At 42.0% G+C, this 285,474-nt stretch overlaps 7 protein-coding genes and 2 pseudogenes across 18 annotated transcripts; 4 read left to right on the top strand and 5 right to left on the bottom strand.

The window, feature by feature from the left end:
- The first annotated feature begins 21,661 nt into the window (after window positions 1–21,661).
- Window positions 21,662–33,533, top strand: CHGB (chromogranin B). The gene is made up of 5 exons (XM_057703238.1): window positions 21,662–21,710; window positions 25,786–25,832; window positions 26,298–26,385; window positions 31,352–32,958; window positions 33,266–33,533. The coding sequence occupies exons 1-5, from the start codon at window positions 21,662–21,664 to the stop codon at window positions 33,347–33,349; spliced, it is 1,875 nt and encodes a 624-aa protein (XP_057559221.1). The 3' UTR covers window positions 33,350–33,533.
- A 5,382-nt stretch (window positions 33,534–38,915) lies between these two features.
- LOC130833982 (EEF1A lysine methyltransferase 2-like) lies at window positions 38,916–48,425 on the bottom strand (annotated as a pseudogene).
- On the bottom strand, window positions 42,340–62,903 carry TRMT6 (tRNA methyltransferase 6 non-catalytic subunit). 3 transcript variants are annotated; one of them, XM_057703907.1, is made up of 12 exons: window positions 62,538–62,813; window positions 59,839–59,966; window positions 58,244–58,353; window positions 57,602–57,693; window positions 57,390–57,473; window positions 57,001–57,125; window positions 55,855–56,213; window positions 55,378–55,463; window positions 54,644–54,746; window positions 54,454–54,540; window positions 52,917–53,155; window positions 42,340–42,388 (listed from the first exon to the last, which is right to left on the bottom strand). In XM_057703907.1, exons 1-11 carry the CDS (start codon window positions 62,663–62,665, stop codon window positions 52,964–52,966), a joined length of 1,494 nt encoding a protein of 497 aa, XP_057559890.1. In that variant the 5' UTR covers window positions 62,666–62,813; the 3' UTR covers window positions 42,340–42,388; window positions 52,917–52,963. The 3 variants fall into 3 exon arrangements, with proteins under 3 accessions (XP_057559890.1, XP_057559891.1, XP_057559889.1); XM_057703908.1 differs by lacking the exon at window positions 42,340–42,388 and adding an exon at window positions 49,753–50,578; XM_057703906.1 differs by lacking the exon at window positions 42,340–42,388 and having other exon boundaries at window positions 52,893–53,155; window positions 62,538–62,903.
- A 64-nt stretch (window positions 62,904–62,967) lies between these two features.
- MCM8 (minichromosome maintenance 8 homologous recombination repair factor) lies at window positions 62,968–102,849 on the top strand. Of its 3 annotated transcripts, none has more exons than XM_057701948.1 (19): window positions 62,968–63,124; window positions 66,281–66,431; window positions 66,722–66,805; window positions 68,579–68,661; window positions 69,100–69,249; window positions 70,198–70,301; window positions 71,331–71,529; window positions 74,889–74,974; window positions 79,904–80,055; window positions 80,280–80,475; window positions 83,539–83,569; window positions 84,126–84,266; window positions 86,305–86,446; window positions 90,373–90,568; window positions 92,259–92,478; window positions 92,781–92,990; window positions 94,143–94,219; window positions 101,663–101,852; window positions 102,538–102,849. In XM_057701948.1, the coding sequence occupies exons 2-19, from the start codon at window positions 66,284–66,286 to the stop codon at window positions 102,628–102,630; spliced, it is 2,502 nt and encodes an 833-aa protein (XP_057557931.1). In that variant the 5' UTR covers window positions 62,968–63,124; window positions 66,281–66,283; the 3' UTR covers window positions 102,631–102,849. The 3 variants fall into 3 exon arrangements, with proteins under 3 accessions (XP_057557931.1, XP_057557929.1, XP_057557932.1); XM_057701946.1 differs by having other exon boundaries at window positions 62,968–63,265; XM_057701949.1 differs by lacking the exons at window positions 101,663–101,852; window positions 102,538–102,849 and adding an exon at window positions 95,776–96,376 and having other exon boundaries at window positions 62,968–63,265.
- Window positions 102,850–107,066: 4,217 nt separating this feature from the next.
- On the top strand, window positions 107,067–108,278 carry LOC130833362 (chromatin modification-related protein MEAF6-like). Its single transcript, XM_057702935.1, has one exon. It carries the CDS (start codon window positions 107,067–107,069, stop codon window positions 107,640–107,642), a length of 576 nt encoding a protein of 191 aa, XP_057558918.1. The 3' UTR covers window positions 107,643–108,278.
- A 12,443-nt stretch (window positions 108,279–120,721) lies between these two features.
- CRLS1 (cardiolipin synthase 1) lies at window positions 120,722–145,720 on the top strand. Of its 2 annotated transcripts, none has more exons than XM_057703161.1 (7): window positions 120,722–121,228; window positions 124,388–124,525; window positions 129,070–129,199; window positions 139,713–139,798; window positions 140,935–141,003; window positions 143,027–143,118; window positions 144,735–145,720. In XM_057703161.1, exons 1-7 carry the CDS (start codon window positions 120,923–120,925, stop codon window positions 144,820–144,822), a joined length of 909 nt encoding a protein of 302 aa, XP_057559144.1. In that variant the 5' UTR covers window positions 120,722–120,922; the 3' UTR covers window positions 144,823–145,720. The 2 variants fall into 2 exon arrangements, with proteins under 2 accessions (XP_057559144.1, XP_057559145.1); XM_057703162.1 differs by lacking the exon at window positions 120,722–121,228 and adding an exon at window positions 122,213–122,422.
- Window positions 145,721–147,021: 1,301 nt separating this feature from the next.
- On the bottom strand, window positions 147,022–159,878 carry LRRN4 (leucine rich repeat neuronal 4). Its single transcript, XM_057704093.1, has 5 exons — window positions 159,209–159,878; window positions 157,177–157,381; window positions 151,614–151,751; window positions 148,992–150,174; window positions 147,022–147,210 (listed from the first exon to the last, which is right to left on the bottom strand). The coding sequence occupies exons 1-5, from the start codon at window positions 159,876–159,878 to the stop codon at window positions 147,022–147,024; spliced, it is 2,385 nt and encodes a 794-aa protein (XP_057560076.1).
- A 12,042-nt stretch (window positions 159,879–171,920) lies between these two features.
- FERMT1 (FERM domain containing kindlin 1) lies at window positions 171,921–228,154 on the bottom strand. Of its 7 annotated transcripts, none has more exons than XM_057701518.1 (15): window positions 227,360–227,750; window positions 221,697–221,865; window positions 218,873–219,106; window positions 215,867–216,013; window positions 214,220–214,433; window positions 212,508–212,610; window positions 201,953–202,060; window positions 201,403–201,534; window positions 199,762–199,811; window positions 192,438–192,562; window positions 191,580–191,686; window positions 190,172–190,393; window positions 189,450–189,574; window positions 187,905–188,046; window positions 171,921–172,993 (listed from the first exon to the last, which is right to left on the bottom strand). In XM_057701518.1, the coding sequence occupies exons 2-15, from the start codon at window positions 221,845–221,847 to the stop codon at window positions 172,964–172,966; spliced, it is 1,890 nt and encodes a 629-aa protein (XP_057557501.1). In that variant the 5' UTR covers window positions 221,848–221,865; window positions 227,360–227,750; the 3' UTR covers window positions 171,921–172,963. The 7 variants fall into 7 exon arrangements, with proteins under 7 accessions (XP_057557501.1, XP_057557500.1, XP_057557499.1 ...); XM_057701517.1 differs by lacking the exon at window positions 171,921–172,993 and adding an exon at window positions 173,000–176,138 and having other exon boundaries at window positions 227,360–227,751; XM_057701516.1 differs by lacking the exons at window positions 171,921–172,993; window positions 227,360–227,750 and adding exons at window positions 181,808–184,158; window positions 228,066–228,154.
- Window positions 228,155–244,671: 16,517 nt separating this feature from the next.
- LOC130833980 (pyridoxal kinase-like) lies at window positions 244,672–267,814 on the bottom strand (annotated as a pseudogene).
- Between the last annotated feature and the right edge of the window lie 17,660 nt (window positions 267,815–285,474).

Raw genomic sequence — 285,474 nt, 5'->3', positions numbered from 1 at the left:
AGGAAGGGAGGGAAGGAGGGAGCGACGGAGGAAGGAAGGAAGAAAGGCCTGTTTTCTCTGGCTAAAGGACTAGGAAAAGAGAATCACAGCCAGGCTTTAGTGGGGAGACTCACACCCTGTGGCAGCAGCAGGCCCAAGCCACTCACAGCAACAGCAAGATGCAGAAATGAATTTCCAACCCATCCCCCACCCCACAGTCACAGACAGAACAGCCTGATCTGCCCATAGCAGTGTCAACAGCAAAATGCAGATGGGCCAACCCATCCCGTGCCCCCCCACCCCCGCACCCCAGCAGTAGAGGACCCAGTCTGCCCACATCGGTGGAAACAGAGAAACCCAGGAACCAAGCTCATCCCCTGCCCCCCACGAGGTTGCAGCAGGAAGGCCCCTCCAACTGCACTACTAGTGCCACAGGCTCAGTCTCCAACCCTCCGTGCAGTGGCAGAAGGTAACCCGGGCATCTCCCTACATCTTCCTGATGACACCAAGCAGCCCAGGGAAGCACCTTTACCCACACGGCCATCACATGTAGGGATCTAGTTGGAGCTTAAGCAGAGCCAGAATAACAAAGTAGACCAGAACAAAATTGCAAGGGTTCAGAAAACTAAATTGTCATTGAAATGCTAGCCTACAAAAGTAAGCCTTAAAAAAAACTAAACAGAGTGGCTGCCTACTACAATAGAAGATTTATATAAGATCAAGAGTCTCCTAACATTACATGCAAAATGTCCAGAATACTAATTAAAAAAAATCACTATACCAAGAAGTGGGAAAATCACAATTTGAATGAGAAAAGATAATCAACTGACACCACTAGTGAGATGAATCAGATGTTGGAATTATCTGACAAAGATTTTAAAGCAGCCACCATAAAATGATTTCAGCAAGCAATTATGAAATCCCTAGAAACATGAAAAAATAGAAAACCTCAGCAAAGAAATAGAAGTTACAAAAAAATAACCAAGTGAAAATTATAGAACTGAAAAATACAAGCACTAAAATAAAAAACTCACGGATAGGCTTTATGGTGGAGTGAAGATGACAAAAGATGGAATCATGGACTTGAAGAGAATTCAATGAAATTCACTTAATCTGAAAAACAGCTAAAAGAGACTGGGGGAAAAGAAGGACCTGTGGGACAGTAACAGAAGCTCTAACATATATATCATCAGAATCCCAGCAGGAGACAAGGAAGACTGTGGGACTAAACAAATGTTCAAAGAAATAATGGCTGAAATAATGGTGAAAGACAGAAACCTACAGACTCAAGAGCTAAGTGAACCTGAAATAAGATTAATCTAAAAAATCCTCACTGGGGACTTCCTAGGTGGTGCAGTGGTTAAGAATCCACCTACCAATGCAGGGAACACGGGTTTGAGCCCTGGTCCAGGAAGATCCCAAATGCCGCGGAGCAACAAAGTCCATGGGCCACAACTACTGAGCCTATGCTCTAGAGCCTGCGAGCCACAACTATTGAGCCCATGCTCTGAAGCTACTGAAGCCCACGACTAGAGCCCATGCTCTGCAACAAGAGAAGCCACTGCAATGAGGAGCCCACATACCACAATGAAGAGTAACCCCCTCTCACTGCAACTAGAGAAAGCCCATGTGCAGCAACGAAGACCCAGTGCAGCCAGTAAACAAATAAAATAAATAAATTTATAAAAAAATAAATAAAAATTTAAAAAATCCTCATCAAAACACACCATAATTAAACTTCTAAAAACTAAAAAAAGAAAAAAAAATCTTAAAAGCAGCCAGAGAGAAATGATACATGACTTACAAGCAAATACCAATTCAAATGACAACAGATTTTTTCATCTGAAATCATGGAGGCCAGAATGAAGTGGCACAACTTTTTTCAAGTGCCACAGAAAGGAATTGATACACACGTCTCCCCCAAGCGTCTATCCTATAATCCTAATTTCCCGCTCAGATATGGCCTTGGCAACTTAAATAAAATGTATAAAACACCCAGTATATGTATCTGCTTTCCCCAGGCTAATATTCTCATTTAACGTAGCTAACTTGTCAACGGTGTTAACATTTTCTAAGTCACTTAGTCATGATGGCTTCATCATGACTTTTACCTCTAATATGTCTTTAGTGCACTGTAGCGGGCAGTGGTGGTGAAGAGCTGAGACCCAGCAGCCAGATGGCCTGGATGTGATCTTGACCTTACCATTTATCATGTGTCTTTGGGCATGTGACTTCACCTTCCTGTGTCTCAGTTTCTTCATGTGTAAGACAGGAATAACAATGATTCCTAATTCCAGGTGTCCAAACAAGTTCAGATTTCTGTGGTATTAGAACAGCACCTGGAACATCACATAGTCTGGGCATTTTTTTTTTTTTTTGGTGTTCATTTTTTTTTACTTAAAAGTCAAAATTCTCACATCTGCCTTTTCTCTCTCTTCCCACCGCCGTCACCTGCTCCATGCTTTCCTCTCCTCAGGCCCTCCTCATGGTTCTCCCTGCTGCCAGGCACTCCCACACACTGTTGCTACCATATTGGTCTTTGTAAATCCAGTCGTGTTGGATCCCATCTTGTTCCCTACAGAAACCTCCCAAGCTCTTTAATACCAACGGGTGAAGCACAAACCCAGGTCCATGTGATTCTGACCCCAGGATCCTGCCCTCTCCTTGGTTCTCTGACCAACACATCCAAGCTCTATGGCCTCCAAGATATTCCTCCCCTCTCCAGGCCCCACAGCTCTATCCCGCCATTCATTTATGTTTTAATCCTACACATCAGGACCATCCTCTATCAACATGTGTACACCTGCCTTCCCCAAATAGAAAGTTCCCGAAGGCCAGAGGTGCAGAGCCGTGCTGTGAAAATGCTGACCATGACATGAATTTATACTATAGGCACCTGTCCTGTTCAGCCTCCTGGTAGAGTCAGCTTGACAACCTCTTCCTCTCTCCTACAACCATATAATTTTAAACCAGGAGCAAGGTGCAGGGTGTGGGAGGTGGATGCGCACCTCCTGGGAGACATCATGGCAGAAGGAACAGGCCAGTCGTAAGCATCAGAGGCAACAGCACTGCCATTAACAAGGCAGATAACAAGTGAGCCTCATAGAACATCTCCGGCCCTCATTCCTGTTTGCAAAATGAGGACATTAGCAAAGTTCCAAGTCGCCCTCAGTCTCAAATGTTCCGTGACAAATCTCCATGAGGGTGGATTCAGGAAACTGATTTTCAAATTGATTGAGTGGTGTGTGGTTATTGCACGGAGAATTAAACCACTCTTCATAACATTTCATTTCCTGAGCTTAGCCTATGAGCCAGGGTTTATTAGGGACCATCAGCTCTGCAGTGCCGTGGGTTGAGTACTGCGGAGACACAGAAGCGGTACCTCACAGGATCCTTGGCCTGAAGGCGTTTATTATATAATCAGTTTATTATAATTATATAATAAAAGCTCACCAAGCTTATGACCCAGCAAATGACTTTGTTTACCTAAGATTTCTGTAAAATAAAGTTACGTGTGTTATATAAGCTATGTGAGCTATGAATTCTGTCATTTCTATATTATTTTATTTGAAATACACACATATTATACATATATACTGTATGTTTAGATATAAATATATGCATTGAAAATATATGTTTTTAAAATATCTCCATTAATAGGCTGGGTGTTTAAGAACTATTTAATAAACTGGGAATTTACCTGGTGGTCCAGTGGTAAAGAATCTGTCCTGCAATGCAGGGGACATGGGTTTGAGCCCTGGTTGGTGAACTAAGATTCCACATGCCACAGGGCAACTAAGCCTGAGTCCTACAACTACTGAGCCAGCGTGCCTCAAGTAGAGAGAAGCCCGCACACTACAGCAAAGATCCCGCATGCTACAACTAAGACCAAACACAGCCAAAAAAAAAAGTAAATATCTAAAGAAAGACAGAAAGGAAGAAAGAAGGAAAGAAAGAAAGAAAGAAAGAAAGAAAGAAAGAAAGAAAGAAAGAAAGAAAGAAAGAGAAAGAGAGAGAGAAAGAGAAAGAAAGAAAGAGAGAAAGAAAGAGAGAAAGAAAGAGAGAAAGAAAGAGAGAAAGAAAGAAAGAAAGAAAGAAAGAAAGAAAGAAAGAAAGAAAGAAAGAAAGAAAGAAAGAAAAAGAAAGAAAAGAAAGAAAGAAGAAAAGAGAAAACCGATTTAATAAACCAAATGAGATAGATTTTCAAACTTTCACAAAAAAAGAGAATTGTGCTATGTGCCCATCACCTAGCTTCAACAGTCATCAGCTTTCTGGCATTCTTTTTCATCTATCTCTACCCACCCTGCCCCTCTTTTTGTGTGTGCTAAAGCAATTCTTCTTAAGCTGTCAGTGGTGAAGAACCCTTCTGTTTAATCTCCAATCTGTCACGGACCACATGCAGTTCACCATGCAAATTCAGCAATACCCAGCTGGGCTCTGCGCTGGTCCATGAGACAAGTCCATCCATCGCTGCTGGGATGCCATGACGATGCAAAGTGCTATCATAGTTTCTAAACACTCCTTGTCAGTGGCTGCACTTATCACAGACAAATAGCACACAATTGGCAAACTGGCAGTGATCCGCAGACCACACTCTCTGTAATACTGTGCTAGAGTATTTTAAAGAAAATCCAAGACATTTTTTTATTTCACCCATAAATTCAGCATGTATCTCTAATGGATAAGGACTTGGGGGAAAAAAACACACAACAATACCACTAATAGCTCCAAGACAACCATCAATACCTCCTTAACATCTTCTAATACTCAGTCCGTGTCCTTACAGCTTTAGTTGAATCAGTATTTAAACAAGGATCTACCATTGCTTTTGGTTGACATATGTCTTAAGCCTCTTTTAACCTTTCATAGTCTCCCTTTCCTTTAAAAACTGTTTTGAAACACTCTCCAGATAGATTGGTTTACCATTAACTACAAAAGTTTCCCTGAGTCACAATGTTTCAAGTGGGTTTTCCCTGAAATTGCTATAGTGTGACCATGGGAAAGACTTAAAAACAAATGACCTCTACTCTCCCCACCAAACTCCATGATCTATGCATGTTATGACCACATTGCCCGCTCCCCAGACTGTTTTCACAGCTACAAAATCATTCAGATTACAAGGTACATAAAAGTGCCAGTCACTCTCCCTGGCTTATCATCTCTGATTCTTTGTCTCCAATGGGACCATTCATATAACAGACACCTGTGAATGTTGTTAATTGAGCCATGGGTTTCCTTGGCCTTGATATGCCCCAGACAATGTTTACCAGATATGATCACCTCTTTGGGGACATATGCACAATATAGACTTGAGATACTCTGATTATTTGATTTGGACCAGATCCATCTGTGGACTTCACACAATGGCATTTTTTTCCCCAGAAACCCTCTCCTTACCACTAAGGATAAATAAGCTCAAGTAGTTTTGAGTCTTCACAGTCCAACACTTCATGTAGAGTCGTAGACTTGTAGAACAGGAAAGGAAACTTAACAATTATGCAATCCTGCCCTCTGCAGGGAAAGAGATAAGGCCCCGTTGACTAGGTATCTAGACATCTAGGTGCCCCCTAGACAAGAGCCAGGTCTCTGACCTACAGGGGAGACTCTGTACACTTGGGGGTCTCTCTCTGTGCTCCTCAGGGTTCTGGATGGCACACAACAGGAGTGGACTCCGGCTAATTTTAGTAGAAGGATGATGGGGGCTAACAGAATTTACCAGAAGCCTGGATAACCAGGTTCTAAAGACAGGCAGGACCTGAGAGAGGCTGGGCAGCAGGCGCACAGCTGAGGTCATGTTGCAGGGATGGTCTGATCTGGATGTCCCGGACTCTGGCCCTGCTGCCTCTCTGGCTAACGGACACCACCACAGCTGAGACCCGGAGCCCAAGTGCTTCTGCTGCATGTGATTCTAAACTGTCCCTGATTCTAAATTAAAAGTCCAGCGTGGGAAAATCTGACTTGCTGAGGCTGGATCCTGTGACTGTCCTCTGGCAGCCAGGGCTCAGGGAAAGGGCCACCTGGCTTGGCTTGCTTCTACAGGAGGAAGTGAATCCTGCTTCCCACCATGACCCACATCATAGAGGAAAGAGCCCTAGGATGCAAATGGTAGCAGATGACCACTCTACCTCCACAGTTGAACTTCTGTTAGTATAAGGACATAGACAACCGTACTTATCTTACTTCTACAAAATGTAGAGATATTTCCTACCATCTCCATAAGTGGATTTCACCCCCAGACAAACAGCACTATTTTAAGTGCTGATTTTGCAAAGGGTTTAACCTCACTGAAGGAGAAAAAGTTTATTCTATGTCCCAGTAGTTCACTGATTGTCTCCTGGCCTAATTTCTGGGGGAAAACCGAAGCTCAATCTGTCCACCTGACTTTCGCTCAGATACTCAGTGTGAGCACTGTGGCTTCCAAGGGCATTAAAACTTCTTCTACAAGGATTCCATTAGTGATTGGACTCGAACTTGAAAACATTGCATGTTGCTATGTATCAGATTGGGGCAGAGATGAGCTGGAACATAGGAGATTTGTTGAGGCAACAGCTAGGATTCTGTCACTGTTCTCTCAGTGTATTTCTGATGGCTCTCAAATTCTATAATGGGAGGTGGCATTGTGTGGTTAGGTAACATGAAGCCAGAGCTTACACTGTGGCAGCTGTTCCCAAAGGCAAAGAATATTTTTATTACCAGGAAAAGATGTCCTTGAGTTTCCTGGGCTGAGGTAAGAGTACTTGGCAGCCCCTGTCTTCTCTGCTTTCTGATCACCTTAACGGGTTACAAGAGGAAAGAATGAGCCAGGGGGACCTTCAGAGCATTTGTCCACTGCCTGTGTGTCTTAGTTTGGGTTCCCTCAGAAGCAGACTCTGAGGCACAAATTCAAGCGCAAGTAGTTTATTTGAGTAGGGTGGTGCGGAACTGAGACAGGAGGGACAGAAGCCAATAGGAGGTGCATGCTTAAGGAAGTTGCCACTGTGGACAATTGGAATTCAACCCTATTGGGGAACTTTGGGGCTGGTGCAGAATGTAACCCTCAGTTATCCTGCACAAGGAGTTAGGGAGCTGGGGTATAAAAGCACTAATTCCACAGTGTTTGATCAAAGGCTGCAGCTGGGAAGGCACTAACCCTCCAGCCCTTCTGGGCTGCTGTGTGTCTGGGCAGAGCAAACCCAAACCACTAGACAAAGCCCTCCAGTAAATAGGCAGATGCTAGCAGTTGGAAGTTGGGTTGCTGTGCACAAAATGTCAAGGCCCAGGGTGATACGGGCAGGGTATCCTCCGCATCTGCTACACTATGTTCTCTCATCCTCCAGACTCGTGGACAAACTTTCTGCTCCTCACCCATTCATAGCCCAGAGTAAATCTTCCCAGAATCAACTGGGAGGTGCACATCCTCTGCCTCCCCCAAGCCGAATTTCTAATTGGTATAGACTGCTTATTTCACTATTTATCGCTCAATAGCTCTCCACCCATGTTACAGAGTCACTCTGTGGTTTAATCCTCTTTTATCCCTGCCTGGTAACATGTTAGCAGCTCAAACCCTGACCACAACCCTGCAATAACTGAATACTCTCACTGACTGGCTGACTCCCACTTCCATCCATTCAGCAACATCCTAGATGTTTGGAAACGCCACAGTCCACAGACAATGACAGGTCCCTGTCAGCTTTGATGTTTTGGAGAGATTTTCCATGACAAGTATGGGGTATGTGATCTTGAGAGGATATAGTATTTCTCATCTCCAGGGGAAAAGGTCAGATTCCCCTAGGACTGTGGACAGCATCAATGTAAACTGTGAGTCAGCCAGCTGTGAATAGGCAACATGGGATGTCTGGGAAGAAAGCCTGGGACCTCCGTGAAAGCAGAAACATTTACTGGGTTGTTGTCTGGTGTATGAACATCCTACCAAGATTCACAGAATGACTCAAAAGGCCATCTGAGGCTTGCCGTATGATCTTATATGAATGAAGGGATAGCTTGGGTCTGATGTCTTTCTGGTTTTCATCGTTTATTGTTTTTTCTTCTTTCACCCTGATTATCAACCTTCAGCAAGACAGGGAGATCTCAGTGTCAGTTGGCTCTATTGAAAAGGACCTTATTTAATAGATCATCGGAGAAGTTTCTCTGCCTTCAGGTAGCACTACACTAAACCATTCCTGACAGGAAGCTGCTTGCCCCTGGTCTGAAAACTCTCCCAAAAGAGAGGTGGGAGAAATGTCACAGCCTCCCTGTTCTCAGTGTCTCTCCTTAATAGGCTCTGGGCTTATCCTTGCTTGACTTTCAGCCTCAAAGTTTTAATAAAGGTCATGATGACCTTCTCAATACTACAAAGATTTATTCTGCAGAACATCCCAAGTGACCTATGATCATCACAAATAAAATGATAGTATGTAATTATATGAAGTCAAAGCAGTTTTTCAGGAATTTAGTCTTCTAGGAAATCAATTAAAAATATATGTAGGACTTGGACTTCCCAGGTTTTGCAGTAGTTAAGAGTCTGCCTGCCAATGCAGGGGACAGGAGTTCTATCCCTGACCCAGGAAGATACCACATGCCGCGGAGCAACTAAACACGTGTGCCACAACTACTGAGCCCATGTGCCGCAACTAGTGAAGCCCACACACCTAGAGCCCCTGCTCCACAACAAGACAAGGCACCACAATGAGGAGCCCACACACCACAATGAAGAGTAGCCCCCGCTTGCTGCAACTAGAGAAAGCCCGTGTGCAGCAACGAAGACCCAACACAGCCAATAAAATATATATATATATGTAGGACTTGCTTTGAAATGCATCAATAAGTAAGATGGGGTGATGGATGGATAGCTGGACAGACATGAGATAAATAAGCATAGTAAATATTAGTGTACTAAATATGTTAATGGTAAAAGCTGGTGGGTATACAGCTCTTATTTGTAAATTTTTATCAAGTTTTCTGCATGTTTGAAATTTTTCATAATAAAATATTGGGAAAATATATGAAAGATATTTTTAAGTGTATTAAATGTCTAACCACATACATTTATTTATAACTTGGAGTTTTAAATTACTACAAACTTTCCTGAATATGACCTTTTCTTAATAGAAAACATAATTGAAATACTAAAGAGAACTTTATTGACTCCTAAGTGGTAGAACTAATTAAATGATCAACAGATCATTAATGAATAGCTCCAAATTGTTCTTGGAGACATGAATATATTTAAATTCAAGTTGGGAAACCTATGTCTATATTGATCTGTCTAGATATCTGTCTCATCACCTAGACCTAATCTGATAGGAATATGCATCTGTGTCATTAGCACCTACATTTTCCTGCCCAGATCATAAAATTTATATCTATGCCATCTACATTATCTATAGCAAGTATGTCATTCACATCTATGTTTAGAGCTATATCATTTATATCTACTCTTACATCATTATCTACATCCATATTTACATACACTTTACCCACATCTATATTTGCATCTTTATCACCTACAGCTACACTTTCATGTGCATCACGTGCATCACCTACACCAGTGCTTACATCTACGTCAATATCTACATTGTCTACATCACTGGTTCTCAACCCGGGCAACTTCACACTCAAGATGCATTTGGCAACAACCAGAAATATTTTTGATTGTTACAACTTGGGGAGGGGGAGAGAGTGCCCCTGACATCTGGGACCATGCACAGGACAGCTTCTGGCAGCAAAGTATTATCCAGCCCAAAATATCAATAGTGCTGAAGTTGCAAAAATTTACAGCTTTGGCATGCACGTCTGCACCTACATTGATATCTACTCTATCTACATCTGTACTTATATCTACAGCACCTCCTGTGCGTTTACATCTGCCATCGACAGTGACATCTACAGTATCGACATAAAGCACACCACCTGCATCTGCATCTGCATCTACGTAACCTACATCCTTTATATCTACATCCACCTGTATTTCTAATTATCAGCTCAGAGCATATTTGTTACATTGGAATGAGTGTCTCATTTAATCTAAAATTAAATTTTAATCTTAATTCTCCCCTCCTCTGACCATAGAGGTTCTGATGAACCAATCAAGTGTGTATGTGTGGGGCGGCAGGGAGGGTTAAGGTTTCCCTACACCATCAAGCAACAGTAAGACAGTGGCTGGGAATCTTACAAGTCAACTCAATTCTGACTCTATCAACCTGGAGATGGGTCAGATGCCGCTGGTTGAGGGCTCAGTTCCACAAGACTACCCACCACTTCAGGTGCCAATTACAAGTCCAAGTTGGTACCTGTTCTTCTGACTGACTATAAATCAAGGGTTCCCATGACCTTCCCCTTGGATGTGATAAGGTTGCTGGACTGGCTAACGGAACTCAAGAAACCAGTCTAGTCACTAGGTTTCTGTTTTTTACAAAGGATATTAAAGGGCATGAATCAACGGCCAGATGAAGACATACAAGGGCTCAGACAAAGGGGCGTCTGTCTTCATGGAGTCCGGGCCTGCACGGTGGCACATGGAAGCATGTTGCTTCATCAACCTGGGAGCTCTCCATACCCCATCCTTTGGGATATCTATGGAGGCTTCATTACATAGTCATGATTGATTAATGGATTCAACTTCCACCCCCTCTCCCTTCCCTGGAGGTCAGGGGGTGAGACTGAAGCTTCCAACTCTCCAATCATGTGGGTGGTTCCCCTGGCAACCAGCTCCCATCCTTAGGTGCTTTCAAAAGCCACCTTCTTGGGACTTCCCTGGTGGCCCAGTGGGTAAGCCTTGGTGCTCCCAATGCAGGGATCCCGGGTTTGATCCCTGGTCGGGGAACTAGATCCCGCATGCATGCCACAACTAAGAGTCTGCATGCCACAACTAAAGATCTTGTGTGCCGCAACTAAGAGCTGGTGCAGCCTAAATAAATAAATAACAAAAATCATCTTAAATTTAACATAAACTCAGTCAAAAGAGGTTTGTTGTGAATATCAAGGCAACTTTATCACTATTACTTAGGAAATTCCAAGGGTTTTAGGAGTTCTGTGCCAGAAAAAGGGACAGAGACAAAATATATATTTCTTATTATAAATCACAATATCACAGGCCACATACGAAAAATGTTTGTTGATCAGAATGAGTGATCCATTTAATCTAAAATTAAAATTAAAATTCTCCCCTCCTCTAGCCACATACTAAAATGTGAGTGGAACAGAGTGTGACCACTGTCAATCACACTTGCTAAAGTGTAAGAGTTGTGAACTCTTCGCTGGCTTTGTCCTGGTTTCAAAGGACAACTTTGGTCACTGCTAGTAGAAGCCAAAGAGGCTTCCATTTTGACTTGAGCAGAAGTGAGAAGTTAAGCATGCACTGGATGATTTTCACTTACACCCTCTCTTTGCTTGCCTGCCCCCAGGACCAGAGGGCATCTGCTGCAGACACAATTGTCTCTAATACTGTGATAAAAAATAATTTACTCTCAAGAGAGCAGTCACTGCATTTTGAGAATCTGATATGGTTTGATCACATCTTGTTCCACCTAACTGGTCTGGGATGGAAAACATGCAGTTGGCACACAGGAAGCCACAGATCTTGCTATTTAGCCTTGGGCACTTTGGGCTAAGAGGAGTTAAGAAACTGCTGATGCTACGACCAAACAGCAACTCAGGTTGCCACGTTATTTTAAGTCCCCGTGGGCACATGAGCTGATGTCATATGTCATATGTCAGCCAAGACAAAAGTAAAATGATGTTTTAAATGAAATCAAGAACATTGGAGACAAGACAAACAAAAGCAACTTTCTGTGGCTTCTTTAGGCTGTGTCATTTACTAAATATCTATGCTTCCTGCAGAAACCCACGCCTCTTAGAGACCATTTTTTGTCCTCCAGGAACAAGACTGACCCCAGGTAAAGTTTCAGAACAGACTCTCACTAACCTTTTTGTATCTTCACTCACTGTAGTTCTAAATTTTCAAAATATATATTAATTTTTAGGACTTTAAAGTGAAAAATTAGAAATTCTTTGTTCATTATTATAGATTTCTTAAACTGTTTTAGTAAATAAGAAACACACAGCTTTGCAGTATTTACAAACTCTGTAGCCTATAGCAAATATCCAAACATTGTAAACGCCAGTGAACACAGCTGAGATTTTAAAAATAATCAAACATTTGATCTTAACCCAGCAAATGCTACACCATGTCATAGTTTTCATGTTCGCAAAAGCAGACCACCCACCTCCTGTTGGTTGAATGTCCTCCCTAGTAATGATTCCCACGTCTGGTCATTCCCCGTTCACTCAACGACATGCACTGAGAGCCACCGTGTGCCAGGCCCCGTTCTAGGTGCCAGGGGCAGAGCAGGGAAGGGAACGGGCACCCCCTGCTCGTGTGGAGCTGGCACTCTAGGCAGCAAATGAACAAGTAAAATGCGTGTGCTGTTTTACTAGCGGGATAAGTGCTCTGGGGAACAGTAAGTGCAGAGGAAGGCGAAGCAAAGCTGGCAAAGTGGGAGGGGCAGCTCTGGGAAAGCCTCACTGAGAAGTCGGCACTGAAACCACAGGAAGTGCCAAGGACCCGAGGCAGAAGGATGCTTGGCATGTTTCAGGAAGAGCACAGAGGCCTGCGTGGCCGCAGCAGCATGCACGAGGGCCCACGAGAGGAGGAGTGAGAGGGTAAAGGAAGCCCACTCGTGAAAGGCTGGTTGTGAGTGAAAGGGGAGCCACTGGAGCATTTGAAACAGAGCAGAGAGATGACCCAACTAAACATTTCCGCCTCTGGCTGCTGTATGGAGCATGGGCCAGAAAGAGACCAGGGTGGAGGCAGGCAGAGCCGCGAGGGGGCCATTCACTTATCTAGCTGAGGGATGGTGGTGACTTGTAGCAGCGGTGGTAGTAGTTAGAGCCGGAAACCAGCGGGCAGCTTCTGTACTTGTTTTCAATTAAGAGTCTTCAGGATTTTCTGAAAGGTCAACTACTGATGTAAGAGAATAGAGGAGCTGAAGAGGAGCACAAGGCCTGTGACAGAGCACCTGGAAATACGGAGACACCATTTACAGGGATGAGGTCCCAAACTCTTAATTATACGTTATATAATTTTGGGCTACAGCAGAGGTGGCTGAGAACAGGTCAGAGGCCAATCAGAAATAAGACTAGTCACAAAAAGCCAGACTCTAGATTGAGCCCAACCACATAGAAATGTGGCCTGATGCTGAACTCTGTGAGTCTCTCTTAACAGAGGCTGAGAGGTCCTAAGATTCAGGCAAGGCTGAGCCCATAGGCACAGGGTAAATTGTATTAGTTATAGAGAGCTGAGATCAGCAGAGGCAGTCAAATGACACCCCGAGATCACCTCCTTACCCCCACTGAGGTCGGATCAGATTCTGTCAGGGGACAGAGATGAGAAAGCCCTCCCAGGAGTTCTGGAAGGCTTTTCCACAACCCGCTTTGCAGAGTTCACAGAAATGTCCACATCAGCAGCCCACCCCACCCCAACAATATAACTATAGGGGTTATTGTTTCTGTGTGAGCAAGAGCAGAGTTGGCCCACTGAGTGGCCCACAACCCACAGTATGAGCTGAGGGATGCTGAGAAGTTTCTTAACTGAAGTGGGTCCCTAGGGAACCTCTCTCTGGGTCTGACATTCTACTCACAGATTCTCTCCCTTTGGATGTCTCTAGGGACAAGTTGCTCTGGAATGGCTCCAGTGGTAATATTGGTCTGTGTGGGAGCCTCCGGCACTCATTAGCATTTTGTAATAGCATATTTTGTGCAAATTACCACCTCACTTTCAGAACTGGTTTGGTGGGATGTTATCAGGTACTGTGGGACAGGAAGATGATGGAAGCTGGGTCATCTGGATGCCTGCTATAGGGCAGAATGACAAGGAGATGGAGAGTGGTCCCCAAGTTACTTCTTCCTCACCTCCCAAAGTTCTCTTGATGTCTCCCTTTTGTCCAGAGGGCTTGGGAGAAATGGAAAAGAGGGTATGGAAATGAGAGGCTTGGGGGCCATTGACTGACTTGACATTTCAATGCCTTCTCTGAGGTTTTCATTACATCTTTGTGCCCTTTTACCTCAAATCAAGAGGTAGCAGCATCCAAGGACACCCGTGTGTGGGTTTAGAGCAGAGGGTAGGAACTTGTGTGTATGACACTCTGCCTCTTATATACTCTTCTCGTTTTCTTTCTCCACTACATTCCCACTGTCAAAGGTGCCAAGAGTATCACAATAAAACACGGACTTACTATGCAAACAAACCATTGCTCCAGCTTTGAAGAAACACTGTCTATCCATTTCATGGTGTTTTGGGTGAATTCAGGAGTGGGGAGAATTCAAATTCACTTTTCAGTGACTCAGCCATTTCCCTTAAAGCAACTGCTGCCCCTCGTGCTGCTCTGACCTTTCTTCAACCTCTCCTTGGGCTATAGATTCAGTGGGGTCTTTTGGATGCCCCTTCACTCCCTCTTCCACCTCTAGGCTAGAAACAAGATTCAGGTCTGATGAACCCTGAGACGTTTGCTTTAGTCTACAGGACCCGGGTTCCACTTGGCCCCTTGGGTCATATGCCTGCAAAGGTTCTTTCTCCTTTCCTAAGTTAGCTATGAAGTCTGCCTTCACTGTATTTCTGGGGGTAAAGGACCAAATCCAGTAAGTCTTCAAATACTCATGTTCATACCTGAAAGGATAATATGCCTTCTAAAAGACAAAACAGTTGAGTTGAGACTGGCCCATCCATTGGTGATTTATAGTTTTCGGCAGTACTTTGTTTATATGGCAGGGTAATATTATTCGGTGCTGTTTTCTCGGCTTAAGGAGTGCGTGCAAGGAAAGGAAAGGCAGCTAAGGGAGTGGGAGAAAGAGATGGAGAACAATCCCTTAACAAAACTGGTAAAAGTGGCCCACCATATATACACATGGTACCCAGAACAAAAAATATGGGCAATTACATCTTGGGAGGTTTCTGATTATGCATATTTACTTAATAGTAATGGCTCCTTGAGGACCATTATAAATTATTGAGAAATAAAATATTCATAGGCATAAACTGAAATTAGCCTACACGGAGTTTTCCTGGAGTTTACATTTACAGAATACATATTTTGTAGAGGAGAGGCCTGCCTGGGAGTTGGTATGCTATAATCTTCACCATAAATAATTAAAAATTCAGCATCAGCAAAAGAATGCCTCCTCTCAGAGCAAAGAGGGCTTATTAAGTCCACCAGATCTCTCAGAATCACCAGGTAGAACCAACTTACATTTCATGACTCCTGAGGGTAAGCACAGAGAGAAAGGCCGGACAGAGTACAAGAGGGAGACCTCAAAACCACCAGCACAGGACTGCTTCTGATTTCCAGTATCAGACATGTTGGCCTGAAGTTACTGTGATTTCAAGGTCATGACCATTATTTATGGCTTGGGGCTAGAAATTCCACAAATTGAAATACATATTTTGGAATGAAACCAAACTTCAAAAATCGCTATGAAGAGTGTCCTATAGAGAAGGATTTTTCAGGAAAAGAGGAGAAAGAGGCCCCTGGACATCAAGGCATCAGAGATGGAAAGAGGTTGCTCCCAAAAGGTGGAAAGAACCCAACAGAACAGGATGCAGGTCCTGACATCTCTGCTGCTCACTGCTTGGCACAAGTGCTGGGGGAGGGAGGGCCATGCTACCTGTGTGCTTTCACTAGGGACTCCACCCAGACTCCTCAACATTCACCCCCACATTCCTCCTCCACTTCTGGGCGTGACAGAACTCCAAGCCTCCTCCAATCTTTTGCATTATAATCCTATCTTAGGAGCTATAATTTTTCTCCTTCACTCCGTACCCACCTGCTTTTATCTCTTGAAGATTCTTCATGATTTCTGGTCCCAGTGGAGCATTCCCCCTTATACTGCAGTACTCATATGTTTAAATAATGTGCAAGCATTTCTCTACCCTACGTTACACATAAACTATTTGAACATGATGAACTTGGAAGATACACTCAGGAAACAGCTTCAATCTTCTCTTACAACTGCCTTCAAGCATTTCTGTCAAAGCTCCCTTTCTGATCCTTGAACAATATCTCAGGCAGAAACAATAGCTTTTGATTAACTCTGGACCATTATGATAATCCAAACTTCTATTTTTCGCCCAATTCAAAGCCCCTCTAGCTCCCAGTTGCTGCCTGACCCAGAACCAGTCATGGGGAAGAGGGAAGGGCTGGCCTCTCCTTTTGTTCCCTTGTTTCTTTCTTTCCTACCCTACCCCTGCCTTCAGCTGCTTCTGGTTTGGAACAAAGTGGAGAATGACAGAGATAGAGGAGGGTAAGAGATGGCAAGTGTGGTCTGTAGTCTTTTGGTTTTCAGTGCCCTCCGTCATAGCACACCTCCAGGTGCTGGCTGGCCCTTTCACAAGGGACCTGTGCTGATCCTTCAGAGTCTTCCATGGCAACCTCCTCACTCCCCCAGCCCTTGACAAGAGTGACGCTCTCTGACCTCTCACAACGCCTCCCAGCGACCATTATCAGCACAACCCAGGATCCCCTTTCTCCTTCTAGCAGGGGTTTTTGGGGGTAACTTGAGACCAGTAACATTCCATGGAGTCCACTTAGCCCAGGGAAAAACTCTGCATGTGCAGATGCTCCAGCCACTGTCCTCTTTCCCCAGCTTGCCATTGAGGCTGCTCCAGCTGATCTGCCCACTTCCACCTTGCTCACTTCACTCTCAAACTCTTGGGGACACAAATTAAATTGCCCTATGAGACTTCCCTGGTGGCGCAGTGGTTAAGAATCTGCCTGCCAATGCAGAGGACACAGGTTCGAGCCCTAGTCCAGGAAGATCCCACATGTCGTGAAGCAACTAAGCCCGTGTGTCACAACTCCTGAGCCTGTGCTCTACAGCCCATGTGCCACAACTACTGAGCCTGTGCTCTACAGCCTGTGAACCACAACTATTGAGCCCACGTGCCACAACTAATGAAGCCTGTGCATCTAGAGCCCATGCTCCACAACAAGAGAAGCCACCGCAATGAGAAGCCCACACACCACAACAAAGAGTAGCCCCTGGTCGACGCAAGTAGAGGAAGCCCATGTGCAGCAACAAAGATCCAATGCAGCCAATAAATAAATTAATTAATTAATTAAAAAAAAATTGTCCTATGATCTCCTTCTCACTCTCCTCTACTGGCACTGGAGGGAATCTGTGGGTTTCTGCAGCTCAGCAAGCATCTAGCAAGGAAATGAGATAGTCTCCCTTCCGGCAGACAACCCCACTTCATGTGAGCTGTTTTCTTGTGACCCCTGACTCAGCAGAAATAGGAAGAAGCATCACGAAACAGTACAGGGCTCCCTACAAACACTCTTCAAAAAAGGTTTGTTCTCCAAACAGTCCCTTTATAGTTTTGCATTTCTAGGTTTGTACCTGTAGTGTTCCCCTACAGGGACATTGTGAGTGACATCCACTGTGCCAATTTGGCCCCCTGTTAACAAGTCTTGTAGAAACGTGACTGGCTTCTCTCTTTGAAACATGTGAGTACTTAAAACCCGTGTTGCCTAGCTCTGAGGCTTCAGCCAAAAGTCAAACATAATAAGAAAATTCTATTTAGCATCCTGCTATAGGTTTGTGAATATATGTGTCATTGTTCAATTTTCCCCAAAAGCAGACCCTGAGACAAAGATTTGACTGCAAGTAATTTATTCTGGGGATAATTCCAAGAAACAGCAATGGGGAGTGGAGAAGCAAAACAGGAAAGGAAAGCCAGCCATAAAGAGCTTGCTATCAAGAAAGTTCCCACCATATGTAACTAAGCTCAGTCTCGCTGGGAAACTCTCAGGGCCTATTTAGAACACATACCTCTGTGGGAGCTGTGAATCTGAGGTGTTTATATTCCTCACCTTGGGTGGGGGCTGCTCCTGGGGGCTTCAATTCCTCAGCATCTGCAGCTTGCCATGTGCATAGCACTGTTGGCTCTGGAGACCAGAGAGCGCCATCAGGCAAAGAAATGCAGATCTTGGCCACTGGAAATCAACCCAGTGTGCTCCAAAACAGTAAGAACGAGGGAAAGTAAGGAAATGGGCAGAAAATCAGCAGCGTCTGCTGCAGTGTGTGTGTGTGTGTGTGTGTGTGTATGTGTGTGTATGTATATACGTGTGTGTGTATGTGTGTATCTGTGTGTGTATCTATGTGTATGTGTGTGTGTCTGTGTGTGTGTATGTGTGTGTATGTATATACGTGTGTGTGTATGTGTGTATCTGTGTGTGTATCTATGTGTATGTGTGTGTGTCTGTGTGTGTGTATGTGTGTGTATGTATATACGTGTGTGTGTATGTGTGTATCTGTGTGTGTATCTATGTGTATGTGTGTGTGTCTGTGTGTGTGTATGTGTGTGTATGTGTGTATCTGTGTGTGTGTGTGTGTGTGTGAGAGTGTTGGGAGGAGGAACATATGAGACACCAGCAAGCATCCTCCATTCTAGGTCCTTACCATGTGATCTGTTGCTGACTGTAATAGACTTGTCAAGCACCTGATGGTTTTATCAACTCATCAGACCCCACTTGTAGTTATCCCACCTAGTTCTCAATATCTGTCTTGCCTTCTCTCCAGTATATAAACAAATAAGTACACCTGTTCATGTAGCACATCCGATTTTCTGCAAACTCCAAATTGAGGAGGAACATTCCCTGTTTTGTCACATCTGAATGCTTGTGGCTCTATCTTTTGATCTTTTTTTGCCATGCTGTGCGACGTGCGGGATCTTAGCTCCCCAACCAGGGATCGAACCCATGCCCCCTGCATTGCGAGTGCGGAGTCTTAACCACTGGACCACCAGGGAAGTCCCATCTTTTGACCTCTTTTGAGAAATGTTAATTTTTATTAATATGTATCTTCTTGCAAGCTGTATGGAGTTACATCGCCCATAATTTAGTGGGTAAAAAAATAGTTCCTATCTTCTCTTAAGATGAAGATTTGGTTTGTGATTTCTTAATTATGTCAAAGTGTATTAGGAATCTGACCTAAGAATCCAAGTACTAAATGTGTTGTAGGATCAAATTATCTAAGGAAAACTACTTATTGACATGGTGCTCTTTATTAGGAAAAACCTTAAAGTCACAGAGATAAATGTTTATCTTATTGGCCACAAACAGAGGGAATTCTGTAGGTGTACATCTGCAGGGCAGCAGTTTCCATGGTAATGCCATTTTCCTGGCATGCCATGCTCTCTCACCCTCCTCTGTAGACCTGGAATCTACCCTACACCTCTCCCATCTCTAGTCTCTGACTAGGGAACTCTGCTAGAGCAGGCGGAGAAGTGTATTTCCTTTTGCCGTTAATGTTGGGATTAACCCTGTAATCTGTAGCCAGTGGAATATGCACTTACCACAGTGCTTGATACATAGTAAGCATTTATATGTGCAAATGAAATGAATTCATATATTTTGAGGGAAAAATCTAAATTCAGAACCCGTACTGCTAACCTGTGGTTTTGATCTATATACCATTTGTTTGTCTGTTTGCTTTCTGATTCCTTCCTCTGTTCTGTACTACTGGAGAGACTGGCCCTTGCAAACCATATTTTACAATCTTCCTTGTCAGTTATTCCCTGGTATGTTCAGCCACTAAGAGGTAATTGCAGTGAAAGAAAGGAGAACTCAGGGGTTTTATCCCCCTTTCTCTTCTTGGGGGATGCATCTCTACCAGTGGCTGCTTCCCTTCTGTAGTTCCAGCTCCTGCCAGACAGCCCTTCCCCTATGGCCCCATGGCCTTTGTAGCCTGTAAAGGTTCCCACTCCTACCAGGTAGTCCTTGTTTCTGAGGTCCAGCAAACACACATCCTTTCTTTATCCTATCATTCCCTAGGGGCGTAGCAGCTGCCTGCAGTTACCAATCTCTGGGTTTCTTCATTTTCTCCTATTTGCTTTTCAGCTTTTCTAATCCCTGAGTATTATTTCCTGTATTAAATTCCTTCTAGTAGTTTCATTTTCCTGGCTGGATCCTGATGGCTAACCTATTTCAGGAGCCACATACTAGGCTATGTTTTTTTTCTGAACCCTGGTTCCTAAGGGAGATGTTTTCCTCCTTAATTCTTCTTTGAGAGCATTCCTGAGAAATGTTCTTCCCTATGGTTTCTTCTCTTTTCTTATGGCAATAGTACTTTGTACAACTTGAGATGAAATTATATCCAGAACAATATCAGCAATCAAAAAGCTAAGTTGGCCCACTATTGTAAAGATGTCAGCTGTTCCCAAATTGATCCACAGATTAAAGATGTCGGCTGTTACCAAATTCATCTATAGATTTGATGCAATTCCTATCAAAATCCTTACCAATTTTTTTCATGAAAATTGAAAACTGATTCTAAAATTTATATGAAAATGCAAAGTGCCAAGAATAACCAATAACCTCCTAAAGAAAAACAAGGTGGGAAGACCTTTTCCATCAGATATCAAGACATTTAAAAGTGGAGACTTCCCTGGTGGCACAGTGGTTAAGAATCCACCTGCCAATGCAGGAGACATGGGTTCAAGCCCTGGTGGGGAAGATCCCACATGCTGCGGAGCAACTAAGCCCATGTGCCACAACTACTGAAGCCCGCACATCTAGAGCCCATGTTCCACAACAATAGAAGCCACGGCAATGAGAGGCCCACACACTATAATGAAGAGTAGCCTGCACTCTCTGCAACTAGAGAAAGCCTGTGTGCAGCAAAAAAGACCCAATGCAGCCAATAAATAAATAAATAAATAAATAATTTTTTTTAATAAATAAAAAATAAAAGCTATGTTGATAAAATGTGGTACTGCTCTGAGGATAAACAAATAGACCACTGAAATGGAATGGATTGATAGTCTAGAAGAGTCCAGAAATATACCTATACACATATGAACTCTAGGTTTTTTTCAAGGTTAAATAACAGGGCAGGGGAGAAATATGGTCATTTCAGTTAAAAAAAAATCACCAGAGCAATTAGGAGGTGATATGGTTTAAAAAAAAAAGTGACTGTATCCATATCTCATTCCATGTTTATTCTAAAGCTCTAAAGCCCTGGTTCCTAAGGAAAATATTGATTTCCTCTGTCATTCTCCTTTGAGAGAATTCCTGAGAAACCCTCTTCCCAAAGGCTCCCCACCCCCACGCCCCTGTACATGGAGATCTAAATGTCAAAAGCAAAATAATAAAAAGTTCATAAAAAAATGAGAAAAAAAAAAAAGTAAGTCTGAATATAGTCAGCTGGCTCTCTGCCAACTGACAGCAATGAAGACAGCCTCAAACACACGTTTCTAGATATGGAGGTTGGGGGCGGGGTGCGGGGAGATGGGAAATAAGCCTGGACAATCTAAGCAGGACCTCACTGCTCTCCCCCCACCCTCCGACCCAGATTTTAACTACCTCCCCTCAGCCTTCCACTCCTTCTTCTGCCTAACTCCCCACCCCCGCTCAAGGCCCAGAGCACCGAGGCGACTGGACTGGCGTAAACTGCTTTCTGCTTGCGCCCCCGCCCCCGAGGCCGCCTCATGACGTCAGGGCTGAGCGAGGGGGTGCAGCCTCCTGGGTACCCGCCTCTCCAGGCCCTGCATCCCCAGCTTGCCCTTTAAAAGAGCCGGGCCTGCGCCAACCGCGCCACACCGCGGGGATCAGGATACAAGGCTGTTTTCCCGGAGCATCTTCATCTCGCCTTCCGTCCGCGTATACTCACCGCCGCCGCCACCGTCTTCGCGCATATTCGGGAGAGCTGGGCCATGCAGCTGGCAGTGCTTCTCGGCCTCGTGGGAGCCGCGATGCTGGCGGGTGAGTGGGCGCGGTGGGCCGTTCAGCACCGCGGACAGCGCCAGCCCTGTCTCCGCGGCGCTCTGCGCATCCTGGCTGGGGGATACCGGGAGAGAGGGAGATTGAGTGGAAGCTTTCTCCCTCTTGCTCGAGGTTCTTAATTTCGTCTCTTCCCTGGGTGATTCCCTTCAACTCCCTACCCCAACGTCTGACTTGGAAAAAGCTAGAGGGCTTCCTAGCCCAACCAAAAGATGTAAAAAAAAAAACGTGCCCACGCCTCTAAGGAAACCCCGCATTGTGTGCTCACTTCTAAAATGTCAAATCCTTTCTACCTGTTTAGAAGGATGCTGTTATAGTCTTATTCTGTATCTGTAACTGTTTGGTTTTTTAACGTCAGATGACTTTAGTTGGCAACTGCATAATTTCTTTTGTTATTATTATTTAAACATGGTTAGATAAAAGTAAGTCTTCTTATGTATATATGTATATAAGATATATCTTTTTTTCTTAACACATTCATATGTGTGTGTTCATGTATATGTATGTACAGGTTTAGTGTAATATTTTTCTGTATTTTGTGTTTCTGTCTCTGGAGAGAGGTTATTTCTCACTAAAATTAATCCACCTTTAAATTATAAATGGAAACTGCAAGAGCTATTTTGACTTTTGCACTCCAGAAAAAATAATGAGTATAAAATAACCACAAAAAATATTGTTAGAGTAGTTAAAAAAAATCATTTTAGTCAATTTGGGAGGATGAAATTTTAAGTAGTAGATATTTGACAGTGTCTCATTATGTGTGGGAAATTGTGGGATTGATCTTTCAAACTACTCTGAATCTCAGAGAAATGATCTTTGGAGATTTGGGGGGGAAATGTGTGTGTGTGTGTGTGTGTGTTGAAGTAAAGTCCCTATGAATCCATTGAGGAGTAAATATACCACCACCAGATTATACTACAGGGGTTTTTTTAGCTGTCTTAATGACCTCATAGAATATTGTTCTTATCTGAGATTTAGATTCCTAACTAGAATGGAGGCACTGCCATCCGTGAATATGAAGGTTTCGTTGATAGCAGTTACTGGATCCCAAATGTAAAGAGAAAATGAAAGCCAGTGGTAATTTATTTTATTGCAAACTACATACACTCAGAATTTTCTAAAACTCTTGTCACTCTTACAAATTGCCTAAAATATTCTTGATTTAATTAAAGAAAACCAAATGAATACTTAGAGTCCTTCCTGGTCAAAAATATTTTCAGAAAGGAATTGCTTAACAGGCTAAACCTGTGCTATACATTGTGCTATAAACCACAAAAACAATGTCATTTATGAGACATTTAACTATAGCGGTAAAATATTTATGGCTCTTATGGAAGATAATATTTTAAGAAGAGTTTATATTTTAACATCAACTAAAATTGAGATACTATATCCTTTAAAAAAATTTTTACTGAGCTATAATTCACACACCATAAAATCCACACTTAAGTGCATAATTCAGTAATTTTTAGTACATTTGCAGATTATCACATTTCAGAACATTTTCATCACTGTAGAAAGAAACTCCATACCCATTAGCAGTCATTCCCCATTCCCACCTCCCCCAACTGCTTGGAAATGAGACATGGTAGCCTTCAAACAGAGTTTGTTATTTAGCAAAATCACAGGAAACCTGGAGAAGCCGTCTGGTTCATTTCCTACCATTATGAGCTTCTGAAGGGAGATCTACACCTTTCTACAGTAGTTACTGTACACTCTAAAACTTAATATGAGTGAAGGAGCTACATGCTATTCATATTATATTAGGTAAGATGGTTTCAGAATTCAAAAGAGCTTGTGTACCATGTTATTTTATAGCTGTATTTTTATTCTGGGATCATACCTTAGTTTGGTAGTCTTATGGAATATTAGTACTTTGGAAGTTATTCTCAGACTTATCATATGATATTATTTGAAAATGTTTCTGCCATTTGACTACTTCACTTTTATCATAATCATTGGGTTTTCTTTTGTGCCCCCTTAATCTTAACTTATACAAAAACAAGTTAAACTACTTTAGGGGTATCAACATATCTTTGGTTATTACTTTGCTGCTCACAGATTCTATTGGAAGAAATATAGTGGAACTTAGATGTCTCACTAGATGCATAATAATCTTTCATAAGGAGACCTTAGTTCCTTCCCATCAAAAAGATGTCTGAAGAACCTCAAACAGGAAACAGGACTGTTCTGTAAAAACAAACATGAGCTACACATTCTTTAGTCACAAAAGAAAAATATTTCTCTCCCCCCAAATCAGGTGACTGTTACTACTTTAGCAATATCAATAGTTAATAATACCACCTCTTAGACATTTGTGGGGGAAAAAAGTTATTAGCAAGAAACTGCATTACCAAAGAAAGTTTAGTAAAGCTAAAATTTTAAGAGGCACCTTCTAGTTTATTACAGGAGTAATTCTCTCAGTTATTTCTTTTCAGAGGATTTAACAGATCTCAGGTGGAAAGAATAAGTGCCAAAGCAGGAATGTTCTCAAGTAACAGCCATTTGGAGAATAAAATAATGGCACAACGTATCAGACCCTGGGTGCCAAAGGTGGCCATCCAGGTCTTGTCTGAACTACCCTTCAGGAAGATCGTGGGGTCATATCTTGTTACCCACTTCTTAAATATTTTACCAATGATTTTAACATGCTGCATAACTTTGGGCCTGTTGAAACAATTGAAGTAGATCCCAGGCTGTGCTTTGAAAAGGAAAATTCAGTAAGGTGAGTAAATGAAATGGGAGTTTTATTTCTAGATTGAGCCTGTATGATATGTAATTGATTGGGAGGAGGTAGTTAGAGACTTGGAAAGCAAATATTTGGGGAGGAAAGGTCAGGTAATAAGAAGCTACATTTGAACAGCTTCCATCTCTTACGTCTGAGAGTTTTGCTCTTGCTCCAGCTAGCCCCTCACTTGTCTCAGAGAGACACCTTAGAAGAATCTCCTGCACAAAGCTTCTCCAGCCATAAGAGCAGTTTCTTCTCCAGGGGGTGTCAGGAGAAATGTGGAGATGGGCCTATAGGTAAATGCTTTGAGCTTCTCCCGTGGAAAGAGCTTAGACAGAACAAAGTCAAAGTGACAGAAGAATCAAAGCAACTTTGAAAGAGAAAAATAAAAACAAACAAAAAAACACTGTAAAATTAAAACCACCTGAAGCATTTCCTGAGACAAAGGCACTTCAATCACTGGTTTAAAATAAGCAGAATCTCATGAAATTTAATTTAAATAAATTAAAATTTGTCTTCTTGCAGCATCCTCATGAATCATCTGTTAAATATCTCTCTGTATATGATAGTATGGACTCGATGCTGTCCTGGTAAAATTGGATCCCTCCCATGTTCTTTATATGGCTGCAGACACCATGGGGGATGGGGGAAGCAACACTGATAGAGGCACACAAGCATGCTTGTCCAAAAAAAGGCGGGGGGCAAAACGGGGTAGTTAATTGTATAAGATCATCATAACCACATTTTTTTAAAGGAAGTGAGTTTTGGGGAAAGTATTTTCTTGAGGACACGAAGAGGCAGAGGGAATCTCAGCTCTTTACACCTTATGAGTAGGCAGAAGTGTTGAGGAGAACACCCTGGTTTCATTTAAACTAGGTTTGTTTAAAATTTTCTGTTTACATGTAATATATGTATAGAAAACTGCATATAGATCATAAGCATACAGATTACTGAATTTTTCACTCATTAAGCACATCTGTGTAAAAAGCACCCAAATCGAAAACAGAATATTACCAGTAGCCCAGAAGCTCCCCCTGTGTGGATCTGATTTATATTGGATATAAGATAGCATTCATTTCCAAATCATGTTTATGACATTACTAGAGGAAACAGCTCTGTGCGTGTGTGTGTGTGCGCGCAATTGCACATGCACACAACTGGGGCAATTCTGGTCCCTGGGGCAGACATCCCCAACTATCTCCACTGTGCTCAGCTCTGACGCTGCCTCTCCCTCCAAGTAACATGCTGGGGGGTGGGGTGATTTTGTGAGTTTGGGGACACACAGCTTCCAAAAATCAACTCATTTCCTATTCTATTTTTTTTTCAAAGCTGTTACTTCTATGCCAGTGGACATCAGGACCCACAATGAGGAAATGGTAAGTTGAAATGGAAGTCTGGAATCTAGACATATCTAGACTCTGAATTCTTCCACTCCTTATTTCATCAAATTAAACAAAAAACAAACAAACAGAAAAAACAAATAGCAATGAGGAAATGGGAGCAAGTGATGACCCTCCTGCCCTGGGCTTTTACCTCCTTCCTGGATGTTTTAGTTCCCCTGAGGACAGCTGTAATCACACTGTTTTCCTTCTAATCTGTTCAGATATGGGTGTTTATTTCTCTTCTCTGGATAGTCTTGACCCCGTGCCTTCTTGCACTGCTCTGTGGGGAGGCCTGGGAGGTTTCATTACCATCCTGTTTGTAAATCTACATTCCTGACCCAAGAGTTCTGCATCAGTAGAGGTCACATAGCCAAGCCTCCCTCGACAGCAGCTCTGGGTTAAGTAGTCAGGCATCCCAGTGATACCAGCTTTGCCAACCTGCTTTTGGGTTTCCCCCAGGTGACTCGCTGCATCATCGAGGTCCTCTCAAATGCCCTGACCCACACTCCACCCATCACCCCTGAGTGCCGACAAGTCCTGAAGAAGAGTAAGTACCCTCCACTGCAAGAGATCTTTGACCCTTGAGTAGTTCTTTCTCTTGTTTCCTCCATTTCACCTTCCACTTTACCTCCATATGAAACAGAGTGTGATGCAGTGGGAAGGCTACAGGCTAGATCAGTAGCTGGGGAGATAAGAGATGGCTTATAGACCCTGCTCTGCCACTTAATAGCTATGTTACGTGGGGAAGACCCCTTGCCTCTCTGGGCTTATTTCCTCTAAGTAAAATGAAGGAGTTGAACTCAATGATAGTCTGTGAGATGTCTATCAATTCTCAATTCCTTAGTTTGAGAGTTTGGAATTTTAAAACAGGATTTTATTTGGATGGAGGGAGGTATGGGGAGTGCTTGTTTGTGATTAGAGAAGGGGGGCGAAGTGTTCTGGAAGTACTGGAAGATGAAAGGATAGAAGGAGACAAAAACTATTCTTCTCTTTGCCTTCTACTCTTCTGATAATTAGGAGTTAGATGCTTGGAAAGGTGACTGGGAAACGTCTGGCCTGTTTACATGACAGACTGGTTAAGCCATTTTAATGCATAGCTTATCAGAATGAGAGATACTACCAAATGGTATCAGGAGTTCAGGCCTGAGAACTGGAAGGGGTGGGGGTAGACTTAGAGCATCCAAGGAGTCAGAGCAATGGCCTTCTGAGTCTAGACTGGGATGTTTGCTCTATACAAAGCAGCTTATGTTGAAAACAAAATTTGAACAGTGATATGAGCAGTAGCCATTGGGAGTTGACATGAAAAGATAAATTTTACAAAACTATACATCTCTTTTAGTATGAAGTCAAACTGATTCAAACAAATCCAAAAAGCTCTGTTCTCTTCAACACCTTTCTCAGCTTCTAAATTTTTAGTTAGGCTAGGAACAGTGGATTTTCTTTTTTCTTTTCACCTTCAAAATCTCCCATTACAAGATAATACTCTCTTTCTATTGTTGCAAATGAGGCCCCATGCATAAAATTATAAAAACAAGTATTAGTGACTAGCCAAAAGAGTTTCCCGGGGGGGATTCAACCCCCCACTGGGGGCTTCAGGATAGCCATAGTAGGGGTGGGGGCCTGAGGCTGTAGGAGCCCCCTGCGCTGTGGAAGGAAGCTTCCCTACCACTCCCAGCCTACATAGCTCTTTCTGAATTTCTCCCCAACTTTCTTTTCCAGCAATTATGGGAATGAGCTTGTTAGAATGAGCCATTGCAAGGAATGAGTGAGAGCAGGGTGGGTCTCCAGGCAGGAAATAAAGGCTGCTCCTTTGGGCAAACCCATCTCATTATCTCCCTTCCCCTTTCTTTGTTTACCAGATGGATGCAGAAGTTTGGGGTCTCTCATGCTAGGTCATCAAAGAACCATGATTGCTTAGGGAAGAGTTGTAGGGCTCTGCTAACTGCCAAGATCAGATTCCTAGCCCTCAGGTAGGATTCTAGCCTCCGCTCATTACTGAGTGTGCCCTGGGGTCTTTTGAGGTCTCTTGAGAGGGCCCCAGGAAAACTGGTAAAAATCAAATGATCCATGTCTATCAGGACCTTGGAGACATCACACCCAGAGAGCCATTAAATGCTGAGATTGGGAAGATTTGAGCTCCCCCGGGGTTGCACCGAAACACCAGCCATGGCCAGACAGACAAAGAACAGAAGGAAATAAAACAGGACAGGAAGTAACTCACATACTGGAGGATACATGCCCCTTCTAAGGGGCAGTAGATTTTTCTCAGCTTGAACCCTATTGTGACAGAAATATAGATTCTGTAACCAGATCTTGGGATTTTTCAAAAGAACTTAAAATTTGGGTATCTAAGCAATATCTCCTGGGTATTTAAGTATTGCCTCTGAATTCAAATTTACTAAAAATGTTATTTATGCCAAACAGAACTCACCTCTGGGCTACTAGTTCATAACTTCTGTCAACTAAAAAAAAAAAAAAGCACAACCTAAAATTTGAGAATTATGTGTTATTCCATGTACATACTAAGGGCTTAAGCCCAGGAGACAGCCTCTCAAATAGTTCTGAGGGACTGTTTTGAAGAGGTAAGTCAGGAGCCAGGATACATAGGAGTTTTTGCAACAAAAACCAGGTGGTCAGAACATCAAAAGATTACTGTTAATTAAAGAAAACCAGACATCTTAAGTAATGAATTTAGCACTTTTCTATGTATTGGAAGATGCAAGAGTATGGGCTTATTGAAGCCATTCCTTTGATATGCACCTTATTATCTTGTTGTTGGTTTTTTTTTTCTATTCTGAATCCCCTCCAGGTACACAGTTAGATGTGGCTGCAGTGGCTGGTGGCTTGATGGCCACAACATCCTTTGTTTACTGATTTGGCAGGTGACATTCTTTGTCCACACTTCTGTCCTATTCTGGTTTTCTCTCTCCTGCTGATATGTCTTATGCTGATCAAAGACTGGTGGAGATTTCTGCTAACTAGATGGATGAATTCCTTCATGCAGCCTCCCTGCCATCCACAGCCCACCTCCATCTCCACTCCCACTCTCTCCAGCACATCTCTGGAGTGAGCACACACTGAGCAAATGAACATTTGGGGAGCAGGAAAGAATCATTGTTTTATGGCTTGAAGAGACCTTAGTTGAATTCATAGTTGAATTTCTTAACAGGTGTAAGAATCACTTTGACCTGGTTGATCTGGTCATCTTTGCAACATGACAATTAGGGATGGAAGGTGCATTTCCCCCTTTTTCCTTGAAGAGTGAGCTTCACACCTTGGTTTTACATACTGACAAGACTGTATGCTGCTAATCACAGCCCTCCTCAGATCTCACCTGAGGGGGCTTAAAGCTAAGTTTAGGAGGAAGTGCTAAGCCTCAGGCTAGCTGCTATAGACAGCACACATTTAACCTGGAAAAAATAAAAATACTTCTCCACCAGCAGGCAGTAGAAAAGGGGCCACACAGCTTCTGCCCCGGGAAGCTGAGATCCTGTCTGAATGACATCAGTACCTGCTCAAAGCCTCCCTGCTTACCTGTGCCCACGTGGTCAGGCCCGCTTCATTGCTGCACACACCACCACTGGCTCTTAAAAGGCAAAGGCACTGTTGAGGGCCCAGCACTCAGGTGTCTGGTTGTGAAAGGTCAGGGACATTTCAGTTGCCTCATAAAACATGAGAATATTATCATGCCAGGCTGGGCTTTTAGGCAGAGAGGAATAGACTGCTATTTCTTGGACATTTTTACACTACAGACCAATTTTTTCTATTTTGCAAATGTCAGTTCAAAATGACTCATCAAGAGCCATTCAATAGAAATATCATGTGAATCGCAGATACAATTTCAAATTTTCCAGTAGCCACATTAAAAAAGTAAAAAGAGACAGGGGAAATTAGCTTTAATAATGTATTTAATTTTGTCCAATTTATTTTATTCGATATATAATTTGTATACATCCAATGTTTATAATTTATATTATCCTACACATCCAAAATATCATTTTAACATATAATTGATACACTAATTTGAGATATTTTACATTCTTTTTTCCAACTGAAGTCTTTGAGATCTGGTGGTTTCTTACATTTACAGCATGTCTCAGTTTGGACCAGCTACATTTCAAGTCCTCAGTAGCCACAAAGGGTTGGTGGCTCCCACTGTAGATGGCAAGGACGTCAGCCTAGAGCTGTGAGTGACCTCGGCTTCAGGTGCTCTATCTGAACTCAGTGACATCAGTTGAAATCCTAGCCCTCCCAGCTAACAACTCAGACGCTGTTAACTATATATCTCCTTTCACGGCATGCCCTTGAGTTGAGGAAGATTTAGTAAAATGCTGTTGACATTTGGAAAAGATAAGAAAAAACAGCATTCAATTAAAATATCGGTTATACCATCTACTGTTAACCTGCAGAAAAAGATTTTACTGAAGTTCATTGTCAACATTTTACTGAAGTTCATTCTCACAACATTTGAGAACGTGTGGGGCAGATGGAACCTGAGTGAGGGAAGGACATTGTCATTTCCACTGCTGTGCAGTTTTCTCAGGGAAGAAACATACACCCTGCTTATCACCAATTACTAAGTTATACTGTCACTTACTGCTAAGTTACATCTACACAGTTGATTGGCTACTAAAAGTCTGATAAATTAATAATTTAAAACATTTTTAATCTTCTGTTGCATCTGATATTTGTGAATTTGGATTCCAGTGGGAGCTATTTTCACAAATGCTAACTTTTAAACCCCTACTTAGAGCAAATATGGAAAGAATGGTCCTGAATTATACCTCTCTGAGCCTCAATGTCTCTGTCCACAAAAAGAGGAGGTTGAACTACACAAATTCTAAGGTGTCTTCTGGTTCTAAATTCTAGTATTTTATAAACCTATATTTGGGTTTCAATTTGCTCATTGAAAGATGCTTGTTGGGTGTTTTGAAAAAATATAGAGAGAATTTATTATCATATTTAAACACAGCTAAGGAGTTTTCATACCATTTTCTTTTTCTTTCTTCTTTCTTTCTTCCTTTCTTTCTTTCTTTCTTTCTTTCTTTCTTTCTTTCTTCCTTCCTTTCTTCCTTTCTTCCTTCCTTCCTTCCTTCCTTCCTTTCTTTCTTCCTTTCTTCCTTTCTTTCTTTCTTTCTTTCTTTCTTCCTTTCTTCCTTTCTTCCTTTCTTCCTTTCTTTCTTTCTTTCTTTCTTTCTTTCTTTCTTTCTTTTTTTAATATTTACTTTTTTGACTGCGCTGGGTCTTAGTTGCGGCATGAGGGATCTGGTTCCCTGACCAGGGATGGCCCCCCGGCCCCCTGCATTGAGAGTGCAGAGTGTTAACCACTGGACAACCAGGGATGTTCCCATTCCATTTCTTCTAAAAGTAATCTGAGTATATTCTCTATTAACTTAAAAAATTACCCAAGGATTTTCAGGCTCTTTAGCATTTGCAGTGATCATTGAGGCTGGTGCTTACTGAACCACAAGCAATTCTGAAGTGATACTTACTCTTCTCAATTTTCATTATAGGTGGAAAAGAGCTCAAAGATGAAGAGAAAAGTGCAAATGAAAACACAAGGTTTGAAGTGAGATTGTTAAGAGACCCAGCTGACGCCTCATTAGTCCCGGGGCCCTCGGGTAGGAAGGACACAGGGGAGGAGGACGCCCAAGGCCCGACAGTGGCAGACACGGAGGGCGGCGGGCACAGCCGAGAGCGGGCGCGCGAGCCCCAGGGCAGCCGAGTGGCCGAAGAAGCAAAGATACGCTATTCCTATTCCGAGAAGAGCGAGGGACAGGACGGGGAGGAAGAAGAGGCGGAAAAATATCAGAAAAGGGAGCGTGGGGAAGGCAGCCATGAGGAGAGACGCCTCGAAGGGCCAGGAGAGGCACAGACTGCTTTTCTCAACCAAAGGAACCAGACTCCGGCTAAGAAAGAGGAGTTCGTGTCCAGATACGATGCACAGTCTGCCCGGGGCCCCGAGACGTCGCACAGCCGGGAGAGGAGCAGCCAGGAGAGTGGAGAGGAGGCCGGGAGCCGGGAGGACCGGCCGGGAGAGCCGCAAAGCCGCCCCGAGGGCCAGGGAGGCCCCGAGGACAGCGAGGAGGATGCCAGCCCCGAAGTGGACAAACGGCGCTCGAGGCCCAGACACCACCATGGGAGGAGCCGGCCCGACAGAGCCTCTCAGCAGGGGAATCCTCCCCCGGAGGGAAGGGGACAGCCTTGGGAGGAGCCCCCCGTGGGCACGGCCGGGGAGGAGGTGAGGGGCCCCGGGGACCTGGATGGCGCCCGCTACGAGGGCAGAGGGCCGGAGGCGCACCGGGCTCCACGGCCTCCCAGGGAGGAGGAGGGCCCAGAGCCAGCGGCCAGGAGAAGCAGCCTCAGCCCGGAGCCCGACGGCCTGGCGCAGGGGGCCCGCGAGGCGCGGGAGGGGGACAGAGGCCTGGAGGCCGGGGCCCTCCGCAGCGCCCTGGGAGGGCAGCCGGCAGCCTACCCCAGTCTACACCGGGCTGAAGAGAAGCGGTTCTTGGGTGAAGCCCACCGCCGTGCTCAGGGAAGCCAGACGGACAAGGCGAGGCGGCATCCGCAGGGCGAGTTGAGAAGTTACCTCGACGACGGTGAGGAGGAAGGTGAGAAAGGAGCCCAAGGGAAGTGGCCGCAGAACGCTGAAGAGAACAGAGAAGACGCCAGGCTTCGAGGCACACCGTATGCTCCCCATCACATCCCCGAAAAGAAGAGAGCAGGGGAGCTACGCAACCCGTACTACGAGCCTCCCCAGTGGAGGAGCACTCGTTCTGAGAGAAAAGACCACGTGCATGACAATTTTCTTGAGGGTGAAGAGGAAAATGGGCTGACCTTGAATGAGAAGAATTTCTTCCCAGAATACAACTATGACTGGTGGGAGAAAAAGCCCTTTGAGGAGGATGTCGACTGGGCAAACGAGAAGAGAAACCTGGCCCCCAAACTGGATCTGAAAAGGCAGTATGACAGAGTAGCCAAGCTGGACCAGCTCCTTCACTACAGGAAGAAGTCAGCTGAGTTCCCAGACTTCTATGACTCGGAGGAGCCCATGAGCCCCCACCACGCAGCAGACAATGAAGAGGAGAGGGCTGGCCAAGGAGTTCTGACGGAGGAAGAGGTATAGTGTGGGGCTTTGCCTCTAACATATGTGGGGGTACCTCCTGTAGCCTCTAACATATGTGGAGGTACCTCCTGTAGCCTCTAACATATGTGGAGGTACCTCCCGTAGCCTCTAACATATGTGGGGGTACCTCCTGTAGCCTCTAACATATGTGGAGTTATCTCCCGTAGCCTTTAACATATGTGGGGGTACCTCCTATAGCTTCTAACATATCAAAAATTCCCCTTTCTCTTCTTACTCCCTCAAACTACAGAAAAGTAAATTGATCTGAGACCTCATGCCTCCACTCTTCTGTATTTTCTAGGAAAAGGAACTTGAAAACTTGGCTGCGATGGATCTGGAACTACAGAAAATAGCTGAGAAGTTTAGTGGTAATCGAAGGGGCTGATGGTCTTTGGAGCAAAGGGCAGATTTCAAAAGCAGCCCACACGTGATCTATTTTCCACCACTTCACTGAAAGACCCCATCTATTTACCCAAAGGCAGAAAGTAGAATTTACTGTTCATCAAATGTTTGACATGGTTGGAAATGTCTTTCATTTTTGCCAGAAAGTTATTGAAAATATGAATAGCATGACTTGTAGCATATTATCCAAAAATAGATATATTAACATGCTTGTGACAATGACTGTGCTACCATCCTTGAAAAAATGTTTGTCTCAGTTTGAAGTAATAAAAATTCACCTGAGGCCAAAAGCGTCATGTTCTCAGCTTCCTTTGGGCTAATAGGGAGGAGTGTGACTTTCAGATCCATTCTTCAAAGTAAATTCTAAAACGTAACCCTAAGATTTGTTGGTTTGTTGGTGTTTGGATGCAGAATAGAAAAAAAAGAAAAGAGCAAACATCTCAAATAAAAGAACGTGGAGGATATAGAGAAAGAGATCAGAAAAAGACATCTGCTCCCCCAGGCTGCAGAAAGATTAAACAGGCTTGAAGAACCTGTTTCAAAAGTGATTATAAGGGACATCCTTGGTGGTCCAGTGGGTAAGACTCTGTGCTCCCAATGCAGGGGGCCTGGGTTTGATCCCTGTTGGGAACTAGATCCCACACATGTGCCGCAACTAAGAAGCCCACATGCCACAACTGTGAGCCTGCATGCCACAACTAAGCAATCCTACATGCCACAATGAAGATTCTGAATGCCGCAATTAAGACCTGGCACAACCAAAAAAAAACATAAATAAATAAAATAAATATTTTAAAAATGATTATAAGACATTACTTTTAAAATCCTATTATCTAGAGAGCTCTGGGAATAGCTGGCCAAGGGTCATTTTTCAGGACTGAGGAGAAAGCCTGGATAGTGGGAAGAACTCCAGACTGGGAATCACAACATCTGGGGTAGGCCAGACAGATCCTTGGATCTTCAGGGCCTGTCTCATTTCTGCTCTGTAAGAAGACAGGGCTCTGACTCTAAGTAGCTGTGTGACTTTGGGCAAGTTACTTTCCTTCTCTGAACCTCAGGTTCATCAGTAGAACACGGATATCTGTTCCATTGGGTTGTTATGAGGATGATTGAGTTTATGCTAAACACTCAGGGTGGTGGCCTAGTGTAAGGCAATGATGCAGGAGACACTGGCCATTACCATTTCCATGGCTGCAGCTTCTCACAGCAAGACCTGCGGACAATAGCCCTTCTCTGTCCTCTTACTTGTCATTTCATTCCTCACAGATGGTGGCTTCTACTTGGTTGATTACTACTGTTTTGGAGGTTTGGGTAAAGAGTTGTTCTCTGGGCATCGCCCATGACTCTTCATCTCTCCTCTTAACTAAGTGAAGAATTGTGATAATTTAGCCAGATTCTTCTCAGGTTAACTCTGTGACATAATTTTCCAGGAGAGTTTTAGTTTTATCATATAGAAAGTAAGCCAATCAGTGCAATGAATTTGACAGCAAAATGTTTCAGATCTGGGCACACACTTCTAAATGGCTGCTTATTCTCTCTAGGGTCTTTTTTCCAGCAGTGGGATCATGATGGGGTGTTTGCAAAGGCAAGTGGGAAGTGCTGGGGGATAACAGCTCTGGAGGCAGTTCTCAGGGGACAAGGAGTTAATATATAAATGTTGTGCTGCTTTATCCGGGCGGCCATAATAAAGTACCACAAACTGGGTAGTTAAAAACCTCTCTCACAGTTCTTGAGGCCAGAAGTTCAAAATTAAGGTAAACTCTGCCTCCATCTTCACATGACCATCTTCTTCCTATGAGTCTCTCCTGTTCACATGATGTTCTTTTTATAAAGATGCCAGTCACATTGGATTAAGGGCCCACCCTACTCCAGTATGACCTCATCTTAACTTATTACATCTGCAACAGTCCTATTTCCAAATAAGGTCACATTTGGAGGAACTAGGGGTTGGAACTTAAACGTATCTTTTTCTGGGGACAAAATTAACCAATAGAAGCCAGCTCCCACATCCCTCAGGTGGATGAATTCAGGGCCCCATATTCTATGCCTCCCAGAACTCCCCAGGAGATTGAGGAGGTGACCTGCTCGCTAGTTCACCCTCTATGGGATGTCTTCACCTCCCTGTCCCACTCCTACTGGTGACCCTACTGGTGTTTCCTGGGATCACCTCCCAGATAAGCTGATTGTCCTCAACTTCTCATCTCAGGGATTGCTTCTGGGAAACTCCAACCTAAGAAACCATTCAAAGGCAAGCTTGTATTATGGTAAATAATGTAACTGCAGTTGTAATATGTTGCAGTTATAACCACCTGTGTTACTGTGTCTTGATAGAAGATACTGGGAAATGCTTAACACATGGCAGTACACACAATACAGTATGTCCTTCCCTGTCTCTACTGCAGTCCATAGAAAACAAAATCATTTCCTAAGTAAAGAGAATTCAAGGGGCCCAAAATGAATAGGGTGGTTTACTTACTGGATGAGAGAAACACTGCAATGCATCAGATGCCAGCCTGCCCTCCCTTCCTCTCCCCCACACATATGCACACCGGCACTGCTCATGAGGAGAAGCTGCTGGCAGATGGAGCACAGCTCTGCACAGTGCCCCAGGCTTGGAGATGGTTCACAAAGCTTCCTCCTGGCCCACTGCCTGGTGAAGCCCTGTGCTGTAGCACCATTTCTTCAAGAAGAAGTCAAGCACTATCCAGTTCACTGTTTTTTCCTCCCTTAATCAAAATGATATATGTTAATGGCAAAACATCAAGTGAGTTGTTATGAGTTGAATTGTGTGCCTCAAAATGACATGTTGAATTTCTAACCCCTGGCACCTGTGAATGTGACCTTATTTGGAAACAGCGTTTCTGCAGGTGCAATTTGTAATAGCTGTGATGCGATCATTAGGGTGGGCCCATATCCGATATGAAGAGGGAAATTTCGATACAGATACATACAGAGGAGAAGGCCAGGTGAAGATAGACATGAAGGGAAGACGGCCCTGCAAAGACAGAGGCAGAGACGAGGGATGCTGCCACCAGCCAAGAAACGCCTGGGATCACCAGAAGCTGCAGGAGGAAAGGAACGATTCACCCTTGGAACTGTCAGGGGGGCTGCGGCTCTGCTGACACCTTGATCTGGAACTTCTGGCCTCTAGAATTGTGAGAGAATAAATTTCTGTTTTAAGCCACCCACATGGGGCAAATTGTTAGGGCACCCTGGGTACCTGATACAATGAGAAACGAATGGCCTCTGCCCGCCTCCCCCCAAATCCTTCTGCAGATTCAGCCACCTATAGTTACTTTACAGTTTTTTTCTTATTTCAATGTTTTAATTGTCACAGTATCTAATATTTTATCAAGTGATGGGACAGAAGGGGAGAAAGTGTCCTACCATTACAAAATGAAAATACACAACATACCATTGTAACATATAGCATAACTGGGAGATCTCAGGTGCTGAATAATTAACTGTGACAATTACTATTGTTAGCTCAGGAGCTTGTCACTTGGACACATAACAGGCCTCAATGAGAAAGCGAAGACCAAAAGGAAGTAGGATGAGCTATGTGGACACTTGGGGAAGGACACTTCTGGCAGAGGGAACAACAGGTGCAAAGGCCCTGAGACAGGAATGTGGTTGGCACATTTGAAGAAGAACAAGGAGGCAGCATGGGGGACAGTCACAGGGGTAGAGGGTAGAGAGGTGAAAGGGTCCAGGTCATGGAGGGCTTCGTATGTCCTGGTAAGGACTTCTGGTTTAGCTATTGGAGAGTTCTCTGGAGGACTAATATGATTTGCTTTACAGGATAAAAAACACTCTGGCCACTGGGTTGAGAGAAGGCTGTGGGAAGTGAGGACAAAAACACAGAAACCAGCAAGGAGGCCTCTGCAAAACATCCTGGTGGGTCATTGTGATGGCTGGGACCAGGGTGGTGGCGCTGGAGTGGGGGAGAAGTAGTCAACTCGGGATCTATTTTGGAGGCAGATGACAGGGAGGGCCAATGGATTGGGTGTGGCAGGAGAGAAAGAGAGGCACCAAGGATGATTCCAAGGTTTCCAGCCTGAGCAACTGGGAAGAATGGAGGTGGGGAAGGCTGCAGGAGGGACTAACTTGGAGGGGAGGTATGTGGAATTCAGGTTGGGATTTGCTAACTTCGAGATGTGACTAGACAGCAAATGGAAGTGCTGAGTTGAGTATATGGGCCTGGAGTTCAAGGAAAAGGGCTGCTAAAGGCACAGTGTGGGAGTGCCCATCATAGAGATGGTATAAAAAGCCTCAGAACTGGGTAAGATCACCTAGTGTTATATAAATGAGCCAAAGATGGCCTCCATATATCGGCCCCAAAGTTGTTTATTTCTTCACTGTAGGCTGCGAACGGTTAGCTCAAAATTCCATCAGTGCCAGACTCAAAATTTATACATCCATTCATTTCAAACATAGCCCAAAGAAGCACATTTTTGGACATTCAGGGCCCATCTGTTTTGCATACCTCTGCCAAACTACACCTAGCATCTGCTGGCCATTGATAAGATAGAGTCGCCTGACTACAGGACAGACCTCAATCCTTATAAGCTGAGACTCCTGCCCCTTGGAGCTCTCTCACCCAGCGACTCCTTGCCGTGACACTGAGCGGCGTTACCTAGACACCAAAGGCACCACCTCGATTCACCTCTCCCTGGGAGTTCCCTTGCCCTCCCACCTTGAGTAGCAGCCCCCTTGGTGCAGCTTCTGGACAGGTTCCTGCAGTGAGAGGAATCATCAGAGCATCACCGTCACCCAGGAAAGTGGGTGTGTGCTCCTGCCACCTCGTGGTTCTATCTTTTTCCTTCATCAGTTCCCAAGTCCCTTGAACATGCTACACCCAGGGAGGAAATATAGACAAAAAAAGGGAAGAGGTGCAGCTGATGAGCCCTGGGGCACACTGATGTTTTCCTAAACATTCATCTCAGAGATGAAGAGGAGCCAGCAACAGAGATGGAGGAAGAAAGACTACAAAGGAAGCAGCAAACGAGGAGAGGAAAACTGTCACATGGTGGGGGGGTCAAATGCTGCCAATAGGTTTAGAGGACTGAGAAAGAGCTTTGGATTTCACTTTGCATCTTTTTTTTTCCTGTAAATTCACTTACTGCTTTAAAGTTTTTAACTGTTTCAGCACTTACAGGAATTTTTTTTAAATCAGAAAGAAAAATATCTAATTTCAAATACAAAAGAAAAATTTAAATTATTCATGGTTTATCTCTAAAACCCAACCACTTACGTGCTCATGCTTTTTTTTTTTTTTAACCAACCCATTCTATCTATTCAACATGTGCATCCTATGTGCTTACTAAGCATTTATTTGCACTTGGATTTTCTGTGTCAGGTTATTTTGATGTGGGGCTTCTTTAAAAAAGCTAACTGAATTTGTCCAGGAAGAAGTCTCACATTTTTTGGAAAAGCAGTGCTGCAATATTAGTTCCAGATCTGCCTTCAAGCTGAACTTGGGTGTCAGTAGCTCTTTGAAAAGTTCAAATCCTTCAGTGAATTCATTTAGCAACAATTCCTTGGTTAAATTATATGAGGTTATCAGAAAAAAAGTCTTTCACTTTTCAATATTCTGGAAAGAGATTTCACATAATGCTTCATCTTCTCAATTGCATTGTTACGATTAAGGCTTATGGCATCAATAGTCCCTTTGGCAATACTAATATGAAATCAAGATAGCTTTGTAGAAAGATTCAAAAAGTCTTCTACCTTCAACTTAATGTTAGATAGACTCTTTTTCTATATAATACTTCTGGAAAGCTGTGTCAATCCCAGTAATGTTAGGGAAACCAAATTCTGCCATTTTCTGTTTCACTATCAAGTACTGAAGCATCCAGTGGAATCTTGTGTTTTTGCACCTGCCTTAGTCATGCCATACCCTCCTCTCCAAACCAGATTAATCCTGGATCTCCATAGTCTTGGACAGCGTGCAATTCTCTCTCACAGATAGCATCCCAGTGCTCTTGGGTCCCCAGCCAGTGGGGCGAAGCCATCCCCTCCTGGACTGCCCCCTTGGACCACGCCTGGGGCCCCAGCGCCACTGCTCTGCTCACTCCCACCATGCTCAGAAATGCTGCCCTCCTGTTCCGTTCATCGCATCATTTAAATCTGTGGTCAGCACACTTCCTTGGAGGGCCAGATGGAACATATTTTAGGCTTTGAGGGCCATATGGTCTCTGTCACAACTATTCAGCTTGGCCATAGCATGAAAGCAGCCACGGACGAACAATACTTGAACAAATTAGCCCAGCCATGTTTGAATAAAACTTCATTTATGGGCACTGAAATTTGAATTTCATGTAATTTTCACATATCACAAAATTATTCTGCTTTTGCAACCCCTTTCCCCCCACTTCCCCAACATTTAAAAACAGAAAAACCAGTTTTTAGCTTGAAGCCATACAAAAAATGTATGGGCTGTGCCAGATTGGGTCTGTGGGCTGTGGTTTGCTGATACTTGGTTTAAAGCAATCACATAGTTTCTTATTTTTGCCTCCTCTCTTCCTTGAGTCCGTGCCCTATAGCTACTTTGTGTCACTCACAGGTGATGGAAAAGAACGGTGAGAGGCCACTTTACTTACACTTATTTTTTGGGGGAAAGTACTCCAGAAGGCAACGGACTTTTCAATTTCACTTCCTCCGCCTTCTGGATTAATTTCTCTACCTTTCCAAGTGTATTGATTTAGAATGATAACACTAAGGAGACCAAACAAACAACATATTGAGACAGCCCACATTTTGAAACAAAATTTCTTTAGTGTCCTGTTAACTATCTGGCAATGTGAAAATGAAACGTCAAAATCTTTCCAGTCCTGTTTTAATACCTCATCTAAATGGCAAAAGCCCAGGTTACTAATGGAACTGCAAGAGGCAAAAGTAAAAGGAGGGGGGAGTACATCATACATCACATAAATTTCCTATGCTTCAAAGATTTTGTACTTCCTCAAAAAGAGTCGAAAAGCTGTGGGTGCCTAATAAATGTTAATGGGAGTAGTTAACAGCTTATCAGTTGCTCTTCAGGTACTCACATTTCTTGCCATCTGACCTGTGCTATGTAATTAAGTGCAAGAAAAATCTGTAATTTATTTTATAAAAATTAATACTAGCCCAGAGGGACCATTCTATTTCAAGTAAAGATATCAGATGTAATCAGACCCTTTCTAGCGCTATAGTTAGAGTCTAAAATCAGGATCTTTTATTTTATTTTATTTTATTTTATTTTATTATTTTTTTGGGGGTACACCAGGTTCAATCATCTGTTTTTATACACATATCCCCGTATTCCCTCCCTTCCTTGACTCCCCACCCTCGAGTCCCCCCCACCCTCCCCGCCCCAGTCCTCTAAGGCATCTTCCATCCTCGAGTTGGACTCCCTTTGTTATACAACAACTTCCCACTGACTATTTTACAGTTGGTAGTATATATATGTCTGTGCTACTCTCTCGCTTCGTCTCAGTTTCCCCTTCACGAACCCCTGCCCCCTCCCATACCTCAAGTTCTCCAGTCCATTCTCTGTATCTGCGTCCTTGTTCTTGTCACTGAGTTCATCAGTACCATTTTTAGATTCCGTATATGTGAGTTAGCATACAATATTAGTCCTTCTCTTTCTGACTTACTTCACTCTGTATGACAGACTGTAGTTCTATCCACCTCATTACATATAGCTCCATCTCATCCCTTTTTATAGCTGAGTAATATTCCATTGTATATATATGCCACATCTTCTGTATCCATTCATTTGTTGATGGGCATTTAGGTTGCTTCCATGTCCTGGCTATTGTAAATAGTGCTGCAGTAAACATTATGGTACAAGTTTCTTTTGGGATTATGGTTTTCTTTGGGTATATGCCCAATAGTGGGATTACTGGATCATATGGTAATTCTATTTGTAGTTTTTTAAGGAACCTCCAAATTGTTTTCCATAGTGGCTGTTTCAACTTACAGTCCCACCAACAGTGCAGGAGAGTTCCCTTTTCTCCACACCCTCTCCAACATTTGTGGTTTCCAGATTTTGTGATGATGGCCATTCTGACTGGTGTGAGGTGATACCTCATTGTAGCTTTGACTTGCATTTCTCTGATGATTAGTGATGTTGAGCATCTTTTCATGTGTGTGTTGGCCATCTGTATGTCTTCTTTGGAGAAATGTCTATTTAGGTCTTCTGCCCATTTGTGGATTGGGTTATTTGCTTTTTTGGTATGAAGCTTCATGAGCTGCTTGTATATTTTGGAGGTTAATCCTTTGTCTGATGTTTCATAGGCAATTATTTTTTCCCACTCTGAGGGTTGCCTTTTAGTCTTGTTTATGGTTTCTTTCACTGTGCAAAAGCTTTTAAGTTTCATGAGGTCCCATTTGTTTATTCTTGATTTTATTTCTATGATTCTAGGAGGTGGGTCCAAAATGATCTTGCTTTGATGGATGTCATAGAGTGTTCTGCCTATGTTTTCCTCTAGGAGTTTTATAGTGTCTGGCCTTATATGTAGGTCTTTAATCCATTTGGAGTTTATTTTTGTGTATGGTGTTAGGAAGTGTTCTAATTTCATTCTTTTACATGTTGCTGTCCAGTTTTCCCAGCACCACTTATTGAAGAGGCTGTCTTTTTTCCATTGTATACTCGTGCCTCCTTTGTCAAAGATAAGGTGCCCATATGTGTTTGGGCTTACTTCTGAGTTCTCTATTCTATTCCATTGATCTTCCTTTCTATTTTTGTGCCAGTACCATACTGTCTTGATCACTATGGCCTTGTAGTATAGTTTGAAGTCAGGAAGCCTGATTCCACCAGCTCCATTTTTCCTTCTCAAGATTGCTTTGGCTATTCAGGGTCTTTTGCATTTCCATACAAATCGTAAGATTTCTTGCTCTAGTTCTGTGAAAAATGCCATTGGTAATTTGATAGAGATTGCATTGAATCTGTAAATTGCTTTGGGTAGTACAGACATTTTCACGACGTTGATTCTTCCAATCCAGGAACATGGTATGTCCCTCCATCTAAAATCAGGATCTTTTAGAACAACATGAATCATAATAATCAGATTTTTAAGACATGCTTCTTAGTATTTACTATTACAATATTTACAACCAATGGTTTATTTTTTAAATTCATTTTTACTGGAGTATAATTGATTTACAATATTGTGCTAGTTTCTGCTGCACAGCAAACTGAACCAGTCACACACATATATATCTATACTCTTTTTAAGATACTTTCCCCATATAGGTCACCACAGAGCACTGAGTAGAGTTCCCTGTGCTATACAGTGGGTTCCTATTAGCCATCACCTTATATATAGTAGTGTGTATATGTCAATCCCAATCTCCCAGTTCATCCCTCCCCTTTTTCACCCTGACAACCACAATTCAGGGCCCCTATATCTGTGACTCTATCTCTTGTTCTGCAAACAAGTTCAACTGAACCATTTTCTTAGATTACACATACAAGTGATATCATATGATATTTGTCTTTCTCTGTCTGACATTTCACTCAGCATGACAAAATCCAGCAACAAATGCTTTAAAACAAAGTGCACACACCCTAATTTTTTCAAAAATTTATACATATTAGAAAAGAATAGAGACTGGAATCAAGACAGTGGAGTACGAGGACATGTTCTCACTTCCTCTTGCAAGAACATTGGAATTACAACTAACTGCTGAACAATCATCAACAAAAAGACACTGGAACTCACCAAAAAAAAAAAAACAAAAACACACCACATCCACAGACAAAGGAGAAGCCGCAATGAGGTAGGAGGGGCGCAATCGTGTTAAAATCGAATCCCATAAATGCTGGGTGGGTGACTCACAAGCTGGAGAACAGTTATACTGCAGAAGTCCTGAGGGTCTTCCTAACCTGGGGGTCCAGCAACGGGAGGAGGAATCCCCAGAGAATCAGACTTTGAAAGCCAGCGAGATTTGATTGCAGGACCGCCACAGGACTGGGGGAAATGGAGACTCCACTTTTGGAGGGCACACAAAAAAGTGTGCTCACCAGGACCCAGGGGGAAGGAGCAGTGACCCCATAGGAGACTGAACCAGACCTACCTGCTGGTGTTGGAGGGTTGCCTGCAGAGGTATGGGGCGACTGTGGCTCGCTGAGGAGATGGGGGTGCTGGCAGTGGGGGTTCTGGGAGGTATTCATTGGTGTGAGCCCTCCCGGAGTCCACCATTAGCCCCACAAAATAGCCTGTAAGCTCCAGGGCTGGGTCACCTCAGGCCAAACGACCAGCAGGGTGGGAACACAGCCCCACCCATTGGCAGATAAACAGATTAAAGTGTCACTGAGCCCCACCCACCAAATTGGATTAAAGTTTTACTGAGCTCCACCCACCCAGCCCAACCCACCATCAGTCCCTCCCATCAGGAAACACACACAAGCCTCCTAGACAGCTTCCTCCACAAGAGGGCAGACAGCAGGATCAAGTAGTATCAGCAGTACTTCATCTTGTGGAGCAGAAAACCACAGCCACAGAAAGACAGAGAAAATGAAAAGGCAAAAGACTTTGTACCAGATGGAGGGACAAGATAAAACACCAAAAAAAAAAAAAGCTAAATGAAGAGGAGATAGGCACTCTTCCAGAAAAAGAATTCAGAATAATGATGGTGAAGATGATCCAGGACTTTGAAAAAAGACAGGATGCAAAGATCGAAAAGTTGCAAGAAAAGTTTACCAAAGACCTAGAAGAATTAAAGAACAAACAAACAGAGATATGCAACACAGTAACTGAAATGAAAAATACATGAGAAGGAACCAGTAGCAGATTAACTGAGGCAGAAGGGCAAACAAGTGACCTGGAAGACAGAATGGTGATAATCACTGATGCAGGAAAGAATAAAGAAAAAAGAATGAAAAGAACTGAAGACAGCCTAAGAGACCTCTGGGACAACGTTAAATGCACCAACATTCGCATTATGGGTTCCCAGAAGGAGAAGAGAGAGAGAAAGGACCTGAGAAAATATTGGAAGAGATTACAGTTGAAAACTTCCCCAACATGGGAAAGGAAATAGCTACCCAAGTCCAGGAAGTGCAGAGAGTCCCAGGCAGGATAAACCCAAGGAGAAACATGCCAAGACATATAGTAGTCAAATTGACAAAAATGAAAGACAGAGAAAAGTTATTAAAAACAACAAGGGGAAAATGAAAAATAACATGCAAGGGAACTCCCATAAGGTTAACAGCTGATTTCTCAGCAGAAACTCTGCAAGACAGAAGGGAGTGGCACGATATATTTCAAGTGATGAAAGGGAAGAACCTACAACCAAGAATACTCTACCCAGCAAAGATCTCATTCAGATTCGATGGAGAAATCAAAAGCTTTACAGAAAAGCAACAACTAAGAGAATTCAGCACCACCAAAAAAACTGCAGAGGAAGGAACAATCCCAAACTCATTTTATGAAGCCACCATCACCCTGATACCAAAACCAGACAAAGATATTACAGAAAAAGAACACTGCAGACCAATATCACTGATGAATTTAGATGCAAAAATCCTCAACAAAATACTAGCCAACAAAGTCCAATAACATATTAAAAGGATCATACATCATGATCAAGTGGGGTTTGTCTCTGGAATGCAAGGATTCTTCAATATATGCAAATCAATCAATGTGATACACCATATTAACAAATTGAAGGATAAAAACCACATGATCATTTTGATAGATGCAGAAAAAGCTTTTGACAAAATTCAACACCCACTTATGATAAAAACCCTCCAGAAGGTGGGCATAGAGGGAACCTACCTCAACATCGTAAAGGCCACATATGACAAACCCACAGCAAACATCATTCTCAATGGTGAAAAACTGCAAGCATTCCCTCTAAGATCAGGAAGAAGACAAGGATGTCCACTCTCACCACTACTATTCAACATAGTTTTGGAAGTCCTTGCAACAGCAATCAGAGAAGAAAAAGAAATAAAAGGAATCCAAATTGGAAAAGAAGAAGTAAAACTATCACTGTTCACAGATGACATGATACTATACATAGAAAATTCTAAAGATGCCACCAGAAAACTACTTGAGCTAATCAATGAATTTGGTAAAGTTGCAGGATACAAAATTAACACACAGAAACCTCTTGCATTTCTATACACTAACAATGAAAGAGCAGAAAGAGACATTAAGGAAACAATCCCATTCACCATTGCAACAAAAAGAATAAAATACCTAGGAATAAACCTAACCAGGGAGGTAAAAGACCTGTACTCATAAAACTATAATACATTAATGAAAGAAATCAAAGACGATATAAACAGATGGAGGGACATACCATGTTCTTGGATTGGAAGAATCAACATTGTAAAAATAACTATACTACCCAGAGCAGTTTACAGATTCAACACAATCCCGATCAAATTACCAATGGCATTTTTCACAGAACTAGAACAAGACATTTTACGGTTTGTATGGAAACGCAAAAGACCCCGAATAGCCAAAGCAATCTTAAGAAGGAAAGACAGAGTTGGTGGAATCAGGCTTCCTGACTTCAGGCTATACTACAAGGCTACAGTGATCAAGACAATATGGTACTGGCACAAAAACAGAAATATAGATCAATGGAACAGGATAGAAAGCCCAGAGATAAACTATGGTCAACTAATCTATGACAAAGGAGGCAAGGATATACAATGGAGAAAAGGCAGCCTCTTCAATAAGTGGTGCTGGGAAAACTGGACAGCTACATGTAAAAAAATGAGATTAGAGCACTCCCTAACACCACACACAAAAATAAACTCAAAATGGATTAAAGACCTAACTGTAAGGCCAGACACTATAAAACCCTAGAGGAAAACATAGGAAGAACACTCTTCGACGTAAATAACAGCAAGAGCCCTTTTGATCCACCCACTAGAATAATGGAAATAAAAACAAAAATAAATAAGTGGGACCTAATGAAACTTCAAAGCTTCTGCACAGCAAATGAAACTATAAGCAAGACGAAAAGACAACCCTCAGAATGGGAAAAAATATTTGCAAACAAATCACAAAGGATTATTCTCCAAAATATATAAACAGTTCATCCAGCTCAATATCAAAAAAACAAACAACCCAATCAAAAAATGGGCAGAAGACCTAAATAGGCATTTCTCCAAAGAAGACATACAGATAGCCAAGAGGCACATGAAAAGCTGCTCAACATCACTAATTATTAGAGAAATGCAAATCAAAACAACAATGAGGTATCACCTCACACCGGTTAGAATGGGCATCATCAGCAAATCTACAAACAGTAAATGCTGGAGAGGATGTGGAGAAAAGGGAACACTCTTGCACTGCTGGTGGGAATGTAAATTGATACAGTCACTATGGAGAACAGTATGGAGGTTCCTTGCAAAACTAAAAATAGAGTTACCATATGACCCAGCAATCCCACTACTGGGCATATACCCAGAGAACACCATCATTCAAAAAGACACATGCACTCCAATGTTCATTGCAGCACTATTTACAATAGCCAGGACATGGAAGCAACCTAAATGTCCGTCAACAGATGAACGGATAAAGAAGATGTGGTACATATATACAGTGGAATATTACTCAGCTGTAAAAAGCAATGAAACTGGGACATTTGTAGAGACATGAATGGACCTAGAGACTGTCATACAGAGTGAAGTGAGTCAGAAAGAGAAAAACAAATATCATATATTAACACATATATGTGGACTATAGAAAAGTGGTAGAAATCAACCAGTTTGCAAGGCAGAAATAGAGACACAGATGTAGAGAACAAACATATGGACACCAAGTGGGGAAAGCGGGGAGGGTTGGGGGGGAATGAATTGAGAGATTGGGATACCAAATTGTACACCCTAAATATATGCAGTTTATTGTAAAAAAAAAAAAAAAAAAAGAAAAGAAAAAATTAAAAGAAAAAAGGAAAAAAAAGAAAAGAATATATTTTTGGCTTTTTCCATATACAACCAATAAATGAATGATTACCCATTAAGATCTGGTTCATAGGAGGGAATTCCCATAGGTGATCTAGTGGTTAGGGCTCCAAACTTCCACTGCAGGGGGCTCGGGTTCAATCCCTGGTTGGGGAACTAAGATCATACAAGCCATGTGGTTCAGCCAAAAAAAAAAAAAAAATCTGCTTCATATGAGAGAGGGGACCAAGATGGCAACATAGGAGAGTCCTGAACTCCCTCATCCCTAGGATACATCAAATGTACAGCTACACACAGAGCAATTTCCTCTGAGAGAAATCCAGAAACTAGCTGAGTGACTCCTGCACGTCAAATGAGAAAAGCCACATCAAAGCCAGTAAGAGAGGCAGAGACACACTCTCAACTTCATCCCTGGCACAGCACCACACAATTGGGAGGGAATTCCCAACCCCAATTCCTAGCTTCTCCCTGAGAAGTGAAGGGTTTGGACCACAGTGTAGCAACTCAACATTTAAGAGTCCTACTCAAGGAAAGAACGGGCCTACCAAAGACCAACTCTGAAAGCCAAGGGGGTTTAGGTTCATGAGACCCACAGGACTGCAGCAAAGTGGCAGTTCTTAATGGAAACCAAACACTTGCTGCTGCGGCCATCGCCCCGGGGCTCAGTGCAGAAGTAGCAGAGAACAACACTCATCTCTAAGTCTTTCCCTGAGGGTGTGATACACTTTACAAGCTGCTGCTTGAGCATTAGGTTTCTAATTTAGCACACATTTGGGGGCTGGCTGCCATTCAGGGCCACGGAAGCCTGTGAGCACTTTCCCTACTTTCTCCCTCTGGTTTGCTCCAACAATTATTATCAGATTGCCAATGTCTGGAAGGAGCTTGTACACATGTCTGGCATCCCAAGGTATAGAACCCCAAATCACCTAGCTCTAATAGCCAACAAGAATTGCATTCATGAGTCCCACAGGACTTCAGCAAACAGAGCAATTTTTAAACGGGTGCAGGAGCACCCCCTGCAGCTTCACATCTGGGGTTCAGTGTAGAGGGGGCAGGCAAAAAATGCTCACCTCCCAGTTTCTCCCTGGAAGGGGCTTAACTACATACACACCAGCTGCTGCCTGAGGATCCGCTTCTGATCATCCTGCATCTAGACATTGACAGCAATTCTCCCCTTTGGGATATTGATGGGTCTTGGCACACCCACAATTACTGGGAGCCACTAAGAACAAAGTCAGGGGCTCCATTGCTCTTCAAGTAGCTTGGGGATCACAGAGTTTTGAGAGCCAACCAAGAGCTCAGACTGGGCTAATTGATGAGGTTCATCTCCTGCATGAGACCATTCTGTCAAGACTGGGAGAGGTGACTGTTGTACCTAATGTGCAGGCACCAAGACAGACAGTGAAGGAAGATAAACAGAGGAATATGTTCCCAACAAAAGAACAAGAGAAATCTCTAGAAACAGATCTGAATGAAAGAGATATGTGATTTACCTTATAGAGAATTCAAAATAATGGTCAAAAAGATGCCCACCAAAGTCAAGAGAGCAATTCATAAATAAAGTGAGAACTTCAAAACAGCTCGAAAATATAAATAAGTGCCAAACAGAATAATTGAATATTGAATAATAAAATAACTAAACTGAAAAATTCAATAGAGGGGTTCATAGCAGACTAGATCAAACAGAAGAAAGGAGCAATGAACTCAAAGACAGTCCAGTGGAATTCATCCAATCAGAACAACAAAAAGAAAAAAAAAAAAAGAATGAAAAAGAGTGAACATAGCTTAGGAGACCTATGAGACACCATCAAGTGGACCAATATACACATTATAGAGGTCCCAAGAGATGAGAGAGCAAAACGGGCAGAAAGCTTATTCAAAGAAATAATAGCCAAAAAGTTCTCTAACTTGGAACAAAAAACAGACATGCAGATCCAGGAAGCTCAAAGAGTACCAGATAAGATGAACCTATACTGACGCACATTATGTTTAAATTGTCAAAAGTTAAAGGCAAGAAGAGAGACTTAAAAGCAACAAGAGAAAAGCAGCTTGCTACCTAGAGGGAACCCCCATAAGACTACAAGTAGATTTCTCAGCAGAAACTTTGCAGGCCAGAAAAAAGTGGGATGATATATTCAAAGTGCTGAAAGAAAAAAACTGCCAACCAAAAATACTATCTGCAGCAAAGTTATCGTTCAGAATTGAAGATAGGGTTTTCCAGAGAAACAAAAGCTGAAGGAGTTTATCACCACTAGATCAGCCTTACAAGAAATGCTAGAGTTCTTCAAGCTGAAATGAAAGCTACCAATAAGCTATTTAGTAACATGAGAACATATGAAAGTATAAAACTCACTGACAAAGGGAAAATATATAGTTAAATTCAGAAAACTCTAATATTATAATAGTGGTGGGTAAATCACTCATAAAGACAAAAGTATTAAAAATAAATATAACTACAATAATTTATTAATGGACACACATGATAAAGACAAAATATCAAAAATACAAAATGTAGGGGGAGTGTAAAAATGTAGACTTTTCGTATGTGAATATACATCCGAGGAAAATGAAATCAGCATCTCTAAGAGATATTTGTGCTCCTGTGTTCACTGCAGCATTATTCACAATAGACAAGATATGGAAACAACCTAAGTGTCTGCCAACAGGTGAATGGATAAAGATGTGGCATATATATACAATGGAATACTATTCATCCATGAGCAAGAGGAAAATCCTGCCATTTGTGACAACACGGATAGACCTCGAGGGCATTACACTAAGTGAAATAAGCCAAAGACAAATACTGTATGATGTCTCTCATAGATATAAACTCATAGATACAAAGTAAAATGGTGATTGCCAGGGCTGGGGGGTGGGGGAAATGGGGAGATACTGGTCAAAAGGCACAAACTTTCAGTCATAAGATGAATACATTCTGGGGATTTAATGTAGAACATGGTGATTATAGTTAACCATAATTATATACTTGAAAGTTACTAAGTAAATTTTTTTAATTACTTTTTTTTTTTGGCTGCACTGGGTCTTCATTGCTGTGTGCAGGCTTTCTCTAGTTGCGGTGAGCGGGGGCTACTCTTCGTTGTAGTGCGTGGGTTTCTCATTGTTGTCCCTTCTCTTGTTGTGGAGCATGAGCTCTATGCTCAAGGGCTTCAGCAGTTGTGGTACATGGGCTCAGTAGTTGTGGCTCACGGGCTCTAGGGCACAGGTTCAGTAGTTGTAGCGCACGGGCTCGGCTGCTCTGCGGCATGTGGGATCTTCCTGGAGCAGAGGTCGAATCCGTGTCCCCTGCATTGGCAGGTGGATTCTTAACCACTGTGCCACCAAGGAAGTCCCAGGAGAGTAAAATTTTAATGTTCTTGCCACCCCCCCGACCCCATGATAACTATGTCACAGGTGGAGGTGTTAGCTAAAGCTATGATGGTAATAATTCTGCAATATATGAGTATATCAAATCAACACAATGAACAAGTTAAACAATTTTATGTCAATTATAACTCAATAAAGCTGAAAAAATTTGCTTCATACAATTGTACCTCCGAGCTAAAAAATCTTCTGGCACCGCTGTATATTTCCAAGTACCCTAATCCAATAGAGAAGCAAGACGGCCATTACAAAACAATTTTGTCTTTACTTTTTGATGGCCGCTCATTCAAATGCTATTTCACATAACCCTTCTGGTGACTGGATGTCTAGTAGTCATAGAATTACCCACTCATCTGCTCCAAAGCTGTATGTCCACTTGACAAACAAGACACTCTTGATGGGGGTGTACACACAGAAGTGTTTCGCAAGGTGTGGGTCCCAGTGCAGCAGCACTAGTGTCACCTGGAAACTCAGAAACGCACATTTCCTTTCCCATCCCAGACTGACTTAGAAACTCAGTGGAGCCCAGCAATCTGGGTTTTAAGAAGCCCCCCAGGGGATTCTGGTGCAGACTAAATTTTGAAACCACTGAATTAAATCATCTGTACTCAAAGATGAAGTAAATTACATGAATGAGAAAAAGTAACAGGTAAAGGTTAAGTCTGAGTTAACTTGGTGCATGAGATAAGTCCACAAGTCACCTCCAGGGGCAGCTATGTGGGCACACAGGGCCTTGGCAGTGAGGACCCCCAGAATGAATGGAATGAGATGGGACTTGAAAACCAGTTGAGTTTCAAGTAGGAGATGGTTCTAACAGTGACCAGTGGATATCAGTAACTGCTGAATCCAGTCTCTGCATATATTGTGTTCTCTTTGACCAAACTTGACTGGTTGCATGTATGTGACAACTGTTTGCAAGGACATGTTCAGTGAGGTGCCAATCCAGGCATGTTCTCTTACAAAGACTATGTGTCACAATCAGCTGATAGCCAATGACTGTGGCATTACTGACAGCATCATTAATGTAAGTCAGACAGATCATAATAGGAAATGCTTTTATTCTTTAAAAGCAAATGTTTTAAGAAAAAGGAACTGTACTTGTTGCTAATCACACTGGCCATTTTTAGGATAGTACACCCTGTTAGAAAAAGCAATTTCTTTCTTTCTTTTTTTTTGAGATGCTTCTTGCTGAATGAGCCGCATCTATCCTTTAATAGGAACAACACACGTGATGAGCATGTTTAGTGAGCAAGACTCAGACTCTTGATGGACAAGAGCCTCGGCATCCTCTAAACACTGTTCTTGGCTGCAGCAGATGACCAGATACTTTGATTACATATTTTCAGAGCTCAGAGAGGCTAACCACCTAGTCATGCCAGAGCTCAAAACACCAGCATTAATAATCACCAAAAAAGGCACTTTAAAATACATTTGACAAGGAGTGACACTCATGCAATGAGGCCCATCTAAGCCCTGCACTACAGACAGTGCATTCTCTGTCTCCATGCACGTGTGTGTATAAATATATATATATGTATATGCATACACCAACATCCATACACGTGAATCTACCTATCTATCTCCATAAGTGTCTGGGGATGGAAAAAACCATTTCTGTTTCCTTTCATAGTACACAAAAATTCTAGTCACTTTATTTGGAACAAAGAATGAGAAGATTGGCAAATTAATGCAAAAAAGTACCCCACAGCACCTTTCTATTGACAAAAACAGCAGTAAAATAAATACTCAGAGCTTTTCTAGGTCAACTATTAGAATAATAAAATATAACATTTTTTACAAGTTTATTCCATCGGAGGGTGGACGTTTTTGGTACTGTAAATTTCACACACATTCCTATTGCTTAGGTTGAAGAGAACATAGTGAACAGAGGAAACTTATTCCACAGATTCCTTCCTTTCAGTACCCAAGTTTCACAAATAGTAGGTTATTCCACTTTGCTTAACATATAAACAAAGTTTTGTATAAATATATTTCTTTGATCTCTAAATTCTCAAGATATTTGCGCAGAGTACTAAAAGTACTTAGAGGACTTTTGTGAAATGAACACAATTGGGCATATGCCAGTCCACTGCTTACCCCAGGCTTGGGTATTTTGTCTCGACGTTTTGACAGACCAAACCCATCAGTGTCAGAGGTGGACAAAAGGCTTACTTGTCCTTCCCAGGAACAGATGTATAGACACGTTCTTATTCGTAGGATATGAAAACACAATTAGTAATGGCATTTAAAGTTTACTTACTAGCTGCATAATGCCTGAGAACAAAAATCAAAGCAATGTTTGAAAGGTTAAGAGTCAGACTCTGGGCATTTCCGTTTTTTAGCTGCTGGCTCCTCAGTCTTGTGCGATTCTAAAGTGCTGGTGCTGGATTTGAGACCAGGGTCTGCTTTAAGGTTGTCCATGGCAACAGTGAAGCCTGAGAGAAGGTACCCCCCACCTCCACTCATCAGGAGTTTGGGATGACTTCGATCTGGCAAAACCTAATCAAGACAGAAAGACAGACATTTGTGTTTTCCTAAGCAGATAAAGCCATGCTAGCAATACTCAGGCCAGAAATGAGATTTTAAATGACACAGATTCACTTCAAGAGAGATCAATTTAATTAGACCAGTTCCTAAGGAGGTCCTTCTTTCACATGATAGTGCAGATGAAAGCATAGAAATTGGTTTAAGTGATTTTCTTTTGAAAAATAAAACTGAAACCACTTCTCTTAAACTTGAAGCAAGTTTATGGGGGTGAAAGGGCAATTGGTTTATGCAGTGCTCGGGGCCTGGCTTTCTCCCTCTTTCCTCATGGTCAACAGCAGAGCTGGGTCCATGGAGAAGTAGCTACTGGACATACGCCCAGAGCCTTCCTTCTCCAACACTCTGGTAAAAGTTCTTCTCTTCTGTTCCCAGAGCTAAATAAGATGGCCACCATGAAGGGCAGGGTTTCCCAGGTCTGCAGAGTGTCCTGAATGAAGTAAGATGTCCAGGAAGCAGGGCAGGGCCTGTGACAGCCATGCAAGTGCACTCCTAGGTCTCTAAGAGGGAACTGGCTCTGAGCTGAAGCAACAGAAAGCCTCTTGCTGCTGCTCCTTTTGAGATTCACACCCAGGGAGGCTACTCCAAATTGATAACTGAGCATGGGTACCACGACCGGACCATTTCTGTCTACAGGAGTCCTTTAATGGGCAGTCTTTGCTCTGGGGCTCGTCATCTTCCTGGCTAAGACTTTCCCAGAGCAGCACTGCATGCTCTTCCTCCCCTCCCCTCCCCAGCTTCCTCCCACTTGTCACAGGCATCAGACCCATATCACAGTCTGACAGCTCTCCCACCTAATTCTGCTCCCCCTCTTTTTATCATTCACAGGCAATTCTCTTACACTTTTAATTCTATCTTTGCATATACCTTCCAGAGGACCTGGACTGACACAGAGCCCACCAGGAACTCTTGAACACTTGCTGCAGAGCCATCCCAACAGAGAGAGGAAAGGGTCACTTTCTTGTTAGCCTAGAGATTTTGCTATTATCAATTATTCCCTCTATAGTGGTCTTGGGGAGACACGAATCACAGTCGTTTGCATTTTAAATGGACTGGAGTTACTAATAGACCATGACATGAAAAAAGGAAAAAGAGTCAGGAAAGGTCAAGGTACTTTATCTTAGTTACAGACGTAAGACTCTCTCATCTCTATAGACAGAAACAGGGAGATCCCTACTTAGCAACTTCCGGCACTGCTGCACAGAGCCAGCGACCCAGGAGGGCAGCCCCTGGGGACCAGCTGTGAGAACACATACCTGGTAATTTCTAAGCCAGGTTTCAGACAGCCTGAGGTTAATGATCCCTCCTCTTTCCCGCAGTTTTGTGTAGCATTCCAACAGAGGCTAAAGGCATAAACAGAGTTCTGTTAGTAATTATTTTGAGGGTTGCAATTTGAGAATCAACATTGAGATGCAAGAATTCCTGTCTATTCCATTTCAGTATTACCTCTTTATATTGACAGTAGACCACGAACGGCCTTGAAGGAGCCACAAAGTCCAGCAAAGATAGCAGCAGTGGAGTGGGATGGAAACGACTAGCTACAATTAAACTGCAAGGAAAATGTCAGACAAATTATTTCTCTATGCCCGCAAAGCAGAGAACAGGTTTTAAGAGGCATTTAAAACATTCATGTATTGATTTGCATGACTCACACAAGGAAGCAGTCTAACTACAACATTCTAGAGATCACAAGCAGTAAAATCAGAGCTCTTACTTTCCGAGAAACACAAACTGGATTATAAACTCTCAAGGTGCTTGGCAACTCTAAGTGGCATTTAATAACATTCTTGATTTAAAAGAAAAAACACTGGAAACAAACCCAACATTATACTGCTGGCTTTGCAGGTACCTGAATCTGCTTCTCCTGTCAGGTCTCTTTAGCCCTTGCCCTTAGCCAGTATCACATCAACTGAAATGCCCCACCCCCCGCAACCCTCACCTAGTGGGACTACACAGCACCTTCTGAAACGCCATCATTGGAGAAATTTCAATTTCTTCTAAAACTCTGAAACCAGCACAATCAATTTTCCACCTTTGCCAGATACAGCCTCCTTTCTTTAAAAACCCAGAACAGAATCATCACGTTTGCCCCCACTACAACCAAAGTAGACAAGCAGACAGAGAATGCTGATCTGCTTGAAGCAGAGCCCAAGAGCACCTGCATTCTTTCATCAACGCACCCATCTGCGTTTCTTTCACTCAGCAGAGCAGCAGCCTCTAGATGTCTTTTCTTCTGCTCTTCTTGTCTCCTCTGTTTTTCCTGAATCTTCAAGAAGAAGAAGAAGAAACCAATATACTGAGGTCATTCAGTCAGGTTTATGGAAACACTGGTCTGTCAAAACATTTTAACAAAATTTATCAACTCGGACTAAAGCAACAAAAGGAGACCATTTACAAGGAAACTGAAAACACGTAAGTGAGCCCTTTGGTTATAAAACCACCTTGAAGCTACCTATACAATGCTCTGTATCCTAAAGCTCCATCCCAAAGATCAAACCACACGTGTGTACACTCGCACCACTCTTTCTCTGTCTGCTCTGATATTTATCATCTTGGGAACTGATGCTCCAAAGCATATCAAGCCTCAGGGCTTCCAGGAAGTCACAGAGGCCCTGAGGCAGCTATCGGGAGGGTGTGGGAACTCTTAACATCCTTACATAGTCCTTTCTGCTTCCTCTGTCCTTAGGCTCCTTGTAGTCTGGATCTGGAGAGACCATTTCCATTGGTTCTTCTTCTTCTGGGTGATTGCCCTCTGGGGCCTCTGCCATGCTGTCTTCGTTCTCTTGTTCTGAAGCCTGTTTTTCCTCCAAGGTGCCATTACTTTCTTCAACTGAAGCACTGTCTTTTGGCTCTGAGCATAACATCTCAGCAGAAAACGTTCCATTTAAGAGACTGTCCACTTTGTTGAGGGGGAATTCATAAAGACCGCTGAGGAAAGATTTTGGAAATCCAAAACATGCTGTTGCTGCCCGAACAGGTCCACCTCCAGGGTACAGCTGAATAATGGAGCCAAAACCTGAACAGATAAAAGGAACAAATACCTGCTCAATGGAGGCGACTCTAGACTAGGCAGCCCTCGGGGGGCTCCACGGTAAGACTGAAGGGCTCCCTGCTTTACGCTGTTCAGAGGCTGGAGATGATACAGCTCCCCTGGGGGTGCCTCCGGAGTCTACACATATTCCCAATGGAGGCATCGTAATTCCAAATGGGTACACAGGAAGTGTAGAAACAAATCCAACATTATACTACTGGAGGCAACCCAAAGAAGTGTAGTCCCCTTGATACTACAGTAAAACCCTGTGATCACACGAATTTTTGTATGTCACATGACTGGTGATTGGTTCTTAGCTTCCCCCCAGTCCAATCTTTAAACAGGGCAGTTGAAAGTTCTTATCTTCAATGGGGTCAGAGAAAGGGCAGGCAAATCAGACTGTGCTGTACTCTTCTAGGACAGAATACATCCCTAGTGTTCTTCCCACCCCATCCCCTCAATTCAGGCCTATAAAATGAGCACCAGCTATCCAAGAGTTTCCTGAAATCACTGTCCTGGAGGTCACAGGCTTCAGAACCATCCCCACTGACACAGAAGCTGGAGAAGACACTGCTCGGGGGTGTCAACACAGCTCAGGCTGGGAGATGCGGACTGCGGAGGAAGGTGCCAGAGACTGGAGCTGTGCAGAACACCCAAGTCATTTCATTAACTTCCAATAACTCAACCTCACTTTGCATGAGTCTGAATTTTTTAGACCCCTCTACTCAAATCATGGCAGGGTTTTAACGAACTTGAAAGCATGAAGTCTTACCTCCCATTCGTTCCATCATTGCACCCAGCACCAAGCCTGCACACGTTTCCATCACAATCATTTTATTGCCAGCACGGATATTTCCCAACGTCAACATCTGGGCCAGCGTATCGTATCTCATGTGGCTACGGAAAAAAGAATGATTCATTCATTTTTAGCTAAGCAAAGTCTGCTATTTTAATCATCATTTTTCAAGTTTTGTTTGTTTCATAAAAATGATGTTGATAAGATTATTGATTGCTTTGGAGGCAATAGTGAAAAAGGACTTACAATTTATGAAGTAGGAGGACACTTTATGCAGATGAGTAAGATTTTCATTTTACTTAAAATCATGACTCTTAAAGACATATTTTCCCCCAATTATACTTTTGAAAGGAAACAAAGCGTACTTAATTTTTCCAGGCTCTCTTGCATAATACATAACTGAAAGAATGCGGGTGGATGGCTTCACAACAGTAATCATGGCTTCGTATCTGGGGAAGAAAAGGCAGAGCATCAATTTTTAAAAGCTAGTTTAAAAATATTTTATTTTTAATAATATGTTTTATAAATCTATAAAAAGATTTTATATTTTCATCCTTTTAAAACAAAAATTACTTACTTCTTTTTCTTCTTTTTTATATATTTATCTTGAGCAAATTCTGTCTTGTCTCGGAATGTTGTACTATTTTCAATTAATTGCTGAACTATTTCCTATAAGAAAAGGAGTAAGCAGATTTCCTGAAACTTTACTTTCACCACACAGATAATTTCAAAGGTTTCTTACCCCAGAATGTATCCAAAGGTCTGATTCTCCAGGCCCTTTTCCACATAAGTCCAAATGGATGAACTCTGTATTTTTATACTCTATCTAGAATTTGTATTAAAATATAAGTACCTTATAACTCCATTTAAATCAAAGTAAAAGAACAGACATATACCATAAAGGGAGAGAAGAGGTAAAGGAAACTGTCAGTCCGGAAGACAATGGCTGAAAACATTACTGAAAATGAACAAAGTTAAGCTCTGAGATGCACTAAGTTATCAAATTCCCTTTTGTTAACAATATTAGTAGTGTCATTCACTTACGTTTCTGCCTATAAGAAACAAAATCTTTGATATACTGATTGCATATACACTTCAAGCCATTTTTAACAGAAGTGTACAGTATTTTTACATTTTACCTTAGGAGAAGTCTGCTTTAAAAGCAAGCAATTTCCTAAATACCAAATGAAAACAAAACAAAAAATCCTTTGAATTTTACCTCGCCTTTAATGCCTTTGTCCTTTAAAGCTTTTATGTCATCTTGAGTAAGTTTCTGAGATTTCCCATCATCAATTATATTTCGGTTATCAGTGCCCGCTTCTTTGGTCTCTAAGGAAGAAAATTGCTCTGTGACATGTATGATCTGAAAATATTTAAGACTCTTTCCTCTTCTAAGTTCGTACCCACATCCAGCCCATCAGCTACTTAAACCTGGCCTTCTAGCTCCACTGCCCCCACTCCAACCCACTACCCTTCCTTGTCACGACTACGCCAAGCCTCTCACTTACATTCTTGTTCCCACTCTTGTCCCCTTACAATCCACCTGAACACCAGAGTTTTATTTTTAAAATGCAAACTGGCTCACCTATTCCAATGCCCAAAACCACAGTGTCTTCCTATAGCAATTCAAAGATGACCCGCAAGGTTGTATACGATCTGGCCCCTGGTTACCTTTCCAGGCCTCCCTTCTAACCCCCTGTACTCAGCCACATTGCCCTTCCTTCTGTTCCTCAGACTCAGCAGATGGTCCCAATGTGGGGCCGTGGCACTTGCTGCTCCTCTGTCTGGAACGCTCTTGCGACCTCTCCGAGTGGGTGGATCCTTTCCATCACTCAGGGCTGAGCTCAACAACTCAGCCAAGTCTCACCTCATTCCATCAGCCTTCAGTACACCTCCCTGCTCTATCATCTGCGTAGCACACGTCACCATCTGAAATTATGCTGTTTGCCTGTCTATTTGATTATTTTTGGTGTTCCCCACTGCTAAGTTAATTTTGTGGGATAGGCTATCTAAATGAACTGCTATAGTTGCAATGCTTAATCATGTCTGGAATATATTTGATGCTTAATAAAAATATGAATGTTGATTTAAAAGTATTTAATAAACTGGTTTGAACCATAACTTCAATAGTATTTTAAGTATTTAATTTTAATAATTTTTATAATATCTTAATTATATTAATAAAATATTTAAGCACATTTATTTTAATAAAAATTTAAGTACTTAATTTCAATTAATGATAATACTAAAATTATGGGGCCATTACTTTAAAAGGCTGTTAACTGTTAAGAACTTCCTATGTGTCACATGACTGAACACTCACTACAGCTTGGGCATTAAACATGTTTATGGCCCTATTTTACAGATGAGAATATAAAACTTAGAGAAACCAAATAACTAGCTCAAGGTTACAAAGTAAGTGATGAAGCTGGAATTTAAACCTAGTCAGTTGAATTCAAAGCCAGACCTCTTATCCTCTACCCTGTATGCTATCTACCTCAAAAGCTGGTAACTTGTGGACACCAAAAGGCCTCCACACTTGCTCTTACACTGAAGCTGCAAAGATTCATGGGATTAAAAACCTGGCCCAAGGCTGCAGAGCTGGATAATGATGGGCTGGAGTCAGAACCCAGGTATCTCAAAGCCAAAGGCAGACCCTAACTCATTCCACCAAGCTACAGTTCTCAGATCATGAGTTTAGACTTCTTTGGGGACAGCCTGGGCTAGCATTTTAGAATTTTAATTCCAGTTGATGGGTTTTTGAGTAGCTAGCTCAAGAGCATCTATTTCATACACCTAAGTAGTACAGTGCACCTGAAGTAGGCTCTTCCTTCTTCTTCTTAGGCTGAAGACTTCCTCCATTGGTCACTTCAAATGTAGTTCCATAACTATGGCCAATGACGTTATCCAGATAGAACCACTGTTTTTCAAAAATCACCTTCCTGGGGGAGAAATGCAATCAATTAGCTGAATCTCATTTGCATTCAGTATCAGAAAGATATATTCAATCTAGTTTATTTCATAATCAGTCTCCCGAAAGGATATCACCAGCATTATCTCTGACCGTGAACTGACAAACGAACTAGAGAGGATTGGGTTGGGGGCAGAGACATAAAATTAATAAAGAAGCCACACAAACACTGAATTTGGAACGAGAAACAAGAACAGAAGACATTGCTCTTCTGAGGCATTGGTCTGGCTCCAATTTGCAGTGTCTGGCAGGATGTCCAAACTCACAGACTTTGGATTTCCTGAGTAGCAAAAAGGGTTGCCAAGATTGCAATGCCACTAAGACACACTGTGACACCTCTTGTAACCTACAAAGGAAAATCTCAATACTGAATAATCATTGAGATGACAGAGATTTAACAAATTCCCTGGCCTAACCGCCCATTTTCTTTGAAAATTATCCAGTAAAGGCAAATGACATTTCCATATGAACATTACTGACAATCTACACATTTATAAATGATGCCTAACACTGGCAAGGCTCTACTGAGGCCCAGGTAATTTTAGCTTTTCCCATTACCCAGATTTTTATCTTCTTACAATTTAAAAGGGAAATCCCACAGAAACAAAAAACTTTCCTTTCAAAAGATGAAAACTAACATCTGCTGAGGGTTGATCAGGGGTTAGGTAGTATGTGTCAGGCGTTTCATACTTTTTGATTTAATTCTCAATTCAGTACTCCTGGGACCTGGCTCCTTCCAGACGAGCAATCTTGAAGCTTAGGGATGAGTGTCTTGCCCAAGACTCAGTTACACAGGGGGAGTTGGGATTCAAATCCAAGTCTGCCTGCCCCCAAAGCCTGGTTCATTCCACTACATCAAACAGTCTACCCAGCAAAGAATAAATGGGTCTCAGGAAGCCCTGCTTAGCTTCATGACACAGCCCACATCAACAGAACTCTGAAGCCTGAAAGATATGTACTGGTTAATTTTCTTCATGCCCCATCCCACACCTTCTCTTTCTTTCTCTGTGCCCCAAGAGGCTGAGCATAACAGAATGCTCCCTTGATGAAGGCTTCCCATCATTCTAGACCCTTGGGTGCATCACCAGTCTCTACTGGTTCTCTAAAGCTTGTCACACCTCTGTGTGTGTATGTGTCACATCTTTACTAACTCTCCTCATTTGAGCCATCTGAGTGAATTTCTCTAAGTATGCAGACAGGGCCAATTCTTGTTCTTTGCTGGGTCCTCAGTGATTAACACATAACAGACATTCAAGATATCTGCTGATATGAATCCCCTCAGAGAAGCTGAAACTCAGCTCAGCCCAAATGTGCACCCTCCCCAGCCTCATCCTTTGAGAAGTCCAGTGCTAGTAAGCAGGATTGGGTTTACCCCCTGGCAGCTGGTCTGACAGGCAAAGAAGGGTGTGTCACTCAGACAGGCTGGCCTGACAAGAGGGCACTGCCTTAATGAGGAAAGCGGGGCCCAGGCAGAAGGACAGAGAGCCACAGCTTTCTTGGGGAAGAGTGGGATGTGTAGAGTCTGCTCGTAGAGCCAGGACTGCTTCTGCCCAACCACATGAGTGCAGCTCTGAGGAAACAGTGAAGGGAGAGCCCAGCCTGGCGTGTTGAGCTCAAAGAGTCATTTTCTAAATAAAACGGAAACTAATGCTATGGCTTCTGCCAAGAAAACTGATGAAAAGTGTTTCAAAATAAACGTGTAAAGAATACTTTTTAGAAATAAAGATGTTGCTGTCTGTCTCCTTGGGAATGAAAAGCTCTTATCTAAAAGAGCACATTTGTAAGAAGCACACTCAAACAACCACATCTCACAATAAAGCAACTTAAAAGGACAACACGAGAAAGAAAAACCAAAGGTTCACCTGCAGTCATTCTACAGCTGTGTAACTGTGGAATCATTCATCGAATGTATAACCTAAGGACTCTGCTGTTCTGCTATACTTCAATTAAAAAGCTTAAATATTTAATTATATTTAAATATATATTTAAATATATTTAAGTTAATAGTTAAATATTAAGCATTAGCATTTTACAAAAATTATGTACTTGGAAGCAAGCACACACTTCTAATCAAATTCGAAAACAAAAAAGTACTGATTTCAAGAATACAGAATAAAGTTGTGATGAGGGGGGCTCTCGGAGGCAAAGAAGAGATTTGAGGGTGAAGGGTGGGTTCTGTGGGAAGAAGAAATCAAGACCTGGGGAAAGAATCCCAAGACAGAGGGTGGGATGGGCCTGGAGAGAGGGGCGGGGCCCTAGAGGGCCAAGAATGGTAAAAGGACTGTGGAAAGACCTAAGTGAGATGCTTAAGATAGAGGACCAGTATGAGATCACGAAGAGGGGCTCTGTAGGAAGACAGGAGGAGTGAGGGAGTTCCCGAGGGCCAAGGATGGGGTCCTGGGGGCAAAGGCCTTCGTGGGAAGATCCAAGAGATAACAAGGGAGAGGATTGGGAATCCAGAGAACCAAGAATGGGGCCCTGGAGGGAGAGGGTGCCTAGAAGGTGGGGGCGGAGAACCCGTAAGGCCAGCGACCTGACTCACTTTCTCCGCTGGACTTGCACTGCTTTAAACACATCTTCCCGTTTCAGCACCACGAAGTCGCCGTCGCGGATGCGGTGGTCCCCGGGCTGCGGTGGCTGTGGGCCCGGTTGCTCCTCAGAGCCCTCCATGACGCTCAGCCAGTCTCCGGGGTCCGCAGTGCCTCTCCAGTTCCCCGCGCTCCGGACCTGGCCCTGGGCTGTCGCCGCTGGCGGACTCACCTCGCACAAACCAAGGCGACTATAAGCCGTGCAACCGGCACCGCCCCCACGTGCTGCGCGCCGCTTCCGCTTTCCGGTCGGAACCTCACGACAGCTTCCGGGAGCCTCGCGGCTTCCGTCTGGCCGATCTCCTTGATTGGCTGCCCTCCGTCCCGCCCCCCGGTCCCGCCGCGGCTTCGGGCGGAAGTTGCGTCACAGAAGCGCCAAAAAATAACTTGGAAAACTGGATCTCGGGTTACGGTGCTGTTGTGGCGCCCTGTTTAGGCATTTTCCGGCTGCCCTGTGCTGCCTCGGTGGAGAAGCTGAGGTCCGCGAGCCGCTCCGACAGACGAACCTCAGCCCCGCGCGGGGACGTCAGGAGAGCTGAGGGTGAAGAGTCTGCGGGGCTTGGGCGGGGTTACCTGAAGAGCTCGGGCCGGGGAGTCTCCCCGCCGTGCTTCCCCCGCGAGAGGCAGGGGAGAGCCAGCCCCGCCGTGACTAAGAGAGTTTTGGGACCTCTGTCCTTTGCACGTAAGAACTTAGTCTTGAGGAGACGTAAACGAAGTGGGGTATTTAACCAAGCGTGGCAGCCCAACGGGTGGCTTTTACTCATTCTCCAGTCCTACCTCTTGCATTTATGTTGGAATTTTTACTAGTTGTTCTCGCCATATTACCTCGTTTGTAAAAGGTACGGCGCGTGGCGCTGGCGAAGGAGCTCTTCAGCTTGGGATTGTGGAGATGAAGTTTGAGCTCAGTATTGTCACCAAACAAATTTGATCTTGATCAGTTCGCTTAATTTCTCGTCTTCAGTTTCTTAACGTGTGATGTGGTCTAGATGATTATCAAAGCCCTGGTAGTGCCCTAACAACGTGAACTTATTATTAACTTATTTATTAATTAAGTCTCTTTAAATAAAGTTGCGGATACGCTGTCTTGTAATGAATTGCACTGCAGTCTATGGATATATCCTTATTTTTATCCTTAGGATATGAACTGTTTTTTTTTAACTGAAGTATAGTTGATTTATAATGTTATGTTAGTTTTAGGTATACAACATAGTGATTCAATTTTTATAGATTATACTTTATTTGAAGTTATTGTAGGGAATTCCCTGGCGGTCCAGTGATTAGGGCTTCGCGCTTCCACAGGGGGCACAGGTTCGGTCCCTGGTCAGGGAACTAAGATCCTGCAGGCTATGTAGCGTGACCAAAAAACAAAAACTGAAGTTATTATAAAATATTGGCTGTGTTCCCTGTTATGTGTACATCCTTTTAACGTATTTAATACCTAGTAGTTTCTACCTCTTAATCCCCTTCACCTGTTACCCCTCCCCCACCCCTCAAGTCTGTTTCTGTTTTCTTATATTCATTATTTCGTTTAATTTTTTGATTCCACATATAAGTGAAAATATACAGTATCTGTCTCTGACTTATTTCACTAAGCGTAAAACTCTCCAGATCCATCCATGTTGTTGCACATGGCAGAATTTCATTATTTTTTATGGCTGAGTAACATTTCATTGTGTGTGGGACGGGGGGTACGTACCATATCTTCTTTATCCATTGAACTTAGATTGTTTCCATATCTTAGCTATTGTAAATAATGCTTCTATAAACATTGGGGTTGCATATGCCTTTTCGAATTAATGTTTTTGTTTTCTTTGCATACTCCGGAGTGGAATTGCTGGATCATACAGTAGTTCTATTTTTAATTTCTTGAGGAACTTCCACACTGTTTTCCATAGTGGCTGCACCAATTTACATTCCTATCAACAGTTCCCTTTTCTCCACATCCTCCCCAACATTTATTATTTGTTTTGTTCTTGATGATAGCCACTCTGACAGGTGTGAGGTGATATCTCATTGTGCTTTTGATTTTCATTTCTCTGATGATTAACAACGTTGAGCATCTTTTCATGTGCCTCTTGGCCATCTCTGTGTCTTCTTTGGAAAAACGTTCAAGTCCTCTGCCCATTTTTCAATCGAATTGTTCATTTTTTGGCTATTGAATTGTATGAGTAAACTCTTTTCTTCAACAGACCTTATTTTTTAGAATAGTTGTAGGTTTACAGAAAAATTGCACAGAAAGTACAGAGAATTCCCATATATGTCTGCTTCCCTTCCCCCACCCCCAGAGCCCCCATTATTAGCATCTTGCATTAGTGTGATTCATTTGTTGCAATTGATGGGCCAAAACTGATACATGGTTGTTAAAAATCCATAGTTACATTAGGATGCACTCTTTTTGTTGTACAGTTTGATGGGTTTTGAAAAATGCATGATTTCATATCCACGGTTACAGTATCTTACAGAATGATTTCACTGCCCTGCACTCTGCTTATATGAAGTATTTTGAAACCCATTTTTAAAGATCATTTATATTTTGATTTATTGCTACTCAATCAGGAACTGTTTTTATGGGTTTGAGTTTAATAAAAATGAGTGTCTTGGGAATTCCCTGGTGGTGCAGGGTTAGGACGTGGCATTTTCACTGCTGTGGGCCCGGGTTTGACCCCTGGTCAGGGAATTAAGATCTGGCAAGCTGTTTGGCGTGGCAAAAAATGAAATAAAATAAAAATGAGTATCTCACCATGTACAAAGTAGAAAAAAATGGGAAGGGATAATTAGCCCCCCAAAATGATCAAATGTTAACAAACATGGATATGCTTTCAGAAGAACTTTATTGCATTTCAAGAAATTTATCTAAAAATTGCAGATAACTCATCTAATCAGTATTGACCCAGAAATGATCTTGCTTTCATTGTCTTTATAACAAAGTTGTTCTAAATGTGGAAGATTAACTTCCTTTCCATTTTAACCCCTATAGGGAAAGAAAGAAAGGTTGTATGTACCCTGTCTGACTTCTGTGCTTCCTCAGAAAGATCTTAGGCGCCTGTATAAGAATATCCAGGGAGTTCCCTGGTGTTCTAGTGGTTAAGATTTGACACTTTCAGTGTGGTGGCCTGGATTGGGACACTGAAATCCCACAAGCCATGCAGCGTGGCCAAAATTAAAAAATAAAATAAAATAAAGGATATCCTCGTACCTCTAATAAAAGTGGATATGACACTGCTGGATTGACTATATATAAGGAGCTATGATGATGTATCCCTAACGTCACAAGTGAGGTTGATAGTCAGCCAGTGCTGAGCTGTGCTAAGTCTCGCAACACCACAAAGGTACCTTAGTGTTAATTACCTGTTTTATTTTCATTTCTGTTGTGGAATTTCCTTGAAAACAGGTGTGATACCTTTTCTTATACCTTTTCTTATTTTTATCCCATGAAAAATCCTGTGATAAAAATAAGGTGTAAGCATTTAGTATACCTGATTAAACTTCTGTGCTGTACCTTAAAGAGAGATGAATGTTAGAAGAGGAACTGCAGAGCGTTGGGGTTTGTACCATGCTGTGCAACACTGCAAACGTTTGCTGGTGTCAGACTAGGATATATATTAGTTTTTGCTTATTTACTATGTGAATACGTTTTTAGGAGCACTATTTCCCCTATAGTTTTGATGAGGACTTTCCTAATCTCTATCTTTTAAAGGACATGAGTGGAGCATATAGAGGCAGAGGATTTGGACGAGGAAGATTTCAAAGCTGGAAAAGAGGAAGAGGTGGTGGGAGCTTCTCAGGAAAATGGAGAGAACGAGAGCACAGACCTGACCTGAATAAAGCCACAGGAAAACATCCTGGAGGTATGGGGAGGCCAACAGTAGTTAAATTGTTTTTTCCTTCATGAAGGAATCTGTTCATGCCTGTCAGGAAAAGAAGTTTAACTCAAAATTGTCTGTCTTTTATTTGACATTATGTAATATTAGGATGTTAATATCTAAAAATCCTTACTGAAACCTGTAACTTAGATGTTCTGTTAATAACATATCAGGGTCTCATTGTTACAAGGAGAAGCAAATTGGGGGAAAAGAATGTTTGCTCTGTTTCTATTAACGTAGTGTTCTGTTTTTGTGGTTTTGTTTGTTTTTTTCAGAACAAACCCTACAGTCTTTGCTACTACAATCAACATTGGATCATTTCGTACCATATAAAGGCTGGAAGCTTTATTTCTCTGAAGGTAGAGTTAAAAGTGCAAAAAGTACCATAAAAGTCTTATTTTCTTAACTTTCTTTGGATGCTACATCTCATATTACTATTCATTTGGCTTACATATATATGTATATCTGCATCCCATCTTCTTTAATCTTAGTTCACCCAAACAATTAAATAATGTTTATGTTTCAAGAGCATTATTTTTAACTTTTGTATTAGTCAGAAACAAACCACACTAGGTATTTCAGAAAGAGAATTTAATACAGGGAATTGGATATAGAGATAGAAGACTAAAAGAACGAAAAGGGAACATTAAGGATAAACCCTCAGATAGTATTAACTTTGGAAAGCAACAACCACCTTTACGACTGAGGGAACAAAGGATAAGTAGTGCTGAGGTTACCAGAACCTAAGAATCCAGAGGAGGAGCCACAGCATAGTGGCTTCAACCTTTGAGGGGTACCCTACAAAGCTGTGCTTGGACCTCTGAAGGATATCTTTCAGAGCTGTGCTCAGACCACTGAGGCGAATTAAGCTGGTTGCTGGTGGTCATTCTGGTAGGAGAGTGGCATGGTTGGTGCTTAGAGCTGGAGGCTAGAACTGTAGCTATCCTCTGCATCTGGAGAGATGCTGAAAAGAATTGGAAATAACAGTAAATTCCTTTTTTCCTTCCTGCCCCCTGCCAGTCTCTAAAGTCGCCTCTAATTGGCAGAACCTTACAGGAGTCTGGGGAATGCATTGTGCAGATCTTGATCGTAGAATCACAGAGCAGGAAATAGAAGGGTAGGCTTGGAACCAAGAGACAACAACCAACACAGTTTGTGTAGAAACATAGTTAAGGAATCTCCTTTTTGTAATCAACAACATCAGTTAACATCACATCTCTGTCTGTGTGGGTTTGGAGAATCGTCTTTCCTGTGCTCTGATAGTATCATATGCTTGTTATATCTCTTATAAGATATGGGTTTTGTGTTTATATGTAGCTGTGCTTTTTTCACCACTAGACTGCATGGCTTAAGGGCAAGGATCCTGCCCCATACCAGGCACTCAGTATTCATTTTGTGAATCAATAAAGTGCTTTACAGATGTTTTCTGTATTGAGAGTCCATTTTTTCCTATCATATAGAAATGTTATGTTTCATAGTTGATGTGTCTTTTGTTACTTGAGGATGCGTTAGCTACCAATGCCTGCAATATTTCCCTAGCAGTTAGCTCAGAATACTAGAAGTGATCTAACTGGCCCTAAAAATGGAGTTCACAAGGCACCTTTGGCCAGTTGTACTTCCAGACTGCCTCATTGTACTGTTTCTCTGTGGGAGACCAATTAAAAAATGTTATAGGACTTTACAATGTGGAAGATAACTTTACAGTTTTGGGACCAGAGTTGAGTAGTCCCAGAATCCCCCTGATCTCAGGAAGGGATTTGACAAGTGGCTATTTGAACTAGTAGAATTTTCTTTGCAAAGAAATAAGATTTTAGTTAGTTTGCTAAAGTTTGGCTTTATTATGTAAGTTATTTAAACGAGTAGGTCTTACTAGGTGTCACAGCTCAATGTAAAGATTTTCAGATATTGGTGCTTTTAGAGAGAGACACTTCCTATCTGCGTTTCAGATTATGCAGACCTAGACTTGTTTTAGAATCTTATGTTCATATTCTATACCAGTTCTTATCTAGATGTAATCAGAACGCACAGCAATTAGAAGTCATCTTCCATGTATATAGTATTTCTTCTGTCTCTGAAAAATGTGTGTATGTGTGTGATTATTATTAGTGCTGATGCCATATTTGTTGGATTAGTTTACAGCGACAGCTCTCCTTTTACTGAGAAGATTCAAGCACTTGAAAAATTTTTCACAAGGCGTATTGATTTATATGATAAGGTAAGATTCTTGCACAACAAAGCGGCTAAGTCCACCTGTATGTGTCACCTTATTGAACTGTGTATCTGAGATGCTAGTAACTGTGATGATAGACCCTGCACTGCCTTGGTCCAGCCGCCCGTGTCCCACCTCCCAGCATGTGGACGTTGGTAAATTACTTACTTTCTTTGTGCCTCAGTTTTCTCATCTATCAATAGTGTATAATAGTATTATCAGTACCTACCACAAACGGTTGTTAAGAGACGTAAATAAGTTAATATATTTTAAATATTAGAACTGTGCTTGGCACAAAACTTCAGAGTACTTATTATCACATTGTTTTTATATACTTTACATATTACATATTAACATGTTTCTCAAAGTGTGTGACTGAATGCTCATATATGATAATTCACTCCAAAAAAGCAATCATTATTTTAATATCTTAATATTTTATAGGATGAAATAGAAAGAAAGGGAAGTATTTTGGTGGATTTTAAAGAACTGACAAAAGATGACGAAATAGCTAAATTGATACCGAATATAGCAAATGAATTAAAGGATACACCTGAGAAAACCCTGGCTTGCATGGGTCTGGCAATACATCAGGTAAATGTTTATTTTGTGAGACTTTGGTCAAAATTTTTCTTTTTTTTTTTTTTTTTTTTTTTTGCTGTGCACGGGCTTTCTTTTAGTTGCGGTGAGTGGGGGCTACTCTTCGTTGTGGTACGCGGGCTCCTCATTGCTGTGGCTTCTCTTGTTGTGGAGCACGGGCTCTAGGCGCGTGGGCTTCAGTAGTTGCAGCACATGGGCTCAATAGTTGTGGCTCACGGGCTCTAAAGCGCAGGCTCAATCGTTGTGGTACACGGGCTTAGTTGCTCCGCGGCATGTGGGATCTTCCTGGAGCAGGGATCGAACCTGTGTCCCGTGCACTGGCAGGCGGATTCTTAATCACTGTGCCACGTAGGAAGCTCCATTGTCAAAATTTTTTAAGGAAGATTTCACAGTGGCAGTAGTTTCTGTAAAAGATCCTTAGTTTTTAACCAGCAGACATTTGCTAGAACTGAAAGGTAGCAGTCCTATCAGAGGAAGACTTCATAGGCATGGTGGGGCTTATGATGGGTCTTAAAGCGGTGCTGAGGACTGGACGTAGAGCAGAGGAGGTCAGGGTATCCAGGTGAGGGTTCATTACAGAGATGTATGTCCTGCTCGTGACCCAAGACCGGGAGCCTTGGCTCTTGTCTTCAGACTCCTCTTGCTCATTAGCTCTTTGTATCTAAATTACCTCATCCTTTCACTGGTATTTCTAAAATATCTCTTAATCTGCCTCTTTTCCTTTACAGTCTCTGTCTTAAGACTTCACCATGTTTCCTTAACTGTTGCCACTATAAAACAAGTAATCATAATTAAATATCAGAATTTTAAGGGGCAATTAGAGTCCTGTTCATATTCTGTTCTGAACTGTTTATATTCTTAACTGCATATTCTCTATAAAAGAATTCTGCTTCAAGAGGATGTTTGTTTTCAAACTTTGGAGTAAATGTCTGTCTTGTCCAGGTATTAACTAAGGACCTCGAAAGGCACGCAGCTGAGTTAGAAGCCCAAGAAGGATTGTCTAGAAATGGTGAAACAATGGTAAATGTGCCACACATTCACGCAAGGTGAGGAATTTGCTGGTGTTAAAGTATTATTCAGAAACTGGCATTGAAGATTGTTTAAGGATGAGAACCTCATTTTATAAAGCCAAAGAAATCAGTGAAAAGGGTATGAGTTTCTTGCTAACTCATTGGTAATCACACCCAAGTGAACCTGCTGAATTTGAAGATATCATAGAAATAAACCTTTTCTGCCTAAATAAGTTGATTTGTGAACCTGGAAATTTTTGTAAGGATTGGCTTTGGATGTGTGCTTACCAAGACCCTGCTGTTTACATCTAATAATCCATGTAATCACTAAGTGGTGAGATTAACTTTAGTTAAAATGATTAGATTTCTATTAAACACAGAAAAAATGGAATTTTGTTTTTCTTGAATTCACCTTTATTTTATTATAAGATTTTAAATTCTCATTAGAAGAGATGAATGGGATTTCCCTGGTGGTGCAGTGGTTAAGACTCCGCACTCCCAATGCAGGGGGCCCTGGTTCGATCCTTGGTCAGGGAACTAGATCCCACATGCATGCCGCAACTAAGAGTTCGCATGCCACAACTAGAAGGAGCCTGTGAGCCGCAACTGTGGAGCTTGCCTGCTGCAACTAAGACCTGGTGCAACCAAATAAATAAATAAGTAAATAAATTAAATATTTAAGGGGAAAAAAGAGAGATGAATAAGGTAATCATCAGGGTTGTTTTTGTTTTTGTTTTCCCTCTCAGTATTTAAAAAGACATTTCCTAACATTTCGTGAAAAAGAAGTTAGAAACTCAAAAGTTGTTGAGTCTCAGACTCCTTTTGGCATTATTTTTTTCCTTTTTCCCTAGAGAACAGCCAATGAGACAAGAACAAAAGAAAAGATTTAACTTTTTTTATTTTTAAGAATGATTTAATGCTTGTAAAATTCCTAATATATATGGGGGTAATATGGTTTGAGAATTTGATAGTTGTTTCTAAAAGGAGCTTGTGAAAATACAGACAACCTCAGCTTTCTGCTCATTGTAAATTCATTGATGAATATGTTCCTGTTTTTGTTTTTAGGGTATACAACTACGAGCCCTTGACACAGCTCAAGAATGTCCGAGCAAATTACTATGGAAAATACATTGCTCTGAGAGGGACAGTGGTTCGCGTCAGTAATATAAAGCCTCTTTGTACCAAGATGGCTTTTCTTTGTGCTGCATGTGGAGAAATTCAGAGTTTGTCTCTTCCAGATGGAAAGTACAGTCTTCCCACAAAGGTGATATAGTGTTCTATAATTACTTCTTCTTTATCTTGGTAAAGAAGGCAAATCAATTTACAGAAAACATTTTCCAGTGTTTCTAAATGCAGAGCTTATTTTTATTGTTTATTTTTGGTTTTTTTAACTATAAAATACTTCAGAGTACAGAAAATAAAGAAGTGAAACGTCTCTACCTACCACTCAGAATTTACATTTTGCCGGCTCCAGCTATATCTTGAAAAATATAAAGCATTACTGGTACAACTTTTGTCTCTTTTTTTTTCCTCCTTGCTTGTACCATTCCCAGAGACAATCATTATTCTAAAGTTAAAATGTATCCTTTCCATTCATATTTTTATATTTTGACCTAATAGGTACATATATTGTTTCCTTTTCTTTATTCTGCTATTGGAAAGTGATATGTTCCTTTTTTTGTTAACTTTTTTTTTCAAACTATAGATTTGAAAACTATAGAAAAATGTAGAGAATAATGTAACTAATATCTGTATACCATCATTATGAGTTGGCAAATATTTAGCTAATTTTTTTAACAAAAAAATATTAAGTGTTGTAAAGGTAAAGTCTCTTTATTTCCCTCTTCAGTTCCATTAACTTTGTTCCACCCCTAGAGCCATTCTGAAATCAGCATGTATTCTTCAAGTCTACATTTTCATACTTGACTATATGGGTAGGATTTGTTTTTTTTATATTTACATAAATGATACACTGAATGTAACAAATTGCAACTTTCTTTCACTTGGTTATTTTGGAGTTCCACCTGTCTTAATATACATCTAATTCTTTCATTTACTGTGTAGAGTAAAATAATAGCTAGTGTTTATCCATTCTTCTGACAGACATTGTGCAGTTTCCAGTTTTTCACAATTACAAATGATGCTTCGGAGAGCAAGTGCTCTTGTACATGTCTCCTTAGCAGAGGAATTTCTCACTTATAAGATATGCTTATTTTTAACTTTTTTAGATGTTGCCAAAGTACTTTCCAGAATGTTGGTCCCAACTTATACCCCTACTGGTGGTGTTAAGTGATTACCATTTCCCCATATTTTCATTAACACTTCATATTGTTAGGTTTTTAAATTTTTGCCAGACCGATGGGTGTAAAATGGTATTTCATTTTTAATAAGAATTTCTATGATTTCTGTTATGTTTGAGCATCTTTTCACATCTTTATTGTCCAGTTTCCTTTATTGAATTTTTTGTTTTAATTTCCGTTCATTTTTCTGTTTATACTATTGATAGTTCTTTATAAATTCTAGATAGTGAGCATTGGTTTCTTACATTATAGATATTTTCTCCCAGTCTTTAATTTATCTTTTAGCTTTGTGATACATTTTTTTGTTTTAGTTTTATCAGTACATTTTGACATGGTTAAGTTGATCAGTCTTTTCCTTACGACTTTTACATTTCACGTGAGGCTTAAGAAGGCCTCCCTCACTCGAGCGTGATAAACATATCTCTTACATTTTCTTCCAGTACTTTTAAGTCTTGTCTTTTCTGTTTAGATCTTTTGTCCATCTGAAATTTAATTCTGTGAATGGCATAAAGCTAAGAATCTGATTTTATTCTTTTAGGTGAAAAGCCAGTTGTTGTCATTTATTAATTAAGCCCTCTGTTTCTACTGATGTGTAATACATCCTCTGTAGTACACTGTGCGTCTGTTTTATTTCACTGTTCCTGTACCAGGTCTACACGATCTTATTTACACTGACCTTATTAAAACTTTTGATAAGATAGGGAGACTTGCCTTACCTATTCTTCTTTTCCAGAGTTTCCTTTATCATCCTTAGGCTTTAGTAAGTTTAACCCTTATTACACTTTTACTCAAATTGAAATTCCTAAGGCTTCCTTCTCTTGTAGGAAGAACAGAATGTGTGAGATTCAGCTATTGGTTCTGAATAATCAATGGTGTTGGTAAATGGGTGTCATCTACTATTTGGGCTTAAGATTCAGGACTGCATTTAGGTCAGAGAGGCCAGAGTTTTTTTGTTTTGTTTTTTTTCTTTTGGCCATGCCACGTGGCTTGTGGAACCTTAGTTCCCCAGCCAGGGATTGAGCCTGTGATCTCAGCAGTGAAAGCAAGAGTCTTAAACACTGGGCTGCCAGGGAATTCCCTGGAGAGGCCAGAATTTAAATCTTGATTTAAATCAGATATTTTCTGTAAACATTATTTGATCAAGGTATTTCCACACCCTCTAATACAGCAGGTAGTAACACTGACTCGTTACTTACATGTCTGAACTTCAGTGAATCAGGGTGATCCAAAAGATGGTTGTTCCAGGTGATCTCTGTTCCCATCACTATTGCTGCAGAACTAATCACCCTGCTGTGTAGTGGCTCAAAATAACAGCAATCATTTTATTATTTCACATGGTTTCTGTGGGTCGGGAGTTTGGAAGACCTGGTTGGCTGCGTGCTTCTGGCTCTTGGTCTCTTATGGAGCTGGAACAGCAAGGGACTGGCGTGGCTGGGCACTGGCCAGCATCTCTCCTCCATGTTGTCTTTCTGTGTGGCTGGCTTTGGCTTCTCCACACAGTACAGCAGCTCAGGACACTCATTCTGCTCACGTGACTGCTGATAGCTTCAAGAGACAGGGGTTCAGCTGACAGGCAGAAATGGCATTGCCTGTTTTGAGGCAGCTTCAGAAGTCAGGCAGCATCACTTCTGTCACATTCGGTTGGTTACAGAGTGAGTCACAAGCCTGTCCACATTCTAGGAGGGGATATTAGACTCCAGCTCTTTATAGGAGAGTGGCATGGTTCTAGAAAGATTTGAAGGGAGATACTGTTACAATCATAATTGGAAAACACAGTCTGCCACAGTCTCTATAAATGCATCTTGAGGTACAAACAGCAAACAAGTGATTTATGAAAACTTGAACACAACTGACTTACATGTTGAGGACTGCTTGTGTGGTACAACCAATATTATACTATACAAACACTGCAAGAGGAGGTTAGATAGGAGAACTGGGGGTTAAAGAAGACCCAGGAAAGGCTTTTGAAAAGGGGAGGGTTGGGTCTGGATCTGTGGACAGTATACAAGGGGATGTTCAAGGGCTAGGAGACTACTCCGGCACAAAGGAAGGAAGAAGTGCGAGGCGTGTAAGGCACCTTGCATACCCACAGTAGGCAGAATAAGAGCAGTAATCAAGAGGGACCAGCTGAAAAAGTGCCTCAAAACAGACTCAATACAGAAGGAAACAAAGTCATTGCAGCTTTTACTTTTAGTTCATGTTACTTTGATACTGTTCTAGGACCAACTTTTAAACCAATACTAAATGAAGCATTTGAACTTGAATTTTCCTGCGATATGATTGTAGCTTATCAAAATTTAAATGCAGATTAATCTTGTTGCAGTGTCCTGTGCCTGCATGTCGAGGGAAGTCATTTACTGCTCTCCGTGGCTCTCCTCTCACGGTTACGATGGACTGGCAGTCAATCAAGTAAGCAATCAGACTGTTAAATATAAGGCAGGTTTTAGGGCGCTCATACTGCCAAGTAAATCTGCAGTATTCCTGTAGTATACTTTGATTCTTATCTGTAGATGGCGATAAAGTATATAGTAAAAGGTTTATTTGGTGAAGAGTTGTGTTGAAGTGATATGACGTTTGTTTTCTGTGAGATTCTAGAAAGAATTTAATTTGCAAGTATTATGTCCTTTTGCTATTGAGAAATCATTTTACATCTCATTTATGTGACTCGTTGAACTGGATGTATATATGAGCAAAGCTGTAGGTTTCATTCCATAATGACATATTCTAGAAATAATATTGTTTTGAAGTTTTAAAACAGAGAATCCCTTAGAAATAGATATGTTTCATTTTATATTCACACTATCCATGAAGCATTTTACTATAGGTGTTAAAAAGAAAACTGTTTTTTTGAAAGTCAGATAGTTTTCTCTGTGCAACAATAGCCAGGACATGGAAGCAACCTAAATGCCCATCAACAAATGAATGGATAAAGAAGATGTGGCATATATATACAATGGAATATTACTCAGCTATAAAAAGGAATGAGATGGAGCTATATGTAATGAGGTGGGTAGACCTAGAGTCTGTCATACAGAGTGAAGTAAGCCAGAAAGAGAAAAACAAATATTGTATGCTAAGTCATATATAAGGAATCTAAAAAAAAAAAAAAAAAAAAAAAAATGTACTGATGAACCCAGTGACAGGACAAGAATAAGGATGGATTTTTTTTTTTTAATTTATTTATTTATTGGCTGCGTTGGGTCTTCGTTGCTGGTCGCAGACTTTCTCTAGTTGCGGTGAGCAAGGGCTACTCTTCGTTACGGTGCGCTGGCTTCTCTTGTTGCAAGAGCACAGGCTCCAGGCACTTGGGCTTCAGTAGTTGTGGCATGCAGGCTCAGTTGTTGTAGCTCTCAGGCTCTAGAGTGCAGGCTCAGTGGTTGTGGCACGTGGGCTTAGTTGCTCTGTGGCATGTGGGATCTTCCCAGACCAGGGATTGAACCCATGTCCTCTGCGTTGGCAGGTGGAGTCTTAACCGCTGTGCCACTAGGGAAGTCCTATGTGTGTATATTTTTAATCTAACAATTCTTTCCATTTTTTTCTGACTGTAGTTCCATAACTCATCCCTAAATATAAAATAATGGATAGTTTTGAAGTCAGGGTGCTATCCAGGAAACTTAGCTGAAAGAGATGGTCTTTAAAAACTAAGAACATAGGGGAAAAGTGAAGTAGATTGCTACCAAGCCCTGTCCTAGCTTGACTTCCTTCTGCCCTATAAAAACCAAGACCAATATATACAGTAATTAACTGTGCACTATGCTGAGATCTTTACAAACCCTCCATTTTATAAAAGGCAAAATGTTTAAAACTCTTGAGTGTGATTATGTTCCCTGTGAATGGGGGAGCCTGGTTTCCAGTTCATATCTGTAGCACTTTCACCACTGAAGAGGGTGGTGAGGGCCTCAAAGGTGCTTTTAGGTTCACTGTAGATGCACAGAAGATTGAGTGATTTAATTATCTGAACAATATTTCTTTGTTTTCAGGTAAAAATAGCAGACTAAAAATAGGCTTAAATATTTTAACTGGATTTGAATGATCACCTCCTAATACTAGGAAATCAAACTTAGGGGTAGATGATTGAGGAAAGGAGGACCTTTAAATCCTTTTCTTGAGTTTTTAAAAGTAGGTATTGCTCAAGTTCATTTTAAGTGAGTTAGTTATAGTAAAACTTTGTTAATGCAATATTAACTTACATAATTAATTTATTCTATTGCTATATATGTATATAAAATGATTTTTTTTGCCCTAGAAGAGAGGCCTCCTTCCTGCCGTATGTAGTAAATTCAGTTTCAATTTTTTCTGAGCCTTAGCTTGGTTGGCCACAGGGAATTAAGTTATTGTTTCTCAACTAGTGCATAGAAATGGATGCATCAAGGTGACAAGCTCCACAGTGTGTATCAGAATCGGAAGCCTTACAGCTGCAGCCGTCCCAGTTCTAGAAGTACATCTGATGAAGACAGTCATGATACATGCACAGATAGCTTGCTGGAAGTATGTTTTCACAGCATTGATAACCAAAAATGGAGAACAGCCTAAACATCTGAAGAAAATACTGTAAGAAGGACAGTGCTATGAATTATTGTGCAGCCACTGCTTATGATGATATAGAAGAGTGTTGTGAAATGCAGCAGGTCACAGATGTTCTCTACTGTACAATACTGACTTTATGTTTTTAAGAAAATACTGGTAAATACAAAAACATGTTGAGAGTATACTGTCTGGCAGATGAAATGAGAGTAATTATTTTCTTCTTTCTGTTTATCTGTGTTTTTAAATTTTTCCAAAGGTAACACACAGAAATATGTATTCTTAAGAATTCTTAAGTCTAAAAATATACTTTTGGACTTCCCTGGTGGCACAGTGGTTAAGAATCCATCTGCCAATGCAGGGAACACGGGTTCGATCCCTGGGCAGGGAAGATCCCACATGCTACAGAGCAACTAAGCCCGTGCACCGCAACTACTGACCCTGTGCTCTAGAGCCCACAAGCCACAACTACTGAGCCCAGGCGCTGCAGCTGCTGAAGTCCATGCACCTAGAGCCCATGCTCCACAACAAGAGAAGCCACCGCAATGAGAAATCTTGTACCACAATGAAGAATAGCCCCTGCTCACTGCAACTAGAGAAAACCCATGCACAGCAATGAAGACCCAATGCAGCCAATAAATAAATACATAAATAAATTTTTTTAAAAGCAAAAAATAAAATAAAAATATACTTTTTTAAAGTAAGGTGCCTTTTGCATGTTGTGTCATTCTGACACTGCTCATTGGTTTGCCAGTGTTTAAACATGCATTTGAGGGTGAAGGTAGTAAGTAGCCATGGAGCAGGGTTGTACTTACATTCATTATTTAAGTGATTAAAGATTTTCAAATAATGCGTATAAATGTTTTTAAAAACTCAATCAGCATAGAAGGTCACAGCTCCCACAACTTCTTATTGCCTTATGTATGATTGTAGATAACATTCTTATGTCTCTTCCTTCACTTTACTAATCCGCTCTGTGAGCTGAAGACGTTAGAGACATGGTACCTGCTGTCCCTTTTCCCCCTTCCACCTCTAGACTTTTTTCAGCTATGATGTTACTTTTAAATTGTCAACGTTTACTTCTGTTTTCTAATCAGAATTATCTTTTATTTATTTATTTATTTGGCTGCATTGGGTCTTCATTGCTGTGCACAGGCTTTCTGTAGTTGTGGCAAGTGGGGACTACTCTTTGTTGCGGGGCACAGGCTTCTCATTGCGGTGGCTTCTCTTGTTGTGGAGCACCGTCTCTAGGCGCGTGAGCTTCAGTATAATGTAAATACTGTTCAACAGAGAATGGAGTCAGGTGATCAGATGCCAAGAGAAGGAAATGTAATTTATGTCACTGGGTTGTTTTGTTTCCTTGGTTTTTTTGCCCCTTAAAGGAAAATGATTCAAGCATCAAAATCAAAATGGATTGTCTTTTCTTACACTCCACTGAATTACCCCCTATTTTATTGTGGTTCATACTTGGACTATAACTTCGTTGCTTAGCATTTTTCCCACTCTTCATAATCTTTTTATCCGTGGTGTTCTGAAAAAGTCTGAGTCTATCTAGTTGTGTCTTCATCCTGCTTGACACTGATTAGCCCTTTCCTTCTCGAGGTGTCTTCGACTCTAGAACATCTGTTTTCTGTTTTCTCTCTTTGGGTTTCTAGTCAGGTGCATCCATTCTGTTGTTTGTCCTTCAGCCTTGGTTTTCTTTATGCTCTTTTCTAGATTTCTGTGGCTTTTGCTTATATCCCTTCTATAAATGTTTGCTTTTTATATACATATCTTTAATTTTCCTCATCTCACACTTGTTTTCCAATAGTTTCTTTTTTATAGCAGCTTATTCTTGGTTCATGATGGTAACGTTTTCTCAGAAACTCTTAGGCAGTTTTTTTTTTTTGTTATTAATGGTCTTCTTGAATTATTGCTATTTCATCCTCAAATTTCTGATGAGGAATGAGAAATTATTTGGAGTAGGTAGGATAGGTTTCCTTTGCTATTTTTTAGGTAGGAGTTCTTCTTCAAAAAGGCTTATCCCTGGAGAGAAGGTAGGGTTTTGACTATCAGATTTTGCTTTATGAATGTGGTTTTGAGTTGACCTGGGCTCCTCAAATGCCAGAATGAGGAGGCTTATGCTGGAGTTCTAATATTCTCTCTGGAGGCCTTAGCTCCCTCACAGAGGAGGTGGCTCTGTTTCCTTACAACAGTGCTCTGGTTTTTGTCAGGTGGGGAGCCTGATGGCATTCCTGGGATGCCCTCATTCTTCTCCTACCCACCTGTCCACCCACCTTCCAAGTAATTTCTGAACAGCTGTTCTGGAGCTTGTCTTCCAGTTGTTTATCCTGTTTTGTTTCAGCCGTGTACTCCACTCTCCATTCCTGCCAGCTCCAACGTAGGAGCCTCTCTAGGGCTGAGAACGTTGGCTCCTACTTCTCTTGTACCCTCATAAATGTTTCCTGTGTGTATTCTGGAATTCATTTTATTTTATCCATCAGTACTTTCCCATTTGCTGTTTCCTAAAATGTCATTAATATCTCTTTTGGCTGATGGTATCTCTGCATGCCCCTAAACTTCTCTTCACTCTTTTAATGACTGTCACTTTGGTGGACATTTTGGAGGGAAGGTAGGCAAATGCATGTGCCCATTCTGCCATCTTTTAATTGGAAATTGCTGAAGGAGTTTTAGGTATACCATTGAACCTTTTTTTTTCTTTTTAACTAACTGCCCTTTATTCAGCTCAGCACCATGTGGACCCTGAATAGTTAATATTGAAGAAATAACCCAAAGTCAGTATATGTACTGACTGAAAATTGTTTAACTTTTTAGAATCCAGGAGTTGATGTCTGATGATCAGCGAGAAGCAGGTCGGATTCCAAGAACAATAGAATGTGAGCTTGTTCACGATCTTGTGGACAGCTGTGTCCCAGGAGACACAGTGACTGTCACTGGAGTTGTCAAAGTCTCAAATGCTGAGGAAGGTGAAGTATAACTGTCCTCAATTAGATTGTCTCCCAGTGGTTTGTCAGCATTCACCTTTTCCCTTTTTAAGATACTTCTGAATTTCCAGTAATTTAAAGAACTCCTTGATTCTTACATAGGTGAAACTTTTCCTCTAAAATAAAGGTTTATTTACATCCTACTTGAATCTTTTTAGGGAAAGTGAAAATACCAACTATTGTATTTCATACTTTGAAATTTACAGGTTCTCGAAATAAGAATGACAAATGCATGTTCCTTTTGTACATTGAGGCAAATTCTGTTAGCAATAGCAAAGGACAGAAAACAAAGGCTTCTGAGGATGGGTGTAAGCATGGCACGCTGATGGAGTTCTCACTTAAAGACCTTTATGCCGTCCAGGAGATTCAATCTGAAGAAAACTTGTTTAAACTCATTGTCAAGTATGTATGAGGTTGTCTCAAGTTTTGTTTTATCATGTGCATGTTGGGGATGCTATTGGCTACCAGTAACTGAAAGCTAGTCAAAGTGGTTGCAAATTATAATTCATTAGACATCTTTCGACTTGTGCAGCCAAGTCAGAAAGAAGACTAAAGGGGGAGCTGTGTACATAATATTTAAGAAGGGATAACATTTCATTTTTCAGTTCATTTCAAAGAATCAGAATAAATAAGGCCATATGTGAATATATGAAGTATTGTGTTGAATATAAAGAAGTATTTTACATTTATCAATCGTGTAAATAGGAACAAACAAAAAAGGACACGGTGGAGGAGATACAGTCTAGCCATCCAGTCACCCATTTTCACATAGCCTGTGACATAAGAGTGGTTTTTACATTTGTTCATGGCTGAAAAAAATCAAAAGCAGGATATTTCATGACAAAATTACATGAAGTTCAAATTTTGCTGTCCATAAATACACTTTTATTGGAACACAGCCACACTCATTCATTTACATAGTATCTAACTGCTTTTGAGCTGCAGGGGCAGAGTTCAGTAGATGTGATAGAGAATGGCTCACAGATATTTATCGTTTGTACCTTTTCAGATAAGTTTGCTGACCTCTAGTTTAAACAATAAGGAAAATTACTGTCTCACACAAGTTGGTTACTCAACAGAAGAGTCATGGGACAGTGAATTCCAAAGTCATTTCTATTAGTTGTATGTAGGGGGTTGTTTGTTTACTTTCAAAAGGCAGGAAAGAGTCATTTACTGTTGATAAGTATTTCCCAGTATTTTTTGTTTCCATGTTATTGCCCTGCAGTAGAAAAGAAACAGTGTAAAGGCTTTTTTGCTTTAGTGATATGAGCCTTTTTTGAGAGATAAACCTAAATTAGAATCTTGCTTCAGCCACTTCCAGTGTGATCTGGGGCTTGTTAATTTCTCCTTCATTTTTATCTTAAATTAGAAATAATAATACCTGCCTCAGAATGTTGTTCTGAAGATTAAATGAGATTTCATGGCATGCTTAACATAATTAACACAATGTGCTGTTATTTTCAAGTATTTTGACAATTTGGGGGATAATTTTGAAGAAATAGGAGAAAATGAAAGACTGAATAGTAGACTTACCAAACAGAGGTAAAGAACTGAGGTTTTGAAGTGCATTGTATTAGAAAAATTGATCTTGTCATGCTTTTCTCTTTACCTAGGCTTTGGGCTCTAGGAGAATTTGACAGTTTTTCTTTCTGCCTTTAATATATTAATTAGCAAGCAGGGGAAAGTATAGAGTTCCTCCAGGGTTCTTTGTCCTTAAACCCTCAGAGATGTCCTCTGAATAGATAGCCATCCAGATCCACCCTGGGAAAGAGTGTGCTCTGAGCTAGGGTGTTAATGTGATCTGGTGCTAAGTGATGGAGTGATGTGTGGTCTGTAGCAGGTGGGCAAGGAATATGCTGCTTAAGGATCAAAACACCTCTTTGATTGGTATGTCTTTATGGTTATAAATAAAAGTGAACATTTTCAGTGGTCCTTCTTCTGCCATACTTAAGGAAGTTAGGTTAGTATGAAAGACTTGGGTTTCCTTCCTACAGTTTGCTTTTACCTTTTAGTTCTAAGTTTGTGATTCCAACATCAAAACTAGAATTTTTCACCGTCCTTCATTTTTGTTAATCTTGCAGCGGTTAGCAAACTAGGCAGGCTGCCTGTTTTGGTAAATAAAGTTTTATTAGAACATAGCCCCACCCGTTCATTTACAAATTATTGATTGTTGCTTTGATGAAAGTTGTGTAGTTGTGACCCAGACAGTAAAACTGAAGCTTTTATTTTCTGTCCCTTTAGGAAAACTTTTGTCAACCCTTGCTAGATTAACAAATGGAGGCCTATGAAAAGAGAATGGAGAAGACAGTAGAAGGCTGTTTCAGTTTAGGTTCCTTCAGAAGCAATGATTTGCATAAGAGTAATTTATTTGGGAGGTGATCCCCAGAAATACTGGGAGTGGAATAAGAAAGTGAGACAGAGAAGGGAGGGCAGTCAGTATATGGTGCCTTGATGAAGGCTTAATAAAGACTTAATCCTTCTGAGGCCTCTGGGACACTTGACTGTAGGACTAGCCTCAGTATTTTTCCATCTAAGGGCCTACATTTGGGGCTGCTCCTGAGAATATTAGACACTCCAGCACTTCTGGCCTGCCAACCTGCCTGCTGCTGATGCTTCCTGCGGCCATAGAAGGCCCTTCGGCAGACAGGTGCAGGTGCAGGTGCTTGGTGGGAGGCCAGCAGTGGTCGTGCAGGGGCGTGCTGAACAGTGATTGCCAAGGGGAGATGGCAGGACACCAGCTTCTGTGTTTAAGTATGTTAACAGGGATAATGATTCGCAGTTTACTCCCAGTTATAACTCTTCCACCCTGTCCTTTTTGTTCCTGTTATACAACTGAGAAGTGTGAAGTACTTCTTTATATTCAACATAATACTTTATATGTTCATATATGGCCTAATCTATTCTGATTCTTTGAAATGAAAAAAGGAAATTTTGTCCCTTCTTGAAATATTATGTACTCAGTTCACGCTTTAGTCTTCTTTCAGTGACTTGGCTGCACAAGTCTAAAAATGTCACTTCATGTAAAATGTAATTCTGTGTCCTAGAGTAGAAGACCACGATTATGATGCTGTTTTTTTCTTTGGCCGCACCACGGGGCATGCGGGATCTTGGTTTCCTGACTAGGGATTGAACCTGCACTCCCTGCATTGGAAGCCCTGCATCTTAACCACTGGACCTCCAGGGAAGTCCCTGTGATGCATTTTAAAAGCTAGCAGTGTAAATGCTTTACAAGTAATCCTGTCTCCCTTACACAGGCACAATTTTTAAAGCATTCTTCCCTTTATAGCTTCACCAAGAATTTTGATAAATTTACTGTTAGAATAAAATTTCTTGGGTTGTTTGAGGAGACGTAAATTTTTTTTTTTTTGATGCTAAGTAAAGCAAGTTAAGCAAATTGTGAAGTAGATCTTCTAATGTATCACTGAAATGTAAGTTAGAATTTATAAGTCGTATTCTGTTTTTCAGCTCGCTTTGCCCTATCATTTTTGGTCATGAAGTAAGTATTTTATTTCATCTTTACTCAAAAATACATAATTCAGCAAAAATAGAATATAAAGATTTCGCAAAAATTAGTAATTTCTGTTGGCCAGTTATTCATATTTTAATATGAATTATTATTCTCCATAAATAGATGATATGGGAGACAAACTACAGTCCCTTGTAAGACAGAGCTGCTTACCAATTAGAGTTAATAGGAATGGGCTTCTTTTAAAGTGACTCTGAACACTGTAAACGTTAAAGTAGAAACTAACAAATATTTCCCAGTTTTGTGGAGTGGACTCAGTGCCTGGCAAGGTAGGTCTTTACTCAGTGACTTTTAAGATACCTGATTTTATGTGCTTTCTAACTTTTACTTTTTAATCATTTACATTAAAGAAGCTTATATTTTTAGGCCTACTTTTCTTAGAAAAAGAAAAAAAGTCCAATCATGCTTTAAGAAAAAAAAATCCCCACGCAAGTGTTGTAAACACAGGAGGAGCACCCCTTTTGTAGTCATCTTTATGTTTTCCTCACTTGTTTTTGTTTTTTCTCTTTCCTCTTTTACATCTGAGCTTGTTAAAGCAGGTTTGGCCTTAGCACTCTTTGGAGGAAGCCAGAAATATGCAGATGACAAAAACAGAATTCCGGTCCGAGGAGACCCACATGTCCTTGTTGTTGGAGACCCAGGCTTGGGAAAGAGTCAGATGCTACAGGTAGGGAATCAGACATTTAGTGTTTGATCTTTTGCTTATAAAATGCATGAATAATTCACAAGTGAATTTTCTTAAGACATGTTGTGTTTGTGTTCCAGAGGATGTCATTTGTCAGGTAGTGTGGGTGAGTTGAGGTTTGTGTGAGTAATATGTAACTTGTATCTAACCATCCTTTCAAATTGAGCAAGTCTCCTGTCACTCAGGCTGCACAAGCACGCTGTTCTGTTAGGATGTCGACTTTTGAGAAATATCAACCATTCCCTAACCCCTTTTTTTGTATCCAGCATTACTTTGCTAGTCTTTGTTGTTGTGACCTCACCTATGAACAGAATAGGTCAAGAAAGTAAAGCAGGGTCACCCATTATCTCTCCACACAACTACATAAACACTGTATTGGGCTTTAAGAATAGTCTGATAAAGTTAAGAGATCTGTCCTATCCATCTCTGTTGCTTCTCTCTGAGTCTAAAACAAGGAAGCTTCTATGACCAGTCTGTTGTTGGTCCCCAAAATGATTTTGGCTGTGCCAATCAGAGCCTAGTAGTTCTCCCCTCCAGGGCTTATGCTGGCCCTCGAAGGTGCAACAGGTTGGAATGCTTGTGGTTTCCTGGTAAGCCAACGTAAGAATGGTTAGGAGTGCTGCCTCATATCACTATCACCTTTGGAGCTTTTTGTGGCCTTCCACAGTATTAAGAATTAAGAATCTCTGGGTTAGGGTCCTATCATCTATATGTTTATAGCCGCAGGTGATTCTGAAGTACAACCAGGATTGAAAACTCTTGATCTCATTGCATTATAAACCTACTGTCCTTCACGTCAGCGTCATTATTCATTCCCAATGGCTGGGTGTTAAATCAGTTATCATTTTAATTCTTAATCTGATGTTTATTTAATCCAGTGTTTCCATATTTTGTTTGTTTTGGCCAATTGAGCCAACTTGTTTTTTTATTTGTTCTGTACCTTTGCTATAAGCCAGACAGCTGAGGCATAGAGTACCCAGTTATAGGTGAGAGAAAGTTGATGGTTGAAAATGAAAACAGTATACTTATGTAGAATATGCATGTAAAAGTGCATGTGGGGATCTGAATTCCAGGTAAGTCTGCTAGCCCTACTAACCCAAGGTTTTTAAAAATTAGGCTAACACTAACAGTTATGAGTTGTTTATATTTTTAAATTCTGTTTCCTTCTGACCATTTAGTAAACCTTATACTCTCAAACCAACAACTAAGGAATTATAAGTAACAAAAATAATGATAGCTACCATTTATTTAGCTAGGCACCAAAGTGTCACTGGGGTTGTGCGCTGGGTAAGTCCAGAGTGCACTGTTGACATAGATAGTAGTGCGAGTGCTGTCTCCTAAGGATGTGGGGTGCACAGCTGTGTGTAGCGGCCTCGCACAGGGCAGGTATTGTATGCACGGTGCCAGCTTAAGTGCCTTGCATATACGATCTCATTTATTCCTCAAGGTGGTACGTGACAAAACATAAGGAAGCTGAGGCTCAGAGAAGTTCAAGACCAGCACTGCCAGTAGGTACATGGTAGAGCCAGGATTTAAACAGGTCTGCCTGACTCCAGAGGGGCCATGCTTTTAGCTATTGTGCTATTTAACTACTTTTCTGTCATGCCATATCTTGTTAACCCAGAAGGTGAGCACTCTGGGCCATTTTATTACCTGATGTATTGGGAGGCTCTGAAACTAAAATTAGTACTACATTTTTGCTATTTGAACTTGAGAATGAAGCATAAAGTCGAATTGTGTAGAGTATTCACATGACCACAGACTTCAGAATCAAGCTGCCTAGGTTGGATTGAATCCTGACTTCACACCTTCATAGCTGTGTGAGTTACTCTCTTCAGACCTTAGTTTCTACGTTAGTAACAGGCGTGTGATAATACCTTCCTCTTACTGTGGGAGTGAAGATTGTACAGTAAAGCTCTTAGAAGAATACCTGGCATGTAGCTAATATTTGTGAGCAGCTACCATAGCTATTATTTCCCTTTTACTTTGGTTGATTCTCTTAAACTCTTTGTTTCATCAGGCAGTGTGCAGTGTTGCTCCACGTGGCGTGTATGTTTGTGGTAATACCACAACCACCTCTGGTTTGACTGTAACTCTTTCAAAAGATAGTTCCTCTGGAGATTTTGCTTTGGAAGCTGGTGCCCTGGTACTTGGTGATCAAGGTAAGAGGCCAAAGCAAATAGTAATAATAATTCTGGGGCTTTTTTTTCTTTTTAAGCCTTTTCCTTTCAATTAATGTCTTTACATTCTGTTCCAAGAGTCATTTGGACAGCACTGTCCCAACCAGTGAGTTGAGAGGGAGTGCCAGAGGAACTAGAAATACCTATCTCATCATTTTGTTTGTTTTTTCAGGATATCACAGATAGTTATTAGAAATCTAATTAGAAGGCTCAGCAGGAAGAGATCGCCCGTTGGACTTTGCTACCTAAGTTTCTCTTTACGGTGCTTTAACCCTATTGGGAAAACATATTCCTGTGCATGTGTCAGGCAGTGCCCAGATTCCAGTCCAGCTGAGGTCATTTATTCCTTGCAGTTTGCCAGTGACATCACAGTTCTAAATCCAGTACCTGTCAGCCATGTTTGGCACAGCTGATCACTGCCGCCTCGATGAAATACTTTATCTCCTTGGTTTCTAAGACACTACATGCTTCTGCTTTTCTTCTTACTCTATTCACTGCTCAATCTCAGTCTTTACTTCATCTCCCCAGCCTCTTAACTTGTTGGCTCCTCAGGGTACTTCGCTTTTGTACTGTTTTCTTCTCAGTCTGTACTTATGTTCTTGATGCTCTTATCTAGCTTCATGGCTCTTTACCTACCTGTGTCCTGAAGTTTTCCAAATTTCTGTGTCTTCTCCCTTGAACTCCAGACAACGTATTTCCCCTGCCTGTGCAGTATCTCTGCAACTTTCTCAAGCTTAGCCTGTCCATGATCTGCCCCTTCACCCTGTTCTTCTTACAGTTTTTCCCATCATAGGAAACGACAGTTCCATCCTTCTATTTGGTCATAACAGAAAACGTGAAGACATTCTTGATTTTTTCTCATACGTCACATCCAGTCCGTCAGCATATCTTGTTGGCTGTACCTTCCAGATATATCCAGTATCCAGCCCGTTCTCCACTGATGCTACCCCAATCCAAGACACCGTCACCTCCCACATAGATTATTACTGTGATATCCTAGTTGGCATGCCTGTGACCACCATTGCTCTTCGTATTGTTTTTAACAAGACAGAGCAATCCCGTTAAAACTTAGATCACATTATTTTCCTGTTCAAAACCCTCCAGTGCCTTCCTGTCTCACTCAGTGAAAGCCCAAGTTTGACAGTGGCCCAGGATCCCTTTAATCACCTTTTGACATTCTGGCCTTGAATCACTTGTTTTGCCTTGTTGCCTGCTACTTCCCTCTTATTTCCTCTTCCCCAGCTATACTGGCCTCCTTGCTATACCTTGAACACCACCAGCTCTCCAGGCATATCATATTCATGCATCACAGCCTTTGTAGTTTGGAACCTTCTTACCCCAGATAGTTTGCAAGGCTTGTTTCCTTTCCTCCTTCAAGTTTTTGTTCAAAAGTCTTGACCCCAGTGAGGCCTTCCCTTAACACCACATTTTATACTGTAACCCACCCCACCCCACCAGCAGCAGACCCTATTTTCCTTACCCTACTCTACCTTTATTCCCAGAGCACTTCTTACCTTCTAATATACCATGTGGTTTACTTTTTTTATTGTCTTCCTCCCAACACTGAATAGAATGTAACCTTCTATAGAATGTCACAAGGACAGAGAATTTTGTCTTTGCGGTGCTATATCCCGCATGCCTAGAACATAGTACTGATATATAAAAGCATTCAATAAATATTTGATGAATGCATAAATTCAATAAACATTTATCTGGTTGTCATATAGCTCCTTCGAAGTGACAGTATTTTTACTAAGTAACCAGGTTAAGGACATAATAAATAGGAAGAGGTTACTCGTTGTTAAGCTGTCTGACTTTCCATTAAATAGAAGTTGAAAGTAATACAGTGTTTAACTCTGCAGATAGCTAATGGGATTTAAGGCACAGAGTGTTAAAAGTCCATGGCCTTCTCTTTCAAATCTAAGTAGATAAGCCAAGCACTGTGATGGTAGAAATATCACTGTTAAAATACAAAAGAATATGGACTTCCTAGGTGGCGCAGTGGTAAAGAATCTGCCTGCCAATGCAGGGGACATGGGTTCGAACCCTGCCCTAGGAAGATTCCACATGCCATGGAGCAACTAAGCCCATGCGCCACAACTATTGAGCCTGTGCTCTAGAGCCCATGAGCCACAACTACTGAGCCCATGTGCTGCAACTATTGAAGCCCACGTGCCTAGGGCCCATGCTCCACAACAAGAGAAGCCACTACAATGAGGAGCCTGCGCACCACAATGAAGAGTAGCCCCCACTTGCAGCAACAAGAGAAAGCCCATGTTCAGCAACGAAGACCCAAAGCAGCCAATAAATAAATAAAATTAATTAATTAATTAAAAAAGAAAGAATATTAGTGAGCAGAGACCAGATTCTAGAAAGAAATAGAATCCTACTAAATAATAAGTAGGATCCTACTAAAATCTTTACTGAAGACCTGCAGGGGAAAATATGAGAAATAGAGCTGTTTTACAATATTTCCCTTTTTCAATATCTAATGAAGTGACCAAAAAAGTTATTTGAAAAAATAGCAACAAGATACACCAATTGTACCCAAACAAGAAAAAGAGTTTAAATTTTTCACAGTTGAAACTCTATGCTTTAAAACCAAGGGTCAGCAAACTTTAGTCCAGTGGTCCCCAGCCTTTTTGGCACCAGGGACCAGTTCCATGGAAGAGAAGTTTTCATGGGGCGGGGGGTGGTTCAGGCGGTAATGTGAGTGATGGGGAGCAACGGGGAGCAGCAGATGAAGCTTTGCTTGCTCACTTCCTGCTGTGTGGCCTGGGCCCTAACAGGCCACAGCCGTGGGGCTAGGGACCCCTGCTTTAGTCCACAGGTCAACCCACCCTTCAGGCTGTTTTAGTATAGTCCACAAGCTATTTTAAAGGATTGTAAGGAACAAACAAAAAAACCAAGAATATGTGATAGACTATATGTGGCCCACAAAACAAAAAATTTCATCTGCCCATTTATACGAAAATCTTTCCAGCTCCTGCTTTAAACTTTGAAAAATGGCAAAGAGGTAGCTTGACTTTGTTCCTACCCTGTCCCCTCCTTTGAAGAACTGTACTAGTAATCTTGAGAATATCCAGTAATACCATCAGTTCCAGAGAGGCCTGGATTGACTGATCATAGAGTAGATATAGAGGGTTTAACCATAGCAGAGCCCTCTGGACATGACCACCAAATTGCTCATGGTGTGGGGAGGAGGGGAGAAAAAATAATACAAGGTAATGTTAGAGGGTCTCCAATAACCTGTGGATTAGATGTAATACGCCTGGCACATAAAATGTCTTCATTCAGTGGTGGGTCTTATATTATGTTTAAAGAGGTTAAGTGTACAATTAACTCTACAGTTGTACATTCAACACCTGGATTGCTGAGAACTGCACTCTAGACTTCTGACTTTAGAGCCCTGTGTTCCTTCCCAAATCATGCTGCCTGCTGTTCCCAAAAGACCCAGCTCAAATAGCACCTTTTTCCTGAAACCTTTCCAGATTCCCCTTCCTCTTTTAACCTTACCCCACCCCTAGAAAATTCATATGATTATGCATATCTGTTATAGTTGTTAAAATATACTGTCTTGAATGTGTATATATCTTACCTATCTGTCCAAATTTAAGTCTTTAAGCTTTTTGAGGGTCACTGTCATGTTTTCATTTTTGTAACCCTCACAACATAGGGCCTTGCCTATGGAAAATACTAAATGAGTAAATGTTATATAACAGTTAAATAAGACAAATATTTTACTTGCTATAAAACAAGCACAAATTTTCTACTGTATGACATTTTATAATTTTAACTGTTGGAAACTAATGGAAATGTGCTTTATTGTGGAGTAATTTCTATCCTGTCAGATTTGAAACTTGACCAAAGGAAAATTTTTTGTCTGAATTATTTTACTATGATTGTAGGTATCTGTGGAATAGATGAATTTGATAAGATGGGGAATCAACATCAAGCCTTGTTAGAAGCCATGGAACAGCAAAGTATTAGTCTTGCTAAGGCTGGCGTGGTTTGTAGCCTCCCAGCAAGAACTTCCATTATTGCTGCTGCAAATCCAGTTGGAGGACACTACAACAAAGCCAAAACAGTTTCTGAGAATTTAAAGTAAGTTTCTTCAAGTATTTATACTTTAACATATTGAATCCCTATAGATAAGAAGATAACCGAGGACATAAATGGGTAGTTCACAGAAGTTGCAACTTTCCAATAAATGTACAAAAACATGTTAGAACTACACATTAAAACAGTGAAGTGCTGGGACTTCCCTGGTGGTCCAGCGGTTAAGACGTCATGCTCCCAATGCAGGGGGCACAGGTTTGATCCCTGGTCAGGGAAGTAAGATCCTGCACGTTGCAATGTGAGGCCAAAAAAATAAAACAATGAAGTGCTATTGACATCTACCAGATTGGCAGACATTTAAAGTATTAAGCATTGTTGGCAGTGGAGTAGGGAAGTGGGTTCTCACATACATAGTTTAGCATTTTGAAGGACAGCTTGGCATGTTTATCACTATTTTAAATGTACATTCTATTTGTTACAGCCAGTTCTTTTAGGAATTAAACTCACAGAAATAGGCACAAGAGTACACAAAGATATGTTGACAGGGTGGGTCTTACAGCATTGTTTATCACTGCCAAAGATTGGAAACAACTTGAAATGCCCATTGATAGGGAAGTGGTCGAACTATATAGTAAGACTGTACTGTGGGAGGTGGCAATTAGGAGAATGAAGGTAGCTTTGTATGTGCTGTGATAAGGGAACATATCTGCTTTACTGTTAAGTGAAAAGAGCACATTAGACACTTGTATATATGGTATGATCCCACTTTTTCCCAAAACCAGTGTTTATATCTGTATGTGTGTGTGCTTTTCTCTTCTAGTTTTTTCTGTACAGGTTGGACAAAATGTATGGGAAGGGGAAAATAGACTCAAGTGATGCATAAGTGAAAAAAAGACAAAAAGATGCCTCATATGGATAATTGGAACTTTAAATTCTAGTGGGAAACAAAAAGCTAATTTCCTAATATTTAATAATAAATACTTTTATTGTAAAAATGGTACATAGTAAAATACACAATTGAACTTTGAGATTCTGGGTATTTCTGTACTACCACCACCAAAAAAGCCATCTATTAGTATTTCTTAGTAAAATGACAAAGCCCTGTATTGGAACGATCAGAAAGAGCCTTTTGAACAAGGATCCAGAGGACTTGGATTCTGGTTTGTAGTGGTCTGCTAGGATATTGGTCGAATTCTTTAATCACTCTGGATTTCAGTTTGTTGGTCTCAAATGAAGGAGTTATCTGGTTGGTAGATTCAGAAATAGATATATAGGTGCCCCTTTAAGAAAAAAATGGCATTTTTGCTTCTAAATGGGAGTAGGTGCTTTGAGAGACTCTATGTTTTGGTGAGACAGGAAATATAAAAGATTAAGAACTACTCAGCCAGGTAACCTTCATTGAATCATGTAGCATTCTAGCTTACAAACTCGATCCTAAATCATAGAACATAGAGAAGAACTTAGTGGTTTTGATGGTGCGAGGAAAGGCCGTGTCCTCAACATACTGATATAGGTCCATGTAAGGCTATGCACATGTGACCTGGTGAGTCTCTGGAGTTAGTGGGTGTATTGAATCCAGAAGCTATTGCTTGTTTCTTTAACCTAAACCTCCATTTTTTTTTTTTTTTTTTTTGAGTTCTACGTGGAACTTGATTAGTAAGCGACTAAACAGTTTTCTAGGTTTTCTGTTTGTTTTAATTCCAATCACTGTTTCTTCTTTCTTTCACCCCTTCAGAATGGGGAGTGCCCTACTATCCAGATTTGATTTGGTCTTTATCCTGTTAGACACCCCAAATGAGGATCATGATCATTTACTCTCTGAACATGTGATTGCAATAAGGGCTGGAAAGCAGAGAGCTGTTAGCAGTGCCACAGTAGCACGTGTGAATAGTCAAGATTCAAATACTTCCATACTTGAAGTGGTTTCTGATAAACCACTGTCAGAAAGACTAAAGGTACGTTTCTTCTCCTTAATCATTCAGTTCAGTTTTGTTTGAATGTCAGAGTTTAGTGCGTTGCTTGCTGGAGAGCAGTAGTATGTAAACTTTCATACCAAATACCTTTTATATCATAATACTAGAGTTTATGTAAAGTTCAGTTGAAATAATCTAGGTCAGCTAGACTGAGAGCTAGAACTAGTGTTGGCTTATTTGGAGAGTCTTTTAGAATACTATATTTATCTAAACAAGTTATTTTAGCAGAAGGATTTTATTTGCTACTTATCCTTGTAATCTTGGGCCTTTTTATCGTGCTTCAGGTGGTTCCTGGAGAAACAATAGATCCAATTCCCCACCAGCTATTGAGAAAGTACATTGGTTACGCTCGGCAGTATGTCTATCCACGGCTCTCCACAGATGCTGCTCAGATTCTTCAGGATTTTTACCTTGAGCTCCGGAAGCAGAGCCAGCGGTTAAATAGCTCACCAATCACTACTAGGCAGCTGGAATCTTTGATTCGTCTAACAGAGGTTCATTCATTTTTTTAAAAATAAATTTATTTATTTTTTTGGCTTTCTCTAGTTACAGTGAGTGGGGGCTACTCTTCGTTGTGGTGCATGGGCTTCTCACTGTGGTGGCTTCTCATTGCAGAGCACAGGCCCTAGGTGTGCAGGCTTCAGTAGTTGTGGCATGTGGGCTCAATAGTTGTGATTCGAGGGCTCCAGAGCTCAGGCTCAGTAGTTGTGTCCCACCGGCTTAGGTGCTCTGTGACATGTGGGATTTTCCCAGATCAGGGCTCGAACTTGCGTCTGCTGCATTAGCAGGTGGATTCTTAACCACTGTGCCACCAGGGAAGCCCATGGGTCATTCATTTTAAATTCACACTCTTTTGGCTTAAAAAGGGAGTAGAGGGTAATAAGATTTCTCTCAACTTTCTGTGTAATAATTTGCTTTTCTTCCTACTGAGAGATATTAGAAATGGGTGGATAAAAATTTTTTTAGAGGGTTGTCATATATTTAACATATCCATCAAAGTTTAGCCACTTTTTTCTAAGCAGGACCAGTTACTTACCATGCAGTGTTTTTTTTTTTTTTTTCCTTTAATGACACTTAGGAGACTCTTGAAGTTTGAAGATTGCTTAGGTTAACTAAGGATTTGGGGATTCAAAAGTAAGCATATGGGAACATGGAGTGTGTCAAATATCTTAGGAGTGTTTGATTGGATACACGACAGGTATGTAAGTGCCTGTTTTCCTAACAGCAGTGACATCTACTCACAATTATAGAATGCTAAGGGAACTCTGGCAGCTAAAATTAGCTGGGTCAGAGTTTGAGCTTTTTGCTCCTAGAATCTGATTAACTCATCTTTGTTGTTTTAACAAGTTAATTAGGCATGATTTCCTGAAAGTAAAAGGCAAGTCTATTTCATAATCAAATCTTCTGGAAGGAACATTCAGAAAGATGTGTTAGTAGATAAAAATAGATTTTAAAATGAGTGGTAATTTATACTCAAGTTTTCAGATAATTTTTTAAAATTCTGACTTTTCATATTACAACCCCTCCTCCCAAAAGTTTTTGTGTAAAATGGATACATGAAATAAGCTTAGACGTACTCTACCTGCTCAATCAATGTTAAATATTTTTATCTTCTGTTATCTGAAGATGGTTGTTTTCTTTCAAAGGCACGAGCAAGGTTGGAATTGAGAGAGGAAGCAACCAAAGAAGATGCTGAGGACATAGTTGAAATTATGAAACATAGGTAAGATTACATTTTTTAAAAAATATTTATTTATTTGGTTGTGCCAGATCTTAGTTGTGGCTTGCTGGCTCCTTAGTTGTGGCATGTGAACTCCTAGTTGCGGCATGCATGTGGGATCTAGTTCCCTGACCAGGAATCAAACCCAGGTCCCCTGAATTGGGAGCGCAGAGTCTTAACCACTGCACCACCAGCGAAGTCCCCAGATTACACTTTAAATGCTGTTTTCAATGAAATACTAGTCATCTTTCCATCTCAAATTATAAATTTAACTGGGCCAAGCGAAATTATTTTTATTTAGCCCATTTGATCACTTATTTTCCTTGGAACAAATTGTACTTTCCTGGCTTAAAATATTGCTGTGTAAATAATCTTCACATTAAAAAAAGTTTTTTTGTGTGGGTAATACATTCACATAGTTCTAAAATCAATTCAAAAACACACTCTTTGAGAAAGCTTGCCCCCATCCTGTTTACCATCCACCCTTCCTCTATCAGGACACCCATTACTTTCTCTTTTTTTAAATTAATTAATTTATTAATTTATTTATTAGCTGTGTTTGGTCTTTGCTGCGCGCAGGCTTTCTCTAGTTGCGGCGAGCGGAGGCTACTCTTCGTTGTGGTGCTCGGGCTTCTCATTGCGTTGGCTTCTCTTTTTGCAGAGCACCGGCTCTAGGCATGTGGGCTTCAGTAGTTGTGGCGCACAGGCTTAGTTGCTGCGTGGCATGTGGGATCTTCCTGAACCAGGGCTGGAACCCATGTCCCCTGCATTGGCAGGCGGATTCTTAACCACTGTGCAACCAGGGAAGTCCCCCATTACTTTCTTGTATATAGCATATGACTTACTCTGTTCTACTGTACCTTTTTTTTAATTGAGATATAATTGACATATAGCATTATTAATTTCAGGTGTACAACATACTGATTTTTATATATATGTGCTATATATATCGAAATAATCACCACAGTAAGTCACGGTAACATCCTTCACTGCACAGTTATAATTTATTTTCTTGTGATGAGAAGTTTAAAGATATGCTCTCTGGGTATTTCCCTGGTGGTCCAAGTAGTTAAGACAGTGCTGCCAGTGCAGGGGGTGCAGGTTCGATCCCTGGTTGGGAAACTAAGATCCCACATGCCCCGCAACATGAACAAAATATTTAAAAAAAAAAAAAAAATCCGCACTTTAGCAACTTTCAAATATATCATACAGTATGACTATCTAGTCACCATACTGTACATTACTTAAGTTTATTTTATAACTAGAAACTTGTATCTTTTGACCTCCTTCACCCATTTTACCCACCCCTTACAGCCCCTTCTCCCCATCTTCAGGCCTCTGGCAACTGCCAGTCTATTCTCTTACCCTTTTTTTTTTTTTTTAATTTGACAATCTACCTAGAGCTCTTTCCTTATTAGGACACAGAGACTTTTTTACAGCTACGTAGTATTATATTGTTTAGATATACCATAGTTTATTTAATCAGTCTCCCATTGCTAGACCCATAAATATTTTCCATTCTTTTGTTGTTACAAAACAATGCTACGGGGGCTTCCTAGGTGGCGCAATGGTAAAGAATCCACCTGCCAATGCAGGGGACACGGGTTTGATCCCTGCTCCAGGAAGATTCCACATGCTGCGGAGCAACTAAGCCTGTGCACCACTATTGAGCTTGTGCTTTAGAGCCCTTCAGCCACAACTGTTGAGCCCATGTGCTGCTACTACTGAAGCCCACGCGCCTAGAGCCCATGCCCCACAACAAGAGAAGCCACAGCAATGAGGAGCCCATGCACCACAACGAAGAGTAGCCCCCACTCACCGCAACTAAAAGAAAGCCCGCACACAGCAAAAAAGAGCCAGCACAGCCAATAAAATAAATAAATAAATAAATTTATAAAAAAAAAACAATGCTACAATGAGTAATTTCTGTGAGATACTTCATATATGGTAAGTGTATTCTCAGAAATATTTCTGGGTTCAAGGATAAATAAATGCATTAGGGTTTGATAAATATTGCTAATCTGTGGCCTTTGCATTTTGTATCATTTGGTAGATCATAATTCTTAGAAGGTAGAAAAGAAAAAAATTTGTATTCTAACTGACAATATATGACTACCTTAGACATGGGTTTTGTTTTGGTTTTTTTTTTCCTTTTATTTATTTATTTATTTATTTATTTATTTATTTATTTATTTATTATTTTTGGGGGGGTACACCAAGTTCAGTCATCTGTTTTTATACACATATCCCCGTATTCCCTCCCTCCCTCGACTCCCCTCCCACCCTCCCTCAAAAAAAATCAATAAACGTAGAAGGACACATCAAACAGTAAACTGCTTATGATTATGGATGACTTTGTTTTTTGCTTCTTGTGTTTTTGGTTTCCTGTAATGCACATGTTAACTTTTAAGAAACAAATGTTGTTTTTAAAACCTTAAAAAAAAATCAATAAAAGCAAAAGCTGATTATTTTAGATAGGTTTTTTCTTTCAATTAAAAAAATTTTTTGAATAGGTTTATGCATGAATATGCCTCAAAATTCCAAAGTTCAAAATGTATATGGTGGGAAAAGTTTTCTCCTGCCCTGTTTACTAGGTGCCTAGTTCTTCCTCTTGCCCCAGTGACAACAAATCAATTTTTGTGTGACTTTCAGATATAAAATATGCATCATAACTCTATATCTGTATATTCTTTTCCCCCGTTTATACACAAATGGTAGCATACCATACACATTATACCTCAGTTTTTTCACTAAAAAAAATGACCTTGGAGGTCATTCCATGTCAATGCCTATAGTACTTTTTATTTTTCACAACTGCATAGTGTTCCATTGTGTGGATTTATCGTAATTTAGATAATTTCATTATGCTCTCATAGCACTTAAAATATAAATCTGTTAGGAATCCGAGGCCTCCAAAATATTAAAGATAAAATTGTTTGAAGTAATTTCTATTTTTTCCCCTAAGAGCTGCTATCCTGGGTTTGCTTGGAGTCGGAGCCAGGTCACTTTGCCCAGTTGCCCTTCTTTGGCTCTGAGTGAAAGTGATGCAGCATTATTAACAGAGCACAGGCCTCAGAGTCTGACCTGGAGCTGCCACGGCAAGTTCCACGTTGCTCTTCATCTCCTTTTGTGTAAAACACACCACGAAAGATTGTGGTCTGAGATATCGTGCAGTAAGGCTATATAGTGACAGATGTGGTTCTGACATATTAGTGGACACTCAGTAGACACTGTGATCAGTAGTGCTAGCTTTGATGATATGATGATGAGGCTGAGCAGATACCCTTTTCTGTGACTTACGGCACACACCAAAGGCTTCAGAAACTGGAAGATCTCACATCACAGATCAGGAGTTTCCAAAATTACCCTTTTCAAAGAACTTCTTGGTTCTAGTCTTTAGTGCTCTCCATATACATTTCCCAGTAGCTCTGAGCTACAGATCCGTTTCTCCCTTTCTTCATGGGAAGAGATTTGTCTAGTTGTTTCTTTATCCCCAGGCTGGTACTGGCCTGTCCCCAGAAGACACCCTGCTCCCTCTGTTGCCTGTGGAAGCATGCTGTGTGGTTAGAAGGGCACCCATGCTACCTTCTGAAGGTCTACGTGTTATCCTGCAACTTGTTTCCTGCCCTTATAGGCAGCCTGTACAAGAAGCAGAACCTTTCTCCTTAAGTCAACGTGTCAGAGTTTGTCAGCAGCTGTGAGGTTACTCTTTCAGTCTTTGAAAGTTTTTAAGACTCTAGAATTGACAGCTCTTCAACTTCCCCAGTGGTCTAGTGGTTAAGACTCCGCACTTCCAAGGCAAGGGGCACAGGTTCGATCCCTGGTTGGGGAACTAAGATCCCACATGCCTCGTGGCATGGCCATAAAAGAAAAAGAAAAGAAAGAATTGACAGCTCTTAGTTTTTTATTGCTAGCTCCAGACCAGCTGCCTCATAATGAATAAAATTGTTAACAATTAATGACTACCAACCCTTTTGACCAATTCCTGACATATTACCCTCTATGTCTTAATATCTTACTGGTTTAGCATCACACACTGCTTGAACCATCTATTTTCTCTTTTACATGACTCAATACTAGGGTTCAAGGGGTCTTGTAGGTGAAAATTTACCAGGCTGGCTTCGTTGTGCTGGAGACCCTCCAGTTGATCATTTATAAGCAACCAGATAGTCCAGGAATTACTAGGCTTTCTCTCACAACATGCTACCAGGTCTCAGTGTACCAGCATATGAAATAAAGGAATGGCCGCAAAAACCAGTTGCCTGCCTGACTTGTAGTAGGTCTAGCTTCCTGGGAGACGAGATCAATAAGAAACTGAGAGTCTGTCCTAACAGAGATCCTTTTTTCACTAGGAAAGTAACTCACTGAACCCAACCAAAATTCTAGAAATCTTGGATTCTAAATTTTTTTCCTAATTAAAAACAAGGACCAACAACAGGGACTTCCTGCTTGAAGACAAGAAGCTCCCTCTTTGCTTACAGTCTCGAGTGCGTGTAGCTTTCTCTTTCTGAGCATCCTGCCCTTGAGCTCTCCACCTTTGGGAGTGGGGCCAAGATTGCCACTCCTGGTTTTCTTTTCTTTTAATGATCTCTTGCCCTTTCTTTGTGTCTTCTGGCACCTGGCTTTGAACAAATCCAGGGGTCAGACTACCCAACCTGTAACGTTGGTTTTTTGAGGCTTTACCCTTTGTCAGTTTCCTGAGGCCTCAGACCCCACACTGCCTCAAGCAGCCAATTTGGTGCTTCTGGTGTTTCTCTACAGTAAATCCATGGGTCTGTGGACGCCATGGATTAGTTCTCATATCTGAACATCATACTTAAGCAAGGTCTGTTATGTTCTCATTGCCTTTTCCATAAGAATACTGCAGTGCTCATTTGTAAGTAGTTCTGCATGTCTGAGTACTGATGCAGACAGTGCTTACGTGTGCTTTTCCTTGTGGAACTTGTGTTTGTTTCTACTTCTCAAAGTTGCCTTGCCCAGCATAAAACCGAATTAGCTTTTTTTTTTTTTTTACCATAAAACTGAATTAGCTTCAGGCTGTCAGTTTTCTTCTGGGCTTCTGAAAAAAAGAGGTCTCATTAAGTGTAAACAACACCCACGTGAGATTACCGGTTTGTTTTCCTGAATTGCTTGAGTGTTTATTAATTTTATAAAGATTTTCAGGAAAAAAAAGAGGCTAGTTTGATTTCAAGTGATTGGAAATACCTGGCATTGTTTCTATGGTAGAGATCAAGACCCAGTTAAACACATTGAGACCAGATCATGAATTATCTGCTTTCTTATACTTAATATGCTTTCTGTCCTTAGTCTAAACTCCGTGAGAGAAAGGACCTTATTTGTCGCATTTACCACTGTACTTCCAGGGCCCAGACACATGCCTAGCACACAGTAGGCCCTCAGTAAATGTACTGCATTGATGGTAAGGTTGATCTTAGTAATCATTTTTTATTCATTAAATCTTCCATGGCAGTTTCTTTCGTTTCTGTTTTGTTTCTCGACTGCACCACGAGCCATGTGGGATCTTAGTTCCCCAACCAGGAATCAGACCTGTGCCCCCTGCAGTGGAAGCACAGAGTCTTAACAACTAGACCACCAATTAAGTCCCCATTTCAGAGTTTCTGTCTCTTCAACTTTTGATTGTTTGCCCTCAACATGATTTGGAAACTGTAAAATTACATTTTAACTGGGAAGCAGAAGCCTAAATAAGAAAAATCTAAAGGGTGGCAATACATCACAGTTATCAGAGCACATAGCTCTAAAATCACGTGTTTATAGGCAACAGCTCACATAAGCTTTCTCTTAAAATTGGAAATATACTAGGAAGCAGAAGGGAACAGAGCCACCTTCAAAGGTTCAGAGATCATTCTGAGTTTTTTCTATTTAAGAAAAGTAACTCAAATATTTTACATACTTTCAATTCTGAAGTAGTATATCTCAGACTCAAATCCCAGATATGCCACTAATTAGCTGTGTAACCTTTGGCAAGTCACTTAACCTTACAGGACTTTGTTTCTTCGTCTGTAAAATGGGAATAAGAGTAGCCCCTAAGTCATAGGATTGCTGGAAGGACTAAATAGGATAGCACATGGTAAATATATATAATTAAGGTAAATATTAGCTATTATAATTAACATAGCCTAAAGCACTTGTGACAACTGTTTTATAAGAAATAAGTATATGGTAAATTATATGGTAATTAATCATAAATAAGATTATTCCCTGATATTTCTAGGGGAAACACATTCATCTAATTGTTTTATCAGTTATTACAATCTTATTTGGATGACTCATATTCCTTTTTGTACAGTTCATTCTCTTTCTTGTGGGCTCTTACCTATCCAGGGAACAAAATGAACCTGTGTTTTTAGTAACCCTTTAAACTCATTTTTTTTAAGCAATTCTTTATTTTTGGCTGCGCTGGGTCTTTGTTGCTGCATGCGGGCTTTTTCTAGTTGTGGTGAGTGGGGGCTACTCTTCGTTGTGGTGCGTGGGCTTCTCAGTGCAGTGGCTTCTCTTGTTGCAGAGCACGGGCTCTAGGCGCGCAGGCTTCAGTAGTTGTGGCATGAGGACTTCAGTAGTTGTGGCTCTTTGGCTGTAGAGCTCAGACTCAGTAGTTGTAGCATACGGGCTTATTTGCTCTGTGGGATGGGATCTTCTCAGCCCAGGGATTGAGCCTGTGTCCCCTGCATTGGCAGGCAGGTTCTTAACCACTGTGCCACCAGGGAAGTCCTAACCAATTTATATTTGATTAATTAATTCTTGATCAAATAACATCTTTGCCTATGAGCCTAGCTGTGAGATTATATATGTCCCATTTACAGGCAAAGAATTCAGGCAAGGAATCAACAATAGGGCTGGCTAATTGTATCTCTAACTGGTACTTTCAGACTTCTGGCTAAAATTCACTGTCAAGTGCATATTTCTTTCCTTGATGGTACTGTGAAAATAGGAAAGCAACAGAGAGCTGGAGTAATAGGTATATCCTTTAATATCTAACCATCATTGCTGCAAGTCAGCAGAACCTTTCAGTTCATTCCCAGAGTATTTTTCAACAGCTTTCATTTGCCAGATGCTGCACTAGGAGCTGGGAACATATCTTTACCAAGTAAAACCTAAATTTAGTATGTTTAGAATTTTTTTTTCATGAATCAAGAAAATGATCCAGGTATTTATATTGTAGCCTATCAACTTTATATTTTTATGCATTTCTCTTTCCAAATATAGGGAGTTTCTTAAAAGTGGTAACTGTCCAAAATATTTTTATCCACAAACAGTCCATACATAGTGAATTTCACAGTGGCTACTCAATAAATACATGTTTAAATCTTTGTTATGTGAGCCTCAGGACTACTTCCATGTTTTTCTTCTTACATCCTGGAGGCCTGGGACATAGATTTCTCTAGCTGTGCCACATTGGGTAACTTTGTTTTTCTTCCCTCCCATAAGCATGTTAGGAACTTACTCTGATGAATTCGGGAACCTAGATTTTGAACGATCCCAGCATGGTTCTGGAATGAGCAACAGGTCAACAGCAAAAAGATTTATTTCTGCTCTCAACAACATTGCTGAAAGAACTTACAATAATTTATTTCAATTTCATCAACTTCGGCAGATTGCCAAAGAGCTAAACATTCAGGTATGATATTTTAAAATAATTTCAGGAGGGCTTTATTAATATAGTAGAACTTTTAAATGTCAAAAGATATGGATTAAAAGAACAGAATAGGCAATTTTGGTGTATTTAAGTATTTGGAGGCTTGTTTTCTTTAAGATATAAAATTAGTTGCTTAGATCTTTATAAAAAGTTTTTATGTAAAATTCATACCCGCTTCTTTTCAAAAGAGTTTCAACATCTTGACAGGGGGAAACATTGTAGCAAAACTCAGTTTCCCTGTTATTCTGACAGTCCCTGTGGACAAGACATCCGTATACATCCTTGAACCTTAGTTTTTTCATTTGTTAAATGGACATGATTGTACCTGCTCCACCTACTTAAAAGTTTTAGTGAAAATGGATATAACAGCACTTTAAACATGTAAAACATAGGGGAAATTGCTCACTCAGTTTCAAAAGTTAGTCTAAATTTTGTTTTAAAACTAAGCTAAAACAAATATAAAAGGTTCTCTGCCTATTGGAGTTATTTTTGATTAGCTAGGCATTATAGAATCCAGGGTTCATATGTAGGCAGTTTTTTTCTGTAAGAAGTACAAATGATTTATTTGCCTAAGAAATTTGACAGTTGTATATTAGTTTGAGAGATTAATTTTTAAAATCATATTTTTGTATATTACTTAATGGGCTCTTTTGATATTTTCTTCCAGGTAGCTGATTTTGAAAATTTTATTGGGTCACTAAATGACCAAGGTTACTTCTTGAAAAAAGGACCAAAGGTTTACCAGCTTCAAACTATGTAAAAGGACTACCAGGCCAGGCCCTCCTGGGTTTATTATGAAGAATATGCACCAAACAAAACAAAACAAAACAAAGCAAAACAAAAAAGTTCTGAGAAACGACATCCCAAAAGTAATGTAAAAGGAAAAGAGTGTTGAAATAATTTAAGAAGTGATAAAGTCATGTGTTAATTTTTTTCTTCTCCAAAAGGCTAAAAATAAATTGTTTACATTTTATCTAAATGATGTAATTAGAAATTATTTATTTTTGACCTGTCTTTCATTCTTATAAATATTTCATAGTTTTGCATATCAAATGTCCATCTGGATAAGCATTCACAAAGTTAAATTTAAATGCTTAAATAGTTCTAACACACAAAATTGAATACCTTTTAGAAATAAATTGAAACCAACTTTCAATTCCCCCAAAATTTTATATTGACTTTTTTAAATTGACTTTAGTTTATAATATTATGTTTCATGTGTACATTATAATTAGACTTCTGTATACACCACTGCATGCTCACCAAATGTCTGATTTCCATCCATATATTGACATACTAAGCTTAACATCTTAGCTACTGAAAAAAATTTTAAATAAATATCTGTGCAAGACTAATGTTTTTCAAAGTATATTTTTTATTATTATTATCATTTTTTGGCCATGCTGTGCAGCATGAGGGATCTTAGTTCCCCACAGTGGAAGCATGGAGTCTTAACCACTGGACCACCAGGAAAGACCCTTGTGCAAGACTAATATTGAAACCTAGCAGCCTCTGTTCCACTCTTCCATATGTCCTATTCAGTCTCAACTATTCTCCCTTTTACCTCCATTTTCCTAAAGAACATGCTAGTAATGCTGATTCTTTTTTTTTATTTGGAATATAGTTAATTTACAATATTGTGTCAGTTTCAGGTGTATAGCAAAGTGATTTGGTTATACATATATATGTATATATTATATTCTTTTTTCTCTATTCTTTTCCATTATAGTGTATTACAAGATATTGACTATAGTTCCCTGTGCTATACAGTATCTATAGTAATAATGCTCATTCTTCAGTTTTCAGTATCAAAAATTATATTGACTTTTTACCTTAGAAGATAAGAACGTGGTTCTCTTAAATCCTACATACATACATAAATACATACATTACATATACACTTCCCCATTTCTTTCCAATGTAGTTATATATCATAATTTTTAGTTAAATCTGCATTTAGCCTTAATCTTATTTTGGAAATCCAAAGCCATTCTGATTTTGATCCTTGGTATGTGACGTTTATTTTCTCTTGGCAAGCTGTTTGTATCTTCCCTCTTCCCATGGTGTTCTGAAATTTTATAGTGTTTAATAACCATCCTACTGGTTTTTCATGCCAGAAATGTTGGAGTTATCTTAACTCTCTTATCCCCTAATCAATCCATCAGCAAATCCTCTCAGTACTGTCTTCAAAGTATCTGAAATCTGATTACTTTTCATTACTTCCAGTTCCACTATTCTGGCCCAAGCCATCATCTGTTGTCCAGCTTCATAAGGATAAGGACTTTGCTTTATTCACCACTACTGCCCTAGCATGTAAAACAGATTTTGACCACATACCCCTATGAGATAAACACACATAAGTGGGTAATTATACCACTTATAAATGAGGACACAGAGTGGTACAGAACTTAACCAGAGTGGTTAAGCAACTTGATTTAAGAATATAGAAAAAGAACAAGAGGAGAAAAGAAAGAGGAGTGTCTAGCAACAAGAAGGAGGCATCCTCCCCCATTTCTCCCAGAAAGTTGCTCAAAAGCAATGAGGAAAATGAAGAGCAAAAATATATAGTCCATCTTCTGTGAACTAGGAAACAACTGAGACTGCCAAACCCCAACACTAGGAACAACTGCCAAAAGCTGTCAGGATGACCCAGGTAGCTTTGCATGAGGGAGGAGGCAGAGATGATGCCTATGGCTGAAGATTTCTGAAGGAAGCAACAAGGTATTTCTCAAAGTGTACTTTGCACACCTCTTGGAGCAAAAAGTAAAACCCCACCGTTGCAATAGTGTGAATATGGCGTACAGGTTGGCGGCAGCAGCTCCTAAGGAGAGGTTACTTGAGAAGTCATACAGAGAAGCCACTTTGAAAGAGAAAAAAAAATCTGGCTGTCCTCAAATTTCTCCAAAGCAACACTCATCACTGAAACATATAGAACAATGCCTACAAAAATTTTTAAGAAAGAATTTTATACCCAAAAGTTTTGGTCACGTTTTTTAGTTGCAAACCAGGAGTCAACAAACTTTTTCCATAAAGGGCCAGATAGGAAAGACTTTAGGCTTTCTGGGCCAGGTGACCTCTGTCACAACTATTCAACTCTGCCATTATAACACTGCATAAACAAAGTGTGGCTGTGTGCCAATAAAAATTTATTAATAGACACTGAAATTTGAACTTCATAAAATTTTCATGTGTCTAGAATGCTAAATCTTCATTTTTTAATCCATTGAGTAAAGAACAGACAGTGAGTCCAATTTGGCCCATGAACTGTGGTTTGCAGACTTGGTTGCAAACAGTAGAAACTGACTCGCTTGATTAAGCAGAAAAAGCTTTTGGAAAGAATTTGGTTAGCTCACAGAGTTGTTGGAAGGCTGGTGAGTTAAGATGATAAACTTCAAGGAGCAATTTCTAAAACTGGCCTGAAGAGGAAGCTGCTGCCACCCTACTGCCACACAAGGGCACTAGAGGAAAGCGCCATTGCCTCCACATCCCACGGATGCCACTCAGGAACATAGGGAAACCACTCCCCCTACAGAAGGTTGGGAGAATGTCCCTGCCCAAATCAAAACAGCAACAAAGGATTCTTCATGGGGCCTTCTTAAATTGCTGAACTCAAAAAAGAAGACTCACGCAGAAACACCTGATTGAAGAAGCCAAGGTTATATGCCCCTTTCCTAGAATGCAAAAGAGTTTTCTGGGTTTTACGTTACAGGCAGGATGAGTAAAGCCAGCCTTTTTCCTATATGTGAGAGCTGAAATGGTACTGGGTTGCCAGACAAATATTCACATATAAAGCCAACAAACACTTCCTAACTAAACTCAGAGTGTGAGCCATTCTTGGAGAATATTTTAAAATACAACAAACTAGATGAATGGAAAATTAACCCCCCCCCCCCCAAAAAAAAAGGGCAATGTACACTGAACGTTGACTAGGACCAAGAAATGTGATTATTGCCATAGAATGGAATGTAAATATTAAGTCCTGGTTTTAGAAAAGGAAGGGAATAGGATGTCTTTGTAGGATAGAGGGTTAAAAGGTATTTAAAGACAATAAATCTATTAATAGTATAAAAAGCACATTTCACAAAAGACAGCACAGATAACATCAAACAAAATATAGTGATAGATGAGAGAAGGAAGAGGAAATATACTACATAAATAGTATACACATACTGTATGTTTATGTAATATACTTATGTAGTATAAATATACTATGTTAATATACAGTGTTCAAAGAGGAAAATAATAGATACTGTTTAAAAAGTCAGTTGTTAAAACTATTAGATGAAATTATAGGAAAAAGATGATATAAATGTAAATTATCAGAAGAAGCTCTTCTGTGTTTCTGAAATCCTCTGTTGTCTATTTGGCATCCATTAACCACAAGGCCAAACTAATGTCCAAAGTTGTTTACATCTCCCCTGGGATCCAGCTTTCTCTGATTACAAACTCTCCACCACAAACCCCAGTACCTATGTTTCACTTCCTGCCCTATAGGGGATGTTCACACCTAACCACTTGCCACAACCACAGCAATAAACACTTAGGCTTTCCCCTGTTCTGCCTGCTGACCAGCCTTGGTGCTTCCCCCTGTGGCCCTTTGTGGTGTGGTATTGCCCCCTTCTGTTGGGAAGTGTAAGAAATAAATTCTTTCAAAGGCAATTGTCTCACATCTGTCAACTTACCATTCCTGATTAAACTAAAGCCCAGGTACAAATTTTAGAACAGAAACATACAAAGCAAAACAAGAAAACATTATATCATGGAAAGTTTTAGAAGTAAGAAAAGAGCCTAACATATACATGACAGAAGTAAACCTAAACCTAAATATGTCAAATCAAGTGCAAATGGGCTATTGAAACAAAAGTCTTTCAGATGGGATCACAAACTCTTGTATGCACAATATACCTAAAACAAAGTCAATTAGAAAGTTGAAAATAAAAGTATGGACAAAGGTGTAACAGGAAAATACAAACAAAAAGAAAGCAAGGGTGTCATCCTAATATAAAAGATTTTTTAAGAAAAGGGATTGAAATCAAGGCAAAGCTTTATTAAAGGAGAATATTTATAATTCTAGGCAGAGCAATTCATAATTATATAATAATTATGGCTATGTGCCACATAGCATTAGGAAGCAGAAACTACAAGAGATATTAGGACATATAGAAACCAATTAGTAGCCGCCCGCCTCAGCCCAACATGGCGATGCATAACAAGGCGTCGCCGCCGCAGATCCCGGACACCCGGCGGGAGTTGGCAGAGCTCGTGAAGCGGAAGCAAGAGCTGGCGGAAACACTGGCAAACTTGGAGAGACAGATCTATGCTTTTGAAGGAAGCTACCTGGAAGACACTCAGATGTATGGCAACATTATTCGTGGCTGGGATCGGTATCTGACCAACCAAAAAAACTCCAATAGCGAAAACGATAGAAGGAACCGGAAGTTTAAGGAAGCAGAGCGGCTCTTCAGTAAATCTTCAATTACTTCAGCAGCTGCAGTAAGTGCATTGGCAGGAGTTCAGGACCAGCTCATTGAAAAGAGGGAGCCAGGAAGTGGGACGGAAAGTGATACTTCTCCAGACTTCCACAATCAGGAAAACGAGCCCAGCCAGGAGGACCCTGAGGATCTGGATGGATCTGTGCAGGGAGTGAAACCTCAGAAGGCTGCTTCTTCTACTTCCTCAGGGAGTCATCACAGCAGCCATAAAAAACGAAAGAATAAAAACCGGCACAGGATTGATCTGAAGTTAAACAAAAAACCACGAGCTGACTATTAGAAGACTCATTAGTGCAGAAGCGTCCAGGCTATAGAGCCCTGCTTCCCTCCTCCGACCTCACAAAGATAAACATCCCTCACCTGACTGCGTGGCCATCCACCTCTGCTTTCCCAGACCCAGTGCCTGTGACTCTGAGTAGTTTGTTCTGAAATGTGGTGACAAACAAGTCATTTCTGTAAGACCACATCGGATCATTTACTTTGTGTTATTTTTTAGGAACAGAACTGCAGGAAGACCCAAGACATGGTTATAGTCCCAGCAAGTTGCTAACTGCATTTCTCCCTTCTCGGAACGAATCTCTCCCCCCAAACTGGCTGGCACCAACTTCATCTGTGATGTGCATCAAGAAATGTTCTCTGGGTTTGTTTTATGCTGAACAGAGAACATGGGTCACATTTCAGAGGGAGGCTGTAAATATGTGGCATTTTCTTATTTTGTTTGTGTTTTATCATTTTCCTATTATTGTTTTTACCATCTTATTTTCTTTGGGGACTTTTTGTAATGCCATTGTACAGCTCATACCTTCGTGCTGACATATCTGATAATCTGTTTCGTGCAGTTGCCAATATTCTTAACTGAAAATAATCTGGTTTACCATAAATAAAATGGGGACTTGGCTTTTTGTTTTTTTGTTTTTTTTGCAGAGGGAAGGTAAAGAGTGTTTATTTAATAATTACCTATCTTAAATCTTTCTGAGTTGGAAGCAGTTTCATGTTCAAGGAACAGGAAAAGCTGAAAAACATAAGTTTAAATCAGTCCTTTTAACAGATATTTTTATTTTTTTGTATAAATAAAATTTCACAGGCTGTGGCTTCCCATGCTTTACTTTTAAACCTGAGATTGTTTTTTCACTTATTTATTCATATCATGCCTTATGGAAATTTCTCTTTTTCGATCTTTTCTCTCTTTGATGGTATTTGCCTGATTAAATATTGCTCTAAAGATCACTAAGGCAAATGGAAAGGCTCCAAATCGTACCCACAGCTGATCACACGTGGATTTCCTGAGCGGAGTGCATGACAGGATTACCGAGAGGCCACGATGCCCAGCAGATGCCCCTTCCTTCTGGGGCGGATGGGCTGAGAAACCTCCTGGTGGTTGCTGCCTGCGTCTGGGGCAGTGGCCATCCACCTCAGCTGCACGTTGGAATCACCTGGGATGCTTAAAAAGTACCAAGGCCTGGGTCTCACCCCTCAAGACTCTGACTCGGCTACAGTCTAGTATTGGGGGTGTTCTTTCAAAGAGCCCCTGGCATTCTGATAAGAAGCCAGGTTGAGAACCACTGCATTGTTCGATTTAAATCTATGTCATGAATAAGGGGATAAGCTGTGGGGCCTCACCTTTCCTTTGACTCTAGTCATAGTCCTTTACTTATGTCCACATCTTTGTTAGAAAAAATATATTCATTTGTGGTAATATTGGTAGAGCTGAAATATGGAGGGCTTCTATTATCAAAACATGTCTACCTTGTCAGATGTGCAAAAGCTTTCACTCGTTCTCAAATAAACTTTTTTTTTTTTTTTAAAGAAAAAAAGAAACCAATTAGTAAGAGATTCTGGTTTACTTCTCTCAGTTCGTGGTAGTCAAGTGGACAAAAAGTAAGAATAAAGAAAACATTCTCTAATAATATATACAAAAATAAACTCAAAATGGATTATTAAAAACCTAAATGTAAGACTGGAAACCGTAAAACTCCTAGAAGAAAACATAGGCAGTACACTCTGATGTAAATCATAGTGGTATTTTTTTTTTTTTGGATCTGTCTCCTAAAGCAAAGGAAATAAAAGCTCAAATAAATAAATGGGACCTAGGGACTTCCCTGGTGGTCCACTGGTTAAGACGCCACACTCCCAGTACAGGAGGCACAGGTTTGATCCCTGGTCGGGGAACTGGGATCCTGTGTGATACACAAGGTGGCCAAATGTATATATACTACTTAACCATAAAAAAAGAATGAAAATCTGCCATTTGCAACAACATGGATGGACTTCAAGGACATTAAGCTAAGTGAAATAAGTCAGACAGAGAAAGACAAATACTGTATATCACTTATATGTGGAATCTAAAAAATAAAACAAACTAGTGACTGAAAAAAGAGACTCACAGTTATAGAGAACAAACTAGTAGTTACCAGGGGGGAGAGGGAAGTAAGAGGGGCAAGAGAGGGGTAGGAGATTAAGAGGTACAAACTATTATGTACAAAATAAATAAGCCATGGGACTTCCCTTGTGGTCCAGTGGTTAAGGCCCTGTGCTCTCAACACAGGGAGCCCAGGTTCAATCCCTGGTCAGGGAAGTAGATCCCACTCGCTGCAACTAACAGTTTGCATCCCACAACTAAAGATTACTCACACACTGCAGTGAAGATCCTATGTGCCACAACTAAGAACTGGTGCAGTCAAATATTTTTAAAAAAATAAACCACAAGGATGTATTGTACAACTGAGGGAATATGGCCTGTATTTTGTAGTAACTATAAGTGGAACATAACCTTTAAAAATTGTGAACCACTGTGTTGTACACCTGTAACTTATGTAATATTGTACATCAAGGATACTTCAATTTTTAAAACATGAAAATGAATAAAGAAGATATGAAGAACATAGTTAGTGAGATGGACGTAACTGACAAATACCAGCATCTGCAGCTGAGACAGAATATGTATAGAAGTTGCAAATGTTAACCATAAAATAAACCTTAACAAATTCCAAAAATATTAGACAATAATCTCTCATCACAAAGCAATAAAACTAGACATTTAAAATTAATATGTAAATAGCTCTTGAGTCTAGAGATCAAAACCAAAAATTTCATATATTTCCTGTGAGCTAACACTAGCTGTGGGACATTCAGAATATGACTGTAGATTACAGTGGGGTGGAGGGTGAGGTGGAGCTAAGGGAGTCAGGTAATACATGGAGTTTGGGATCAAGTCCACTTTACAGTGGCCCAGTGAGTCCCTGAACCTACCCTTTAGTTATCTCAGTTCCTGAATGCCCAATTGGAGTAGACATACTTAAGGAATCTCCACTTGGCTCGCTAATTTGTGGATCAAGGCTATCCTGATCGGAAGGCCATGTATTATTGTCATAGTATCGTAAGGCCAAACCTGTAAACCAAAGGCAATGCTGCATTCCTGGAGGAATCCCAGAGATTACTGCCACCATTTCTTTTGGAAGATAAAGTGCACTATTAATTCACTTTATTGTAGAAGATGTCTTAGGAAAATATCAGTAGAATATTTTAAATTACTCTAATTGCAGCTGCAATTCTAACTGTAGCCTCTTTAGTAGAGCAAATCAACGCAGCCCCTAGAACTTGGCAGGAAGCTATACATTTGGTAAATGCTATTTTCTCTATTTCAATAATAAGAGAACACTGGCAGCAGGTTGCTTCACCTGTCAAGAACAGTATTTCTTCATTGTCTTATCTTGGGTCCATGACAACTCTGACTCTGTCATAATTTAGTGTACAGAGACTTTGACCATCTCTCCATCCCATGGGATGCCAGTTCTGGTCCATACACTGATGACATCATGCTGATGGAATGGTAAGTGAGTGGACTATATTGGCTACCCCAGATACCTTGGCAAGTCCTCCATACCATAAGCTTGGAGGTAAATCCCACAAAAATTCAGGGATCTGTCTCCTCAGTGAAGCTTCTAGATTCCAGTAATTAGGAGCATATCAGAATATATCCTGCAAAGTGAAAGACAAGTTGCTGTACTTTGCATCCCGTTACACTCTGAAAGAGACACAATACTTGTCCCACTTCTTTGGATTTTGGAAGCCAGATACAACACACCAGGTGTGCTACTTATACAACAAGTATAACCCATAATCCTTTTAGTTTTGAGTAGGCTCTTGTGATACTGCGATTTATAATATGAATTACATATTTATCCCTGTTTCTGGCACAGAGCTTCCCAAACCCTTGGAATTTCCTGACCAATAAGCAATGGGAGCATTTTTTTGTCATAATACTTGGTCTCTTGTCCTCAGTTCCTGGAATCACTTCAGAGCTATAAAGGTGAGGTGGGTGTCTTGTTATTCATAAAAAGCCCCTTTCCATCACTATGGGTTTATGTTAATGAATGACTTTTGGAAAGCACCTAAGGGTTACCGGGGAAAGCAACTATACAATCAGGGGGTTGGAGCTTTCAGTCCCACCCCTTGATTTCCAAGGAGGGGAGAGAGTCTGGAGCTTGAATCAATGGCCAGTGAGTGGTCAATGATTTAATCAGTCATGACTATGTAATAAAGCCTCCACAGAAGTCCAAAAGGAGAGGTTTAGGGGAGCTTCTGGGCCGGAGAATATGTGGAGATTTGGGGTGAGGGGGTGGAAGCGCCACACCCTTTCACCACACCTGCCCTATGCAGCTCATGCATCTGGCTGTCCCTGAGTTACATCCTTTCACAATAGACCAGTAATCCAGTGAGTAAATGGGTTTCTGGAGTTCTGTGAGCTGCTTTAGCTAATTATTCAAACCTAAGGAGGGGATTTGCGGGAAATGCTGATTTATAGTCAACAGATAACAACCTGGGCTTGGGATCTGTATCTGAGGTGGAAGGCAGTCTTACAGGACTAAGCCCTTCACCTGTGAAACCTGATGCTATCTCCAGGCTGATAGTGTCAGAAACTGAGTCGAATTGTAGGACACCCAGCTGGTATCCAGAGACTTGTTTGGTGGCATGGGAAAATTCCACCCCACACACTGGAATTGGGTCCAGGACCCAAACAGGCTCAAAGCAAGAGAAGGCTCGCCAGCTGGTCCAGGCTGCAGTGCAAACATCTTTGGGAAGTCAGTGCACTAAGCTTCTATGTTAGATTGCTCTACAGAGCCTGGTCCAGGCAGGTCCTCATAGGCCAGTCATGACTCAGGCCTCCAGGATTGGCATAAGGCCAGGTTCTCTTCAGCAAATAACTAGCCCTCCTTTTCAGAAACAGCTCCAGGCTTTCTGTTGAGCCCTCATCTACTGGCCACAGGACACGAAGAGGTATTCTCCGATCCTCCAAGCCATCATGTTGAGTGGGTATAGCGGCATCCATCACAAAATGAAAGGGGTATATGGAAGAACAGGCTGGCGTTGGCCCCAAAGGCCCAGTTTGTTTTCAGGAATGTGGCTCACACTCCCAGGGAGTCTGGTTCTGTCATACTGCCCTCTCACTTCCAAATCTGGGGCCTCACGGGGGGCGTTCGGCTGAGAAAGAAGCATCCTGAGCCTGGCTTACAGATGGTTCTGTGTGACACCTGGCATTAGCCAACACTGGCCTGCTGTAGTGTTACAGAATCTCTAAGGAGAACGCAGTGGTCTGAAGAACACTGGGAGAAGGGTTTTTTCCCAGTGGGCACAATTTCAAGCATACCTCATGTGGATTAGCTGGTCAGAATGTATAAGAAACAAGATGGTCACACCTGTGCTCACCTTAGAGTAAAAGCAGAGATACCTGAAATGGCTTACAATGCCTTTCATATCTCGCCCCATGTTCACACTTTAACCTCAACTCCTACTGCTCCTGTTCCCCTCACTCACTCTGCCTCACCACACTGGTCTCCTTGCTGGTCTTTGTATAAACAAGGCAAGTTTTTACCCAAGGGCCTTTGCACATGCTTTTTCTTCTGCCTGATACACTTTTCAACCAGAAGGCCACAAGGGTCGTCCCCTCAACTGTTTTAGGTCTTTACTCATGTATCACCTTCTTCGTGACATCTTCGCTGGACATTCTGTTCAACGTTGCACTCCCCCCCCAACCCTATCTTCCCTCTGTTTTCTCTGTTGACAATCTAATCTACTATATAGTTTATTTGTCTTGTTTGTGTCTGTTTCCTCATCCCACTAGAACGTAAGTTCCACAGGGATAGGAGTTTTTAGCTATTATCTTCTCTGTGAAGTCCCTGTTCCTGGCAGTGTACCTGGCACTGACAGGCACTCAATAAATATTTGCTGAAGGAAGGAACATCAGTCTGGGGAAGAGGCTTGTGAATGAGCTTCTCAGAATGTACTCTGAGTTTGAGAACACCTGAGTCCACGTGAATACGCACAAAAGGAGCTTCGCCACTAAATGGGTGTCACCTATTCCATGGGTGTCAGCTAGTCTCTTTCTCTCGGCCTTGGGCCAATGAGTTCATGAACAAGGTGACCATGGTGCCAAAGCCGCAGTTAGACAGGTGCTCAACAACATGGCTGTCCCTTCACCAAGACTGACATAGACGACTGCCATTGCTGAGGGTCTAACTTGACAGCAGAGCAGCTTCTCCGAGACAACACGGTACCAGACTTCAGGGGGACGAGCTTGCCACTTGGTGGCAGACCAATTACACTGGGCCCCAGGAGGGCAGCAATTTGTTCTCTCTGCAGGAAGTGAGCTTATTTTGGATAGGTCTGCTCTGGCTGCCTGCTTCTTTCAGCAAAGCCTATGTGAATTTATTGAACTTACTCACCATCATGATATCCCACATACTACTTCTCACTAAGGAAGTCACTTTACAACTGAAGAAGTAAGGCAATGGGTTGAAGTTCATGGGTACTGTCTTTACCACATACTGTGTCACCTAAGAGCATCTGCCCTTAGCGAACACTGGAATGGACAATGGAAAATCAGTTATGGTGCCAGCTAATTGATAATATCTAGCATGTCTGGGTTACCATCCTACAGGATGAATTACCTTCTCCAAGCCAGTGACCACATTGTGGTGCTGTTTCCTCCCATAGCCAGAATACATGGGTCTAGGAACCAAGGTGTAAGAATAATTCCTTGTCACTTTCTTCTAATGATCCATTCATAAAGGTTTTGCTTTGCACGCCCATAAACTCGGGCTTGACCAGCTAGAGGTCTTATGATCCAAAGGAGGAACACTTCTACCAGAGGACAGGCCAATGGCTCCATTGAAGTGGAGGTTGAAACCACCACCTAAACATTTGGGCTCTTGGGCCTATGATATAGAAAACAAAAAGAGGATTAGTGGGTTTGCACTTGATAATTAGGAGAAAACTGGGTGACTGATATAAATGGGGGTATGGAAGACATTTCCAGAACTTAGAGGGTTTTCTAGGGCAGTTCCTAATATGTTTACATCCACTGATAGAAGGTGGTGGAATCTACAGGCAGGATCTCTAAGGGCTCAGACGCCTCAACAAGCTTTGGGTCATCCTACCAGGTGGAGAATCCAGACCAGCTGAGATGCTGACTGAGCAAAAAGGGAATAAAGAAGATCCCACGTGCCACAGCTGAGACACAATGCAGCCAAATAAATAAATAAACATTAAAAAAAAGAAAAAGAAAAAGAAAAAAAGAAAACCTATTCCAAACTCTGGCTGATATGTACACAAGTTGATTTACTTTGGTAACGGCCAGTTTTACCGGGTAAAATCTCAGTTTTAGTGCATGGGGAAAGAGTGAAAAATATTTCAACAGGGATCTAACCCTGTATTTTGCTCAAAATATCAGAAGAGTCATAGTCTAACTCGAATTTTACCAAGAAACACAACTGCTTTTTCTATTAGTACTGAGCCACTCAGCCCTATACCACCTTTTCCCAGATATGAACACGTGCACCAGAATTAAGGTTATTAAGCAACTGGATTTAACTGAAAAAAAAAAAAAATTAATGCTGGGAATTCCCTGGTGGCCAAGTGGTTAGGACTTGGTGCTTTCACTGCCAGGGCCTAGGTTCGGGGCCTGCTCAGGGAATTAAGATCCTGCAAGCTGTGCATCATGGAAAACCATTAATCTTTTATTAATGCTGAGTTGTGTGGAGATATGGTTTCTAAAAATATGAGGACTAACAAACTGTTAAGTTCTTAAGGAATATGAGGTATGTATAGGAAATCAGCAGCTGAAGAATATTTACCACATTCAAAAACACTTTAAAAAACAAAATTCTCATATTTGTATTCAACTTGCAGGTATTACATAACCCCTTTAAAATTAAAGTGCTGAGGATTCTGTGGAGGAAAAAAATTATCTTGTGCTCACATCTGAAGGTTTCTCTCCAAAGTAAACCACTGAAGGAGGCCACAGTATTGGTTTAAATTTTTTCCAGTGGGGTGGGGGTTGGGGTGTGTGAAGGAGGTGCTTCTCATCTTTCAAAATTCAGTCACTAGTCCTGAAATGAATTGGATAGTTAGATGAGAATATTAAAATAGGTCTCTCTAAGCTATATAGAAAAGAGAAACAAGATTCTTAAATTTTTCACAAGAAGAAATGGAAAAAATAAAGCAAGTCATACACTAAATAATGTTAAAATGTTGTTACTTTAAAAGTATTTTACTACTGGGAATTCCCTGGTTGTCCAGTGGTTAGGACTCAGCCCTTTCACTGCTGAGGGCCCGGGTTCCATCCCTAGTCAGGGAACTAAGATTCTGCAAGCCATGTGGTGTGGCCAAAAAAAAAAAATTTTTTTTTTACTACTAAGGGAAAATGGGACAGAAGTATTAAAGCCAACTCTTTCACTTCCTTGTTTGTAGATAATCCCTGCCTATGTGTTTTTACTTCCTTTTAAAGGTTCCTACAAGAAATGAACCATTTATATGAGCTTTTATAAACTCAGCTAAAAAGACTTAATTGCTTACATATTCTAGTAACATCAATACTTTCTCAGAAAGGAATAACCAAAACTTGGCACTGGAAGTTGACAAAAAAAAAAAAGATTTTAGGTTAGATCTTTTAATAATTTAGAGAGCAATCTAAATTATAGAGTTTAGGCAGAGTTCATCTCTGCAAGCCCTGAGGAACTTGACCCTACCACTAATGCCCTCTCTTGGGTATATGTGTTTCGAATCTAAATCCAATCATTTTATTCCTTCCTATTTAGATTGTCAGTTTGTGTAGTTACTACAATGGTTTAAATTTGTACCTTATTTGGGTTACCTGTTATTCAAAATACATTTGGGGTTAGGATGAGTAATTACAGCTCACTCCTCCAAAACTTAACTCTCCTTGATTCCTAAGGAGAGAAATAATTTCATTTTCCTGATTTGGCTTTAACTTCCAATTATTATTTATATAATACCCATCCATTTGCAAAGCTACTTTCTTTGCACTGTAAGTATTTTCTTCTGGTCCCAGGAAACAGAAAGTGGCTCAAGTTTACTGTGTCCCAGATCGAACAATTTAATATAAGTAACAAACACTGTACCAATAGGGAAAACATATCTCTATGTTTATCAATAAACTATTAATAGACAGAAGATATTAATAGATTTGGGATAGTTTTCTTTTCAAAAAGCTTATGCTTCAAATAGAAGTTACAACTGGGGGACTTCCCTGGTGGCACAGGGGTTAAGAATCTGCTTGCCAATGCAGGGGACAGGGGTTCGAGCCCTGGTCCAGGAAGATCCCATATGCTGCAGAGTAACTAAGCCCATGTGCCACAACTACTGAAGCCCACACACCTAGAGCCTGGGCTCCGCAATGAGAAGTTCGCACACCACAATGAAGAGTATCCACTCGTTGCAACTAGAGGAAGCCTGTGCGCAGCAATGAACACCCAACACAGCCCATAAAAAAAAAAAATTAAAAATTACTTTAAAAAATTACAAGTGGGAAAGAATGAGTGGATTGCAGAATTTTCAAAAGCCTAAAATCAGGATCCAAGTATCTTCAGCAGAGGTAAGATGTACCTATATTCAGCACAGCACGACCTGCAGTGCTTTGCAACTTACCAAGGAAAGCATGAGTGGCGAGACAATACTACCCTCTAGGGGCAGCATTTTTATTTTCACAACTTCCTCAGCAAAGGATCAATTAAAAGATAAGGAGCTCCATGGTGACTGCAACAGTAGATATTAGTAGCTACTGTTAGTATTTATGCTTTCAAAGAACTAACTTAAGCACACCATCAACTAGCTAATTATTCAAAGTTAAGTTTTTAAAAAATATTTATTTATTTGTCTGCGTTGGGTCTTCGTTGCTGCCCTGAGGGGCTTTCTCTAGTTGCAGAGTGCAGGCTACTCTTCCTTTCGGTGCGCAGGCTTCTCACTGCGGTGGCTTCTCTTGTTGCAGAGCATGGGCTCTAGGCACACGGGCTTCAGTAGCTGTGGGCTCGGTAGTTGTGGCTTGCGGGCTCTAGAGTGCATGCGCAGTGGTTGTGGCACACCGGCTTAGTTGCTCCGCGGCATGTGGGATCTTCCTGGACCAGGGATGGAACCCGTGACTCCTGCATTGGCAGGTGGATTCTTAACCACTGAGCCACCAGGGAAATCCCAAGGTTAATTTTTTACAATCCTTTTTCTTTTCCTGTTTTTTGTTCTCTGTTAAAATTTACATGACTGACTACAGAAGTTGGGATAAGACACCTGACCAGTATATCCTGCTTTAAAAAAAAATTCTAATAAAAAGGGTGAAGAGATAAAAATTTGAAATTAATTTCAAGCAAGAGATAGGTCTTATATATGGATATTTACTTGGATTCTTGTTACAGGCTTACTTTTCTAATTATTTTTTTCCTAATATTGGGAAAAAGTCTAGTGACAGATTCCCAATCCTTCAGACACACGAGCTGCCCACCTATTTAATCTTATTGGAAAGAAATTAACCTATGCAACTTATAAAACAGGGAATTAACTTAATATAAATCAAACACTAACTGTAGAATTTTTAGGTTTCCTCTGCCCCCTGACCTCCCCTAAACTGAATGTGTGCAAATATGCTCCACTACTATTTACTGTATCGTAACAGCTTTTATCTGGGATTCTTGTTTTACTGGGTGTCTGCATTTTCTCCATCCTTCATCCCAGATTAACCTGTTCATTTGTTGACACCTGTCATGTTCTAGAAAATGAGATCAAAGATTGATAGCTGGATGTTTTCCTGTCTTAAAATGTTATGGAAATGGTATGTTGGAAGCACTGTTACTTTCTAATCCTATGTATTAAGCTGTCGTTGACCTTTAGGGCAAAATGCCGGACACTTTACTGTCTTACTTTATGAAGACTTAGTAGTAATATCAGTAGTCCATAGCAAAGCTGATTTTCTATATTACATATATATGTTTCCTATAGTTTATTAAACATTTTCCAGCTTTATTGAGATATAATTGACGTACAACGCTGTGTAAATTTAATATGATGATTTGATACATGTGTATATTGGAAATTGTTTACCACAGTAAGGTCAGTTAACACCTCCATCACTGCACATAATTATCTGTGTGTGTGTGTATGTGGTGAGAATATTTAAGCGCTGCTCTCTGAGGAACTTTGAAATATATAATACAGTACTGTTAACTGTAGTCACCATGCTGTACATTATTAGATCCCAGAACTTACTCATCTTATCACTGGAAATTTGTACCCTTTAACCAACCCCCTTCACTTCCTAGTTTACTATATTTAAAGTGTGAGCTTTATTTCATTTGGGGGTTAATTTTTTCTCTAATTTTATATTGAAGCAAAAAACAGAACATAATGAAATCACTACACAAAGTTCTAGTTTAAAAATTTACACAGATATATACAAAAATATATACGACTAAAATTGTATTTTAAACAGAAAACCATAAATGATATTTCATGGTTTAATTTTTGTGACTTTTTTTGCCTATTAGGCAAAAGTCCATCTCCAAACAATAAGCCAACTAAGTGAAGAGCTCAGGTGTTATTCTTGATGGTATCATTCTTCATGGCCCTGAATAAAAGTAGATGACCATAGGGCTTCCTAGGTGGCGCAGTGGTTAGGAATCCGCCTGCCAATGCAGAGGTCACAGGTTCAATCCCAGCTCCAGGAAGATCCCACACGCCGCGGAGCAACTAAGCCCGTGTGCCAAAAAAAGTAGATTACCATAAATTGAACAGCAGTTGAATAAATAATTAAGCATTAAACTGGAATTTAGAAAAGAATAGAACGTATCAGAGCAAGAAATGAAAAAAGCAAGGAAGATCATGTCCTCACAACTATTAGAGGCAGATGCAGCAGGACTGAAGGCTTATGGGGCACAGAGGGGGAAAAAAAAAATCCCAAGAGACAATGAGGAAAGCGTCCTAAATTAGGAGAAGGTGGGCAGAGTGAGTAAAGGCAATTCACTGGGTGGAAAGGATAGGAAACAGAAACAGTGCCCCGCCCCCTCCCCGACAGCATTATCCGGAAAGTCCATGTATGACTTACAGGTATTTGATATTTGCTTCCAGTATCATCGTCTTTTAAAAGAACTATCTTTTTTACATTGCTAGGACAAACATTTTAATTTTTCTCTCAATATCAGCATTTCAATATGTGTGTAAGAAGCTTTCTTTTGATAAATACTCAGATCTACAATGACGTTCAGGTTCAGCTGGTGTTTCCTAAGTTACCGGAACTAAGTTTAAGATCGACTTCCATGTGGGTCTGTCACCACAGATGGGGCTGAGAGGGATGGTACACGGGCCACAAGAACCATTCAGATTCACTCCGACACAAAACTCACCAAGAAAACAGTTCCGTAATACTGCAATATTAATAAATATTAATAACATAACAATATGTCGATAATCAGTACAATTTATAATTTCTATATTAACTAGTAATTAATGTATAAAATTAGTCAGCTAATTATGGATGAGCTGATTCTTACTTATTTTGGATATTCCTCTATTAGGCACGTTTCTTAACCTCTCTAAGCCTAACTCCGTTTCTGTAACAGTAAGGTCCTAATGGAACCCATCCTCGAGCTGTTGGAAGGATTAAACGGGATGATGCACTCTAGCCTGGCGTAAACACTTTTTTTCAGGTAAACGTTTATTAATTGCTACCACTGACATTTTCTAACACGCATATTTTGGGCATATGCAACGCTCAAAAGAGGGAAAAGAACCAAGAGCTAGTATTAAATAATTCCTCTGTACCAGACATTTTAGTCATATTTAAACCTCTCACGAGGGCCCCCAGAGCCGCGCACACCTAAGTTTCGAGCCGGAGGCGGCTCCTACCCTCTCCCGCCCTGCGCGCCCCTCCCCACGCCTCCCCTCCCTACAGACCCCAGCCCCCGCCTGCGCGGGCAGGCTGCGGCGCCGCCGCTCCCGGCCGCTCCCCGGCAGCCCACGAAGCCTAACGGCACGCGACTCCGGCCGCCGCCGCCGGGGGCGCTGGGAAGCCCAGCGGCCACGGTGTCGCAAAAGCGTCGCGAAGGCGTCGGTCCTTGGCGGCCCCAGACCACCTGTATAAAAGAGAGTGCTGGGGCTTGAGAAGTAGTATGGAGGCGGTCGAGGATCTCCGCTGTTGCGGGGGTTCGGGGAAGCGGCTCGCGGGTGCCTCGGGCTGCTGAGCTCTGGCCGCCTGCGTCCCCGCGGCGCGCCCGCACGGCCATGTTGGCCTCGCGCGTGGCGCGTGCCTCGTGGGGGGTCCTGCGCGTCGCCGCGTGGGCCCCGGGAGCGCGGTCGGGCAAGGGGCGCGCCCGCGAGGCCTTGCTGCCGCCGGCGCCCTGCTGCCTGGGCTGCCTGGCGGAGCGCTGGTGGCTGCGCCCGGCTGCGCTCGGCCTGCGGCTGCCTGGGACCCGCCCGCGGGCCCACTGCTCCGGCGCGGGGAAGGCAGCCCCGGGGCCCGCGGCCGGAGAGGACGCCGCCGCCGAGGCCCGGGGCGGCCGGTGGGGCCCGGCAAGCGCCGCCAGCCCGGTAAGTATTGAGGAGGCGGCGGAGGGGCGACGCTGGGTCGAGGTCGTCGGCTCCGATGGGGTTCGGTCCCGGAATCGAGGACCGTGCCCTGGACGTTCAGGTCCGATGCTTCTGTTTCAGAACTTTTAAACCGTTCCCTGAGGACAAGTTACGGGCAGATTTCTCAGTCGGGACGAATGTCAGGGGTACCAGCCGGGTCCGCCTTCCGTCTCGGTGGTAAAGTTAGAACCCTCTTCTCCCTCTCTATCCGCACCCGTAGCTGACCGCCTCTGGAAACCGCATTGGTAAAAATAGCCTCCACTTCTCGTATTGAAAGCCCGTTTTAAATTTTCGCAAGCGAATCCCCAGTGTTAAGGGCAAGTCTCTGGATGACTTCAGAAAGGTACACAGGCCTTTCTGTTTGCTTGCAGGTTTGATTAACTATCATTTGACCTTTGGTAAGTTTACGTATTGTAGGATGAACGCTAACTAATTCAAATCGTAACTAAAAAACCGTTTCACCTTTAATTATAGAAAAAGATTAAAACTCTCTTTCTGAGGTAACGGACGAAAATATTTGCCTGCTTACCTGTTGAAATACTGACCAAACAGAAGACATCAGAGCATGAATGTGGGAGAGCTTTTGATGTCATGTAGCAAGACTCATGCAATTATTACATCTTCAATTGTTATGTCTTCAGGGGGCCCCTGTGCTGCTTTCATCAGTTGTACAGCATGGGTTGTGGTGGCCACATCCTGGCAGGGGTCTCAGCTCCATTAAAAGCTAAAGCATGTTGGGGTTTGGATGCTGGATGCTTTGAGGTTGCCATATCCTGGCTGAAGGCCTTCCCAGAACGGCAGTAGTTGGTCGAGTATGCCACAGGTTATCTGGTTGGGTAATCTGAGATTAGCTGTCTTAATTTTAATTTAGAAATGTTTATGAATTTAATGATTAAAATTAATGAGGCATTTTAACTGAACTATTTTATGTGCAGCTAAAAAGAATCCCTTTCATTGTTCCAAGAACATTCAGTCTGGCTTATTAATTCGCCAGGTGAAATGATCTGGCTGTTTACAACTGTGTCTTTAATTTCGCCTCACTGCTCTGAGATTAATTTTGGGCCTCTGTATTCTGACCTTTTGCTTTGTTTTTCCTTTTTCTCAGTCATGAACTGTACTCCCCCTCCCACCCTCAATGAGTTGCTGTAATCCTGGGTCAGTATTTGACTTACTCTGTGCTGCAGTATGGTCAACAGACTTAACTTTTTTCTGTGGACTCTGAAACACTTGGACCTTTGAACTTGAATTTGGAATATGTTCCAAGAATAATTCCATTTAATTAATATAACGTGGTTTACTTTCAATAAAAGGTCCTTGAGTAGAGGTTTGGAGTGCTGCTTGTTTGGTCGTTGTTTCCTGGAGGATTTGAATTTTTCTGTAGCTTTAGTGACAGCATTCCACCACCTGACCCCAATAACTCCATTATTTCTCCAAGATGAGGTGAACGTTTCTTGTCGGGTTCTATTTATAAATACAAACTTAGTATCTTTAGAGAACTGCCCTTTTTTCTTATAGAATGGTTCAAGGTATTTTAAAAGAGGTCCTTAGAAGTGGAAACTGTTACTTTTTTAAAAAATCAAAATAAAGGTTCAGGCAAATTGGTTACTGAATGATAAAGAGGTAAAGTAGGGTTATCTTATGAGGAGATAGCCCCATGGGGTAGAGCTGGCAGTCTTGATTCAGTGGAGAAAAAAATCCAGCCTTTTGGGAATGATATTTTCTTTGTATTATTTCTGTACCCCGTTTTGTGCAGTATGTCTTAGTTCTGCTAGGTTGAGGCTTTTTAAAGTTGAAATACCCTCTCATGAAACAGATTTTGTTTGGCAAGGAAAGAATGTTCTTCAGAGCAGCTGCCATGGTGCCCTTTTGTTGGTGCCAACAGCAAACACCTTGGCTCCAAATGAAGTTTCAAGGAATCAGAAAGCTCCCACGGGGGAGCTGTGAAAGCCCCCAGCTTCTGATTGGGGAGCTTAACATTTCTGTGGCTATTTTGAACAAGTTTACAAAATCTCTTTATGTCCTAAGGATCTCAATCCATGTTCCTTGTTCCATTTTCTTCCAGCAGTTCTCCAGTTTCGTGATGAGGTTATGGAATTAAATGTTTTTTTCCTCCTCATTCATATCTCCAAACACTGTGTATGGCATTTAGCATTCTTTTGATGGGTATGTGTAGAGAAGTGAGGAGAGGCTATTTGCAAAAAATGTTTTTTTAGCCAAAATGCCCATGGTTGATAATTTGGCTTTTTTTCTGATGTTTTCTAGACTGTCTACTTGAAGTACAAGATCTTCCTGAAGTTTCACTTTTTAAAAAAATTTCTTATAATGGGAAAGTAATTCTTTTTTTATTTTTTAAATATTTATTTATTTATTTGGCTGCTTTGGGTCTTTGTTGCTGTGAGCAGGCTTTCTCTAGTTGCAGCGAGTGGGGGCTTCTCTTTGTTGCAGTGTGCGGGCTTCTCATGGCGGTGACTTCTCTTTTTGCAGAGCTCGGGCTCTAGGCACACGGGCTTCAGTAGTTGCAACACGCAGGCTCAGTAGTTGTGGCTCTCCGGCCCTAGAGAGCAGGCTCAGTAGTTGTGGTGCACTGGCTTAGTTGCGCCGTGGCATGTGGGATCTTCCCGGACCAGGGATCAAACCTGTGTCCCTGTATTGGCAGGCAGATCCTTAACCACAGCACCACCAGGGATGTCCCAATAATTCTTTTTTTAAAAAATTTGTATTGAAAGTAGTTGATTTACAGTGTTGTTGAAGTTTCACTTTTAAAAGCAGTATGTTTTTAGTTTTGAATTCTGATGGTGAAGTAATATATTAAAGACTTGACTTATATGGTAGATAATAGATGTTGATTCCTTCTCTCTGGTCAGAAAACCCACTCTGTATACAGTCAGTACTTTAGTCTGTGTCTGGGTACATATCTTCATCTTCTGCATTCTTAACATTTTAGAGCGATGTATGTAAAAACAACAGAATGGATTTTAAAGCTCAGCTTAAAGTACTAATTTTAAGGTTTATGTAACTTCTGACCTTTAAGTTGATGAAGTTTATTTTTCCAATGTATGTAGTTATTTAAAGTATGTATTTATAGTATTTAATTTAAATTTTGTTGTCTTTATGTTTCAGTATGAAAACCCATGGACAATCCCAAATATGTTGTCAATGACGAGAATTGGCTTGGCCCCTGTTTTGGGCTATTTGATTATTGAAGAAGATTTTAATATTGCACTAGGAGTATTTGCTTTAGCTGGGCTAACTGATTTGGTAAGTTGCAAAGGCACTCCCCCTGTTTTGCTCCCCTTCTAAATCCCAGGGTCTCTACTACACTGAAATAACAGCCTCAAGACTGCTTTTCCTTGGAAGGAAGTCCTCAAGATGAATTTCACCTAGTACTTGGTATAAAGGCTTGTCTTTAGCATCTATGTGGGACTCTGTTATTCTTTATATGATCTAAGGAAGGAAGTGGAGGTTTTAGGGAGGCATAGGAGAGGGAGCTTTTTATTCTTGGTTTTTAACTTGTTCATAAAAGAAAAAGCCTTGGAAATTCTCAAAGAGCCAAGTACTTGCTTTAGGGATAGAAATAAAGGAAAGAAGCTGTGAGACTATTTTTTTCTACTTACGTAGTAGAGAGAAATATCTGATCTGCAACAACAGTTGGTTTTACTGGTGGAGAGGAAAACAGTGGGCCAATTGTTGTGACCAGGGAGTTTGTAGAGGCCAGATCTCTGTTCAGGTTTATGCTCGCAGGAGGCCATAGGCACCCCATGCATTTGGTCCCTGATTCCTCCCCCACACCCCTCTGACCACCTTCCAGAAGACCCTGCCCTTGGTGGGCCTTAGGCATCCTTCCTTCTTCCACTCGCCCAGCAGATGGACAGAGGAGAAAAAAGCACCTTGACATCACTGTGTCAGTTTGTAGGGAGGGAAAGATTTATTTAGGTTATCTCAAATTAGAACTTGGAAAATAATTTTATAACAGAAAGCTGCACTGTGTGTTATATAGGCTTTTGTGGACTGGCTAGTCATTATCATTATTTGTATCTATTACCCACCCTGTTGCATAAAGGATTTGAAATGGCTTGTAAAACTACATTCTGCAAAAACACAATTGAAGGAAGTAGGGGAAAGGTAGAGGAAAAATTTTTAATCAGGACAAAAGCATGTGGAAATAGACATTGTGTATATATATAGTATATTCTTGTAAAAGGCTGGTCTGAGAGCCAAGTGAGCACCGAGACAGGCAACAATAATTTGTTGTCTCTTTAAACTGATGTACATTTGAAAAGCTTTGCTCAATATTTAGTGAGAATAAAGAGAAATTAATTTTCTGTTAATAAAAGTTGTGTAGTATTTTTCTTTGAAACATCAGATATTCCCTTTGAGGTTCATAGAAACAAAATTCCACCTGCCCTGTAGCATTGTTGAGCAGTGCAGAACTAGCTGAAGATTTTGCAGGGTAAATAAAGGAGGGGGTTTGTATTGTTACAAGGCATTTCCAAATATGCATCAAATACAGTCTCTTGAAGTGGCTACCATCTCTCTTTTTCCAGAGTTAGCTCCTGTTTGTCACAGCTTCTCCCCATTCTCACAATCTCTTCTTTTGTCCCCGCTTTTATCTCTGAAGCGTGAAGGCCTCCACTTATTAATGTGGTCTCCAAGTCTGTCAAAGGCCATTATACTGACAATGGAATTTTTTTTTATGGTAATAGACAAGATCTTTTTCAGTTACTGGATTTGCTCTTCTTTTTGTTTGTAGGTTTTTTTTTTTAGTTGCCACATGAGATTGCAATATTCATTGAATGGGAGAGGCCTTGTTTACACTTTTCTAAATACGTGAGACAATGTGTTTGGAAATGTGAGTTAACTGGCACTATATTACATTTACTCCATGGAGGTTTTGATGCCTCTAGAATGGCCACTGGGCAGATGGCTGGACAGGGAGGGTTTAAGCAGGGGAATGTTGTGTATGGGAAGTGGATGACAAGAATGCAAGAATAGAAGCAGAGAGGCTGGTTAGAAGGCTTACAGTAATCTAGGGAAGTGGGTTGGGAATGTGTTTTGCAGATAGAGTTGATATGGTAATAGATTGGATATGTGTGGTGAGAAAGGAATTAAATGTGAGTGCTGGCTGTTACTTTTTTTTTTTTTTTTCAACAAGCAGGTGCATGGAGGTTTACATTTTCTGTGGTGGTCAACACTCAGGATAGGACAGGATTTGTGGGAAAAGAGTTGTTGTGCCTGTTCAGATAGAGGTAACAATTGGGTAGTTGAATACAGTAGTTTGGAGTTGGAGGAAATCATGATTAGAGATAGACTTAAGAGTTTTCATCGTATAGATGGTCAAGTCTGGATGAAATCATCTAGGCTGTGGTAAAAGAAGAGAAGGGGTCAGAGAAAAGAGCAATAAATGGAGCAGTGAAGGAGCTGACAAAGGACACTGAGAAGGAATAGCTGGTGAGAAAAGAAGAAAATTGGGCCATAAGGTGTCCTGGATATTAAGTGAAGAAAGTGCTTCAATTGTGTTGAGATCAGGTAAGCTAAGAATGTAGAATTCATCGGTGACCTTTATGAGTACCATCTCTAGAGGGTGGGGCAGTCAGAGTGGGTTGGCAAGCATATGTGAGGTGGTGATGACAGTAGATGTCACTTTGAGGAAGTTTGCTTCATAGGGGAATAGAGAAATAGTCAAGGAAGGGTAGTTTACAAAGAGGTAGCCACTGGGGAAATTTTTGTTGTTAATTAATTAAATGACTGGGTTGGAAGAGAGAGGTTGATGATGCAGGGGAGGTGGGGAAAACTCACAGTAGGTAAAAGGGACTGGGATCAGAGATCAGGGCAGCAGAGAGAATGTGCGTGGACGCTGGTGGGTGGTGGATTTGGAGGTGGGAATATGAGGGAGTGCTGACAGTCTGTTTCTGTTTTTCAAGATAATATAGACATGATCATGAGCTAGAGAGAGAGGCTTTGAGAGGGATGGAGTCAGTCCGAGGTAAGAGCAGACTGTGAAAAGAGGAGGTAAACACAGTAAACAGGTGTAGATTTGCCAGGCAATATTGAGTGACCATAGAAGATTTGTGGTCATGAAAAAGTGAGATCAGTCAGCCCATTTATGTGTTTTTCATGATCAGTGTTCAGCTCTTTGGGTGCAGGCCTAGAGTACATGACAGTTGTATTTAAGCAAGGTTGAGGGAGAGTGGAGTAGGGAGTTACAGAGGTTTACAGACAAGAGATAATTTTTATGACCTTGGAATCCAATGTGGGTAGAGGAACGAAGAGGACGAGAGGGTGATGATGGTGAAAAAATGGGAGGTTAAGTTCCCTGAGATCAGAAACTGAACTGACAACTGAATCTTCCAAGGCCCTAACTCCCAGTTCTAGGCACTTTTTGTCAGTGTTACCTCTAGTATAGTTAAGAAAATAGATTTTTTCACTTGAAGTAGTAATAGCTAGTAACTGCTTTTTTTGAGGATTTACTAAATGCTGAGTGCTAAACAAGTATTAATCACAGTATGTACTGAGACCACCCACCCTCTGAGGTAGGTAGCACTATCTGTTTTACAGATGAGGAAACCGAGGCTTAAGCCAAATAACTTGCCCAGAGTCACACAGTTAAGTGAGTGGGAGAGCCAGTGCTTGAACCACTTACGTTCTGCTGTGAAGAGTAAGTTCTTAACCATTGTCCTGTATGACTGCTGTCTCTGAGTCATTGGAATACTTGCGATGTGGAGAACTTATTTATCCTTTAAAATGTACCATGTTAAATTATGCCTAAATTAACTTGATCTTTTTCCTTGGAAATAGGACTAGAAAATTCAAACATTTGTTGAAGCTTGAAGTTAAATAAAATGGGTAAAAGCCAGGTAGGGACTTGAAAAACCAGAAAATATCTGCCTTGTTTAATGAACATAGGCAGTATTTGGTTTCAGTCAATTTTGTGGCCCCAGGGTGGCCAGATTGTCCCATTTCTCAAGTGAACTTGGAGATCTGGAGTTTTTGAGGTTGAATATTTAAATATTGGCAACTAATTTATATTTTAAAACTCTCTGGGCAGGTCAAACAAAATCAGCCTGCAGGCCCCTTTGGCCCCCTGGCAACCAAGTGTGATCTCTGCTTTAAAATATACTTTGTTTCCAAGAGTAGTGAATAAGTAATTTTCATATCAAAAATTTTAAGTAGGCCAGGTACAGAGAATTTAGTTTTTTATTCAAATACAGGTCATGCCATTATAGTCAGACATAGAATTAACAGTGGCACTAGATAAGAAATATTGCTAATAACAGTTAAAATGGAATAAAATAAAAATAATAACAGCTAAAACTTAGGGAGCTGGATCATATTATAGGAAAGTTGGTAGGAATGGAAGTTAGAAAATCTCACAGTTAAGGGGTAGTCCTTACAAGTAAAAGCAGCTATTTTGGCTATAGTGAAATAGTCCAGGGCTCAAGGGGTAAGGGGGTGCCTAGTCCATGCTCTGTCAGTCATGCTTTTTTTTGCGTTTTTTTGGGTTCTTTACATCTCTAAATTTGTGTCTGGGTTCATCCCACAAAGGGGCATTGTGGAAACATTGAGAAGTAGCTTAAGGCTTTGAGAAAGAATAGTGCTGTAGAAAAGTGAAATTATTTTCTGTCCAGTTGGTAATTTAAAAGCTAAATGTATACCAGTAAAACAGAACGTTTGGGGTAAGAAACGAGGAGGTTTTATCTACATTTTATGAAAGTATAGTTGTTATTCTGGTATCTCTTAACCTTCAAGATATCTATTCTGTACCTATTATGACATTTGTTAAAAAAAAAAACTTCTATTTTCAGTTGGATGGATTTATTGCTCGAAACTGGGCCAATCAAAAATCAGCTTTGGGAAGTGCTCTTGATCCACTTGCTGATAAAATACTTATCAGTATCTTATATGTTAGCTTGACCTATGCAGATCTTATTCCAGGTAAGAACGCCGTCATGCATATTTTTAAATAGTACAGGGGAGAATGACGTTAGTCAGCTTAGGATTTCTCTTGATTGAGAGACAGATAATTTTTGTTCCAAAAATATGTTTTTCAACTTTAAAGTGTTTCCCTAATTTTAAACTTTTGAATTGTTTTGCTTGCCGAGCTGTTTTATTTTAGAATTTATGACTTTGTATATACTAGTACAACCCATTTTCTTAGTAAAATTGTTTAAAATTGAGCAAATATTTCACAGTGCTAATTCATATTCTCCTGGAATCTTTTGAGACTATTTTATATTCTTAGTGCCTAGCTTTTTGAAAACAATTTAAAGTTTTCATAAGTCTTATTATTTATTAAATACAATTTAATAAGTGACAGCTCTGAAATCCTAAAGAGGTCTGTAAAATTTCATGTTATTATTATTACTTAGACGCTATTACACAACTTCAAATTATACATGTAATTTGCACATTGTCTGAATACTCTTTGTAACAAAATTTTATGATCTTTTGTATTTTGTATGTGCTTTTTTAGTTGTTCACTTTCTATGTCAGCTGTGTTTCTCAGTTTTTATCCTTTGGTTCAGATTAAACTGTTTGTTTCCAAGAGTTAGAAGCTGAGAACAAAGAGGCTGCCACTTGGTCCTTCAATACCATGCTGTTACTGACATTTGATAGGAGGAAGTGTAGTGGCGTTAATCTCCTCAATCTAGAGAGTCTTTGTCCTCTACCTTTAGACTTTTAAATCTGCATACCAAATTTAAAAATCAGTTAGACTACTGTTTGTATTTATATGCTTCTTTGAAAGTCAGAATTATGGTGTGTATATTGTTGGGGGTATTGAAGGGGCGGGGTATTGAAGGGGCAGGGATATGCTATAAGTAATATAGATAATTTGTAGGAAAAAGGATCCTAAGGAGTATTCTGTTAACATTCACAATTAAAATTAGTGTGTGTGTGTGTGTGTGTGTTTTCATGCTTCCCATTTTTCAGAGTTACTTTGTATCTTGTCACATTGTTTTACAAAGATAGGCCTGGTATTTCCCTGTTGAACATAGAAGTTGTTTCCAGGTTTTGGTATGATGGGTAATGTTGACACAGTTGGTGTAGGTTGCTTTCCAAACTGAAACTTCCCTTTATCATTCTGGGAGCTTCCATTTTCTCTTTTCTGTGTTGGGTCTGTTTTTCCAGGCTCCCGTGGCTTCTTTGTTAGGGTCCTCTGTTTGGTGGATGGAATCTCCAGTTTCCTGTGCTAGGATGCATCACGGCAGCCAGGTTTTTAGAGGTGTACAATGTCTTTATTCTACAGACATCTAAAATGTATTTATTCTACCCTCCATACTTGAGGGGGGCATAATGTTCTATTGCAGGTTATTTTTACTCAGAATTTTGAAGACCCTGTTCTGTAGATTTCCAGATTCCATCTTGCTGTTGAGGAGTCTTGTGCCATTCTTAGAAATGGAACTGATTTCATCCTATCAACAAGCAGCTATTACAAAATGAAATATTAAAAAAGCTACCATTTACAGCAGCATCAAGAACTATTGGTTACCTAGAAATAAATCTAATAAGAAATTATTACCTCTCTAGAAAAAACTGTAACATTTTGACATTTTAACAGACCTAGAGTAAATACAACATGTTTGTGGACTAGAAGACAATATTTTAAACCTATCAATTCTTCCAAATAAATCTGTAAATTCAATGCAACCCCAATAAAATCCCAACAGGTTTTTCTGGGGAACTTGAAAGCTGATTCTAAAATTAACATACAAATGAAAACATGTAAGAATATCAAGGTGGAATAACTTGTTCTATCATATGTCAAGATTTTTTTAGCAAAGTAATAATAATTAGGGAAGGCACTGGTACAAAGATAGACAAATCAATGGAGAATACACTAGACAGCCCAGACATGCACACATGTATATATGTACATGGCAGTGAGTCTGGAAAGAACAGACTTCAGCAAAAAGTGCTGGGAAAATTGGGTGTCTAAACAAGCAATTAGAAAATTTGTAAGAGAGAGAATTTTTTTAACCATCTACTAGGAATAATGTAAAAAAATCTTGAACGCTTTCTAATAGAAAACATAATCACATATAAAGGAAAATGTATTTACTCTAGGTCTGTTAAAATGTCAAAATGTTACAGTTTTCTCTAGAGAGGTAATAATTTTTTATTAGATTTATTTCTAGGTAACCAGTAGTTCTTGATGCTGCTGTAAATCATAGCTTTTTTAATATTTCATTTTGTAATAGATGCTTGTTGATAGGATGAAATCAGTTCCATTTCTAACGTTGATTTTTGTGTCTAGGAAAACTTGCTGAACTCTTATTCTGATAATATAAATGTATATAAATGTGTGTTCTCTTTGATTTCTGCATCCTCAGTTATGTAGTGTCTGTAATTGATGACAGTGTGTTTCTCCTTTCTCCAGTCCCTTTACCTTTCTAAACATTTGCCTTGCTGTCATGCACAGTTTAGTCTTGTATAGGAGTGGTGTCTGTGTCTTGTTTCCAGTCTCAGAAGGAAAGCTTCCAATATTTCAGTATTAAATATGGCATTTCCTGTAGGGTTTTGTAGATACGCCTTTTTCAGGTTAAAAAAGTTCACGTCTACTGGGAGTTTGCTCAGAAATTTTTTTACATTGGATATTGAATTTTATGAAATTTCTTTTTCTTCATGTATTATGATAGTCATATTTTTTCCCTTTAAGCTTAATCTCATAAAATAAATTTAGGGAGTGTACTTTTTCCCCCTCATTCTTGGGAGTTGTTTGTGTGAGATTGCAATTATTCCTTCTTTGAGTGTTGGTAGAACTTGTTGAAGCCATTGAGTTTTTTCTTTTTCTTTTTTTTGCCATTGAGTTTTCTTTGGGAAAAAGTTTTAAAATAATTGATTCATTTTTTAAAACAATGGTTATAGGGTGATTTAATTTTTCTGATTCATCATTTATCCATTTTGTGAGTTGTGATGTTTTTCTAGGAACTTGTCCATTTCAGCTACATTTTAACAAACTTACCGTAAGCTATTTATAGTATCCACATTAACTTTTTTATGTTTGTAGGATATTTAGCGGTGTCCCCCTTTTCATCCTAATTATTAGTTGTTTGTCCCTTTTTTCCTTTGACTGTTCTTGCCAGAGGTTTGTCAGTTTGATGAATCTTTTCAAAGAACCAACTTTGAGCTTTGTCAAACTTTTCTGGTATGTTTACTATTTCATTAAATCATACTCTTTTATTTCTGTCTCCTCCTTTGGTTTTTCTCTGTTGTTTTCCTAAATTCTTTAGATCAGTCCTGTCTAGTAAAAATATATTGGGAACCATAGATCTAATTTAAATTTTTCTAGAAGTTATGTTCAAAGTGAAAAGAAATAGGTGAAGTGTGTGTGTGTGTGTGTGTGTGTGTGTGGCTGCACTCCCACTACAATGCAGAGTGCTCTATGCATGCACTGCTGCCTGTGCCATCCCCCCATAACATTTTATTTAACCCACTAGATGGAAGATACTGTCATTCCATTATATAATGAATAAAAAATCATTAATGAGTTATTTTTTTCATACTCTGTCTTCAAAAGCCAGTGTGCAGTTTGCACTTAAAGCACCTCTCACTTTCAACTAGCCACATTTCAAGTGCTTTGTCTTTACATGTGGCTTGTGGCTATTGTATTGAACAGCGCTGCTATAGATGAATGTTTAACTCATTCCTTTTTTGGGGTGGGGGGGTGTGCCACGTGACTTGTGGGATCTTAACTCCCCCTGCAGTGGAAGCGTGGAGTCCTAACCACTGGACCTCCAGGGAATTCCCTTAGCTTTTCTTTTTTAAAGTTTACATTTAAGGCTATACATTTTCCTCTAAGTATCCCTTTCACTGTATCTTATCTGTTGGTGTTAGTGTTCTTGTCATTATCGAGTTGAAAGTAGTCTATTTCCATTATTTTTCTTTGGCCTATGGTATTAATAAAAATTTATTTCTTAATTTGTGGGATTTTTTAGGTATCTCTGTTACTGATTTAAGCATAATTACCTTGTATTCAGAGAACATGCTTTGTGATTTTAGCCCTTCAGCCCAGGATAGTCAGATTTTATAAACATTTTATGCATTTTTCAAATGAATGTGTATTCTGCAGTCATTGGGTATGATGTTCTGCATGTGTTCATTTGGCCAAGTTTTGAATGCTGATGACTAAATATATTTCTTTACAGACTTATTTTTTACATTTGGCCTGCTTTCCCGTCAGTTACCAAGAGAGTTAAGTTTCCTGCTGTGTTTAGTTTTCCATTATTTTTTCTTTTTAGCTCTGATTTTTGCTTTGTGTCTTTTGAAGTCATGCTGTTACGTGCATATAAAGTAGAATTGTTATGTCTTCTTGGTAAATTGAGTGTTTTATTTTGAAGTGACCCTCTGTATATTTAGAAAGGATTTTTGAAGTCTTTCTCTCTCTCTCTCTCTTTTTTTTTTTTTTTTGTGACTGCACCATGTGGCATGTGGGGTCTTAGTTCTCTGACTAGGGGTCGCACCCATGCCCCCTGCAGTGGAAGCATGGAGTGTTAAATCACTGGGCCACCAGGGAAGTCCCTGCCTTGAAGTCTCTTTTGTTGAATATTACTATAGCTGCACTAGCTTACTTTTGGTCAGTGTTTGCATGATAAATAAATCTTTTACTTTCAACTTGTCCATATCTTTATATTTTAGATATTTCTTATAAATAACACATAGATAGATGGATTTTCTTTATTTTTTTTATTTTTATTTTTATTTTTATTTTTATTTTTATTTTTTTTGGGGGGGTACACCAGGTTCAATCATCTGTTTTTATACACATATCCCCGTATTCACTCCCTTCCTTGACTCCCCCCGCCTCGAGTCCCCCCCACCCTCCCCGCCCCAGTCCTCTAAGGCATCTTCCATCCTCGAGTTGGGCTCCCTTTGTTATACAACAACTTCCCACTGACTATTTTACAGTTGGTAGTATATATATGTCTGTGCTACTCTCTCGCTTCGTCTCAGTTTCCCCTTCACCCCCCACCCCCTCCCATACCTCGAGTTCTCCAGTCCATTCTCTGTATCTGCATCCTTGTTCTTGTCACTGAGTTCATCAGTACCATTTTTAGATTCCGTATATGTGAGTTAGCATACAATATTTGTCCTTCTCTTTCTGACTTACTTCACTCTGTATGACAGATTGTAGTTCTATCCACCTCATTACATATAGCTCCATCTCATCCCTTTTTATAGCTTAGTAATATTCTATTGTATATATATATGCCACATCTTCTTTATCCATTCATTTGTTGATGGGCATTTAGGTTGCTTCCATGTCCTGGCTATTGTAAATAGTGCTGCAATAAACATTATGGTACAAGTTTCTTTTGGGATTATGGTTTTCTTTGGGTATATGCCCAGGAGTGGGATTACTGGATCATATGGTAGTTCGGATTTTCTTTATTTTATCCAATGTTAAAAGTATTTTATCTTTCAACTGGAACATTTAATCCATTTACTGTGATTACTGATACTTGTGTACCAGTCTTCCATTTTATATTGTGTTTTATTTGGCTCATATGTTCTGTTCTACTTTTGTCTGTATTCTATTATTATAACTGTTTTCCTGTACCATTTGGAAAGTGTTACACTCTGTTAACATTTAGCTATTCTCAAAATTATAATTCATCTTTACCTTATCAGTTTGACGTTAACAAATTGTACATTTGGCCTTCTGTATCTGCGGATTCCACATCCACAGATTCAACTAACCTCAGATCAAAAAAAAAAAAAAATCCAGAAAGTTCCAACCAAATTTTGCTGCATACTGGAAACTGAAAGTATTTAGATTGTATTAGGTATTAAGTAGTATAGAGATGATTTAAAGGATATGGGAGGGTGTGCATAGGTTATATGCAAGTTCTACACTATTTTATATAAGAGACTTGAGCATTTGTGGAATTTGGTATCTGTTGGGGGGAAGCAGGGTGGATCCTCAGACTAACCCCCCATGGATACCAAGGGATGACTGTACTCTTTCTGGGCCCTGGAAGGGCCTTAGAATACTTTAACTCCATTTATTCCTTTCTCAGTTTAGGTTATTATCATCTTTTAATTTTATATATTTCTTCAACCCACATGATATTTTTTATTAAGTCAGTGTTCATTTAGATGTATCTTCATACTTTTTCTGGTTTGTATTTGGTGTATTTCAGACCTTCCACCTGGAATCATTTTCCTTTTCTCTCTTTAGAAATTCTATTAATACAGGTCTACTGGTGGTACATTCTTGTCTTTGTTTTTCTGAAAATGTTTTTATTTTGCCTTTATTCTTTTTTTGTATGTGGGACTTTTGAGTTCTGCTCTCTTAGCAGATTTTAATTATACAATACAGTGTTATCAACTATAGTCACTGTTATACATTAGATTCTCAGACCTTATTCATCTTAAAATGGAAAGTTTGTGTCCTTTTACCAACCTCTATTCCCTGCCCCCTTTTTTTTTTAAGATTCCACATATAAGTGATATCATGCAGTATTTGTCTTTGTCTGATTTTGCTTTTATTCTTGAAGGGTGTTTTTGTTGGGTTTAGAATTCTAGGTTGGTAGTTAATTTTCTTTCAGTACATTTAAAGTACCATGCAATTGTCTATTCACTTCCTTTGTTGGTAATGAGAAATCAACTGTTAACTCATTTCTTTTTCAAAGGTACTTTTTACTCTGGCTGCTTTTAAGATTTTCTCTTTCTCTGGTTTTCCATAGTTTCACAGTATTTGGTGTGATTTTCTTCTTTTATTTATCCTGCTTGTGATTTGTTGGGCTTTTTAATCTGTGGATTGATATCTTTAATGAGTTCTAGAAAATTTTGAGCTACAATCTTCAGGTATTGTTGCCTATTTTTCTCCTTTTGGGACTGCAGTAACCTGTGTTAGATTTCACTGTATCCTTTGAGTCAGGGGTCCCCAACCCCCAGGCCACGGACCAGTACTGATCCACAGCCTCTTAAGAACAGGGCTGCATAGCAGGAGGTGAGTGTCAGGGGAGGGAGTGAAGCTTCCTCTGCTGCTCTCCATCACTCCCAGTCACTCGCATTAGTGCCTGAACCTGTTGCTCTCATTACCGCCTCAACCATACCATCTCCTCCCCCACACCAGGAAAAATTGTCTTCCACGAAACTGGTCCCTGGTGCCGGAAAGGTTGAGGACCATTGCTTTAAGTGTCTTAGCTTCTTTACTGCCTGCGACTTCATTTTATCTTTCTGAACTCTGTTCTAGGTGATTCCTAATGAGGCTTGCTCTTTCATTTCACTAATTCCCTCTTCAGCTGTGCCAATTCATTTATGTCTTCTATTATATTTTTTAGTTATAAAATTTCTATTTTATTCTTCAGATTTTGTCATCCTTTATAGTTTGCAATTCCCCGCTGAAATTTTAAATCTTGATTTTTATATCCCTTTGAACATAGTAAGCTTTAGTTGTTTTATAAACACTGATAATTCTGAAGTATCTTCTGAGGGTCTCTTTCATATGTCTGTTTCTATTGACTCTTACTCATGGTATCTTATGTCTTTAGTTATTTTTGACTGTTTAGACATTGTATTATTTGGAGGAATATCTTGATGTGTAGGATGATGGCATCACTCTCCAGAGAAGTTTTGTTCAGTTTTGCCAGGTATCTAGGGATGCTAACACTCGGGGACTGCCTAGACATCCAGATGATGAGACATTCTTCCAAGAGCTCTTATTCTATGTGTTCTTTAAAAAAACAAAACTGAACAAAACAAACAAACAAAAAACCAAAACAAAACCATATCTTTTTCTTACTTCATTGGTGAGTAACATCATTTCAGGATATCTTTTCTCGATCTATGTGTGTGTGTACATTTTAGGCCCCTATATTGTGTCTATTTCTTTCTAATTTTTTTTTTTCTGTTTGTTTTGGTCTCTCATGATAGAGACTTTGCTAAAATGTCTGGTGATCCTTGGCTGCTCACTTGATAAAATGCTAAGGGGGTGCTCTCTGGGCATTGGTGGAATTTGTTGGGTGGTGTACTTCCCTCCAGGGTGAGCAGACAGGCAGGACCTGAACTCTCAGTACCTTTAGTTCTCTTCTGTAGGTAAGACTCCTTAGAGATGGCAGAGGTCCTGGTGTAGAGATTAACATGTAGAACAAGGGTTGGCAGACTTTTTCTGTAAAGGCCGGATAGTAGATATTTCCAACTTTGTGGGCCATGTGGTCTTTGTTGCAGCTACTCAAGTCTGCTATTGTAGTGTGAAAACAGCCATAGAAAATACATAAACAAATGAGTGTGGCTGTGTGTTAAATTTATTATTTTCAATGCAATAATGTGTGCTGTAGTTGGTGATCACTTCTACAATGTAAAAGTGACTTGATTTTATTATTTCCCTTTAACACTAATAAAATTTGCCCATGATGTGCTTCTTTGTTGCAGAAAATATATTTCAGACAGAGTTAGCAAATAGAGAGGAAAACCTTGGAGCATTCCCTGACACATTTTACACCTCCACTATCACACTCTAATAGACCAAAGGAAAGCTGCTTTAGCCCTGGAAGAAAAGGGGAGGGGAGACTGAGAGAGAAGACAGGAACAGTTAGAAGATACAAAAGCCAGGGAACTGGACAAAATTGACACCCAAATCAAAGTAAGAGCCTGTATGTATACAGGCTGACAGTTGGCAGAGGCCTCAGAGGTCACCTGGTGCAGCCTGGTCCCAGTCTGGCTGTGTTTGTGAACCCCCAGGGAACTTTCATCTGTGCTTTTATAAAGCTTTCAATGAGGTGATTCTGTGATGAGTAGTCAGTTTGGGGAATGCTTGATATTGTAAACAGTCCTTTTCTCCACCAGGCTGTTAGAGATGGTAAACTGAGTCCAGGGATGCATTCTGCAGTACTACTGATAACTGGTGACCTTGGCCAGGCTATATAATCTGCCTGAGGCTTGTTTTCCATATGTGTAAAATGGGGATAATGATGGTTCACACTGCATGGAGCTGATATGTAGTACATGACATACTATGTATAAGATAGCTGAACGGTGCCAGATGCCCCATAACTGATGGTGGTGGTGGTGAACAGAACTAGAGCCCAAGGCTTTGCAGCATATTGAATTGCCTCATCTGTCTTCTGCAGAAACGCTTATTTAGAATTATATTCTTTTCCCCCTGTGGTGATGAACTGCATTAATAGGTATTTATTTTCCTCTAATGTTGTATTTACTCTATATAATTTTCATGAGTTTGCTGCATTTTAAAATCTGATTGTTATTTGATTTTGCCAGCTGATTATTACTATAGAAAAGTTTGGTTCACAGACACAAAAATCCTGCTAAAAATCATGACTGCCTTGGTTTTGTTACTTGGCTCATAAAGCCGAGTCTTCTTTGTACTCCATATGCCATGACTTCAGTGGATAAGCATTTCCTCTTGGGAATCATCTTGTCATTGAGCATGAGGCCAACACATGTCATAGTCACAACCAGCAGAGATCGAAATTTTAAACCTGTAATTAATTAGTGAGATTTTTCTTAAGTTGCTGAACCAATAATGTCAAAATTGGAGAGAACCATTCAAAAAGAGCTGTTTGAAAGGGATGTGCATGATTCTTTTATTTTAGTAACTGAAACAGTTTGAACTGTGTTAGGCTCAAGATTTTTTTCCTTTTAAAAAAATAATTTTTTCTAATAATATGATATATATTCATCGTTAAAACTTCCTTCAGCATGGAAGAATGTAAAGTGAAACAGCACCTCTGCCCTCCCATTCTCATTCAGCAAGGGAGCAAGAGTTTCTTGGGTATCCATTTAAAATGTCCTGCTGGCACTGGAGCCATCCTGTAGGATCTTAGGAATAATGAAAAAACTATCAACAAATTGAATTCATGTTCAGTTAGAATTCATTGAATGAATGAGCAGAAGACAAAATAGCAATTGCCTGCATAGGAACTGGCCAAGCAAAAATGAAGATATTTTGTTTCTCCACAGGTGGTTCATATAGCAAATTTTACTGTTCATAAAATAATCTAGAATGCAGAAGCAAGCAGTTAGAGTTCTTGAAAGTCAGGATGGCATGAGTCGCTACATCCTTTCCAACCTCTTTACCATCTCATCCCACGTAATTATAGTGAGCATGGTGATCTTTTTTCCAAAGGTGCAAAGCTGGAAAGTAACAAAGGAAATAGTTGGGGGCTGAGTTGAGCTGACACTGACACTAACTGCAATTTAAAAGCATACGCAAGGAAAAAAAATACCGAAAGGGATCAGAGGATCAGGATTCTGAAATGTGACTTTAAAAGCCATAGTCTCTCTTTCGCCTTGTTCTGAAGGCAGGGGAAAGAAGAATATAAAAATCAGTGGTTCACTGTCAGGACCCTAAACAGGCATCAATATGTGTTTATTATAAAACTTTTACTTAGGTGAAACACCAGTTTATAGTAGGGCTTCGTCGTATGTGTAATGTCTTAATTTTCAAAATCCCAATCAAAATTATTTTATATTTGATTTTCAGTTCCACTTACTTATATGATAATTTCAAGAGATGTAATGTTGATTGCTGCTGTTTTTTATGTCAGATATCGAACTCTTCCAGCACCGGTGAGTTAAGGCAAAAGAAAAAAAAATCACTATTGTGTACTAAGTTTCACTTTATGGGAATATTTATGACAATTATGTATTCAGTCCGTTTACTAGGAATTTAAAGAAAACAGGCATAACTGTCATCTTGCTATTTGAATCACCCATTATGGTAGCTGTTCAGTGAACATATGAATAATCAGTTTTTTAAAAGCATGTTTTTACGTTTGTTCTCTACGTTTGTGTCTCTATTCCTGCCTTGCAAACAAAATAGATAACTGCTGAGACCCTGCTGGATAGCACAGGGAACTCTACTCAGTGCTCTGTGGTGACCTAAGTGGGAAGGAAATCCAAAAAAGAGAGGATATGTGTATACATAAGTTGATTCATTTTGTTGTGCAGCAGAAATTAACACAACATTGTAAAGCAACTATACCCCAATTGGGGGAGGGGGGGCAAGGGGGGGAGGAGGGAGGAGCCTGTTTTTGCTTTAAGTCAAAATTGTTTATTGATAGCCATAAAACTCAGGCCAGCCAGCTGCATTCCTAGCAGCAGACTCTGTTAGGAGTGTTTTGTATATAACTAAGCACCCCTCCCTGTCTGATTTAGCTGCTTCTATGGATTGTCTAGAACTGGTTTTTAAAATCACAGTTTCATGAGCACGGAGTGGTTTGTTTGCACATTTGTTCATTGGTTCTACACATATTTGAGCACATAAGCATAGCATAGCTTATGGTCACCTCATGAGCATAACATCCTCATCTTTTCATTCCCAGTCCAGTGAAAATGGCAGCATTTTATTCATGTTGGGTTTTTTTGCACCTATAAGGAAAATAGTGATGAGGGAGATTTGTTGAGTCTATTTAGTAAAAACATGTAGTCAAGCAGACTCTATTCTATGATAGTTATTGTGTTAGAAATTTATAGAAATTGAGAAATCTATAAATTAAAAAATTCATTTTCACTAAACTGTGATTTATGAAGAATGTAGATATTTGCTCGTTTAGTATAATAAAAGAAGATGCAGATAAAAGGTTTATCTAGAATATAGCTATGCATGTGGTATACACTCCGTTAACTGTTACATATAAAAAATACTTATTTTACACTTGAATGATAAATTGAATAAACTTTATTTTTTTTTTGTCCTCTGCCAGCGAACACTTTCTAAGTATTTCAATCCTTGTTATGCCACTGCTAGGTTAAAACCAACCTTCATCAGCAAGGTAAGCAATGTCCTTTTAAGTTATTATTCCCTTGTGGATTTTTGTTATGATAACTATAAACCGCAGTTTGGAGCAGCTGAAAATGAGACACATTTTAATGCATTGACCATAGAGGATAAAGAGTGGGGTCATTGACCCTGTTGTTTTGTCCTCCAGGCTGTCTGGATCTTTGGTATATATGTTGTGTTTTGTGTTGGTGGTCTAAGAATTTAAGTCTCCGAATGAGGTCTTAAGGTCACCACTTAGGGGGAGGTGGAGAAAGTGAAACTATAATTGCATATTAATTGAGACCCAAAAGAGTATTGAAGGTTCCTTTCTGGTTTCACTACCCACCCCTCCCTGTAGTGAAAACACCGTATAATGAGGTCCTTTCATTTGCAAGATCGAAAGTTTTATTCACTAATAAACAACTCCCACTCTTAGTTGTCCATCTGTTTCCCTGAACTCTCTTCGGGATAACTATATGCCAGTCTTTGCACAGAGAAAGGACACTGTTAATGCCTGTGAAGGCGTGTTTGTTTTACCAGTAGCCTGGTACAGTTTGCTGTAATTTTTCTTTTGCTCCATCTCTTGTAACAGAGGTTTAACAGGTTAGGGATGCTGATCGCCTTTGGGACAGAGGAATGATTACTCTTCCTAATATATTTTTTTTAATTTTATTTATTTATTTATTATTTTGGGGGGGTACACCAAGTTCAATCATTTGTTTTTATACACATATCCCCATATTCCCTCCCTCCCTTGACTCCCCCCCCACCCTCCCTTGAGTCCCCCCCACCCTCCCCGTCCCAGTCGTCTAAGGCATCTTCCATCCTCAAGTTGAACTCCCTTTGTTATACAACAACTTCCCACTGGCTATCTATTTTACAGTTGGTAGTATATATATGTCTGTGCTACTCTCTCGCTTCGTCTCAGCTTCCCCTTCACCCCCCTCCCCCTCCCAAACCTCGAGTTCTCCAGTCCATTCTCCGCACCTGCGTACTTGTTCTTGTCACTGAGTTCATCAGTACCATTTTTAGATTCTGTATATGTGAGTTAGCATCAATATTTGTCTTGGGATGATTACTCTTAAACCAGAGACTCCCTGGGGTGAATTTTTACCTACAAATACGAGTTGGTTGGTTATTTATTTATTTACTTACCTATTCATTTACTTTTGCAACTTATATGTGTATCAAATATAGTAACTGGAGTATAGCATTATACAGAAAGTGGCTTAAAGAGGTGCCAGGGACAAATGCCTCAACTCCTTGGTCTTGCAAGAAGTTCTCCAGACAATTTTTATTACTTATTTTTAAAATGGAGTGGAATCCTTGTAATTTGGCTGCAGAATGGATGAGAGAACATAGGTGCTTCTCTAGACACATCACCCACGGAGTCACACATCACCCACTTTCCCAGAATGCTTCTCTCGATGGATAGAGCAAGTCTCCAGTGGTTCTGTTGTCTTCCTTTTCTCCAGCATGCTGTTTTTTAGTGTAGGAAAACCTACTCATTTCCTCCTGAGAGCCTCTCTCATGGAGGTTAATGCCTTTCAATTTTCCAACCTCATAGGTTTGACAGGTGGTAGGCAAGTGAAAGGAGCATTGAATGAAGTGCCAGGAATTCTGGGTTCTGGGTTTGGACCTGTAACCTGCTATGACTGCAGGCAAGTCAGTTAACTCATTTACCTTTTCACCTGTGAAGAGTAGCTTCATTATATCCATATTCACAGGGCTGTTTTAATAGGCAGCTAAGAAAAAGGCAAGGAACGTTGCAACATTATTGAATTGCTGGGGAAATGCAAGTCAGTGGTGTTTTCTGACAGTTGCCCTTCCCCTCACTATAAAAGGCAGCTGTGCAGACAGACGGGCCAGTTAGTGAGGTTTAGCCTTTTGTGTGAATGCCAGCTTCTTTGGCAGGGATATTACAATGTCAAGCATGCTGAGGGTCTGTTGTGTCGCACTGTGGTGGGTTATGCCTTTCTCTCATGAGCTTGAAATACGGTCGGTTTGACACTGTTCATTTATGACTTCTTTTTTAGGTAAACACAGCAGTCCAGTTAATCTTGGTGGCAGCTTCTTTGGCAGCTCCAGTTTTCAATTATGCTGACAGCATTTATCTTCAGATCCTGTGGTAAGCTAAACTTAGAATTACTCTCTGAGAATGGCAACAAAATGGCTTATTGTGACAGTCCTAGAATTACTTTGTTCTTAATCATGTCTGTTAAACACTGGGTCAAGCTGTCAGCTATATCTTTTGATTCATAACATTTTTAAGAAGCTTACTATCAAGTGTAGGGTATAGAAATTATAGGGGCTTTCATGCAAGTTAGAAGGCATGAGAGATACAGATGTGTTGGGTTTCGGAGGAGAGAAAAATACTTCCAGGTAGGACGAAGAGGGGAAGCTTCAGGGAGGAAGTGGCATTTGAGCCATGAGGTCTAGGTGGAGAGAGACTGTGGGGAGGCCATTCTGGTGAAGGACGGACCCTGAACAAAGTCAGACGTGTACGAGAGTGGGTAAGGGGAAGTGCACCCAGCCTAGTGAAGGGGCAGAATGGGAGAGAAACTTGGAGAAAGGAATTTGAGTTTTATTTTATTAAGGTTAAGTATAGCCTTGAAAAATGTGTTATATTCATACTTTGAGTTCACATATGCCACATTGATACTAAAGCATGTGTTTTACTATACTTTTAACTCGATAAAAGTTGATCATTGCTTGATGGAGTCTGAGCAAGAATATGGTTGGTTAACTAAAGTCAGTTAAGCTAAAAAGTTTTAAAAATTATACACATGCTAAACATTTTGTTTTCTAAAATGCCATAATTGTACATTCATTCTGATGCATCCTACATCTTCTGATTTAGGCCCAATGCCTTTTCTTTGATTATAGGCTCATCAGTGGGGTTTTTTTCATTCTTGCAAAAAACTGCATCCATAATACGGAGGTTTCACGTTCTACTTCTTTTACAGTGATGGAGTGGTGCAGACATTTATGAAGCAGTCAGGGTATAGAAACCTTTTAGATTTTTACCATTTTCTCCGTATGTTAACAATTATATTGTCTGCTTACTTTGACAGTAATTTTTAGCAACTCGCCTTGTTATCAAAGCCTTTCCAAAGCCTCTAGCGTAGTTCTCAGAAATAGCAACTCTTCCTACCTGTAATTTCATTAAGTTTATATATGAAGTTAGGATATCAAACTGGCATAAACAGCCCTGGGAACAAATAGAAATAGAGTCTTTGAGCCTGCACCTCACCTGGTGGAGACAGAAGCGTGTGTGTGCGCCAGAAAGATGCACACCTGTTAGCTGTGAGCACTCAGCAAGCCCTGAGCGTCACTCGTGTCATTTCAGAGAGCATCTGATTAGTCTAATTTTCCTTAATTTTAAGGAAAAATCAGTAAAGAAAGTTGAATTGTATTTAAAATGATTCAGATGTTAGAATTCCCAAGCTCTGCAAGAAATAGCTTCTACTACTAATACTCTAAGCAGCATGGAACAGTGGGAGGAGCACAAGGGCTCTACAGTTGGAACGCAGCCAGACTCAGTTCTGTGGCCCCGAGCAAGGTCTCTGGGGCACTGTTCCCTTGTAAGGTGAGGTTGCTGTGAAAATAAAACTACCTAGAATAATGTTTGGGTAAAAAATGACAATTGTTATTATTTTTTTCAGACTCATTAACTAGATTAATTCTGTTTGACATTACTGATTCGAGTTTAGACTCAATTTTCTTTCTTTCCTTCCATAAAAGGTGTTTTACAGCTTTCACCACAGCTGCATCAGCTTACAGTTACTATCATTATGGTCGAAAGACTGTTCAGGTGATAAAAGGCAGATGAAAGTCATCCATCATCGTTAGCAAGGAAGCAGAATACATCATCAGTGGCAGGGCCAGAGGAAATCTACGGGAGTTCCCTTATTTTGGTGTTCAGCTTGAAAAAGGACTTGTCAGAACAAACCATGTCATCAAAATTTAAGTAATGTGCATTGAAAATAAGCTTGATCATGGGCATATGCAGAATTTCCACTGTATTTTTAAATACAAATAAAACTATAATTTAGAATTTTTTTATCTTAGGTTTCTTGATTAATTTATAAGTAGCAGTTATTCCAATTATTGTCAGTCATTTTTTAATACATTAATAAAGAAACAGTCTAGAGCATGGAAACTGAAGAGTTGTCACTTTAATAGAATTTAGATTGCTCACAAAGCACTAGGGAATATCTAGGTTTAAAAATACATCCTATGCAACTTGGCTGCACAGTTGTATGTTTGACTTTTAGGTCTGTGTACACAGTAACAGTACATGTGGTTAATATTTGATTGTTTAGGATATTGATAAAAAGGTAGCTTAGTTGTGGATGAAGTAAACTCTTAAAGAGATTTAAAATGCAGTAAAATTTGAAAATAGAAAGTATTGAAGTTTATGTTCAGAAGTCTTCCAACCTCTCAGGGGCCTAATAGTTTATGCATAATAAACTATTAGGATAATAAGTGACAAAGGTAGTTGGAAAATGAAAACATCTGTTGCCCTAGCCATCCAAGAGGCAGTGAGTTACATCATGCCTTCCCACTATATCTCTAACATAACAATGTTTGTATGATATGGGGACCTGTACTCATGTGTTATGTAAATAATATGAAACTGTATATTTTTCAAAAGTTTTTTTAAACTTTGGGAAATCTTCTTTTGTTAAGATGTTAAAAAAGGAATAAAAGAGCTGGAAAAAAGTGACTTCCAACTTGGGTTGTCTGTATAGCATCCTGTGGTCGTCTGCTGTTGCCGAAGTTTTCTGATTCATAAAGTCATTCAGATATATCACTTGCACTTACATTGTAAAAATAACTGGTTTGGGATCATCTGACTTAAAAGCCCTGTTCTTGCTACACTGTCATGGTTAAGAGAATGGAAGATGCAGGGAGAGGGAAGAGGAAGACAAGTGGCTGGTGCTGGTTGCTTCCTCTTAACAGTGGAGGCCTGTGGTTGCTCATTGTCCTGGGTTCTAACCCAAGTGTAATATGGAGTCATACAGTGAGATTATCTAAACACAGCCTGTTGAGCTGTGTTAAAATGGGAAGTTATAAGCAAAATTCATGCCTCTTGGTTGTGGCATCCTTGGGTCAGTGTGCCCCTTGCTGCCTGCTGGTCCTGGCTTCCTTGTTCCCAGATTAGCCGCTGAGCCACCCTTGGCTTGGAAAACACTGAAGCCTGCAGCCAGGGACACTGCTACAGAGTCTGATGGAAGGGGGTGAGAGAAGGGTGTGTGAGGCTGGCCATTCGTTCTCCCCTTCTGGAACCTCCTGTAATGTCTCATAATGGCCTAAGAGGCAGTGAGGCTCCAGGTGGAAGTCCCATTGCTGGACCACCCAAGAAGCACATTGAACGTGTCTCAGCACTAGCAAAGTATGAGCACACAAAAATGATGTTTAAAAAAGGGAGAACTTGAAGTAAAGCAGGGGGAAAACTAGAGTTTTGTGTTTTGTTATGCTCATTTATGGTTTGGTGTTGAGAGTGACTTACGGGTTGGATCCAGTCTCTTTAGTATTGAAGTCTTAATCTGGTTCTGGTTATATACTGTTTCCACCTCAACCTGTAGGTTTTGGGGTACTGAATTGCTATAAAACACTGGGATTGTATTAGATATGTTTGAGTGTATGTTCATGCATACAGACCTGAAGCAAGACAGAAATTCACTTTAGTGTCTCCACATAATAGACTCAATCTTGATATTAAGCTAAAAAGGGTATTGGGATAATTTAATTACATGCCTGGCGGCTTTTATGTCAGTCACATTTTGTGCTTTTGCCTTGCAATTTTAAATGTGGAGCCATTTCTCTTGGTTACATATGATGAAACTAGGGATCCACCTTAGAATTTTGGGACACCTTTTTAAAATTTTAAACACCTAGAAATATATAGTACAGTTGTTATTCAGGTCAAACTTGGATATGCTTAGATTCTGCAGTGTAGTTTTTGTGCTGCAGCGTGTTGTGGAAACAAGATACATGAGAATCAAACTTTTTTTTTTCTTAGAAGTCAATGCTGCTGTGGGTTGAATTGTGCCTCAGAAAGATATTGTTCAAGTTCTAACCCCCATATGTGTGAATGTGATCTGATTTGCATATAGGGTCTTTGCAGACATAATCTTAAATTAGGCTGGTCATACTGGATTTGGGTGGGCCTTAAGCCAATGCCTAGTGTCCTTATAAGAAGAGGGAAATTTGACTTCTGGGTACGTACCCAAAGGAAATAAGACCATTATCTCAAAGAGATATCTTTACCCCCATGTTCATTGTAGCATTACATTAATCAAGACATGGAAACAACCTAAGTGTCAGTGGATGAATGAAGAAAAAATATATGTAATGGAATATTATTCAACCACAAAAAAGAAGGAAGTCCTGCAATTTGGAACAACATGGATGGACCCTGAGGACATTATATTAACTGAAAAAAAAAAGACAAATTCAGTATGTTATCATATGTGAAATCTAAAAACACCATCTCAGGGTTAATTGGTGGTTCCTGGAAGGGGAGGGGGGTGTGAAGATGGTCAAATGGTACAAACTTCCAGTTATAAAATATGTAAATTCATGATGACTACAGTTAACAATACTGTATATTAGAAAGTAGCTAAGATCTCACCACACACTCATTCACACACAAAGATAACTATATGAGGTGACGTGTTCACTAACCTTATTGTAATTATTTCTTGATATATAGGAGTATCAAATCATTGTATCATCACCTTAATGTTCTATATCAGTTATATCTCAGTAAGGCTGGAGAAAAGATAATGGGAAAAGGGGGAGTGGTGGATTTAGACATGAGACAGAGACTGTCATGAGACAGCGGGGCATGTACCAGAGTGATGCACCTGCAAGCCCAGGAACCCAAGGATTGCTGGCTTCTACCAGACACTGGCGGGAGGACCAGGTGGGGGGTGGAATAGTTCTCCCTCAGCCTCCAGAAGGAACCAACCCTGCTGATGATACCTTGACTGTGGATTTCCAGTCTGACCTGTAAGAGAATAAAAACTTCTGTTGTTTTAAGCCACCCAATTTGTGGTAATCTGTTACGGTGGCCACAGGAAATTTATGTAAATGCTAATGTAGGAAATTAAAATCTAGAAATATGACCCCTATTTTAATAAAATCACTCTCCCCTCTAAGTTTGTATAGAAGTAAAAAGAAGTTGTAGCGAGACATAGCCCACAGTCAAATACAAATCATACAAAAAAGGTGTGTTTGATGCAATTTGAGCAGAGAAATGCTTTGGTCTCTAGCTAGAGCCTTGAGGTTTTCCTTTTGTTCTTTTCTCCCTCAAAAAAAAAAAAAAAAGTTCCTGAAAGTGAGCTTATTAATTATTATGCTTCCTTAAAAAAGTTCACAGTTCCTTTGCCCACCTGGTCTTAGAGGGAAATGCAGCAAACACCCGAGTCTGAAAGGACAGCCTCCCCTGTTTCACAGCTGTTCCCCAGAAGACTGCGGTTTAAAGCACACTTGCGGCCATATCCTGAAATGAACGAATGAACCCGGAAGGCCTCGGGGAACCCACTGTGAGGGTGGAAGGGGGTGGAACCACTGAAGTCGCCCCCTGGAATAACAGCAGCCTTAGCCAGAGCTCGACCACGAGGGAACGTCTCTGAAATGACTTGAGGATGTCGCTTCCAGCATGACAAAAGCGGCCGGATGGCGCCGCTTTGTTTCCTCTCTTCCTACCTCCACACACAATTCTGTTCTACTGGACGCTGAGGGGCACTGACGGCTGAAGACCCCCAGTGAAGCCACACACAGGGATGGCCGGCAGCGTGAACCACCACGCTTCTGGGAACAGAGAGAAACAGCGGGAAGGGGAGGCTGAGGAGCTCGGCGCGGGGAGCGCCACGTGTGCGCGGGGAGCGCGGGCCTCGCGAAGGGGAGACACGCTCGGGGCGGCCGCCTCCGCGCGCAGGCGGCGGGTGCTCAGCGCGCGCGCGGGGCCGGGGGCGCGGCGGCGGCGGCGAAGGCGGGGTTGCGGTAGGCCAGCAGCTGCGTGCGGCTGCTAGGGGAGCGGGGCGCGCGGCCCCGGCGGCACAGGCCGGCGGCCAGCAGCGCGGTGCTGACGAGCAGCAGGCCGCCCGCGGCGCCCAGCCCGGCCGCGAGGAGCGCGGGGCTGCGCCCGGTGCTGAAGGCGCCGCACGCCGCGCGCCGGCTCAGGCCCGCGCCGTTGGCAGCCAGGACGCACACGCGGTAGGCGGTGGCCGGAGACAGCCCGAGCAGGGCGTGCTGGCGCGCGGTGGCGCAGACGTCCCGCACCACCGACTGGTTCCCTGGCCCGCCCTCGGGCGCGTAGCGGATCTGGTAGGCGCGCACCACCGAGTTGGGAGCGCACCAGCGCACCAGCGCCGAGGAGTCGGTGGTCTCGGCCACCGCCTGCAGCTTGGGGGGGTCCGGGAGCGTGTCTTCCCCGCTGAGGCCGGGGCACCGGCACCGCCAGCGCCGCTGCAGCTCTGCGCACGGCGTCTGGAGGTGCCTGCAGGGGTGGTAATCGCAGGGCACGTCCCAGGCTGGCGGCCCCGCCTCCTCCTTCCCGCTCTCCTCCTCCTCACTGGAGTCGTCCAGCAGCAGCATCGGAATCCCGCCTTCGGAGGGAGGCGGGTGGGGAGCCCGCGGGGTGGCCGGTGTCCTCCGGGCGAGCTGAGGCGTGCTCGCTGGGCTCCGGGCGGCAGGGGAGAGACCAGGGTGTTTGTTGGCCCAGGGGGTGGAGGCAGCTGAGCTATCAGGCTCGGGGACAAGCCGGGAAGCATGTTCTTGGTGCTCGGTCCCGGCTGTGCTCGCAGCCCTAGGTGGGTTGCCAGAGTTGCTGGAACTTGCTGGAGAGACAGTAGTAAAGGGAGCGGCCCCGACCTCGGCAAGGCGGTGCCGCGGCCCCGAGGCTCGGGTAGGCGAACCCGCAGGGAGGGAGGGAACCTTGGTGACACTCTGTCGGCCTCCCGCAGGTTGGGTAGAGGGGGCTGCGCTCCGCGGGGTGGAGGGACCCTGTGTAGATGTTGCACGGGTGGAGAAGACTGAGGAAGGTGAGTTGGAATCAAGGAGGGTGGTGTTTTGGTCCGAATGGCACACACTTGGCAGCTGCGACAGCAAAGGACGGGCTGAGAAGGTGTCACTGGATCCTGCAGCTGGTGTGCACACAGTGTCTCCTTTCCTAGAGGGGAGGCCAATCAGAAGGTATTTGGCATCAGGGCTGCTTCTGTGCTGGGCTTTGAGTCCTCAGTGGGGATAATCCCTCTCCCAAGCCTTGTGACACATCTGCCAGGTACCACGTGGTACACACGCAACATGGATCACCTGAGTGATCTTCTGGGCAACCTGTGCAGGAGGCTCCCCTCATCACTCCCATTGTGAAGAGAAGGAAATGGGAACTTGGAAAAAGGAACTAACTGCCCAAGATAGCACGGCTACCAAATGTAGAGCCTAAACCCAGGGTGAGCCTGGTGAAGGGCAGTCCAGATGCTGCAAGTGTGTTCTGCCACTTTGTTGTCACCTGTCTGCTTCCTGGTGGTGAGTGCTAGTAACAATAATCATAGCAGCTCCCATTTTTGGAGTGCTTGCCACATGCTGAGACTGTTGCTAACACTTCACTGTATAAACCAGTTTAATCTGCACCACCTCATGAGGTAGGCACTATTATCCCCATTTTACAGATGAGGAGGTAGAGGCACAAAGAGGTTATGTAACAGCCAAAATCAACAGTAGTAAATGGTGTGAAGAGCCTGCACTCTTCACCTTTTCATTCAGACCAGAGCAAGACTCTTCACTGCAAAGGGCCTGGGTGCTGGAGGCAACGGGAAGGGGTGAGGGCGCAGACTGAGCCCCACTTGATATCCAGGCTTGGGTGAGAGGTGAGAAAAGAACCTCAGGGGACAGGGCTCTCAAAGTGGGCTGCAAGGAGGACAGATCAGCTGGTGGAGGTGGTTTAAGGGTGCTGAAGGCCAGAGGTGTTCCCAGCCCCCATGCTCTCCTGGTGGCCAGCCCAGGCATGGCTCCCCACTGAGACAACTCTTCCAGCCAGCAGCCAAGAGGAAGTCTCTAGAGGAATTCTTTTGCTCATATCCCATGAGAGCTCTATAAGCCCACTGGCCCTGGACTGAATGTGACAAGAGGCCAGGCTCCGTTTTGGAACTCAGTGGGGCCCAGCGATTAAGAGTACATTTTTGGAAAATGGTAGATCCTGCCTCCTTCACCCAGTGGCTACATGAATCTAACCAAGTAACTCTTCTCTTTGGGCCCCAACTCACTCGTTTGTAAAATAAGCAATGATAACTCCACTTTAGCAGAGATGGAGTTTAGCCCATTTTCTTTTCCTAGCAGGTGCACAGTTAGACTACATTTCCCAGCCTTCCTTGCAGTAGGCGTGGCCTGCTAAGTGACATCTGGCCAATGGGATGTGAGTGAAAGTGATGAGCTTCACCTCCTGGCTGGCTGGGAGGGAGGCAGCACCTGGATCTCCTGGGTTCCTGAGTGTGACTACAGGGGAACGGCCGCCCCACCCAGCACTGCGGACCTGCGCAGCATGGGTACATGAGAGAGAGAACTTCTGTGCCGGCACACAGACCCTTGTCATCTGCTATGTAAAGGTGTTACCTGCTTAGGACAATCCTCTTTGCATCCATGAGGAGCCAGGACAACTCACAGCTGCAAGTGAGGGGGTTGCCAAAGAGGTTGATGGACAGGCCCTGGGAAGAATGCAGGTTCCAAGGAGGGAAGGAACTCAAGTTGCAGCTGAAATACACAAAAATCAATTGTCAGGCTTTTACAATCAGGTCAAAACTATACTCAGAGAGCCACGGTGGTGTCATGGGAAAACTATTCTGTTAGGGGCTAGATGATATTGCTTTGAGCAAACTCTTAATAACCTTGGAATTCTTTTTGTTTGTTTGTTTTCATCTGTAGAGATACCAGCTCAACCCAGTCAGTATCACCCTTCATAACAAATAGGGACAGTCCTCCCTGCTGGTTATATCAAAAAGAGTCTACGATGATGAAAGTGTTTATAAATGTAAACCTCTACAAAAAAGTAAGATATTGTTATTATAGACCTGTCACAAGAAATGGCAGAAATTCTTCATTAGTGAGAACGCTCTCCAACGTATACTATTGCAGCTGTCCTGTAGCTGATCGCTCTCAACATCAGCCCTTTGGAAGATGCCTCACTGAAGTGTATCAGCTCTTGCTAACTTAGCTTAAAGCAATACATATTTATTCTTCTTCATAATTCTGTGGGTTGACTCAGTGGTTCTTATGGTCTGGGCCAGCTCAGCTGGGCCCGAAAGATCTAGGATGGCCTCACATATATGGAGCCTCAGCTGGGTTTGCCGGAGCCTCTCTCCATGTCTCTCATCACCCAGGAGGCTAGCTCAGGCTTGCGCACATGGTGGTGGAGCAGTCCCCACCAGCTCGAGGGCGAGCCCCAACTTGCTCAACTGCTTTTAAGTCTCTCCTTACATCACATTTGCTAAGGTCCCTCTGGCCTAAACAAGTCACATGGCCATGCCCAGTTTCAAGGGGTGGGGAATAGACTCTGCTTCCCAATGGGAACAGCTGCAAAGTCACATTGCAAAGGGTTGTGTCTACAGGGATGGGAGGAATTACCAGGGCCATTTTTGCGAACAGTGTACCACTGCGTACCAATGGCAGTCCCCCTCCTGGTTTTCTGTTCTTTCTGCCCAGAGCCTCACAGAGCATTTGGCCTTAACAGTCTCAACTCCCAAAGTTTCCCGGCCTCTTGTACATGTTCTCACTTATAATCTGAGCATCATGAGCAACAGGAGCTGCACTTTATCTACAGGCCTCTTCTGATCAAAGGCTGCCTGGGAACCATCCACCTTCTACCGCTCTGGGGGAGATGCAGACTTCTGGGCAAGGAAGGACCCACCACCCAGATCTGCTCAAACACTCCTGGCCAGTGGGCACCTGACAGTTGTCCCCTGTGCAGCACTGAATATATGTGTGCCATTTATATTGAAACTTAAGCTGGGACTTCCCTGGTGGTGCAGTGGTTAAGAATCTGCCTGCCAATGCAGGGGACACGGGTTCGAGCCCTGGGCCAGGAATATCCCACATGCCACGGAGCAACTAAGCCCGAGAGCCACAACTACTGAACCCACATGCTGCAACTACTGAAGCCCACGAGCCTAGAGCCTGTGCTCCGCAACAAGAGAAGCCACGGCAATGAGAAGACCCTGCATCAACAAAGAGTAGCCCCCGCTCACAGCAACTAGAGAAAGCCCATGTGCAGCAATGAAGACCCAATGCAGCCATAAATTACTCAATTAATTAATTAACTTAAAAAAAGACAGTTCACAATTGTTACAAAACAAACCAAAAACAGCAAAAAAGAAGAAACTAGAGTGGAAATCTTAGAATGGGAATTTACTTAACACTTCATCTTGCAAAGGAAATATTTTTCTTTTTGCCTGAAGGGGGAGAGGAGGAAGATTACCATATTTTGGGGAAAGTAACATTGCTTAGTGCTTCAGATAACATTATCTCATTGATATCATTATGTCAGATCATGGGATAGATAATATTTCACTTTTTTTTTTTTGATGGTGCCACACAGCTTGCGGGATCTTAGTTTCCTGACCAGGGATTGAACCTGGCCCCTGGCAGTGAGAGCACCGACTCCTAACCACCGGACTGCCAGGGAATTCCCAATATTTCACTCATTTTATAGATAAGGAAAAAGAAAATGGAGTCTCTTCCTTATCTGGCGGCCCTTTCTGCCACCCAGGCAACCTGCACCCCCGCGTGCTGAGGGATGGGACAGCCCGCCACATGTGCATGTCTGCACCTGGATGTTCTCTGTATCTGAGCTGACAGAGCCCCAGTGTGGAAGAAGCTACCACTCGTCTTCTAAACAATCCCTTGTCCCTTTTTTTTTTGCTGAAATATTGCCAAAGGGCTCTCCCTCCTGCATGCAGCATTGTGGGAGAGGACTACAGAGGGCGCTGGGCGTGCTGGGTTGGCAGAGCAGCCAGCAGGGTGCCAGCCTCTCCAGAGGGTGCTGGCTGTGCCAGGCACCCACATGTGCCCAGCATCTATCACAGCCAGCCCCCCAGGGGGCAGCTGTGGCTGAGCCAGGAGAGCCAGAAGCAAGGTGGGCTGAGAAGAGGGGCAGAGGGTCCAGCAGGGGAGATTGCATTTAATGAGCTTCAGAAGCTTGAGAGCTCCCAGAAAGGGAGTGTGGCTCCTTCCCCAGCTGGAGCACGGGGGTGGGGGGGAGGGTGGGGGGACTGGGGGATGGGGTGGTGGTGGTGCCAGGGGGGGCCTGGGATGAGTCAGCCAAAGAGTTACACCTTCCCCCTAGCCATGGGCAGCACACAAAGGTTTTCATTTGGCTTAAGAATTGATCAGATTATAATTTAGACAGACCTCTTGGCTGAATGTGGTGACTGGGTTACAAGGGTTCTTAACCTGAGGTCCTCAGAGACAGGCTCCGTGAACTTGGATGGACAATATTACTTCTTTACTTTCACAAACCTCTAGCTGAAATTTACTATTTGCTTTAGTGGCAAATGAAGGCAACAAACTACAGGTGAATCACCAACACATGACAGGTATTTCCATATCACTTTTCAGTAGTTCTCTGTCATTTATAATCATAAAATTATGGAAGTTATTGGACCTGCTGCTGGATTTTATTTATGGTGTTATATAAAGCAGCACACCGCAAACACATATATTCCTAAAACAGCCATTTAAAAATGTTTTGATAACTATAATTGTTTTCTTTGGAATCTTATGTACGTACCTTATTTTATGTCTATAAGAACATTCTTCTGGGAAAGGCACACAGCCTTCACAGACTGCCATGGAAGTCCACGGCACAGAACCATTTGAGACCCCTGCACTAACGTGTGGGCCCCTGAAGGTGGAATCACTGATTAGAAGGCTCTTGCTGAGCGGGGTAGGGAATGATGAGAATTTGACCTCAAGCTGCCCTCCAGGGTAGGTGGGAAGGGCTGGCATGGGAGCTGTTGGGCACAGAGACCAGGCTGGACCTGGTGACCAGGGGGCCAAGCTTAAGAGCTGTCTACACCTGCATTGACTTTTCAGCCCGCTCCCAACTGGCTCCATTGAGAATGAATGTCACCAGCACCCCACATTTTGCCAAATCCTATGGCATCAGACAAGGGGGTGAGACAGTGCTAGAGGAATCATGTTGGGTGAGAAATGACATGCAAAAAAGTTATAAAAAGTGGAAATAGCCAAAGACCTTAACAAAGCCTATCCAGAAAGGCTGGAGAAGCACCAGGGCAGCATCCTGAGGACAAGGAGAGAGTGTCGAGAGGGAGGAAAGACTCAGCAAGGGGCTCAGTGGATAGAGAAGTGTCCGCTGGACACAGCAGCTGAAACGCCACTGGTTCCATTCAATCATGAAGCTGAAGTCGTGGTCAGATTGCAGTGAACTGAGAAGCACAGGGATGAGAGGACTCAGCCACCACTTGTGACCCAGCTATGCCTGCTTTTCTTGGGGTCTAGCTTGCCTTTCTCCACCTGGTGAGTTTGGACTCACCTTTGAAGATATGGATCAATTATGTTCTTCTTCCAGTCTGCTGGAGCTGATCATTAATCCCACTTGCTTTATAGCCTGGTACCTGGCATGTGCCTCCGTTACTGATTCCAGTGTATCATGACAATTGACAGATGTCTGCCACCTACAGAACTTGCGCTCCCTGAAAGCAAGGGCCATGCTCTCATCACCACCACCACCGTCGTCACTGGTGTCTTCACCAGTATCCCCATCAGCACCCACTGTCATGTGGTGGCTCCTCCACCATCTCCGTGCTGAGGGTGCTCAGTTAGGGCTCTCCAGCCTAGGCCCTACATGGTTTCCAGGCTTGTGTGTTTCGCTGTGTGCTAGATGCTGACAGACTGATGAGACATCCAGTGGAGATGACCCGTAGTAACAATACAAACCTGCTGTTCTGTGCCAGGTGCTGTTCTAGGCTCGTATTGAAGCATTTCTTCTCACAACAATGCAGTGTGGGAGGATTTGATCATTATCCCCATTTCACAGATGAGGAAACTGAGCCACGGAAGCATTAGGTAACTTGCTCCAACTCACATAGCTAGTAAGTGGTGGGTGGAGTCAGGACTGAACCCAGGCAGTTTGGTTCCAAATCTGATAACCTTAAACAATACTTCACCAGTCTGAAACTCCAAAGAGCAGTCTGAGCCAGAGATGATATCACTCTCATCCACATTATCACTATCACCATCACCATTAACATCCTGTCACCAATTCACCACCATCACCACCATCAGAGTCACCATTACCACCCTGTCATCAATTCACCACCATCACCATCATCACCCTGTCACCAATTCACCATCACCACCCTGTCACCAATTCACCACCATCACCATCATCAGAGTCACCATTACCACCACCGTCATCATTATATCACCTTCATCACAACCACCACGACCTTCACTAAGGTTACAGAGCACACACAATGTGCCAGGCACTGAGCTATCTCCTTTTCCCTCGTGAAAAGCCCCAAAGTGAGTACTGTGGAGCTAGCAGAGAAAAAAGAGAAGTGGCTACATTGAGAGTGATGGTGGGGCAACCGTGCTTGCTTCCCAGGGCCCAGCTGCGGGCCCCCAGGAAAGGAGGTGGCCTGGGATCATCTTCAAAGGGACAGTGCCCTTCCTGCTAGAAGTCAGGACAGTAGCTGCTCTTGGGAAGGAGGGTGGATATAGTGACACTGTGGACGTCCACTGGGCCAGATGGCACCGCTCAAGGTCCTAATGCACGTAGGACCTGCTCAAGCCTAGGAAGGCGCTGCTGACGTGCCTAAACACATGAGGAAGCAGGTGGATGGAGAAAAAGAGAAGATCCTGATGCCTTCAACCCCTCTCCCCACTTCTCATTCTGGGCTTAAGGAAACTTTGCATGTGCGATAATTTGAAGTTTTAACATTACTCTGGACAGGACTGAGTTGCCTGGTTTTTAAGCTGGAGGGACTCTCTGGGATGTGCCCACGATATCACCCAAAGGATGAGGAGGAACAAGACCCCAGCTAGGACTTGAAGGAGCAGTGGAAGGAAAAGTAAGGTCTGGCTTATCCTATAAAATAGTTTTTGCTATTCATCTTAGTGTCGCGGGCAAAAAGCAGTCACGTGATTCAGGAACACTTACTTCTGGAAATGAAGGACCTGGAGGCGAGGCGTGTCTTGAAAGATGTGTGTGTGGACAGAGGTAAGTGCTGGTGAATCTTGACAATCCAGCTGCTGCAGGTCAGGGGTCATCTTGAAAATGTCCCCCTCCAGGCTCCTCAGCCTGGGCATCTTCCTCAGGTAGAGGGACGTGAGCTTTGGCAGGTCTCTGATCCATCCTGACTGAACTGAAACACAGAGCGGGAAAACTGCCCACTACCTGGGAAGGCATAAACGCAGGATGCTGGCATGGCATTACGGAAACAACGAGAGTGATAAGGTGAGGGTGAAGGTCACTGCTGAGCATGGGCACAGTGGGCGGCTTTGGGAATTTTGGAAGCACGAGCCACTTCAGCTGGAAGGGCCTTCGGAGATGACTGGTTCTTCCTTTTCCAGCCCCAGGTGGCTGAGGCTCCAGAGACAGTGATTGGCTAAAGGCCACACAGTGGAAGGGACAGGGCAGGGCTTGACCCCAGGACACTGTCTCCAAGTCTGCTGTTGCCCCACCTCTTGTTAAACCCCACACAGAAGTACCCCAGCCTTCAGTCTGATGGCTACCAGGAGCAGAGGAAATCTTTGGGGAATATAAGGAAGGAGGAGAGGAGGAGTGAGGCAGCGGGAGGCCCAGAAACCTCATTTTGTGGCTCTCGTAGTAAATGGAGAACGTGCCCCTTCTCCTGTTTCCCGTTCCTTGTTCTCTTGTCAGTGGTGGAACAGGTGATTACAGTAAGTCCCCTACATACGAACCTTCAAATTGCGAACTTTCAAAGACATTCATGCATTCGCATGTCCAGTCATGTAAGTTAGTTCTATTTGAGGAGGCATTGTTAGTTTTGAGGCACAGGTACGACATAGAACAGTACATGAAGGTTGCAGCAGCCATTCAGAATGCAATCCAGTGCTACTATGTCAACTATGTTGAGAAAAAAAGAGCGCCTACCCAGACATCACTGGATCGTGTTTTTAAGAGGGTAGACAGAATTGAATCCAGCAATTGAATTCTGTGCCATCAGCGTCAGGTGTGAGTGACATTGCAGCTTGCCCTCCGTCTCCTATTGCTGACAATCCTTCAGCTCTACAATTCCCAGCCCCTCTCCCACCTCCAGGCAGTAACTCTTCTTGCCTGTTCTTGCGATGCCAGCCCCCGGATGCCGGCTGTTGTACTGTTCTACTGCGCTTTTCAAGGTACTGTACTATAAGATTAAAAAATGTTTTATTTTTTGTGTTTGTTTATATATTATTTGTGTGAAAAGTATTATAAACCTATTACAGTACAGTACTATATAGCTGATTGTGTTAGTTGGGTATCTAGGCTTAGGAACAAATTGGACTTACTATACTAACGCAGTCTCTGAACGGAACTCGGTGTTCCGTAGGGGACTTACTGTATAGACATGAGAAGTGTTTTTTAAAATAAAACCAACCTTGTGAATCAGAGTCAGAACACGCCAAGTAAAGGAGGACAGGTCTTCTCACCTCCCTCCTCTGTCTCGTTTGAAGGATTCGACATTCACAGAAAGTTTTAGCCAACTGAGTAGAAACCAATGAAGGCATCCTCTGTGCTTCACCATTAACTCAGTGTGTGGTACCAAGTGCATCCATTCCTCAGCCCCAAAGCGCTGCATCCACTCCCCATTCTACAAGCACTGACCAGCTCTGCTGGGGGAGCAGAACAGAGAGGCTAAAAGTGTGGGCTCTGGACACAGAACGCTTGGGTTCGGATGTGGAGGCACCGCTACTGGCTAGGAGGCCGCGGGCCAGCCATTCCCCTTTCTGTGCCCTGGTTCCCTCACGTGCAGAACGGAGATAACATCCCTGCCTCTTGGGACTCAAGGAATGAAGCCTGGTACGGCGCTTCTTCGAACAGGGCTCCCTGGGCTCGGGGAATCTCGGGGCGGATCTCTTTGAGCATTCCTGCAAGCAGGCCCCCAGGCCAGCGCCCCTCGAAGAAGTTCACGGCCCTCCCTCCCCGGATCGCCGGACCCGCGAGCTCGGACACCCGGCGCGGCACTCACCGCGCGGGAGGAACGTGCCGCTGAGATCCAGCACCTCGAGCGCAGCCAGGGGCGCGCCGCCCGCTCCCGCGAAGGCGCTGTCGGAGATGCCCGCGTGGTCGCCGCGGCCCAGCGCGGTGCAGGACAGATTGAGCAGGCGCAGCGCGGGGAAGCAGGCGAAAGCCCCGGGCTGCAGCGCCCGCAGCGGGTTCCCGGCCAGCGCCAGAGCGCGGAGGCCGGGCAGTACGGGCCCGGCGCACGGCGGCAGGGCGGCCAGCAGGTTGTAGCTGAGGTCGAGGGTGTGCAGCCCCGCGGGCGCGCCGGGGCCCCAGCGCAGTGCGGCGATGCGGTTGTGGCGCAGCGTGAGCACCTGCAGCCGCGGCAGGAGGCCGAGCTCGGGCGCGCTCAGGGCGCGCAGCAGGTTGTGGCTGCCGTCGAGGCTGCGCAGCGTGCGCGGCAGGCAGCTCGGCAGGCGCTCCAGGCTCTGGTTCGCGAGGGTCAGGGTCGTGACTCCCGCGGAGGCGAGCCCTCCGCAGGGCGAGACCGTGGCGTTGCCGGCCCCGCTCCCCCAGGGGCCCTGGTGAGTGAGCTGGAAAGCTGCGGTCTTCTGGAGAGGCCCCGCCCGCCTCGGGCGCGGCTCAGTCGGCGGCGGCGGCGGCAGCAGCAGCAGCAGCAGCAGGGCCCGCCACATGGCGCTTGGTTGGAGAGAGAACAGCGGGTCAGCGCATTAAATGCAGCCGGAACCCCAAACGAAGGGGCACATGTGCCCCCTCCCAGCCCCGCCCCCTCTTCCCCAGAAGCAGCCCAGCTCTGGACGTTCCCTGAAGGATGGGGACGTTCCCCCGCGTCACCGGATGTGCAGCGACTTGGTCCCTGCCTGCTTGGCCCCATCATCCCCCGCACGTGCCCCGCGGCACCTCCCGCCCTTCCTTCCCCGAGCTTTGCCTTTGCCTCTAATTCACTCGAGGGTTACCACCCACAGCTGACCTCTTGCGGAAGGCCTCCCTTATCTGTCTCTGCACCTTCCAGTAACCTCGCTTTCCTTGTCCCCATCCCATGAGCTTCTGAAGGGAAGGGAACGTGGCTTTTCTCTTTGTAAATTCTCCCCAGGTGTGCAGATGCTGCTTCATAAACGTATATTAATAACACTCCAGTGGACAGCCTCCGTCGGGAGGATGCTCTGCTGGGGCATCATAAACATGGGATTTGAGGAAGACTTTGTTAGTTCCAAAGACACTCGGATGCCCCAATTTTTCCCCTTAGAACTACCGAGCAGTCTGAGTGAGTGCAGTTTGCCTGTGACCTAGTTTGCAGGTCACACTTTAAGTTCTGGGATCTCTTTCTCGGAAGGGCACGCAGGGTTGCCTTCAGGGAAGAAAGGAGCCCCCAGACAGCTGTGGGGCTTGAGAACCTGGAGTCAAGCATTTCCTAGTCCCATGTTGTTCCCAGCAAAAGCTAGGGCTCCTGAGGTCAGCCCTGCCCAGAAGGGATGGCTGAGGGCTGCTAGGTGTGGAGTATCTGGAGGACCCAGGATGGCTCAGGGCAGCTGGGAGATCAGGTAGGGGCAGTCAGGCGGCCATGGGCTGCTGTGGGAGTGGCAGAGCTACTTCCAACCAGGTCTCTGGCCTTGAGGTCACTGCTCAGCATCCCCTCACTTCTGCAGCTGTATATTCCTGCTTCGGCTCTCTCTGCTGACTGCTGTGTCCCTGAGCAACCACCCTGCTACTTGGGGGTCAAGGCAGTGAGAAAGATCCTGGAAACTGAGGCTAGGAGGCCATGTGTCCAGCAGTAGGTCATACTCACCTGGAAGCTGTCCTTTCAGAGAGTGGCAGCCCTAGATGCCTGTCTGCAGTCTTCAATTTTGTCTTATAGATTCCAGCAGCCAGTGGCTTAGCAGCTCAACTTTGAATTTCAGAAGGAGGTCTGTTTCTCAGATGCCCTTGGCCCTGGCCCCACCCATCCAGGGATCCTCAGACACCCCAGCCCTGCAGCCCCTCCTTCCCTACTGAGATACTGTGGTCTTCAGCCAATACCCTCAATGCCTGTCTCCTCCTCCTATTTGGGCCTGGGCCTGCCCTGCCCCTTTCCCGGCATGAAACCTCCTCCCAGGCCTCCCCCACCTTCACCTGGCCTTTCGCCAGCCAGCCAGCCAGCCCGCCTTTCCAGGCCTAAGAGATGGAGGGAGTCAGCACTTCCGGGCAGAGGTGAGCACTGAGGGCTAATGGGCACCAGTGGGACAGAGGCAGCCCCATTACTTCCCAGGATCTGATCCTCCTGCCAGGTGGTTCACATTTCCTGGGATGGTTGGAGGCTGAATGGTGAGCTGGTATGAGGAGGAAGACCCCTTCCCCAAAAGAGGAAGGTACCCCAGTCCATGGGAAGGAGAAAGTGGCAGGAGAGGGGGTCCTCAGAAGAATGCAAGAGCAGGGTCAGGCACGGACCAGATCCAGGAGTCCCCAGGAAGGATTGGTTTGCTTTCTCTGGGACCCAGTTCAGTGACAGCATGGGTGTTTGTCTCTCGTAAGGGGTGGGAATCAATGAAGAGGGCAGAAATGCAGAAAGCTCATTCCCGCCCCATGCCTGGGGTGGTCAAGCCTGGTTACCAGAAGCCCCAGGTTTCCTGAAGCCATGGGGATGCTCAATGTGCTTTACTTAGAGCACATTTGTTCAGAGCAGTCAGTGCCTTTCTCCCCCAGAATTCCAAGACTGTTCATTCATCTGAGGGCCTTTGATCTGCACACCCCCGCCCCCACCCCAGGCCAGGGGTTAATCATCCCCGGCGTTGTGTACACAGACCTCTGAAACCATAACTTCATCCTTCCTCCTGTCAGCTCTTATCTGAGCAGCCCTAAGGAACTTCAGGACCTCTGAGAATTGGCATGTTTAATTAGCTAATTGCAAATCCCCGGGGATCTCTTTCGAGGCTTTCTCCACCCAAAATTCAAAAATATCCTTTCAGCCTCAGTGCTAGCCCAGGGCCTTGCTGCTCAGAGTATACCTTCATCAGCCCCACGTGGGGGCGGGGAGAGGGCTGTTCTGTGCAACCCTGTTTGGGGCAGTGCCTTTGCTACCCAGGGAGCCTGAGGCCCAGGCCCCAGAGGTAGAGATGCTGGGCTATAAACAGCCAGGGAGGGAGGAGTCAGGGAAAGGTGGAAGGTGCGAGGACCCGTGTGGGGTGAGTGGGCAGCCTCAAGTGAGGCCCTTGCCTCTGCCTTCGCTTGGTTCACGGGCATGAGAGCACCCAGACGGCCAACTAAAACCGCAGCTTCTCTCAGAGTGCAACCAGCCGGGTCTGGCCTCAAGGTGACCGACAGCCCGAGGGCAGCAGAGGTGTGGGGCATTCAGGCAGTGGTGCCCAGGTGAGAGGGAGCCGCAGCCACTGAAACGTGCTTGTTTGAACAGGGGCTCTGAGAAGAAGTGGCTCTCCATGGAGACCCATAAAGGGGCTTCCCTGGCGGTCCAGCGGGTAAGACTCCGTGCTCCCAAAGCAGGGGGCGCGGGGGGTTCGATCCCTGGTCAGGGAACTAAGATCCTGCAGGCCGCATGGCACGGCCAAAAGCAAAAAAACATGAAGACCTGTAAAGAGGATTCCAGAGAGTGACGTCGACCTGCTCCTCTGTACACCAGTGGGGCGAGAGGTCTGGACAGGCCCTGGCTGAGAGCCACCTGACGTCATCGTCTGGCACTTGCCAGAGCCCCAGGCCCTCTGAGCCAGGCTCCTGTCCCCACTGCTTGCTGGCTAGCTCTTCAGCGGCAGTAAGGGCCTGGCCTAGACAGGCAGATCCGAGGTCTGAGCTCAGCCCTTGGACTGCTCTGTTGCTCTGGTGGTACCCAAGCCAAGCAGACGCACTCTTGGTGGGCTGTTCAGTTGGGCCTTTGAGCCAGGCGTCTGGTGGCAGGTCATGCGTGGCAGCGTTTGCTTTGGGGCCTCAGCCAGGGGCCAGGTTGGCCTTGCTGCAGTGGGTGCCCTCTGCCTGTCTCCAGCATCCCCCTACCTTTTACAATTGAGCACTCACGATACTCAGAGCCTAAGGCCGAATGCATTATTTTACTGAATCCTCACTGGGTACTATTTTCCCCAAGCTACAGGTGAGGAAACTGAGGCCCACAGAGGCTGACTAGGCTTTGGAGCACACTTCCAATTAGTCTGTCTGGCTTACCTGCTGCTTTATATTGCCTTCCACAGGCCTCAGCATTTGACGCTGTAATATCCCTGAAAGCACAAAAGAAATTCTTGCAAATAGTTAGATAGATCCAAGTCACTCAACAAGCCAGGACAGCTGGGATATTTCTTTTCATCGCTGAGCAGATTATTCTCCAAAGAAACAAAGCCTAATTCCTGGGTCTCTGTGGGCCCAGGACTGAGGCAGATGGTTGGGCAGGGCCACTGGGCGCCTTCTCCAGCCCCTTCTCCTCTTCCAGCCACATCTGGAAAAGATGACTGAAGTGTTTGTCCGCTTTGGATAAGGCTGCTAAGGTCCCATGACAAAGTCCTGGAGCCAACAAGTGTGTGTCCTTCACATGCCACCCCACACCGAATGCCATGCCATGTCCCGCCCTCCAGCGCTGTTCCCAAGCGGCTCCTCTGCCTGGGTGCCCTACCCCCGACCACCTTACTCTCCAATGCAGCTCATTCCTCCAGACCTACTGTGGCTTCCCTCAAAAGTCGGCCCTGGGACTTCCCTGGTGGCGCAGTGGTTAAGAATCTGCCTGCCTGTTGTTGTAACATACAGCATAGGTAATATAATCAGTAATATTGCATTAACTTTGTATGGTGACTTACAGTAACCAGACTTATGGTGATGGTTATTTCATAATGTATAAAAATATTGGCTATGTTATACACATGAAACTAACATAATGTTGTAAGTCAGTTATACTTCAATAAAAAAAAATCCTGAATAGTCAAAAAAAAGAATCCACCTGCCAGTGCAGGGGACATGGGTTCGATTCCTAGTCCGGGAAGATCCCACATGCCGCGGAGCAACTAAGCCTGTGTGCCACAACTATTGAGCCCGCATGCTGCAGCTACTGAAGCCTGCACACCTAAAGCCCATGCTCTGCAGCGGGAGAGGGCACCACAACGAAAACCCCACACACTGCAATGAAGAGTAGCCCCTGCTCTCTGCAACTAGAGAAAGGCTGTGCACAGCAATGAAGACTGAAATGCAGCCAAAAATAATAATTAAAAAAAAAAAAAGTTGGCCCTGAGATAAGGACTTGAATGCACGTAGTTTATTAGGGAGGCCATCCTAAGAGGCATGGAGACGGAGTAAGGAAGTGAGACCAGGAAGGGCAGGCACTGCAGGTGTGTTACTGAGCAGGTCGCTCAGTCCCCCTGGGATCCTCTGGGAGGCTGTGAACAGCCACCTGGGGATTATTTCCTCACATGGCGAGGAGGTAGGGTATTTACCCCCCAGCCTCTGCTGCCTGTTGGCTCGAGGGTTCTTCCTGTGGCTCTAACCACCTGGCACGTCTGGTTTCCCCTGAGAACTCTAAGGAGGGCTGGGGTATGGGCAGTCACCCACTGCACCTGCCGTAGAGCCTTCAAGGTTTCCCCCCACAGCCCTCACTTGGTGCTGTCTCCCTGGTGACCTGGGGTACCTGCTGTCACTTGGACTGATGTGGCTTCTGTCTAATTAAAGGCTCAACTTCCTCAGAATGGGCCATGTGGTTCTTCTCGGCAGCCCAGGTGCCTGGGGTAGAAGCTGGCACTCGGGTGGAACATTCAACAACTGGATGGGAAAAGAGTGCATGGTGAGTTAGAACGTCCTCCAAGGTGCCCAGGGGTGGATAGGGCAGGACGCAAAACAGCAAACATTAAATGTAAGTGCCTGAGGTTTGCATCTCAGGTCTGCCAGCATCCAGCCTTGAGAAGGGCTCAGGTGAGGATTGAGATGGGCATGGTGGGTGTGGGTGGAGGTGGGAATGGAAGGAGAGAATTGAGTCATGAGGAAGTTTCCACTTTCCCAATACTCCTGTGGATCTTTGGGGGAAAGTTCTCTGGGAAGAAGCTCACAAGGTTCGAGTGTTAGTAAACCCATAGGCTGCAAGAGAAAAACAATGGCTACATTAGGCACTTGCCCACAGTTCTTTTCTGGATTTAGATCACAATCAGAGTCATGTGTCCTTGGCGTTAGACATGACTTTAGAACTTGTCTGGTTCCACCCCTCCTTGTCCATTTTAGAGGAGAAAACTGAGCCCCACTGAGGGAAACTGGCTTGTCTGGGGTCACATTGTTGAGTTGGAATAGTCCGGTGAGAAGGAAGGGTGACCTGATTCTCCCTGTTCTATTCTGGGCTCTGGGCTCATTTGTATAGTCAGCCGGGTCTCACCTGTGCTGGCATTAGCATTGTGGGCCTTTTCCCTTAGGTATGGCTGACCAAACACACCTGACTCATCAGGTGACTGAGCAGAGTTTCTAGGGGTTCTGACCCCTGCTGTCCTGATGCCACCCCCAGAACCCCAGAAATAAGTGCGCCTAATGTAAGCTGCCTCAGAGACAGAAAGAATTTGTGCTTTCCAAGGGGTCCTGTCCTGATCTGTTTACAGTTCTGGCAGCCTGGGGGGGTGGGTGGTGAGGGGCCCGGCCTAGATGGCAGGTGGCTGGGCAACCAGCTGCCCTTTCCTGCCCTCCAGATGCTAGACAACTGTGCTGAGGGTTCTTCCCCAAGTGCTGGGGTTGGAATGTACAAGCTTGAAGGCTCATTCTTCTCTAACACCAGAGATGAGCTGGAGGGATGGGAGGGTGCGTGTGGGAGGAGATGGTACCAGGTTGTCAAGTCTCCGGGCAGCAGCGCTCACGGAATGGTATGCAGAGCAGAGGTGGGGGCCCGAGATGTCTGAGTGGGCTCCGATCTGCCTGTGAGGAAATAACCTTAAGGGAATGAAATAGTAATGGATTGAGACTCGTATTTATTTTTCCATTGAGGCGTTACTCACTCAGTGGCAGAAAAATGTTAGCATGAGGATTTGTAGGATGCTTAGAATAAAGCAAACAAACAAACAAACAAACATTTGAGGTCCTGTTAAAATCTGTAGTGGAAGAGAAAAGATTAGAACTGAAAAGTCAGTCTCTAATCTGCCATTTTATTCTGCATGTGGCTGTGGGAAGTGGGATAAGATAGTATATAGGCTATTTTTATAAACCACATTCTGGAATTCACTACAGCCCAGGGGCAGCGCACAAGTGAAAAGTTCCTTAAACTGGAACAGGATACTGGATTCACATCCTAACAGTGCTCATCTTTCATTGGGTACAATGTATGCTTAAACTTCTATCTGTCTCATTGTTTTAAGTAAATGAATTGGTTCAGGCTTAGCAATTGAACACATGTAGCCTCAGAACATGCCAGCATGTGTCCCAGGTGCTCAGTAGATAAAAGAGGGACTCAGAGATGAATAAGACCGGGACCCTGTCCTCAAGCAGTTCCCAGTCTAGAAGGGGAAGAAGACAGAAGACAGTCCTGGACAGCATGAGTGCACTGTCACATCACAAAGCGCTGAACCGCGAGTGCTCTTACCCCGGGGCGGGGGGTGCGGGGGGGTGTCCAGCCTGGGCACTGCACTGCTGTTTCCAGGGTCTGGCAGTGCCTGCACACAGCACATGCTCAGGAAAGGTTTGTTGAATGACTGTCTATTACCTGTGTCCTCCCCTTCTGTTTCCGATCAGTTATATTTCCTAATTTGGGATTTTTCCATAGAAGAACAGACAGGGTTTGCCTGTGTATTTATTTAGATTTTTAAAATGTTGAATAAAAATTTTCCAAAAGCAACAGTGTTCGAGTTGGAACATCACGGAGCGTGAATGTTTATTCCCATCACTATAGCTGCATGACATGCAATGTGGAGGTTCGATGACATTTCGTGGGATGAAGGACTACATGCCATCCGATAGGCATACGAGCATGTGCTCAGTGTCATTACTCACCATGGAAATGCAGATGTAAAGCACGGTAAGATACTAATATGCGCCCACCAGAATGGCCGAAATGAAACAGACTGACAGTACCAACTGTTGGGGAAGATGTGGAACAGCTAGAACTTTTCAGGCGAGAGTGACAGGTGGCACAGCTGCTTTGGAAAACTGGCAGTATTGATCCATGCATGCCAAGCGTACATCTACCTCAAGACCCAGCAATTGCACTCTTGGGTTTATACTCAAGAGAAATGAGTGCATATATCCACCAAAAGAATGTTTATCACAGCTTTATTCAAAAGCCCCAAATTGAAAACAACCCAAATGCTATAAACAGGAAAATAGATGCATAAATCAAAGTATAGTCATAACAATGGTATAGTCATGACACAGACACAAAAAAGAGTGAAGTATGACATTCTCGACGCCACAGATGATGCTCAATGATGCTGCGTTTAACAACAGAAACCAGGCACAAAGGTGTGTACCTTGTGGTTCCATTTATTTGAAGTTCAAGGATTGGCAACACTATTCAAGAGTTCGAACAGTGATGACCTCTGAAGGGCATCCCAGACAGAGGGCTCAATTATGTACAAAGAAATGGAGCTTTGACAAGTCACGGTGTGTTGAGGGAAGGGGCAGCTCAAAATGGCAGGAGGATTGCAGGAGCCATGGAGGAGGGGTGTAAGGAGAGAGCCTGGGAAGGTTTCTTGGGCCATTTTGAAAAGGGGCCCATGGTGGTCATTTGTGCTATTTGCCACATATTCAGGTTCTCTCCCTCTGGCCACTTGGTAAGATTGTACTCCTGGCACTTTGTGGTCAAGTGGAATCATGTTTCCCTGTTTTATTCCAGCTGATGTGTTGTAACAGGAAGCGATGTGTGTTACTTCCAGGCAATGCATGTAACTGCTGGTGTGAGAGCCTTCAGGGCTCTTTCTTCCCCTCTTGCAGTTGGCACTGTTTGGGATCGTGGCTGCTCAGTCAGCCTGGTCCCGAGGAAGACCAGAGCGCCCCTGAGGCTGGACACATGCGCATTTGGCATGAGAAAGAAACCTTGTAGTTGTAGGTTGCTTGTTACTGCAGCATATTCTAGTCTATTTGGGTTGATACAGGCCTTGATTATGGTGTCAAGTTCATTTGTTCATTTATTCATTCACTCACTAATTCATTCATTCGTTCATTCATTCAACACACTGAGCTTCTGCTCTGCGTTAACCACTGTTCTAAATGCTGGAGAATAGTCTCTTCTTTCAAGAGCTTTCATTCTGCTGGGGAATACAGACAACCTGCAGATACATGAATATGGTAACTACAGATCGCGGTGAGTTATAAAGGAAATCAACACGCTGATGTGATGTAAAGGAATTGGGGAGGAGAGTGGAGATGGTCATCAAGAGGGGTTGCTTCATTTGAACTGGGACCCGAGGATGAGATGGAGCTGTCATGCTGAGAGCCACGGGATGACGTTCCAGGGAACAGCAGGGAAGAGCCTGCAGGGAAGGGCCTGCTGTGTCTAGAGGAATGTGGGGGAGGGGAGAGGGAGGCAGGGAAGCTATCTTGCAAGTAAGCTGTGAATGGCCTGCTTGGTGTGTTAAGAGGTCACTATTTTACTGTGTACTGTAGGCAAGAACAAAGCTAGGGAGTTACATTAGGAGGGTCTTGGATGTGTCCAAGGGGGAGGTGATGGTATTGGCTTGAGAGTGATGACAATAAACGTTGAGACAGGTATGCACATTTGAAATATGTTTTGAAAGTAGAATCCACAGAATTTGTTAATGGATTGAAAGTGAGGTATGGTAGGCTGAATAATGACCCCCAAAGATATCCACCTCTTAATCCCTGGGACCTGTAGATGCTGCTTTATACAGCAAAAGGAACTTTGCATATGTGATTAAGGTAATGATCTTGAGATGGGGAGATTATTGTGGATTCTCTGGATGGGCCCTGAATGTAATCACAAGTGTCTTTAGAAGAGGGGGGCAGAGGGAGATTTTACTGCAGAGAAGAAGGCAAAGTGGAGGCTGAAGGAACCTGCTCCACTGCTGGAGTGAGGAATGCAGCTTTAGAGGCTGGAAAAGGCAAGGAGGTGGAGTCTCTCCTAAACGCTCTGGAGGGAGCATGGTGCAGCTGACACTCTGATTTCAGAATTCTCACCTCAAGAACTCTAAGAGAATACATGTTGGGACTTCCCTGGTGGTCCAGTGCGTAAGACTCTGTGCTCCCAATGCAGGGGGCCTGGGGTTCGGTCCCCGGTCAGGGAACTAGATCCTGCATGCTGCAACTAAGAAAAGATCCCCCATGCCGCAACGAAGATCCCGCATGCCGAAACTAAGACCAGGCACAGTCAAAATAATTTAAAAAAAAAGATTTGTTAAAAAAAAAAAGAATACGTCTATGTTATTGTCATTTTTATTGTAGTAAAATATGCATAACATAATGTTTAGCATTTTAACCATTCATTAAGTGTACAAGCCAGTGGCATTAAATACGAGGGTGAGTCAAAAATTACCCGCACTCTGGCTGTAGAATTTACAGAATTTTTAATATAACTGGAGCGCGGATAATTTTTGACTCACCCTTGTACATTCACAATGTTGTGTAACTATTACCACTATCTTTGCCTTAAAAACTTTCATCATCTGCAATAAAAACTCTGACCCCATTAAATAATAACTCCCCCCCACCCCGTTCTAGTTCCTGTCTCTATATTTGTCTATTCTAGGTACTTCCTATAAGTGGAATCATATAATATTTGTCCTTCTGTCTGGCTTATTTCACTAAGCATAATGTTTTCAAGGTCCATCTTGTTGTAAGATAGATCAAAATTTCATTCCTTTTTGTGGCTGGGTAATATTGTGTGTTGTTTTAAGTCACTGAGGTTGTGGCAACTTGTTGCAGCAGCCGTAGGAAACTGGTACACGAGGGAGGAGAGAAAAGCAGGCATCGGGGGTGGTCCCTGGGCTTTTGGGCCTGAGGACGGGATAGACTGAGATGGCATTTACTGGGAGAGAGAAGCCTCAGAGAGCAATGGAGTCAGCGTAGGAAAGTCACAGGCTCTGCTCAGGCCACATTAAGTTTGTGATGTTTGCTGGACTTCCAGAGGAGATGTTGGGAGAGAACTAGACCGTGGAATTCTGGGGAGAGGTTGCAGCTGGAGAGTTACACTTGGGAAGTGTCACCGCTCAGATGGTGCTTAAAGCCAGTAGCCTGGTGGAGGCTTCCCAGGGAACGTGTGGGGACAGAAAAGGAGGAACGCGGCCAGCATTTGCAGGGGGAGCCGAGGAGGGGGAGTCGCCCCGCTGGCTGCTAGCTGAGAAGCAGCAGCAGGGAGGGGGAAGAACACTCAGGAAAGCTTGGGGTCGTGAGAGTTTCGGTGGGGAGGGCACAGCCAACCAGGCTTTCAGAGACCGAACAAAGGGAGGACACTTATGACCTGGACGAGAGCGGAGTCTGGGGTGGGGGAAAGGACAGAAGCCAGAGGGAGGCGTTAAGGATGTGAGAAACAGGGTAGTATCAGTTTTCTTACCTCTTTGAAGAAATTTTGCTGAGAAGGAGCAGAAATATGGGGTAAGGTGGAGTTCAAAGCTTTTTAAGATTGGAAATATTTTTGCAGTTATCTACGGCTGCCTAACAATACCCTAAAACTTAGTGGCGTAAAGCAATAGGCATCACATGTCTTCTGTCCCACGATGTTTGTGGGCCAGGAAATTGGTGATAGCTTGTCTGAGTGACTCTGTTTCTCCACTTTGCATCCTGGGGTCACTGGTAGTGTTCAGCTGCTGAATGGGCGGGTTTTGTGGGTTCAAAGTGGCTTCATGCATAGGACTGGCACCCGGATGAGCAGGGCTGGAAGGCTGGGTTCCACTGGGACTGTCAACTGGAGTGCCTCCAGTGGCATGTCTAGCCTTGTGGCCTCAGGGCTCCAAGAGGGAGGATCCTGTTGCAAGATGGAAGCTATGTGGCCTTTTTGGCTGACGTTTAGGAGTCACAAGAATATCACTTCTGCTGTACTCCATTGGTCAATTCAGCTAGAAGCCCACCCAGATTTAAGGGAGGGGACATCGCCCCCACCTCTTGATGGGAGAACAGTCAGAGAATTTGCAACTATGTTTTAAACCCCCATAGATACAGAACATGTTTGCCGGCTGGATGGGAAGGCACCGCGAGATGGGAAGAGGCGAATGATTCGGAAGAGAGAAGAGGAGACTTCAGGAGTCACGTCCTGCGGAGGTCACACGAGGACAATACTCAAAGCCTGGAGATTAAACACTATTCTCCCTGTGGGAGGAGGGAAGAAGGACATTGTGAGGACAGACGCAGTGTGAAAAGATGAGGCTGTTCCCCTTTGATGACTTCACTGTGCCTGGTAATGGACAGGTCATTACGTTACAAATCATCAGCTGAGGGTAGATGATGAGGAAGGTTGAGAAGAAAAGAAGGCGTATAACATAGCAATTTCAGAGAGTAGGAATATTAGGTATTTGTTTGAAAAGCAGATTTAACAGTGATGGCTTTCTGTTATTGCTGAAAAGAACATAGATCGTAAGTACATGGTTATTAATCCTCAATAGTATATTAACAGCAAAATCAGTTTATTGGTAATTGTTAGTTATGCCAAGTATTTATGGAACATATGAGAGACGCTCCAGGTTCTAGGAAGTTGACCACCAGTTCTTGTCCACCACCCTCCTTTAGATGGGAGGCACGGGCTGTTATTTCAACTTTATTGCTTGGAGGAACTAGGAGTAATTTCATAAAGTTAGTCTGAGAAAGAACTCAAGATTAGAACTCTGAGATCATTTCTTTTTTAGGAGTATTGAGAACATGGAAAATATCTGCCTATTTTACATGAGAGGATGTTTGGATCACCAGCTCCTGTGAGTAATTAAAAAAAACTATCTGGCAAGAGTTGGTCTTGAGCAAAGTTGCTTGGTAGGTGGTGTCCTTTTGCAAATGATGCTTTTAGTGTTGAAAATACACTAGTAATTCTTGCTCTAGAATTGCTTTTAGAAGGAGTTTATGATTCACACATGAAACAATCAACAGGATTACTTTTATTTATTAGAGCATTCACCAAAATATTTCTTCACAATCTCATAACTCACCATATTTACTTTTAGATATTTCCAAAACCTGAATCCCCACGAAAGTAATGAAGAGTCATCCACAGTCAGGATATCCCAAATAAGGTGAATGAGGCTTTGCTGAGAATTGCCAAAGGGGAGTTCTGAGGATGTACCATTGCAGACGTCCACACATATACTTCATAGAATCACATCATGTCAGGAATGACAGAGATATCAGACTCACCCAAGGCGAACTCACTGTCTCTGTCCCCTGATGATTATCTGCACCTTCTTCCCCTCTAGTGTCCTTTATATTTATTTATCAACTGGGTTTCCATACACCCAACTAGCCAAGTTAGAAACATAGGTCAAGCTCGACCCTCTGCTGCATTACTCTACAAATTCACCACAATCAGCTGGGAATATATTCAGCTGAAAATTATAGAAAACCTACCTTATAGCGGCTTAAACACATTTGTTTATTTTTCTCACATGACAAAAAGTCCAGAATCTGGCAGCTGTTGGTGTCCCTTCAGCTGTCCCCATGATGACAAGGACTCCTGTATTCAGGCTCTACCATCTTTACCATCTTTAGGGTATCCTTTCATTCTCAGGCTTGTTGCCTTCGGGTTGCAGGAGGGCTGCTGTACCTCCAGGCATCACATCCACATTCAAGGCAGGGAAAATGGGGAAGGTGAAGCCAGCTGCATATCCCTTTTATCAGGATAGAAAAAGCTTTCCCAGAAATCTCCACAGTGTACTTCCCCATAGGCTTCATTGGTCAGAACTGGTCACGTGGACATCCTTACCTGCAAAGGGGACTGGGGAATGTGGAACAGGATGGTCAGATTGGTGCAGACCAATAAGATCCACCCCTGGAGCTGGACACATTCACTCAGCCAAATTCAAGTTCTGTTAGTGAGAAGAAGGGAAAATTGTGTTGGTCACCGTTGCAAAGTCTGCTGATTTTAGTTCTGAGTCAGCTCTCACATTTCCTATCTCTCTCCAATGGCTTAGCTCCAGTTCTCAATGTCTTTTAACTTGGCCATCACAGCAGCCTCTGAACTGACTCTCCAACTTCCAATGTAGCCCTCTTCCATCCATCCTCCTTCAGCTGCCAGACTTATGTTTTTAAAATGCAAATCTGATTGCGGCCCCTCAAGTATAAGAACATTCAGTGGCTCTCTTTACTAGTCGCCACTCTGTCAAGCTTGGCCTAATTCCCATCCTTCTGCTCAACTGGCAAACTCTAACTCATCCTTCAAAGCCAAGTCTAAATGTCCCTTCCTCTGGAGAATCCTTCCTACTTTGCTCCTGATCTAACAAAACCATTCTCTCCTTTTTTTTCTCATCTGTCTTTTTTATATATCAAGAATAGTAGCTGTTATACAACATCACCAAGTTATTTGCTCAGAGGCCTGCCTCTTGCTAGATTATCAACTCTGCTCAACAGATCCTCCTTGGCAGCTGACGTGGTGTGTGGCATGTAGCAGGTGCTTACGGCAGAGGGAGCTCCTCATCTCCCAAGAACCATTCTCACCTTCATGAGAAAATGAACCCTGGGTTTTGAATTCATGGTTACCTTTTTTTTTTCTTTTTTCTTTTGGCTGTGTTGGGTCTTTGTTCCTGCACGCGGGCTTTCTTTCGTTGTGGTGAGTGGGGGCCACTCTTTGTTGCAGTGTGCAGGCTTATTGCCGTGGCTTCTCTTGTTGCAGAGCACTGGCTCTAGGCACATGGGCTTCAGTAGTTGCAGCATGCCAGCTCAGTAATTGTGGCACATGGGCTTAGTTGCTCCACGGCATGTGGGATATTCCTGGACCAGGGATCAAATCCATGTTCCCTGCACTGACAGGCAGATTCTTAACCATCGCACCACCAGGGAAGTCCCAAGTTCATGGTTACTTTGAATAAAGACCAAATGTTTCAATCTCCCTTGTAGCTAATTGAAGCCATGTGGTATAATGCCTGGAGCTAAAGCGGCTACATTAGAGATGACACCGAAGTCACACTATGAGATGGAAGAGTAAAAGGCTAAAAAGATGTGGGTCCCTAACATGGTACATAATGCCTCTTTGGCCTAGGCTTGCCTTAGGAGTTTTACGTGGAAGAGAAAAAAACTTTCCTTATTTTTGAGACACTATTATTTTGGGTTTTCTGTCACTTGTAGCTCAACAACTCTAACTGAAATGTATAAAAATTGTGTGTGTGTATTTAACTAAATTGGTTGAATTACAATTGGCTGAACCCTAGCACAGCTTGAAAACTCTGGGCCCACAGGCTGCATTACATTCTCAGACACACTGGATATATAGTCACGTCTTCTAAAGATATGTGAGACTGGGCAGGGCGTGCCTCTGGGGTCCCCGGGGCCTCGCATCCGAGCGGCTGTGCATGCGCATCACCTGCCCCGGACGTATCTGCATGCATAGCGCCTTATCCTACAGCGGACTCTGCTAGCTCACAAGCAACTCAACAGCTTCTTGCAAAGTGTTTGACAGCCCATTTGTTCTGATGCCTACTGGTTTCAAAGAACCACTTATAAAGGGAGGAAAAGGTCAGAACAAACACATTTCACTCAGCCTCTGAGAGCAGAGCTCAGTCCCTGAGGAGGAGTCACCTGTCCCGGGTGGGACTGCCATCAGTCATTTATACGCAATGACAGGAGCTGGGCCAGTGATCTGCGGGGGTTGGTGGGGTTGTCTCCTGTCCTAGTTTGGTGTTTGCTCTGTTGGGAAGAAGGCAGAATTCTTTCCCTCTCCTAAACCCTACCTCTGACCTAGATTTACAGTCAAATGTCATATTGGACAAGTAGACCAGCAGTTGAGATATAAAGACTTTTTAGAAGAAATTTTCACCATTTTGATGTTTGAAATCTGATGTAATGTAATTGGGAGGGAAAAATGTCTATGGAGTTTTGTAGGCCTGACCTAATATGTTCTGGAAAAAATCACCTCAGGGGTAATATTATCACGTTTAAAGACAGTCTAGGGCTCTTGGCTCATGAAGCCTTGCTGTTCACACGGGAATACGGAGTTGTGCTAAAGTAGAGGTCTGGCTTCATCCCCTCGCTTTCCACATTTCAGCTGGGGTGACCTTGACTAGTTGCTTGACCTCTCTGTCCACAGTTCTGGCATGTGCTGGAGGCAGCCCAGCCCCGTCAGAGAGCCAGGTGTTTGAATCTCTTCCCAACTCTGTGTTCACTGATGTCATCTTGGGTCATGTTGGCTGTGGTAGGAGTCTTTACACCAGGGAAACTGGCAAATCAGGGCTCCCTCCCATCCATGGAGTTATTAAAAGTTTACTAAGACTCCACTGCACTTTTCCACTTCTGTACCATGGGGTTGATAATACCTACCTCACCTCAAGGATAAATTGAAAGACCTCATGGGAAGCACAAGTGATAGCCCTTCATCCGTGTTAGATTCCTAGTTCTTTCAGCCGTGGACTGGTAGCTGTATTATTGTGGAGACGACTGCTCTCTGGGAAGGCAGGGGCTGACTTCACTGTCTCTAAAGGGGTGCAGCCATTTAACCTCTGGGTATCCCTTTGCCCTGGGGCATACTTGACTGCTGGGGCAGCCTGTTAGCCTGCCCTGATATTTGAGTTACGTAATCTGTGGCCTGACACAGACAGTGGGGCCGTGTTGGCAGAGCGATGCCAGAGGTTTGGGGGAAAAGCACACGCATAGCAGAGAGGCCTGGAGCGTCGCATCGGAGTGGGGGCGCCTTGACTTTATGGGGGAGGTGCGGGGAGGGGACTGTAAGCGCTGAATGCTGAGCTATAAGGGCTACGAGGAACCACATGGGGCCACACCCTTGCCTTCAGCTGAGGAGACAGACACACTCAGACCGAGGCTTGATCTCCCTCCACTGCTGTTCTTCCAGTTTTCTTTTTGACCAGGCGGATGCTCTCAGCTTTTGCTTATGGTGAAAACATGGTCAAATTCAAGATCTGTAAGAGAATTTTCTGGATGGGATCAGAAGAGAAAGCAAGAATATATCACAAAATGGGGATGTAAATTGGTGCAGCCACTGTGGAAAACAGTATGGAGGTTCCTCAAAAAATTAAAAATAGAGCTACCATATGATCCACTGATACCAGTGATTCCACTTCTGGATATTTATCTGAAGGAAATGAAATCACTATCTTGAAGTGCTATTTGTACCCCCATGTGCACTGCAGCACTATTCACAATAGCCAAGACATGGAAACAACTCAAATGTCCATTGACAGAGTGGATAAAAAATGGATAAAAAAATGTGGTGTATCCACACAATGGAGTATTATTTAATCATAGAAAGGAAGGAAATGCTGCCATTTGTAACAACATGGACCTGGAGGGTTTTATGCTAAGTGAAGTAAGTCAGACAGAAAAAGACAAATACTGTATAATCTCACTTAGATGTGGAATCTGAAAAAACTGAACTCATAGAAACAGGGAACAAATTGAAAATTGCCAGAGGTTGGGAGTGGAGGGTGGGAGAAATGTGTGAAGGTGGGGAAAAAAAGAAAGAAAATGTCTTAAAAGATGAAGCATTATGTTCCACCCCAGAAGCTGTAAGCTGCCTTAGGGCCAGATCATCGCCCCACACTGTGCATTCAGACAGCACTCAAATAGCTACTTTTTTTCTCAATGAATATCTTATGAATTATTCGATTTCCATGAATCTGTAATGACTTAATAGATACTATATTGAAATATAAAAAACAACAAAAAAAGTCAAAAGCAAAAACAAAACCAGGGTACAGGATGATATAAAGACGGGAAAGACACACACCAATATGCCAACAGTGTATGTCTTTGAATAGTGTTAGTGTGGATAGATAATGCAGAGGCTTCTTTTCTATCCTTTGTGACATTTCATTCATTTTCTATTCTTTGTGACATATTCATTCCACAATAATGCTGCTTAACAAATGTCCCCAGACTCAGTGGCTTACAGTAGCAAGAACTAATTCCTGTGCTGGTAATCTGAGGGTAGGCTGATCTAGCCAGGCTTGGGTCCAACTTGCGGATTAGGTTCCGACCTGCTGCATGGGTCTCATTCTGTGGCCCAGGTGATTGCCAGGGGAGCCTGTTCTCACAGTGGATGACAGGAGTGCAAGAGGCCAGTCAAACGGTACAGGCACATGGAGGCCTCTGCTCACATCAACCACTAACATCCCATTGGCCATTGGCCAGAGGAAGTCATATGACCAAGCCCATACAATGGGGCAGGAGGTCTGTACTGCCCACAATGGGAGGGGAGCAAGTATCCAAATTATCACACAAACTTCTTTGAAAATAAGTTCATAAATACTTTCATAATTGAAAGTATGTCTTCAGTAAAAATAATACTTTACCTTTGTATTGCATTTTACAGTTTTAAAAACATCTTTACAGTCGTTCTGTCATCTATTCTTTCCAGTAGGCCAGGGATATGGTGGGGAAAGCAGCAACCCCATTTCAAAGAAGTTAATTTATTTATTGGCTGCATTGGGTCTTTGTTGCTGTGCACAGACTTATTGTGGTGGCTTCTCTTGTTGTGGAGCACAGGCTTCTAGGCACGCAGGCTTCCGTAGTTGTGGCATATGGCCTTAGTAGTTGTGGCTGACGGGCGCTGGAGCGCAGGCTTAGTAGTTGTGGCACACGGGATTAGTTGCTCCATGGCATGTGGGATCTTCCTGGACCAGGGATCCAACTGTGTCCCCTGCATTGGCAGGTGGATTCTTAACCACTGCACCACCAGGTAAGTCCCAGCAACCCCACTTTTAAAGATGTGAAAATTCTGTCTGCATTATTTTCCTAGAACTACCAGAAAAAAAATGATCATAGGCCTCGTGGCTTCAAACAGAAATTTGTTCTCTCATAAATTCTGGAATGTGAAAGTCTAAAATTAAGATGTCAGCTGTACTGTGATCTCTCTGAAGGCTCTTGGGAGGAACACTTCCTTGCTCTGGTGGTTGGCAGCACTCCTTGGCTTGCAGCCACACCACTAACATCTGCCTCCACCATCACACGGCCCTCTTTCTCCTTGTCTCTGTGTCTCCTCTTCTCATAAGGACACCAGTCGTACAGGATTTAGGGTCCACCTGATTTAGCACACCTCATCCTAACTTGATTACATCTGTGAAGACTATTTTGAATTAAGGTCACATTCACTGGTTCTGGGTGAACATAAAGTTTTGGGGGACAGGAGTCAACACATACGCTGGCACGCAGAGTTTATGGCATCTGTGCTCATAATTCCTTCCGTGTTTGGTGTCCTCCCTGCCAAATCCATGCGATGTCTTAGGCCACAGCCTCTCAAACTTTACTGTGTACACATATCAGCTGAGGGTCTTGTTAAAATGCAGAGTCTGATTCAGAAGCTTGGGGTGGGCCTCAGAGCCGGGACTAGGGTGAGGTAAGGAGGCCCTGAGGATCCTCTACATATTGTGCCCTGGGTGACTTGCTTGCCTCACCCTGGTCCCCACCTGCCCTGCGAGATTCGGCATTTCTGAGCAATGCTGTGGATGCAAGCCACGCACTCTGAGCAGCTGGGTCTCAAGCTGCAGTCTATGTGGGTTTAATGCTCACTATCCGACCCTCCACAGCAAAGAGGATGCTTTCCATTTTGCAGCTGGGTGTGTGGGCTTTGCAAGTCCTAGAAAAGAAACACTGATTCTGTGATGTTTTTAACGCTGGGTTTGACCTGGCTGCCAATTTTGGTTCTTTGGGACCACTGACGGGAGTTAAGTGGTAGCACAGAGATAGAGGGCCGCTCTGTAAGCCCCTCATCAGACCTCCATCCCCAAGCCTCACCGGTCCCTGGAATACCTGACCATTCCCAGCACGGGTCCCCCACTTTCCATCGTGTTGCCTGCTTAAGAGCGTGCTTGTTCTCTCCCAGTGGCCACAGTGGGCACAAGTGGGGGGGCTTCCTTCACCAGCCAGGTCCTGGGCCCAAACCAGCCGCCCCAGCACCAACCACCAGGCGTTGAGCTGCACCCCCGCCCCCCGCCCTGTTGCACTCCCCACCCCCTCTTTTCTCAAGGATATACATATTATAATATATATATCCTGGAGATATAGTATTTATTATATATATAATATTTTTTCCCTTCTGGAACCTCACTTGCCTTCCCTGCTTCCCGTCTTGGGCCCTGCTTGGGATCAACAAGGACCCTGACGACACATCCCTTGAGTCAGAAGACACAGGCTTGGGGCTTCGGCCCGTTCCCTCGCCTGAGGCCCTGGGTCCCCTCACAAAGGGCTCTGCTTCCTCCGGGGGCACATCCCTGCCTCCCAGGGGCCTCAGACAGCAGCCGGAGGCCCCGCCTTCCACCTGTCACTGGCCCAAGAAGAGAAACCACGTCCTGCTGGGCTCCCGACAGGACAGCACCGTCCGTAGGGGTCCCCGGAGGAGGAGGGGCTGTGGGATTTTCCCCTGTAACGACTGGAGAAACTGAGGCCTGCGGGGGAACTACAGGTCTCCAAGGTCCCATGGCGAGTCAGAAGGAAGTAAATTCATTTGGTTGGAAATCTCGTGGGCAGCTGTGAGAACGGAGCATCAGAGAGTCTGAAGAGAAACCTCGCGTTCCCATCCCGCTCACGTGCTTCATGGCGGCTCCCCGGCGGAATGGGGTCTTCCTGCAAGGCGGGGGCTCCCGAGGCTCTTTCTCAATGGTGACCTGGTGTTCCGTGTCGTGGCTTCCGTGCAGCTCCAGGCTCAGGGGTGGCTTAATTTATCAGGATCCGGCCTTGCACCCAGCAAGAAGGGCTCCGACCTGAGGAAGTCTGAGAACCATCCCCCAGGGCCAGGGGGAGCTGGGACAGCACAGGCATCTGTGAGTGGCTGGAGCGCACAGGCGGGTTCTATTCTTCTGCTGGAGCTCAGCAATTCCACTCGGCTTCAGGATGACGCGGTGTGGAGAGAGGGGCGGGGAAGCCTGAGCACAAGGAAGGGCCACGTGCTCACCTTCGGCGTGTCCAAGATGCCCAGGGTTCAGTGGCTCTCGGAGGAAGGGGACATGAAGAGGAAAAGGGGGCGAAACAGAAGAGCAGGCGGCTCCCCTCGGCCCGCCCGCATCCAGAGAGATTCTGGGGTGGTAGTGTAGGAAGGCGAGGAAGCAGGAGAACCACATGTTTGTGGGGAAAATAATGGAAAAAATTCATATATGTCATTATTTCACATGATCACATTGCCTGTGATATCATAAAAATCATGTGTTCGTGTGGGAAAATAATGAAAGAATACATTTCGTATCTATTTCATTATTTCACATGATTTTCCTGCCTGTTCCCCTTCCTCCTGTCACCTTAAAATCTCTCAGGGAGGTTGCAGGGCTGGAAGGGAGCCTCGTTTTTCTATTTTACTATTTGCTGAATGTACTGAAGTGAAAAAGAAGTCTTTACTTACAAGTGAATTAAATTTTTTTTTTTAAAGCAATTTCAGAAAACAAACATTGCAAGATGTCTTGGCGTCTAGTGCCTACAACTCAAAGGTGAGTTTTCAAATATCAGACTCATTTGCTTACTTGTTCGACCTTCGGAATGAAAATGAAACCTTCCCAGAATCAAAATATTTGTGAGGCAACTCACATCTCTGGCTCCTGGACCTTTCTGATCCACCTGCACCTCCCCAGCTCCTCTGGGGCAGCCACTCCTCTAACTTCCCTGGCCCTCCCCAACCAGTGTGTGATCTGGGGACACTGAGCTCAGGAGAGGCCTTTCTTGGGGCTGGGGGTGGGGCAGGCAGTTCAAGGCCGGAAATGGAATGGTGGGGTTTGCTGGGTTAAGCTCATTGGTCTCTGGAGTTAAGACCTGGCTCTGAATCTTGGTTCCAGTGCTTACTCTTGGTGTGACCTTGGGCAAGTGAGTTCACCTTCTGATCCTGGTTTCCCCTTTGTGAAATCAGAGGGCAAGCCGTCTCTGCCCCCTGTGGGTTGATGTGAGAATTGCACAAAAGGTTGCACAGCACAGTGGTCCCCAACCCTTTTGGCATGAGGCACTCGTTTCATGGAAGGCAATCTTTCCTCAGATGGGGTGGGGGTGGAGGAATGGGGAGTGGCGATGGGGGGTGGCAGATAAAGCTTCACTTGCCCGCTGCTCTCCTCCTGCTGTGCAGCCCAGCTGGCCCCAGGGGTTGGGGACCCCAGGTATAGCACACAGAACTATATTCAATGTCTTGTAATAACCTATAATGGAAAAGAATCTGTACACCTGAAACTAATACTGTAAATCAAACTGCAGTTAAATTAAAAAAAAAAGACAATTACATGAAGGGATATCTAAAAACTGCACATCCCTAACCCAATGGACCGTCTATCACTAACTCAAAGACGTGCCCTTGACATCTGGCCATCAAATCAGAGGCATCTTGATGCCCCTCTGCCTCTGGCTATATTTTTGCTCTATGGTGCTTTTTCCAAAAGGTAGACCTGGATAGAAAGAGCTCATGATATGTCAGGAAATCTGGTGACAGTCAGTGAGAAAGGAGTTGAAACCAACCCTTAAGTGAGGTTTCTAAGTCAATCTCACTGCAGAGAATAAGCTCAAATCTTGGAATTGTGAAGAAAAGCATACGTTAAACCTGAAAGTTGTACCCCTTTTTCATAATGGAGAAAATATTCACCTTTTTAGAGGCAACAGACTGGCGAGGACACAACTAGACCATATGCAAATCCATGTAACCCTTTTAATTTAAAAAGTCATATAAAATAACAAAAAATGCAGATTTCCCCATGTACAGTAGATAAGAAATCAAACCGGGTTGAAAGGCACATGTTAATTTCAAATTTCATCATAGGAAGTCAGGTGACCTTTGCACCCAATATAAAAAAATTCCTTAGGTTGCTCTCTGGAAGAGCAGTGTTTAAGGTTTTCTTGCCACACTTGTTTATTCCTCTGGGAAGTGGCCGTGGAGTTGGGGAAGAAATGCTCCCCTGAACGTCTGGTTAAAACCATCAATTCTTTGGAGTGTTTCCAGGAAATGTCAGACAACCAGGAAAAGCTATGAAAGAAGGCTGAACCAAAGGTCTAGCCTTGGTAAATTCAGCAGAGCTGCATTTGACAGCAGACAGGTGAACTATGACATCAAGGACCATTACTTTCATGTACGGCCCAGCTAGGTTCTAATAAAATGGACCCCATGACTATGGAGTAATGACCACCAAGTTCAACACAGTTCACTTGGCACTGGTTTCCGTACAAAATGTTTCAAACTCAGTTGTTTATGACATGGACCAGATTTTCCAAGTGCCTGAGCCACGTCCAGCCTTTAAGCTAGGCCTCAGAAGTTCAGGTGTTGCCTAAAGATTCTTCACTAACATTCACCTTTAAGGAGAGGCTGAAAGAGGAATTTCCAGTGACAGCTTCTGGCTCAGGGCCCAAGGGTCCCCAGCCAAGGCTGTCTCCAGGTGGCCCCCAGAACTGCAGAGTGTCTCTTTTCAAACAGCTTTGTTGGAAAATAAAGCATTAGCTGATGTTTTTGGGTATCTGAGGTCCAGCCAGACCCCCCGAGGTTTGCATCCTAAAAGAACTTCAAAGTGGAAATGCAACCCACATCCTTTGTGTGACAGGAGAATAGAATATTGATGAAAACATAATAAAATACACTGATATTTCCCTCTATCTCCAGTACTGCTTTTTACCTTCTTAAAATTCACTCCTCCCAACACTGACAAACCAAAACAGAAAATGACAATTGAGGCAGCTGTTAATTGGTCACATCCATGTCTCAAGGCAGAGACAACAGAGCAAAAAGTAGAGGGAAAAAAAAGTCCATTATCAGCTTTTGATTTACAAAGCCAAAGGCCTTTAGGGGAAAGGCTATGAGTCACATAAACAGACACAAATCCAGGAGGACAGTAATGAGAGAGAAGAGCAAGGCTTCCCTGACCCACAGACCAGCCAAAGGCCCTAAATAGAAGCAAGCCCCTTGGGTAAGCTGAGAGCCCTTGAACTTGCTGGTCTTTGGGGACGGGGCTGCCCTGTGTCCTGACTGGTTGGGATGGAGACCTCACTGAAAGCCTTTATGCTGGGGGGCAGTCTTTATGAAGACAGAGCTGGGACCATCTTCCTGAGCCCCAGCCCAGAGCAGAAGCTGTTGAGACATGGAACGGGTTTGAGGAATGGGTTTCCCTGAACCTGTGTCACTGTGTCTTTAGAAGGACTTAAAGGTGGCTGAAGGAATGGAATGGGACTTGCAGGTGGGGCAGTAACCAATGTCCAAGACCAGATGGGTCAATGGTCACCTTGGCACATGTCATTCGGGACTGATGACACTGAGGGCCACTGCTCTGACCCCTTGTTACCAACTGGTACCAGGTAACCCCACCTTTCCCCAGACCTGCACCCCCAGACCTTGACCTCCAGGACAAAAATGTATGCAGGGGCTCCCTGTGCCATTTTTACAAGATGGGTGTTAAAAGCACTTCTGTTAAGGAAAGACATATTTCTTTTTGTACCTGGGTTTGGGGAATAAGATTTGTCCTGGCTACATGTGCTTTTGACTGGTATTTCCTCTGACTTAGCAACAGAGCAGATGAGCATGGGGACAGCTTCTAGCTGTGCACCTGCAGGTTCCGCAGGTCATGGCTACACCTGGGGCCTCAGAGCAACGCCGGCCACTGTCCTCTCTCCCGCCCCCCTTTACAGAAGAGGTGAGCTGAGGCCCCGTCCACCGTGGGTAGCAGAGGGCCGAGTGAGGAGAGGGAGGTGCCAGGCAGGGTGCTGGAAATGAGGCGAGGGTCTGGGTGTCGGGTGGTGACTGTACTCTGTCAGCCTGGAATGTGCACTCGGTGTGGGCCGAGGACCCGGCGTCGGGGGAGGCCCAGCAGCCCGCTTTGCTCACTCCTGGCCGCCGGTCAGCTTGTGGAACAGGTCCTCGTCGAGCGTCTCATTCTGGTCCTTCGAGCGGGTGGAGAGGAAAATGTAGCCCCCGATGTACTCATGCACGACTTTGCAATCCGCACTCAGGCAGGTGAACGCGATGGACACGTTCTGGTCAAACTCGATGGCCACCTGGAAGAGGACGGCACAGGTACGTTTAAACTCCGACAAGGACGGGTGAGAAAGAAGCCGCTTGGATGGAGATGGTCCCAGAGCCGAGGACTGCAGAGGTGCTGACAGTTGGGCTTCCCCAAACCCCCCAAACCCCCCGCTCGCATCGGACCCCACAGGAGAGTCCGCGCTCTCCGTGCGCCCCCTTGTGGTGCCAGCCTCGCCGCACACCTGGCCAAGCATTAACACTGGACAGAGATCGCTCCTGCCTGTCTGCCTCTTGTTTAGGTTAAAGAACCATCTACACACTCCCTGTGTCCAGGGGCAGGGTGCTTTGCAGATTTTTTTAGTAGAGAGGAAAAGGCCCACGTGAATTTTCCTACAGCCACGACGTTCACTCCTTCCCAGCTGGAAGTCACAAACGCTAACACTAGAAGAAACCAAAGCTTCACCCGGTCTCCACCCTGGCTGCCCACTGGAATCAGCTGGGGACCTTTAAGAATCACTGATCCACACAGAAACATTCTCGTCTAGAAGCCTTCACTTCTCCCAATTCCTTATTTCCATCATCCATCCAACAGTGGGCGAGTGCAGGCACATGTGTCACTTAGATGTGATTTACAATTTCATTTCCAAAGGTCCTTTTCAGAAGACTCTTTCAATGAATTTTAACACACAGTGTACAAAATGTGTTAGTTTACTAACTCTACTTCTGTCATACACTGGCAATTTCTTTAATATCTAGAGACTAGATATTATAAAGTCAGGATCCATTTGTCCAGTATATACATAATATATAAAGTTAAACCAAATGCATGTAACATATAGAGCAATGGGTAAGTTGAATTGTTCAAAAGTACACACTAGCAAAACGTCTTTTGCAAGACTCATTCTTTATTTTGCAACTTCTAAGTTTTTAGGTGTTCCGAGGTGATAATGTACGATAAAAATAGAGCTAGTGAATTAACCAATTTGTAAATATCTTGTTATTATTGATAAAAAAGCAGCATCATGGACGTGAAATTCTTTTTTTTTGTTTTTATTTTTATTTATTTATTTATTGGCTGCGTTGGGGTCTTCATTGCTGCACACGGGCTTTCTCTAGTTGTTGCGAGTGGGGGCTACTCTTCATTGTGGTGAGCAGGCTCCTCATCGTAGTGGCTTCTCTTGTTGTGGAGCATGGGCCCTAGGTGCGTGGGCTTCAATAGTTGCGGCACATGGGCTCAGTAGTTGTGGCTCACGGGCTCTAGAGCACAGGCTCAATAGTTGTGACGCATGGGCTTAGTTGCTCTGTGGCATGTGGAATCTTCCCAGGGCAGGGCTTGAACCCGTGTCCCCTGCATTGGCAGGCGGATTCTTTACCACTGCGCCACCTAGGAAGTCCTGGACGTGGAATTCTTAAACTGTCTCCGAGAAATGCACCTCAGGACTTGCTCATTAGGCTGGCAGCAGAGGGGCAGAAGGACGTATAGAGGGAGGCATGTATGTGGATATGTTCGATTTTATGCTTCGTGTCCTGTCTCATTTTTAATGGAACATTAAGGGAATGTACTATTTTAATCATATCTCTACCAATATCTTTATCTAGAGGCCTGTTGCCATTTTTGTCTTTTATGAAACTTTTGTCGCCAAGGAAGGCAGGATTACATTTTTTTCCTTCCAGATTGAGTTGGTGTAGTGTATTCTCGGTTATCAAAATACTCATATAGCTTTGGGATTTTGAAATGGTAAACATTCCTGATGTGTGAAAAAGCATAATAGATAACTGTATGACCTTTATTATATGACAATGGATGCTCTGTGTGTAGATACACAAAGGAGACTAGAAGCACACGTCAAATGGTAAACTGCTTACGATTATGGATGACGTTGTTTTTTGCTTTTTGTGTTTTTTGGTTTCTGATTATGCACGTTAACTTTTAAGAAATAAATGTTATTTTAAAAACAAACAAAAGAAGAATCACTGATCTCAGCAATTTCCAGTGTCAGATTTTTTTTTCCCAAACAGTGTTATTAAGGCATAAGTGACATATATTAAACTGACCTATTTAAGGTGTACAGTTGGATCATTTCTTTTTTTTAAATTGTAGTTGATTTACAATGTTGTGTTAGTTTCTGCTGTACAGCAAAGTGATTCATTTATATGTATATATATATACATTCTTTTTAAAATATTCTTTTCTATTATGGTTTATCATAGGATATTGAATATAGTTTTCTGTGCTATACAGTAGGGCCTTGTTGTTTATCCATTCTATATATAATAGCTTACATCTGCCAACCCCAACCTCCCACTCCATCCCTCCTCCAACCATCTCCCCCTTGGCAACCACCAGTCTGTTCTCTATGTCCGTAAGTCAGTTTCTGTTTCGTAGATAGGTTCATTTGTGTCATATTTTAGATTCCACATGTAAGGGATATCATATGGTATTTGTCTTTCTCCTTCTGACTTACTTCATTTAGTATGATAGTCTCAGGCTGCAACCATGTTGCTGCAAATGGCATTTTGTTCTTTTTTATGGCTGAATAGTATTCATCGTATATATGTACCACATCTTTGTCCATTCACCTGTCGATGGACATTTAGGTTGTTTCCATGTCTTGGCTATTGTGAAGCTATGAACATAGGGGTGCATGTATCTTTTTGAATTAGAGTTTTGTCAGGATATATGCCCAGGAGTGGGACTGCTGGATCATATGGTAGTTCTATTTTTTGTTTTCTGAGGAACCTCCATACTGTTTTCCATAGTGGCTGCACCAACTTACATTCCCACCAACAGTATAGGAGGGTTCCCTTTTCTCCACACCCTCTCCTGCATTTGTTATTTACAGAGTTTTTAATGATGGCCATTCTGACTGCTGTGAGGTGGTACCTCGTCGTAGTTTTCATTTGCATTTCCCAGAGTCGGAGTTACATGGCTTTGAGGGTACAACAAGGTTTCTGAGTCACCGCCTTAGAGGCCATCTAACCTCAAAACTTTGTTCTACAAATGAGTCCAGATGGTCAACAGCCCTGCTGAGAGGAATCCACATTTTTTTTTTGTTTAATTTGAGTCCCTTATCCTCTCTCTACATTGGCAGCTTTCTACTGGAAAAATGGGAATGCCAAAGGAGTCAGGTAAAGATCCTGTATTAGCAAGAGCAGAATGTTTTAAATCGTCAGGACACTCAGGGGCCTCTGATTGGGTCTAGCAAGTCCTATGATGTGGGCGTGGCCTGACATGGTTCCTAGGGTGGAGATGGGGGGCGCCGAGGGCTCCTGAACTCAGAGGCTGTTTCCTCCATCACCCCTGTGCACCTCACTGGCTTCTCTGGTACTTTCCCCTTTGGACAGGAATGCTCTCCAGCGGGATAGTTGAGCCTCTGAGGCCTCAACCAGTTACACCTCTGGGCAGCCAGTCAGAAGATTTTGGATTTATTTTGTATCATATTTACATCTCAGGTAGTTTCTGCTGAGTAATCACCAGCCTAAATCCTATATATAATCATACCCTTGAGTTGAAGGAAATTAATCAAACTGTCAGCAACTGTAAAGTCTGTCTGTATGGAGACTAAGCCAACTTGTGCTAATTCAAAAGCATCTGGCCTGTGCTTGTTAGGAAACTGCCCAGAACTGCATGTGATTATTTTAGCAGACAATTACCACATGCTTGTGGTTTCTGAGTTCCAAGTATAAGAATACCTTCTTAAAATCAGAATAAGCTGCAGTTCTGAGGGAACACACATTTATAGGCTCAATGCTGAATGTACCAAAAACTTTCATTTACCTGCCGGATTTCCCAGTTTACATTCCACTGTTTCATATTTGTAAATCTCCAGGTTGTAATTGGAATCCCAGTGGCTGCATCAATTCTAATCAACCTATTATATGAAATTCCCAGAATGTCATCTTTCTTGCTTCCTTTAAATCTGAAAAAAAATTGTTACAATATGTAACTGCTTCCTGTAACATGATGTTCATTCACATACAACTTCTTAAAGATAATACCAACATTTCTAATCAGTTCTGAAGAACAGACAATGAGGGATTAACTTTCTGTAGAAGGGCATTTTTATTGTGATAGAATATGTAGGCTGGAGAGAATAAAGGCTGTCCTGCAGACATTATTTAAGGGAAATTGACATCAGAGGAAAGCAAAATAAGAGGCAGTCAAGTCAGTTAATTCAAATTAGCTCCAACTGCATATGCCAGGTACCCTTCTAGGCACTGGGAATACAGCAGTCACCTAAACAGACAGAAGATTCCTGACCTCATGGAGCTTGTGTTCTAGGTGGGGGAGAGGGTCATGAATAAGTGAAATACACATGCCAGATAAGGTCATAAAGGAGGATAAGACACAGAAGTAGGACAGGGAATACAGGCAATGAGGTTGTTATAATTTTAAATAGAGAGCCAGGGACTTCCCTGGTGGCACAGTGCTTGAGAATCCATCTGCCAGTGCAGGGGACATGGGTTCTATCCTTGGGCCAGGAAGATCCCACATTTCGCAAAGCAACTAAGCCCCTGTGCCACAACTACTGAGCCTGCACTCTAGAGCCCATGAGCCACAACTACCGAAGCCCGAGCACCTAGAGCCTGTGCTCTGCAACAAGAGAAGCCACTGCAGTGAGAAGCCTGTGCACCACAACTAGGAGTAGCCCTCACTCGCCACAACTAGAGAAAGCCTGCACGCAGCAATGAAGACCCAACACAGCCAATAAATAAATAAATTAAAAAAAATAGAGAGTCAGGGAAGATCTCAGTGAGAAGGGAGATTTGATCCAAGAACTAATGTCTGTGAGGGAGTGAGCGACACGAGTATCTGGGGAGAAAGTATCTTAGGCAAAGGGCACAGCCAGTGCAAAGGCCAGAGCTTTTTTTCCCCCTCATGCTCGAGGCCCTGCTAGGAGGCCAGTGTGGCTGGGCACAGAGAAGGAGGGGAGAGGATGAGAAACTCCAGACCTAAGGTCTTGTAGGGCCCCTGTTAGGGTCTGGCTCCTTCTCTGCATGTGACACGATGCCTTCAGATGGTGATGAGCAGGGGCCTGACATGGTTTGACCGAGATCTTACAAGGATCACTCTTGCTGCGAAGTTGAAAACTTAGGGGGCCCAGGAGAAGCAGAGAGATCAGGCAGGCACTCTGAGCAGAGGTACGGAAGATTGTTATCAGAAGCCAAAGTGTTTGGGCCATTCGTAAAAGCACAGTATTCTAAAATTAAAAAAGAAAAGAAAGAGTTCTACATTCTAGACCAAATGAGAATAAACTGGGCTCCAAGGAAGTCACTTAAAATTGGACAGAAAGTGAGACAGGCAAGTGAGCACTGTAATCACCTGACAAGGTAGTAGGTGAGGCCGAATTCAGGTAGAGACTGCCACGCCTGGATGAACCGCAGCTTGGCTTCGACCAGGGGCATCTGGGCCACGTTCTGATGGGCTTCCAGGATGCGGGCTGCCAGCTAAGCAGAAGCGGGAGACGTCAGATTCCCCTTAGCAATCATCCTGCTGGCTCCAGGTCCACAGCAAGAAGAACAACGCAAGGCCCAACTGCAGCTCCACAAAGACAGTTTCTCCCATTCATTCATTCATTCATTCACACACTCTCTCTCTCTCTAATACATGCAAATCACCATGGAGAAACAGGAAGACTAGCCAACACATAAGCCTCTAAGCTTCATGTAGATGAGGAGTCCTGAGTCCTTCTTTCTGGGGTCTGTGGAATCTCCATGGACAGTGGTTCTACTTGAATCAGTTTATCTGTGTAACTTTCAACCCACTCTTATGGAAGCATAATTTAAAATTTTAATTTGTGGGGACTAAATCATTCTTTTAAAATTAGGTTTATTCTGAGAATATTGCCTTGCTCAGTCAGCAGTACAGTCACTGCTAACAAAATTAACAATAATTTCTTAATACCATCTAACATCCAGTTCATAGTCAAATTTCCCCATGAGCTGATTTTTCATGACGATGAGCTCAATCAATTTAATTCTTTATTTTATTTCAGAAAATACAGTATTTACTGCAAACAATCTCCCCAACCAGATTAGCAGTACCTGTTTGGACTTGTGCTTTTTTGCACACCGAGGTGACACAAAACATTCTGGGTTCATATCCATGTTTTCGAGATCAGAAGCCACCTGAGATGCTGAGTTCCGATTTTTCATCCTCAGAAATGAAAGGATGTTGAGGACCTCTGGCTGGTAGGAGCTGTCTGCCATGGTTTTGCCCTTTGATGCCAAGATGCAGGCTGCCATCCACTGTGCATACTGACTCTCCTGCAGCAAACACCAGAGGGCTGAGAAGTAAGTTCAAGTGCAAAGTTGCACGCTGGGAACAATGTAGGACCTGGGCTTTCATCTCTATGATACAAAACCGTCCCCTTCCCAACAAGGAAAGATACGAAGTGGCATATATTCGGACTAAGTGTTGAATTAAGTTACCACTTAATTTAACACCCAGTGAGAGCTTTTGAGTCCTGTGTTGAATTTCTAGTTACCAAGGGGCTAGAGAATACAAATGTCAGCTTTGAGAAATTCCGTGAGGAGAACTTTGCATTTAAAGATGAACCAAGGACAGACACAAAGGAGCTCCCTGGAGCACAGACAGGTGAAAACCCAAACTACCAGACAGCGTCCTGGATATGTATTTCCATATTCATATCACATCTTTACGACAGAAGAAAATGAGGACAAATTATTAACTGACATATTATTTCTCCCCTGGCCCATCCTTAGTACTAAGATTCTAATTCCATGGTAGGAATCAGGTCCATTGGCAGAGCTGAACCAGTTAGTGGTGGCTTCTATTGTTCTTTAATGTCTGTGCTCATTTGTTACCTCGGGGAGTGAAGGGGAGTGGTCCCAGAAGCTGAGGGGATGCAGGTGAAGAGTGGAATTAATTCCTCAGGGCAACAGCAGGTGTGGTTCACTGAATCACTCGTCTCAGTCTTCACCCTCCTAGCATCCACACCTCTTGCCTTGTACTTTCACAGTCCCTCCCACCAGAGCCAGAGGGAATTTCCCATCTCTCGACTTCGGGCCTGGCCATCCACCCTGGCCAATGGAGCATGGGTGGGAATGACAGTGTACCTACCGACTGACTGCAAACTGAAGCTTTTGGAGGTCTCACACCTTCTCAGTTCCCCTCTGACACTTCTGCCATCACTAAGAGCCTCCCTGGGCAGCCTGGGACCCAGAATAAACCCATGAGCTCAGCCTGCGGTAAGGAACCAGCAGAGCCAGTTGGATGGCTCAAAACAGATCTGCCCAGCTGGCCCCAGCTGGATAGTCCAAACCCCAGCCCCCTGCAGAATGTGTACTGGTACGTGTCTCTGTGATTTTTGTGACTGTTACAAAGCAATAGCTGACTGATGAGTGCTCTCATTTGAGAAAACACCTGAGACAGTTTGTCCTGAGGCCTAACAAAGGTGCAGTGACCTAACATTTTTGTTGTCTTACTTACGTGCTCACATCTCAGGTACACTTCATTCATACCATCAGCAACCGGGATCAGTAACTTGATTCCATATTTCCTCCCTGCTACACTTACGTCTGGCACAACTTCACAGCCTGGACAATAGAAGGCAGGGACAGAACTGAGTTCTGAGAGATCTCCTAGACAAATATCAGATGTGTATCTAAAACAGAGACTTTGAACAAAACCTCCTCAGATTTGGTTCTCTCCTGAAAAACTGAGGAGCAGGCTGATCACATTAGTTACAGGATAACTAGATAAGTTACAAATTTAACATGGATATGTAAAAATATTTCTTTTATGGCTTTCTTAAATATATCATCAATTGAATTCATTTTTCAAGTTGATTGGGTATTTTAACTCATAGGATTGATTATTGAATAAAAACTTTGAAATGAATTAAAGCAGAAGGAATTCTCTGTCACAATGATAAAGGAATTGAGTGTACTAGTTAATTAAACTTTTAGTTAATGGAGTTACCAGTACACTCACAGCTACTTTCAGAAATCAGGCACAAAAGTGACATTGAATTAAACATAACTGTTTTGGAATTCAGAAAGCTTTTCAGGATCCAACAATGTCTCATGTACTACGTTTATGACACCAATTACCACCACTTCAGAGACTTGGACACACTGGGAAAGAAGGGACAGCATAACACAAACAGCCACCCACTGGTCTGCATTCTGGGTCCAGGCTTCAACGGGGAGGAGAAGCTGCAGACAGGCAGCTACTGACAACCCGTGACATACAAAGGTTCCTCTGGGAGTGAACCTGCTTCACTGGGTGGGTTTCATCTGCTGGCTGGGCCATGAGAAGCCATACCAAGATATTGGACCCTCTTACCTCTAAGATTTAGTTTTTCTACTGGTTCTCCTTGTTCAAGTTCCTTATTTTTAAAGTAGGCTATAGATGTGTCTTTAAAGACGAACCAATATTGTTTGAAAGCTTTTAATATTAGCTTCTTGGGCCTGCAAATTAAAGTACAGTAAGCATTTGAAACACCATCCAGAAATGTAGGACACATTGCAAATTCAAGCAGATCAAGATGCTCTAGGAACCCTTTGACACAATACCTTCTTTATTTTCTAAAATAATCTTCAAATTGCTAACTCATTTCTAAAAACTGAAAATGGGGTTTTGATACAAACATTAAAGCAAAATCTCAGGAGCTAGACCACCCGGGGCTACACTCTGGCTCAGCTACTGCATAAATGTGTGACCCTGGGAAAGACACTTCATCTGTCTGGACCATGTGTACTGCTTCTGTGTGATGGGAGAGTATCAGCCCTCAATTCATAGGGCTTTTGTGAGGATGGAAAGAGGTACTCTCTATGAGGTACCTGGCAATCTGAAGTGCTCAGCAAATTATTATTATTATTACTATGAGGTGATGATGTGAGGAACATCTGTGAATCTGGTGACATCTAAAATTTCAGTTTTCTTGAATCTGAAAAAGCTGTCTCTATGGACAGCACAATCTTCAAGTTATCGGACATAAATATCAGATATAAAAGTAAGCAATGTTTTCTGTACTTTCCTCTTGACCCTTAAGAGAAACCACCAGAAAATCCCCAGTGTGTCATGGAAATCACCAAAATCTACAGCTAATCTATATAGACTCTTACTAAAACATATTTTGGCACAACACTGTAAATCTACTATACTTCAATAAAAAATATTTTGGGGGAAGATCTCCAAAATGGGAGATCTGTTTTTCTGTTGGGGCCAGAACACTGTACTCTGGGCTAGACAAGGTTGGTGGTGCCAATGGCAGGCCTCAGCTGGGTCATTCAAAATAGAAAACAAGAGTGCAAGCAGTGGGGTGGGGAAGGGGGTACAGAGGGACAAAGAAGAGGTAATAGGAATTGTATGTGGTTCAGTGGAACAATCCCAACCTTGAGGGTGCATCAGGCTATCTCAGGTCTGAGGGGTGGATTTTTGCATTCAAGAACAGAGGAAGAGAGGAAGCTTGGCATTGACTGAACTCATATATAATTTTGGGCAAGTCTTTTAACGTGTCAGTACTAGTCTTTCATCAGCTAAAAACGTGCTATCCTTAACACAAGGATAAGGGAGAAGATGTTCATTAAAAAACCAATATAAAAAAACAAAAAACGAAACCAATGTAGGAGTTCCCTGGTGGTCCAGTGGTTAAGACACTGTGCTTCCAATGCAGGGGGGTGTGGGTTTGATTCCTGATTGGGGAACTAAGATCCCTGCATACCACACAGCACGGCCAAAAGCAAAAACAAACAAACCAACAAAACCCCAATGTATTACAGGAGATTATTATATAACAGTTATACAATATATTGAAAAATATTATATGGAGTTAACAGTTCTAGGACTTAGAAAATCACTACATTTAAATAGTATTTATGATGTTGAGAGTTGCTGCTTGTATAATTCTAAGGAACGTATTTAAAAGATTACTTGTCTAAGAATCAAATTCTCCAAGGTTAATAGTATTTTCCAAATAAAATCTGAAGACAGAGCCTACAACCAAAAGACAGTGAAGTCCCAGGCATCTACATATTTCTATTCAGAATTAAGAACAAAATCTGCTTCTCCATTTTAACTGGACTTTAAGAGTAACAAAAGGTCTTAAATTCCCTCTGCTATCTTCTTCCAGGTGGGCTCATCCTCCAGCTGCTTTCACACGTCCCCAAGACTAATGATGGTTGCTCCAATCCCACATCCCAGAGGCTGAGCCAGCGCAGGGAAGGAGGAGTGGAGAAGGTGGCTGCATGGGGGATGCTGTACACAAGAATGAGACAGTCTTTGCTACACTGAAGACTACGACACTGTTGAAAGAAACTGGAGAAGACAGAAATAAATGGAAAGATACTCCATGCTCGTGGATTGGAAGAATTAACATTGTTAAAATGTCCATATTACCTAAAGCAATCTACAGATTCAATGCAATCAAAATCCCAAGGACATTTTTCACGAAATAGAACAAAAAATTCTAAAGTCTATAATGGAACCACAAAAGACTCCAAATAGCCAAAGCAATCCTAAGGGGGAAAACAAAACAAAACAAAAAACAAACAAATGAGAAAACAAAGCTGGAGGTATCACACTCCCTGATTTTAAACTAAGTCACAAAGCCATAGTATTCAAAACAGCATGGTACTGGCAGAAAAACCCATGTGGATATGGACAATTAATTTATTTTTTTTATTTTTATTTATTTATTTATTTATTTTGGGGGGTATACAAAGTTCAATCATCTGTTTTTATACACATATCCCCATATTCCCTCCCTCCCTCGACTCCCCCCCACTCTCCCCGTGGACAATTAATTTATGTCAAAGGAGCAAAGCATATACAATGGAGAAAGAAAAGTCTCTTCAATAAATGGTGCTGGAAAAACTGGACTGCTACAGGCAAAAAATGAAATGAGATCACTATCTCACACCATACACAAAAAACAACTCAAAATGGATTAAAGACTTGAATGTAAGACCTGAAACCATAACACTCCTAGAAGAAAACTACTGCCTATGTTTGCTAACATTGCTAAGACATTGGTCTTAGCAATATCTTTCAGATAAGTCTCCTCAGGCAAGGGAAACAAAAGCAAAATTTAAAAAACTGGATAACATAAAACTCAGAAGCTTCTGCACAGCAAAGGAAACCATCAATGAAATGAACAGACAACCTACTGAATGGGGGAAGATATTTGCAAATGATTTATCCAGTATGGCATTAATATCCAAAATATATAAAGAGCTCATACAACTCAACAACAAAAAACAAACAACCCAATTAAAAACTGGGCAGAGGAGCTGAATAGACATTTTCCCAAAGACATACAGGTGGCCAACAGGTACATGAAAAGATGTTCAACATCACTAATTAGGAAAATGCAAATCAAAACCAAAAGTTTAAAATCATCTCATGCCCATTAAATTGGCTATTATAAAAAAATACAAGGAGTAATGTGTTGGTGAGGTTGTGGAGAAAAGGGAACCCTCATACACTGCTGGTAGGAATGTAGATTGGTGTAGACACCAAGGAAAACAATATGGAGACTCCTTAAAAAATTAAGACTAGAACTACCATATGACCCAGCAATTCTATTTCTGGGTATTTATCTAACGAATATGATAACACTAATTTGAAAAGATATATTCACCCTTATGTTCACGGTGGCATTATTTACGATAGCCAAGATATGGAAACAACCAAAGTGTCCATTGATAAATGAACAGATAAAGAAGATGTGCCTGTATATGTATATGAATATATACATATTTATCCACAATGGAATATTAGCCACAAAATAGAATGAAATCTTGCCATTTGTGACTACATGGATGGACTTTGAGGGTATTATGTTAAATGAAATAAGTCAGACAGAGAAAGACAAATACCGTATGATTTCACTCATGTATGGAATACAAAAAAACTAATAAAAAAACAAAAGACAATATAAACGAACAAACCAAACCAAACCAAAACAAACACCTAGACAGAGAGGTCAGAGTAGTAGTTACTAGAGGAGGAGGGATGGGGCAGGGATGGTGAAACGGGTAAAGGGGATCAACTGTACGGTGATGGATAGCAACTAAAATTTTGGTGGTAAGCACACCGCAGGGTACACAGAAGTAGAAATATAATGCTGTACATATGAAGCTTATATAATGTTATAAATCAGTGTTCTGAAAATAAATTTCAGAAAACCAAAAAACAAAATAAGCAATCAATAAATGTTACCTGAAGAATGACAAAAAAACAAAAACAAAAGAAAAAAGAATGAGAAAGCGTCTAATCCTCATAGAGCTTGTAATTTAAAGAAGGAAATGTATAAGCAAATAAATATAACAAAATGTGGTAACTTATACAACAAGGACATGGGAGTGATGAGTAACAGAGGACACAACGTTTAAACACAGAATGAAAGATCAATAAGAATTTGATGGGAGGAACAGGGAAAAGAAATTTCAGAAAGAAAAGTTCAGGGCTCCCCTGGTGGTGCAGTGGTTAAGAATCCGCCTGCCAATACAGGGGACGTGGGTTTGATCTCTGGTCTGGGAAGATCCCCATGCCACGTAGCAACTAAGCCCGTGTGCCACAACTACTGAAGTCCATGTGCCTAGAGCCCGTGCTCTGCAACAAGAGAAGCCATCAAAATGAGGAGCCCGTGTACCACAATGAAGAGAAGCCTCCGCTTACCACAACTAGAGAAAGCCCGTGTGCAGCAACTAAGACCCATCGCAGCCAAAAATAAATAAATAAATTTATTTAAAAAATGTAATTGACTATTAGGATCGTATCTTGCCTGATTCATATTTAAGGGTTTGCAGCAAATAAAATCTTGAGAGATTGATTGGGTACAAAGTTCTAGATTGACTGTTATCTTCTCTTAGCCCTTTCAAAATATCTTCCAACCAACAAGAACTGTTTTTCCTTTATAGGAAATCTACCTTTTCTCTTTGACTTTAAAGACTTTCTCTTACCAATCATTGGCCGTATCAAGTTGTACCTTTATACTGATTTATTTTGTTGGGATTTATGATTCCTGAATTTAATAAGGATTTTTATCTTCAACAATGATGGAAAATTCTCAAGCATTCTCTTTTGAATGTTTGCTTCTTTCCCTTTTTTTTCCTTCTGAAACTCCTAGTTGAACCTTCTCATTCTATCTATATCATATTTTCCACTTCTACCTTTCTAAGTCCTCTCTTTATGTTTTAAACTTGATGTCTAATATATGTGCTCAATTTTAAATTTCTATGACTATATTTTTTCTTTTTTAGAGTTTCTAATAGTCTTTCATTACAATTTTTAGCTTTCAAAATTGTACTTAATGATCTAAACATACTCATTTTATGGTTTCTTCAGATTTTTCTATTCCTTAAAATTATTAAAACTGCTAATCCTCTTATTTATTGGGTCTACTGACTTTTCTTTATGGTGGTTCATGAACTTACATGGTTAGTAATTTTATTGGAGGTTTTCTATTTGTTTGTTTGTTTTGGGGGTGTTACTGTTTTTTGTACAAGGCCCACGTGTGCTAGATTGTGAATATTTCCCTCCAAGTATTTTTGCAATTATATTTGCTAGGGTTTCATAGCTTTTGTGGTTCTGGACCAGGCTGTTTTATTTTTCGGAATTCTCTTATCATATAAGCTGTTTAAATTGAGACCTACATCTGTGTGTGGCACAGACCTTGGCTCTGATTTTTCAAAAGATATCTCACTTCCCCACACAGAACTCCATGCAAGGATGAACCTACTCTTCCTTTGACTGATGGGCAGTTTTCCTACTCCCTGTTAAGCAGAGAAGGCAGCTCTAGCAAGTTTCTGCCTTTAGGCAGCTGCTTCAGTCCCAGCTCGCTGCTTTACAGGAGGCAACCCCACCTTAAATCCCATATGGGGATTAAAATCCCAGCCCCAAGCCACAAGAATCCATGTTCATGGCCAAATCCCCCTGCGCAGATGAGGCTTCTTTTGTAGAACTAGTTCCCGCTTCATTTCCTGCAAGCTGAGATCTCTCAGTCTCACTATAAGATCAACTGTGTATTGACAATTCTTTTATTTTTATCTTATTCAACACTGAAATGAATTTACAGTGAGATTGAAATTTGCATCAGATCAGAGGCCATGTTGCTAGGAAGTGAAGTCCACTATTTATACAGTGGTTCAACAGATGTGGTTTTGGGAGAAAAAAAAAAGAGCTTCACTGTTAAAGAAAAAAAAAATCAAAGGGTTAGTTCAATGCTCTTCTCCTATTGAGGGAAGGAGGCCCAGGGAAATGAAGGGTCACACACCCACTAGCAGCAGAGTTCTACTCTCCAACCTCCTTCCTACCTTCCCTTCTCCTTTTCTGCTTCATCCCCCCTTCTCTTCCTCCTTTATTTTTTTCTTCCAGAAAACATATTATATATTACATTCAATACCTTGAGACCTTTGGTAGAGAAAGTGTCCACTGGCAAAATATGAGGAGAACTTTGTGAGTTTTAGCATAATAGTCACCCTAAAGTGATACGGACCTGGGGCTTAGTTTCAGAATATCATCTCCTTCATCAAAAACATCTATAGGAAGAATAGGGCATCATTTGGTTTGCGAAGAGCTCAGTTTGCTCTATACAGAGAATATGGCAACTGAATTTCTTTTAAGAACAATTATTAATAATTTATAAAGATATATTTGTGTATTCAAATTATTATTATTTTTTCTGTAGCTCTGATTATAACAACATGTGTGGTTGTTAAAAGAATGATCCTATTGTTTGAGACCATCTGCTAAGATCACATTAAAAAAAACCAAAAACTAACCCCTCCCCCCAAACCTGTAGAAACCCAGTGACAAACAATGTTACCTTTGGATGCCTATTTCTCATTTATAGCTGATTCACTGTTCATTCTTTCCAAGCCTTTCTTTCCAAGCCTTTCTTTCCGTCATGTGTTAACAAAAGCAACTTGTGTTTCTTTTCAAGCCAACCGCCTCAGTGAAGTGTCAGCTTGTTAAGAAAGGTCAACAAACCATAAAGTAACTGATAGAACTTCAAAGGGACCTTACTCCTTTCATCCTTACCCACCTCACAAATGTGGCCACCAAGAAAGTAAAAAACTTCTCTGCCTTTTTAACAGTTTCAGATTGACCTCAGGTGACTGATGAGTTTATCAGAAATACTTTAACAGGTGGCAGCAGATAAACTAAGGTGCTACTCTCTATAAGCCCAGCATCAAAGTTCTAGAGACAACTGATTTTTCAACTGTGAAAGACCTTCAAATGGTAGGAGAGTCCTGAGCAGGTGGGCTGTAGAAGGAACTCCAGTCTGGCACATGTGTCGCTATCTTCGGCACCGGCTGTGTCTACACCACCATTTAATAAGCACGTACTATGAGCTAGGCACCACGCTCAATGCTTCCTATGCATCATTTAACTTAATTCTCCCAACAAGCCCAAGAGGAGGTATAACCCCACTTTATTGATCAGGAACCTGCGGCTCAGAGACATAAGGACAATGCCTGAGGTCCCCAAGCTGGTGCGTACTGTGAAGGCAGGACCCCATTCATTGTCTGTCTGATGCCAAAGCTCATGCCCTACCTGTGAACCATGAACCTGACTAACAGATACTCAATTTAAATTCTGAGACTCTTTACCTGCAAGACTCAGCTATGAGGAACTTCTTTCCTCTTCAAGGGTGACTTACCTAAATAATTTGAGATTATCTGCAAGTTTAGGGATATCAGTAATGTCCTCCTGAGGAAAAGCAGACAACATTCAACAAGCAGGAATTAGTCAGGTGGAGTTGATACTATGCACCTGCAGTGTCCCACGCTGCAGCCACCCGCCACGTGTAGCTATTTACATTAGAATAAATTAAAATTAAATAAAATGAAAAACTCAGTTCTTCAGTCACACCAGATACATTTCCAGCTGTTACCTTGGGAGTGGGGTGGGAGCGGGACAAGGCACATGTGGGGCCTCTAGGGTGACTGGTTCTAGCTCTTGATTTGGGTGGCGACTTGGGTGATCATTTAATACTAATTTGTTAAGCTGTACGTTTTTGTATTTTTCACTTTTCTGTGTCAGATATTACACAAATGAAAAAAGATTTTTAAAAAAACTGACCATACACTACCATTTAAGTTAAAAATTTGAGTTAGAAAAGTTTTTACAATTTCCTAACTGTAAAAAGAAGAAAAGAAAAAAATATTCTTACAAAATATTTTGCAATGTTTACATCAGAGTGGATAAGTCTAGCTATATCTAGTTCACTGATTAAACTCTCAGAAGCAATCTGGTTCAAAGTTCATTCTGCAGTATAGGTTGGTGCCTATTTTCAAACTGAAAAGACTATTGTTTGGCATCAAATAAAAATATTGAGGGAAGTGAGAAGGGAATTTTTCATTTATTCCAAGAAGGATGACTCTTCCATTGTAAGTAGTTAGTGGAGAAGTAGACGAGAGAAGTCTGATTTCATGGGGCCCATGTCTCTTATACATGCATCTGAGGGCCTGAATCTGTACAGAATCTGGGAATTTAGGTTGTATGAAATATTTGCGTTTGCATGATACCAATTTCCTATTTTAAGGAATTTAACCATAAGGGAACACATATTAAATACAAAACAATGTCACGACTCATTTTTATCTATTACTATTTATACCCCATTACAATGAGTCTACCTGTCTGATTCAATGTGACTAAACTAATGATTGAAGAATTTAAACAAAAGGGTGGCTCCCAACAAGTGAGTCAAACAAGGAGAGGCACTGCAGTTATAAAGCTGACATTCAACCACACTTCCTGGGTCAGGAGCAAGAGATGGTAAAAGTGTTATTTCTTTATGTTTTCCTGGAGAGTTTTTCTTTATTTACTAAAGTCAAAAGGGTTCAGGAACTTTTTACAATGTGCAACCTCGCCCAGATGTAATGCATGACTAGGTCAACAGATCACATGGTTTTGTATCTGTGAAGCATTTTCTCTACTTTCACAGCTACCTCATTCTTCTTGACTTAAGTTAAAGGGCCAATTCACGATCCACTCGAGTGGAATGCAGCCCTCAGCAGTTTCTCCCTCATGCCAAGCTAGCTTATCTTTAGGAAGAAATACAATACAAAAGAATTGTCACTGGGAGTGATGAAAATACCTTACAGTCTCCTACATAGCTGACCTGAGAAAAGCTAGTCAGTTCTTGCTAGGTTTAAGTTTGTCAGATGAAGAGAGTATTTTCTTTTCTCAAAATCAGACAAAATATTCTCTTATTTATAATAAAAAAAAAGCTCATCTATATTTGTCCATCAGTCAGAACAAAGCCACAATTCTGAGTTATCAGAAAAATCCATACCAAAGTGTTGTCTGCTTTCCCGCCTTCTAGGGTCACTTCCAAATTAGAAAGTGCTGCTTCTACTTCATCGACCTCAGACTCATTTGTAAAATCCTGTATTTCAGCGGACAACGACAGTTTGCTAATGTGATACTACAACAAAAACAGAGGTTTTAGGAATGTTATAAACACAAAGGAAACCATCAGCTATTTCTTCTTTGAAGACAATTCCCCTGTAATACTGAACATGTCCTGGAAGGAGATCTCCTGGCTATGCAGGGAAAATGGCACATAGTTTAAATTACTGTGAGATTTATGGTCAGTCATATCCCAACTTGCTTCTTCACCATCACTGGTTGACCTTGCAGTGCAGAAGAGATGAGGAAGGCAGGACTGATGCCTTATAAGATGTGCATGTGGGTGGGTTATGAGGAATATTTTAAACTTAAACTTACTACCCTCATTTTCAACTCTTTTTCAAAGAAAAAAAAATCAGTAGGAAGAAAATGAAACTTTAAGGAGAACAAATTTGCTCTGTCTCCTCCAGAGAAAGGTACTGATGTTCCCATACCTGTAGTGCTGCAAAGATCAACATTTCTTCCTCTGTGCAGTCAATTTCTTCCAAGAGAATGGTCCACCTGGCTTGTTCATAGAGTTGGTTTATTCGGACAGCATCATACTAGAGAAAGAAACAGGGGTGTGTGTGTGTGTGTGTGCGTGAGGGGGCATATTTACATTCCACAATACAAAAAGTTCTAGAGGCCAATCCTTGTTAATCAGATGCAGAGTTTCTTTCAGGTAACTGAAAGAAACCTCTCTAACTTTCCACTGCCCCAGCTCATTTTACTTCTGAATCAAGAACTATCTTTCTCAAAATATTTTCCAGAGCTTCTTCAAGGGGCCAAACTGACCCAACTTAGATTCCATTATTTTCCCTTTCTTATCACAATTCTATTGCTGGGAAACACAGGTGGTGAATGGTTTCTGTGATAAGCAGTATAAGGAGAAGGGGTCCCCAGGCTGATCTGCAGACACTGTAATTCTAATCAGAATCTGACAGGGGTTTTTAGTGGAACTTCTTACAAGCTGATCAACTGGGCTCAAAGACACAACGTTCAAATATCTCCAAGAATATTTTGAAAAAGAACAACGTAGGGGAGACACTTGCCCTCCCAAATATTAAAACATATAATAACGTGGCAGCAACTGAAAGAGTGTGGTGTTGGTACAGCAATGCACAAAATGTCAATAAAGCAATATCTAGCAACAGACCTATGTATGTATATAATTTAATATAAATAAAATGGCATTTTATCAGCAGGGGAAGAAAGAAGTCAACATTGTAATAGTGTTAAAAATGCCTAGCAATTTGGAGAACAAAAATTGAAAATCACAAAACAATCTTACACATCCAAAATATATAAAATACAGACAGATTAAAGAATCTAAACATGCAAAACCACAATGAGATACCACTTCACACCCATTAGGATGAATCTAATCTAAAAGATAGATAATAACAAATGTTGGTGAGAATGTGGAGAAACTGGAAACCCTGTGCATTGCTTGTGGGAATCTAAAATGGTGTCGCCTCCATGGGAAACAGTTTGGTGGTTCCTCAAAAAGTTGAACATAGTATAGATCCAGCAATTCCGCTCATAAGTGTATACTGAAAAAAACTGAAAAAGGACCTCAAACTAATATACCAGTGTTCATAGTAGCATTATTCACAACAGCCAAAAGCTAGAAACAACCAAAACATCTATCAACAGATGAATGAATAAACAAAATGTAGTATATATTGACACAATGGAGTATTACTCAGCCTTAAAAAGGAAAGGAATTCTGATACACACCACAACGTAAATGAACCTTGAAGATATTCTGCTCAGTGAAATCAGACGGACACAAGAGGACAATGATCCTGTGATTCCACCTACATGAAGTACCTAGCCTAGGCCAATTCATACAGACAGGAAGTAGGATAGATGTTACCCGGGGCTGGAGGAAGGGGAGAATGGGGTGCTTTGTTTAATGGATACAGAGTTTCTGTACAGGATGATGAAATAGTTCTGGAAATGGTGAGAGTTGCACAACACTGTGAATGTACTTAATGTCACTGAACTGTAGATCTAAAAATGGTTAAAATGGCAAATGTTATGTTTAGCATATTTTACCACAATTAACAAAAGTCAAAGGAAAGAAAAAAACCCGGACGTGTACATGAATGTTCAGAGCAGCATAATTAAAAACAGCCAAAAAGTAGAAACAATCCAGATGTCCATCAGTTGACAGAGGCATAAATATATAAACACACATATATACACATGTATATTATATGTGTATACATGTATATGTGTAGATACATTATGTGTATATGTATATATGTATATATGTATATAATATACACACACACACACACACACACACACATGTAATAGGATGTTATTTGGCAACAAAAAGAAATGAAATACTGATACATGCTACAATATGAATGGACCTTGAAAATATTATGCTAAGTGAGAGAAAGTGTCACAAAGTACCACATAGTTTGTATATTTATATGAAATGTTCAGAATGGGCAAAGCCACAGAGACAGAAAGGTTGCTTAGGGCTGGGCGGGCTGGAGGGAGATGGGAAGAATCTCCTAATGAGGGATGGGTTTCTTGGTGGGATGAAGAAAATGCTCTGAAATTAGATAGTGGTGTTGGTTGCCCAACTCTGTGAATATACTAAAAACCACTGATTTGTACATATTAAATGGGTGAAATGTTGGTATGGGAAATGCATGGTATTATGTGAATTATTTATCTAAAAGCAGTTATAAAAAATCTAAAGATAACAATCAAAACTATTAGAAGGAAACACAAAAGAAAACTTTTTGTAATTTTTCAGCAAGGAAGCCCTTTCTAAGTAAGTCAGGAAGCCTTTATGTTATGCTGCATAAGGCTGACTTGACAATCAGTAACTAAACATTTTTAATGGTGAAAAATACCCTGAAGAAGGTTATATGTTTGTAAGATACGATGTAGATTGAAAGAAAATATCTGCAATAAAAAAGATAATACCCATTACACACAAAGTGCTCCTATAAATAAACATGAAAAACATAAAGAGTTCAACAGAAGATGGGGCAAATATATATACACAGGCAATTCACAGAAGAAACCAAAATGGCCACATAAACACTGGATAAGATGCCCGACCTCACTAATAATCAGAGAATTCAAATTGGAACAAGATGACATAATTTCTGTTTTCCTATCAGACTGACCCAGGTTGTAAGTACTGATAATGTCTGGTGCTGGTGAGGATGTGGTACAAGCGGGCACTTACACATATGACATCAGTAGGAAGCACTTTGGCGGGTCTTTAAATGGCTTTTTACCCTTTCATGAACATGTCCACGGTTACTATTCTAAAGAAATGCAAAGCACTCATCAAAGATACTTGTACAAGAACGTTCACAGTTTCTGAAACAGCAAAAATTTCAAGCAACCCACAGATCCTGGTAAACTGTGGTTTAGCCTTTCCTTTGATTATTTTGTAGGGGTTAAAAGAAGTGAACAGACACATACATGCTGACATGAAAATTTGGCCGTGATATGTTATGAAGTAAAAAGAAGCAAGCTACAGAGCAAATATATGATCCTATTTATGTAGGAAGAAAAGATCCTGAAAATCTGTTCAAAAATATGTTTATAAATGTACGTGACAAAATCTGAACGAGCTGTTAATCATTAAGCTGTTAACTGTGGCTACCTCTTGGGAGAAAGGTCATGGTAAAGGACTCTTTTCCATTTTTACTCTATTTTTAAATATATATATATTTTTATTAATTTTTATTGGAGTATTTTTGCTTTACGATGTTGTGTTAGCGTCTACTGCACAGCAAAATGAGTCAGCCATACACATACATATATCCCCTCCCTTTTGGACTTCCCTCCCATTTAGGACACCACAGTGCTTTAAGTAGAGTTCCCTGGGTTGTAACTGTATGTTCCTATCAGTTGTCTATTTTATGCATGGTATCAGTAGTGTATATGTGTCAATCCCAATCTCCCAATTCCTCTCACCCCACCCCCTTCCCCCTTGGTATCCATATATTTATTCTCTACGTCTGTGTCTCTATTTCTGCTTTGCAAATAAGGTCACCCGCACATTTTTTCTAGATTCCACATATATGTGTTAATATATGACATTTGTTTTTCTCTTTCTGACTTACTCCACTCTGTATGACGCTCTCCAGGTCCACCCACATCTCTACAAATGACCTAATTTCATTCCTTTTTACGGCTGAGTACATTTTTACTCTAAATAGTTCCTTTTTATGTTTGTTTTTTTAAAAAATTCCTTTTAATTTTGGTAAAAGACACAGGAAATTTACCACCTTAACCACTTTTAAGTGTATGGTTCAGTGCACTAACACTCGCATTGCTGTGCAACGATCACCACCATCCGTCTCCAGAACTTGTTTCAACTTGTAGAACTGGAATTCTGTACCGACTAAACAATAACTCCTATGTTTGATTTTTTTTTCATATTGAGTTTACACTTTAACTGTATCTTTTAAAAAAGATAAAAATGTTGAAGAAAACATGGAGGAGGAATAGACAGAGAACCTAAATGGGTTTATCACAGGTTGGTTAGCATGATTTTGTTTTTCCTTTTGCATTAACTTTATGCATCCCAGGGAAAAAGGTAACAGGGAACATCAAAATCCACAGTGAGCTGAGCCCAGCACGCGGTGCTGCTGTCAGGCCAGTGGGGCCGTGACCTGCCCACAGGTGCCCTCCTTCTCAGCATTTCTAAAGCTGCTTGGAAAGGAGGGTAAATGCAGATCCAAGTGTGTGCTTTTCAGGAGGCTGGATAATAAGAATCTTAAGAAAGTCTGTCCTGGAATTCCCTGGTGGTGCAGTGGTTAAGAATCTGCTTGTCAATGCAGGGAACACGGGTTCGAGCCCTGGTCCAGGAAGATCCCACATGCGGTGAAGCAACTAAGCCTGTGCGCCACAACTACTGAGCCTGAGCTCTAGAGCCTGTGAGCCACAACTACTGAGCCCGTGTGCTGCAACTACTGAGGCCCACACACCTAGAGCCCGTCCTCCTCAACAAGAGAAGCCACTGCAGTGAGAACCCCCACACCACAATGAAGAGTAGCCCCTGCTCGCCACAACTAGATAAGCCCGCGTGCAGCAACGAAGACCCAATGCAGCCAAAAATAAAATAAATAGGAGAAAAAGAAAGACCATCTGTCCTTGTTTTGTGAACTTTGCCAGTATCATGAAACCCTCAGAAGTTCACCCCAGAATCCTCCAAAAACAAACCAAAACATGACATACATAAAAACATTCACGGCAGCCTCATTCATAACAGCTCCAAACTAGACACAACCCAACGTCCCTCAACTGGAAAATGGATAAACAAGTGTGTCCAAATGTGTCCGTCCACACTATGGGACACCACTCAGGTGAAAACACAGATAAACCTTGAGTGAAAGAGTCCAGACACAAGGGTACACACTATATGATTCCATGTGAAATTTCTAGAAAAGGCAAAACTCAAGACAGAAAGCAGACCAGGTGCGGGCTGGGCCTGGGGGCAGGGACTGACTGCAAATGGGTATGAACAAACGTTTTTAGGTGACGCAAGTGTTTTAAAACCAGATTGCGGTGATGGTTGCACAACTACATAAATTTACTAAAAATCTCACTGTACACTCACAATGGGTGAATTTTATGGCATGTCAATCATACTGCAATCCAGAGACATGGCAAGTAAACAAACCACACACACAGCACACACCAAAAATCAGGCAACCAACCCCAAACCCTCTCCCCGAAAAGGCCCCTGCCCTTCATTCACAGCTGAAGCACAACATGTAAATAGTATGTGCAGCTGCTGAAATCTGAATTGGACTAACAAACTGTCATATCTATCATCTATCTATCTATCTATCTGTCTATCTATCTATCTATCATCTATCTATCATCTATCTATCTATCATCATCTATCTATCCATCCATCCATCTACCTATCTCTCTGTCTCTGTCTGTTTGCTGCAGGGATTTTAGTGAAAGTAAGTTAAATCACCCGATAAGGCTTTCCTCTCAAATGCAGTCAGTAAAGATTTAAAAAAACTTAATAAGAGCTTCTTCACCTAAAAATACTTAACTCCCCTTCACCCCCAAGCCACACAAAAAAACTCTCTGAAAGAATACTGGTTCATCAAGAGTTGCCTGCGTTTACAGACTGATGTGAGGAGGAGGCCGCCAGGCCCAGCTCTTGCTGAGGAACCCTGGACTCCTCTGGCGCATCCAGGGCTCTGGATGTTCCTCTTGGAGGCTTGTTCATGTTCCCACGGAGGCTCTGGGGAGCACAAGGTCCTGGGTCTTTCACAGGTTCATTTGTTAACAGGTGTGCCAAAAGGTTTTTCTCGGAGAACTCTTTCAGTGGTTTCAGTGACTCAGAAACAAAGTTTTCCCTAGTGGGACTGGCTCCTGCTGCCCTCTCCTTGGTCTTCGATTTCCTTTGTCTCCTGGTTAATTGAACATAGAAACCACCAAAGCACGTGGCTTCTGCCAACTCCACTGCTTGAATCCCTATTTCTCCCCGTCTAGTCAATTCAGTAAACCCTTCCCTCCTTCCACCTACCAGCAACATAAAAAATAACAAAACCTATCTCGCATAGTTTTCATGCTCTCAGGAAAGGATTACTATTTGGAGCTAATCACTTAAGAGTCCCTATTAGTTGGGTAACAAGTTTTAGTATCCTCTAGGTCTCTTATTAAAACTCATGTGTCTTTTCTCTAGCGAACATTAAAAAAAATACCATAAACTGGGGCTTCCCTGGCAGCACAGTGGTTAAGAATCCGCCTGCCAATGCAGGGGACACGCATTTGATCCCTGGGCTGGGAAGATCCCACATGCCACGGAGCAACTAAGCCCGTGAGCCACAACTACTGAAGCCCTTGTGCCACAACTACTGAAGCCTGAGAGCCTAGAGCCCGTACTCTGCAATAAGAGAAGCCACCACAATGAGAAGCCCTCACACTGCAATGAAGAGTGGCCCCCGCTTGCTGCAACCAGAGAAAGCCGGTGCGCAGCAGCAAAAGACCCAACGCAGCCAAAAATAAATAAATAAATAAATAAATTTAAAGAAAAAAAAAGAATCTCTAAAATTCCAACAACTGGGATGGGAATTAAGTTTAGAGTGGGATAAGGGGAAGTAATTTTAAAAGAAAAAAATATGATAAATTACTACTTTTTTAAAAGTTTTTTTTAAAAAAATGCACACATTTTAAAATGCACTTAAATGGGGCAAAAGAGTATATAATGAAGAAATTCATTTTGAATGAATTCAAAAGGGACAAAGGGTGTACAATAAAAAGTCATGTCTCTCTCCCTTCTCTGTTCCCCGCAAAGGGCAGTCTCCTTACCAACTATTTTGTACCTTGTTCTTTTTCATTCAGTAATATTCCCCGAATATGTTCCCCCTCAAAAGAGAGATGCTTCATTCTTCCTAATCACAGCACTATATGAATGGATCATGACGTATTTAACCAGTTCCCTATTGATGGATGTTTTAGGTGGTTTCCAATTTTTTCCTAAAACAAATAACATAATAATAGCTGTTCTTGTGTACAGACATGTGTTGCAATGACTTTTTAAAATGTCATTTATAGTTATTTGCCATGCATAAAAGTTTCATTTTTTAGTTAAAACTTACCAATCTTTTCTTTTATGGATTCTGGAGTTTGCATTTTTAAAGTATGCTATGTTTGAGATGTATTCTAGTACTTTCGTATATCTGAGATTTTAAGCAGCGCCTGTTGTCTCGTCTCTACAGCTTGCTTGCATCTCTCCACTGAAAGCCAGAGAAGAGAAGCTCGCTGGTCCTACTATAGGAGTTAGCTCCTAAATGTAGGTGCCCTGTATGTTTGCAGTGGTTTCATTGGTGCTATCTTTGCTCTTTTTGATTCGATTGTAGATTCTTTGAAAGCATGAATGCTATCTTAAGTTTCTACATCCCTCTACCCAGCACACAGTAGGAGCCTTAAACTTGCTTTCATTTACAGCACTCTGCACTTCAGCAGGGGAGAGAAGGGAGGGCTGCCACAATTCTAGAGTGGTTGGGGTTATCCTGCACCCCAAAGTCATATCCCACCAGCCTGAGTTTTCCTGTCACTGTTGGGTTGACAGCTGCTGTTTGGCTATTCAATTCAAATATGTTTTGTTCACAGATTGTGGACAGAGAACTCCTTACCAGTGAAGCAAGCAAAGGCTGGAGGCAGAGAGAACAGAACAACAGCCCTAGTGGTCTCTGCCTTCCAGGTCTGTGCCCCTTCCTGGGAGTGTGATTCCTTTTCATATTTCACTGTTTAGACACACATATTTAGCACTGCCCTTCCATGTTTTTTATATATATATACATATATTTCTTTAATAAATTTATTTATTTTTATTTTTGGCTGAGTTGGGTCTTCGTTGCTGCGTGCAGGCTTTTCTCTAGTTGCGGCAAGCAGGGGCTACTCTTCCTTGTGGTGCATGGGCTTCTCAGTGTGGTGGCTTCTCTTGTTGTGGAGCACGGGCTCTAGGCACACGGGCTTCAGTAGTTGTGGCACACAGGCTCAGTAATTGTGGCTCATGGGCTCTAGAGAGCAGGCTCAGTAGTTGTGGCACACGGGCTTAGTTGCTTCGTAGCATGTGGGATCTTCCCAGACAAGGAACCAGGGATGGAACCCATGTCCCCTGCATTGGCAGGCGGATTCTTCGTCACTGTGCCACCTGGGAAGCCCCCATGTTTAATACTTATGCTGATGATTTGCCATGTCTGAATTCTTTGACTGTGACGTCACTCACATGTTCCTGACAATTATTTTAAGGAGTAGATGACCGAGTTCCTTTATTTTTAGCATTGAGCTCAACTGCCAAAGCAAGGGATTTAATGGGAAATCTCTTGGCAAAGAAGTTGATAGGAGGGTCTACAAGGACCAGCTGATTCCATCACTGAGCAGGTGACTAGGAAAGTTTGACTCTCCAGCATCCTTGCAGCACGTAGGGGTGAAGGGCAAAGGAAATATCAGAAGTGCTTCCTATCGCCAAGGACTCTGCAGTTGTTTTGTAGAGAAAATCCATGAATGTGGTACAATGAGAGGGGCAGGTCCTCAAATTATACTCAGCTGTGGCTCAGAGAAGGGAAGGGCCCGTGTGACCAAGAGGACAGAAAAGCTCCTTTCTGGAAGGAATAATGACCTGAATGTGATCTTAGGGTGGGGTTTCTGAATCTGGGATTCTTGGATTTGGGAGTCTAAATCAGCTGGTCCATAAGCCTGGATGAGGAAAAATTACATCTCCATTTGCACCAACTGCTAGTGGAAATTTGCCTACATGATAAATGTAGGCAACAAACCACAGTATTACAGAGCACTTGTGACTTCATGACCACCAGAATCACAGAATTTTCACATTCTATCGTCGTTGCTGCTTTCAAATAACACTCACATGCATCACCACTTTGATATCAATTAATTAAACAGATGTTACTTATATTCATTTTGAAAAAGATTTTGGTTACTATAGTTCAATATAATTGTTCCATTTTGTAATCCTACGTATTTTATTTCATAAATCTGAAAACCTTATCCTAACGTCCAGCAGTTTTGGGTCCTCAACGTCTATTTTAGTTCTCGGCATACAGTAGTTGTTCGACAAATAAATGAATAAATAAACAGGGGCACACGTTTGAATAGGTAAGATTGGGCCACATTCCTGACTTAGCAATTAGAAAATGCATAAGTATGTCTTATTTATGTGTTATCTAGTTTCAGAAAAAAACTTAAGGATTTTATTAGAATAGATAGCATACAACAAGGTAGATTAAATTACCTAGGAACTAGGCAAGGAAAGAGTAAAGTTGTCAGGAATGTGGCTAAGAAACGGGATTACAGAAAATGTAAAGATTTGGTTCTAGCAGGCAAGACAAAAAAGAACAGCTGAATAGTTGTATAATTCATGTTGCCCTTAATAAAATCAAAACAATTGGTTAGGAAAAGCTGTAACAGTAATTTCTCCTGAAGATTTTATCAAAGAAGAGCCAAAATTTGCTTTCTTACCATGATTCACTGGAAGTGATGCACTCCAGATGCAAGCTAGTCCATGGGCAGTAAGTTGGATCTCAACCAAAGACTGAGCAAGAGCTCCACAGAAATGACAAGCAACAGGGCCTATTTTGTAGCAGACGCCAGTTAGGGAAGCAGTGGGAGCCCAGAGGGGCCTCTGGAGACCAGACAAAATGAGGACCAAGGAGAAGACAGTGACACAAGAGGCAGAAACACTGCCATGGATGAGGAAGAGATGGGTGCAGAAAAGGTGACCTGAGGCAGGCCCTGCGAACAAGTGCCCAGCAGTAATGGAAGAAGAGCAGCCAGCACAGAGCTGGGATGGAAACGGTACAGCCATGCGGCGCACTCAGAGGACTGGTGACCCAGTGCATATTTTCCACTTTTGGCCATTTTAAGTGCTGATTCACAAGTCTACAAAAGGGAGAGTCAGGACAAGGAAGGGGCAGATGTTCAGAGGACACACTTCACCATTCAGTTGTCCTAGGAAACTTCAGGTGGGAGGCAGGCACTTAAAATGGGAGTTGGCAACCAGCTGGGTCTTTATCCAGATGACCCCTCTGTCCCATCACCCAAGGCGCATTCAGCACCACAGTGGGGAGCCTGGGGTGTGCTACCATGGGGTCCCAGCTTCTTTGCCAGAACCTCCCCCTCTTAACCTGGGCCCTGACAGCTCCCTCCTTCCTAAACATGAAGGGCTCTGGCTCCGTGAGCCACACTCTCCTTTTCATTCATCAGTAAGATTCTTTTTCTCTATTCCTGTGGCCCCCATGCGTGAAGACCCTCAGAGACTCCCCTAGCTCAAGGGTAGCTTGCCATGCTTGCTAGAGACTAACAGATGAACATCCAGAGACCAGTATACATTTACTGGTCTAACCCCACAGAGCTCCACAGAAGGTTACACAAATTAATCCTAATTTTGATAACTAAATAACTCAATTTTACACTCCCATGCATTCACATTAAAAAAAAAAGGAGAGACGGAATAGAGAAAAAGAATCTTACTTTGGGGTTCAAGTCAAAGAAAGTGTAGTATTTAAATCGTAACAGCAGCTGCTCATCCTCCTGGATGCCTTGCTCCATGAGGGAACGCGAGGAGTCCAGCCAACTAGAAAGCAACAGGATGGGTTTTAAAAGTCAATCCACTTTACACACATGTATTATAGTATTATATAATATGTTTATATATACATGCACATGTACATGTAAAAGTATACACGTGTGTGTATATACACCCTTGAACAAAGTCCGGGTAAGTAGTATAACCAAAACCCGGTAAGGGAGATGACTTGCTAATAGCTTAGATCTCCATTTTATCATACAGCTTTCCAAGTGCTTTCTTTTTTTTTTTAATAAATTTATTTATTTATTTATTGGCTGCATTGGGTCTTTGTTGCTGTGTGTGGGCTTTTTCTAGTTGCGGAGAGTGGGGGCTAGTCTCTGTTGCAGTGCGTGGGCTTCTCATTGTGGTGGCTTCTCTTTTCATTCATCAGGCTCTAGGCACGTGGGTTTCAGTAGTTGTGGCACGTGGGCTCAGTAGTTGTGGCTCATGGGCTCTATAGCATAGGCTCACTAGTTGTGGTGCATGGGCTTCATTGCTCTGCGACACGTGGGATCTTCCCAGACCAGGGACCGAACCCGTGTCCCCTGCATTGGCAGGCAGATTCTTAACCACTGCACCACCAGGGAAGTCCCCCAAGTACTTTCTGTATGTATGTATTTTCTCACTGACACTGTTAAGTAACCCAGTGAAGGAGACAGGGCAGTTCTTATTTTCTCAGTTTTATGGATGAGGGAAATGAGCCTTAGTAATAACATTAAGTGATATGTTCAAGTTCATGCCCCTCATGGTGGAGCCAGACTGAGAATCTGAACTTGCCGACTGCTGTTCAGAATACATGTAATATTCTGTTATGTATTATATATTCCCTTGTGGGAAAATAAGAATAACCAAGATGCAGTCTCCACCTTAAAGGTGACACCTGAGCATCAGAACAGGACGTGAGGGAAGTGACCTATCTTGAATGATGACATCTGAGAAGGAGACTGTATGTGGCTGGGCCTTAAAGGACAAACAGGGACGGGCTGGTAGAGGGGGAGGGTCCTGGAGCAGGGGACAAGCTGGAGGCGAGGCGGTGACAAGAGTGTGTGTGCACGTGGGGGGATGGGGTACATGAGAGCACAGCAGGACAGTGTGACAGACGTCTGCACGGCCAGATCTCACAGGAAGTGGAATGCTGTTAGCGAACTTGACTTTACCTGGTGGACAACAGGGAGTGAAATAACTGGTGGTTTGAAAAACAGTCTGAGTGTGTTTTCTGACATGACTCCAAACAAAAGCTGAAGGACTTGCTTGTTGGAACGCAGAATGGAGAAGGGGTGCTCTATGAAAAACAGGGAGGCCACCTTGGGTTTCCCCTGCTGCCCCATGGGGACCAACCCACTTATAAGCTGTTCTACATCCCATAAAATACATTCTGCACACGTGTATGAGCAGATAATTAGCATCCACATAGCAAACCATTGTTTGGGTCACTCTTTAAAGGTATTGTCACTCTTTAAATGTACTGAAATGATGAAAGGCTGCATTTTCCCCTTTTGCTGCTGAAATCAGCACTGACTTGTGAATAGTGTACAGTCCCCTCCCCCATCTCTGCAGCATCTCTTACTATATAAACATCAGTTCACAGAGAAGCAAAGCGAAGTCACGCCCTTACCCTGCGTTAAGCTTGGCTTTGTCAACCAGAGACCGAGGCTGGTACATATCAGCAAGAGCTTCTGGTGACTGGGGGGGCTGGCTGAATGCGAGGACGCCGCAGTTCTGTTCCGTCAAAGGGCTGTCACTGAACCAAGTCATTGTGGATGACGCTGGTGTTCCGTTGATGGGGTCATATGTGGGGGTCATGGTTTTACTGTATAAGCCAGGACTTACTGCAAAGCAAAGGAGAGTATGAACTAGGGTATGAGATTTGGGGTGGGAATCTTAACAAAAAATAATTACCAACACTGCTTGTACTAAAATGGGTTTTGAACTTAAATGCTTGTATCATTTAAAATAATCAGATGAATTCATGAGCGTTGGGGAGAGAGGTTAAACACAAGTAAAACTCCTGTCTAAATATTTAGCTCCTGGAAAGCTTGGGAACTCATAGGCTGTAAAAATGTCCAAAATCAACCCAGACAGATGTGGGACTATCTCCTTCTCAATAATTCAAAATTCTCCTATTTCAGTAGTGAGTTCTGACATTATTAGAAAACTGGAGCTCTCACAGCATGCATGCATACACTATATTTTTTGGCAAATCCCTTAAGCAAATCAGAGTATTTACCAATTTTATGAACCCAGATAGTTGATGTTTATAAATCATCTGACTAATTTGTATAAGGGAAGTGCAACTAATACTTTTCATTCTTTGCCTTGGGATATACTATGCAAGAAACCCTCAGTGTTGCAAGCAAGCTAGAGATTTTTTCTTATATATAGGCATATCTCATTTTATTGTGCAGATACTGTTTTTTTTTGTTTGTTTTTTTACAAATTGAAGGTTTGCGGCAACTGTGCGTTGAGCAAGTCCACTGGCGCCATTTTTCCAATGGCACTGGCTCACTTTGTGTCTCTGGGTCACATTTTGGTAATTCTCCTGATATTTCAAATTTTTCATTATTATTATATTTGTCATGGGGATCAGTGATCTTTGATGTTACTACTATGACTTGCTAAAGGCTCAAATGATGTTAGCGTTTTTAGCAATAAAGTATTTTTTAATTAAGTTATGTACATTTTTTAAAGACATAATGCTATTGTACACTTAATAGTAACAGTAGAGTTACTGTTACTTAACTTTATATGAGATGGGAAACAAAAAAGAATTTGTGGGACTTGCTTTATTGCGGTGGTCTGCAATACCTCTGAGGTATCCTGTAAAAATAAAAGGATGATGCCTTTCCAGAATTTTTACTGCCCCTCCTATGACACGCCCAATGCAAAATTTAAATTGAGTTCAAGAAAGAGTCATGTGAAGGTAGGATCAGGAAGAGAAGTATATTTGAGTGATCTAATAAATATCCTCTAGCCCACAAATTCATGGCCAATTCTACCAAAGTTTTTCATTCATCAGCAACATAATATATACAATTAAAATAATGAGCTATACAACATACCTTGTTAAAAAATTTCTGTTAGTTCTAAAATTAGTCATATATTCTTTCCTCATCACTGGAATTCTCAGTTTTAGTCCTTCTTTGTTTGGGGGAGAGAGGAAAGTGTGAGCAGAGAGGAGGAGAGTTCTTGGGACTTAAGAATTTAAGAAATTCTTGGATTTAATAATGAATTAAAACAACAAAACACCTATTGTGACTCTCACCTCGTGGACCTGAAATTGTTGGAGAACCCTCCAGGTTTAAAATATCTTCAATTATGGGCTCCTTATTACTTTTCTCTTTTTTTTTCTTCTTTTTAAAATATTCACCAGAAGGCTTTAACAAGGAAAGTTCTTCTGCTCTTCTGATATCTAAAAAATAAAGAAACGTAAAAAAGAAAGAAGAAAAGCAAAAAGTAAAAAGAAAATTCCTTCTTTTGAAGAAACTGAAGGGGATCAGTGAGCCCCAAGATAGATTTCTGTGGGCATCAAATAGTGGAGGGAGATTCAGTCTAGGAAACTTTCTAGTTTGTTTTTAATCTATTGTGAAAATATTTCAAACATATCCAATGTGAAGGGAATAGTATAGTGGCTCCTTAAGCCACTCCCAGCATCTCACTATTCTTGTGTCATCTATTTGTTACGTCTTCCTCTCCCTTCTTCCTTCTTTCTTCCCTCCCTCCCTTCCTTTTCTGTTTCTAGGTTTTTAAGCAACAATCAAAGACCCCACCTTTTTTCTTTATGGACCAAGAGTCCTCAGAGCCTTTCTCTGCCCAACAGCTACTTTCATCCCTGAGGCAGACATGGTAGATGTCCTGCCCATTCTTTGGCCCTCACCATTTCAGTACCCTCTGACCCCCTTCCAATGGCAGCTAGGACATGTCTCTCTCCCCAAGGGCTTGCTCTGGATGCCAGAGTCCACACTACCCAGATACAGATGCAACAGGCCACACGAGTTCAGAGAATAAACGGTCCCCAAGGGCATCCCTCAGTGACTCAACGACTGATGAGAATGGTGTATGAACACCACAGCTCTCTTGCCCCTTGGGTGGCACAGCTCCGAGGCACGTCCACACTGCCTCCCAGAGGTCCCCAGCTGCCCACAGAGTGACTTGATCAGGGACACTCGCTCATTAGTGGCCTTCTCTTCCCAATTTCACGTCCCCACTCCCAGCCAATGTTTCCTGGCATCACCTTCCAAATAAACAATAATTGTACTTGAATTCTTATCTCAGGTCTGCTTCTGAAGAACTCAAACTAAGAAGATAGTCCCCATTTTCATTCACTAATCAAATATACTTATACCTGCCATTTCCAATCAGAACTGAGAACTTTAGGCACACTGGGCTGCTGTGATCCCAGGGAAAAGCCAAGGAAAGTGGATGTTAGAATCTCTGGGCAGCTTTCCTGGAAGTAAACGCACTGATTCCATTGGTCCTCCCACCTCTTAGTTCAAACACTGCTTGGTGCTGAGGCTGAGGCTGGTGGTTGAGCTCAACTCCCTCCAGTAACCAAGCCTGACTGTCAGGGTGCAACACACACCTGTGACCATTCCAAATGCATAATTTATACACAAAACCTGGAGATGAATCAAAGTTTCCAGTGGAAGCGTTAGAAACTAAACAAAACAAAAAAAAACACTGATATCTCCAAGCCCAAGATTTGTGTCTTATCTTTTCTTGGAGGGCAAGAATCATCCTATTGCTAAATTTGATTTAGTTTCAATTGGTCAGATATAAAAAGTGATTATGAGGGAACTTCTGGTGGTTCAGTGGACTCGGCACTTCCACTGCTGTGGCCTGGGCTTAATCTCTGGTCAGGGAACTAAAATCCTGCAAGCTGTGTGGCATGGCAAAAAAAAATAAAAAAAAAAGTGATTATTAGAAATGCCAAGTTGAGCCCTTTAGAACCACCATGAAGATGTAATCTGGAAAGGAAAAGAATGTATGAACGTTTCTACTTATTTACAAACTTCAAGTTTTCAGCCCCAGGTACGTGTGCTTCCAGGCCACTGTGGTGTGTGAAATGTACAATTTTATTTTCTCATTTACTCTGTTTTCAAATTTTCATTAGAATATTACTGAAAGCAAGGTGCCCTGTGCCTGTCATTTGCTCTCCATGCATCAGGGACAAGTCTGTAACTTACGTTTTGTAATGGAAGCTTCCATGCATTTGTTCAGTCAACAGTCACTAAGCAGCTGCTGTGAGCCAGGCATTGTGCTAGGCGTTAGCAACACAGACATGCTGGAGAAATGGCTCTGTCTTCACCTCGTTTAATACCACACCAGCCTGCACGACCCAACACTGCCACTCTCAAGCCGTATACACTATCACACTTTTCCCTTTTTTTTCTCCACTAGCTATCCCGTTAACATTTTATTTTTTACATGACTTATTTTCTGTCTCTGTACGCTACAATGTAAGCTCAAGGAGGGCAGAGATTTGGGACTATTTTTATTGCTAATCAACCCCAGCATGCACCCCTGTGCCTGCCAAGTCAATGTATTTGTTGAAGGAATGAATGAACAGTTCACAGTTTCCTGGGGAAGACAGATCACTCACTCACATATACTGTGTTCAAATACTAAATCTTAGCCTTGGAACTCAAGAACATACCTACACATTTTCAAAAAATATAAAATAAGAACACCTTCATGACCCAGGGTTTGCTCCTAGGATGTAACTCTCAGGAAGAAGAAATGGTTTGGACAGTGTTGTCCGTAATGGCTGTTGAAGTTTTTGATCCATAATCAAAGGTACTTTTCTGCTTGAAATAAATTCTACAAATGATGTTTGCGGACAGAGCTATTTACTGGAGCTGAGTGCTAGGGAAGCAATGAAGACATCGCATCACCATTATCTGAAAAACAAAGACACATCAGCTCTATGGTGATCATGATTTAATGGAACCCTTTCTGTCTGTCTTAAATATAATGATGATTTCAGTGTGACTTAGAGAAATGAGTTTTTTTTGGGGGGGAGGAATCTTAATGGGATTGTTTCCTCTGTTTACAGGTCCCTTTGAAATAGTTTTAAGCTTTGTGGAAATGAATCTGATTTATTCCAATAATGTTTCATTTGGTTTAACTTCACTTAAATGGCTAACGTCTCCAGAACTGGGCTTGAAAGGTGTCTTCTTAATCAGGGAAATGTTCTGTAAAGCCAATGCCTGTGGGCAGAAGTGCACGTGTTTTCCTGTCCTTCTTTGCTGAGCGTGCAGAGGGGACTCACTGAGGGCTCTGCAGATGTCGCTGACTGCTCTGAAGACCACAGCCGAGAAGCTGACTCGCAGTCGCACCGTCTTCAAGTTGGGCAGGCGGAGGCGAAGCATTTTATGCTGAGGGGTAAAGAGAAGCTTTGCATCTGCTTGGACCCCACATTTGTCCAGGGTCCAGTGTGTTTTCAGAAGCCAGCAGTGCTTCTGTTCCCACCAAAGGGCAAAGTCTGACCAGTCCTGGGCTATGTCTGCAAGAACGGGGAACACAAAGCAGTGAAGTGAGACTGAGCACGTGCACCCCAGAGCAAAGTCCCTTGTGGGCAAAACTGAAGCCAGTGCTGGTCTTCAGCTCCCACCTCCTCCCACAACCCAAGGCTTCCTCATTCTTGGCTTCTCGTCAAAGTCCCTAAGGCAGGGCAGGCAGAAGACAGACTGAACCTTACCTTCTTTATATTTAAATACTACGGAAGGAACAGAAACATAATTTTTGTTCACGATGAAATGCTAAAGTTCTCTTCTCTCAAGTCCCTTGGTGTCATGGTCCTTTCTGGGAAGGCCAGGAGCATCTGCCCTGTTTAATCAAGATTATTTCTCTAACAGAAATGAATCCTTCCACCACTGGATCACAAGGGAATATCAACAGCTCCCAAAGTCCACACAGAAGCTGACATTTCACTCTTCTCAGGAATGTCCATCTCTTATCAATACCACGTATTCCCAGTTTCCAAAGTGTTTACACTGAAATCAGAGCTGAATGTTTTCTCTCTCAATGGTAGTATCAACACTGAATTCTTCCTCTTCTTCAATGCCCCTTGGCATCAAGGTTGAATCTTTCCCCTTTGCCAATGTTGAGTCAATATTCAATCTTTTATTTTGCTAAATTAAGATCCACCAGTATTTTTATTTACTTAAAAAACGGTTTCTCCTGGGGCTTCCCTGGTGGTGCAGTGGTTAAAAATCCGCCTGCCAATGCAGGGGACATGGGTTCCAACCCTGGTCTGGGAAGATCCCACATGCCGCAGAGCAATGAAGCCCGTGCACCACAACTATTGAGCCTGCACTCTATAGCTCGAGAGCTACAACTACTGAGCCCATGTGCCACAACTACTGAAGCCCACGAGCCTGTAGCCCATGCTCCACAACAAGAGAAGCCACCACAACGAGAAGCCTGCGCATCGCAACGAAGAGTAGCCCCCACTCTTCGCAACTAGAGAAAGCCCACATGCAGCAACGGCAGACCCAACACAGCCAATAAATGAATAAATAAATTTAAATAAAAATGGTTTATCCTTCTTTCTTTCTCTCTCTTTAAATTAGAAAATCTTTCTCTCAGTGCTATTAGTGGAAGTATAGACGCCATAACTATTTTGGAAACTCCTATGATTCAGTAATTTTTCTCTGAGCTATATGCCCAACAGATATGCAAATACCTATACTAAATACTCACCAAAAGACAGGTACTATCTGTAAAAGCCCCCAAATGGAAACAATCCAAATACCCATCAACAGGTAAATGGATAAACTGTGGCATAATCATACAATGGAATATTATATAGCAATGAGAATCAATGAACCAAACTATGTGTAATAACATGGATAAATCTCACAGCTATAATGTGGCATGAAAGACAGCAGGTGCCTAAGACTATATTATCCTGTATAATTCCACTTATATGCAGTTTGCAAACAAGTACAATTATTCCCGTGGAGTAAGAATTCAGGATTAGTGGTTACCCTTGGTGGGGCAGTGGCTGGGAGGGGTCGGGTGTGGGACTAGGGTGGGGGAACAGGTAATGTTCTATTTTTTGATTGGGTGGTGGTTATACGACTTTGTGAAAATTCACTGAACTGTACACTTGAGATAAGTGCACTTTTCTGTATGTATATTATACTCCAATGAAAACGTACTTAAAAATACTTTATATCACTAGTGTAAATGAAAAGCCAACATCTATAGTCTTAAATAGAAGACAAAAAAATAAATACAAAGAGAATAGAACATTATTAAATTCTAGGTCCATTATTAAATTCTAGGTTGACTCCTGATGTGAAGACTCTGACCCTGAAGACCTCTCTCCTTGTTTAGACAGGGTGAGTAGCAAATGGTGGGTAAGGTTACAAGACACATTGTCATCAGGCTGCCTGCATCGCAGAGCCATCAAGCCTTAACAGAACCACACAATAGTCCAAGGCTCCAGGTGTGGTCTACAGTCACCATGGAAGGGGCCCTGTTCTTGTGCAAATAGGTTTTTACACTTACTGGGGAGCTTTAGTTTACCACCAAAGACTCAAGTTTTCACAGTGGGTGTCAGGGAGTTGTTTGGGTTCCTTCAGGGATCCCCATTTCTCCTCCTCTTGCAGGAAGGGGCCATTACAAGTTGAATGATCAGAAGAACTGAGATGGGGACTTCCCTGGTGGTGCAGTGGTTAAGAATCTGCCTGCCAATGCAGGGGACATGGGTTTGATCCCTGTTCCAGGAAGATCCCACATGCCGCAGAGCAACTAAGCCCATGTGCCACAACTACTGAGCCTGCATGCTGCAACTACTGAAGCCCATGCACCTAGAGCCTCTGCTCCACAAGAAGAGAAGCCACCTCAATGAGAAGCCCTCACACCACAAATGAAGAGTAGCTCCCAGTCGACACAACTAGAGAAAGCCCGTGTGCAGCAAAGACCCAAAGCAGTCAAAAATAAATAAGGAAATAATTAAAAAGAAAAAAAAAAGAAAAAAAAAAAAGAAAAACTTAGATGGTCAGACAACCCAGTTCAGCCATTTAGTGGTGATGCAACACAGAGGGTTTCAAATGTAGAGAAATATTAAAGAAGCAGCAACTTACTGATCTGTTCCACTAACTTGAGCATCACTCCCCCAACGTGCAGGTCTCCAGACACTCTCAGTGTGACGTCTTTCTGCTCCTCTTCATGTGGATGGTCAACTCGGACCACGAGCTCCCAAGAAGCAGACGCAAAGCCACTGGATGAGAGCATCGTGGCAAACGCAGGTGTCTTTGCGGAAAGAGCCAGACAGACGAGAAAGTGACTGGGCTTTGCCAAGCAGACCCTGCAGAACAAAACTTTTTTCCCCCCATTTTAGCCCCCTCTTCAAAAATGCTGTAGGGTTCCTGATATTAAATTCAGCATCTTAACTTTAAAGACAAAAAATCATAAAAATGATCTCAAGCCTTCTAAATTTATGTACTTCACCTTTCCACCCTCCCAGGTCCACCTGGCTATTTATTTTCTGTGCCTCCTCAATGCATCCATCCATCTCTACTGACTTTTCTTGACCTTCTCTGAACTATTTTAGCAATAGGCATCATGGCAGTCCTTGACCCTTAAAAAAAAATCAACTTTATGGGAGTATAATTTGTATACAATAAAATGCATTGAATTTAAATGTACACTTTGATGCATTCTGTTGTATGCAAATTATACCTCAATAGAACTGATTTTAAAAAAGGATGTCATTAAAACCTTTCTCTCTAATATATATACATATATATTACTACATTCTTCCCATAAATACTGATGACATCTTCCAGTATGAAAATTCAAAAAATAAAAATAGAGCAAAATAGTTTCTTTTCTTAGTCATATAACATGTAGTTTTATCTTAAGCACATAGAGATATGAGCCATTAATAATTATTGCCACATATTTGATTTACTTGAGTTACTATTTTATATCATATAAAAGTTGATAAATAAGTGCATCAAGTAAGTTTTTGGACACATCTCTGGCAAAAGATTTAAAACAGGAGTGACAGACATACAAGCCCACTCTTCTTCAAAGTACAGATGGGGTGAGAACATCAAACCCATAGTGTTCCCCTCATGGAGGAACTATGATGAAAGAAGCTAAGCAGTATCAAAACTGAGTGTTTGGAGGGTAAAAGGAACACTGGAATTCCAAATTGAAAGAAACTTAAAATGTCAGCTCTTTCTTATATAGAAAGCAAATAATACTATCTCTCTTGGCTATTTTGAGATTTAAAATTAAAAAAAAGTCATTTAAGTGATACAGCTTTCTCACTTTGCTAGGTAAAGACAGCTTATGAGAAATCTGTTTTCATAAGGCCTATTTTTGATAACCATGAGTGCACGCCAACAGCCCAGGAAACGGCTTCTCTAATGGAAAGTGCACATGAACCCTGAGGACCTTATTACTATGCAGGTTCTATTCAGCAGGATCTTATTAACATGTAGGTTCTAGTCAGCAGGTCTGGGGTGGATGTGGAGAGCTTGCATTCATAACAAGCTCCAGCTGATGTTGGTCTTCCTCTCATACTCTCAAACTGCAACAGCCAGTTGAAAAATTAGCTCTAGGACTCAGTTCCTCCCTTCAACCTAACTAGGTCACTTATTAAGCCAGGACGATGCTGACCTCTGAGGAACCTTATTTTTAATAATAAGAAATAATTATGATAAAACTCTGCAGAAAGTGGGCATAGAGGGTACGTACCTCAACATAATAAAGGCCATATATGATGAACCCATAGCTAACATCATACTCAATGGTGAAAAGCTGAAAGCATTTCCTCTAAGATCAGGAACAAGACAAGGATGCCCACTCTAGCCACTTTTATACAACATAGTATTGGAAGACCTAGCCACAGCAATCAGACAAGAAAAAGAAATAAAAGTAAGGCAAACTGGAAAGGAAGCAGTAAAACTGTCACTGTTTGCAGATGACATGATACTATACATAGAAAATCCTAAAGATGCCACCAGAGAACTACTACAGCTAATCAATGAATTTGGTAACGTTGCAGAACACAAAATATATACATACAGTAATCTGTTGCATTTCTATACATTAACAATGAACTATCAGAGAAATTAAGGAAACAATCCTATTTACCACTACATCAAAAAGACTAAAATACCTAGTAATAAACCAATCTAAGGAGGTAAAAGATCTATACTTGGAAAACTATAAGACACTGAAGAAAGAAATTGAAGACAACACAAACAGATGGAAAGATATACCATATTCATGGATTGGAAGAATTAATATTGTTAAAATGAGCATACTACCCAAGGCAATCTATAGATTCAATGCAATCCCTTCCAAAATACCAAGGATGTTTTTCATAGAACTAGAACAAATAATTTTAAAATTTGTATGGAAACACAAAAGACCCTGAATAGGCAAAACAATCTTGAAAAAGGAGAACAGAGCTGGAGGAATCATGCTCCCTGACTTCAGACTATACTACAAAGTTATAGCAATCAAAACAGTATGGGACTGACACAAAAACACACACATAGATCAATGAAATAGAACAGAGGTGAAGGGGAAGCCGGGATGAAGTGAGAAAGTAGCACTGACATATATACACTACCAAATGTAAAATAGATAGCTAGTAGGAAGCTGCTGCATAAAACAGGGAGATCAACTTGATGATGGGTGATGACTTAGAGGGGTGGGAAGGAGTCGCAGGAAGGAGGGTATATGGGGATATATGTATAAATACAGCTGATTCACTTTGGTGTACAGCAAAAACTGGCACAACAGTGTAAAGCAATTATATTCCAATAAAGAGCTTTAAAAAAAAAATAACCCACGCACTTATGGTCAATTAATCTACAACGATGGAGGCAAGAATATAAAATCGAGAAAAGACAGTCTCTTCAATAAATGGTGCTGGGAAAACTGGACAGCTACATGTAAAAGAATGAAATTAGAACACTCTCTAACACCATATACAAAAATAAACCCAAAATGAATTAAAGACCTAAATGTAATCAGAAATCATAAAACTCCTAGAAGAAACCATAGGCAGAACACTCCTTGACATAAGTCGTAGCAATATTTTTTGGATCTGTCTCCTAAAGGAAATAAATAAAAGCAAAAATAAATGAGACCTAATTAGACTTAAAAGCTCTTGCACAGCAAAGGAAACCATACACAAAATGAAAAGACAACCTGTGGAATGGGAGAAAATATTTGTAAAAGATGAAACAGACAAGGGATTAATTTCCAAAATATACAAACAGCTTATACAGCTCAATTAGAAAAACAAAACAACCCAACCCATTCAAAAAGTGGCAGAAGATCGAAATATACATTTCTCCAAAGAAGACATAGAGATGGCCAACAGGCACAGGAAAAAATGCTCAACATTGTTAATTATCAGGAAAACGTAAATGAAAACCACAGTGGGATATCACCTCATACCTGTGAGAATGGCTAGCATCAAAAAGACTACATACAACAAATGCTGGTGAGGATGTGGAAAAAAGGGAACGCTCATACACTGTTGGTGGGAATGTTAATTGGTGTAGCCACTGTGGAAAACAGTACAGTGGTTTCTCAAAAAACTAAAAATAGAACCACCATATGACCTAGCAATTACACTCCTGGATATATATCAAAAACAAAACAAAACAGAAAAACTGAAAACACCAATTAGAAAAGATATATGCACCCCAATGTTCATAGCAGCATTATTTACAATATCCAAGTTATGAAGCAACTTCAGTGTCCATCAACAAGTGAGTGGATAAAGATGTGGAATGGAATACTACTCAGCCATAAAAAGGAATGAAATTTTGCCACTTGCAACAACATGGATGGACTTGGAGGGTATTATGCTAAGTGAGACAAGTCAGACAGGGAAAGGCAAATACTGTACAATATCACTTATATGTGGAATCTAAAAAATAAAACAAACTAGTGAATATAACAAAAAGGAAACAGACTCACAGATACAGGGAACAAACTAGTGGTTACCAGTGGGGAGAGGGAAGGGGGGAGGGGCAAGATAGGGGTTGGGGATTAAGAGACACAAACTACTATGTATAAAATAAATAACCAACAGGGATGTATTTTACAGCATAGGGAGATATAGCCAATATTTTATAATAACTATAAATGGAGTATAACCTTTAAAATTGTGAATCACTGTTGTATACCTGTAACGTAATATTGTACATCAACTATATCTAATAAAAAAAGTTTAAAAAATTATAAAAAGCAATAACTAAATCACCAATATCATACCAGTTTTGTGTCCATATGAAACTGTTCACATTTGTAAACAAAAAAGAATCACAAAATAGATAAATGCTGCAAACCTAAACAGGTTTAGGACAGATTTCATGTGTTCAACTCAAATTCGAGCGTTCAGAGGTAGCTCCTTTATGTTTTCACGACTAGAAGGATCCTAATGATGTAATGTTTGTACCTCCTGTGCACAGAGGTACACATAAGACCTCCTGCATGGGCAGTGCCATGCAGTGATTATATTGGGCGTAACCATCCGCTTCACTGTCATCATCAGCCTCAGGTGTCACTTATTAGGTACTAACCGAGCGATGTACTCTGCCATAACTACTATCCTCGGGCTATCTCCTTCATCTTCTCAGCAATCTCATTTAGAAATGAAGAAACTCAGACTCAGAAAGGTTGGGCAATTTATCAAAAGTCACACAGCAAGTTAGATGGTGGAGTGCAAACAGAAATCCAGGTTCTAACTCCAAATTCTTAACGAGCACCCTGGGACTGTCCTTGATAATATTGCAATGCCAACAAGAAACAGCTCGAAGCTATGAGCTAAACTCTCAGTACCTCCACTAAGCATTTCTACTAACATAAATCTTTCCCAGTTAGAAGACAGTAAAGATACCTCTCTCACAGACAAACTCATAACATGGCACTGCAGAATATGACTTTAAGATCCTTACAATTTCTAAAATGCTATGATTTGAGGTTTTGTTACTTAAAACGTTTTGTATATAAAGAAAATAACCTTATTTTTAAGGTGACTCCTTACTGCTTGTTTTGTGAGCAGAGGGGTTTTTTCTTTTCCTAACCTGGGCAATCAAAACACTTCTCATTTAGGCAATAGATGGTGCTTCTCTTACAACGAAATTCAGGCTCAAATTAGACAGTCTGGTTTCCCCACATTCCTCTCTTATCTTTTCTGCGCCTTCCTTTCTGAGTGAACGTCTCATGTTCAGCAAGATGTTACTTGTTGAGCAAAGCCTCAGACTTCAACTGGGAAAGCACATCTAAGTTAAAGACCAGAACAAGAAGCAAAGTGCACCAGCAGACCTGCCTTCCCTGGGGAAGCCCAGTTGCCCACTTCCTCGGGTCCTTTATAGAAAACTCAATCAAGACAGACAGACAGACACAGACAGGCTGGCCGACAGAAAGACGGGGAAACAGACCCAACGCTTCCCCTGGAAGATCACAGAGTGAGTGCGTGCGAAGACCACTGGCCCGTCTTTTGCCAGCTCTGCCTGGTCCTGGGGCCCAGGGGCGTGTGGTGGGTGGGTAGAAACCCGCCCCTTACCCCCGTAAAGGCGGTACCCACGGCTGGACGGAGAGTTTATTTTGAGCAGCCAGATGCGCAAGGCCGGAGAGGGTGGTCACAAGCCGAGGACGCGATTTTTAATTCAGCAGCCATTCAAGTGCGTGGCGCGGGGGTCTCGGGAACCAGCGGTGCCCCTCGCAGCCTCCCCTGCCCTCCTGGTCCCGGGCCCTCCGCACCCACCTCCTTTCCGGGGCCTGCGGTGTGCGGTCTCGCGGTCGGGCACGTGCAGCGCGACCCCCTGGAGACCCGCGCAGAGGCCACCCAGGCCGAGCCGGGGGCGCGCGGCGGCGGCGGCTGCTCCGCTAGGCTCGGCGGGCGAGGGCTGCGCGCGGACCTGCCGCCTAGACTGGCGCCCGCCTCCGCCGCCCCGTCTCCGCCCCGCGGCCCCTGGGGCACAGCCGGCCAGCACCGCGGGCAGGCGGCTGCACGCCCAGCCCCTGCCTGCCAGCTCCCGCTGCCCGCGGAGGGGGCGCTCCGCAGACTGTACGTGCAAAGGGTGGTTGCCGGGCCGCTGCGCGGCCGGAGGGCGGGAAGAGCGCAGCGCGGACGCTCAGCCCTGTGCCCCTCTTGCGCCCTCTCATCCCGCACCCCCTCCCTTAGCCCGCCTCCAGTTTCCCGCTTCCCCGAGGCCCGCCCGGGACTAGCCCGGTGATTAAGGGCCTGCTCCTTCCCCCGCCTTCCGGGGTGGGTGTGACCCCCGAGCCCCGGCTCCAGGCGGGAACAACGCCTCGGCTCTAGGGAGCCTTGGAGGGCCTGTGGTCGCCAGGTGGGAGAAACAAAAGCGGGTCATCTCTGAGTAAGAGGGTGGCGTAAACCCCCAAACACGCGCGATGGAAGACCCCGAGGCCCCAAGGCCACGCCCCTGGCGGAAGTCTGGGTGGCTCACCTCGGATTCATCACCCAGCCCCGCCGGTCACCTTCCTGTTGGATTCGCTTCCGAAGAGAGCAGGAAGGGTGGGTGGCCTTGGGAAAGTGACACAACCTCTCCAAGCCGCCTTCGCCCAAATGACACACTTTTGTTGAGTGTTTACTACGCATCAGGCCTGGGGCTGAGCTTTGAGGTTGTAACATAGACAGGAAATTATAATTTTTCTCATCTGTAGAGTAGGTAAAGGGATGGAATTCCCACCACCAGAATTGCATTCAGTCCATGGAGGAGTTGCATGCAGTATAATACAGTCTTTTGCGATTTGCATCAAGTGCATAAAGCTTTCAATAACTTAAATATTAATTTAAAATGTTATAAAATTCAGAAGTGGAATCCTTGTTTTTGCTTGGACATTACCATATTCAGCCATTATTATGGTTTTGAAAGTACTTTACATTTAATTTTAAAAGGTCAGTTGAACAACCGTCAGCGAATATGGGATATTATAATTAAAATGATTAAAAATTTGAAGCTGAATTTCTTAATTTGGTAGAGTTTGTCAGCTATAGGAATGTGGTCAGCTGTCATCTGGTCTGTCTTCTCTGCATGCCCAGTACCAACTGAGCAAATATGCACTTATTTGGGGCAGAAAGTGTCTGAGACTTGCTTTCTGGAGACTGAGCATGGCTGATTAGACCGTAGAGTGTCTTCAGGATCTTGGATGTGATCATGAAGTAGTAATGACTTTCTTTACACCAAATTGTTTTTCCATTTTAGTTGAAAATATCTGGATGGAGCTAAAGAATTTAACTGGTTTTAAGCTTTCTGCTTGGCCTAAATTCTTTTATAGCTTTTAATTAAAATATTATATATTTATATGCAAGACACAGGTCATAAATATACAGCTGCTGCGTTTTCACATACTGAACACACCTGTGTAAGGAACATCCAGGTCAAGAAACAGGACATTGCCAGTCCCCAGAAGCCCCCTAATCCCACCTTTCAGTTATTACCACCCCTCACCAAGAGTAACCATTATCCTGACTTCTGATCCTCAGATGGATTTTGCTGGTGTTCGTACGATATGTAAATGGAATTGGATGGTATATACTGTTTTGTGTCTGGTTTCTTTTGTTCAGCATTGTTTTTGAGTTTCATACACATTGAGTATCCTAGGCTCTTTTTTTTTTTTTTTTTTTTTGTACTATCAGGTCCAACTCATCCCCTAAGGTTCTGATTAGAAGTGTGTTAGTCTCCGGCCGTACCACCCTGAACGCGCCGGATTTCGTCTGATCTCAGAAGTGTGTTAAAAAGTATGTTCTGGACTTGAAAATTTCATGCATATACAAGCAAGCAATATTCACCTGAATCCCTCTTGAAAAACAAGCAGAACAACACTTTGAGCCTGTTATTTAATCTGTACATTTTCATCAAGCAATGAATATGCTTATTTATTCATTCCGCCACTGTGTTACTGTGAGCTAGACACCAAAACAAGTGCTGAAAATACTCAGATTAGGCACAGACTTTATCTTCAGATCATAATATGATGCTAAGGAATACAGAGGAGGGGTGTGTACCTCCCCCAGGTGTGTGGCGTGGTGGGGAGTGTGAGAAAAGGCTTCAGAGAGGAGATGGGTTTTGAGATGGAATTGGAAGCTTGATAGTTGCCTATAATAATCTGTAGTCTCTAGAAAAATATTCTAAGGTATTTTTTAATTAGCAGGTAGTTATTGTGCTTCAGGAGATGTACTTCCTGACCTCAAAAATTTCCATGCACACAGTACAAATATTGAAATAATACTATTATCAGATACTTATATACGGCAAAGCTGGCCTGAGAATTGTTACCCTTAATAGGTAAGTTAGTCATGTCTGCATAATCATGTGCGGCATGAGCATGTAACAGAAAAGAACAAACCAGAAATATACATGATAGCCCATTCACAAGGCTCTGCCTCCTTTTAAAGATATAACAGTATTCATTCATGCAGAGATGAAAAGCTGTGGAACAGAGGTTTACAGGAACATGGGGACCTGACCTACACAGACAACTCTAAGTACAAAGGATTCCAGCACCGAGAAGTTTGAAAAAACCAGCCACATCCCTCCTCTTAGTATAAAAGAAGCCTGAATTCTAACTCTGGGAAGATGGTTCTTTGGGACACTAGTTCACCATCTTCTTAACCTGCTGGCTTTCCAAGTAAAGTCGCTATTCCTTGCCCCAACAGCTTGTCTCTCGACTTATTGGCCTGCTAGTGTGGCGAGCAGTATGAAGTTGGACTTGGTAACAAGTACACAGGAATGGATGAGCGCTATGGCCATGCTCTTGATCACTGAAGAGAAAAGGGAAGTAAACTAGTGGAGGGTCTTTGACTGTGCTAGCTACTTTAACTTGTTAAGCACAAGTGAGTTTCTTCCTCTAACACCTTTCCACTTCCACCAGATGAGCCCTCAAAGTTTAAGAAATTCTATATAATTAACTTAGAATGAGAAAGCTGCTGGAAGGAGAAAAAAGGTGGAGTTTTTTTTGTGATTGATGGTTTTATTTGACAAAATGAATAGGCCATTATGCAATGTAAATTTCTGTATTGTGTATTCAGCTTATAAACATTCTACAAGTCTGGCAACTAAGAAATGGCAACAGTCACCGAAAATGTGTTTTTGTTTTCACTGAGTTCTTGGGACTCAGGAGCTGTGTTCATGTGTGGACAATGTGTTCTGCTTAGTGCAAAGAAGCAGAATGTGCCTATTATAGCTACACCCTCCTTTCCAGCTGGACTGATAATGAGCACTTTCTATGCCCAGGCACGTTCTAAAATGTTCCCCTGAGAGGGTGGAGAGGTGTGTCCTGGTGTGTTGACAGGCACCACGTGAGGAGGAGCAAAGGAGGCCTTGTTGGAGGCTGCCGTTGAGAGTGAGAGGAGCCAGAGAGATGGTTTCTCCCTCCCTCCCCTCCCCACCCTCTTTCTTTCTTCTTCCTTCCTTAGTATCCATCTCAATCAAAGGGTACAAAAGAATATACACAGACAATTAAGTCATTGTCCTCTCCTGATAATAAAGTTCCCTTCCCCAGAGAAAGCTGTTACTAGTTTCCTCTTGAACCAAAAATAGTCTTTGCACATAGATTATTTAGCTTTTATACAAGTGATAATATTCTATACATATTCTTTTCCGTGTTTTGTTTCCTCACTTTAAAATATCTTAGTTTTCCTAGTGGACATGGCTGCCTACCACCCTTGGAAAGTCCTCTTTGTATTTGTAGAGATTCTTATGTATTATTCCAATCTAGACATCAGAACTCAAATTCCCAGCCTCCCTTGCAGCTAGGGCACAGGCCCTTTTGCTTGGGTATGCACAGACACAACTTTAATTTGGAAGTGAGTGAGAAAACCATAATCCAAAAAGAAGCATGTACTACAATGTTCATTGCAGCACTATTTACAATAGCCAGGACATGGAAGCAACCTAAATGTCCATCAACAGATGAATGGATAAAGAAGATGTGGCACATATATATAATGGAATATTACTCAGCCATAAAAAGCAATGAAATTGAATTATTTGTAGTGAGGTGGATGGACCTAGAGTCTGTCATTCAGAGTGAAGTAAGCCAGAAAGAGAAAAACAAATACAGCATGTAACTCATATATATGGAATCTCAAAAAATGGTACTGATGAACCCAGTGACAGGGCAAGAATAAAGATGCAGACATAGAGAACAGACTTCAGGACATGGGGTGGAGGGGGCTGTGAAGGGGAAGCTGGGACGAAGTGAGAGAGTAGCATAGACATATATATACTACCGAATGTAAAATAGATAGCTAATGGGAAGCTGCTGCATAACACAGGGAGATCAACTTGATGATGGGTGATGACTTAGAGGGCTGGGATAGGGAGGATGGGAGGGAGTCACAGGAGGGAGGGGATATGGGGATATATGTATAAATACAGCTGATTCACTTTGGTATACAGCAAAAACTGGCACAACAGTGTAAAGCAATTATATTCCAATAAAAAGCTTAAAAAATAAAATAAAATAAAATAAAATAAAATAAAATAAAGAGTGGGGTGTTCTCTGGGAAGGAGGAGGAATTAGAGACTCTGAGGTTGTCACATCTCATCCCAGTGAAGGAAGATTGTGCTTGCCTCTCCTCCTTTTTTGCTCACAGGTAAGGAACCAAAGAAGGGGAGGAATTGTCACTTAGGTGAACCTGTAGGAATTTTTTAACTTTTTCAGACTGCACCACAGGAAAAATGTGACAGTTTACACCCAGGTTCTTAGGAAAAGGGTCACAGTGAATTATTTCCAAATCCCAGTGCAGGTATAGGGTGCTCCAGAAATATTGGAATGATTTCTGTCCTGCTTTCTAGTAATATATGTTCAATAAACACTATTTATTATTTATAGTAGCAGGTATGATTTTGAAAAATCCAAATTGCTGTGTGTGAGAATAGTCATAGTCCTTTATTTTTCTAAATCTAACTTCATTAATGTAGTGGTTCCCTTTGGGAAGGGAAGAATCAAGATTGTGTAAATAGATAATGTGGGGGTTTCTCATATACCTGTACTATTTATTGAATAAAAATTCCTAGAATAAGAAAAAAAACCTAACTTCATATTTTGATTTTTGGTTAAAGATAGTTGATTGGCTACTCATATTTATCTTTTCTTCCTATTGACTCCCTGCTAAAATTATAGTATAGGCATAAAAAGGCATAAACCTACAATGATAGGAGAAAGGCCATCAGCCAGTAAGATGTTTCAAGATTTCATAGAAGACAGAAAATTGAAGAAGGAGTGGTTAGTAATGAAGCAGAGCCGTGAAATCTGCAGTCTGGGAGTTGTGAAAATGGAAACATAACTGAGGCTTTCCAGAATATTCTCAGCAAAACTCAGGTCCTGGAAATGCCAGCTACGGCAGACAGTGGATATGAAATGTGTTGTCAAAAACAAGGGAATAGGGGCTTCCTAGGTGGCACAGTGCTTAAGAATCCACCTGCCAATGCAAGAGACATGGGTTTGATCCCTGTGCCAGGAAGATCCCGCATGCCGTGGAGCAACTAAGCCCGACTGCCACAACTATTAAGCCTGTGTGCTGCAACTACTGAAGCCCACGCATCTAGAGGCCATGCTCTGCAATAAGAGAAGCCACCGCCAAGAGTAGCCCTCACTCGCAGCAACTAGAGAAAGCCTGTGTGCAGCAATGAAGATCCAACACAACCAATTAAAAATGTATGAATGAATGAATGAATGAATATTATGTATTACATAATCCCAGTTAAAAAAAACCCCAAAAAACAAACCAAAAAAAGGGAATGAAAAGAAAGTCTCTATAAAGAACCGGCAGCTCCCTCACTGTCGCATTCAGGGTGAGTATATGGCTGTAAGATCTCCACCCTGCTGGCCCAAATCCAGAGGGCTCTGCTCTTTAGAAGTTAAATGTCTCCTTTGAAAAGTTTACTTGGTGTAAAGGCCAACTCCCTACTCAATTACCCTAAAGCAAAGCTATCAGTGAAACCTCCCAAATAGATCAAAAAAGCTATATACTCATCTCAAATGCTGTCAAACAGCTAAGGAAATCCTCCAATATGAGAGAAACAAAGTTTAAAAAATCCTTATTTTATTTTTTTTTTGCAGTTTTATTGAAATAATTGACATGAGAAAATTTAACACAAAAAAATGAGTAAAAAGATAAGAAACCTTAGAGGGTGAATACAAGAGAAGGGCAAAAATACAATGGGATAAATTATCATAGGCCTGTGGCCTAGACCTGTGTGAGAATGTGCCCAGAGATGAGGAACATGAACCTCTAGTTTAAAGAGTTTACTGGATACCCATCAAATACATAAGAAATAGCTACACCAAAGTGCAGCATTGTGGAATATAAGATCACTGTGGAAATATAAAAATCTAAAAGCTGTTAGCAAGAAAAACCAGCTTATCCACAAAAGAACCCCAATGAACTTTCTATACCCAGTCAGACCATCAGTCAAATATGTTTCAGACATGCTGGGACTCAGAAAATTTAATTCTCACAAAACCTGTCTTAGAAACATTCTCAAAATGAGCTTCAGAAAACAAGGAAGTGAATCAAGAGAGAGGAAGACCGAGGATGCAGGAAAGAATTCAGAAAAGCCAAGGAGACTGGCTGCCCTGGGAGGAGGTCTCTGGGGCAAAAGAAGGCGTCACAGAATATCTGATGTTATGAAAAGTTTGGAAGAAGATTTGGGATATGGTAAAGGAAAACAGGGCAAGAAAAAATGAAGTCATTTAGAAAATTCAGGAGAGTAAATGGATGTAAAAAAGGAAATATAATTATAACTTTTTCAATTTTGAAAATTAATCTAGAAACAAAGCAAGTAAGGCTTAATTATAGTTATGAAACAGAATGTAAACAGTGTCAGTGTGGCATGATAAGAAAGATATTTGGTCTTTATCTTGTTCCTGACAGTTTCTAAAACGCTTGGAATTTCCTGAGTGATAAGGGTGACAGGAGTGTCTTTTGTTGTAACTGGTGACTCTTGGCAGGGCCCTAGGTAGCCTCAGGCTGGGGGCTGTTTGTCAGAAAGACCAGACCTTGTTTAAAATCTTGGAACTTTCAGTACTACCCTCTAATCTCCAGGAGCCGTGAGTTAATCACCGACTGCCACAATCATGCCTATGTAATGAAACCTCCATAAAAACCCTTCAGTGACGGGTTTTGGAGAGCTTCTGAACTGGTGAACACATCCACATGCCAGAAGGGTGGTGCACCCCATCTCCACAGGGACGGAGGCCGCTGCAGCTGCCACCCTTCTGGACCTCACCATCAGTACCTCTTCATCTGCTTGTTCATTTGTAGCCTTTCTAATTAAATGGAGTAGTAAGTGCAACATTTTTCTGAGCTCTGTGAGTCTTTCTAGCAAATAATTGGGCATCGAGGGAGGGGGACGGTGGAACCCCCTGACTTTGTAACCAAGTCAGAGGGAGTACAGGTTACTTGGGGAAGCAATTCTTACAATTGGCATGTGAAGTGAGGGCAGTCTTGTGGGACTGAGCTCTTAAACCTGTGCGGTCTGCTGCTACTCCAGGTGGCTGGTGTCAGAACTGCACTGACTTGAAGAACACCCATTCTGTGTCAGAGAATTAGAGAATTGGTTGGGGAAAAAAACATGAGGCTTTTAGCATCTCTAATGTTTGCCTTCATCTATTCTCTCTTTCTTCCACCCCCTAACTCTGTCACTTGTGCCTTTATTTTTGCATTGTTTCACTAAACTAAAATAAAAATAAGTCTAGATATACCTTTTGGGAGGTGGGAGTTTTGTAAGAGAGCTTAATACACATCTATTACACTTGGAAGTCCACAGTTGATGTCTAAGATCGGTAAATTAAGAATTAGCAGTAGAAACATATTATATACAGTTGATTCTTATCATTCATGGGAATTACGTTCTATAAAGTTGCCACAAACAGTGACTTAGCCAAAAATGAACCATTGCTCCTAGGGGAAATATGCACACACACACACAAACATTCACACCTCACATAGATCATAATCTTAAATCTAAAAACAATGCATCCTGGTAGATTCTATTTTTAAAAATTTTCTGAGGTTCAGAAGTGTTACATGACTAACCCTAGGCTGTTCCACCAATAGATGCCAGAGCTGGGATTCACACTACATGCAAGTGACTTCAGGGCTGGAGATTTTTGCGGGACACTACAGTGCCCACTAATCTCCATCCTCTGGTCATCTCCACAGTGGAAGAAATTTTCACATATTGAGGAATGGGGAAATCATTCTGGCTTATAAATGATTTAGCTTAAACTTTATGATAACTATTTTTAAAAATTTATTTATTTATTTATTTATTGGCTGCATTGCGTCTTCGTTGCTGCTCACAGGCTTTCTCTAGTTGTGGTGAGCAGGGGCTACTCTTCATTGTGGTGCTTGGGCTCCTCATTGTGGTGGCTTCTCTTGTTGTGGAGCATGGGCTCTAGGCACGTGGGCTTCAGTAGTTGTGGCACACAGGCTCTATAGTTGTGGCTCACGGGCTCCAGAGCACAGGCTCAGTAGTTGTGGTGCACGGGCTTAGTTAGCGGCATATGGGATTTTCCTGGGGTAGGGATTGAACCCATGTCCCCTGCGTTGGCAGGCGGATTCTTAACCACTGAGCCACTTAGGAAGTCCCAACTTTAAAACAGCCTGTTTATGGTCTATCAAACAGACTTAGTATGTCTGCTTTCATCATTAAAGAAAAGAGTGCATTGACTAGAAGTAAAGAATGTCCATATTAAAAATAAAGATTAAATGCCTGTCTTCCTGGGATGGCAGTGCTGGTATTCCATCAATGATGAGATGCCTTTCCCAGGTTCCAAGGACATACTGACTCACTGTATATGTGCTGTGCGGATCTGTTTATTTTTGAAACCTTGAAGGAATGTATCCTTGACTTGTTTGATGTTCTTTGTTCTGACAAGATGTAAAACTGCTGAAAGCCGTGCTTCTCCAGAGCAGTTCCTCACTTTAATCTGAGAGGCTGTCTCCCCAGCTATAGTCCTCAATTTGGACCAAATAAAACTCTTTTCTATTCCTATTATAGATTGTTTATTGATTATTTCCAATGACATTGCCTGGCACAGCCAATAGGATAACAGAAAAATCCACCTGAGGTCACCTGGAGTTTACTTTGGACCAGCAATCAGTGCAAAGTATGGGCCCCGTGAACCCCTCAGCTTCACAGCACCTTTCAGGTGCTTTAGTGAGTTTTTCCTGAGATCTGGATCTCCTTGCATTACATGATGGTCCATTAATTTTATTTGAGCTGTTTATTTTAAGACTTGGAGTCTGAATAGGGTACAGGTACATCACCTAGTGAAAGGGACCTAGGGGAAAGTTACTAGGCAGAGAACCTAGAGGGAATTTCTAGGCAGGAAAAGCCTCGAACGAACTTTGGAGTGAACTGAGTTGGCTGACCTTTTTAAAAAAAGTGGCTTAAAATTGGAAATATTTGTCCTTTAGAGTAAAGTGAAACTTAAAAAAAAAAAAGAAATGGCAGAAATTGCGCTTTTAAAGCCTACCAGCTTCTGGACAGGCAGCCAGCCACTGGAATTCATTAGCTTCAAGTACAGTTGGTACACAGCCAATACTTGCGAGTTCTTATCTAGCTCTAAAATGGCCAGGATGGGACACTTTTGACATTCCCAAACTGTTTTTTGTGTGCATAGAGTAAGCTGGCTTGATAAAATAGCTTTTCAAAAATTCTGATCCTGAGAAGCAAAAGCACTCTGAGGAGAATATTTGAAATTATAACTCTTACCACGTCCTTGAAACGTAAACAGAGCCCACTTCCCTGAGACTACAGCCCTGGCTCAATTAGTAGAACCTAAAACAAACAAACAAACAAACAAACAAACAAACAAAAAAGAGAAAAGAGGCCTTTTAAAACTCAAGCAGGAAAACTAGGAGATCTCTGCCTGTGTCTAGCTGGGTGCATGTATGTGTGTACATTATAAATGTGATGATATAAAAATTAATTTGTAAAAGAGCTCTGCTAATTGACTTAAATACAAGCACTTACAAATCAAGTTCATCCCTCCCTCCTTCCTTCCTTCCTTCCTTCCTTCCTTCCTTCCTTCCTTCCTTCCTTCCTTCCTTCCACAGGCGTGCCCACAGGGGCTGGTACAGCCAGAGGAGGCCTTGGAGGGGGGCGATGCTCAGCCCTCCTGGACCCATGCAGCCAGAGGAGGCCCTGTCAGGGGAGGTACATGGGCCACCAGGACCTGTGCAGTCCATGGAGGCTTTGGGGGTGGTGCTTGGGCCCACCAGGACCCATGCAGCCCTTGGCAGCTTTGGCAGGGGCAGGGCCCAGGCCTGGGACCTGCTCAGCAGGAGGAGGCTTTGTTGGGGTGGCACGCAGGCTGCCAGGACCCATGGGGTCTGTGGAGGTGTGGAGGGGGCAGTACTCAAGTCTGCCAGACCCTCATGGCTGGAGGAGGTTCTGGTGGCGGTGGGGCTCAGGCCCGGGACCCATGTGACCTATGGAGGCTTTGGTAGGGGTGGGGCTCAGGCCTGGCACCCTAGCAGGCTCACCAGGGCCTGAGTGGGTGGGGGAGACCCTGGTTTGAGGGGTGGGTGAGCCCACTCAGGTGTGTAGCCCTGCCACTGCCCAAGGAGGCCAGGCAGGAGGGTAGGGAAGTGCTCTGCAATGGCAGCCCTGCCCTTTGTATGCCAGTCAACAATGGTGCCTTCCCTAGTGGCCCAGGCTTCCTCCACCAAGCTTCCCGGCCATGGGCCCTTCCCTCCTGCTGCCCCACGCTGCCTCCCCACCACCAACAGCCATCCCCTTCCCAGGTGCACCCTCCAAATCCCTCTCTCTGGCAGCCAGCCCTCCTCCCCACCAGGAGATACAACTCAGGCTGGGGTGCACAGGGTTGCAGCACAGACCTGCTAGGGTGCAGGCTTCCATAGGCATGCCCACAGGGGCAGGCAGAGCCAGAGGAAGCCCACTCTGTCCTGCCCTCCACAGACCAGCGCCGTGTTCCCCTCTGATACCCCAATCCCCTGAAGGTCCCTCTCTGTCCCCACTGATTCCCTCTCTGTGAATGGGCCCTTCTGATCATGGGAACCTCTCTTCTCCCGTAGCACCACCTCAGGGGCAGCGGTCCTATTCCGCCTCCACTCCCCCCCTCTTCCCTTCCACATCCTACCTGGTTGCGTGGGGATTCCTCCCATTCCCTTAGGTGTCCAAGGTCCCCCACTAGTGCTCAGTAGATGCTCTGTGAGAACTGATCTGATGAGTTCTTGTTGTACTTCTGAGGAGACGTGAACTCCACATCCTCCTACTCCACCATCTTGACTCCACTTCCAAATCAAATATTTTTAAATGTAACAAAAAATTAACTACAAGCTTTTCTTAATTTTAATTTTAATTTTTTAAAAACTCTTTATTGGAATATAATTGCTTTACACTGTTGTGCCAGTGTTTAACTGCAAATTTTTGAAAGATCATGTGATCTAGGATTAATCTTTAATGAATGAAAACAAGTTTAAGTTGTTGGTTTGATTTATACAGACATGTCTTTAGAGATATCAACATTAAATATAATACTTTTACTTTACCTAGGTTTACTAAAAGTCAATAAGGTCATATTTTCTCTGTTATAAAATTTGTCAACAAGAAAATTAACTTGTAAGGTGATATTTTTGTAAGTAATTAATAGAGATAAATGGTATAAAAGTTTTTAGGTGGACTCTTTAAGGATAATTGTTTTGTGGTATGTCTACCTAAAAATAGTTTATCCAGACTTGAAACTTTATAGTTTTCCTAGATTAAGTTTAATGATGGGAATTCATTGAATATCCAGATTACTTCCAATTAAGGTAAAATACTAAAACACTAATTGCTAAGCAAGTCTAAATTTACCTACTTTTGTCTCCTTATTAGAGAAAAACTAGAGATGTTTGAGTTTGTTGGACACATATCTTGTATCCCATTGAGGGAAGAAATTATGTTATGACAAAATGTATGTTTTTAGAGATTATGGAATATGTTCACAAGTTTGCCAATCAGGAAATGCTGATATGACAAACAGTTCACAATTGCTTCCTTCTTGGTTTTTGCTAGAGATTAAAGTTTTTTAAAAGGTTAAAACTGATAATATACAGGTAATTAAACCTATCAGAAATAATAAGGGAAATATTTCAGTATACAATGAAAATAAGATGTGTATTTTCAGTAAGAGAAAGTATGAAGAATGGAAATGCATTTTGTTAAGGGAAAAGAAAGTGATTTTATCCTGGAGCATCTCAAAGAGAGATATTAAACTAATTAGGCTTATTCAGTATGTTATGTGTGAAGCATTGTCAAATAAAATGTAACTTTAAGTCTGCTTCATGTTATATCTATATAAGTATACATTATGTGTTCCAGAAATTACATGAAATTCCTGACATAAAATGTTATCTTGTTATCAAAATTGAGGTTTATGCTAAAGGGACTGAACTGAAGTATCAGATTACCCTAGCTGACTTTTATGCGAAGGCAACAATGACAATCTGTAAGGTTACAGAACATATAGATAAAATCCATTCCGCTTCTGCAAGAAAATTGGCCCCTCATTGTCAGGCTTTTGCCATCCTGATGTCTTTGTAACATGGCAACAGTCTGTTCCTAAATCAGAGAAATTAAGGTGGGTAAACAATAGCTGTGAATCAAACAGTTGGGGTTATGGGAAACCCAGGATGGCTGCTGGGTTCTTCCCAGCTCTCTGACAAACCCCTTTTTTCATGTGATGAGTTAAAGCCTTCTCTTTCTGCAAGGCTGATGATCTCACAATGATAAAGAAACTGTTAGAAAATGTGTTTTCCATGTGGAGAATATCTTCCACAATCTCCAATGACCATGGCATCCACTTCAGGCAAATCATATAAGTCTTAACAAAAAGTCTTGCAAAGTTCTTGAAATTATCACTGTCACTACCATCCTCAATCATCAAGCAAGGTCATTAAACTAACAAAAAAAACTGGACTTGAGCAGAACAAAAATTAATTGCATGGGATTGAACGAACTGGTAAATACAATTTTTTTATTATTTTTTAAATTAATTTATTTTATTGGTTGTGTTGGGTCTTTGTTGCTGCACACGGGCTTTCTCTAGTTGCGGCGAGCGGGGGCTCCTCTTCATTGTGGTGCACAGGTTTCTCATTACGGTGGCCTCTCTTGTTGCAGAGCACGGGCTCTAGGTACGTGGGCTTCAGTAGTTGCGGCACGTGGGCTCAGTAGTTGTGGCTCACGGGCTCTACAGCACAGGCTCAATAGTTGTGGTGCACCGGCTTAGTTGCTCCATGGCATGTGGGATCTTCCTGGGGCAGGGATCGAACCCATATCCCCTGCATTGGCAGGCGGATTCTTACCCACTGCACCACCTAGGAAGTCCTAAATACAACTTTTTATGACTTTTTGTCTGAAATATTACTGGCTTTTAATTTTTGTCTTCCAGACATAAGGGAGTCTTTCCTCTTAAGATAATTATAACTTATAGCAATTTTGTAAATTATATCTTTGTAAGCAGACAGAAGCATTTATCTTTCCTCTCTACTTGATCCCTCCAGAATTTGGAGACTCTCAGGTTCCTAGCAGCATTTCCAGGTGAATAAGGAAGGCCACTTCCCAGCAGGTGCAGGAACTTCAAGATATTTTAGACCTTGAGAAGAGATGTATACACCTAAATCCGTAGGTTTTGCAGGCAGAATCTGATGGCAAGTCCTTGGCATGGATGTCTTGGTCTTTTTTTTTTTTTAATATTTATTTATTTGGCTGCATTGGGTCTTAGCTGCAGCATGGGGGATCTTTGTTGTGGCATGCGGGGTGTTTCGTTGCAGTGTGTGGATTCTTCATTGCAGCATGAGGGTTTCTCTAGTTGTGGCATGTGGGCTCCAGAGCACACAGTCTCAGCAGTTGTGGCACATGGGCTCTCTAGTTGTGGTGTAAGGGCTCTAGAGCTTATGGGCCCAGTAGTTGTAGTGTGCAGGCTTAGTTGCTCCGTGGCATGTGGGATCTTAATTCCCCAAGCATGGATCAAACTCACATCCCCTGCATTGGAAGGTGGATTCTTCACCACAGGACTACCAGGGAAATCTTGGCTCTCCTGGTCTTGAGAGGACTTTTTACCATTCTTTTTTTTTTCTTTTAATATTTATTTACTTGTGCTGGGTCTTAGTTGCAGCAGGTGGGCTCCTTAGTTGTGGCATGAAAACTCTTAGTTGTGGCATTCATGTGCGATCTAGTTCCTTGACCAGGGATCTGGTGAACCCAGGCCCCCTGCATTGGGAGTGCAGAGTCTTAACCACTGTGCTATCAGGAAAGTCCTTTGAGAGGACTTTTAAAAGATCAATTTAAGATTCCTCTTGAAAAGTTCCAGCAAAGCCAAATTTAAAGAATCTATAAGGTCAGTTCAACTTATGTAAATAATCAGGCCAAATTTATTGAAACCAGACTTATTTTGCAAAAAATTAGCCTTCATTTGACTATATTTGGTTAAAGTGAAGATAATTTAGAAAGAAAAATAATGTTTCCATAATATATCTTTGTAGATATTGAGGTTCTCTATTTACTACCTACATCCAAATGCCTCTTTGTTGCTATGTTACAATATTGTAAAGTTTATTGAGTTATTGAAAGGATACTCTAAGCTTGTTTCTGAAGCTGATCACAGTAATCTATCTTTGGATGAAGATCAGATGTCACATGACCTACATCCAAGAGATCATACTTACTAGAAAAGACATCATTTAAAGGACTCCCATCAACAGATGAATGGGTAAAGAAGATGTGGCACATATATATAATGGAATATTACTCAGCCATAAAAAGCAATGAAATTGAATTATTTGTAGTGAGGTGGATGGACCTAGAGTCTGTCATACAGAGTGGAGTAAGCCAGAAAGAGAAAAACAAATACTACATGCTAACTCATATATATGGAATCTCAAAAAATGGTACTGATGAACCCAGTGACAGCGCAAGAATAAAGATGCAGATGTAGAGAATGGACTTGAGGACACAGGGGGTGGCGGGTGAAGGGGAAGCTGGAACGAAGTGAGAAGGTAGCATTGACATATATACACTACCAAATGTAAAATAGATAGCTAGTAGGAAGCTGCTGCGTAACACGGGGAGATCAACTTGATGATGGGTGATGACTTAGAGGGCTGGGATAGGGAGGGTGGGAGGGAGTCACAGGAGGGAGGGGATATGGGGATATATGTATAAATACAGCTGATTCACTTTGGTATACAGCAAAAACTGGCACAACAATGTAAAGAAATTATATTCCAATTAAGAGCTTAAAAAAAAAAAGACTCTCCAACCTAGATGAAAAGATCATTATCAGGTATTCTTAAGTAGCTCATGTGCAGTGAAACCAATGGGAATTTACTCTTGAATTCATATTTCTGACTTAAGAAGTGCCTCTGCACAGGACTATTCTATGGAAAGGATTTCTGACCTCCACTGATACCCAGACCAGGACAAAAAGATAACAGCAATGGTAGACAGCTGACCCAAGAATCCAGGCTCGGCCTGCAAGACTCATCCTGCTAATTCAATTGTAGTGTTTACCAAATACTTGTCTCCCTATCCAAATTGGAAGTTATTGTTTTACTTGTAGCTATACTTTTGCCCCAATGTTCAGAATGGAAAGAAGATTCTTTCGTAAAGTTTTCACGCAATGTAGCTCTTGCGGGCAATCTGATTGTTGGATTTGTCATCAAATTCCTCCATCAGTATAGGACCAATCTGGCTCCTCATAATACCTATAACACTGACTTTTCAGAGGTTTCTAATGTTACCACCCACCTAGACCGACCTTCCTCTGGTCTAACCTTTCAGGTTCAAATTCTTCAACATGTTAATGTGTCTATCCTTTGTCTGATACTATCCCTGGTCCTTAGAGACCTGACACAACTTACCCTAGGATGCTGCACTCTGTTACGCACTTAATTAACAAATGTGTTAAAGAGAAAATGCAAGTAAATTATGCCAGCAACTCCCTTACATCAAATGCTGTGCAGGTGGCTTTTGGAAAGCCTGCAAGAGAAATGACCCATGATTTAAATACCGTGTTAACAAAACTTTCAGGTAATGAAGCTATCGGTGAGAGCACTCTGGGAGGGATCACTTGTGCTCCCCCATGTTTTGTCCTCATATGTGGTATTGGAAATGATCCACCTTCCTAAAGATGGACACATGGTCTTACAAGCTAGCAAATAGAAGGTTTATGTTTACTAGGATAATATGTTACTCCATTATCTATACATAAGTAAATAGATGAACATCCTTTCTCTCTTTCTTACATCTCTTCCAAGACATCCATGTTAGCAAGATATCAAGATACCTCATGGCAAAAGCTTTTGGCAGTCTTGGTTCCTAATGCAGGAGTATGTGTAAACAGATATGACTAGAAATCTATCAATCACTATTGGGAAAATAGTTGAGGAAACTGCAAAAAGCCATGCAGCATAACAGACATTCCTAAATTTCTTAGCCCACGTAATATTAGATAACAAAATTGCCTCATATTTTTGGTGGTTAAATAAGAAAGTATTTATGCTATTGCTCACACTACTTGCACTGATTTCAACAGCTCTGGAGAAGTAGAGGCACACACACACACACACACACACACACACACACACACACACACACACACACAATTTCCCAAAAGGATGAAATGGCTACAAGATCAGACATTTTTTCCTGCTTTGCTTACCAATAATTTTCACTGTCACTATAAGTATTATTATTCTTTTCCTGCTATGAAGCTACTCATGACATGTATCACTGCTTGCTTTAAGCCTACTGCTAAAAGTAAGTGTAACAATATTTATGTGACAATTCAGCATAGTTGATAAAATGTATAGCCTATAAAATGTTTCTGCATTAGTATACATCTGTGCTTGTTCACTGTCTGGTTAGAACCCCCTCCCTCCCATCCTCCAAGGTAAATCTTATTTTTTTTTCATGAAAGGAAAAAATATCAAGTTTTGGTTACAACTCTAAGGTAGATGCTACATTTTTTACAAGGATGGAAATGGAGATACCTAACGCTGGGCGTTAAGGAAGTGCGTTCATGCAGCCCTCACAGTGCTGTGGCTTGGACGACAATCTCTGGGTTCTCGATATCCTTCCTGCTCTGTACCATCCTCAGCTCCAGCTGGGCTGGGGTGGGCTTCAATCCTTCCCCAGCTTTGGATTTTGCACACTTGATGGTCTACTGCAGAATATGGTGCATTGCTGACACTGTCCTCACACCTTGAGATTGTTGGGGTGCTTGTGCATTCACACCAAGAGCACAACAGTGAAGAGGTCCCCAGTGCCCATGAAGACAGCATCCGCCTTGCACATCTCCATGCAGATGCACTGTGTCACCACAGAGCCATCAGCGGTCCATGTCCTCTGGCTCCCCAGCATGATGAGGTCATCGCTATCCCTCAGGGATGGCAGGTCTGAGTTGGTGATGACCACCGTGTTGGGGCCCATTGAGTGTAGCATGTTCATCACTGCTAAGACTTCTTCCTGGCTGTGGATCTTTCTCTTGCTCAGCAACTCAGCCTCAAACTGATTGGGGGTTATGATGTCTGCAACCAGCATGAACTTTTCTCTGTAAACAAGAAGGAGGTCCTCGGGGAGGTACATGGAACTTTCTCCATTCCATTTGTCTCCCACCACGGGACCACACAGTACACAAGCCTGGAGTTCTGCTGCTTCCACTCCCACATGATGTCCACCACCATGGCCAGGAAGGACTTGTCTCACATGTAACCTGTGAGTTTTTAGTCATATTTGTTCATATCTTTCAGCTTCAGCCCATCATACTACTTGTGGAGCTCATTTGAGTTCAGCACTTGGCCCTTCTAGTGCAAGTAACCTGTATGGTTTGAAAACTGGACAGTGTTCACTGTGTTGACCTCAGCCCCCAAAACCTGCAGCAGGAATGTGGGTGCCTGGTTGCCATGTAGTTGCAGAAGATGTAGCTCTGAATGGAGAGCATCTGGCACTTCTCCTCTGTGCTGGGCCTACCTTGGTGGGGTGGGGCAAGGCAGGGTCAGCATCTCTGCTGCATGCTGGGGCTGTGCTCTGCTTGGCTCTGCTGCACTCAGGCTCTGATCCACTGTGGGCCTGCTTGGCGCAGGTGCTCTGCTTGAGCAACAGATCACCTCCCTCTTAGGCAAACCTCTATACATATATAAACAACAAAAAAGGAAGCCTAGCACTGAGAGACATGATGGACCCAGGGCAGGCAGCAACCACCCTGACGTGGAGGGACAAATATTTTGATTATCAGTGCTTTCTATTGAAAGATTTGCAATCCAAAGGGAGAAATAATGGAAGAAAATTTTCACATATTGAGGTATGGGACAGTCTAGTTGCTGGATTATACATGATTTGACTTGAATTTTATGTTTACTTAAACAGCCTGTTTGTGGTCTATCAAACATACCTAGTACATCTGTTTTAATCATTAAAGAAAAGAGTACATTGACTAGAAGTAAAGAATGTCCACATTAGCAATAAAGATTAAATGCCTCTCTTCCTGTGATACCAATGCTGGTATTCCTTCAATGATAAGAATCCCTTCCTAGGTACCAAGGACATACTGACTTGCTGTGTATGTGCTGATCTGTTGATTTAAAAAATTTTTTTTTAAAATTTTCTTTATTTTATTGGCTGCATTGAGTCTTCATTGCAGTGCACAGGCTTCTCATTGCAGTGGCTTCTCTTGTTGCAGAGCATGGTCTCTACGTGCACAGGTTTCAGTAGTAGTGGCACATGAGCTTGGTTGCTCTGCAGCATGTGGGATCTTCCTGGAGCAGGGCTTGAATCCATGTCCCCTGCATTGGCAGGCAGATTCTTAACCACTGTACCACCAAGGAAGCCCTCTTATCTGTTTATTTTTGAAACCTTGAAAGGATGTGTCCCTGACTTGTTTGATGTTCTTTGTTCTGATAAGATATAAAACTGTGCTGAAAACCATGTTTCTCCATTGCAGTTCCTCAGATTAATCTGAGAGGCTGTCTTCCCAACTATTGTCCTCAATTTGGGTCAGATAAAACTCTTTTCTATTCCATTATAGGTTTTTTGTTGATTATTTTTGAAGACATTTGTGTGAGAGCTGAAACAAGAAGGTAGACTACAGTCTTTCTCCACCTCAGCTGGGCACAAGCATGTTAAATATGACTCAATTTTTTTGTCTGTTGCAAAAGCACCTTGAGTATTAATTTTGGAGTTACAAATAATTTTTAGCTAGTAGACAAATTCACAAATATGGAACCATTGAGATATGGCTCCACTGTATAGAGATATGGATTTAACACCCAGGAGAAAGAGCTAAAAGAATTAGAAATAGTTGCCTCTGGGAAGAGGACACTGGATGGCAAGGAGTGAGGTGTGGAACTGTTGCTTTTAATCAAGTATAAATTTTAATTTGTTAACAAATTTAAAAAGAATAATTTTTCAAAAATATTTTAAACCACTCCTTCCTCCATGCATTCTTCTCCCCTTCACTAGGCTGGTGGAAAATGTAATCTGTCATTATTTGGTTTCACTTCCCTGAACTCCAGCATCTCAAGAAGACCCTGACATTATTTTAGAAAAGGCACAGCTTTCTAGAAGGGCTCTCTGGACTCCAGTCCCACTAATCTCTAAAAATTAGTCTTCTCTAACTACTTAGTTGAAGGAAATGTCTTTCTTTTTCTGAGCCCAGTTTGAACTTGGGTCTTGTCCTGTGGCTTCCAGGGCCACAATGAATACCTTTCTTGCATTTTTATTCTGGGAAGAGGATGGTTCTTGGGAAGGGGATGGGCAGATGGCAGCCTCAACTTCTTAGCAGAAATTGCAAATGTCAGTTGCTTTCAGTCCTTGATCACTGGGAAGAGTAAGCTCAAACTCGCAGTTTCCCGAGTCATGAAGGCAGCCTTTAGCCCTTTGGTGAGCACTTTCTGTGTCCCAGGCACAGCGTCTAGTTCTTTGTATGAATTATGTCACTTAATCCTAACAACATAAGGGGACATTTTACAGATGAGGAAACTGAAGCTTAGGGAGCTTAAGCAATTTGCTCAAGGTCACCCAGCTACTTGGGATTTGAATTTGTACCTGTTTAACTCTCAAACCAATGCTCTCAACAGCTCACAATACTATTGGCACATATATGCAGTGTTCCTTTCATAAATTTCCAATTCCACTTAGTTTTCTGGCAGCTTCTGAGGGTTTATTGCCATTTAGGAGGGCCTTATCTCTGTAGAATAGTATCCTTAGAGTTCACTGAGGAAGGTGTGCTCTTTGTTGTTTCTCACCTTTGTTTAGACTGTTCCTTCCATCTGTACTGCCCTCCCTAACCCTTTCTTTGTGTATAATTCCTACTCATCCTTTAAGGAACTAGCACTACAGGTGGTGAGGCTGTAGGAAGCACAGGTGGAGGAAGGAGAAATTTTTATTTATTTAATTTAATTGTTTTATACAACTCATTTATTTTTTATTTTTGGGTGCACTGGGTCTTCATTGCTGTGTGTGGGCTTTCTCTAGTAGTGGTGAATGGGGGCTACTCTTTCTTGTGGTGCATGGGCTTCTCAGTGCGGTGGCTTCTCTTGTTGCAGAGCATGGGCTCTAGGCATGCCGTCTTCAGTAATTGTGGTGCATGGCCTCAGTAGTTGTGGCATGCATGCTCTAGGGTGCATGAGCTTCAGTAGTTGTGGCACACGGGTTATTGCTCCATGGCATGTGGGATCTTCCTGGACCAGGTCTCAAACCCCTGTTAATGGCAGGTGGATTCTTAACCACTTTGCCACCAGGGAAGTCTGAAATTTTTAACTTTGAATGAAGATTGACACTTAAATTTTCATCTGGAACTGGACTATTGCTCACCAAACAGATTTTTTTCAAAAGGACCAGCAGTGTCTGGAGCACTTTTCATGATCTAAGAGGGCCCAGATGTCTTATAAAGTCTGCCCTGATTTTCATCCAAGGAGGTGAAAATAAATATCTCTTCTCAAGTCAACACACAGAATGGAAAACCAATAAAATAGTTTTAAAGAATTACGCTGCATGAACCTTGCTTAGTCATTGTACTAATACATATATTTATATAATACTTACCATGATTGCAAGCTTTCTACTGTTCGGATAAACATAATTTATCTTAGTTCATTAAGTCTACTGTTTAGAATTGTCTCCATTTTCCCCCAACTTACGGCTATGCTGGACATCCTGCTAAACTTTTCTGCACGTATGTAAAAGTTTAAAGGGTTTTGGTATGATTGCAAAGTTTTTTTCCAGAAAGATTATACTTATTAATATTCTTTCCAGCCACATATCTGAGCTCCTCTAAGATTATTATGCAGTGTTACCATCAAGGGCTTGTATTAAATATTGTGCTCTTCTAGGCCCTTAGATTACCTGCTTTTGACACTCAAGTGAAATAGCAAGGGGCACATGGCAACAGTGTAATAATGATAATGTGTGTATTTATTGTTTTACAGTTTTGTTACCTTAATAAATGAACAGTTTCATGTATGTTTCAAGTTCAAGGCTTCTCAAAGTATACTGTGCAGATGAATAATCTGGGTATCTTGATAAGATGCAAATTCTGACTCAGAGCATCTGGGTTGGGTCTTGACAACCCTCATTCCAGCAAGCTCCCAGATGATACCCATGCCACTGGTCTCCATGCTACATTGTGAATAACTAGTCTTAATTCATCTTAAGCCCTGTAATAATCTAACAAATAACAAAAACTCAGGTTAAGTTATCTGTCTTCAGTGCTGACAATGCAGCTTCTTTCAGTCATTCATTTGCTCACTCACCCACTCCTTCAGGCACTTCAGACACTGCAGCCATGAAACCAGTCCCTGCCTTTGTGGAACTTGTCTTCTAGTGGAGAAGACCCACTATAGGTGAGGAAATAAACCCAAATAAAACATAATTTCAGATGATAAAAATGTTTACAAAGGAAAATAAAGCAGGGTAAGAGATTGGCTTTTTTTGTTTAAAGTTTTATTTTATTATTTATTTATTTATTTTTGGCCACATTGGGTCTTCATTGATGTTCAAGGGCTTTATCTAGTTGCCGTGAGTGGGGGCTACTCTTTGTTGCAGTGCACCGGTTTCTCATTGTGGTGGCTTCTTTTGTTGTGGAGCACGGGCTCTAGGCGTGCAGGCTTCAGTAGTTGCAGCACGTGGGCTCAGTAGTTGTGGATCTCAGGATCTAGAGCGCAGGCTCAGTAGTTGTGGTGCATGGGCTTAGTTGCTCTGCGGCATGTGAGATCTTTCCCGACCAGGGATTGGACCCATGTCTCCTGCATTGGCAGGTGGATTCTTAACCACTGCACCACCTGGGAAGCCTGAGATTGACTTTTAACAGGGGTCTTCTGGGTCTAAAGTTTATGCTTGATCCTCATCAATTAAAGGTATGGTCTTCACTATTGCACAGCACATTGTAGGTCATATTTTGCTTTCAAACCTCTTCCCCCTACTTAGTTTTCACAATATCCCTGTGATAAGTTTAGGCAAGGATTCAACACAATCCAGCTGGTGAACTGTTCAAACTTCTTGAACTAAAATACAGAGGGAGAGGGTCACCATCATTAAATAAAAGGTACTGTAAAAGCCCTTTTGTTTTCATTTGAATTGACTAAGGAACCTCTTGGCCTCTTCTTGCCAAGCTCACTCATCAAGGTTGAAGGGGAAGGGAGATGGGAGAGACGACTGTGTTTGTGTGTCTGTGTGTGTGCACACGTGCACCACACTCAATCCCTTTGTCTTGGAGGACTGGGTCTAGCTGTTGACATATTTTGATTGTAGGCAACATAAACCAATTCTGTCTTGAAAGGGTGAATAAATAAAATTGAAAGATATGGTTAGGTAGGTATAGTTCACAGGATCAGGGGAAAGCTCCCCATTAGACTTTGGAAAGCACAGGAACCAAGGCAGATCAGGGATGCAGAGAGTCCCTTTAGGCTTCTCTCTTCAGACAAATGGGCTCCATATGGTTTCAGGCTTTGTGTCTGTTAGGGGTTGAGTTGTTTCCCACCAAAAGGTATGCTGAAGTCCTAACACCCAATACTTGCAAATGTGATCTTATTGGGAAGTCAGGTCTTTGCAGATGTGCTCAAGTTAAGGCAAGGTCATATTGCAGTAGGGTGGTCCATCTAATATAACTGATGCTCTTATTAGAGGAGAAGAGACAGATACATGTGGGGAGAAGATGGTCATTGACAGTGGAGGCAGGGATTGGAGTGACACAACTAAAGCCAAAGATTGTGAGCAAACCCCAGAAGCTAGAAGAGGCAAGGATGGATTCTCCCCTACAGATTTCAGAGGGAGCATGGCCCTGTCAACAACTTAATTTCAAACTTCTAGACTCCAGAATTGTGAGACAAAAAGTTACTTTTGTTTTAAGCCACTCAGTTTGTGGTACTTTGTTATGGCAGTGCTAGGAAACAAATACAGTGTTTTTCTGCTCCAGGTTCAAACTCCAAGAAGCAAACATCTGAGTAGCCCAGCTTATGCCATGTGCGTACTCATGAGATTATATTTGGAGGGGTGGGTGGTTCTTCAAAGGGAAATAGATGCTGTTGCCAGGAGTAGGGAAAATGGATGAGGGTAGCAAAGTAAGGATATGCACCTTGTATGAACCCTTGTGAGCTGCTGGAGCCTCATGACCTGGGGTGGGTGGGGTGATTTAGGAATGTTCAGGCCACTTCTTGAACATGGGCTGCTCCAAACCCTGGTGGTGTTTCTCTGATTTCTACCTGACTGGAGCAAATTCAAACCTCTTTACAAATCGAACATTATCACAAGGATCTTGCTAACTATACTGAAACTTTCCATTTTTTAAATCACCCACCCACATATGAACCAACCCAACCACTTATCTGTTTACTCACCCATCCATCCACTCCTTGACCTACCCACCCTTCTACCTGCTCATGCACTGTTAACTGATCTATGTGCTTATCCACTCATCTACTCTACCACCTGTTCGTCTAACCTCCATAAATGAGCACTGATGTCTGTCAGGAAGTATTCTTTTTTTCTCTCTCTCTTTTTTTTTTTTCTGCACTGCGCAGATTGTGGGATCTTAGTTCTCTGACCAGGGACTGAACCTGGGCCCACAGCAGTGAAGGTAATGAGTCTTAACCACTGGACCACCAGGGAATTCCCTGTCAGGCAAGGTTCTTAAGTTCATTCCTTCATTCATTCACTTATTCATTCACTAAATCAATCAATCGGTATTTGTTGAGTGGCTCCTTTGTGCCAGACAATGTTCTAGGTGCTGGAGATAAAGCAATGAATAAGAAGATACGGTCTCTGCCCTCATGGAGTTTGCAATATACTTGTAAAGGTAGATGTTAAAGCAGTAACTAGGAAGACAATATCTGAGGCAACTTCTCCATTTGTCCTAATTCCCTTCCCCCGGATGCCTCTCTCTGATTAGTATGTATGGAAAACTTTGGTTTTGGAAACTTTACAGAGCATATAGCATAGATAGATGACTGGACTGGTGAAAAAGAACATCGCTTCCAGAGGTGAGTGAAGTTGAAGTCCACTAGATTCTAAACTCCTGGAGGGCAAGGACAGTGTATATTTTAATTAATCACTTTTCCCCAGGGCTTGTCACATAGAAGGCACCAAACAGGTATTTGCTAAATGATAAAGAGGGACCAGACTTACTCTGTAGTTTCCTGAGTTTTAACCCTTTGAAATGTTTAAAGACAATACTTAAAAAAGAATAAAGACAATACTTTTTTAAAAAAGAAATTAAGGAAGACCGTAAGTAATATTTTTACAGATTTCTGTAGCTGTTCTAATGGCAGCCATTGTAGAAGTAAAAAAAAAAAAAAAAATTCCCAGGAAACTGAGAGGAAGTATAGACTAAAGAATCCAGGAGAGATAGTTTAAAGAGGATTGCACTTTAAGGACTTCCAAAGAGCAAAATAAATGCTGGGAATAGCATTCTCAACTCTGTGACACTTGGCAGGACTAAGACAACTTATTTCAGCACATTTTCAACATATGTTATAATGTTTTTAAAAATGGATTTTTCTCTATTGTAAGATGCACATCAATGGTAGAAGATGTAGAATGGAGAGCAGGGAGTGCTCTGCCGCAGGGAACCTCACTCTCTTCTCCTCAGAGGGTCACTGGAGTTCTTCCACCCCCTTTTGGGAGAGTCCCCGAATGAATGCCAAGCTCTTCCTGTGCTCCTGTGACCGTCCTTCACTGAGGAGACACCAAACAGCAAGTAAGAGGGAATTTATGGTACCGCTGGAAGGTGGTACCTTCAGTCGAGCTGCTTGGGACCCAAATGGGAGACCTTGAGACAGGTGGCCACAACAGTGATATTAACAAATGTAGATTCTGGGTTTGAGAAGATTCCCTCAGTCTATTTCCAATTGAGGTGATTCCTGGGACCCTGATAGCTCTCAGGTAGCAGCTGGGAGAATGGAAGTGAGAGAACACAGCACCTCACACCTGCCAGCTGTTGAGTCTTTGGAAGTCTCTTTAAAATTTCATTTATTTGTTTTTACTAAAGTATAGTTGATTTACAATATTATGTTAGTTTCAGGTGTACCACACAGTGATTCAGTTTTTAGAGGTTATACTCCATTTATAGTTACTATGAAATAATGGCTATATTCTCTGTGACGTATAATACATCCTGGTAGCTTATTTATTTTATGCATGTAGTTTGTACCTCTTAATCCCATACTCCAAACTTGCCCCCTCCCACGGTTAAATACTAGTTTGTTCTCTACATCTGTGAGTCTGTTTCTGTTATATTCATCCATTAATTTTTTTTTAGATTCCACATGCAAGTGATAACATACAGTATATTTGCTTGTATATTTTGGAGATTAATCCTTTGTCCATTGCTTCATTGGCAAATATTTTCTCCCATTCTGAGGGTTTTCTTCTTGTCTTGTTTATGGTTTTTTTTTTTGCTGTGTGAAAGGTTTTAAGTTTCATTAGGTCCCATTTGTTTATTTTTGATTTTATTTCCATTATTCTAGGAGGTGGGTCCAAAAGGATCTTGCTTTTTGATTTATGTTGTAGAATGCTCTGCCTATGTTTTCCTCTAAGAGTTTTATAGTGTCTGGCCTTACATTTAGGTCTTTAATCCATTTTGACTTTATTTTTGTGTATGGTGTTAGGAAGTGTTCTAATTTCATTTTTTTACATGTAGCTGTCCAATTCTCCCAGCACCACTTATTGAAGAGGCTGTCTTTTTTCCATTGTATATTCTTGCCTCCTTTGTCAAAGAGAAGGTGCCCATATGTGCGTGGGTTTATCTCTGGGCTCTCTAGTGTGTTCCATTGATCTATATTTCTGTTTTTGTGCCAGTACCATACTGTCTTCATCACTGTGGCCTTGTAGTATAGTTTGAAGTCAGGGAGCCTGATTCCATCAGCTCTGTCTTTCCTTCTCAAGATTGCTTTGGCTATTCTGTCTTTTGCATTTCTATACAAATTGTAAAGTTTCTTGTTCTAGTTCTGTGAAAAATGCCATTGGTAAGTTGATCGGGATTGCATTGAATTTGTAAATTGCTTTGGGTAGGATAGTCATTTTCACAATGTTGATTCTTCCAATCCAAGAACATGGTATATCTCTCCATCTGTTTGTATCATCTTTGATTTCTTTCATCAGTGTTTTATAGTTTTATGCATACAGGTCTTTTGCCTCCTTAGGCAGGTTTATTCCTAGGAATTTTATTCTTTTTGTTGCAATGGTGAATGGGAGTGTTCCCTTAATTTCTCTTTCTGCTCTTTCACTGTTAGTGTATAGGAATGCAAGAGATTTCTGTGCATTAATTTTGTATCCTGCTACTTTACTAAATTCATCGATTAGTACTAGCAGTTTTCTGGTTGCATCTTTAGGGTTTTCTATGTATAATATTACATCATTTGCGAAGAGTGACAATTTTACTTCTTTTCCAATTTGGATTCCTTTTATTTCTTTTTCTTCTCTGATTGCTGTGGCTAACACTTCCAGAATTATGTTGAATAACAGTGGTGAGAGTGGGCACCCTTGTCTTGTTCCTTTTCTTAGAGGGAATGCTTTCTGTTTTTCACCATTGAGAATGATGTTGGCTGTTGGTTTGTCATATATGGCTTTTATTATGTTGAGGTAATTTCCTTCTATGTTCATTTTCTGGAGAGTTTTTATCATAAATGGATGCTGAATTTTGTCAAAAGCTTTTTCTGCATCTATTGAGATTATCATATGGTTTTTATCCTTCAACTTATTAACATGGTGTATCACATTGATTGATTTGCATATATTGAAGAATCCTTGAATTCCAGGGATAAACCCCAGTTGATCATGGTGTATGATCTTTTTAATATGCTGTTGGATTCTGTTTGGTATTATTTTGTTGAGGATTTTTGCATCCATATTCATCAGTGATATTGACCTGTAATTTTCTTTTTTTGTGACATCTTTGGTTCTGGTATCAGGGTGATGGTGGCCTCATAGAATGAGTTTGGGAGTGTTCCTCCTTCTGCTATATTTTGGAAGAATTTGAGAAGGACAGGTGTTAACTCTTCTTTAAATGTTTGATAGAATTTGCCTATGAAGCTCTCTGGTCCTGGGCTTTTGTTTGTTGGGAGATTTTTAATCTCTGCCTCAATTTCAGTGCTTGTGATTGGTCTGTTCATATTTTCTATTTCTTCCTGGTTCAGTCTTGGAAGATTGTATTTTTCTAAGAATTTATCCATTTCTTCTAGGTAATCTAATTTACTGGCATATAGTTGCTTGTAGTAGTCTCTCATGATCTTTTGTATTTCTGCAGTGTTTGTTGTTACTTCTTTTTCATTTCTAATTCTGTTGATTTGTGTCTTCTTTTTTTTCATGATGAGTCTGGCTAATGGTTTATCAATTTTGTTTATCTTCTCTGATCTGCTCACTTTAGGATCTTTTTTGTTCTTCTTTCTCTAATTGTTTTAGGTGTAAGATTAGGTTTTTTATTCAAGATTTTTCTTGTTTTTTGAGGTAGGACTGTATTGCTATAAACTCCACTCTTAGAACTGCTTTTGCTGCATCCCATAGGTTTTGGGTTGTTATGTTTTCATTGCCATTTGTTTCTAGGTATTTTTTGATCTCCTCTTTGATTTCTTCAGTGATTTCTTGTTTGTTAAATAATGTATTGTTTAGCCTCAATGTGTTTGTATTTTTGGCAGGTTTTTTCTTGTAATTGATATCTAGTCTCATGGCATTGTGGTTGGAGAAGATGCTTGATATGATTTCAATTCTCTTGAATTTACTAAGGCTTTATTTATGACCCAAAATGTGATCTATCCTGGAGAATGTTCCATGTGCACTCGAGGAGAAAGTGTATTCTGTAGTTTTTGGATGGAATGTCCTATAAATAACAATTAAGATGAGATGGTCTAATGTGTGATTTAAAGCTTGTGCCTCCTTATTTATTTTCTGATTGGATGATATGTCCATTGGTATAAGTGGAGTGTTAAAGTCTCTTACTATTATTGTGTTACTGTCAATGTCCCCTTTTATGGCTGTTAGCATTTGCCTTATGTATTGAGGTGCTCCTATGTTGGGGGCATAGATATTTACAATTGTTGTATCTTCTTCTTGGATTGATCCCTTAATCATTATGTAGTGTCCTTCCTTGTCTCTTGTAATAGTCTTTACTTTCAAGTCTAATTTGTCTGATATGAGTATTGCTACTCTGGCTTTCTTTTGACTTCTATTTGCTTGGAATATCTTTTTCCATCCCCTTACTTTCAGTCTGTATGTATCCCTAGGTTGAAGTGGGTTTCCTATAGACAGCATATATAAGGGTCTTGTTTTTGTATCCATTCAGCCAGTCTGTGTCTTTTGGTTGGAGCATTTAATCCATTTACATTTAAGGTAATTATTATTATTATTTTTTTATACACATATCCCCGTATTCCCTCCCTCCCTTGACTCCCCCCGCCTCGAGTCCCCCCCACCCTCCCTGCCCCAGTCCTCTAAGGCATCTTCCATCCTCGAGTTGGACTCCCTTTGCTATACAACAACTTCCCACTGACTATTTTACAGTTGGTAGTATATATATGTCTGTGCTACTCTCTCGCTTCGTCTCAGTTTCCCCTTCACCCCCTGCCCCCTCCCATACCTCGAGTTCTCCAGTCCATTCTCTGTATCTGCATCCTTGTTCTTGTCACTGAGTTCATCAGTACCATTTTCAGATTCCGTATATGTGAGTTAGCATACAATATTTGTTTTCTCTTTCTGACTTACTTCACTATGTATGACAGATTGTAGTTCTATCCACCTCATTACATATAGCTCCATCTCATCCCTTTTTATAGCTGAGTAATATTCCATTGTGTATATGTGCCACATCTTCTTTATCCATTCATTTGTTGATGGGCATTTAGGTTGCTTCCATGTCCTGGCTATTGTAAATAGTGCTGCAATAAACATGATGGTACAAGTTTCTTTTGGGATTATGGTTTTCTTTGGGTATATGCCCAGGAGTGGGATTACTGGATCATATGGTAGTTCTATTTGTAGTTTTTTAAGGAACCTCCAAATTGTTTTCCATAGTGGCTGTACCAACTTACATTCCCACCAACAGTGCAGGAGAGTTCCCTTTTCTCCACACCCTCTCCAACATTTGTGGTTTCCAGACTTTGTGATGATGGCCATTCTGATTGGTGTGAGGTGATACCTCATTGTGGCTTTGACTTGCATTTCTCTGATGATGAGTGATGTGGAGCATCTTTTCATGTGTGTGTTGGCCATCTGTATGTCTTCTTTGGAGAAATGTCTATTTAGGTCTTCTGCCCATTTGTGGATTGGGTTATTTGCTTTTTTGGTATTAAGCTTCATGAGCTGCTTGTATATTTTGGAGGTTAATCCTTTGTCCGTTGTTTCATAGGCAATTATTTTTTCCCATTCTGAGGGCTGCCTTTTAGTCTTCTTTATGGTTTCTTTTGCTATGCAAAAGCTTTTAAGTTTCATGAGGTCCCATTCATTTATTCTTGATTTTATTTCCCTGATTCTAGGAGGTGGGTCAAAAAGGATCTTGCTTTGATGTATGTCATAGAGTGTTCTGCCTATGTTTTCCTCTAGGAGTTTTATAGTGTCTGGCCTTACATGTAGGTCTTTAATCCATTTGGAGTTTATTTTTGTGTATGGTGTTAGGAAGTGTTCTAATTTCATTCTTTTACATGTTGCTGTCCAATTTTCCCAGCACCACTTATTGAAGAGGCTGTCTTTTTTCCATTGTATACTCGTGCCTCCTTTGTCAAAGACAAGGTGCCCATATGTGTTTGGGCTTACTTCTGAGTTCTCTATTCTATTCCATTGATCTTCCTTTCTATTTTTGTGCCAGTACCATACTGTCTTGATCACTATGGCCTTGTAGTATACTTTGAAGTCAGGAAGCCTGATTCCACCAACTCCGTTTTTCCTTCTCAAGATGGATTTGGCTATTCGGGGTCTTTTGCGTTTCCACACAAATCGTAAAGTTTCTTGTTCTAGTTCTGTGAAAAATGCCATTGGTAATTTGATCGGGATTGCATTGAATCTGTAAATTGCTTTGGGTAGTACAGACATTTTCACGATGTTGATTCTTCCAATCCAGGAACATTGTATGTCCCTCCATCTGTTTGTGTCGTCTTTGATTTCTTTCATCAATGTCTTAAAATTTTCTGCATACAGATCTTTTGCCTCCTTAGGCAGGTTTATTCCTAGGTATTTTATTCTTTTTGTTGCAATGGTGAATGGGAGAGTTTCCTTAATTTCTCTTTCTGCTCTTCCGTTGTTAGTGTATAGGAATGCAAGAGATTTCTGTGCATTAATTTTGTATCCTGCTACTTTACTAAACTCATCGATTAGTGCTAGCAGTTTTCTGGTAGAGTCTTTCAGGTTTTCTATATATAATATCATGTCATCTGCAAAGAGTGACAATTTTACTTCTTCTTTTCCAATTTGGATTCCTTTTATTTCTTTTTCTTCTCTGATTGCTGTGGCTAAAACTTCCAAAACTATGTTGAATAATAATGGTGAGAGTGGACACCCTTGTCTTGTTCCTGTTCTTAGAGGGAATTCTTCCAGTTTTTCCCCATTGAGAACAATGTTGGCTTTTGGTTTTTCATATATGGCTTTTATTATGTTGAGGTAATTTCCTTCTATGCCCATTTTCTGGAGGGCTTTTATCATAAGTGGATGTTGAACTTTGTCAAAAGCTTTTTCTGCATCTATTGAAGTGATCATATGGTTTTTATCCTTCAGTTTGTTGATATGATGTATCACGTTGATTGATTTGGATATATTGAAGAATCCTTGCATCCCAGGGATAAACCCCACTTGATCATGGTGTATGATTTTTTTAATGTGCTGTTGGAGTCTGTTAGCTAGTATTTTGTGGAGGATTTTTGCATCTATATTCATCAGTGATATTGGTCTGTAGTTTTCTTTTTTTGTGACATCTTTGCCTGGTTTTGGTATCAGGGTGATGGTAGCCTCGTAGAATGAGTTTGGGAGTACTCCGCCTTCTGCAATACTTTGGAAGAGTTTGAGAAGGATAGGTGTTAACTCTTCCCGAAATGTTTGATAGAATTCGCCCGTGAACCCATCTGGTCCTGGGCTTTTGTGTGTTGGGAGATTTTTAATCACTGCCTCAATTTCCGTACTTGTGATTGGTCTGTTCATGGTTTCTATTTCTTCCTGGTTCAGTCTTGGAAGATTGTATTTTTCTAAGAATGTATCCATTTCTTCCAGGTTATCCAATTGATTGGCATATAGTTGCTTGTAGTAGTCTTTCATGATGTTTTGTATTTCTGAGGTGTCCTTTGTTACTTCTCCTTTTTCATTTCTAATTCTGTTGATTTGCATCTTCTCTCTTTTTTTGTTGATGAGTCTGGCTAATGGTTTATCAATTTTGTTAATTTTCTCAAAGAACCAGCTTTTAGTTTTATTTCTTTTTCTTATGGTTTCTTTCCTTTCTTTTTCGTTTATTTCTGCTCTGATCTTTATGATTTCTTTCCTTCTGCTCACTTTGGGGTTTCTTTGTTCTTCTTTCTCTAGTTGTTTGAGGTGTAAGGTTAGGTTGTTTATTCGATCATTTTCTTGTTTCTTAAGGTAGGACTGTATTGCTATAAACTTCCCTCTTAGAACTGCTTTTGCTGCATCCCATAGGTTTTGGGTTGTTGTGTTTTCTTTGTCATTTGTTTCTAGATATTTTTTGATTTCCTCTTTGATTTCTTTAGTGATTCCTTGGTTGTTTAAGAGTGAATTGTTTAGCCTCCATGTGTTTGTCTTTTTTGCAGTTTTTTTCCTGTAATTGATATCTAGTCTCATGGTGTTGTGGTCTGAGAAGATGCTTGATATAATTTCAATTTTCTTGAATTTCCCGAGGTTTGATTTGTGACCCAAGATGTGATCTATCCTGGAAAATGTTCCGTGTGCACTTGAGAAGAAAGTGTAGTCTGTCGTTTTTGGATGGAATGTCCTATAAATATCAATTAAGTCGAGATGGTCTAATGTGTCATTTAAAGCTTGTGTGTCTTTATTTATTTTCTGTTTGGATGATCTGTCCATTGATGTAAGTGGGGTGTTCAAGTCTCCCACTATTATTGTGTTACTGTCGATGTCCCCTTTTATGGCTGTTAGCATTTGCCTTATGTATGGAGGTGCTCCTATATTGGGGGCATAGATATTTACCATTGTGATCTGTTCTTCTTGAATGGATCCCTTGATCATTATGTAGTGTCCTTCCTTGTCTCTTTTAATAGTCTTTACTTTCAAGTCTAATTTGTCTGATATGAGTATTGCTACTCCAGCTTTCTTTGGACTTCCATTTGCATGGAATATCTTTTTCCATCCCTTTCCTTTCAGTCTATATGTATCCCTTGGTCTGAGGTGGGTTTCTTGTAGGCAGCATATAGAAGGGTCTTGTTTTTGTATCCATTCAGCCAGTCTGTGTCTTTTGGTTGGAGTATTTAATCCATTTACATTTAAAGTGATTATTGACATGTGTGTTCCAATTACCATTTTCTTAATTGTTTTGGGTTTGTATTTGTAGGTGTTTTCCTTTTCTTGTGTTTCCTACTTAGAGAAGTTCCTTTAGCACTTGTTGTAAGGCTGGCTTGGTGGTGCTGAATTCTCTGAACTTTTGCTTGTCTGGAAAGCTTTTGATTTCTCCCTCAAATCTGAATGAGATTCTTGCTGGGTAGAGTATTCTTGGCTGTAGGTTTCTCTCTTTCAGGACTTTCAGTATATCCTGCCAGTCCCTTCTGGCCTGCAGAGTTTCTGTAGAAAGGTCAGCTGTTATCCTGATGGGTTTTCCCTTATATGTTATTTGTTGCTTTTCTCTTGCTGGTTTTAATATTTTTTCTTTGTGTTTAATTGTTGTTAGTTTGATTAATATGTGTCTTGGTGTATTTCTCCTTCGGTTTATTCTGTATGGGACTCTCTGTGCTTCTTGGACTTGGTTAATTATTTCCTTTCCCATGTTGGGGAAGTTTTCCACTATAACCTCTTCAAATATTTTCTCAGACCCTTTCTTGTTTTCTTCTTCTTCTGGGATGCCTATAATTCGAATGTTGGTACGTTTAAGGTTATCACTGAGGTCTCTGAGACTGTCTTCTAATCTTTTTATTCTTTTTTCTTTTTCCTGCTCTGTAGCAGTTATTTCCCCCATTCTATCTTCCAAATCACTTATTCATTCTTCTGCCTCAGTCATTCTGCTGGTTATAGCATCTAGAGTATTTTTAATTTCAGTTATTTTGTTATCTATTGCTGTTTGTTTTTCTGAGTTCTTATGAACTGTTTCTTGTACTTTCTCTATTTTGTTATCGAGATTTTGTATCATTTTTACTATCATGACTCTAAATTCTTTTTCAGGCATTTTTCCTATTTCCTCCTCATTTATTTGGTCTTGTGGGTTTTTTTCCTGCTCCTTTGCCTGCATGGGGTTTCTTTGTTTCCTCATGGTTGTCCAAGCTTTTGGGGTTGCTTGTCCTGGTGATAGAGGTGTTTATAGAAGACTGTCCAAGCCTCAGACTAATGTCCAAGTATTGGATTAAACGAATATTAAGTCTAGGAAACACATACATGTATAAGACACACAATTACTGAATCCGTTAGGACATAAGGCTCTAGAGAGACCTGACAGAACCCCAGTGTGCTATCAGATATTCAAAGAGAAACCCAGCAGAAATTGACAACTGAAACAGAACAAATCAGAGAGAAAAGCAAAAGCAAACAAACAACAAATAACACCCTACATATACAAACATCAATCCAGGGAGATTTTGTAAGTTAGGATCAAATATAGAAAAGAGCTGGAGTACCACCAGAGAGAATGGAGATTCTCAGAATGTAATTAGACAACTGTACTAAGAAGTAAGATAAAGACAAAAGCCTAATATTAAATACCAAGGCAGTGCGTCATCTGGAGAATAGAGCAAGGAGTCTGAGCAGACCGATAGTGTTGCTTATAAGTATGTTAAGATAAAATAAACTTAAAATGGCTGGAAGAAAGGGGAACAGAAGAGCGTAATGTGGTTGGAAATATGCAAATAAAAAGAAGGGAATAGAAATGTATAAATGATAGGGATGAAAGGAAAGTATGAGAGATATTTTGTCCGTACTACCAAAAACTTAGCTAGATATAGAAGTATATAAAAAGGCAAAAAAAAAAATCATTAAAAAATTATGTTATAAAACTTGTAGATCCCTTAGGGCTAAGATCGTATTTAATAAATCAAAAAAAAAAAAAAAAAAAAGAGAGAGATAGAGAGAAAGAAAAAAAAAAAATCCAGAACTGATCCCAGAATGGACCAGTTCAATAAGTATTGATACTACTATTTCTGTTTCCTTAGCGTCTCAGCTGTAAGTGTCCTTCTCCTTGCCTTGGGTTTTTTTTGTGTTATTCTGTGACCAGCAGAGGTTCCTTTATTGTTCGTCTGTAAGCGTTGGTGTGTGGGGAGGGAGAGGGTACAATAGTGGCTCCTTCTCCTGGGATTGAGTGAGCAGTGGTGCACTTTTGTTTCAGTCAGGCTTGGAGGTGCCTGTTGCAGAGGGCGCTGGTTGCTCAGGCGTAAACAGAAAGTCTTAGAGTTGGGCCTCTCTCGGGGTTTTTTTCTTTTTGATGCTGTTGTTGTTTTTTTTTTTTTTTTCTCTCAGCAGCCTCCCTGCTGCTGGCGTTGCAAGGGGTTTTAATCTAGCCCCGCCCGAGTGCCTGAGGGTGCTTGTTATCCCTGAGCGCCTTAGGTGGCCTGCAGGGCGTCTCTCCACTGCCTGTTGCAGAGGCGCCGAAAGAGAGGGAGAGGCTACGCGTGCGGCTCCTCCCCCCACCCGTGAGCCTGCAGCCTCCAGCCGCCATCATGGCCGGGCAGCTCTCAGGGATGGGCACTCCTCTCCGCGGACCTCCTCCCTCCTGTCCTCTTGGTCCGTCACCCTACCGGCAACAATGTTTCTCACCCTGAACCAGCTCTCCAGTTCCCACGCTCCTGCTCCTGGACCCTCCGTTCAGCCGTGGATCGATGTCTCGGTCTGGGAACGCTGAGCTGCGCTGCGGACCCTCCGTATGTTTCTCACTCCCTCCCGTCTGCCACAGCTCCGCCGCTTCACCCTCTTTGAGCCCTCGTAGATGCCTCCCTACCGGCTATGTCGGGCTCCCCGCAGCCCTTCCTGGTGTCCGAGGCTGTCTGCTGGTGTTCAGCTGGTTCTCTGTGGGAATTACTGCGTCCTTCCATGCATTCCCAATGCATCTGTGGAGAGCGATGCACTCCACGTCTCTCTACTTCGCCGCCATCTTTTCTCCCTAAGGTAATTATTGACATGTATATTTCTATTACCATTTTAAAATTGTTTTTGGTTTGTTTTTGTAGGTCTTTTCCTTCTCTTGTGTTTTCTGCCTAGAGAAGTTCCTTTAGCAATTGTTGTACAGCTGGTTTGGTGGTGCTGAATTCTCTTCTTTTGCTTGTCTGTAAAGCTTTTGATTTCTCCATCGAATCTGAATGAGATTTTTACTGGATAGAGTATTCTTGGCTGTAGGTTTTTCTCTTTCAAGACGTTAAGTGTATCCTGCCACTCCCTTCTGGCCTGTAGAGTTTCTGTGGAAAGATCAGCTGTTATCCCTTATATGTTATTTGTTGCTTTTCTCTTGTTGCTTTTAATATTTTTTCTTTGTGTTTAATTTTCATTAGTTTGATTAATATGTGCCTTGGTGTGTTTCTCCTTAGGTTTATTCTGTATGGGACTCTCTGTGCCTGTTGGACTTGATTAACTATTTCCTTTCCTATGCTGGGGAAGTTTTCCACTATAACCTCTTCAAATATTTTCTCAGACCCTTTCTTTTTTTTTCTTCTTCTTCTGGAACACCTATGATTCAAATATTGGTGCCCTTAATGTTGTCACCAAGGTCTCTGAGACTGTCTTCCATTCTTTTTATTCTTTTTTCTTTTCCTGCTCTGTGGCAGTTATTTCCCCCCTTCTATCTTCCAACTCACTTACTCCTTCTTCTGCCTCAGTTATTCTGCTGTTTATACCACCTAGAGTATTTTTAATTTCAGTTATTGTGTTGTTCATCACTGTTTGTTTTGTCTTTAGTTCTTCTGAGTCCTTATTAAATGTTTCTTGTATTTTCTCTCTCTCTCTTTTTTTTTTTTTTTTTGAGATTTTGGATCATCTTTACTGTCATTACTCTGAATTCTTTTTTAGGCAGTTTCCTCTTCATTTGGTTGGTCTTGTGGGTTTTTATCTTGCTCCTTTGCTTGCAAGGTATGTCTTTGTTTTCTCATTTTGTCTAGTTTATACTATTTGCTGTCTCCTTTTCTTATGCTGCCTAGCAGTAATTCCTCTTGTTTCTGTTCTCTGCCCCCTGTATTGGGGTTGGTCCAGTGTGTTGAGTAGGCTTCCTGGTGGGAGGGTCTGGTGCCTGCTTTCTGGTGTGTGGATCTGAGTCTTTTCCCTGTGATGAGCAGGGCCATGTCAGGTAGTGTGTTTTAGGGTATCTGTGAGCTTAATATGGCTTTAGGTAGTCTGTGTGCTGATGGGTGGGTTTGTGTTCCTGTCTTGTTGTAGTTTGGTGTGAGGTATCCAGCACTGGCAGTTCCAGGCAGTTGGGCAAAGCCACATCTTAGACTCTGATAGAGGCCTCTGTGAGAATTCTCTGCAGTTAATCTTCCCTGTGGGTGAGGACTCTCTACTGGTCTAGTGTCCTGGACTCAGTGTTCCCTCCCCAGAGTCTCCGACTTGACTTCTGGTTGAGGAATCCAGACTCCAGGGGTCACTGGTCCTAGCAATAAAGGGGATTAAAAAAGACTATCCGAGCCTCAGACTAATGGTAAAAGATTAAGTCAAACAAATAAACACTGAATCAAGGAAACACATTCACACACAAGAAACACAAAAACAGAACCCAGTAGAACATAAAGCACTAGAACAACCTAACAGAAGAATCCCAGACACAATCAGACAATTAAAGACAGCAAAAATTCAAAACAACAACAAAAAAACAAACAAAACCCAGGGAAATTGTGAAAATGAGGACCAGATATAACAGGGACCAAATAGAAACAGGGAGCAAATATAACAAAGAGCAAGAGAACAACCAGATAGACTGAAGATCCCCAAAATGAAATCAAACATTTATAATTAGAACTCAGATATAGACAAGACCTAATAACAAAAACCATAGCAGTGTGTCATTTGAAGAATAAAGCAAGGAAACAGAGCAGACCAATAATATTGATTAAAAGTATAATAAGATAAAATTAAAAAAAAAGAGATAGAACACAGAGCAACAGAAGAGTGTAGTATGACTGGAAATACAAAAAGAAAAAAAAAATAAAATAGAAATGTATTAAAGATAAAGAAGAAAAGAAGATATGAGAGATAAACTAAGCACTACAAAAAAGCTAGCTAGAAATATATAAAAAGGCTAAAAATAAAAATAAAAGTAAAAAATGGAATAAGAAATATGTTATAAAATGTGAAGATCCCTTAGGACTGAGATTGTAAAGAAAAAAAAAGCTAAACTGACTACAGAATGGATCAGATCCATAGAATTAATAATAATAATTATGTTCCTTGGGGTCTCAGCTGTAACTGTCCTTGCACACGCCTTGAGTCTCAAGCCACCTTCGCCCCCCCAAGAGGCCTTCTCTGCCTCTGGGTTGGATTTTGGACCTGCTGTGGGTTCTATGGGGTCCACTTAGGCTCTGATCTGGCCCAATTTGTGTGTGTGCTTGGTCCCACAGTCCATAGCTGCCAGAGCTAGACCTTCTTCATTTGTGGGAACATTTGTCTACTCAGATATTCCAAAGACATAGGGTCCACCTAGCTGATCACGGGGATTTAGTCTGCATCTTTTATATCTAGTGGAAAGATTTTAGCACCTCTTCCTTAGTCCCCCTGTCCCTGATGTTCAGATTTGGTTTTGTCCTTGCTTCTGGTGGTCTAACCACAAGAGTGTGGTCCTGAGGCTGCCTTGGAGCTCTTCTGGTTGGCCTCTGTGAGGGTCTCCTTTATTGTTCATCTGCAGATGCAGGTGTGTGGGGAGAGAGAGGCTTTGATAGTGACTCCTCTCCCTGTGTGTGACTTAGCAGTAGCTCCCTGCTTGGATCACAGGAGCCTCCGGGGGTGATGCTGAATGCACAGTGATGCTGGAGGCCATGAGTGTATGAAATCTGGTCTTACTGTGGTTCTTTACTGGTGCTTGGGAAAGGAGCATGAAGGCCAGTCCTTGGGGGCTTTTTGTATTACTCTGCGACCAGTGGAGCTTCCTTTATTGTTCATCTGTAGGTGCCGGTGTGTGGAGAGAGAGAGGGTATAATAGTGGCTCCTTCCCCTGCGTGTCAGCCAGCAGTAGTGCCCTGCCTGGGTCCCGGGAGCATTGGTGGTGGCGGCGCCAATTGCAGAGGGAAGCCGGTGGGCTTCAGTGTAATAGAAATGTCTCCAGAGATGTCCTTCTCTGTGGACTTCTTCTGGCTCTTGGCAGCCTACATACTGTTTTATAAACTGTCTCTACCATCTAAAAGATTAATGTCTAATACATTGTGTATTAATGTATTTCTATCCCATTAAGTATTATTAGTCAATGGGTATTTATTTACTACCTGGTGCTACTATGCTACTTGCTGAGAGATTTTAAAGATTAAGTAGAGTTTCTAGCACCAAGGAGATTACAATTTAGCTAGTGAGAAGACATAAAATAGGTATAGTAATAAAATAGCTAAATACTATGACAGCATAAGAAGAGTCCACACATTACAGTCTGGGGAAGATTGTTGATGGGGATATGGAATCAGAAGACTTGAAATTATCTCAGCAGTGTTGTTCACTAAGTGAATGTGCCACACCATCATTTTCATCTATAAAATGTGAATAAGAATAAAAGCAATAATATCTCCTCGGAGAGGTCATTTGGGGATATAATAACAATAACTATAGTAATAGTAATAGAAGTCATGTATGTGGATCTTACCACGTGCTGAGCACTGTTCTAAGAATTTAACATACATGAACCAAGCAAACATTATGCAGCCTTAAGTAAAGAACTGTAATTATCTCCACTTAACAGATGAGGAAATGGAAGCACAAAGAAGCTAAGTAACTGGCCCAACATCATACAGTTAAGAAGCAGCAAAGAGGGCTTTGAACCCAGGAAGTTTAGCTCTTGTCTTTACTATGTAACTGAAAGAAGCTTTACAACTGGAAAATGCTTTATAAATGGGATTATATGTTTTGCTGTAAATAAAAAGTTCCAAATGAGAGGCCCTGGGCTGTTAGAAGTGTGGGTTTCTTTTTCTTTTTCTTTTTTTGATGGCACCGCGTGGCTTGCAGGATCTCAGTTCCCCAAACCCCAGGCCATGGCAGTGAAAGCCTGGAATCCTAATCACTAGGAAAACAGGGAACTCCCCAGAACTGTCAGTTTCAATGCAGCTGTTGATTGGAGGTGTTGGGAAAGCCTTCTGGAAGGCATGATCCTTTGAAATGGGAGCAATAATGTCTCCATTTTGAAATCAGCTGCTGTCTGTATCTTTCACCAGCATCAAGAGTGAAATCGGGAAGTGAAGAGACTATTTGAAACTAGCTCAGGGACAAAAGGAGTATGTTGGCCATAACTGAGGTATCGAGAGGCAAGGCTGGACCCAAGATTTCATCAGAGCCCTGCCTCTGTCTCACCATGTTTTGGCGCTGTTTTCTTCTGCAATGATGTTATTCTCAGGCTGACTCAACTTGGTGAAAAGGATGACCTTTGCCATGCTTATTGTGCCACACAGTTGGAAATGCTGAAAAGTTCTGACAATGTCTTGGGAAGGCTTCCCAACAGCCTGGCAGGAGCAGGTGCTCAATTTTGGGAGGGTGGAACCAGCTTCAAGTGAATCACACGGACTGAGGAGGACTCTTATGGAATGGTAGTGAGATGGGTTCTCCAAAATAATGAGACACTGCACAGACAAAAATTATGTCTGCTCTCACCTTGCAAGTGTAATTGTGGTCCATGGACGAGCAGCATCAGCATCACCTGGGTGCTGCTAGGAATGCAGGTTCTTGCTTCCCACCGCAGAGCCAGGGAATTGGAATCCGCATTCTAACAAGATCCCAGGTGATTCTTGTGCACAGTGCAGTGTAAGTGCTGCATCACAGAATGCTCTTAGAGAGATGTGGTCCATCTCTTCCACTCCACTTCCGTACCGACTGTGTGAATGTCTAGAGTTGCTACAGTCATGAAAACATCACAACCAGGAAATGTAGGAGAAGGGAGGACAGGCAAGGGCAGTGCTACCTTTAACTTTTGGCAAGAACCCTCCCCCCTCCCGCAGCTCCCCTCTGGCCATGTCCATCCCCCTGGGGCTTAGAAGAGTGCCCCCTGGAGACCATCTCTAGACCCTTGTAGGGCTTACATTGGGTTCCTGGGATTTAGGAATTCCCTGCATAACTGGCCCCAAGCATGTTTCTGCCTGGGCTTCCTCTCAGCCATTGCACTCTGACCACCCAGGTCCCAGTGCCTCCCTGCCCTGCCCTGAGTTGTGCCTCGGGCTGTCCTTCTCTGCAGGCAATCCACCACAAGCGTGTGCTCCTCTAGGTCTGAGCAGTGGCCCAGGGACTCTTTTTCCTGCAAATGCTGTCTATCTTACTTCTACTTCTTCCCTTCTCCTTCTCTCGTGGCCCTTGCACTACCTTGGAGGCAGTTTGGGTTTGTTGGAGGAAGGAAAGAGGAGTAACCCAAGGGGGAGAGAACGTGGAAATAGTTTGTGGGGAATTGAATGACTCCACCCCAGTCCTCCGATATTATCATCTACTTCAGCGCACACATTTTTCTTTATCCTCATGGACAAAGATCCCTTGCCTGGGTTTGGTCATCTCATATCTGCCTGACTTTTTACTTTGGCACTAAATCTTCAATCAGCCAGTCTGTGGAAGGGAAGAGTTTTCTTTACCTACCCTTGGTTTAGGTGTGTACCCATGAGGCCATTATTGTGTGGGATGGAGCCAGGGGAGGGAAAAGTGCATGCATGGGCTGTTGGCTTGGGCCTAAGGAGATATTGGTCTATAATAGGTGCTCAATAAATGTTTAATGATTGTGTCTTTCTGTGCTTGTTTCTACCTGCAGCGTTTCTGGGTAGGTATTTGAGGTGCTTTGCCACATAGCTCCCACTAGATGTCACTATTGTGACGTTTGCGAATCCTATATACCTCATTTCCTCCCGCCCCACCCCCATCTTAGTTTGATTTCATTAGATTTAGAACACAAATATGTCCAGTTTTAAGTTGGAGGGCATATTTTCCTTTAATAATTATCAGAATCCTTGCTTTACTTACATGTTGTCACTGACTTCCTATTACTTTTGTTTTCCTTACTCATATTGGGCGTATGAAGGTCTCTGTAGGTACTCAATAAAATTTGAATTGAATTGAAAAGAGGGAGTTTCTAGGGATTTGAGGAGGATCGCATCCTCCTACTTTAACTTGCTACAGTGCTATTTATTTAAAAAATTAAGTAAATGCCTTAATTATATCAGCTTTAAACAAGATCTTAAGCCAAATTCAGTGTGAATTTGAAAAGGAAAAAAAAAAAAATCACTAACCTCTAATACAAAAGTAGCATTTCCTTTGATTATAAATATAGGCAACAAACCACAGTAGTAGGTCCTGGAACTATGCCACCAGTAAAATCGCAAGTTTTTATATCACACTTGCTGCCTCAGCGCCTTTGCATTTGCTGCTCCTCCTTCCTGGAATGCTTTTACCCCAGATATGTAGGTCTCAAATGTCACTTTGTCAGAACGGCATTCTCCAAACATCTTGTATAACATCATCCCTCCTTCCCAGCATTACTTTGGTTTGGTTTAGCCATAGGACTTACCTGACATATTGTGTCATCTGATACAGTAGACATTCACTTGTTTATTGTCTCTATGCACTAGGATGTAAGCTCCCAGGGACCATGGACTTTGTGTCCTTTTTTTAAACTGCTGTATCCCTAGAGCCAAGAACAGTGTCCAGCACAGAGAAGCTCTCAATAAATATTTATTGAATTAATGAATGAGTAAATGAGAACCTGCTTTGCGTTTGTATCTGTACGAGTTTCCTATTGCTGCTGTAACAAATTACTGACATGAATGTGTTATCTGATAGTTCTGGAGGTTAGAAGTCTGAAGGGGGTCTCATGGGACTAAAATCAAGGTGTTGGCAGGACTGTGTTTCTTCTGGAGGCTCTAGGGGAGGACCCATTTCCTTGTGTTTTGCGGGGGTTGCCCACACTCCTTGGCTTGTGAGCCTTTATTACTCCCATCACTATATCTCCTTCTGTGACTTGGACCCACCAGCCCCCCTTTCCTTAGGACCCTTGTAATTACATTTAGCCCACCCAGATAATCCAGGATCATCTTTCCACTTCAAGGCCCGTAACTCATCATATTTGCAAAGTTGCTTTTGCCGTTTGAGATAAAGTGTTCCCAGGTCCTGGGGATTAGGATGTGGACATCTGATACATCAGACCTTAACATGGGGGCCATTATTCTGCCTAACACATCATCTGTGTTATTTTTATTATTTTTACTTTTTAATTGTATTTATTTATTTTTATTTATTGGCTGCGTTGGGTCTTCATTGCTGCTTGAAAGCTTTCTGTAGTTACGGAGAGTGGGGGCTACTCTCCAATGTGGTGCATGGGTTCCTCATTGCGGTGGCTTCTCCTGTTGCGGAGCATGGGCTCTAGGTGCGTGGGCTTCAGTAGCTGTGACACACAGCCTCAATAGTTGAGGCTCACGGGCTCTAGAGCATAGGCTCAGTAGTTGTTGTGCACGGGTTTAGTTGCTCTGCGGCATGTGGGGTCTTCCCAGACCAGGGCTGGAACCTGTGTCCCCTGCATTGGCAAGTGGATTCTTAACCACTGCGCCACCAGGGAAGTCCAGAGTACCCTTGCTTTTTAAACCTGATGCTTACTAGTTTGGAGTGCTCTGGCTCTTTCTTTGGTGTCTCCTTGCCCTTGATGTACAGGGATCAGTTTCAGATTTCACCCAAGAAACTCCCAAGGTTGTAAACTAACAGTTGATGAGCCAGCCAGGAAACTCAAGAAATGTGCCTTGGGAAAGAGGCATCGGGGGGAATCCTGACTTCTATGTGGGGAGGAATGGCTCATATATTAGATGCTTGTGGACCAGCATGTGAGTACAGGGATGCCCCTAAAACACTGGCTGGTCTAATGCATTTGTTTAAGGAACCATGCTGAGTGCACTGCAGTGAAGAAGAGAAAGACATGGCTGCCTCTGCTGTGGGTAGGTGGGTGGCCTCTGGTGTCCAACAAGAGGCTAAGGCTTGAATTAGAAAGTTGGAAGAAGAGCTGAGATTAGAGGAGGCTGTGCCATGTCTGCTGCTCTGCTAGTGTCAGGGCTGGCAGACAAGGTGGGAGGGCAGGATGATAAACTGAAGAACTTGGCATGTCATTTTGCAAAGCTATTGAGACAGGAAGGGGGCAGGGCACTACCTTTAAAAGAATGACATAGCCATTGAGGACATGACATAAACTGGTTAGAACCAACGAGGCCCAAGATGGTGGAAGGTCTGATTTCCAGTGGACCTTGAGCCTCATTATATGCTCATTATAACACATTAGCATCTAAATGACACACCCACAGGCAGGATGGCAATTCTGAGGCCGACCATAAAAGGTCAAAAAGTGGGTGGTGACCCAATTCCTAGAAACCCCTGCCCCTTCCCTGAAATATTGAAATAATCCTCCCACTCATTAGTCTATGAAATTACCCTGCCCATAAAGACTAACCACCCCATATTTCAGGGCTTTCATCTTCTGAGATGGCCCATGCTCTGCCTGTGGACTGTGTGTCTCCATCTCTGAGACAGACCGCATGCTGTCTATGGAGTGTGCATCTCTCTCAATGAACTTCTTTCACTTTACTCTGGCTTGCTTTTGAATTCTTTCCTGCATGAAGGCAAGGACCAGCGGTTGGCGGCCCATCCCAGGGGCTCACTCAAGTCCTGGGAAGTGACCTTCCTCTCGCACCTACTCTTGCCTGCAACATTAGGAGGGTGCAAGCTGCTGCAAATTAAGGTCCAAACGCTTTGACAAAGCCTGACTGGGACTCTAAGAAGTGGAATCTCTGGGAGTGCGAGGAAGTGAAGAGGAGGACGTGGTAGTGATTGACAGTGAGCTCACCCCATGCTGTCGACCTCCGATACAAAGAAAAACAAAAGCACAGCAACAACAACCCCAGCCAGCAGAGCAGCCCCCGGTTCATTTGAGCTTATTAATATAACTGCCATGTTCCAGCAAAAGGCTAGGGAAAGTATGCAGGCGTGGTTAGTGCAGCTATGGAATATAGGAGGCGATGGCACTTCTCTAGCCAGCAGAAGGCAGAGGAAATGCGTGACATCACCACACACTCTGCCCTCTGGCAGCATCTGTGCTTGGAATATTCAAAGTACTCACTCGCTTGCTGATTGGATTGTTCTAGCCCACAGGGAGGCTTTGCCCAATGAAACACATGGAATCCTGGAAATCTATAGAGGAGATACTACAAATTCTTAGGGAATTGGGAGTGAGATGAGTTATCTTTGCGTCTGTCTTTGAAGGCCTTGATCCACTACATTCACTACAGAAATGAGGGCCAAGATAGTCCAGGCTGCCCCCAGCACCTGGTATGGGACGCTGATACTAGTGCTGAACCCAGTAGAGGGACAAGACATTTATGACGTTGGGAAATGCATTGCTGATCTGGGGAAACTGACAAGTCCCGGGGACATGTGTGGGCTGTGGGAACGACCCAAGACACAGAGGGAGCTCTAAAAGCCAAAAGGCTGTCCCAACTGGCTCTAAAGTGTCCTGTAAAAGTAACGTGGAGGCAAACGTGGTTTGATCTCCTTGCTGCCAGGACCCCACATGAAAAGACAGACTGGCAACCCAAATCTGGGTTGGTTGGCCTGTGCAAAGCCTTAAAACCTGAGCGACAGTTCAGACTGGTCCCTCCTACCTCTATCATCCCTGATGCCCTACCTGCTCCAGCAGAGGCCCTAGGGAGATAGTCCTATGCGGGGTGGATGCCTCCCATGCCCCAGGATGCAGGCCAAGGTCACCTCCAGGTGAGTGCAGTTGGAGGCAATCAGAGGTCTCATATGGCGCTCACTATTCACTGGTCCCCTAGAAACAGACAAAATATGATGGCTCCGGTTGACACTGAGCCTAATGTGCTCTAATACACTGTCACCTTCAGAGATTTCCTCGTCCCCTCAGCACCATCAATGGTTACGGAGGGAAAACAGTCCTGGTCAGGAAGTTCCCTTCATCACTGCAAATTTGATGTGTTCCCCACAAGAATATGAGATTTTTATCTCTCCAATACCAGAGAACATATTGGGCGTTGATATCCTACAAGATCAAACTCTCAAACCTGCATAGGTTGAGTTCTGCCTCTGGGTTGGAATAGTGACACCCGTGCTGCAGGGCAATGCCACCTGGGAACCAGGAAGCCTGATGCTCCCGTGAAGAGTGTGCTGTGAAGCAAGGTAGAGTTCTTGGGGGGGTGGTGGTGGCTGGAATAAGGAGACAGGAGAAACTATCCTGGAACAGTACCCAGTGGGTGTTCCCCTGCCCGCGGTGCTTTCAACAGCTGGTATGGTTGCTAAAAAAAAGTCAGATGGTTCATGGTAACTGACCATGGACCACTGAGGACTGAACAAGGTGGGGCCCCCATCTGTGCGGCTGTGCCCAACTGCCCCCATCTTAGAAAACTTGGCCATGGTCCTAGGAAGGTACCATGCTGTGTTGCCTTTTTTAGTACACCTTGGGCCACTAAGTTACAAGATCAATTTGCCTTCATGTGGGAGGGGCAAAAGTGTACCTTTCAAGGGCTTCCCCAAGGCTGTCACACGTCATGGGATGGGAGCCCGAGGCTTGTCCCTGTTCTCCTTCCCCACATTAGGAAAATGAACCCACGACATCGATGGCATAATGTTAACCTGTGAAGACTTGCCTCTACTGCAGGACACTCTGCAGACTTTACTGTAACAGCTGTGAGGGAAAGGATAGGTGATGAACTCACAGAAGATTCAAGGCCCACACACCGTCGTGAGGTTTTTGGGAGTCGTGTGGTCGGGTAAGCTTCACATTTCCCAGAAGCTGTGATTGACAAGGCTGTCCAACCCCTAAGAACACGAAAGAGGCGCAAGCCTCTGTAGGGATTTGGGGTTTGGAGGACTTTTATTCCCCACCCGGCACAGTGCTCCATCCCTTATGCCGCCTGGTAAAGAAAGGGCATGTGTGGAACTAGGGATCAGAGTAGCAAGCTGCCTTTGAGAAGGAAGGACAGTAGTGAAGCCAGTGAAAGCTCTGGGCGTCTCCCAAGCAGGGCTGCCCTTTGAGATTGGTGTGTATGTGACTCTGCAAGGTATGGGCTTGGCACCGTGACAGAAACAGCAGGAGAGGGTGCCCCTAGGATTTTGGGATTTTGGTCCCAGCTCCGGAAGGGGGCAGAAACTCCAGGTACCCTACAGAGCAACAGCTCCTGGCTGTGTACACACCACTCCTCCAGGCAGAGCCTCTCATGAAGGTGAGAACTTCCTTTCCTATCAGGGGGTGGGTTGAGAACATGTTCCATCAACTCACCTCTGCCGTGGCTCAGCCCCCTGCTCTAGGTGGCAGCCTCTCCAAGGCAGAGAAGCACCCTTCTGCAGTCCACTCTCTCTAGACATGTGGGTGCTCCTAGGCCCTGTAGGGTATGTAGATCCTCCAGGTGCCCCTCCCCTATTTCTGTGGCAGCTCCTGTGGCCTATAGGAAGGGAATGGGGGAAATTCCCTAGGATGCTTGGTGCACAGATGAGTCTGGTTAGGGCCATCGGCCCATGTGGACTGCAGTCACTATTCAGCCCAACACTGACACCATCTGGATGGAAACAGGAATGAACCACAGCAGCCAGTGGGCTGAACTCAGAGCACTCTTGAGTCCTGGCTGTTAACCCTTTGCATCACAGTTGGGATGTCCTAAAGGGATTATTCCTATAGCTTGAACAATAGGAAGCCAAGGAGTGAATGGTCATGAATAAGCCCTGTGGGGTCAGGATATGTGGAAAGACATCTGCATGCATCTGCAAGAGCCCGAGGCAACTCTCAGTGTCTTCCAAAAATCCCACCTTGTAAGGGGCTGACACCCTCTGACAATTAGGAAGCTTGGGTACAAGCTCTAGCAACTGACCCTTAGTAGCTACAGCAGATTGGATGCATAGAAAGAGCAGCCACTGTGGCACCTGGGTGGCATATTGCCAAGGGTGCTGGATGGCCCTTGAAATACAATGACTTGTTTAATACAGTAACAGCATGTCCCGTGTGTTCTAAACAACACCCCAGACAGCAAGCTGCTGAAGGAGTCTGGGGCCATTCACCAGAGTTCCCAACCAGTGAGGGATTGCAAATTGACTATATTGGCTCCTCCCTCTAAGTGAGGGTTCTAAACATGCCTTGGTTTGTGTGATCACTGCATCTGGCCTAATCCAAGCTTTCCCCTGTTGCCACTCAAACCAGGCTGCCACCCTTAGGGGATTAGAGAAGCTGAGTACCATGGACAGATACCCTCATTGACTAGATGGTGATTGGAGGTCACATTTCAAAGGTCTTGATGTGCAAGACTGGGCAAAAGAACATGACATTGAGTGGAAGTTCCATCTTTCCTAGATCCCACAGGCAGCAGCGTTGGCAAAAAGGAAGAAGGAAATATTAAAGCAACAGCTTAAATTGCTAACAAGTAAAGCATGTTGGCCGGGTAGACTAAAGAACTGTCCTAGTTAATACCTTTGAAGGGTCAGCCAGTAGAGCCTGTCTCTCCATATGCCAGACTGGAGACCCCTGCTGAGACAGCTGACATCTTAAAGGCATGGAAGTCTTGGGAGATGGCCATGGCCCCAACTTTTATAGTGGATCAACGTGCTGCTGAGGATACCAAGACCCGTCACACCTGGGAAAGGTGTTATATGCCGGAATTTGCAATGGGGCATCCCCACAGGGATGGGAGAGTTACTTCACATCCCTGTGTGAATGGGAACTAGTCAGTCCCCACTGGGATCCTGCCATCCTGCTGTAAGCTGGGCCTTTTGAGACACACCATACCTGGAATGGAACATGCACCACTGAAAGAGGGGAAGGATAGGGGTCCTGTTCTGCCTTATCCTGCTCCCCAGACCCTCTCCTCACACCTGACAGTGCTACTTCTCCGAGTCAACATGTATGGTTTGCACAACCACATTGAGCTTCTAAAGCTGCAGCCACATTAACAACCAAGTGTCAGGCCACAAGTGTGGTTCTTGTAGAAGGGGAAGACCTTCCCATACAGGTTTCTACTAAATCTCTCTCTTTTTGACCTTAGACTTCTTCTGTTCCTGTGGTGTCTGGTCATGGGATAGGCATCTGATGGAAATATGTTTCTACAGTGGGCCCACTTCCATGCCTGGCAAAGGAGTCAATCCAACTCTTAGGTATGTAGGCAGAGTCAACTCTATGGGTCAGGATGGCCATGGTGGATATCATCACCCCAGGGAGGGGACTGGAAGGCCCTAAATTAGTACATTAAGGAAGAACAAGTAAGGACTAGTACCTTTTTTTTAAAAGAACTTTTATTGAAATATATTGACATACAAGGAACTGCATGTAAAATGTACGTTTTGATATCTTTTTTATCAGTAATGTATATATGGCAATCCCAATCGCCCAATTCATCCCACCCCATCCCTCCTGGCTTCCGCCTTGGTAGGACTAGTATTTTTAATTCATCTGGTATCAGCCATACTGATTCAGAACCTTGGCCTGTGGCACACACCATCAATAACTCTGGGCATGGGTAGTCTTTTTCTGTCAATCAAGCTGTATTGGGAGTCTACCAACCTGCTGACTGGGAGGGTCCTAAAAATACCACCATCAAAGCCAGGGTGGCTACACTCAGATTTGGGATAGGTTCATGTAGTTCATCCTAGGTTATGGACATTTCAGCACCTGCGCACCCGTAAGTTGGGAACAGAAGGAGTACTCCAAGCAGAAACAATCCAATTGTACCAGGACTATGAGGTGAATGTCACTGGAATGGTGCAGTCCTTCTATCAAGACTGGTTTGGCACTGACTGGTCATGCTGTCCAGGTCTAAAATAATGATTTATTATTAGCCCTGAACAGGGCTGAATGGTTGTATGACACAAATATTTGGCTGTGACTTTAACTTGGGTGGTTGGGCCACTCCACTCTGGGTTTTCCCTGAGCACAATGGAGAAGGCCCCCCACAGTACCAAACGTGCAAACCTCCCCCTCCTCAAGGCCAGAAGGGCACATTCTGTTTTCCACTGGTACGATCACTTGGCCACTGGCTTTGCTGCCTCTGTTGGCTTGGAGAACACTGTAGCACACGTAGAAGCCTTTACTAAATTCACCCAGCCAGACTTCAATGACTGGTGGCAAAGCTAGTCTTTACTGAACACTAAACTGTCTCTAATGAGCAAAGCTGTCCTCCAGAACAGAATGTGCTTGGACATTTTTATTGCCTTGAGAGGAGGCACCTTGACATTATCCAGACAGAATGCTATGCGTTCATACCCGATGAGTCTGCTAACATATCATCGTTACTCACATGAGGACACAGGTGAATGACTTGAGTGATCTGACCCTTGCCCTAGGGGGCTTATAAATCAGTGGTTTGGATCATGGGGCTGTTGGTGGGAAAATTGTTACTTATTTTGGGAATCATCTTAATCTGTGTTTTCTCTTGTGTGTGCCTACATTGATGCTGTGGTGTCCCCCTCCAGTACCACCAGATAGCTGACAAACAAGCCACCTCTACACTAGTGAAACCTCCTGCTTACCTCTCAGAGCACATTGTGGAAGAGGTGGGGGCATGTAAGATGGTTAGGGCCAGTCATGAAGGTTGGAGTGTTAGAGGAGGTCACCAAGAGGATGTGACCACTGAACTGGACCCAGGCAATTGGAGACGTTGCAACCCCTCCCCTGTCCTTGGAATGCACGTTCTACACACCATTCCCACAGTGAGAGGTGTTCCAAGGACACAGCCTTGAAAGAGCTTGTGTTCTTGGGACCATCTGGACAGGATACATGACTAAATCCCGTTAAGGGGTTTGTGTTCCTCTAGATCCCATTTCTTTACCTTCAAAGGTAGTAACCTGTTTATTACATAGTAGAACTTAGTTTAACCCAGATAATTTAGACATAGCCATGGCATTATAATTTTATTTTGGTTACTGAGGTTGGGGAAAAAAACCAGTCTAAAGACTGAAGTAGTCTCTGCTGGCCTATACATTTTCAACCTTCCCTCTCCCTCAATCTCGTAGGATTGTATGACGGATGAAAAGTAAGATTGCCTTCAGTTTTCTGTGTCTGCCAGGCATTGTTGTTGGTGAGGTTCTAAAAACCCCAAAAGAAAGCCAACAAAAGCAAAGGGAAAAAACCTTGAGAGGTCTGACCATGAATAGGCAATCAATTAAAAAATCTCAGGAACACCTGAAATTTGGCAGTATTCACATCCCTTTTGTATTGTGAAATCAAGCAATACATACTCTTTGGTTTTCTAAATCATTGCTGTTCAAAGGGTGATTCCTGGACCAGCAACATCAGCATGACTTGGAAATGCCTTAGAGATGCAGAATCTGAGGCCTCATATTGACCTCCTGAATCATCATCTGTGTATGTAAACAGGATGCTTAGAAGATTCATGGGCATATTAAGTTTCCAAGGAATTGGTTCATTAATCTAAGTTATCAAATTTGTGAGCATAGAGTTCTTTGTAGTATTCCTCATTATCCTTTTAAGGCCCATGGGAGCTGTAAACATGCCCCATCTTTCATTTCTGATATTGATAACTAGCTTTTAGTTTTATTGAACTTCTCTTTTGTTTTGCTGTTTTCAATTTAATTCACTCTTCTTTCTCTAATTCCCTAAGGTGAAAGCTGAGGTTATTGTTATTAGAACTTTAGACTTTTCTAAAATATACATTTAATGCTGTAAATTTCCCTCTAAGCTCTGCTTTAGCTGCATCCAACAAATTTTCATAAGTAGTTTAATTTTCATTTAGTTAATAATATTTTAAAAATTTCTCTTGAGATGACTTTTTTGACTCATGATTTATTCAGAAGTGTGTTATTTAATTTCTGGCTATCTTTGTATGTTGATTTCTAGTTTAATTCCATTGTGGTATGAGAACATATTGTGTATGACTTCTATTCTTTTGAATTTGTTAATTGCCCAGAATGCTCCATGTGAGCTTGAAAAGAATGTGTATTGTGTGTTTTGCTATTGTTATATGGAATATTCTATAAATGTCAATCAGCTCAAGTTGATTGATAGTGCTATTCAGGTCATCTATAGTCTTGCTGATGTTCAGCCTGCTCGAAATCTCAATTATTAACAAAAATGTGTTGAAGTGTCCAACTATAGTATTGGATTTGTCTGTTTCTCCTTGCAGTATCAGTTTTGGCCTCATGTATTTTAATGCTCTACTGTTAGGTGCAAACACATTTAGGATTGTTATGTCTTCTGGAGAATTGACCGCTCAATATAAAATTAATTTTTGATTGGAGTATGGTTGACTTAACAGTGTTGTGTCCGTTTCTGCTGTACAGCAAAGTGAGTCAGTTATACATGCACATATATCCACTCTTTTTATTCCCATATCGGTCATTACAGAGTATTGAGTAGAGTCCCCTGTGCTATTAGTTACCTAATGTGATAACTGTTATCATATTAGTTATTTAATATGCTACCCATCTGTATGTCTTCTTTGGAGAAATATCTATTTAGATCTTCTGCTCAGTTTTTGATTGAGTTGTTTGTTTTTTTGATATTGAGCTGCATGTGCTGTTTGTATGTTTTGGAGATTAATCCCTTGTCAATCACTTTGTTTGCAAATAGTTTCTTCCATTCTGTGGGTTTTCTTTTCATTTTATTGATGGTTTCCTTTGCTGTGCAAAAGCTTTAAAGTTTAATTAGGTCCCATTTGCTTATTTTTGTTTTTATTTTCATTACTCTCATAGGTGGACCAAAAAAGGTCTTGCTGAGATTTATGTCAAAGAGTGTTCTGCCTACGTTTTCCTCTAAGAGTTTTCTAGTATCCAGTCTTTCATTTAGGTCTTTAATCCACTTTGGGTTTATTTTTCTGTATGCTGCTAGAGAATATTCTAATTTCATTCTTTTACATGTAGCTTCTAGTTTTCCCAACACCACTTACTGAAGAGATTGTCTTTTCTTCAGTGTGTATTCTTTCTTTTAAAACTTTTTATTTTATATTGGAGTATAGCCAATTAACAATGTTGTGATAGTTTCAGGTGCACAGTGAAGGGGCTCAACTATACATATACATGTATCCATTCTGCCCCAAAGTCCCCTCCCATCGCAGCTGCCACATAACATTGAGCAGAGCTCCCTGTGCTATACCGTAGGTCCTTGTTGGTTATCCATTTTAAATATAGCAGTGTGTACATGTCGCTCCCAAGCTCCCTGACCATGCCTTCCTCCCATTCTTCCCCTGCTGGTAACCATAGTTCATTTTCTAAGACTGTGAATGTTTCTGTTTCTTAAGTAAGTTTATTTGTATCATTTCTTTTTCAATTCTGCATATAAGGGATATCATGCAATATTTCTCTTTCTCTGTCTGACATTTCACTGTGTGACAATTTCTAGGTCCATCCATGTTGCTGAAAATGGCACTATTTCATTCTTTTTAATGGCTGAGTAATAATATATATGTGTATATACACACATATATGTGTGTATATACACACCACATTTTCTTTATTTCTTTGTCGATGAATATTTAGGTTGCTTCCATGTCTTGGCTATTGTAAATAGTGCTGCAATGAACATTGGGGTGCATATATCCTTTCAGATCATGTTTTTCTCTGGATATATGCCCAGGAGTGGGGTTGCAGGGTCATATGGTAGCTCTATTTTTAGTTTTTTAAGGAACTTCCATACTGTTCTCCACAGTGGCTATACCAGTATACATTCCCACCAACAGTGTAGGAGGGTTGCCTTCTTTCCATACCGTCTCTAGCATTTATTTCTTGTGGATTTTTTGATGATAGCTATTTTGACTGGTGTGAGGTGATATCATTGTAGTTTTGATTTGCATTTTTCTAATAATTAGTAATGATGAACATCTTTTCATGTGCTTGTTGGCCATCTGTGTGTCTTCTTTGGAGAAATGTCTATTTAGGTCTTCTGCCCATTTTTTGATTGGGTTGTTTGTTTTGATGATATTAAGCCTCATGTGCTGTTTGTAAATTTTAGAAAATAATCTCTTGTTGGTCACATCATTTGCAAATATTTTCTCCCAACCTATGGGTTGTCTTCATTTTGTTTATGGTTTCCTTTGCTGTGCAAAAGCTTTTGAGTTTAATTAGGTCCCATTTTTTAATTTTAATTTTTATTTCCATTATTCTGGGAGACAGATTGAAAAAGATATTGCTGAGATTTATGTCAAAGAGTGTTTTGTCTATGTTTTCCTCTTGGAGTTTTTAGTGTCCAGTCTCACATTGAAGTCTTTAATCCATTTTGAGCTTATTTTTGTGTATGGTGTTAAAGAATGATCTAATTTCATTTTTTTTTAACATGTAGCTGTCCAGTTTTCCCGGGACCATTTATTGAAGAGACTGTCTTTCCACCATTGTGTAGTCTTGCCTTCTTTGTTGTAGATTAATTGACCATAGGTGCATGGTTTTATTTCTGGGCTTTCTATCCTATTCCACTGATCTGTATTTCTATTTTTGTGTCAGTACCATACTGATTTGATGACTACAGCTTTTTTTTTATAGTTTTTAAACCATATTTATATTTATGAATCAGAACCACAAAAATGTAAACTTGATGATATGAAGCATATCGTCCGCATTTTATATACCTATTGTAGGTGAGTATAATTTTGTAGTATAGTCTGAAGTCAGGGAGCCTGAGTCTTCAAGCTCTATTTTTCTTTCTCAAGATTGCTTTGGCTATTTGGGGTCTCTTGTGTCTCCATACAAATTTTAAGATTTTTTGTTCTTGTTCTGTGATAAATGCCATTGGTAATTTAATAGGGATTGCATTGAATCTGCAGATTGCCTTGGGTAGTATAGTCATTTTGACAATATTGATTCTTTCATTCCACAGACATGGTATATCTTTCCATGTATTTGTGTCATCTTCTATTTGTTTCATAAGCATCTTATAGTTTCTGGAATACAGGGCTTTTGTCTCCTTAGGTAGGTTTATTCCTAGGTATTTTATTCTTTTTGATGAAGTGGTAAGTAGGATTGTTTCTTGAATTTCTCTTTCTGATATTCTGTTGTTAGTGTGTGGAAATGCAACAGATTTCTGTGTATTAATATTGTAACCTGCAGCTTTACCAAATTCATTGATGAGCTCTAGCAGTTTTCTGGTAGTATCTTTAGGATATTCTATGCATAGTGTCATGTCATCTGCAAACAGTGATAGTCTAACTTCTTTTCCAATTTGGATTACTTTTATTTGTTTCTTCTCTGATTGTTGTAGCTAGGACTTCCAAAACTATGTTGAATAAAAGTGGTAAGAGTGGACATCCTTGTCTTGCTCTTGATCTTAGAAGAAATGCTTTCAGCTTTTCACCATTGAGTATGATGTTAGTTGCAGTTTTGTTGTATATGGCCACTGTTATGTTGAGGTAAGTTCCCTCTTTGTCCACTTTCTGGGGAGTTTTTTTTTTTTAAATAATAAATAGGTGCTGAATTTTGTCAAAAGCTTTTTCTGCATCTGTTGAGATGATCATATGGCTTTTATTCTTCAATTTGTTGATATGGTGTATCACACTAATTGATTTGTGGGTATTGAAAAAACCTGCATCCTTGGGATATATCCCACTTGATAATGGTGTATGATCCTTTTAATGTGTTATTGGCTTTGCATTGCTAGTATTTTGTTGAGGATTTTTGCAACTGTATTCATCAGTGATATTGGCCTGTAATTTTCTTTCTTTTTTTTTTTTTTGTGGTATCTTTTTCTGGTTTTGGTATCAGGGTGATGGTGGCCTCACAGAATGAGTTTGGAAGTGTTTCTTCCTCTGCAATTTTTGGGAAGAGTTTGAGAAGGATAGGTGTCAACTCTCCTCTAAATGTTTGCTAGAATTCACCTGTGAAGTCATCATGAGTTTTGAAGTGTTTCTTCCTCTGCAATTTTTGGGAAGAGTTTGAGGATAGGTGTTGACTCTTCTCTAAATGTTTGCTAGAATTCACCTGTGAAGTCATCTGGTCCTGGACTTTTCTTTGCTGGAAGTTTTTTAAATCACAGTTTCATTACTTGTGATTGGTCTATTTATATTTTCTATTTCTTCCTGGTTCAGTCTTGGAAGTTGTATCTTTCTAAGAATTTGTCCATTTCTTCAAGGTTGTGCATCTTACTGGCATATAGTTGCTTGTAGTAGTCTCTTATGATCCTTTGTATTTCTGTGGTGTCAGTTGTAACTTCTCCCTTTTCATTTCTAATTTAATTGATTTGCATCCTCTCCCTTTTATCTTTTTATTTTGGTAATAAATTTATTTATTTATTTATTGGTTGTGTTGGGTCTTCATTGCTGCACATGGGCTTTCTCTAGTTGCTGTGTGCAGGGGCTACTCTTCATTGTGGTGTGTGGGCTCCTCATTGCAGTGGCTTCTCTTGTTGCAGAACATGGGCTCTAGGCACATGGGCTTCAGTAGTTGTGGCACATGGGCTCAATAGTTGTGGCTCATGGGCTCTAGAGTGCAGGATCAATTGCTGTGGTGCATGGGCTTAGTTGCTCCACGGCATGTGGTATCTTCCTGGGGCAAGGATCGAACCCATGTCCCCTGCATTGGCAGGTGGATTCTTATCCACTGCGCCACCTAGGATGTTCCCTCTCCCTTTTTTCTTGATGAGTCTGTTTATCTTCTCATAGAAACAGCTTTTAGTTTTATTGACCTTTGATATTTTCTTTGGCTCTATTTCATTTATTTCTGCTTTGATCTTTATGATTTCTTTCCTTCTACTAACTTTGGGTTTTGTTTGTTCTTCTTTCTCTAGTTGCTTTAGGTATAAGGTTATGTTGTTTGAGACTTTCCTTGGTTTCCTGAGGTAATATTGTATTGCTATAAACTTCCCTCTTAGAACAGTATTTGATGCATCCCATAGGTTTTGGAACATTGTGCTTTCATTTTCATTTGTCTCTAGGTATTTTTTGATTTCTTCTTTGATTTCTTCAGTGAATTATTGATTATTTAGTAGCATATTGCTTAGCCTCCACGTGTTTGTATTTTTTATAGTTTTTTTCTTATAGTTTATTTCTCATCTCATAGTGTTGTGATTAGAAAAGATGCTTGATATAATTTCAGTTTTCTTAAATTTGCTGATGCTCGCCTTGTGGCCCAGCATGTGGTCAATCCTGGAGAATGTTCCATGTGCACTTGAGAAGAATGTGTATTCTGCTGCTTTTGGATGGAATGCTGTATAAATATCAATTAAGTTCATCTGATCTAATGTATCATTTAAGACCTGTGTTTCCTTATTGATTTTCTTTCTGGATAATCTGACAATTGATGAAGTGGGGTGTTAAAGTCTCCCACTATTATTGTGTTACTGTCGATTTCTCCCTTTCTGGCTTTATATATTGAGGTGCTCCTATTTTGGGTGCATATATATTTACAATTGTTATATCTTCTTCTTGGATTGATCCCTTGATCATTATGTAGTGTCTGTCTTCATCTCTTATAATGGTCTTTATTTTAAAGACTATTTTGTCTGATATGATATTGCTACTCCAGCTTTCTTTTGATTTCCATTTGTGTGGAATACCTTCTTCCATCCCCTCACTTTCAGTCTGTAAATGTTCCTAGGTCTGAAATGCATCTCTTGTAGACAGCATATATATGGGTCTTATTTTTGTATCTACTCAGCCAGTCTATATCTTTTGGTTGGAGCATTTAATCCATTTGCATTTAAGGTAATTACTGATATACATGTTTCTATTTCCATTTTCTTAATTGTTTTGGGTTTGTTTTTGTAGGTCTTTTTTCTTCCCTTCCTCTTTTGTTCTTTTCTCTTATGGTTTGATGACCATCTTTAGTGTTGTATTTGGGTTGCTTTTTGTTTTTGTGTGTGTGTACCTACTATAGATTTTGAATTTGTTGTTCCCATGAGGTTTTCTGTTTCTTTGTTTGTTTTTGTTTCTTTTTTTAAAAAATAAATTTATTACCCCCCAAAATAATAAATAAATAAATAAAATTAAAAAAATAAATTTATTTATTTATTTATTGGCTGTATTGGGTCTTCATTGCTGCATGCAGGCTTTCTCTAGTTGTGGCAAGCAGGGCTACTCTTCATTGTGGTGTGCAGACTCCTCATTGCTGTGGATTCTCTTGTTGTGGGGCATGGGCTCTAGGCATGTGGGCTTCAGTA

Source organism: Hippopotamus amphibius, chromosome 12 (genome assembly GCF_030028045.1).
Source record: "Hippopotamus amphibius kiboko isolate mHipAmp2 chromosome 12, mHipAmp2.hap2, whole genome shotgun sequence".
NCBI classification, from domain to species: Eukaryota; Metazoa; Chordata; class Mammalia; order Artiodactyla; family Hippopotamidae; genus Hippopotamus; species Hippopotamus amphibius.
The sequence above is the reverse complement of the archived record's forward strand: the minus strand, read 5'-3'. Positions and strand labels throughout refer to the sequence as shown.

What these genes read in the sequence shown, in the direction of transcription:
- MCM8 (XM_057701948.1), top strand. Translation starts at nt 66,284, where the DNA reads ATGAGTGGAGCATATAGAGGCAGAGGATTTGGACGAGGAAGATTTCAA. An exon ending in CACAGGAAAACATCCTGGAG is followed by an intron (nt 66,432 to 66,721) that starts GTATGGGGAGGC and finishes TGTTTTTTTCAG; the next exon opens with AACAAACCCTACAGTCTTTG. An exon ending in TTGTTTAAACTCATTGTCAA is followed by an intron (nt 80,476 to 83,538) that starts GTATGTATGAGG and finishes TCTGTTTTTCAG; the next exon opens with CTCGCTTTGCCCTATCATTT.
- FERMT1 (XM_057701516.1), bottom strand. Translation starts at nt 221,847, where the DNA reads ATGCTCTCATCCAGTGGCTTTGCGTCTGCTTCTTGGGAGCTCGTGGTC. An exon ending in AACAATTTCAGGTCCACGAG is followed by an intron (nt 214,434 to 215,866) that starts GTGAGAGTCACA and finishes TTTGCTTTGCAG; the next exon opens with TAAGTCCTGGCTTATACAGT. An exon ending in CTCACCTACTACCTTGTCAG is followed by an intron (nt 188,047 to 189,449) that starts GTGATTACAGTG and finishes ATTTTTTTTCAG; the next exon opens with ATTTAAAGGAAGCAAGAAAG.
- LRRN4 (XM_057704093.1), bottom strand. Translation starts at nt 159,878, where the DNA reads ATGTGGCGGGCCCTGCTGCTGCTGCTGCTGCTGCCGCCGCCGCCGCCG. An exon ending in CGGCACGTTCCTCCCGCGCG is followed by an intron (nt 157,382 to 159,208) that starts GTGAGTGCCGCG and finishes TCTGTGTTTCAG; the next exon opens with TTCAGTCAGGATGGATCAGA. An exon ending in CCTACCGCAACCCCGCCTTC is followed by an intron (nt 147,211 to 148,991) that starts GCCGCCGCCGCC and finishes CGTACCCAGAAG; the next exon opens with TCAAATTTCCCTCTTCTTAT.
- TRMT6 (XM_057703906.1), bottom strand. Translation starts at nt 62,665, where the DNA reads ATGGAGGGCTCTGAGGAGCAACCGGGCCCACAGCCACCGCAGCCCGGG. An exon ending in GTGCAAGTCCAGCGGAGAAA is followed by an intron (nt 59,967 to 62,537) that starts GTGAGTCAGGTC and finishes TTTCTCCCCCAG; the next exon opens with GAAGGTGATTTTTGAAAAAC. An exon ending in AGTGAAAGAAACGCAGATGG is followed by an intron (nt 54,747 to 55,377) that starts GTGCGTTGATGA and finishes TTTTCCTTGCAG; the next exon opens with TTTAATTGTAGCTAGTCGTT.
- CHGB (XM_057703238.1), top strand. Translation starts at nt 21,662, where the DNA reads ATGCAGCTGGCAGTGCTTCTCGGCCTCGTGGGAGCCGCGATGCTGGCG. An exon ending in GGGAGCCGCGATGCTGGCGG is followed by an intron (nt 21,711 to 25,785) that starts GTGAGTGGGCGC and finishes TTTTTTTCAAAG; the next exon opens with CTGTTACTTCTATGCCAGTG. An exon ending in GGACCCACAATGAGGAAATG is followed by an intron (nt 25,833 to 26,297) that starts GTAAGTTGAAAT and finishes GGTTTCCCCCAG; the next exon opens with GTGACTCGCTGCATCATCGA.
- LOC130833362 (XM_057702935.1), top strand. Translation starts at nt 107,067, where the DNA reads ATGGCGATGCATAACAAGGCGTCGCCGCCGCAGATCCCGGACACCCGG.
- CRLS1 (XM_057703161.1), top strand. Translation starts at nt 120,923, where the DNA reads ATGTTGGCCTCGCGCGTGGCGCGTGCCTCGTGGGGGGTCCTGCGCGTC. An exon ending in CGGCAAGCGCCGCCAGCCCG is followed by an intron (nt 121,229 to 124,387) that starts GTAAGTATTGAG and finishes TTTATGTTTCAG; the next exon opens with TATGAAAACCCATGGACAAT. An exon ending in CTATGCAGATCTTATTCCAG is followed by an intron (nt 129,200 to 139,712) that starts GTAAGAACGCCG and finishes TTTGATTTTCAG; the next exon opens with TTCCACTTACTTATATGATA.